Source organism: Macaca nemestrina, chromosome 7 (assembly GCF_043159975.1).
Source record: "Macaca nemestrina isolate mMacNem1 chromosome 7, mMacNem.hap1, whole genome shotgun sequence".
Classification (NCBI taxonomy): Eukaryota; Metazoa; Chordata; class Mammalia; order Primates; family Cercopithecidae; genus Macaca; species Macaca nemestrina.
Genome location: NC_092131.1, coordinates 87,058,509 through 87,346,866, shown reverse-complemented (window position 1 = coordinate 87,346,866; position 288,358 = coordinate 87,058,509). Strand labels below are relative to the sequence as shown.

Sequence of the window (288,358 nt, the reverse complement as noted above, 5' to 3'; positions counted from 1 at the left end):
GTGTAAAAGTGTTCCCTTTTCACTGCATCCACACTTACATCTATTATTTTTTGATTTTTTAATTATGGCCATCACTGTAGGAGTAAGGTGGTATCACAATGTGGTTTTGATTTGCATTTCCCTGATCCTTAGTGATACTGAGCATTTTTTCATAGGTTTGTTGGCCATTTGTATATCTTCTTTTGAGAATTGTCTATTCATGTCCTTGGCCCACTTTTTGATGGGATTGTTTGTTTTTTCTTGCTAATTCAAGCTCCTTGTAGATTTTGGATATTAGTCCTCTGTCAGATGTATAGATTGTGAAGATTTTCTCCCACTCTGTGGGCTGTGTGTTTACTCTGCTGACTGTCGCTTTCATATCATTATGGTCAAAAAAGATACTTGATATAATTTCAGTCTTCTTAAATCTGTTAAAACTCATTTTGTGGTGTAACATATGATCTATCCTAGAGAATGTTCCATATGTGGTTGAGAAGAATGTGTGTTCTGCTGCTGTTGGATGGAATCCCAGTTGTCATTTGTTAGTGTTAGCTTTACTTGCCATCTGTAGATGCTAGACATTTTTTGACCCATGAATTATTGCTCCTTTTTGTTTTAAAAAAAAGACTGCTTTATATAAGGGTTTTTTCTATAACTTATCTCTCTTCTCTCATATTTTACTTTAAGAAGTGAGAAGAGGCCGGGCGCGGTGGCTCAAGTCTGTAATCCCAGCACTTTGGGAGGCCGAGACGGGCGGATCACTAGGTCAGGAGATTGAGACCATCCTGGCTAACACGGTGAAACCCCGTCTCTACTAAAAAATACAAAAAACTAGCCAGGCGAGGTGGCCTATAGTCCCAGCTACTCGGGAGGCTGAAGCAGGAGAATGGCGTAAACCCGGGAGGCGGAGCTTGCAGTGAGCTGAGATCTGGCCACTGCACTCCAGCCTGGGCGACAGAGTGAGACTCTGTCTCAAAAAAAAAAAAAAAAAAAAGTGAGAAGAATCAGGAAATGCTTTTAACATCCATCCTGAAAGCCTCCTTAGATCACCCATTTCACTAGGTACCTTTTCTACCTTCCATTTTACTGCAGATGATAGTGGTGCTAAACTTTTTGCCACTAGGTGATAAGAATCCATGTTTTTCTAGTTTTTTCAGTTTATTTTTATAGTTTAAGGGGTACAAGTGCAATATTGTTTCATGGATACGTTACATAGCCATGATGTCTGGACTTTTGGTGTAGCCGTCACTTGAATAGTGTACATTGTACCCAGTAGTTAATTTCTCATCCCTCACTCCCTGGTACCCTCCCCACCTTTCTGGTCTTCAATGTCTATTATTTCACTATGTCCATGTGTACACATTATTTAGCTCCCACTTATAAGTGAGAACATGCAGTATTTGACTTTCTGGTACTGAGTTATTTCGCTTAAGTTAATGGGCTCCAGTTCCATTCATGTTGCTGCAAAAACATGATTACATTCTTTTTTATGGCTGATTAGTATTCTATGGTATGTGTATATATACACACACATTGTGTATATATGTAAATATAACATATATATGCATATATATGTATGTATATACTCCATGGTGTGTGTATATATGTATATATGTGTGTGTGTATATGTATACATGTTAGATATGTATTTATAACAAATACATGTATGTTATATAGGTGCATGTATGTATATATACATGTGTGTGTCTCCCATGGTGTGTACACTACACACATATATATATATAAAATGTTCCTAGTTGCGTGTGGTGGCTCACACCTGTAATCCCAGCACTTTGGAAGGCTGAGACAGGCAAATCACAAGGTCAGGAGTTCAAGACCAGCCTGGCCAACATAGTGAAACCCCATCTCTACTAAAAATACAAAAAATTAGCCAGGGGTGGTGGTGGGCACCTATAATCCCAGCTACTCAGGAGAGTAGACCAGCCTGGCCAAGGTGGTGAAACTCCGTATCTACTAAAAATACAAAAATTAGCCAGGTGTGGTGGCACACACTTGTAATCCTAGCTACTTGGGAGGCTGAGGCACAAGAATCTCTTCAACCCAGGAGACAGAGGTTGCGGCCTAGGCAATGGAGTGAGACTATGTCTAAAATACATATATTATATATATAAAAATATATTATATATATTATTATTATTATATATAATATATAAAAATATATTTAAATATATATATATTTTTTACCAGCACCATTTATTGAAGAGCGTCCTTTTCTCAGTGTATGTTTTTGTCAACTTTGTCAAAGATCAGTTGGCTATGACTATATGGCTTTATTACTGGGTTCTCTCTTCTGTTCCATTGATCTATGTGTCTATTTTTATACCATGTTGTTTTGGTTACTATAATCTTGTACACTGGCTATGTTAGACAAGAGTGTTCTTTCAGAACACAGCTTGGCTGTGATTTTCCACATTTTTGTTTCACTGTAACAGTTTGCACATCTTGTGCTAGAAAATAATTTTCCACAGCTTATGTCAGCTCAAGTTCTGAATTATTTCTTTGTGCAACTTGTTCTACTCTGGGTGTGGACAATTTATTTGCATCTAGGAATAATTCAATAGATGCATTCTCTAAAATGTCACTGAGATATTACACTGCTTTATTCTATTCTGTCTTCTGGGAGTTGAAAGACTTCTTTTTCTTTTTAGTTTGAGGTGACTTCTTTGCCAAAACCTCTTGTTCAGGATTTGCCTGAACTAAATTTGTAGATACTTTTGATTTCTCCCAATCATTACAATCTTACAATAGAGTAAGAAGACAAGTCTGTTGGTTCAATTCAATGTTTCCAGTAATGCTAAATATCTCTGTCAAGATTTAATGTTTCTATGTATGTAAACTCCAGCTGTTTCTGAAATTTATCAGCCTTCACCTGATTCTGATCAAAAAGACTTTATTCTCAGAAGTGCTTCTGTAGATAACACCAAAATACTAAAAGAGGCAAGCACATTCCTATGAGCTTTAAACTGGTCTCCAGTTTTCAGTAACACTTTCCTCAAGTTTCTTTAAGTGCACACTTGTAGCCTTCTCAAAGGCTATCAGAATTTACTAACAGTCTCCTCAAGAAATTTTAGGCTTTCAGTGACACTTTCCTCAAAGTTCTTGCAGTTTCCTTCCACTGTGAATGCCACTCCAACTTTTTAGATTTTTACTATGGCAGCATCTCATATCCATGTGCCAAAATCTGTATTAGTTACTTACTACCATGTAATAAATTGCCCTAGAAGTTAGCAGCTTTTAAAAAACAATAAAATATTGGCCGGGTGCAGTGACTCATGCCTGTAATCCTGGAACTCTGAGAGGCTGAGGAGGGCAGGTCACCCTGAGGTCAGGAGTTTGAGACCAGTCCAGCCAATATAGCGAAACTCCGTCTCTACCAAAAATACAAAAATTAGCTGGGTGTAGTGGCCCATGCCTGTAATCCCAGCTACTCAGGAGGCTGAGGCAGGAGATTCGCTTGAACCCAGCAGTCAGAGGTTGCAGTGAGCTGAGTTCGTGCCACTGCACTCCAGCCTGGGCAACACAGCAAGACTCCATCTCAAAAACAACAACAAAAAACAATAAAACCAATAAACAGTTACAATTTCACAGTTTTCTATGGATCAGAAATTTGGGAGCATATAGTTGGGAAATTATGGCTTGGCTGTCTCATGGGGTTGCAGTTAAGTTGTCAACTGGGGCTGCAGCCAATTGAAAACAGGAAGGACATGCTTAGAAGATAACTTACTTATATGGCTGGTGTCAGTGCTAACTGTCAGCAGGAGGCCTCAGCTTTTCTCCATAGGGCTGAGTATTCTCATGACATGACAACTGCCTCCCCACATAGAAAGTAACAGTGTATTTTATGACCTTGGGAGTCTCAGAAGGCACACTAGTTATTTTCCCAATATCCTATTGGTTCTCAGGTCAACCCTATTCAGGGTTGGTCAGGGTCAAGAGGTGCTCGCTACAACGGTCAGATGTGGAGGATAATAGGAAATGCATTTAATATCTTGAAAACTAGCAAAAGAAAAAAAAAAAGGAAAGGATTAAACATGTATCCTGCATTTCTTTTGTAAACTGCATCTAAAATATAAGGGAAAAGACTGAAAGTAAATGAATGAAATATATATATATTTTTAATGAAATATATATTTAATATATTTAATATTAAATATATTTAATTTTATTTTATATATATATATATTTTTTTTTCCCAGCACCATTTATTGAAGAGCGTCCTTTTCTCAGTGTATGTTTTTGTCAACTTTGTCAAAGATCAGTTGGCTATGAGTATATGGCTTTATTACTGGGTTCTCTCTTCTGTTCCATTGATCTATGTGTCTGTTTTTATACCATGTTGTTTTGGTCCTCAGGGAGGATCACCTGAGCCCAGAAGGTAGAGGCTGCAGTAAGCCAAGACGGCACCACTGCATTCCAGCCTGCACAACAGAGTGAGCTCTGTCTTTAAAAAAAAAAAAAAAAAAAAAAATTCTTACAAAAAAACTCTAGGTCCTGCTAGGTTTATCAGTAAAATTTCCAGGGGAGGGCTGGGCACAGTGGCTCACAACTGTAACCCTAGCACTTTGGGATGCCAAGGCAGGTGGATCACCTGAGGTCAGAAGTTTGAGACCAGACTGGCCAATGTAGCAAAACCCCTTCTCTACTAAAAATACAAAAATTAGCCTGTCATGATGGTGGGTGTCTTTAATCCCAGCTACTTGGCAGGCTGAGGCAGGAGAATCGCTTGAACCCAGCGGGAGGAGGTTGCAATGAGCCGAGATTGCACCACTCCACTCCAGCATGGGCGAAAAAGCAAAACTGCATCTCAAAAGAAAAAAAAAAAAAAAAAATCCAAGGGAACATGTTCTTGGGACCCCCGAGGTCTATGTGCGAAAGAAAAATTAAAAGAAAAAAAAGTTAAAATTCCCAAACATTTAAAGGATAAATAATATTTATATTACACAAAATATTCCAGGGATTAGAAAAAGAGAAAATACAGACCAATTCATACTAAGAGGCCAGCATAACCTTGACACCAAAACCTGGAAAAGAATGTTAAAAGGAAAGAAACCTATAGGTCAATTGCTCTCATAAACATAGACAAAAATTCTAAATAAAATATTAGCAAGACAAATCCAGCAATCTATAAAAGGGTAAATGTTATATGATGTTGAGTTTATTCCAAAAATATAAAGTTGATTTGACATTTAAATTAAAGGATAAAAATGCAGTTGTCACAATTGATGGAGAATAAGCATTTGATAAAATGCCATACCCATTCAGGATTTAAAAAAAAATCTTTGCTATGCATTTGTTCAGCAGCAATAGAAACAAAATAAATAAAACTTTCTTAGAAACATTTTTAAGTAGTGATGAAAGAGTGTGCCCTTAATCTGAGAAAAGATTACTATAAAAAAGTATAGCAAACAAAGTATTTATTGCCAAATATTAGAAGTTTTCACCCTGGCCCGGTGTGGTGGCTCACGCCTGTAATTCCAACACTTTGGGAGGCTGACATGGGCAGATTACGAGGTCAGGAGATCGAGACCATCCTAGCTAACACGGTGAAACCCTGTCTCTACTAAAAAACACCAGGTGTGGTGGCACGTGCCTGTAGTCCCAGTTACTCGGGAGGCTGAGTCGGGAGAATCGCTTGAACACAGGAGGCAGAGGTTGCAGTGAGTCGTGATTGCGCCACTGCACTCCAGCCTGGGCAACAGAGCGAGACTCCATCTCAAAAAAAAAAAAAAAAAAGCTTTCCCCCTGAGATATGGAATAAAATGAGTTTATCCTCTGTTACTGTTTTGATTCAACATTAAACTGGACAGTTTATATTTAACAATGTGCAATGAGGTAATAAGGAATAAGTATGTAAGTACTGGAAAAGAAGAAACAAAATTTTCATTATTCACAGACAACATAAAAAACTCAAAATGAGGCCAGGCGCGGTGGCTCATGCCTATAATCCCAGTGCTTTGGGAGGCCGAGGCGGGTGGATCACGAGGTCAGGAGTTGAAGACCAGCCTGGCCAACACAGTGAAAACCCGTCTCTACTAAAAATACAAAAATTAGCTGGGCGTGGTGGCTTGTGCCTGTAGTCTCAGCTACTCAGGAGGCTGAGGCAGGAGAATCACTTGAACCGGGGAGGCAGAGGTTGTGGTGAAACGGTATCATGCCACTGCACTCCAGCCTGGGGGACAGAGGGAGACTTTGTCTCAAAACAAAACAAAGCAAACAAACAAAAGACTCAAAATGAATCTACAGAATTAACAAATAAATTTAGCAGGACCTGAATACAAAATCAACACATAAAAATAAATTATTGTTAAAAAATAAATAATTGGAAAATAAGTTACCTTAAATTATAGCATTTACATCAGTATCCAAAATAAATTAATTCTAATGAAAGATGTGCAAGATCTGTATGCTAAAAGTGAGTAAATAATATTAAAACAATTAAAGACCTAAACAAATGGAGGGTTATAACATTTTCATATATTGGAAGACTCAGAATTCTAAAGATTTATTCCATGTTGCTTATACAATCCCAGTTAAAATCCCAGCAGCTGGTTTTTAAAATTGCCAGCTGATTATTATATGGCAGATAAAACTGTCCCCCAAACCCCAATTCTTTCTCCAGCCAAAGAACTGGAAAATGGGTGGCCTAGTTGGAGAGAAAATCTTTTGACAACATTTACACTACTCCAGCCAAACTTCATGGCAAAAACTGCAGACAGAGCTGAATAAGGAACTTATATTTCCACCTCACCTAGCAATAATGAAGCACCATTCTCCCTTCCTGCAGTGTCCACAGAAGCTGAGCTGGGCATCTAGATTTCCACCCCTGCCTGCCAGCAACAGTGCCCCCCTCCCTATACCTGTGATAGCAGTGGAGGCTGAATCGGGTGTCTAAACGTCTACCCCTACCCAGCAACAATGAGGCACCTTTCCTCATGTCAGCAGAGGCTCAGGGAGGAGCATGGACTTGCACCTCCACCCAGTAGTAACAAGATGGTATCCAGGCCCCGCATGGTGGCTCATTCCTGTAATCCCAGCACTTTGGGAGGCTGAGGCAGGTGAATCACCTGAGGTCAGGAGTTCAAGACCAGTCTGGTCAACATGGTGAAACCCCATCTCTACTAAAACTTCAAAAATTAGCCAGGTGTGGTGGTGGGCATCTGTAATCCCAGCTGCTCGCAAGACTGAGGCAGGAGAATCTCTTGAACTCAGGAGGCGGAGGTTGTAGTGAAGCAAGATCATGCCACTGCACTCTGGCCTGTGCAACAGAGCAAGACTCTGTCTCAAAAAAAAAAAAAAAAAACAAAAACCAAGATGGTGTCCCTTCCTCCACTAGCAAGGTGTCAGTGGAGTCCTGCTAAAATATAAAATTTCAATAAGATCCAGAAAATCATAAAATAATACCAGTATGTCCAAGATACAATAAAAAAAAATCACTTGTCATACCAAGAACCCAGAAGAACCTCAATTTGAATGAGGCAATGATGGCAGCGGCTGCTCCAGATGGCCTGCCACTACCATCACACCAGCTGCAGCAGGGAGGCACCCGGGGCTGCATGCTTAGTGGAGCTGGAGGGAACAAGCCAGAGACCCGCCGCTTCTGAGTTGGGGCAGGAAGTCCCTGGATGTCGCTGCAGCTACCCAAACTGTGGCTGCAGATCGGGCCTCCCACTCCATGGAGGAAACAGGAGTCCCGCCCTCTTGGGCGGAGCTGCAGCTGCACAAATTGTGGCTGCAGATCCGAGCCTCCCTGCGCTCCTTGGGGGCTGGGATCAGGCAGGATCCCTGTCCTCCAGGGCACAGCTGCAGCCACCAAAACTGCAACTGCAGACCTGGGCCTCCCACTCAGAAGAGCAGGCAAGAGTGCTGTCCCCCCTCCCCACCCCCACACGCAGCTCAGCCACCCAAACCCTGACTGGAGATGCAGACATCCCTGCACTCTTGGGGACCCGGGAATGCCCCCCTGCCCTCGCAGGGTCGGAAGCACCTGCTCCCACTGCCTGGCTTCTTCCTGCTGCTCCCCCTTCCCATCTCAGAGTAAAGTCTGGGAGGATACCATAAATGACAGCAGGAGGCAGATAGATTCCTGGAAGGCAGTGGGTCCCTGGTGAGACCCCACCTTCAGGCCAAGGAGGGCTGGGGGCTGGGCTGCCAGTCCCATGGAGTGGGAACTTGTGGTGCCTTTTCCCAGTCACCCATGGCTGCCCATGGACCAACTGTGCACACTTCCTCCCCTCTGAGGCCCATAAAAGCCCTGGGTTCAGCCAGAGCTGAGCAGAGGACAGGACAACCAGCTGTAGAGAGGAGCTACCCACTGTAAGGCCTCCTCTCTGTTGAGAGCTAGGAAGATGACTGGAAGACCTGCTTGCAGAAAGGAGAAACCCACTTTAGTGCCTCCTCTCTACTAGAAGCTGAACACTCTTGGGACACCCTGGCTGCAGACCCTGCTGTGGGTCTCCTGTAAGTTGTCTATTGCTCAGTAAAGCTCCTCTTCATCTTGCTCACCCTCCACTTGTCTGCATACCTCATTCTTCCTGGTCACAGGACAAGAACTCGGGACCCACCAAATGGTGGAGCTAGAAGAGCTATAATACAAACAGGGCTGAAACATGCCCCCTGTTTGCCACGTTGCAGGTGAATAGAAGGAGAGAAGAGCTGTGACTCCTCAGGGAGCCCAGACCTGGGAGCTCCCCAAGCCAGGACTGTGACTCCCTCTTTGGGGTCCTGCAGTGCCTGGCGTCTCCAAGCTTCCAGGCACCACTGCATTTCCTGGTGCTAGCCAGGGAAGCTGCTTGCAGTGTGCCTGGTCCAGCCACAGCCTCGCAGAGAGCCAGGGCCCTTGCCAGCACCTGGAGCTGCCCGCCCCCCTGCAGCAGCTAGCATGTCTGACTGCAGCAGTGACTTGCTCACACACCCCTCACCACTGCATGCCTGACTCATCCTTGGCAGATGTGGGATCCATGCTGGTAGTGTGAGCTGAGTGCAGCCTGCAAATCCAAGTGGGCAGAATGAGCCCACAGGCCTGAGCAAAACTCAGGCAAAGGCACCACTGGCCAGAGGTTTCAGGCCAGAAAAGTGACACCCCAAGGATCCCGTAACAGTAACAGATGCCAACACTAAGATGACACAAATACTGAAATTATCTGACAAAGATTTGAATGTAGACTTAATAAAAATGCTTCAATAAGCAATTATAAATACGCATACAACAAATGAACGAATAGAAAATATACGCAAAGAAAAGTGATCTAGCATTTGTGTGATCAGAGTCTTAGAAAAGAGAAACAGAATGGGGATGAACAAATTTCATAAAAATAATGGCTGGATTTTCCCCAAATTTGGCAACAGACATAAACCTAAAGATTCAAGAAGTTGAGGAAACTCCTGACAGATGAACCCAAAGAAATCCACAACAAGGACATCATATTCAAACTTTTGAAAACTAAGGACAAAGAAAACATCTTGAAATCAGCAAAAGGTACATTACCTAGAAGGGGACAACACTCTGTTTATTTTTATTTTTATTTTATTTTATTTTTTAAATTCAAATACCAACTCAAACCAGAAGAGAACAACAATTCAAATGTCATGAGAAATCATAGAGGCCAGAAGGAAGTGGCACATTTTTCAAGTGCTGAGAGAACAGTCAACCCAACATTTTATATGCATAAAATATCCTTCAGGATGGAAATTCAGTTACATACATTTTCTCTCTCTTTCTTTCTTTTCTTTGTTCCTTTGTTTCTTTCTTTTCTTTTCTTCCTTTCTTTTTCTTTCTCCTTCCTTCCTGGCTTTCTGCTTTCCTTTCTTTCTTTTTCTTTCTCCTTCCTTCTTCTCTCCTCTTCTCTTCTCTTCTCCTTTTCTTTTTTTTCCCTGCAGCCTTGTCCTCCCAGGCTTAATTGATCCTCCCACTTCAGCCTCACGAGTACCTGGTACTACAGGCGTGTGCCATCATATCCAGCTAATTTCATACAGGGTCTCACCATGTTGCCCAGGCTGGTCTTTAACTCCTGGGCTCAAGTGATCTGTTCACCTCGGCTTCCCAAAGTGCTGGGATTACAAGTATGAGCCACTGCAACTGGCAAAGACATTTGCAAATAAAGGAAAATTAAGAAATTTTGCCAGCCAGTCTATCCTTTAAAATGGCCAAAGGAAGTTTTTGAAAGAGATGGGAAATGATAAAAGAAGGAATCTTTACATAGCAGTAATGAGAAAAGGACAATGGAAAGGGTAAAAACATGGTTAACAAAACAACAACAACAACAAAATTCTCTTCTTGATTTTTAAAAAGATTACATTTGATAGTAGTGTCACAGGTAGTCAGGCATGAGTGGCACAGGAGAGGGCTGTCCCTGCACCCATTAGAAATGTCCGGTGATAGTTCGGCAAGTATCACATTACCCCTCTAAAAATGATAATGTGGCAGGGCCAGGGAAAGGCCATTTCCTGATGGTCCATACCTGTTAACTGAACGCAGGTTGCAGGGAGAAGCAACTTCCTGGGCATGGATGTTAAGAGACAAAAATGGTGAAGTATGATTTTCTGGGTACACTCCACCAGAAAAAGGAAGAAAGCCTCAGATTTGGGCATGCATGTAACTCCCTGAACACTGAGCAGGCTTGATTCCAAAGGGTAAGGAAAGCACTGGGCATGTGGAAAGCCCACCCTAAGGGAAGAATCATGGGAAACAGGCAAACTTACGAAAGTCCTAGGATAATGGTTAAACAGGGCATTTAACCTCTATTAAACTTCACGTGCCAGCTTTTTTTTTTTTTTTTTTTTTCCAAACGCACCTTCCTTTCTTTCCTATTCTAAGGCCTTTTTAAATAAACTTCCATTCCTGCTCTGGAACTTGCCTTCATCTCTTTTTCTGCTTTATGCCCCTCAGTTGAATTTCTTCTGAGGAGGAGGCAAGGACTGAAGTTACTACAGACCCATACACATAGGCTGCTGGTACCTTAGGGTAACTCAGATCTCTGCCATTGCTAACAGTAGAAGCAAAAATCATAAAATTATTTAATGAGGTTCTCTAATAAGTACAGGAAATATTTAATACATTGTATTATGAATGGGGAGGGTAAGGTATGTAAATAAGGCAAATTTTCTACATTTCACTTGACATGTAAAACAATAGTAGTATACTGTAATCCATTTTGCATGTATAAGGTAATATGTAGAGCAACCACTCAAAACAACTATAAAAAGAGATACCCTCAAAAACACTGTAAAATACTACCCACAGAGTGAAAATGCAATCACAAAATGGGAAAAAAATATTTGCAAGTCATATATCTTATAAGGAATTGCTATATAGACTATATAAATAACTGCTACAATTCAACATTAAAACAAACAACCTGATTTTGAAATGGGCAAAGAACTTGAATTAACAAACATTACACCAAAGAAGATATATAGCTGGTCAATAAGCACATGAAAAGATGCTCACCATCATTAATAATCAGGTAAATGCAAATCAAAGCCACATTGAGATACCACTTCACACTCCTTAGGGTGCTATTATAAAACAAACAGGACCAGGCATGGTGGCTCATGCCTGTAATCCTAGCACTTTGGGAAGCCGAGGTGGGCAGATCACCTGAGGTCAGGAGTTCAAGACAAGCCTGGGCAATGTAGGGAGACCCCATCTCTTAAAAAAGAGAAAAGAAAACAGGCTGGGCATGATGGCTCATACCTGTAATCCCAGCAGTTTGGCAGGCTGAGGAGGGTGGATCACCTGAGGTCGGGAGTTCGAGACCAGCCTGGCCAACATGGTGAAACCCCATCTCTACTAAAAATACAAAAATTTGCTGGGCGTGGTGGCGGGTGCCTGTAATCCCAGCTACTCAGGAGGCTAAGGCAGGTGAATCACTTGAGCCTGGGAGTTGGAGATTGCAGTGAGCCAAGATCACGCCACTGTACTCCAGTAAAAATAGTAGTAGAAAAAACAGTAAAACCAGTAAAAGAGTTCAGTAAGGTTGCAGGATATAAGATCAACATATAAAAATGAATTATATTTCTTTCTTTTTTTTTTTTTTTTTGAGAGAGGTTCTTGCTCTGTTGCCCAGGCTGAAGTGCAGTTGTATGGTCTCAGCTCACTACAACTTCTGCCTCCCAAACTCAAAGGAGACTTTCACGATGTTGCCCAGGCTGGTCTCAATGAATTATATTTCTATAGACCAGCAATAAACATGGAGAAGGTGAAATTAAAACACAATATCATTTGCAATCATTAAAAAAATACTTAAATACTTAAGTGTAAATCTCACAAAACCTGTACAGGATCTGTATGGTCAAAACTACAAACAAATGATATAAGAAATTAAAGATCAGAATAAATGGAAAGACATACCATGTTCATGGATTGGAGGACTAAGCATGGCAAAGACGTCAATTCTCCCAAATTAATATACAGATCTAACATATTTCGTATTATAATGAAACCATCATTGCAAAATTATAACTGAGACAGTGAAAGAGATCTGACCTAACCTCTATCCTGCTTCTAACCTCTAAGCTGCTCTTGTTTATTCCTGAGAGTAGGCGAAACTAACTTTGGGAGGAACTTAATGTACAGTCTATAGTTTGAAACAAAGATAATAACAGCCCTTTCCCAAAACAAACCCCCTTCTTGCCTGGGGACTAGAATGCCTTTGTAGGACCAACAAATTAGCCAAAAGATGAGAAATTATGGTTTAGGATTCACGCAGCTAGAGGCTACAAGATTCTGACCCTTCCCAAATTGATCCAGTGGATAACAACACTATTATAAAACCTAAGATAAGTGCTTGAAATATTTTGCAAATCCTGTACTCAGTGGATGGGCTGATACCACCCAGATCAATAAACTGGCTCATTTGGTTTTGTGGCCCCTACCCAGGAACTGACTCAGCACAACAGGATGGATAGCTTTGACTCTCTATTATTTCATCTGTGGCCAATTAGAACTCCCTGTCTAAACTCAGACTCACTTTCTCCCTACCCACCAAATTATCCTTAAAAACTCCAATCCCCAAATTCCCAGGGAGACTGATGAGTAATAAAATTCCAGTCTCCCTCACAGCTGGCTCTGGTGTGAATTACTCTTTCTCTATTGCAATTTCCATCTTGATAAATTGGCTCCGTCTAGGCAGCGGGAAAGATGAAACTGGGGGACTGTTAGTTTACAACCTAATCAATATTTTTAGAAATAGACAAGCTATTCCAAAATTCATATGGAGGCCGGGCACGGTGGATCACGCCTGTAATCTTAGCACTTTGGGAGGCTGAGGCAGGCAGATCACGAGGTCAGGAGATCAAGACCACCCTGGCTAACACGGTGAAACCCCGTTTCTACTAAAAATACAAAAAATTAGCTGGGTGTGGTGGCAGGCGCCTGTAGTCCCAGCTACTCAGAAGACTGAGGCAGGAGAATGGTGTGAACCCAGGAGGCGGAGCTTGCAGTGAGCTGAGATCATGCCACTGCACTCCAGCCTGAGCAACAGAGCCAGACTCCATCTCAAAAAAAAAAAAAAAAATTAAATAAAAAACTAAAAATAAATGAAAATAAAATAAAAATAAAATTCATATGGTAAGGCAAAGGCAATAGCTCAAACAATTTTGGGAAAAAAAAAAGAGAAGAAAGTGGGAGGAGTCACCCTACCCAATTTTAAGAATATTAGCTATAATAATCAAAAATGTAGTATGGGTAGATGAATAAATACATTGACCAATGGAACAAAACAGGGAACTCACACACTGAAGAAATTGCATATCCATTGGAAAACACAAACACACACACACACAAAGAAACCTCCTCAATCTCGGCCGGGCGCAGTGGCTCAAGTCTGTAATCCCAGCACTTTGGGAGGCCGAGACGGGCAGATCACGAGGTCAGGAGATCTAGACCATCCTGGCTAACACGGTGAAACCCCGTCTCTACTAAAAAATACAAAAAACTAGCCAGGCAAGGTGGCCGGCGCCTGTAGTCCCAGCTACTCGGGAGGCTGAGGCAGGAGAATGGCGTAAACCCGGGAGGCGGAGTTTGCAGTGAGCTGAGATCCGGCCACTGCACTCCAGCCTGGGCGACAGAGCCAGACTCCATCTCAAAAAAAAAAAAAAAGAAAGAAAGAAACCTCCTCAATCTCAACCTCATACCTTGAACAAAAATAACTTAAGATAGATCATATATTTAAATGTAAAACTATAAAACATTTTAGAAAAAACATAGGAAAAATCATCAGGACCTAGGTCTTGGTGAAGAGTTCTTAGAAATAGCACTAACAGCATGATCCATAAAAGAAAGAAAAATGGGTCGGGCATGGTGGCTCATGCCTGTAATCCCAGCACTTTGGGAGGCTGAGGTGAGTGGATCACTTGAGGTCAGGAGTTCAAGACCAGCCTGGCCGATATGGTGAAACCCCGTCTCCACTTAAAATACAAAAATTAGCCGGGAGTGGTGGCACGTGCCTGTAATCCTAGCTACCTGGGAGGCTGAGGCAGGAGAATTGCTTGAACCCGGGAGGCAGAGGTTGCAGTGAGCCGAGATCGCGCCATTGCACTCCAGCCTGGGGTACAAGAGCAAGATTTCATCTGAAGAAGGAGGGGAAGGGGAAGGGGAAGGGGAGATGATAAACTGGACTTCATCAAAATTAAAAACTTTTGCTCTGCAAAATCTGTTAAGACGAAAAGATAAGTTATAGACTGGGAGAAAATATTTGCAAATCACCTGGCAAAGGACTTTAATCTAGAACATATAAAGAATTCTCAACACAGGCCGGGCGCGGTGGCTCAAGCTTGTAATCCCAGCACTTTGGGAGGCCGAGACAGGTGGATCACGAGGTCAGGAAATCGAGAGCATCCTGGCTAACCCGGTGAAACCCCGTCTCTACTAAAAAATACAAAAAAATAGCCGGGCAAGATGGCGGGCGCCTACAGTCCCAGCTACTCGGGAGGCTGAGGCAGGAGAATGGCGTGGACCCGGGAGGCGGAGCTTGCAGTGAGCTGAGATCCGGCCACTGCACTCCAGCCTGGGCGACAGAGCGAGACTCCGTCTCAAAAAAAAAAAAAAAAAAAGAATTCTCAACACAATGGTTAAAAAAAAATCCAATTATAAAATGGGCAAGAGGCATGCAGATACGTTTTACCAAAGATGACATATGGGTGGCAAATAAGCACATGAAAACATGTTATACATCATTAGCCATTACGGAAATGCAAACAAACAAAAGCCAGTATCGATCTATCTCTATTAGAACAGTGAAAATAAAAACTAGCGCCAATTCTATATCCTGGCAAAAATGCAGAGGAACTGCATCTCTTATTGTTGGTAAGAATTTAAAATGAGGTAGCAACTCTGGGAAATAGTCTGGCAGTTTCTTATAAAACTAAACATATACTTACCATATTATCCACCATCACACTCCATGAAAAATCCCAGAGAAATGAAAATTTATATGCACAAAAACTTATACACAAATGTTCATAGCAGCTTTATTTTTAATAGCCCAAAACTAGAAATAACTCAATGTCCTACAATAGATGAGTTAGCAGTTAGACAAACTGGTACATCCATAGCAATTTTTTAAAAAACGAAAAACTATTGGTACATATAGTAAAACTTGGATGGAATTCAAGAGCATCATACTGTGGAGAGGAAACCCATTCTCAAAAAGTTACATATGCTATGTTTGTATCACATATATATTATGCCATTCATAACTTCTTGAAATGACAAAATTACAGTGAAGATTAGTGGTTTCCAGAGGTCAGGGAGGGTGGTGAAAGGATGGGTGATAAGGTGTGACAATAAGTGGGTAGTACAAGGGTTCCTTTGTGGCAATGGAACACTTTTATATATTATGGTGGTGGTTAAAGTGCACAACTACACACACACACACACACACACACACACAAACTGGTGAAATCTGAATAAGATCTGTAGTTAATAGTAATGTGCCAGTCAGTGTTGGTTTCTTAGTTTTGACAAAGGTACCATGTTAACATTAAGATATTAACATAAGGGGAAACTGGATGAAGGGTATATAAGGAACTGTACTGTCTTTGTAACTTTTCTGTAAATCTAACATTATTCCAACATAAAAACATTTATTTTATAAAAGCAAAGAAAAAATTTTAATATGACACTATTACACATCAACCAGAATGGCTGAAATTACAGTGAAAATAGCAGGTAGGTAACATTAGCAATATTCTATTTTCCAGTAATTTCCTTTTTAAGCTTTATACCCAGCAGAAACGCATACATATGTTCAACAAGACAATTCTAGAATGTTCATAGCAGCTTTATTCATAATAGCCAAAACTGGAAACAGCCCAAATGCATAGTAACAGAATGAATATAGTATATTTATACAATGCAATACTGTATACAACAGTATGAATGAACAAACTACAACATGCAACAAGTGAGTTGTATAGACATATTGTTGAGTCAAAGAAGCCAGACACAAGAGTACATATTATTTCATTTATTTGAAGTTGAAAAACAGGCAAACTTATCTATGCTGTTGAATTAATAGACGATCCTTGGGATAGTGGTATAGTAACTGGAAGAGAACATGCATAGGGCTTCTGGAGTACTGGTGATGTGCCAACTCTTAATTTCGTACTGGTTTTTGTATGTGTTCACTGTGTGAAAAGTCACACCTGTAAACAATTTGTGTGATTTTCTGTATGTAAATTATACTTCAATAAAAAATTTACCAAAAAGCAAACAAACACCAAGTGAGATACCACTATACATGCATTAAAAAGCCTAAAATTAAAAGGGATATCAATCAATACCAAGTGCCAGCAAGGACGTGGAACAAATGAAATGTTCATTTACAGATAGTGAGAATGTAAATTAGTATCATCACTTTAGAAAAATGGTTGGCAACCTCTATTAAAGGTGAATACGCACATTTTCTATGAACCAGCAATTCCACCCCATTATATACTATCCATCAGAAATATACACATACATGTTCTCAAAAGACATGTACCGGAATGTTCATAGCAGTATTATCCCAAACTGAAAGTAATCCAAATGTCCTTCAGTGCTGCTGGAGCTTATTAAGGTCAATTACAGCTCAGAATTGCAGTGAAGTTAACCTCCTTGGGGGCATCCCCCAATCAATTGGAAACAGCAGCTAGTGGAGAAATATTTCAGCCTCCTGTTCGGTCAGACTATTCTGGGAGCATTATATATCCAACCTGCATAACACTCTTCTATTGATTTTTCTTCTGTCTCTCTCTACCATCTTTCCCACTCCTGCATCCTGGAGCCTAACCCCAAATAAACTACTGTACTCAGGTTTTTTTCTCTGAAGATCTGCTCTCAGAGAAGCCCGAACTTCCATGATTCCATTTATATGTGGCTTCAAAACAAGTAAAACCTATCTATGGTGATACAAGTCAGAAGAGTGGCCAGGATAACCAGTGGTGGTAATGATGGGAGGGAAGTTTCTGGAGTGCTGGTTATGTTCCACATCCTGATCAGAGTGGTGTTTAAACAGGCATGTTTACTTTGTAAATCTTCATCAAGCTGTATGCTTAAGATGTGTCCATTTTATAGTATATAAATGTTTCAACTTTAAAAATTAAGGAATGCAGGTGTTACGTGGTACAAGAGATTCCCACTAAGAAAAAAGTGGTCTTTGTAAAGGAAACTGAACTTAAAGGTATTGAAAGACAGATGAACAGCCGGGCATGGTGGCTCACGCCTGTAATCCCAGCACTTTGGAAGGCCAAGGCGGGCAGATCACAAGGTCATGAGTTCGAGACCAGCCTGACCAACATGGTGAAACCCCATCTCTGCTAAAAATACAAAAAAACAGCCGGGCGCGGTGGCAAGTGCCTGTAAACCCAGTTACTTGGGAGGCTGAGGCAGGAGAATTGCTTTAACCTGGGAGGCGGAGGTTGCAGAGAGCCAAGACCGTGCCACTGGACCAGCCTGGGCAACAGAGCAAGACTCTGTCTCAAAAAAAAAAAAAAAAAAAAAAAAAGACAGATGAACTGCAATGGCCACACCCAACTTTTTTGGATAATGTTCCTCTCTCATCCTGGGCATGAGAGTACTGATTATGAATTACTGAGGGATTTGTTGGAGACTGATATTAGGAGAGGAATGTGAACTATTATAGTGAAAGTTGTAGTAGTAAAACTTACCCATAAGAATGCACCCATTTGAGACTGGCACAAGACATTACAACACTCCTCTAGGTGTGTGGTGAATAGTTAGTTCTTCAGCTTTGCTTTGCATTTCTGCTGTTTGCAAGACTGCCTCACAGAGAGCCAATCCTCCCCTTTTTCCTCTCCCTTTTCTATTTATTCATTCAACATATATTTGTTCTAGACACTGTGTTAACCACTAGGAATATATTAATCACAAGTAATAGATGTGGTCCCTGCTCTGAGTTTCCTTCTAATTAAAAAAAAAAAAAAATCCACATTAATAACCATACAAATCAATGAGTAAGATTGTAGTACTACAAAGAAGAGATTCCCGGTTTTGACAGCCTATCAGCCTGGTTAAGAAAGAAAGGGTAGGCTTTCTGGAGAAAGTGATACAAGTTGAAATCTGAAAGATGAAAAGTAGTTAACTAGGGAACCAAATAGGTGAGGAGCATGAGTAGTAAGAGGAACAAAGTCCAGTGTGGTTGGAACAGAGAAAGTAAGAGGACATATAGTAGAGGCTGGACAGATCAGCAAGGGTCAGGCTATCTCTGGCCTTGTGAACTGTGTTAAAAAGTTTTGTTATTATCCTAAGGGCAAGTAATGCCAGAAATGGCTTTAATTCGAGAAGCGCCCTGATTATATGTGTGTTTTGAAATAAAAACAATATGGCTGTTTTATGAACAAGTGATAGGAAAAAGATAAAAGTGGATGAAGGGTAGACAGGAGGATACTGCAGTAAGTCAGGAGCAAGGTGATGGAAGCTTGGATTGGGATGGTAGCTGTCAAGATGGAGAGAAGTAAAACTATTCCAAAGATACTTAGAAGGCACATGGGCACTAATAGTAGCTATAAAATATGATGTTCCATCTTTATTTCTAAACAGAACAAATACACTAATGCATTTTCTTAACCTTGGCTATTAGTCTTGAGTAGCACATTTCTTCCTAGGGAAAAAGTTATGTCACCAGATTGTACCTTAATTGTGTGTGGGATATTCAGAAGCTGCTAAGGACGAATGTGCTCAAGAAGAGAATTGAGCCGGGCATGGTGGTTCACGCCTGTAATCCCAGCACTTTGGGAGGCCGAGGCGGGCGGATCACGAGGTCAGGAGATCAAGACCACCTTGGCTAACACGGTGAAACCCCGTCTCTACTAAAAAATACAAAAACTTAGCCAGGCATGGTGGCGGGCGCCTGTAGTCCCAGCTACTCGGGAGGCTGAGGCAGGAGAATGGCATGAACCCGGAAGGCAGAGCCTGCAGTGAGCCAAGATCGAGCCACTGCACTCCAGCCTGGGCAACAGAGTGAGACTCTGTCACAAAAAAAAAAAAAAAAGAAAAAGAAAAAAAAGAGAATTGAGCATTGCCTTCAAGTTGCAAAAGAAGGGGGGACAAGGCTACAGAACCACCAACGAAGTATTAACACCCAAAAGGCATTTAAAGAAAGAGAAGATAGACAAGTGTACAAACAGAAGGGCAGGCAAGAGGCTGCCATCTGTGTGGGAAAAGTTTAAATAGGACTATTCAGATAAACCAAAGCTAGGACAACGCTTCCCAAGACCTACAGAGATTTCTGAAAAATGAGCCATCAAGACAATTGAATGAAGACTGCAGACTCCTCAGGAAGTGAGAAACTCTTGAGGAAAGATGTCTCTACACATTCAGGTCAGTGCTTAAAACAAGGCAGCATATACTTCACCGAGGAGTGCTGCCATATTCCTGATCCCCATGCTGGGGCAGTTGGTGAGGGAACAGCAGGGCCATTATGTTACAGGGACAATTGTATTCTCAGGTGAGAGGGGATAAAAGAGTGAACACTAAGGCTGTCTCCAGAGGTGGAGGGCTAACAGTGAGAAGGTAAAGCTACTTAGATTTCCCCTGGGGAACTAGATTCTATCAAGGGCTACTCCTGCTTCTCAAGGCAAAGAGCTGGGTCACCACTAAAAGGAAAAATATTGAGGGTCAGCCCCGGATGGGGGCAGTGGCAGAGCAGATCACAGCATTTCCAGTATGTTTGAAAAAAACTGTATTAGGCTGTTTTCACACTGCTGTATAAAACTTCCCCACGACTGGGTAATTTATAAAGGAGTCTTGTAAGACAGTTCTGCATGGCTGGGGAGGCCTCAGAAAACAAAATCGTGGCAGAGTGAAGCAGGCAGTGTTTTACGTGGCAGCAGGCGAGACAGGGTTTGTGTAGGACGCGAAGCGGGAAGAGCCCCTCATAAAGATCTCATGAGAACTTTCACAAGGACAGCATGGGGGAAACTGCCCCCATGATCCAATCACCTCCCACCTTGTCCCTCCCTCAACATGGGGATACGGATTATGAAGATTACAATTAAAGAGATTTGGGTGGAGAAACAGCCAAACCATACAATTTTGTCAACTAGACCCCAGTGGCACCTGGGACCTTGGGACTGACCAAACTGGTGCTGCAGAAGCTTTTCTGGAGAGTGGATATAAAGTTCTGGGGAAAAGGTAAGTTTGGGGGGAATAAGGAAACTAATTTGAAGAATATTGTAGATCTGGGCAAAGTTGGGCTGGCAGCTGGCTCTAGCAGACTACCCTGTGGTTTGAGGTAATTTCCCTCAGGAGGGCCAACGGGGACTTTGAAGTATTCATGCCTTTTTAAAAACTTAGTATCCTTAAAACACGGAAGGACAATAATTGCAGCAGACCAAGACATTATGGTCCATAGAAAGGTTAAGCCTGGATGGAAACTAGTAAAGTTGTTAACCAACGACCACACTAGAAATGGAGTCTGAGTCATTGAACTTGACAGGTGGATTCCTGGATCGAGAATTTTGGGGAGGGAAGGCTATGTCCCAAATTCACTGCAACTTCATTATTGTGGTTTGTGAGGGTCTGCAAAAGTGACTGAATCTTTGTCACTGGACCTCTTTCACATTAATGTCCCTGTGGGAAAGACCAAGTCTTTTTTTAGAACTCCTGCAATGTCACTGCCAGGTGCTTGTAATAGTCCATGGTAGGCATTGAGTACAAACTTTGGCTAGACACGGTGGCTATCTGTAATACCAGCACTTTGGGGGGCTGAGGTGGGCGGAGTTCGAGACCAGATTGACCAACACGGGGGAACCCCATCTCTACTAAAAACACAAAAAACTAACCAGGCTTGGTGTTGAGTGCTACTCAGGGGGCTGAGGCAGGAAAATCACTTGAACCTGAGAGGCAGGGGTTGCAGTGAGCTGAGATTGCGCCACTGCACTCCAGCCTAGGTGTCAGAGCAAGACTCCCAAAAAAAAAAAAGTAGAAACTCATGAGTAGTTTTTCCAAGATATTTAGAAAAGTTTGTCTTCTGGGCCAGAAGAAATGGTTTAAGATACATGTTGTGGCCGGGCGCGGTGGCTCAAGCCTGTAATCCCAGCACTTTGGGAGGCCGAGGCGGGCGGATCACAAGGTCAGGAGATCGAGACCACAGTGAAACCCCGTCTCTACTAAAAATACAAAAAATTAGCCGGGCGCGGTGGCGGGCGCCTGTAGTCCCAGCTACTCGGGAGGCTGAGGCAGGAGAATGGCGGGAACCCGGGAGGCGGAGCTTGCAGTGAGCCGAGATCGCGCCACTGCACTCCAGCCTGGGCAACAGCGTGAAACTCCGTCTCAAAAAAAAAAAAAAAAAAGATACATGTTGTGGGTAGGAGAAACTGTATTTTCTCTATATCCTGCTTCACTTCTAAAGCCCAACAAAGTTGCATGAAATGGCAGACTTTCAGCTGTTAGCCAGGAACTTGTCAATATGCTCTTGAAACTGTTGTCTATGAATGACTCTAGCCCCCAGTAGTAGAATGAAGTGAAAAATGGCATGGGGATATTTTTTCCCTTTCGTTAACTTAGAAGTTGCTAGGATCTTAGTCTGTTACCTCTATTTGGGAAATAGTTTATCCAATTTCTATGACTACAGACTATAGTTCAAAGACACCATTTCCTCTTCCAAGGTCCAAAACCCATGGAGTTATAGATCAAATAGTTGGCTCTACCATTTGCTTCAGGGGCATGTTTCTCCAAACTTTTACTTGAGTGCCACTTGAAAACACAATCCAACATGCTTTCCTCTTCCTATCTGCATTTATCTTGGGTTTTGACTCCTTCCTACTAATCGGTCATTTGCATTCACCCCATTACACTGTTCTCCCCCTCTTCCTCTATGCTTTGTAGTTCTACTCACAAAGGGCGTTAACTAAAGCAGCCCTGCTTTTCAAAATTGAGATTTAACTTGAAAGTCACTAATGCAAACACAAATTCTGCAGTTTTCTACTTTATTTACTTCCTGTCTCCTAACATTTGGAAAGCTTTTGTCTGGTCAGGTACGTCTATGTTCTTTTACTCTGCAGTTTAATTGGCTACATTTTTGCTTTATACCAAGTTCTTTTCTAACACTAAAATTCTCCAACAGAGTGCCCCTTCCTAGTGTCAATGAGGTTCCTAAAGGTACTCAGACCATAATCCAAATGTTATATGTTAACAATTAACTGGTCAATCATTTCTACATAATACATTTACTACTGTCGACTGGTTTTCTGGCCAGGGTACTTTTTCTTGGATGCTTCTAAATTCCTACGAAAGGCATTTTCTTGGTCAATGTGATGTGAACTAGGGTCCAGAAACTGAAACTCCATTTGACATCAGTGTAGCTGAATTCTCCTAATAAATAAAAAGGTCAACTGTCAGTAGGAATGAGTATGTTTTCTGGTTTTCCCCTGAAATAAAATTGGTCAGTCAATGCTGACAGGCCAGGCATATGTTCCTGAGCTGATCTCATTAAATATACACCATTTCTCTATCCTGCAACTACTTCCAAAAGCACATTGTTTCATCAAGGTTATCTCAAAACACTAATCCTTACATATAGTATATCATCTGTTCTGTATTTTCTACATTATATACTGGGTTTTGCTTCCCCTAACATTTGAGTAAAACATACTGCCAAGTTATAGTGGATTTGTATGTTGACACTTCAAGGTTCTCTTATGGCTTAAATGATGGTTACGTCTATTGTACTATTACATTCTTCCCAATCCTAATTTGACACCCGTTCATTTCCTTCCAATTTACCACCTTTGTGTTCCCATTTACATTACTTTCCTTTTCTATTACACCCCGTTTCCTCTGAAAAAGAGGGTTTAAACTACATAATAAGTACTCATCACACAGTCTTTGCAGGTCTCGCATGATCGGGTAATATTAACATCAGAACTGAAATCTAAGACGAACCCTGTTTTTGAGAATCCCAAATTTAGAATCCATTCCCTCCCGACCACTTTCAGTTAGCTCATCCCACTGAGACAATGGCAAATGATTAAGTGCCCTAGGCAGAGGGCTCCAAAGTTTCCCAATTATACATTATGCAGCATCAGAAAAAAATGTTATTATGGATGTTTTATTCATCTACCTCCTCTCCTGCTTTCTAACCCTGAATGAAAACTGCATTCCTGAATGATTGCAGGACATTTTCTTAGATTTCATGGCATATTAAGAAACTTGTGTTCTGAATTTTATCCCAAATTAAAATGTTACTTTTAAATCTTACTTCCAACTAGTGTAATCAGACTATCAATCTGAAATCCCTCAATTATTAAATCAGAAATCCCTCAATTATTAACTGTCAGATCTAACCCCTTTACCTGCACCGCCATGCCTACTACTACTATTCTCAATTTCTAGAGTCAACTCAATTCCTACTTTGCAGGGCCCAGGGTTAAGTAATGTCACACCGACTAAAAGCATATCATCTGATAAATGGTCTTTAAAAACACTAGCCCCTTTCCCAAAAAGCCTGTACTTATCTGCATTGGATCAGATTTCAAAAAGCATTTTACCATATGGTATTTCGATCCCGGTCTCTACTTTGCTACAGTTTTGGCCTAGGAACCTAAATGTCAAAGTATTAAATGAGCACACCTGTTGATTATAAAAAACCTAGAGTACTGTTGTCTTAAACACATGAGGAAATTTAATCCACAGTAGCCTAAAACCAAGAGTGTGAAACGACTTCCTCATCAACACAAACTAGAGATGTTAGTATTCCAACAATAACCCTACCATATGTATGTGTAGATTTTCAATGTGTGATCATGCTCTACAGCTATCTGCAAAAGTAACTGCGGCTAATTAAAAGTAATGGCAAAAGGCACAATTACTTTTGCACCAACCTAATATTAAGTGCTTTCCACAGCTTCATTCAATATCTGCTTTCCTACAGAATTAAATGTATAGTTGGCCCTCCGTGTTCGTGGGTTTTACACATGCAGATTCAGCCAACTATAGATCGAAAATACTAGTAAAGAAAAAAAATTTAAAAAGTAACAATACAAATAAAAGTAGTTATAACTATTTACATACCATTTACATTTTATCAGGTATTTTAATGTAGAGATGATTTAAAGTATACAGGAGAATATGCATAGGTTACATACAAATACTATGCCATTTTATGTAAGGGACTTGAGCATCTGCAGATTGTGGTATTCACAGCTAAATAGACTGCTCTGTGCGGGGAAAGAGGCCCTACAGTGAAGTGAAAAGTAGACACTTGATTGTGGGCTAATTTTTCCAGTATTTCCCAAAAACTTACAGCTAACAACATAATATTAAACATGTTTTATTAGCATCTTATACATCTGACACTCTCTCCTAAGCATCCAGTTTATTTTCTAGTCATGGGTTACTTACTAAAAGTCTATGTAACATGAGCTCACATCAGATCAGAAAACATCAAGTGGGTAGTATTTCTGACTGAATTAACATACAAAAGAAATTGCCTATCTCATGTATATGGGCTCCAAGGGTAGTTCATAGTTCAGCCTCTTCATTCTTTTCTGCTTTTGTCACCTGATATAGAAAATGATCTATAAAATCCTTATAAATAAGACATGAGTTTCGCCTGTAATGAGTAGGATGAAAAAAGGCCAGTGCTGCATGCTATGAAACAATAGCAACTTTATAGGGGAATCCAAGGTTTGTGTGCACAAAAATTATAAACGCCATTTTCTGCTGTGCTGGAAAAACTGAAGTTTAAAACACAAATCAATTAAGCCTTTCAAGGATGAGGTATCACAACACTGGTAGCTGTTTAATATATTCATTGTAAGTAAGACTGGATGCTAAAAATACAATAACTGTAATTAATAAAGTTGAGGGAAAACACAAAGATCAGCTAATGGGGTAAAAGATCATTTAGGGTAAAATAAATGTAACATTCTTTATGTTCTCAATCACCTGGGAAGGCAAGACTGTGGAGTATCAGGAAATAAGAGTTTTCTCGTTTTCAGTAACATGGAGACATACACTTCAGAATTCAGAAGGTAACTGAGGCTATAAATAGTAATTAAAAGAACAAAACAGAAGAAAGCAGGGGGAGTTCCATTGTCCAGCTGTTGCAATTTTCCTGAAATCTTGTTTTTGAGTCTCTCCTATTTAAGGACAAAACAATTTAGCACACAACAAAAACCTCAAAAAGGGTGCCAGTTGGACCACAAAGCACTGAACTTTCATTAGGATGTAAAAGCCATTTTGAAAAACAATCGCCACTGTATGTCAAGTTATTTGACTCCTCAATGCAACATGCAACTCAATGAAATATAATTTGAGTAGTGTTGTGTTGGTATGTATCATGATTATGACTCCAAGAAAAATGTATCTAGTACATTCTAGAGGTTTTGTGGAGGACGCTGTAAAACAAAGTTTGAAGTAAACAATAATAAAATACAAAAATAAAAAACCAGGGTTTTTTTTCTCCAAATTCCTGGTTTAATAAGGACTTGTTTATTTTGAGGAAAAAAGGTCCCAAACATCAGGCTGTTCACAAAAATAACCCACAGTATCAACTTTAGAAAACAAATCTTAAGACTATAACACTAATTATTTTTCTAGAGGATGCATTTGACATGCCAACTCTCATTCACAAAAATACATTGTTACATTTGTGTTGAACTGCCCCACACAGCACACTAATGTGGGGGTGTAACACACATACTTCTAACTCAAAGCTGCTTTCAGAAGCTACTCAACTAAATGAGATTGCCTTTGCAGTTAGGGAAGCAACTACTGAACTTATGTATGAATGAAAAGAACTGTACTCCCTGCATAACAAGAGATTATTTTGGAGACAGTTGATAAAAACCATACATCCTTTTTATTGTTAAGTCATAAAGAGGTATCAAAATTAAAAGCAAAAATTACAGGGTAAGACTTAACAAAACTACTAGGAGCGTCAAAGGAAGTGAAAATGGGACTAGGCGCGGGGCAATATGAATTAATGAACATGGGAAGGACAAGGATGGGGAGAACAGTGAGCATGTGCTGAAGATACTAGGGGAGAGGATCTGGTGAAAAATTTGATCTTAGACAAGCGCCTAGGTAAAGAAATAATGGGATAAGATTTCTAAACCCCACTATGTGCTTAAGAGTCATCCTCGCCATTGGCGCTGTCTCTGTCATCCTCTCCTTCCTCAGCCTCTTTTTCATCATCCTTGATCAACTCCAGCTGTGAGAAACAGACACAAATAGGATGGAGTTAGAGGCACTCCATGTGTCCCTGAGCCCCCCTCCACCACCTTTTTCTTTCCTTTCCCGTGGTTTTCACCTGGTCATCCCCCCGATCTTCATTATCATCATCATCCAGTAGGTCCCCCTCCTCAGCAGAGTCATCTGCACCCCCCTCAGACTCCATCTTCACATTAGTCTCATCTTTCTTCACGGAGCTGCTGCTCTGCTCCTCTTCTGACTTATCGTTCTTCATCTCTACTGGGGATGAGAAGGACAAGTCTGTCTAGGGGCAGTAATGTCCACAGGATGTAGACAATCCCCACTAAGGATCACAGAACTGCAGCACAAATCTAAATCCTCCCACACAAATACCCTTCCCAATTCACACTCCCCAAGTTTCATATTACATTGCTTTATATTCCACTATTCCAACATATACTTTAAAGTGCCTTACGTAACTAACCCAACTATATACCCAACAAGCAGAAAACCCATTTACCTGCTTGTTTGCTCTGTTCCTTTTCAATTTTTTCCAGGTTTTCCAGGAGAGAATCCACTTTTTGTTTTATCTGGGTCAACTCCTTCTTAATGGCCTGAAGGTCATCTCCTTTCACTTTAACATAAACAAAATAATGGATTAAAATCAAATGTACAGAAGATATGAATTAGCAAATACACTGGCACTAGACTACATCAGGAGCACCCAGGGAGAAACAGAGCCAGTACAGATTTCCCTGTAATAAAGGCCCTTGGTTCTACTATAAAGCTTATAATTACTTACTGTAATTTTTTTTTTTAAGTATCTTTTAGACTTGGGTTATCGCTACATTGCCCAGTTCTGAGTGCAGTGACTATTCACAGGTATGATCACAGTGAACTCCTGGCCTCATGCAATCCTCCCACCACAGCCTAGATCCCCAGGGTCTTAGCCTCCCCCTAAGCATCTGGGGCTACAGGCGTAAGTCACTGCATCAGACCTTCTGTTGTTTTACTGCCTTCCATATTTCCAGTTACAGGAGTTCAATACAGAAAAGTTTAAAAATCAATATATTGAACACTATCTGAATTTTAGTTTTTAAATAACCCACAAAAAAACCCTCAGAAACTTAACACACACCTCAACTAAATAAAGTCAAATGACATCTTTCAAATCACCTAGCTGTTGCAGTCTAGAATTGGCCACTCAGTCACAATCTCGTCTCCTCCATTATTTTGGATTTTTAAAATTATTTTTCTTGAGATGGAGTTCACTCTTATCACCCAGGCTGGAATGCAATGGCACAATCTCGGCTCACTGCAACCTCTGCCTCCTAGGTAAAAGCGATTCTCCTGCCTCAGCCTCCCAATTAGCTAGGATAACATGCATGCACCACCATCTCTGGCTAATTTTTTGTATTTTCAGTAGAGATGGGGTTCCTCCATGTTGGACAGGCTGGTCTCGAACTCCCGACCTCAGGTGATCCGCCTGCTGGGCCTCCCAAAGTGGTGGGATTACAGGCATGAGCCACCACACAGCTGGCCTCTTCCATTATTTTGAATACACAAAGTCATGTGGCACAACAATATTTTAACTGCATTAGCTTCCCTATTTCAAAACACAAGAGATACCAAAACCACAAAATGAAATAATACATACACTTTCCAGACTTGGAAGATCCCCGCTGTCCACTCTTAGAATTGAAGCCACTTTTGCCCCTTCGTGAGGTGTTTCCTGATACACGCTGACGTTTCGAGGGCACTACAGCCCGAGCAATAGGAGGAGGAGGAGGTACACGTGCTGGGTAACTGTACATCCTATTGGATAAAAGGAAAATGGAATTCATTCAAACCTAACATTATCTCAGCACAATTCAACATACCTTATGATAAATAATAAACGAATATTGTCTCTCAGTCATTTCTTTTTATTAAATTTCATTAAGAAGGCCAGCAAAAATCTCCATAGTGGGGTTTAGAAATCTTATCCTATTATTTCTTTACCTAGGCATATAAAATAGTTTTAATATTGCAGCAACTTTTCCTTAAGAAAATCATACATATCAAATTATATGGTTGGCTGGCCTTTAGCACTGGATATAAATGGTTTCTCTGTACTAGTGGAAGTATTAACAGGGCATTTATTATAATGAATAGCCTTTGTTTGGATCTTATTCTTTTCATATATACATTACAAAAAACAATTCAAATACTCTTAAAAAGGTTCCAATTAAAAGGGTATGTAAACAGTGGTATTTAGCATTAGCGAAATCTGATTCTTTTCACCCACAGAAGCACAAAAATTATTACAACTAGTGATAAAAGGTTGAACCACATAAAATTTCAGATCTATAAAATCAGGGCAATTTCATGTAACTGGGAATCATAGCAAAATGTGTTGGCTGGGTATAAATACTACTGATATAAAATATCTCATATAAAAACAGGTAGTATTATTTCTAACTAAATTTACACTTAATTCCAACAGGGCAGAGACCACTGTCTATCTTGTTCACTATTTACCTGTGTCTAAATTCACTGGCCAGTACACACTTAGCACTCAAATAAATACTGGTTGCTCAACTAACTGATGTTTCTATTAGCAATCTTAATTTCAGGCCAGGCGCGGTGGCTCCAGCCTGTAATCCCAGCACTTTGGGAGGCCCAGGCGGGCGGATCACGAGGTCAGGAGATCGAGACCATCCTGGCTAACACAGTGAAACCCCGTCTCTACTAAAAAATACAAAAAACTAGCTGGGCGAGGTGGCAGGCACCTGTAGTCCCAGCTACTCGGGAGGCTGAGGCAGGAGAATAGCGTGAACCCAGGGGGCGGAACTTGCAGTGAGCTGAGATCCGGCCACTGCACTCCAGCCTGGGTAACAGAGCGAGACTCCGTCTCAAAAAAAAAAAAAAAAAAAAAAAAAAAAAAAAATCTTAATTTCAAATGTCTTATAATAATAAATTTAGTATCCCAGTGATTGATAAAGATACTCCAAAGCAGTAGCTTGGTACACTAACATTTGTAAAGAGAAAATTCAAAACAGAACAAATACTTCTTACATGGACATCAGTTCTAAACTTTATACATTCCACATTGTCATTTCCATTGTGGCAACATATGAGAAAGTCCTTTAATTCTACAAGCTTTTTAAAAATGCAACTAACTTAATGCAAAGGCCCAGGTACTCTATAAAAATACACCTACCAACTGCTCTGCCTAACTCCAAAGATTTCTTAAAAAATAAATGTGATGTAATCAAGAACTTTAAAAATTTTATTAATCATCTTTGTCATGATACTCCCTCTTATACATATACAATGGTGGCAACTTATTCTGAGTTGTAGTATCTCCAATCTTCCTGTAGTGAAAACATTTACAAGATCTCATTGCTAATTCTCTCCCCTGTTAACCTAAAGTGTTTTCCACGCTAGATCAACAAAGTAATGTTTAATCTTGTTCCAAGAGTGGCTATGGACAGGAACATTTTCCTAAATTAAAAAAGAGCAAGGAAAGCTGAGGTGGGAAGACTGGTTGAGCCCAGGAGATGAGAGAATATCATGACTGCACCACTGCACTTGAACCTGGAGAACAGAGCAACACTGTCTCAAAAGAAAAAAAAAAAAAAAAGTTGGCATTTCCCCTAAGTATGGTTAATCTGTTAGTTTAATCCATTCATGGGAATTAACGCAAAAAAAAAAAACAAACTTTTTATTATCACTACTACTTTCCCATTTTGTCAAACTTTTGCTCTTTTTGACCAAAATATTTCAAAGTATTATACAGAAACTATAAAATATCAGTGTTCAGAAACTGATACCCTTTGTGTGAGATAACACTTGCACAAATTGCATAATAACAATTTCTGGAGGTAAATCAAAATGAGTTATCCGTATCCATGAGCATTAAACTGAGCTTAAGCCCCAGTCCAATGGATATATATAATCTACCTCCTAAGCCACTAACCTTCACTGGCACCTGCATCTAAACCACCGAGCTAGCTACCTAGTTCCCTACTGTCACTGAATTTCCTTTTAAAACCTACTATTTCATCTGACCATAACCAAAATGAAGCAAGTAATACAATTTTGTTTTGAATCTATGTAACAGTCCCATGAACACAATCAGGAGTCAAATTCTCTACTTTTCTGAAGAAAAATATTTCACACTATTTCAGCCAGTAGGGCTTAAAGGGCTTTTAGTTACACAGAATGCTGCTCAGGCAGAAATGGACTCTCATTCACATTTGAGGAAGTAGTCCTTGCCTCGAAAAATGTTGAGGATAAGTGTGAAAATACAAAAAAAAACATACATAGTGTGACAACCTTTAAGTTAAAAGGGATATATGTTAAGAAGCTCAGTATGACTACTTCAAGCACCAGCTAAAAATTAACTAGAAATTCTCACTGAGAAAGCTATAAAATAGGCAACAATAGCTGCTGATTATTTACTGATTAAGCCTAGGCTGTTTAAAATCTTTTACCAAGGGAAAAAGAATTAACTCTAGGAGAATTATAACTGTACCCATAATCAAACTCGATGGTTAAGTGTTGGTATAAAATCAAGTCAGATTAAAAGTAATTAACTACCTCTTCAAAGAAATTAAAACACTCTAGAGACATTAATTACCTGAACAGATTAAGACAAAACACAGCCGGGCGCGGTGGCTCAAGCCTGTAATCCCAGCAATTTGGGAGGCCGAGATGGGCGGATCACGAGGTCAGGAGATCGAGACCATCCTGGCTAACACTGTGAAACACCGTCTCTACTAAAAAATACAAAAAAACTAGCCGGGCGAGGTGGCGGGCGCCTGTAGTCCCAGCTACTTGGGAGGCTGGCGGAGCTTCCAGTGAGCTGAGATCTGGCCAATGCACTCCAGCCTGGGCAACAGAGCGAACTCCACCTCAAAAAACAAAACAAAACAAAAAAGACAAAACACACCAGCCAGGCATGGAAACTCATGCCTGTAACCCCAACATTTTGGGAGGTGGAGGCAGGCAGATCATGAGGCCAGGAGTTCAAGAAACGCCTGAACAACATGGTGAAATCCTATCTCTACTAAAAATACCAAAATTAACTGGGCATGCTGGCACACACCTGTAATTCCAGCTACTCAGGAGGGCTCAGGCAGGAGAACTGCTTGAACCCAGAAGGCAGAGGTTGCAGTAAGCTGAGATGATGTCATTGCACTCCAGCCTCAGTGACAGAGCAAGACTCCGTCTTTTAAAAAAAGAAGAAAGAAAAAAAAAGACAAACACACCAGCTGGATGCAGTGGCACACCTGTAATCTCAGCTACTCAGGAGGCTTGAACAGAGGAAGGAAGCAGCGGGGGTTGCAGAGAGCCACTGTGCTCCAGCCTGGGAGACAGAGTAAAAGCTTTTATCTCCCCTACCACAAAAAAAAAAGACAAAGAATGTCTACCCCAATCTCCAAACGTAAAAGCATTACAAGACACGTACTAAGAAAAGGTTTTCAAAGGGAAGATTCTTAAATCGAAATTCTGACTGTAAGACATTAGCTGCAACACAGTGACATTTCCTGGGCCTCAAAAACCTGACTAATAAGACATGTCAACACTATACCAGAGTAGAAAAAATTAGAAGTTAATCTATTAATAAAGCTATCATTTGGTGCATGGACTTACTTAATGGACCACAGGTGGTTCTCATCTTAAAAATGTCAACAGATTTTGCCAGACAGGGTGGCTCACACCTGTAATCCCAGCACTTTGGGAGGCTAAGGTGGGCTGCTCATTTGAGGCCAGGAGATGGAGACAGGCCTGACCAACATGGTGAAACCCAGTGTCTACTAAAAAATACAAAAACAGCCAGGTGTGGTGGCACACTCCTGTAATCTCAGGTACTGAGGGGGCTGAGGGACAAGAATCGCTTGAACCTAAGAGGTGGAGGTCGTATGTCAAGATCGCACCACTGCACTCCAGCATGGATCACAGGGTAAGACTCTTGTCTCAAAACAAAAATTAAGAGAACCAAAGAAGCCGTTTTTATGAACTACCAATTGATGATAGACATCTTGCCCCAAACTCTTAACTGTGTGGATAAAAAGAAAAACCGGTATGAAAGTTTAATATAGGTTTACATTACAATTTAAATAACAATATGTCAAACTGTGACCAAGAATAAAATCTATTCATAATGTAGTTGGAATTCTTGCTTTTGTGCTTAAAAATAGAATCAACCAGCAAAATTTCTGTACCTTGTGTTTTATTTCTAAACTGAAATAGATGATTTCTAATGTTATTTGCAAGTACTTCACCACAAACATCTGTCTTGGTTAGTCTAGCACCAGTTTACCCAGATACTATCAACTGCAAGCACCACTCATTTAAAATATAAAATGATTAAATTGTAAACCAGTATCTCATTTGCTCACCACTGGAGCTATACAAGGTATTCACCACATGGGGAAACTAACATAATTTTTAAAGAAAATATAATTCGGGGCCGGGCGCGGTGGCTCAAGCCTGTAATCCCAGCACTTTGGGAGGCCGAGACGGGCGGATCACGAGGCCAGGAGATCGAGAGACGATCCCGGCTAACACGGTGAAACCTCGTCTCTACTAAAAAATACAAAAAAACTAGCCGGGCGAGGTGGCGGGCGCCTGTAGTCCCAGCTACTCGGGAGGCTGAGGCAGGAGAACGGCGTAAACCCGGGAGGCAGAGCTTGCAGTGAGCTGAGATCCGGCCACTGCACTCCAGCCTGGGTGACAGAGCAAGACTCCGTCTCAAAAAAAAAAAAAAAAAAGAAAATATAATTCTGGTAATTAAGGGGGAAAAAATGGAAACAGGTTGTTACCACATTGTTGGGTTAGCCTTGTCCAAAGATCACTGATATGGGTTGGGGAACACCACATACATCCCTACTACCAGTAATAGGTAGCAATAGCTCCTATATTGAGCCAATGGCATCAATCAATAATTGGTTCTGTAATATTCTATCAGAAAGAATTACAGATATTAGTATTTAGGGATATTTTTGCAAATTCTAAGTCATTTGACTGAAAATGGCTCCACTGACTGACAACTTGGAAACAGAGAAGAAAAAATACATTAAATGTACATACTTATTTTAAGAGGAATAAAATTTGACATCTTAAAATATGCAAGATAGCATATTAAGGGAAAAAGTGATTTCATTAGGAAACTATCTTAACACAAAACCAGACAATTTGAAAATGCACCTGAAAACTTTCTGAGTCAAAAAGAATCTAGTCTGTAACATGCAGGTTGAGTCCTAGATCAATCCTCAATTCAGAAACTTGACTGGATTGAAAACTGTTTTAAGAAAGGGGGAAAAAAAAATCCCTGGCTTTTCTTCTGTATATGGCCTCAGCCTCCCAAGTAGCTTGGATTACAGGTACACGAAAATTACCAAAACAAGCCAAACTAGGTTTTGTAATTTTTGTAGAGATGGAGTTTCACCATGTTATTAGCCATGCTGGTGGTGAACTCCACCAGTCTCAACCTCCCAAAGTGCTGCAATTACAGGCATGAGCCACCGTGCGCAGTACCAAAGAATTTTAACATTATTCATTTGTCATGATATTCAACAATACACATACTCCCATATGTCAGTGTCCATGTTCACCAAAGATAAAATTTTAAACCAACAGTGTGGTGCAATTTTTATTTTTTAAACAACTGAAATTGAGGCTAGGCATAGTAGTTCATGCCTTTAATCCTAGCACTTTCGGAGGCAGAGGCAGACGGATTGCCTGAGGTCAGGAGTTAAAGAGACCAGCCTGGTCAACATGGTGAAACCCAGTTTCTACTAAAATACAAAAAATCAGCAGGGTGTGTGGCACGCACCTATAGTCCCAGCTACTCAGGGGGCTAAGGCACGAGAACTGCTTGAACCTGGGAGGCAGAGGTTGCAGTGAGCTGAGATCGCACCACTGCATTCCAGCCTGGGAGACAAAGCGACACTCTGTCTCCAAAAAAAAAACTGAAATTGAGTCGCATGCAGTGGCTCTGTGTAATCCCAGCACTTTGGAAGGCCAAGGCAGGCAGACTGCTTGAGCCCAGGAGATCAAGACCAGCCTGTGAGACAAAGAAAAAAAACTGCATTGGCTCATGCCTGTAATCCCAGCACTTTGGGAGGCCGAGGTGGGCCAATCATGAGGTCAGGAGTTCAAGACCAGCCTGGCCAACACGGTGAAACCCCATCTCTACAAAAGTACAAAAATTAGAGCTGGGTATGGTGGTGTGTGCCTGTAATCACAGCTGCTTGGGAGGCGGAGGCAGGAGAATCACTTGAACCCAGGAGGCGGAGGCTGCAGTGAGCCAAGACCACGCCACTTCACTCCAGCCTGGCGACAGAGCGAAGCATTTACAAGGAAGGGAGGAAGGGAGGGAGGGAAGAAAAGGAAGAAAAGGAAGAGAAGGAAGGAAGGAAGGAGGGAGGGAGGGAAGGAAGGAGGGAGGCAAGGAAGGAAAAGAAAAAGAAAAAAAATAAAAAGAAAAAAATTAAGTATTTTAAAAATAAAGCTGAAATTACATAACAGTATTTTGAAGAACATGAGCCCATTGATTCCTTTATTCTCATTCCTTTATTCTCATTTTATCAAGATAGAAGAGTAAAATACAATAAAATAAATTACAAAAATAAAATACAATAAAATAAAATACAAAAAAATCCTTACAATAAAATTGTTTTCTTTTTTTTTTTTTTTTTTTTTTTTTTTTTTTTTTGAGACGGAGTCTCGCTCTGTCGCCCAGGCTGGAGTGCAGTGGCGCGATCTCGGCTCACTGCAAGCTCCGCCTCCCGGGTTCACGCCATTCTCCTGCCTCAGCCTCCCGAGTAGCTGGGACTACAGGCGCCCACAACCGCGCCCGGCTAATTTTTTGTATTTTTAGTAGAGACGGGGTTTCACCGTGGTCTCCATCTCCTGACCTTGTGATCCGCCCGCCTCGGCCTCCCAAAGTGCTGGGATTACAGGCGTGAGCCACCGCGCCCGGCAATAAAATTGTTTTCAAGGAACAGATATGATTGCTAGGGAACAGAGTGAAGGAAAAGTGGTTGAAGACAAAGGTGTATTTCAGAGAATTGGGAACTATTTCTATCTTGGTTATAGTGATGGTTTTATGACTATGCATTTTGTAAATCAAATCTGATGCAGGAATTATACACCAAAAGGGTGATTTTTATTGTATGTTTTCTATGCTGACTCCAATTTCTACCTTTCCATTCACCTGAAATACCTGTGTGAGATTTCTGCCTTTACCAGTACCTACCTTTGTCAAAGGTCACCAATGACACCGCTAATTTAAAAAGGCATTTTCTAAATTCTCCCACTACTCGAACTATTAATGACATGTGACAGAGCTCGTTTGCCTTTCTAGTCTTTTGAGATATGTTCATACAGCTTCCAAGATACTTCATGCTTCTATGTTTTGTCCTATTTTTCATTTTGGCATTTTCAATCTCCTTTGCTCATTTTTTCCTTATCACCACATTCTTTAAAGGTCACAGTACCCCCAGAATCTCTTTTCTGTTTCCACTCATCCAGTATTGTGGTTTTATAAACTCTAAGCAGATGACTCCCTTAGAACCATATAAACAACTGCTTATTCTCTCTCCAAATGGATCAACTTTAACATGTCCACAACTGATCTATGATATTTGCTCCTCACCTTAGCTCCTCCCAATCACTATCACTGTAAATTCCATAATTCCAGTTGTCCAGACAAAAACACTGGCTACAACTCTGATTCCTCTCTCAGGCCTCACAACACAAGCAAATTTCTCAGCATCACCTTCAAAATCCAACTGCTTTTCAACACTCCCATTGCCGTTTCTGTGGTCCCACCAAAAATCACTGCTTCTCTGATGGATAAATCTAACAGCCACCCATTATCTTTCTCAATAAGAGTGATCTTGTTAAAATATGAGTAAGACCCTCCCATTCTCTTCACAAAGCGTCTAATAGCTTCCCATCTCATTCAAAGTGAAAGCTAAAGACATTATGCCTTATGCCACCACGCCCAGCTAATTTTTTGTATTTTTGGTAGAAATGCGGTTTCACCATGTTAGCGAGGCTGGTCTCGAACTCCTGACCCTCAGGTGATCCACCTGCCTCGGCCTCTCAAAGTGCTAGGATTACAGACGTGAGCCACCGCTTTCGCTCCCGGCCTCTATTTCTTATTATAGTACTCCTGCTATATACAATGCCTCACAGCAGGATCATAACAAATAATTGTTGAGTAAATAAATGAAGTTCCCAACTGCTTCTAGGAAATAATAGTCCATAAATCACACAATCAACAATGTGTAACAAACCAAACCCTATCTATGTAATAGCTGAAAAGCCAGAGGATTGCTGTTTTGATTTTCTAGCTTGATAAGGACCAAGGGAGAGGATTTCCCAATGAAAATCAGATAAAAGTTGAATATCATACTTTACAAAAAAATTGAATAGATTTTCAAGGTTTTTTGTTTTTGTTTTTGTTTTTAAATCAGCTGTTGGCCAGGCCCAGTGACTAATACCAGGAGTTTGAGACCAGCCTGGGCAACATGGTGAAACCCCATCTCTACTAAAAATACAAAAAAAAAAAAAAAGTCAAGTGTGGTGGTGCACCTGTATTCCAGGAACTCAGGATGATCCTTTGAAACTGGGAGGTAAAGGGGGCAGTGTCAGATGTTGTATTCACAGTCTTGTTTCCAGAATATATAACAAATCCTATACAAAAATCAGCAAAGCATCTGAATACATTTGTGGAAGACTAAACAAATGGCTGGGCCAGGGGCAGTGGCTCACACCTGTAATCCGAGCACTTTGGGAGGCCAAGGCAGGCAGATCACGAGGTCAGGAGATTGAGACCATCCCGGCAAACACGGTGAAACCGCGTCTCTACTTAAAAATACAAAAAAATCAGCCAGGCGTGGTGGTGTGTGCCTGTAGTCTCAGCTATTCAGGAGGCTGAGGCAGGAGAATGGTGTGAACTCAGAAGACAGAGCTTGAGATGGCGCCACTGCACTCCAGCTTGGGTGACAGAGGGAGACTCGGTTTCAAAAAAACAAGGGGGGGAGCTGGAAAGCACATGAAAAGACATCCAATATTTTTGAAGAAAATGCAATTTCTGACTGAGATACCACTACACTCTAGAATGGATAAAAGCAAGAGACAGATATGAATGTAAGCGGAGGAACTGGAACCTTCCACATGACTGATGAGAATATAAAAGGGTACAGCCACTTTTGGTAAACAGTTTGGCTGTTGGTCAGGCTGACCATATAATCATCATAAAACCCAGCACTTCTCCTAGGTATACATACTTAAAAGAAATGAAAACACATGACCATACAAAAATTTGCATACCAATCTCCATAGCAGATTTTTTTTTTTTTTTTTTTTGGGGGGAGACGGAGTCTCGCTCTATCGCCCAGGCTGGAGTGCAGTGGCATAATCTCAGCTCACTGCAAGCTCTGCCTCCCAGGTTCATGCCATTCTCCTGCCTCAGCCTCACCAGTAGCTGGGACTACAGGCGCCTGCCACAAGGCCTGGCTAATTTTTTGTTTTTAGTAGAGAGGGGGTTTCACCGTGTTAGCCGGGATGGTCTCGACCTCCTGACCTCATGATGTGTCCTGTCCCGGGCCTCCCAAAGTGCTGGGATTACAGGCGGGAGCCACTATGCCTGGCCACAGCGGCATTTTCAAAGATGTACCAAAAAACTCAAATGTCCATCAACTGACTAAAGAATAACAAAATGGGCCGGGCGCGGTGGCTCAAGCCTGTAATCCCAGCACTTTGGGAGGCCAAGACGGGCGGATCACAAGGTCAGGAGATCGAGACCATCCTGGCTAACATGGTGAAACCCCGTCTCTACTAAAAATACAAAAAACTAGCCGGGCGAGGTGGCGGGCGCCTGTAGTCCCAGCTACTCAGGAGGCTGAGGCAGGAGAATGGTGTAAACCCGGGAGGCGGAGCTTGCAGTGAGCTGAGATCCGGCCACTGCACTCCAGCCTGGGCGACAGAGCGAGACTCCGTCTCAAAAAAAAAAAAAAAGAATAACAAAATGGAGTAACCATAAAAGGAAAGGAAGTACTGATACATGGTACAACATGGATGAACCATGAAAATATTCTAAGAGGACAAAGCCAGTCACAAGACATATATTGTACAATTCCACTTATATGAATGCCCCAAATAGGCAAATCCGTACAGAAATAATTTGTAGTGTGATAGAATGTTCTAAAATTAGATCATGTTCCTAACTGCACAACTCTCAATTTACTAAAGTGAACTGTATACTTTAAATGGATGAATCTTCTGGTTTATGAATTAAATCTCAGTAACACTAATTAAGGAAAGAAAAAGCAACACCAGCTGGGCATGATGGCTCACGCCTGTAATCCCAGCACTTTGGGAGGCTGAGGCAGCCGGATCTCTAGGTCAGGTGTTCGAGACCAGCCCGGCCAACCAAACACCCCGTCTCTACTAAAGAGCCGGGAGTGGTGGTGTGTGCCTGTCATCCCAGCTACTCAGGAAGCTGAGCCAGGAGAATTGCTTGAACCCAGGAGGCAGAGGTTGCAGTGAGCTGAGATCGCGCCACTGCACTCCAGTCTGGGCAACAGGGTGAGACTCCATCTCAAAAAGAAAAGCAACACCAAGGAGGCTAACAAAATCTACCTGAAGAATGCCCTCAAGAAGATTTGTAAACAGCAGTATTGGGTAAAAATTTAATCAGACCACCACTCAACTCAGTCATACAGCAGATCGATTCAGACCCAAATTCCTCTCCTACAAAGAAGTATCTCCCACCTACTCAACAAGTCCAGGACACAATAAGAAACTAATCTAAAAGGAATACTAAGAAATAAACATTTTATCAAAATTTAAGTCCAGCCAGATGCCAGGGCTCACGCCTATAATCCTAGCACATTTTGGAGGCCAAGGTGGACACATCGTTTGAGCTCAGGAGTTCAAGATCAGCCCGGGCAACACAGCGAAACCTAATCTCTACTAAAAATACAAAAATTAGCCAGCCATGCTGGCATGTGCCTGTAGTCCCAGCTACTCAGGAGGCTGAGGTAGGAGAATTGTTTGAACCCGGGAGGCAGAGGTTGCAGTGAGCTGTGATGTGCCACTGCACTTGAGCCTAGGCAACAGAGCCAGATCATGTCTCAAAAAACAAAAAAGTCTAATAACTGATTTATGCCAAAAGTGTATACTAATCTATGTCACCATCTAAAATCCTTCTGGCACCTATATGTATGACACACAGGTTCCCAAAACAAAGATTTAACTAATAGTGTAGCTATGAGCAAATCCAAAACTTTCAAGCCCAGAGTGCCCTCTCCACCTAACATGACACGTCTCCGAGTCATCTGTTAGCTTTTCAAAGTAGCCTAGAAGTCTCCTACTCTCTGAAACACACGCCTTTCAATGCAGAAAGCCCCCAGTTTTCAAAATTCAAATAACGTATTTTGGCACTCTCTCCTTTCATAAATATAAATATAAACAAACCCATCTCTCAGGTATGGTGTTACTCAAAAACATCAGCTTTTGACTATTATTTTCCTACAAGCATCTACTTTCATACCTTTAGTCCAACCAACCACATCAAGACATATTCGATGTTATGTCATACTACTGTTGTGTCTACTACTACTTCAAAAATTCTCCCAACCTCCTCTTCTCCATTCCAACATTTACAATGTTAACACATCTTTTTTCCTCCAGCCACAGGGCTGTTTCTAAAATATCATCTATAGGACACAATCCCAGAACATGTTATACAAAGCCTTTACAACTAACATTCTTTACAATTTTGTTTTTACAGCTGGCTGCTCCCCAAACGCATTAGGGCCCCTCACAAATCTTTGTTATAAGTGTCATCTTTGACCTGTGAGTTCTTGAAGATTTGTCTATTTCTATTGCACTGACATATTAATATATTTAGCTATGGAATAATAACAGCACTCTGAAAACCTGTAATGAAAGAATTTCATACTCCAGTTACTTATATACTGTATTACTAGTCATGTACCATATACAAAATGAGTTAAGTTGAAAAAGTCCTCAGAAAGACCATTGAACTAAACCAGTCTTTTTGAACCAGGCTTCTTGTTCACCAGGTGTGCACCATGTCTCCGCTATCATAATAAAGCCTGTTATCAAACCTGCCAATTTATTGGCAACTTCTATTTCATGTAGCCCAAAGTTCTCCAAATAAGAATGAAAGACGCCAGGAGCAATGGCTCACATCTGTAATCCCAGCACTTTGGGAGGCCAAGGCAGATCACCTGAGGTCAGGAGTTCGAAACCAGTCTGGCCAACATGGTGAAACCCCATCTCTACTAAAAATAGAAAAAAAAAAAATAATAATAATAATAATTAGCCAGGCATGGTGGCAGGCACCTGTAGCCCCAGCTAATTGGGAGGCTGATGCAGGAGAATCACTTGAAACTGGGAGGTGGAGGCTGCAGTGGGCCAAGATCGAGCCATTGTACTCCGGCCTGGGCAATAGCGCAAGACTCTGTCTCAAAAAAAAGAAAAAAAAAGAGATGAGAAGAAAAGAGCTGACAGTAAATCAGTCTCTATGAAGGCTAGCAAGATGTCCCACAATGACTGAGAGTTCTTTTAATTCTAAAAGGTGTCCATCCTCAGGCGCAGGAGTTACCTTTTGAGGCTGGTAGCACCAGAGTTTCATTTATGTCTTTAACTGGCAAGTATCCTGGTGTAGAGTCCACGAGATATGACAAAAAAGAATGACTGTCCATAAGTCAGTGATGTATCCTTTTTCAACTGAAATGTCACATCTGTTTTCAATTGAAATGTCACTCACATACCATAAAATTCAACATTTAAAAGGGTGCTGCTCTGTGGTTTTTATTAGTTCTGCAATATCACCACTATCTAATTTGAGAACAATTTCATAGGTGATCAATTATAAGGGAAAGTGGTGCTGCAATTTACTACATCTGAAGAAAATGTATCTAGTTTTTATCTATAGTTTTAGTATGAAAATACAGTAGTATTTGTGGCACAAATCGGAACACATATATATCAAGCCTTTTATTAGAATTTTTTAAAGAATAGTGCCAGGTTTGGCCAGGCACAGTGGCTCACGCCTGTAATCCCAGCACTTTGGGAGGCCAAGGTGAGTGGATCATGAAGACAGGTCAGGAGTTCGAGACCAGTCTGGCCAACATAGTAAAACCCCATCTCTACTAATAATACAAAAAATTAGCCAGGTGTGATGGTGTGCACCTGTAATCCCAGCTACTCGGGAGGCTGAGGCAGTAGAATTGCGAGAACCCGGGAGGCGGAGGTTGCAGCGAACCGAGATCGCACCACTGCATTCTAGCCCAGGCGACAGCATGAGACTCCGTTTCAGAAACAAAAAAAAAGCATAGTGCCAGGGTAGCTGTTGACGAACGTCAATTTCATGTACATGCCAGATCTATTTTTAGATCTATTTTTAGAGTACTTCCCAATCTTGCTTAAAAGATCTATTTTTAGACTTCCCAATCTTACTTTTTAAAAGACTCCTCAGTAACTATCGCTTTGAATACTTGTGCATTCCCAACATCGTGATAAAAATTCACTTTTATGCCGGGCGCTGTGGCTCAAGCCTGTAATCCCAGCACTTTGGGAGGCCGAGACGGGTGGATCACGAGGTCAGGAGATCGAGACCATCCTGGCTAACACAGTGAAACTCCGTCTCTACTAAAAAATACAAAAACCTAGCCGGTCGAGGTGGCAGGCGCCTCTAGTCCCAGCTACTCGGGAGGCTGAGGCAGGAGAATGGCGTGAACCCGGGAGGCGGAGCTTGCAGTGAGCTGAGATCCGGCCACTGCACTCCAGCCTGGGCGACAGAGCGAGGCTCCGTCTCAAAAAAACAAAAAAACAAATTCACTTTTATTACAACACCTTTCACAAAACAAAACCAGTGCCTTCAAATGAGTAATATTAAAAGAGGGTGGGGTGCAGTGGTTCACACGTGTCATCTCAGCACTTTGCGTGGCCAAGGCAGGAAGATCTCTTGAGCCCAGGCGGGTGGACCACCTGAGGTCAAGAGGTCAAGACCAGCCTGGCCAACATGGAGCAACAGTCTCCACTGAAAAGACAAAAATCAGTTGAAAATACAAAAATTAGTTGTGTGTAGAGGTGCACACCTATAATCCCAGCTACCTGGGAGACTGAAGCAGGAGAATCACTTGAACCGAGGAAGAGGCAGAGGTTGCAATAAGCCGAGATCAACCCACTGCACTCCAGCCTAAGTGCCAGAGTACGGCTCCATCTCAAAAAAAAAAAAAAAAAAAGAAAGAAAGAAAGAAAACCTCCTGGACACTGATTTTTACTCCCATTTGAGTAGGAAGACCCAGAGCTTTCAAACACCTCTGAGCCAATTTCCCATCTTCTTTTATTAAACAATTTAACATAGTCAATGCAGTATCACTATGTTACCATTTAGAATAAACCTCTAAACCTTATGAAGATGAATCTTCAGAATGACTTCTGAGAAGATATTAATACCATTTTTCTAAGTTGTTATACCAGGTTATACCCAACCTATTTCTCAGGTCCAAACTGACCTAATGTTTTCCAAACCAGCAAATAACTCCTGTATCTGCCCCTCTCCCCACTAACCAAACACTCCTCCTCCTTTCACCTTCATTAACATCTATCCTATAAGACATGGACTCAATTCTCCAACCCAACTTGAGTAAGTTCCCTTCATGTGGACACCTCCTAAAATTCATTTTCCCGACAAAGATCTCAGTACTATAAAAGTCAGCTCTTTCCCAGCTATTACCTAGTTGCTCCACTAGTTACCAGTTATCATTATCTACTAGCTGACATTAGAACAAAGTTAGACGTTAAAAGCTGACATTAGAACAAAATAAGACATTACTTTTCATTGACACTCAATAGAACTCAATAAAACAAAAGAAGACATTACTTTTCACTGACACACAATATGCAGCAATATATCAGACAGTAACTACTAGCATCAGCTGGGGCAAAAATAATTGCGGTTTTGCTTTTTACCGTTCAAAGAAATGTCAAAACCGGAATTACGTTTGCTCCAACCTAATATATTTTTGTCTATTGAAAAACTGAAGAGGTCACCAATTTAAGACCCAATGGCATTGGTAAGAAATGTGAAGACATTTCTGCAAACATGTGATTTCTTTAGATTCCCTGCAGTATGTATCTCATTTTCTCAACTAATGTTTTCCAAAGTCCCCAAATTTTCAAAAACATTCTTATTCACAATGTGCCTTGCCAAGAAAAGAGTTCTTAATGTGAACTGTTTAATGAGAAGACTGCCACCGTATACTGCTAAAACTTGATACACTCATAATTTAAAACATCAACTGACAGTCCATGACATCCCTGAAATTATACCCACAAAGTGTGAGTTTATTAAATTGGTCTGAATTGAGCTATGACAAAGAAATAGAATAATACACAGAAATACAACCACTTCCGTACTCTTTGCAACAATGATTCTCAACTCTGACTGGACAAAAGAATGCACAGAAAGCACTGAAAAATATTCTAGTACTTAAGAAAGTCTGCAAAAGACCAGTTATTTAAGAATCCCTACAGGAGAAGTTGGCATGAATATGTTTTAAATGTGGTCAAGCAATTACCATGTGCAGGAAGGATAAAGGGCAGATGCTTTAGACAAACTCACTGAGTTTCGGTGCCTTCAAGACACCTGACCAATAACCCATTTATGCCTAGTGTTCCATTACTGGAATGCTAAGCTTGTTGGAGTTATTTATACCCTACTGCGTTAGGTCTGCATTATCAAGGTCTGATTGCAAAAATTCAAAAAACTGCAATCTCAGGAATAAATGGGTTTAGTTCATTAGTAAAGAAAAGTCCTGATTTATTTTCAACTGGAAGTTCTGCATTGATTCTTATTTTATTTTTTGAGACCGAGTCTCACTCTGTCACCTAGGCTGAAGTGCAGTGGCGCGATCTCAGCTCACTGAAACCTCCATCTCCCGGGATCAAGCGATTCTCCTGCATCATCCTCCTGAGTAGCTGGGACTATAGGTGCACGCTACCACGCCCAGCTAATTTTTTATTTTTTAGTAGAGACAGGGTTCCACCATATTGGCCAGGCTGGTCTTGAACTCCTGACGGGGTGATCCACCCGCCTTGGCCTCACAAAGTGCTGGGATTACAGGTGTGAGCCACCATGCCCGGCCAATTTTTAAGAATTTCAAAAATTTCAACAAAAATAAAAATGAAGAATTATAAAACTCCTTAGTTTTCAAAATGTTCACACATAACTGTAAAAATCTGAGGAAATGGCCGGGCACAGTGGCTCACACTTGTAATCCCAGCACTTTGGGAGGCCAAGGTGAGTTAATCACCTGAGTTCAGTAGATCGAGACAGCCTGGTCAACATGGTAAAACCCAGTCTCTACTAAAAATACAAAAATTAGCTGGGAGTGGTGGTGCATGCCTGTAATCCCAGCTACTTGGGAGGCTGAGGCAGGAGAATAGCTTGAACCGAGGAGGCGGACGTTGCAGTAAGCCAAAATCACGCCACTTCACTCCAGCCTGGGTGACAAGAGCAAGAGTCCATCTTAAAAAAAAAACAACAACAACAATCTGAGGAAACCGCTAATGTCAAATAAAAAAAAAAAAAACATTTTGATGATGCATTAAGTATGCTCAACCGCACCATCTTAATAGGGCATTCAAGGCCCTTTACAATCTGGATTTAAATTCTTTTTCAGGCCTTACTCTTCTGGCCTTTTAATGACTACCTGCCATATTCTATGACGTTATTTCTCAAACAGAAAGTGTATACTTTCATGTCTGACATTTTCAGTGTATACTCTATGGTATTTAACAGCTGACTTGATTCCTCTACACAACTCCCATGCATGACTAACTCAGTTCAAACGTTAAGCATTTGTCAATCAGTAATTTTTACTCCAAAATCAGAGACAGAATTGTTATATACAGCAATAACATTAAAATACTAATGATTAGAATACTGGTATTCTAAGACAAATAGTAGTACTATGCTTCATATAAAGTAATGCGCTTTATATATTGCATTTTTAAAGTGTATTGCATATAATAGTTTGCTCCATATACTTACATATATTGCATGAGTTTAAACACGACAAGCCAAATAAGTCTAACATTTACTTCATGTTAACTGAGACTGATATCAGATTGTCAATGTGGTAACACTCTTAAGCACATCATTCTATTTCCTGTTTAGTATTTGCTATTATCAGTTCTAAATCTATTACCCAAAGCCACCCATAACCCAGTCCCTAGTCACCACACTCAGCGAATTCTTTTGTATTTTTAGTAGAAACAGGCATTATGAAATAATGCATTAAAATCATTATCACCCTACCTAATAATCTACTTAAGGTTATTTTTTTCTTTTGGAGGAAAGGGAGTATGTTTGGAAACATCTTTAATGTTCATCACCACAAACTAGAAAAACAAAATGGTTCTCATTAATAGCTGTTTAGCAGAAAGGCAAAACACTTTTAACATACCTATCATAATAGTCCCGTTGAAAGTCATAGTCCAAGTCAAAAGAGGAGCTGAAAAATAAATACCGAAAAGGGTTAATTTGGAAACGTTGCTACTAATTCACAACATCAGGTGAGGGGAGAACCATGCCAAATAAACCACAACAGATAGATCAACAAGATTAGCACTGAATGATCCCCAATCATTCATACAATAAATCACTCAATTCCAATCACCTTAGACCACTGGAAATGTAGTGGTCAAATTGGTAATTCAGGTTAAAATTCACTAAGATTTCCACATACGACATAGTTAAACTGAACACTGAAAAACAGAATGGTAAACTAAACATTCTTATACCACACTTCTTCCCTCTCTTACTCTCTGGTGTCTTAGAAGCTCAACGATCCTGTAGAAGTATTTCAGGCTATGCTATAAATATCAAACTACTCCTAAACATCAATAGCAAAAACCTCAGGGATTTTTAATTCTCTAGTAATTTTCGCTAGGGCAAAAGAGAGACATATTAACACAAAAATAATGAAACCTTATTTATACACAGATAAAACACAGTACACTTAACCCTCCCCACATCCAGAAAACAGATAGAGAAGATGCCCACTGATGGACACAATGCAGTTATAAATAATAAAGTTTCCGGACCTGAGTAGAGGGGACGGAGAAGGGTGTTCTGTTACTGACCCGTACATCTCCGCTGCAGATCGTTTCACACCTGCTTTTCCTCGGTTCACTTTTGGCTCTGCAGCCAGGTTAATATCTGAAAAACAAAAGCAAAAATTTTAGTGACAACTTTGTATCCAGGTAAAACAAACTACAAAGTTAATTTTTTTATTTTTGAGACATAGTTTCGCTTTGTCGCCCAGGCTGGAGTGCAATGGTGCCATCTAGGCTCACGGAAACCTCCACTGCCCGGTTCAAGGGATTCTCCTGCCTCAGCCTCAAGAGTAACTATGACTACAAGCGGGCACCACCATGCCCAGCTAATACAAAGTTTAGAAAATCACAGACATAAAAATTAGAAAATATGAAACAAAACAACTCATCTTTCCTATTTTTTTTTTATTTTATTTAAGAGAGGGTCTCACTGTCATACAAGCTGGAGTGCAGTGATACAATAATGGCTCAATACAGCCTAGACCTCCAAAGCTTGGGTGATCCTCCCATCCAAGTAGCAGGCACCACCAAGGCTGGCTAATTTTTCTGTTTTTCTTTTTTTCTTTTTTTTTTTTTTTTTTTTTGAGATGGAGTCTCGCTCTGTCGCCCAAACTGGAGTGCAGTAGCCGGATCTCAGCTCACTGCAAGCTCCGCCTTTCAGGTTCACGCCATTCTCCTGCCTCAGCCTCCCGAGTAGCTGGGACTACAGGCGCCCGCCACCTCGCCCGGCTAGTTTTTTGTATTTTTTAGTAGAGACGGGGTTTCACCGGGTTAGCCAGGATGGTCTCGATCTCCTGACCTTGTGATCCGCCCATCTCAGCCTCCCAAAGTGCTGGGATTACAGGCTTGAGCCACCGCGCCCGGCCAATTTTTCTGTTTTTCATAGGGACGAACTCTTGGGGTCAAGTGATCTGCCTTGACCTCCCAAAGTGCTGGAATTACAGGTGTGAGCTACCATGCTGAGCTTCATCTCTCCTTTTAATATTAAAAAGGCTCATAAATTTTTACAAGGCTAAGACTTCATCTTCTATGTATTTGCACTCTGTTCTGTACCACTAAAGTGTTCCTGAGACATAACATTAAGTCTGTCTTTGGTACTCTCCACCTCAGATCCCACTTTAACTCAACTCTCCCCATTCAAGGCACTGACTGTTCACTCAGTTACTATTACAAGAGAAAACTATCAATGGTTACCTTTCCAAGAATGGTTCAGTTCATTCCGAATTATTACAAATATATTAAAATATACGCCAATCCACAAAACAATATAGTGCAGTGTGACACCCTCAAATCATCCTCAAAGGCAACTTCAGATTTCCCTTATAAGTAAGGATTAGCTGTACTGCATGTAAAACATCCGGGGTTAACAACTGCTTTCTGAATAATTCATAAGTTGCTTAAATAACCTCTACATATATCAAAAAAATAAAAGAGCAAAGGGAAACAACCCTAGTTTTCAAATACAATTTGTAACACGTAAGCCCAGCTACCTACCCTGCCACCCATGACCTTCCAAACAAGAATTCATCTTCTCCTTGTTCTAAAAACCCCATGTCAGAAAGCCAATTCAGTTTTTTAACTTCCCAGTCGTGCTAAAGCACTCAGTCAACAATACCTCCATTTTCATATATACTGCTTTAAAATTAGTCTCATTTTAATACACACATGCCCCAAAATATACAAATTCCATATATATATATATATATTTTTAGACGGAGTCTTGCCCTGTTGCCCATGCTGGAGTGCAATCACGGCTCACTGTAACCTACGCCTCCCGGGTTCAAACAATTCTCCTGCCTCAACGGCTTGGATTACCGGCGCCCGCCACCACGGCCTGCTAATTTTTTGTATTCTTAGTAGAGACGGCTTTTCCCGGTGTTAGCCAGGATGGTCTCCATCTCCTGACCTCATGACCAGCGCAACTACGCCTCCCAAGATGCTGGGATTACAGGCATCAGCCACTGCACCTCGCTAAACGTGCATATCTTAAACTTAATCCTTTATATCTTACCTTTTTATACAAAAGGAGCTCATCAAATGAACAACTGAAAACCGCCTGAGGCCAGGTACAGGGGCTCACGCCTGTAATCCCAGCACTTTGGGAGGCAGAGGCGGGAGAATCACCTGAGGTCAAGAGGTGAAGACCAGCCCGGCCAACATGGTTAAACCTCGTATCTACCAAAAAATACAAAAATTAGCCAGGTGTGGTGGTGCACTCCTGTAGTACCAGCTACTCGGGAGGCTGAAACAGGACAATCGCTTCAACCTGGGAGGCTGAGGTTGCAATGAGTCAAGACTGCACCACTGCACTCAAGCCTAGGCGACAGAACTAAACTGTCTCAAAAAAAAAAAAAAAAAAAAAATTGAATATACTGTCTATTTGCTGAACACCATTACATGAATAACCTTCAGGTTTTGGTATGTTAACCTCATTTACGATTCTGACTTTGAAACCATATAGTGTTTTAAAACTAAAGATAGAATTTCTGAAAATGCAATCCAGTAAGATGTAAAAACAATGAAATAGACCCAAATTGTGTATCTGGTTGGTTACATAACATTATCAGAGAATTGTTTCATGTAACTCTAACCTATCGTGCTATGAGTCAACAGACATAGTAGAATGTATACAAAGAATAAAACCACAAATATAAAATTGAAAATAATCATCTTAATTTTGTAAAAACACAGGTATGATTATTTTGAAACTGAGGCACAAAGTACACATAAAATGGGAAGTTAAAACAGACATCTAGTACAACTAATCAAATAAACATGTGGACGCTGCATTCTGGCTTGAATAAACCAAATCATAAGTAGTACTCTGAGGTGTCATTACATTTGAAAAGACAAGAAAATCTAAGACTGAGCCAAACTGCAACTGGCCCAACAATGGAGCGAAACCCCAATGAGGAGACAAGCAGTCAACAACACTAGAGGGGTCCACCAGTCTGCTGTGCGGAGGATATAACCATTTAGGCAACATTTTAACACTGTGAAGTGTCATTCCCAGGTCGCCCTACTCACAACTGCCAAATGAGAGTTGTCCTGTCTCTACTACACAAAATGGTACAATGAAGAATATCCTTTACTTAGCCAATTATAACTATAAGCCTAATGTATTTTTATTAGACTGAATAGGCACAATATCCAGAATATCTCAGGCTGTCAGTTTTACAGACATAAAAAACAACAAAAACAAAAACAAAAAAACATGAATCGAAAAACTCAGGCCTGATCATCAATGAAAAAATTAACTTAATGGAGACCTTACCTAAAACCTGGCCAGCAATCATTCTGCCATCCTCTCCTGCTACAGCAGCCCGGGCATTTCTCTCATTAACATATTGAACGAAGGCAAAGCCCTTATGAACAGAGCAGCCCACAATTTTGCCATACTTCGAAAAGATTGCCTCCACATCAGATTTCTTGACCACAAGAGTGTTGAGATTCCCAATGAACACACGGGAGTTCATGGAGCGAGGATCTGTCTTGTTGGTAACGTTGCTGGCCATTGTGTTTGATGATAAGGTTTCTCACAAAGCTGAAAACTGTAAAGCAAAAAAAAGTATTCAGGTGAACAGATGCTAAAAACAATATGCCTTGATAAAACATTCTCCACTCTCACTCTGAAACACTGTTAACTGCCCAGAGTATCAGGCAACTTAAAGGGACTCACAGCATTATGTATTTACTAATAAATTCAGAGACTCCAGCCTCTGAATATGTTCTAGAAATTCAACTTCTTCCTCTTCATTCTATTTCACAGCGGCACTAAACTCTCAATTATCAGGAAAAAAAAATTTTCCCTGGCAGGTCATTGGCAATATAATTTCCTTGGACATAATTCCACGTGGCCCTCCGCTAATAACTCAAGCAAATTAGAACTGCCTAAATTCTCTGACACCAGTTTCTGCTGTTTTTCACATTACAGGTCATGCTAACTATTCCCTGCCATCAATAATCTTGATTCACGCTGCTTTTATTGAGTTTTACCGGTTCTGTATATATACACACAGCATAGCAAATGTCAACTTCTGTCCCAAGCCATTCATTAGCTAGATTAATATGGATAGCTTACACTTACCCATTAAGTATAATTTTCTTCAAAAGGCAATAAACAGAATCAATTCATTTATACTGGAAATGCCTATTTCCAGATACTTCAATTAATTGCAGGATGCTTTAGATACGTAAGTATCAATACCATTTTTTTACAGACTGCAATGACTCCAAGGCTACTTTTTATATAACCTAAAATATAGGACATTTAATAATATCGGATGGTGATGATGATAAAACTAGCCAGTGGAACACGGCATGAATCAAATTAAGGATCGGGGAACTAAAGAAAAATACACAACTTTCCACAAATTATTTAAAACCAAAAATTATCTGTCTTTACATATGTGATGGAGGCTCAATACTATCATAACAATATGAAGATTCACAATACCATCTCAGGTCCTGTATAAGTGAAAATGTTTTATTTCATTCGTTCAGCATTGTTTCCTGCCTCTTCCCACTCCAACCCCCTATCTTGAACAAGACTTAAAAACATTCTTAAGATTTCCCCTTCATCCCTTTGAAAGGTTCCGATGAATCTCAAAATATTCCAGTATTTGTTATCCTTCCAATCCTCAAGTGAATCAGACAAACTAGTTCTTATGGATGATGTAAAAATGTCTAATGTATACATACATGTACATAAAAACAGGTAGTATAACACCATTTCATTTATACATGACTGCTACCATTCTGACGCTTAATACAGTCATTTAACAGGCAGTACTGATTTAAAAGCTCCAACAAAACTTCACTTCCTTCCAAATCTTTCTGAAATTCATCTGTCTTTATGTTACTTTCTAAAGTATATCTTCACAAAAAGTTCTTAATATTTTAAGATTTTAAGACTAAGCAATAAAAATTAACAAACAGTAGCCACTGAAATTCATCAACAATCTTTCAGCTCTTAAGTATGCCAGAAAGTCTGAGGACACTAAAAAGAGGAATTAAAACAAAAATCTGCATTAAGGCCTAACTGGTTTCAGATACTACTGCTGGTTTACAATATTTGCTATTACTACAAGTGGAGAAACAATCTGGTTTTAAGCAACTATTTTTCACAAACAATAGGTATACCAACAGGAAATATAATCTCCATAGTTTTAATGAGAAGAAATTACCAGGGGTGAGGGGCTCCATAAGCCACCACAGAATACTGAACCTAAGGGAAAAAACCCATCACACCACAGTCCAATGTTCCAAATGGACATTTGCAAAAAAATATCGATGCTAACACCATGAAACCCCGTCTCTACTAAAAATACAAAAAAATTAGCCGGGCGTGGTGGCGGGCACCTGTAGTCCCAGCTACTCAGGAGGCTGAGGCAGGAGAATGGCATGAACCCAGGAGGCGGAGCTTGCAGTGAGCCGGGATTGCGCCACTGCACTCCAGCCTGTGCGACAGAGCGAGACTCCGTCTCGAAAAAGAAAGAAAAAAAGAAAAAAAGAAAAAAAGAAATCTGGGCCTGGGTTCAGTGGTTCAGGCCTGTAATCCCAGCACTTTGGGAGGGCAAGGCGTGCGGCTCATGAAGTCAAGAGATCAAGACTATCCTGGCCAACATGGTGAAACCCTGACTCTACTAAAAATACAAAAATTAGCCAGGCGTGGTGGCACATGCCTGTAGTCCAAGCTACTGGGGAGGCTGAAGCAGGAAAACCACTTGAACCCGGAGGGTGGAGGTACCATTGAGTCAAGATTGCACCACTGTACTCCAGCCTGGGCGACAGAGGGAAACTTCGTCTCAAAAAACCTGAAATCTTTTTTTTTTTTTTTGAGACGGAGTCTCGCTCTGTCGCCCAGGCTGGAGTGCAGTGGCGCGATCTCGGCTCACTGCAAGCTCCGCCTCCCGGGTTCACGCCATTCTCCTGGCTCAGCCTCCCGAGTACCTGGGACTACAGGCGCCCACAACCGCGCCCGGCTAATTTTTTGTATTTTTAGTAGAGACGGGGTTTCACCGTGGTCTCGATCTCCTGACCTTGTGATCCGCCCGCCTCGGCCTCCCAAAGTGCTGGGATTACAGGTGTGAGCCACCGCGCCCGGCAAACCTGAAATCTTGATGGAGACTAGCATGTCCGATTCATGAATTTACAGTTCACATATTCCAAGCCGGGTGAGGTGGCTCACACCAGTAATCCCAGCACTTTGGGATACAGGCAGTTCATGTGAGGTCAGGAGTTCAAGGTCACTCTGGCCAACATGGTGAAACTAAAAATACAAAATTCAGCTATACGTCGTGGCCTACACCTGTAGTCCCAGCTACTTGGGAGGCTGAGACAGGAGAACTGCTTGAACACGGGAGGCAGAGGTTGCAGTGAGCCGAGATCGTGCTAGTGCACTCCAGCCTAGGCAACAGAGGGAGACTCTGTCTCAAAAACAAACAAACATACAGTTCAAATATTCCAGCTTCCATTATTTGTAAATCAGAAGGTTAAATACTTCAAAAGTGAAGTCTAGTCACATTCCGGCCAGGCACTTTGGGAGGCCGAGGGGGGCGGATCATGAGGTCAGAACGACACTATCCTGGCTAACATGGTGAAACCCCGTCTCTACTAAAAATATGAAAATTAGCAGGGCATAGTGGCACACACCTGTAGTCCCAGCTGCTCGGGAGGCTGAGGCAGGAAAATTGCTTAAACCCAGAAGGCGGTGGTGCAGTCAGCAGAGACAGCGCCACTGCACTCCAGTCTGGGTGACAGAGCGAGAGTCAAATGAGAACCTTAAGTGCTATTTCTTTCTTAAACTCAACACTGAATAATACACAAGAGCTCTGTCATGAAAAGGATAGACTTTAGAAACCTAAATTAGGCCAGCCACGGTGGCTCACACCTGTAATCCCAGCAGTTTGGGAGGCTGAGGCGAGCAAATCACCTGAGGCCAGGAGTTTGAGACCAGCCTGGGCAACATGGTGTAACCCAGTCTCAACTAAAAACTAGTTGAGTGTGGTGGTGGGTGCCTGTGATCCCAGCTACTTGGGAGGCTGAAACAGGAAAAATCCCTTGAACCCGAGAGGTGGAGGTTGCAGCGAGCCGAGATCATGCCACTGCACTCCAGCCTGGACAACCATGTGAGACTGCGTGTCTCAAAGAGAAAAAGCAAAAGGATTAAAAAAAGAGGAAAAATAGTGGTAGTGCTCAAATTTCTATTATACACATGGACAAATGTGTTTGTGTATTATATACTATACTTTCATTACACATTCTTATTACTGTTTTTAATCAAAGCATCACCAAAGACCTGTTTTATTTAGAAAAGTCAAAACCAGGAATACTAAGTTATCTCTACGGCCCAAAAACCTGTGTTTTTGTCTGATATGCTTGTCTGTTTTATCACATGCTCTATCCTAAAGCAATATAAGCAATCTGCCGGGCGCGGTGGCTCAAGCCTGTAATCCCAGCACTTTGGGAGGCCGAGGCGGGCGGATCACAAGGTCAGGAGATCGAGACCACAGTGAAACCCCGTCTCTACTAAAAATACAAAAAATTAGCCGGGCGCGGTGGCGGGCGCCTGTAGTCCCAGCTACTCAGGAGGCTGAGGCAGGAGAATGGCGTGAACCCAGAAGGCGGAGCTTGCAGTGAGCCGAGATCGCGCCACTGCACTCCAGCCTGGGCAACAGCGTGAGACTCTGTCTCAAAAAAAAAAAAAAAAAAAAAAAAAAAGCAATCTGGCCGGGCGCAGTGGCTCAAGCCTGTAATCCCAGCACTTTGGGAGGCCTAGACGGGCGGATCACGAGGTCAGGATATCGAGACCATCCTGGCCTACACGGTGAAACCCCGTCTCTACTAAAAAAAATACAAAAAACTAGCCAAGCAAGGTAGCGGGCGCCTGTAGTCCCAGCTACTCGGGAGGCTAAGACAGGAGAATGGCATAAACCCGGGAGGTGGAGCTTGCAGTGAGCTGAGATCCTGATCTGGTCACTGCACTCCAGCCTGGGCGACAGAGCGAAGACTCCGTCTCAAAAAAAAATATATATATACACACACATATATATAAGCAATCTGAGATTTTAATAGTAGTGGTAAGGACAAGAATTTCCTGAATACAGAAATTTGTCTCTACTCACACTCTCACCATCCCAGCCAGAGCTTAAAAGCAAAAAATGAGTAAAAACTCTATCTAGGTTGGGATATAAGCCAAAGTCAATTTTATTTCCAACTGTTCATTCTATTTTTTTTTTTTTTGAGACGGAGTCTCAAAAAAATAAGCGTACTTTAACTTTTGTACTTTTGCTTATTTAGTGCAAAAGTACAAAAGTTAAAGTACAAGATGTTTCTACTGGGCATTTATTTCAGCAAGCCCTGGCCACCTCTCCACACAGGTTAATCACATTAAACTTAAAAAAAAAAAAAAAAGTGACACTAGATGGCAGCAATGAGTTGTCAATTCTTTTTTTCTTTTCTTTTTTTTTTTTTTTTTTTTTTTTTTGAGAGGAGTCTCACTCTGTCAAACAGGCTGGAGTGCAGTGGCCGGATCTCAGCTCACTGCAAGCTCCGCCTCCCGGGTTTACGCCATTCTCCTGCCTCAGCCTCCCGAGTAGCTGCGACTACAGGCGCCCGCCACCTGGCCCGGCTAGTTTTTTGTATTTTTTTTTTTAGTAGAGACGGGGTTTCACCGTGTCAGCCAGGATGGTCTCGATCTCCTGACCTCGTGATCCGCCCGTCTCGGCCTCCCAAAGTGCTGGGATTACAAGCTTGAGCCACCGCGCCCGGCCAAGTTGTCAATTTTCTAAAAGGATTACTAAATATTCTGTATTCCAAAGTTTTCAGTCATTCACAATTCCTTAAATTTCTGAATACTCTTTGGATACTATAAATTCCTCTGCATACTTGTATCATCATCATTTGATCTAAGTTGTTTAACACACTTCAACTCTTATTTGGCCTATTTAGGTCCAGCTACCCTATCCCACATTACTTTCTGTCTCTTGTCACCATTTTTGTACCCTGCTTCCTATGGATCTTTACTGCTTTCAACTATTTCCCCTTGGTCTCGTCTCTTCAGAAGCCAACAATGCCTGGAAAAATATGTGCATTTTAATTTGCTGCACTGCCAAGAATCATTGGCTCATTTAATCAAAAACAGTATCTCAAGGTATATACTGTGAGAAATCTCTGAGAAAACAGTAGTACCTGGTGATATTACTAAGACATTTTCAGCCTATGAAGAAACAAAGTTGGCTACTTTTAGATAACATTATGCTAACTGCTATGTTTATTAGAACTAAGAATACCTAAGACCTTGTAAGTCATGGGGGGGAAATGAGTAATTCAATACATGGTACTACTAGGTAGCCATCTTATTCAAAAATTGGAACTAACCTCACTCTAAATCCTAATATAAATACAAATGGATCATGCAAAAAAACTGTATATGCAAAGGTCAAAACCCAAATGAAATAAAACTTAATTCTCAAAAGGAAGAGTAACAAAATTTAAAAATGGCAGGAAATCCAAACAAATGGATCATAAACATTATAATTATAGTATATAATAATAACTTAAAAGGTGTGGGACCTGGTAAGGTCGTTCACACCTGTAATCCCAGCACTTTGGGAGGCCAAGGTTGGAAGATTACAAGGTCAGGAGTTTGAGACCAGACTGGCCAACATAGTGAAACCCAATCTCTATTAAAAATACAGAAAATTGGCTGGGCGCGGTGGCTCAAGCCTGTAATCCCAGCACTTTGGGAGGCCGAGACGGGCGGATCACGAGGTCAGGAGATCGAGACCATCCTGGCTGACACTGTGAAACCCCGTCTCTACTAAAAACTACAAAAAACTAGCCGGGCGAGGTGGCGGGCGCCTGTAGTCCCAGCTACTCGGGAGGCTGAGCCAGGAGAATGGCGTGAACCCGGGAGGCGGAGCTTGCAGTGAGCTGAGATCCGGCCACTGCACTCCAGCCTGGGTGGCAGAGCGAGACTCCGTCTCAAAAAATAAATAAATAAATAAAAAAAATAAAAATACAGAAAATTAGCTCCGTGTGGTGTCGGATGCCTGTAATCCCAGCTACTCTAGAGGCTGAGCCAGGAGAATTGCTTGAACCCAGGAGGTAGAGGTTGCAGTGAGCCTAGATCACGTCATTGCACTCCAGACTGGTTGACGGTGCAAGACTCCGTCTTAAAAAAAAAAAAAAAAAAAAAAGATGTTAAGACTCATTATTTAAAATCTATCACACATTGGTGAGGATTATACCAATTTAACAGATGAGTCTACTGTCAATGTATGCTAAAAGCACCAGGTAAAACTTGGTGACTGGAGTACAGGATTTGAGAACAGATTACACTATAATTACATAGGGGGTAAACGTACCTTTACAATGAAGACCTGGAGGTCACAACCTAAACTAAAGGATCAAACTTAGAAAGTTGTAGGACAACATAACATTACATGCCTCCTGATGTGACACACTTAAACACGCATTATCACCTACACATTATTCTCAGCAAGAATTCTAGAATCTGTATAAGGGGGAAACAATCAGACAATTTCAAGTTTGTGAGAAAGCACAATACAACTGGTTTGGACATCTCAAAAAATAAAAACTAGGGGCCTTTTTCTAGATTAAAAAAGCAGTGCCAGCCTGGCCAACATGGTGAAACTCCATCTCTACTAACAATACAAAGATAAGCTGACTGTGGTGGCACGTATCTGTAGTCCCAGCTACTAGGGAGGCTGAGGCAGGAGAATTGCTTGAACCCTAGAGGTGGAGGCTGCAATGAGTCGAGATTGAGCCACCTCACTGTCTCAAAAAAAGGGGAGGTGGGAGATGGGCAATGTGATGAATTTTAGACTAGGGAAAAGAGACATTTTTATCTAGATAATTTTACTATGAATTTTTTTTTTTTTTTTTTTTTTTTTGAGACGGAGTCTCGTTCTGTCACCCAGGCTGGAGTGCAGTGGCGGGATCTCAGCTCACTGCAAGCTCCGCCTCCCGGGTTCACGCCATTCTCCTGCCTCAGCCTCCCGAGTAGCTGGGACTATAGGCGCCCACCACCTCGCCCGGCTAGTTTTTTGTATTTTTTAGTAGAGACGGGGTTTCACCGTGTTAGCCAGGATGGTCTCGATCTCCTGACCTCGTGATCCGCCCGTCTCAGCCTCCCAAAGTGCTGGGATTACAGGCGTGAGCCACCGCGCCCGGCCATGAATTTTTTAATTACTGAATTGATATTATTGTTTTGAGAATATTTTGGTGGCATATATTTCCTTTATTCTCAGGAGATGCAGCCACACACAGAAGCTCCTAACTTCAGTGTGTATCATGTTTGCTGAAGTATCATGTCAGCAAACTTTGAAATCAATCAGGAGAACAGTAAGTGTAGAGAGCAAACATGGCAGTTGCTATCCGAAGAGTGGGGCTTAAACAGGAATGGCTTATTCTATGTACGTATATATTATTTGTTCAAAAGTTTTCTTAAGATGCTATATATAGCATTTTCAAAAATGATACATACCAGATTGCACACTTTACCAAATTCCCAAAGAAAAGTACATCTTTTTTTTTTTTTTTACATCTTTTTTTTTCTGTCAAATCTGCTTATGTAATAGTGATCATACAATGAGGTGAAGGAAAAGAAACTGGTATTTCCATTGTTTTAACTAAGTAAACCAGTACATGTTTTGTAGGTTCATTTGAAAATTCTCAATAAGAATTATCAAGCAATGAGAAGGTACGTCCCTCTATCTGTATTCATTAAGCAACTGAGGATATTCAAGTACTCCCATGTTTACTTGGAACAGAAAATGTAATCTTTTATAAATCTGTGACAAAAGATACTTGACAGTCATTAAACAAAAACGCGGTGAAATACTTAGTGACTGGAAAACATCTACCACGTAGAGGTTCAAACACCATAATAATTACATCTTAGTAAAATACACACACACACACACACACACACACACACACACACACACACACACACACACACACACACACACACATATACCTGTAGCTATATGACAGAGGACTAGAACAAAACATAAAAATGTTGATGGTGGTTACCTCTGAGTGCTGATGACATAAGTAAATGAGTAAATACTATTTTTATCTGCATGTTTCCTGCAGCTTAGCTCTTGTTGCCCAGGCTGGATTGCAGTGTTGCGATCTCGGCTCACTGCAACCCCCACCTCCAGCATAGCTGGGATTACGGGCGCCCGCCATCACGTCTGGATTATTTCTTGTATTTTTAGTAGAGACGGGGTTTCACCATGTTGACCATGGCTGGTCTCCAACTCCTGACCTCAGGTGATCCGCTGACCTCGTCCCCTTTCTCACCAATGGTGGAGCTTTTGAATTGCCATCAACGTCGGAGAACTCCCAATTTAATGATATGCAATTCTAAATCATAGTTGACTCCTAATTCTTCCCTTAGCTCTCTTCTTTGAATTACATTCATTAGTAAGCCAATTAATTAATCACACATTGCTTAATGACAGTGATATGCATCAGAACTGTATCGTCATGCAATTTTGTCACTGTGGCAATGGCATAAGAGTGTACTTACCCAATACCAAGCTAGATGGTATAGCCTACCACACACCTAGCTTGTATCATATAGACTATTGCTCCCAGAATACAAACTTACATAGCATGCACAGTACTGAACACTGTAAGAAGTTCTGACACAGGCCGGGCACGGTGGCTCACACCCGTGATCCCAACATGGAGTTTGAGACCAGCCAGACCAATATGGTGAAATCCCGTCTCTACTAAAATAACAAAAATTAGCCAGGCATGGTGGCGTGCGCCTGTAGTCCCAGCTACTGAGGAGACTGAGGCAGGCGAATCGCTTGAATCCTGGAGGCAAACGTTGAGCTGAGCCAAGATCACGCCACTGCACTCCAGCCTGGGAGACAGCGTGAGACTCCGTCAAAAAAAAAAAAAAAAAAAAAAAAAAAAAAAACCGAAAGAGATAAACAAGGGCTGAGTCTAAGTTCTAACACAATGTATTTGTGCACTTCAAAAAAGAAAAGGTACAGTAAAAATACAATACAAAAGATTTCAAAAACAGGCTGGGCACGGTGGCTCACGCCTGTAATCCCAGAACTTTGGGAGACCGAGGCGGGTGGATCACTTGAGGCCAGGAGTTTAAGATCAGCCTGGCCAACATGGTAAAACCCCATCTCACCTAACATAAAAATTAGCCAAGTGTGGTGGTGCATGCCCATAATCCCAGCTACTCGGGAGGCTGAGGCAGGAGAATCACTTGAACCCCCGAGGTGGAGGTTGCAGTGAGCCAAGATCACACCACCACACTCCAGCCTGGTGACAGAGCAAGACTCTGTCTCAAAAAAACAAAAAAAAAAAAGAGAAAAGGTTTCAAAAATGGTATACCTACATAAGACACTTAGCATGAATGGAGCTTTCAGGACTGAACTTTGCTCTGGGTGACTGGTACTGAGTGGTGGGTTTGAAGCCCTAAGACATTACCATACACTACTGTAGACTTTATAAACATGGTACACTTAAGGCTACACTAACGTTTATAAAACAAATTTTTCTTTTATATACTACCCTTATTTAGTTTACTGTAACATTTTTACTTTGAAAAAACTAACACGTAAACATTAGCCTAAACCTATAGATGTTCAGGATCAGTAAGATGTCACTAGGCAACAGGAATTTTTCAGCTCCACTATAATCTCTTTTACTTTTTTGTTTTTTTGAGACGGAGTCTCCCTCTGTCATCCAGACTGGAGTGCAGTGGCACAATCTCGGCTCACTACAACCTCCACTTCCTTGGTTCAAGCGATTTTCCTGCCTCAGCCTTCTGAGTAGCTGAGAACACAGATGTACGCCACCACGCCTGGCTACAGGGTTTCACCATGTTGGCCAGGCTGCTCTTGAATTTCTGACCTGTGGTGATCTGCTTGCCTCGGCCTCCCAAAGTGCTGGGATTACAGGCGTGAACCACCACACTTGGCCTGCTCCATTATAATCTTAAGGGGCCATAATATATGTGGCCTGTCATCCACCAAAACATCTCTGCAGCACATGGCTCTGTATTTTTCTTTGACAAAACATTTCATTCCAACTCTTCCCCATCCTAACCATCTATGAAAATAAATGCCTTATAGGCCGGGCGCGGTGATTCATGCCTATAACCCCAGCACTCTGGGAGGTCGAGGTTGGCAGATCATGAGGTCAGGAGATCAAGACCAACCTGGCTAACACGGTGAAACCCCGTCTCTACTAAAAATACAAAAACAAAAAATGAGCCGGGCATGCTGGCGGGTACCTGTAGTCCCAGCTACTTGGGAGTCTGAGGCTGGAAAATGGCGTGAACCCGGGAGGCGGAGCTTGCAGTGAGCCGGAGATCACACCACTGCACTCCAGCCTGGGAGATGGAGCAAGACTCCATCTCAAATAAAAAAATATATAATAATAATAATAAAGAAATGATGCCTTATAACAAATAAAACTTAGTCTGCCAATTTCCCTTTAACACAGTACTCCAAATTTTCACTTCCCTTGGAAAAGAATGAAATAGTCTGGATGCTATCCAGATGCTACTTTTCTGCTTGCTTATGGCACTGTCAACGCATACAGAATCAATTACAACTGACCCTTGAAAAATATGGGTTTATACATGGATTTTCTTCTGCCTAAACCATCCAAGACAGCAAGACCAAGCCTTTATCTTCCCCTTAGCCTACTCAATGTGAAGACAATGAGGAAGACATTTGTGATGATTTACTTCTACTTAACAAAGTCAATATATCTTCTGCTCCTATTTTCTTTTCACTAGCTCACTTTCTTGTAAGAATACAATATATAATGCATAATATACAGAATCTGTGTTAACTGTTTATCAGTAAGGCTTCTATGCAGCAGTAGCTCATCACTAGTTTTTGGAGAGTCCAAAGTAATATGTGGATTTTTTATTTTTGAGGGGGTGCGGGCAGCTGGTGCCTCAACACCCCTTGTGTTAAGTGTCAACTGTAAATAAAACAATCCTTATTTATCAATGTAATCCTAACCTCTATGTTTTGACAACTCGTTTGCTGGACTTTTTACATTAAGTACACAGCTTGCTTAGCAATTCTTATTTCATCCTCTTCTACCTAGTTCTTAATCACTACAGATCACACATAGCTCCAGCATTAAGAAAATTTCAGCCTTTGATTTTGCTGTAAAGTATAAACAACCCCTCTCAATTATGTATCCTTCACTAATAGGACATAACCTCATAAGTCTCATCATTACCCAATTTTCCTTCAACACAAACTTTTTTTGTACCCTGAAAAGTTATACTCTGGTTTAGTTTTTAACACAACCAAGTATGTTCAAAAAAATAAGTCAAAATTTTAGGTAACTCATATTTCCAAAAGAAAGTAAACTGACAAAGTAGATAAAAAGAGACCTATCCTTGGCCAGGTGTGGTGCCTCACACCTGTAATTCCAGCACTTTGGGAGGTTGAGGCCAGTGGATCACTTGAGGCCAGGAGTTCAAGACCAGGTTGGCCAACATGGTGAAACCCCATCTCTACTAAAAATACAAAAACACAATTAGCCAAGCATGGTGGCAAGTGCCAGTAATGCCAGCTACTTGAGAGGCTGAGGCATGAGAAAGAATCGCTAGAACATGGGAGGCGGAGGTTGCAGTGAGCCAAGATTACGCCATTGCACTGGGCGATGGAGTTAATACTGCATCTCAAAAAACAAAAAAATAACCAACAAAAAAAAAGTACCCTCACAAATTCAAGCCACGTCCACCATGACCAAACCTAATTTTAGTGAAAATGGGATCTTTAGTGATTTAAAATGTGATCTTTAGTGATTATGAACTAGGTAGAAGAGGATGAAATATGAACTGCTAAGCCTTGTACTTAATGTAAAAAGTCCAACAAGAGTTGTCAAAACATAGAGGTTAGGATTACACTGATAAATAAGGATTGTTTTATTTACAGTTGACCCTTAACACAAGGTCACATTTCATTTAAAATTTAGAGCATAAACATAAAAAACTTTGAGGCTGAGGTGGGAGACCGCTTGAGCCCAGGAGTTAGAGACCAGCCTGGCCAACAACGCAGCAAGACCTCATCTCCACAAAATTTAAAAATAAAATAACGCCCAGCTATCTTTGTTATACTTTTAGTACAGACAGGGTTTTGCCATGTTGCCCAGCTGGTCTCAAATGCCTGGATTCAAGTATCTCCCCACTTCAGCCTTCCAAAAGGCTGGGATTACAGGCATGAGCCACTGCAACCAGCCTAGACACATGTTTCAAGATCAACAACTTGCTAGAGGCATGCACTTTCTCTGGGAAGTCAATCTCTTTGAAATTCAGGCTCCTTAACTGTAAAATGAGTATAATTGATAGTATTTGTCTCACAGGATAGGAATGAAGCATAAATGAAACAAGGTACACAAAACACTGGAAATGATGTTGCCTGGCACATATCAAGTGCTGCTGCTACTACTGTTATTATTTACTATTATTGGTACAGACCAACAAAAATGGCTCAAGGACACAAACAGGTTATTAACAATACTAAAGGTATATAAAGATTAAAAAGATTAACACTATCAAGGAAATATAAATTAAACCAAGTACCATGTTCCACCTACCAAACAAGCTAACACATTTTTAATTACAGTATCTACTGCAAGCAATGGTCAAAACAAATGGTCCGTATGAACTCATACTGCATTTCCAGAAAACAACGGGATTATTTCATCAAAAGTTTTAAAACTGCGTATTTTTTTACTCAGTAATTTTACCTTTGAGAATTCATCTGAAAGAAACAATGGTGTGAACACATTAACAGTGAAAAAGTAGAAAACAAGTGCCTGACAATGAATGAGTACAAATTACTTCAGTGCACCAATCCAATGGAATACAATTTAAATGACATGTGACACTGACGTGGAGAAGCATAACCAAAACATGCACAAGTTATCTAGACGATTACATACCAAGGTGACATCTAAGGATGGGATGGGGTTTGGAGTTCTTTAAATTTTTCTCCATTTTTCACTAATAATCATAATGCTTTTGTAATTTTTCTTCTGCAAAGATAACAAAATGCCACCCTGAAAGTCATCATAATATACAGATAACTGAGAGTCTGCAAAGCTTTTCTGCAAAACTCTAAGTAAAAATTGGGCCCTTCTCTTCCCCAAGCGCAATTCAGAACTAAACAGAATTAAGGAATTGGGGCCGGGCACACTGGCTCAAGCCTGTAATCCCAGCACTTTGGAAGGCCGAGGCAGGTGGATCAACAGAGGTCAGGAGTTTGAGACCAGCCGGACCAACACGGTGAAACACCACCTCTACTAAAAATACAAAAAAAAAAAAAAAAAAAAAAAAAAATAGCCTGGTGTGGTGGCACGTGCCTGTAATCCCAACTACTTGGGAGGCTGAGGCTGGAGGATTGCTTGAACTGAGAAGCGCAGATTGCAGTGAGCCTAGATTGTGCCACCGCACTTCAGCCTGGACAAGAGTGAACCTGCATCTCAAAAAAAAAAAAAAAAAAGAATAAAGGAATTGGGCACCTCTAGATTCACTGAACATTATATTACATATTTTGGGATCTATTAGCCATTGGAAGTCCCAAGATACATAAAAATTTCTCCCTACATTCTCAACCTTCACACTTAACTGTGCCATCATTAAAATATTTTGGGGTGTTAAGATACAGAAGTCCATCATACTCTTACCTGGAGCACCTTCTGTTTTGAAAACACTTTTTAAAGAAAAGTGTTCCAGAATCTGTAAGTATTCAACAAACATCAGGAATACTTTAAAGAATGCTTTACCTAGGTTAAGATTTAATGTTTCAAAATTACTTCAGGAAGGTCAATAAATCTTGACCGAGTGAGTACTGAAACATCAAGAAAACATGCAATATGCAAAAATAATAAAACACAGGAAGGTCCTATTTCTAAAATAACTGATAATCTATGTGAATGAAAACAACAGCATGGTCAGTGTGACTACCTATATACTAAATCCACTAAAAAGTACAAAAATTAGCTGGGGGTAGTGGCGCACACCTATAGTCCCAACTACTTGGGAGGCTGAAGCAGGTGAATCACTGTAACCCGGGAGGCAGAGGTTGCAGTGAGCCAAGATCCAGCGTGGGCAACAGAGCAAGACTCCATCTCAAAAAAAAAAAAAAAAAGAAAAGAAAAGAAAAAGAAATTCACATTTAAATACTTAGGGATCTTTTGTCTTCAGTCAGCAATTTCCTTGCAAATGGTTCAGCAAAAAAATAAAATGAAACATGGCCATCATGGTAGAAGGAATCTTAAGAATTCATTATACTGTTCTGTATGTTTACGTATTTTCCTTAAAACACTGAAAGAAAAAAACTGTCATAACTATGACAGATCTACCTTGTTTGCAAGGTATGTGGAATGTTAATCTTAACATTTATAACCAAGAATTAAAGAATGGTTATATTATGCCAAGATGTAATATGATCTGCATTAAGAGTTCAGATAGGCCGGGCGCGGTGGCTCAAGCCTGTAATCCCAGCACTTTGGGAGGCCGAGGCGGGTGGATCACGAGGTCAGAAGATCGAGACTATCCTGGCTAACATGGTGAAACCCCGTCTCTACTAAAAATACAAAAAACTAGCCGGGCGTGGTGGCGGGCACCTGTAGTCTCAGCTACTTGGGAAGCTGAGGCGGGAGAATGGCGTGAACCCGGGAGGCGGAGCTTGCAGTGAGCCACTGCACTCCAGCCTGGGAGACACAGCGAGACTCCGTCTCAAAAAAAAAAAAAAAAAAAAAAAGAGTTCAGATAATTCAAAGCATGTATCTCAGAATAGCATGTTATTTCGAGCCTGCCAGTTTTGAAGTTACTTGTTAATTTTATTTGTAATTTAGAAGTCATTATTTCAAATTTTGCAAATAAACTGTCATCTTTGATATTGTACTATTTCCAACGTACATTAACCGTGACTACACTGTGGTCTTCAACATTCTCAACAAACATCAAAAACCACTCTTGCCAAAAAGTCCACCAAAATTTGCAATTCCCAAGCCAAATAATAAAAAGGGAGTGAAAAGTGTTCTAGATTAGTTCTTTTCAATGTGCATATCGGTACTACTGGGGCAGGGTGAGACTCTATTCCTAGGTAGCTCCCAGATGATGATGATGCTATGCTGGAACACAGGCTATTTTCTGAACAGAAAGGGCCAACATTCATTCACAAGACTTCATTTCCTTATTATCTTGTATAAAGTTTCAATTTTATCAGTGACCTCAGACTAAGCATGAGTTGTAACAAACTATACTTTAAGTCTACTCTGGTCTCTTGTCTACAATGCTTGGGGCTGGGTGTGGTGGCTCACACCTGTACTCCCAACACTTTAGGAGGCAGAGACAGGCAGATAACTTGAGGTCAGGAGTTCCAGACCAGCCTGACCAATACGGTGAAACCCTGTCTCTACTAAAAATACAAAATCTAGCCAAGTGTGGTGGTGGTGGGTGCCTGTAATCCCAGCTACTTGGGAGGCTGAAGGAGGAGGACTCCTTGACCCGGGAGGTGGAGGTTGCAGTGAGCCAAGATTGCGCCACTGCACTCCAGCCTGAGCAGCAGAGACTCCATCTCAAAAAAAAAAGACATGTATTAGGAAAAATAGTCTCAGATTTCAGAAATACTATGCAATACCCCAGTAGCATCTGGGGGAGCACAGTTATGACATCAAATATTTCTTTACATATAAATTTCATTACATATAAATTTTCACTAAATGTCACACATAGAACATACGTAATCTCACATCAGTTGAGATCAGTTTTTTTGCCAAATGAGTCTTGGTGTCAAATGCAAAATTTTGTCAGAGAATTTAAAATTTCTAAATTATGGATAAAAGATTTTAGACAGGTATAACAAAATAATCTAGCAGCCCAGAATAATTTTTAACAAGGATATGTGACTTAAAGTTACTACAGTATTCTCTTAAACAGTCAAAACAGGAGATTGTATCTAAATTTGAGAATAGTAAAAGGTTTGATTTTATCACCAATGAGTATAACCATAAGACCCCCACTCTTAAAATTTCAAAACCCACCTTTAGTACACAACACTTCCAAAATTCCATTTGCTTACTATGTTAGCAAAAGAACAAATAAACAAAACGACCAACCATGCTATCCCCGTAGAAATAAAGCAGCATTGGGGAATGCCTTACTCAGTTCTCAGGGTAGTACTTTGATTCTAAATCGATTTGTTGGTCTTTTTTGGTTGTTGTTTTTAAGTCTCGCACTGTTACCCAGGCTGGAGTGCAGTGGCAGGATCTTGGCTCACTGCAACCTCTGCCTCTTGAGTTCAAGAGATCCTTCTGCCTCAGGCTCCCAAGTAGCTGGGATTACAGACATGTGCCACCCAACTGGGTAATTTTTTTATATTCTTAGTAGAGACGGGATTTCACCATGTCGGCCAGGCTGGTCTCGAACTCCTGGCCGGAAGTGATGTGCCTGCCTCGGCCTCCCAAAGAGCTGGCATTACAAGCATAAGCCACCACACCAGGCCTCTAAATATGTTTAGTATTAAAATATTTAACTTATTAAATGTTTTTGGTGGGATAATTGTGGTTAAGTCCTAATTCTCTTTAAAATACACACTTAAATATCTACAGATTAAATATATCAAGAATTTGCTTCAAAATAACATGGGAAGGGGGTGGATGGGGAGATGTAGATATAAATAAAAAGACTGGCCAAGAATTATTAAAGTGGGACAAATACATGGATGTTCATTGTACTATTCTCTTTTCTGTATGTGAAATTTTTTCACAATTAAAAGATAGCACCAGCCGGGTGCTGTTGCTCACGCCTATAATCCCCAGCACTTTGGGAGGCCAAGGCAGGCGGATCACAAGGTCAAGATATCGAGACCATCCTGGCCAACATGGTGAAACCCCATCTCTACTAAAAAAAAAAAAAAAAAAGGCCGGGCGCGGTGGCTCAAGCCTGTAATCCCAGCACTTTGGGAGGCCGAGATGGGCGGATCACGAGGTCAGGAGATCGAGACCATCCTGGCTAACACAGTGAAACCCTGTCTCTACTAAGAAATACAAAAATAGCCGGGCAAGGTGGCAGCGCCTGTAGTCCCAGCTACTCGGGAGGCTGAGGCCGGAGAATGGCGTGAACCCGGGAGGCGGAGCTTGCAGTGAGCTGAGATCCGGCCACTGCACTCCAGCCTGGGCGACAGCGCAAGACTCCGTCTCAAAAAAAATTAGCCGGGCATGGTGGCCCATGCTTGTAATCTCAGCTACTCAGGAGGCTAAGGCAGGGGAATCGCTTGAACCCAGGAGGTGGAGGTTGCAGCGAGCCCAGATTGCGCCACTGCACTCCAGCCTGTCAACAAAGCAAGACTCTTTAAAAAAAACAAAACAAAACAAAAAGATTGGCCGGGCGCAGTGGCTCCCGCTTGTAATCCCACCACTTTGGGAGGATGGGCGAATCACAAAGTCAGGAGATTGAGACCATCCTGGCCAACATGGTGAAACCCCGTCTCTACTAAAAAAGGAAAAAAAAAAAAAAAAAAGGAATACAAAAAATTAGCCAGGTGCCTGTAGTCCCAGCTACTCGGGAGGCTGAGGCAGGAGACTGGCGTCAACCTAGGAGGCGGGGCTTGCAGTGAGCGAGATTGCGCCACTGCACTCCAGCCTGGGCTACAGTACGAGACTCCGTATCAAAAAAAAAAAAAAGAAAGAAAAAGGTAACACCAAAGATGTGTATGTTCCTGAAAACAAAAATTACATGTGAATCTCAAACTATACACAGAAATATAGTTGACACTGTAGCAACGTTTCACTAAGAATCTATACCTCTATCAACATTTTTACTACTCAACTTAAAAACTTACCAAACCCTTCAGAATAGAGGGTCAAATCTTAAAAGCAAAAGATCCAAAGTAATTCACAAAACTAGAAATTAAGTATTAGTGGCCATTAACACTGCCAATAAATTGCTACACTTATTAGCTTCTGGAGAGCAAACTTTAAGAACTTTTTAAAATGTGCAGCCAAGCCCGGTGGCTCAGACCTGTAATCCTAGCACTTTGGGATGCTGAGGGCAGGCAGATCACGAGGTCAGCAAATCGAGACCATCCTGCCTAACATGGTGAAATTCCGTCTCTACTAAAAAATATATAAAAAATTAGCTGGGCGTGGTGGCGGGCGCCTGTAGTCCCAGCTACTCAGGAGGCTGAGGCAGGAGAATGGCGTGAACCCAGGAGGCAGAGCTTGCAGTGAGCCGAGATCACAACACAGCACTCCAGCCTGGGCGAAGACAGTGAGATTCCATCTCAAAAACAAGTGCATACTCCCTGCTCCCCCACGACCTCCACTCCCCGCAAAAAAGTAAAGTGTGCATACCCTTGAACAATTATATTTCTGGGGCTTAATTTTAAGAAAATAAAGATACGTACAACTGTAGTTTTAAGACTGTCCAAAGCTTTGTTTACAAAAAAAAATTGGGAAAGTTACAACAACAGTGTATTGCTAAAATACAGTATAAGTATGCAATGTACCATGTACTACTAAATAGTATATAATACTATGTAGCTACTACAAATTTTTCAGAGATCTGTATCTACTAACATGAGCTATTCAGTTTAAATTTTAAAATATTACTTAAATATATATGCAGTATGACAGGGCTTTTTGAAGATTATATATGCCCCAAAAAGCCTGGAAGAACACACCAAAATGTTATCTTTGGATAGTTATATTTTCTAAAACTGTCTATGAGCATGTATTACTTTACTGGGATCAAAGGTAAGATAAAGATGAGGTACCTCCTCTCACAAATCCACACCAATCTTCAGTCACTTGACCAGTATTCCTTTTTAAAGGAGTAATAAAACTCCATTTTAAACAGCATAAACAGCCATAACTCTAGCATGAATTCCACAAACTTTTAAGGATAGCAGCAACAGAAAACTTTTCTTCTATCTCTGAAGCTAGAAAATCCACTTATGTGAATGATGATTTTATTTAAAGGATCAATATAGGGAGTGACAATGCATTATAAATAGTTTATCCTCTTCAGAATACCTATTTTAGTTAGAGGGCTAGAGGAAAAATTTTGTTCAAAATGTACTCTACTAAACTACTCCTAGGGCCAGGTGCGGTGGCTCACGCCTGTAATCCCAGTACTTTGGGAGGCCGAGGCGGGCGGATCATGAGGTCAGGAGATCAAGACCATCCTGGCGAATACGGTGAAACCCCATCTCTACTAAAAATCCAAAAAAATTAGCCGGGCGTGGTGGCGGGCGCCTGTCGTCCCAGCTTCTAGGGAGGTTGAGGCAGGAGAATGGCGTGAACCCGGGAGGCGGCAGAGCTTGCAGTGAGCCGAGATCGCACCACTGCACTCCAGCCTGGGCGACAGAGCGAGACTCCATCTCAAGAAAAAAAAAAAAAAAAAAAAAACTACTCCTAAACGTTATTCAAGACTAGCCAGAAAAGCCTAAATCTGGTTCAATGAACTCCCAGAGTTTTTCCAGTTTTAAAATCAACTCAGGAGCCATAGGTCAATATAATTAGAAAACAGGAAGAATATTTCAGACTGGTAAAGTCAGAATCAGATCAAGTAGAAATGGAAAAAAAAAAAAAAATGTTCTCTAATGCACTATGGCTACCTCTTACAAACAGCCATACTTTCTCATTAGAGAATACATATTTTTAAAATGGTTCTCCCAAATGTTGATACAGGCAACATCACGGTAGTCCATGTGCTCAAATGCTAACTCGACTCATTTCATCATAGCTAAACCTTTTAAAGAAGTTTTCTTCAACTATTAACACTGCTTACTTAAACCCCTATTACAGAGACTAGCTATGCTATTTATACCCACACAGAATCACAAGAGTTGATGTACATTTTTAAGCTTTTTAATTAGAAGGAAAATATTACCGTATTGGTCATTATAACACTCAGTCTTAAGCACATAGAGCACAAGTTTCAAATCTCCTAAATCCCACTTCTTGCCCAGAGGCAATCAATGTTAATTGTTTGGCATGTGTATTTCTGGACACACCTCTTACGTCTTTACACAGCATAAAACAAATTCTACAGTTGGTGATAAGTGCTAAAGCGAATTTAGGAGAAGGGGAGCTTAAGGTGCTAAATAAGGGAAGACACATCACTAAGGGGGTAGCTTCTGAGTAAAAATCTCAGAACTGAGGAACCAAACTGTATGACTCAGAGAAAATTCCAAGGAAAAGCTCTAAAGGGGAAACATATCCAATGTGTTCAAGACAGTTACGAAGGCCAGTGTGGCTGAAGCACTGTATAACAGTAAGGGAAGGGACACAACAAATCACATAGGATGCCCTGTAAATCACAGAAAAATTCTGACTTCAATGCTGAAAAAGGCAGCCATTAGGTTGTTTTCAGGCAAAACATTTTTCAACAGCCAGGCGCACTGGATCACACCAGCACTGAGAGGTGGAGGTGGGCAGATCACCAGGTCAAGAATTTGAGACCATCCTGGCCAACATGGTAAAACCCTGTCTCTACTAAAAATACAAAAAAAATTAGCCGGGGGTGGTGGCAGGTGCCTGTAATCCCGGCTACTTGGGAGGCTGAAGCAGCAGAATCGCTTGAACCCGGGAGGCCGAGGTTGCGGTGAGCCGAGATCGTGCCATTGTACTCCAGCTAGGGCAAAAAGAGCGAAACTCCATCTCAAAAAAAAAAAAAGAAACATTTTCCAAACATTACATTTTAGGATAAATCTAGCTACCACTTTAAGAACAAAACTAGTGTGGAGGGACAAAAGAAATACTAACCTATTTTATATAATAATGCACAAGATACAATAGTGGCTTGAAATTGGACCAAGTGTCAACAATATGCAGCATGATTTTCTTTTCTTTTTTGTGACAGGGTCTTGCTCTGTAACGCAGGCTGGAGTACAATGCTGCGGGTGCGATCTCGGCTCACTGCAACCTCTGCCTCCTGGGCTCAAGCGATTCTCATGCCTGTCTCTCAAGTAGCTGGGACTACAGGCACATGCCACCACTGCCGGCTAATTTTTGTATATTTTTGAAGAGATGGGGTTTCACCACGTTGCCCAGTCTGGTCTCAAACTTCTAAGCTCAAGCGATGCACCTCCCTCAGCCTCCCAAAGTGCTGGGATTACAGGCGTGAACGACCACACCCAGCCAACATGATTTTCTAATAGGCCAAAGGTGAGAGATGAATAAAAGTCAAGGATGGCTAGCCAAAATCTTTGGCTCAAGAGACACAAAAATTGTTTCATTAACTGAAAAAGGCAACAGTACACAAGACACTGGTTTGAGGGTTGAACATCAGGAGCACAGTTTTGCACTTTTAAGTTGACATATTGGATATTCAACAGAGTTGTCATGTAGGTAACTTGATTGGTATGACATTCGAATGTATAGGCTGTTGATCTTGAGTGTGGATATCAGCTTATAGGTGGTATATTAAATCATGAATGAATCTGAAATGACCCAGATTGTGGAGAGAAAAGAGAAGTGAAAAGACTGAACCATGGGGCACTCCACCAGAAAGAGGTTTAACAGTCAGAAACATCTAACAAAAACCTGGAAGCAAAGTAAAAAAAATTAAAAAAAAAAAAAAAAATGTTTCAAGGAAGAGATCTGGTTAAATGGAACCAACAGGTCAAGTGAGATGAGGATTGAAAAAGGACCCCTGGGCTTAGTTAACGCATCCCTCTGGGTGGTTTTTTTTTTAACCATAAATAACTTTTTTTCAACTAAAGTTCACTTCTTACGGTTTTATGATAGTTTTAAAAAAAGGAAAGTTCACTTTTGTTTTTTTACTTTAAGAGACAGGGTCTCTTGTCGCCCAGGCTGGCGTACAGAGGCACAATCATAACTCACCCTGACCTCAAACTCCTGAGCTCAAGTAATTCTACTGCCTCAGTCTCCCGGGGAGCTACACTACAGCTGTGTGCCACCACGCCCAGCTTTTTGTAGACAGGGTCTTGCTATGTTGCCAGACTTTCCTGGCCTTAAGCTATCCTCCAACTACAGCCTCCTGAAGCGCTAGGATTACAGGCATAAACTGCTGCATCTGGCCCAAAGCTCACTTTTAAAATGTGCTTGCTTCCCTACTAACAATGCTATCACAACCACGGTAACATTTTACCAAGATACATCTACCTGAACAATTTACTACCTTGTACATATACACACATCTGTAAGCCATTTAAGGTGTTGGGAATTCAAGGGCAAAAATACAAACATATTTAATTTTAAGATTTTTAAAATAAAAGTGCAAGGTTATTCTTTGGAACTTTAACCAAACTAAAATTTGTTTTTCTAGAATGCTCAGTTGGACACAGTAGCTCACGCCTGTAATCCCAGCACTTTAGGAGAACGAGGTGGGCGGATCACAAGGTCATGAGTTCTAGACCAGCCTGGCCAACATGGTGAAAGCCCATCTCTACTAAAAATACAAAAATTAGCTGGGTTTGGTGGTACATGCCTGTAATCCCAGCTACTCAGAAGGCTGAGGCACAATAATCGCTTGAACCCAGGAGGCGAGGTTGCAGTGAGTCAAAGATCACGCCACTGCACTCCAGCCTGGCGAAAGAGTGAGATTCTGTCTAGAAAAAAAAAAAAAGCTCAACATATCAAAGTGAAGAAAAGAGTCTACTATCATTAAGTGTTGAAATCTGCAGCCTTAATCCCTGGGTTGAATCCATGCTAAACCACTAAAGCAGTTTAACTTTAGGCAAGTTATTTACACTCTGTAGTCCAATATTCTCGCCTCTAAAACATGAATGATTAACAGTATCTACTCCTACTCAAGGTTTTGATGATAATTCAGTCAGTCAACACAAACTCAGAACTTTAACAGTGGTGGACATAGTCAAGAGTTTAGAATACTTCCGTAAGAGAGAAATCAACGTCCTGCTACTTTTCCCTGCCAAATCAAAAAGCCATTGTATGACCCAACAAGGTATCACAGAACTAACTAGTTATTTCCGGGAGCCTGATCAGTTCTCTTATTCCGACTGATTTTGCACATTAATACACCCAATAAAAACTCATTTGAAAAACCAAGTCAAGTTATTGTTAGGCCTGGGATGATTATTTTCTCCAAGAGATTGAGACAGTAGCCTACTCTAATATATTGGTCTCCTAACTTACTACCCTACTTGCCCTGTTAGTCCTCATCACTAACATTCCCTACACAACAGCCAGAAGATAAATCAGACCTCTTTTTCAAAATCCTTTAATAGATTCTACCTGTGACCAAGATAGGATCTTAAACAAGACCTTCTAAGGTTGTGCTATGAATGTTTGATCCTTGCCTACCTCTCCAACTCCATCCCTCATCTATGTATACTTGGTAATTATTTTCCAGTATTATTTCTTAGTTGGAGGCCAAATCTTGTTCCCCCTCATTACCTGTGCTTTCACATATGGTTTTCTTACAGAATGAGCTTCACCATTAGCTACTTCCATATAGCCAAGCTTCCCTGTAGGGAAGGTTCCTTCCCTGGCAGCATCCCCCAAATTCCATGTTCCCTTGCTATCTTCTCATCCACCTTGTTCTTTTCCTTCATCGATCCTGACTATGAAAAGTGCCGTTTACTTTGTTTCTTCCCTCAATGATCTGTAATATCCATGACGGTAGGGGACATGTTTCGTTCTTCCCTATATGCCCAAACCTAATGATTTTCAAAATAAGTACTCAAATATTTAATAAACATCTTATACGTGAATGTTCCTTGAACACCTCCAAGACGTTTAAAACATTCTTTTTCCCACCCTCAAACTATAATCTGCTCCCTTCATTTACCTTCCCCAGTTATCTATCCCTATCCCAGAAGCTAGAAACCAGCAATCATGCCAAATCTATGTCCTTGTCCACCCTCTATCATATCCGTCCTGAGATGCTCCTAATTTTACCTACTAATCTCTAATCTCATTAGCATTACCTTTGTCCAAACCAGGTCGTTATTCTTCCTTGGATTTTAGTATCTCCCTTATTAATCTCTTCCAATCTCATTTCCTCTACACTATTTCCATACTGTTATTACAAAGACAGTCCTAAAAATTAAAATCTTCCAGTAGTTTTTGAGACCAGCCTGGGAAACAAAATGAGACTGTCTCCACTAAAAAAATAACAATAAAAAATAGTCAGGTGCTATGGTGCACGTCTGTAGTCCCAGCTACACAGGACGCTGAAGCCAGAGGATGGCTTGAACCCAGGAGGTCAAGGCTGCAGTGAGCCTTGTTATTGTTTAATGTCGCTGCAATCCAGCCTGGGTGACAGAGCAAGACCCTGTCTCAAAAAATAAAAATAAAAGGAAAATCTGACGTCACTTTCCAGTTTAGAATCTTTCTAAAATGGCTCACCATTAGTTTCTGGTTAAGATATAAACTCCTTGGCATGTATGTCATTCAAACTTTTATTCTCTGGCCTTAAGATTCTTTTCAGTACACTACCTCTCTTAAAAGGATCCCGCTGACCAGGCATGGTGGCTCACGCCTAATTCCAACACTTTGGGAGGCCAAGGTGAGTGGATCACGAGGTCAGGAGTTCAAGACCAGCCTAGTCAAGATGATGAAAGCCCATCTCTACTAAAAATACAAAAATTAGCTGGGCATGGTGACAGGTGCCTGTAGTGGTGTGAGATCACACCACTGCACTCCAGCCTGGGTGACAGAGTGAGACTCTGTCTTATTAAAAAAAAAAAAAAAAAAAAAAAAATCCCTTTATGTGATTAAGGTAGAAGAGATAAAAATAATGAAATAAAAAAAAGATCCCCTCACCTCTTAGGGTTAGGTAACCATTTCTGCATGCCCTTTTTTTTTTTTTTTTTTTTTTTTTTTTGGAGACGGAGTCTCGCTCTGTCGCCCAAACTGGAGTGCAGTGGCCGGATCTCAGCTCACTGCAAGCTCCGCCTCCCAGGTTCACGCCATTCTCCTGCCTCAGCCTCCTGAGTAGCTGGGACTACAGGCGCCCGCCACCTCGCCTGGCTAGTATTTTGTATTTAGTAGAGACGGGGTTTCACCGGGCTAGCCAGGATGGTCTCGATCTCCTGACCCTGTGATCCGCCCGTCTCAGCTTCCCAAAGTGCTGGGATTACAGGCTTGAGCCACCGCGCCCGGCCTCATGCTTTCTTTTTTTAAAAAGAGATGGGGTCTCACCGGGTCTCTACAAAAAATACAAAAATTTAAGGCCCGGCGCAGTGGCTCACGCCTGTAATACCAGCACTTTGGGGGGCCGAGGCAGGCAGATCAAGAGGTCAGGAGTTTGAGACCAGCCTGGCCAACATAGTGAAACCTCGTCTCTACCAAAAATACAGAAATTAGCCAGGCATGGTGGTCTGTGCCTGTAGTCCCAGCTACTCGGGAGGCTGAGGCAGGAGTATCGCTTGAACCTGGGAGGCGGAGGTTGCAGTGAGCCAAGATTGCACCACTGCACTCCAGCCTGGGCAATAGAGCGAGACTCTGTCTCAAAAAAAAAAAAAAAAAAAAAACAAAAGAGAGAGATGGGGTCTCATCATGTTGCCCAGACTGGAGTGCAGTGGATAATCATATCACACACTAAAGCCTCTCAACTCCTGGGCCAAAGGACCCTCCTGCCTCAGCCTTCCAATTAGTTGTGACTGCAGGCTTACCAATGCCCCTAGCTTATTTCGGCATGCTTCTATAGGATCGGTATTTACCTCTCATCATATATGGACATTATTTCATTCATGAGTCTCCCTAAGCTGCAAAGCCCGTAAACATAATAAACTATATTTTATATCCCGAAACAGAACATGTCCCATAAAAACAATAAATTTGTAGAATTAACAAGGAGTAAATCTAACTAAACCTATAGTGAACAGCTTCCATATACTGACAGCAACAAAGAAGTAGAAAAAATAGCTCTCATACAATAGAGGGCATCAATAAAACTTGTACCTATTTAAAAAATAAAAAGATTCCCATTATTTTTCTAGATAACCTCCAGGAATCTTTTCCTTAACTTTCTCCCATTCTGTTTTGAGTGTACCTTTGGTTTTCACTTAAACTAGATTTTCCTTTTCATCCAAGTATGATATAAGGGGGCAAGTTTGTGATTTACCCTAATACAACAGTACCGAATATGCCTTTCAAAAAATTATTCCAGGTTAGGTGCAGTGGCTCACGCCTGTAACGTCAACACTTTGGGGTGTCAAGGCAGGAGGATTGCTTGAGCCCAGGAGTTCAAGACCAGCCTAGACAACATAGTGAGACTGTCTCCATAAAAAATAGAAATATTTTAAAATAAAATCTAATTATCCCCCAGCTTGAAATCTATCAGAGCAATTCTAAAATGGTTATCTTACTCTTTGGCTATCCACACCTTTATTAATCTCTACACGATTCCTGTGAATAACACAGAATTCATTCCTTCTTACCATTAGGAATTCTATGAATTCACATTAGAATTCCCAAAATCTAGCTGGGCCTTGAGTCACCATTGTAAAAGGGGTCAGCCTGAGATGGTTCCTGATTTGGATGTATAGGTTAAACAGAGTTCCCTGCTTTGTGAGGTCAAAAAGCCTACCTTTTTTCAAATTTTTAAAAACCTTCCAGTGAGACAGCATTTTAATATTATGTTGTATCTCTTGTGGTTTGACTCTTGTGAAATTTTAATGAGATAAAAAGTCTAAATAGAATACAATCCAAAAATGTCATGAACCCAAGAAATACGTTAAATGACAGAAAATGTTTACTAATTTGTAATAATCTAAAAAAAAAAGGATTCCCCAATACGTTGCCTTGTTACTAATCATTAATGCAAGCCACTTTCATTTTAAACTTCAGCTGCTCTTTCCAAGTACCCAAAATGTTCTAATCAGCCCAAGTTAATTAGAAACTCCTATTATTCCATTAGTTTACAAATAACTGAGGTGGTCCCCCTTGGGAAACACTTCAAGATGCACATACAAAACGCTTAATCCAAACACTTCCAGAGGCTATGACCTATACACATCAGCTAAACTGTTAAACGGGTTTATTTCCTAGTCTTTGTAATGAATCCAAGTGGACCTCACACCTCTTACCATCACCCAGGAAGGGTGTGCATCTGTTCCGAAGGCCCCCCTGGCTCCAGGTCATCCTGGCTGCTGCTGCTCCAGGCTGGGCATCCATGTTGCTGCAGCTTGTGGTTTGTGAGGGGTAGTGTACAGGAAAAGCAGGATGGGATTTCAAGGGAAACAGGAGGAAGATGGCTTTCAGGGAAAATGCCATCACGATCATAAGTGTTAAGTAGTACCACACACATTTTATTGCAGCACAGTTTAAAAATTTAACAAATGAAAGATTAAAAATAAAAAAACAAAAATAAAAAAAATTAAAAATACAGACGTCCAGAGATGCTCTAAAACAGTTAAGTTAAAGATCAGGAAAAATAAGGTCATAGACTTAACAGCCAGTAAAATTCTGTTCAGTGTGGGGAAGGGGATAAGGGCAAGGGTGGGGTTGGGAGAGAAAAGGTTTATGTGATCAATCCACTTAAAAATACTAATGCCTTCGCTTTCTCTCCCAAGATGCAAAACTCCAAAGTCAATCAGGAGGCCGGAGAAATTCTTAGAAACATTCAGAAAAACTCGATTTTAATCCGGTTAAAAATCATCAGTGTCATTATCATCATCATCATCACCATCATAAGTATTAATATAATAATAATAATAATAAGTAATAGTAACTAGTAACAACAATAAAAAGGAAATCAGCGGAAAGTCAGGAAAAATGTTAAAAAAAAATTGGAATAACTTACTGTAGCTGAAGATCAAAAAAATCTCACTGTAAAAAAACAAAAATAAAAATAGCCCAGATTAGAAAAACGGGAGGTGCAAAAATGTCAAGTCAGTAAAGTTCATTTCTTTTCTCTTTCCAAAAGCAGTTTCCACAAAAACCGCAAGGATAAAGTTTTCAGTAGCAGACAAGCAAAGCCCTTTCGACATCATCAATCAATCTTAAAAATACACGAGGAAGTAGAGAGGTCAGTTTATGAGAGGCTAAAAGGCTCCTCCTCCTCTAACCCAACTGCTGCAGAAAAAATAGAAATAGAAATTTTAAAAATTACATCTTAAATCCAGGTCCCGGTTTTGGAAACAATTAAAAAAAAAACACCTGTACATTTGCCGTAGTGCACACCAAGTTGCATCATTATGTTTAAAATGTCTTTATAAAATCAGTTTTGGAATGGAATGTGTGTGTTCTGGAAGGGTGGGGAAGGGAGGTTAAAAATCAAAGCTGAGCTCCAGTGAGTAGGGATGGGGTTCGCCTTGCTGCCCTGTGAAAGGAGAAGGGACAGATTGAGTCAGAGTTCCTCAGAAATGTTGTGCCCTAAACCCCCAAGACAGAAACATCTGTCTATTGCAGCTAACACATTTTGGTAAAGCATTAACATTCCACTGGGATGGGACAGCCTCCATAGAATCACCTCTACCAGTGACTGTCTTCACAATTCTTCAACATCAATAGGTGACTAAAATTAACTAAATCCATGTCAATATGCCCTTGAGGGTCTCAAAAAGAGTATATCCAAATATTCATCTTGATAATGAGCAGTTTGGGCAAAGAAAATACAGAAAAACCGGGCCAACAAATAGAGGTGAAATAGTGAGCAAATGTCAAATATTGAGACTGTAAAAATTAAGCAGATTCATGGGTTTTAAACTTAAAGCCCATGGAGTTTCCACTATGAGTAACAGACTGAAGGTGAATGGCCTACCATGAAGATCTATACTAGTGATGACTCTAGATCTATTTTCAAAACCAGTGAGTGATCAAACCACAAGACCTAATAGGTTCTACTGTTAGGGGGAAAGATGTTTTAAATAAGGAGCACATTATTTCACTCACTGACAAAACGAAAATACAAATGGAATAAAAAAAGACTACTATGGCTACTGAATATTTAAGGTCAGAAAATAGGTGAAAAAATTAAGGTCCTTATGTTAATACTTCTTTTGTTTCTGTAATCCACTGTTTACTATGTAGCATGTATAGCTAATTTCAAGTTATGGATTCTAAAAATCTGGTACACAATACCACACTAAAATAATTTCCATGACAAACTGGTTGTTTCATCAGCTAAAATAAGAACTACAATTGGACTGTAGCTCCTTGTGCAAACAATGAACTAGCTGCACTCACTTTTCAATTTAGCCATAAGGTCTTACTCTCTTTTGTAAATTTCAGGAAATTAAAATATTTTAAGGCCAGGTGTGATGGCTCACACCTGTAACCCCAACACTTTGGGAGACTGGGGTAGAGCATGGCTTGAGACCAGCCTAGGAAACATGGCAAGACTTTATTAAAAACAAAAAACATTAACAGGGTGTGGTAGCCTGTAATCCCAGCTACTTAGGTGTCTGAGGAGCGAGGATCACTTGAGCCCAGGAGTTTGAGGCTGCAGTGAGCTCTGATGACGCTATTGCATTTCAGCCAGGCCAACAGAGAGAGACCCTGTCTCAAAAATTTTTTTTAATTGAGTATTTACAAGTGTTCCTTGAGCCGGCCAGGTACAGTGGCTCAAGCCTGTAATCCCAGCACTTTGGGAGGCCGAGATGGGCAGATCATGAGGTCAGGAGATCAAGACCATCCTGGCTAACACAGTGAAACCCCATCTCTACTAAAAAATACAAAAAACTAGCCGGGCGAGGTGGCGGGCACCTATAGTCCCAGCTACTCGGGAGGCTGAGGCAGGAGAATGGCATAAACCCGGGAGGCGGAGCTTGCAGTAAGCTGAGATCTGGCCACTGCACTCCAGCCTGGGGGACTCCGTCTCAAAAAAAAAAAAGAAGTGTTCCTTGAGCCAACTATGCATGAATGACTACAGCAGCAACAGGTACTGTAACTAAAACCATAAATGTTTAAAAAGTAGAACAGTGCAGGAAGGACAGTTAATTTTTACATTTGATGTGTGAAACTGTACGAATGTACAAACTGCGGAAAAAGTCTGAAGAATTGTAGGAAATATACATCTGAATGTTCTTTTCCTGTTTATGAAATACAGTTATGGTGAAACATTTCATTTTCTTATTTGGAGCCACAGCCCAACCTGGTAATCAATTTTCAAGATATGTAACTTTATAGTTCAACCACAACCAAATCCTATGTACAGGTGCCACAAGACATAAGCTTAAAAGGAAAGAAAAATGTGAAAAGAAACTAATTCTATCTTTCAACATCAAGAAGTTCAGGTATCTCCCAGGAGCTACCACTCATAAAAAGACCAACTTTAGGCCGGGCATGGTGGCTCACGCCTATAATCCCAGCACTTTGGGAGGCTGAGGCAGGTGGATCACGAGGTCAGGAGATCGAGACCATCCTGGAAAATTAGCCGGCCGTGGTGGCAGGCGCCTGTAGTTCCAGCTACTCGGGAGGCTGAGGCAGGAGAATGGCGTGAACCCGGGAGGCGGAGCTTGCAGTGAGCCAAGATTGCGCCACTGCACTCCAGCCTGGGGGACAGAGCGAGACTACGTCTCCAAAAAAAAAAAGAGACCAACTTTAGCACCATTTTCAATCAAGAATATTCCTTTAGGCCAGGCGGGGTAGCTCACTCCTGTAATCCCAGCACTTTGGGAGGCTTGGGGCAGGCGGATCACCTGAGTTCAGGAGTTGAAGATCAGCCTGGAAACATGACTCTGTCTCTACCAAAAATACAAAAAATTAGCAGGGCTACTGAGGCTGAGGGCACCCTTAAGCCTGGGAGGCAGAGGTTGCAGTGAGCTGGGATGACGCTACTGCATTCTAATCTGGGTGACAGTGTGAGGCTCTCAAAAAAAAAGAAGAGTATCCTTACATAAAGCTCAAAGGTAGTTTTTTTAAAAAGTATCTCTACGTTATTATTTGTCAAAACCTGCCTGAAGTTTGGATCCCTTCTTCTAAAGGGGTCCCTCTCAGAACGAGTGATGCATAAGCATCATCACCTGGAACTTACTAGAAGTTCAAACTCTCAGGCCCCACCCCAGACTTAATTAGAAAACCTGGTGGTATAGATCATAGCAATCTGTTTTAACTAGCCCTATTGATTCTGGTGTTGGCTAACGTTTGAGAACCACTGTGAAGATTTTAAATCGGGAATCTCTCTCTTTCCCAGTTTATAATCAATTATTATTACTTATTATTTGAGACGGGGTCTCGCTCTGTCACCCAGGCTGGAGTGCAGTGGTGCGATGGCTCACTGCAACCTCTGCCTCCCAGGTTCAAGCTATTCTCCTGCCTCAGCCTCCCGAGTAGCCGGGACTACAGGCGAGTAGCCGGGACTACAGGCGAGTAGCCGGGACTACAGGCGAGTAGCCGGAACTACAGGCGAGCGCCACCACACCCAGTTTGTTTGTATTTTTAGTAGAGATGGGGGTTTCACCATATTGGCAGGTTGGTCTGGAACTCGTGACCTCGTGATCCACCCGCCTCAGCCTCTCAAAGTGCTGGGATTACAGGCGTGAGCAGCCGCGCCTGGCCTCTAGAATCAATTCTTTAAACAAAGTGCCTGTCCTGGCCGGGCGCGGTGGCTCAAGCCTGTAATCCCAGCACTTTGGGAGGCCGAGACGGGCGGATCACGAGGTCAGGAGATCGAGACCATCCTGGCTAACACGGTGAAACCCCGTCTCTACTAAAAATACAAAAAACCAGCCGGGCGAGGTGGCGGGCGCCTGTAGTCCCAGCTACTCCGGAGGCTGAGGCAGGAGAATGGCGTAAACCCGGGAGGCGGAGCTTGCAGTGAGCTGAGATCCGGCCACTGCACTCCAGCCCGGGCTACAGAGCAAGACTCCGTCTCAAAAAAAAAAAAAAAAAAAAAAAAAAAAGTGCCTGTCCTTCCAGTGTACTGGGACAGAATCAAGTTAGAGCACCAAATAATGTTTTCCTGATACAATATAAATCCAAAAACACATAACCTATCACAGTAAATGTACCAAAGAAACCTCTTTCCTTTGGTTAAGAAACCAAATTTTCTTGTAAGATTTTCTTATTAAAGAAAAATAAATTTTCTTTGGTTAAGAAACCAAAATTTCTTATGTTAATAAATCCAAATTTTTCAATATCGAGAAAACCTGTAGTTATGCCACACCTCAACTTTCTAGTTCTCACCAATCCTCTAGTAAATGTAGTATACACAAAACCAAAAGCTTCCCATTTCCAATGAGAATACAAGAATATGCATATTAAGAGCAAATAATGCTCCCCAGAGACAACTACTAATTATTTGAAGACTGAAATAATGTGGTTAAGAATAGTAGTAACTACTACTAATTTAGAAAACTGGGGCCGGGTGCCTTGGCTCACACCTGCAATACCAGCATTTTGGGAGGCGGAGGCACGAGGATTGCCTGATCTCAGAAGTGAGACCAGCCTGACCAACACGGTGAAACCCCGTCTCTACTAAAAATATAAAAATTAGCCCGGCGTGGTGGCGCACGCCTGTAATCCCAGCTACTTGGGAAGCTGAGGCAGGAGAATCGCTCAAACCCGTGAGGCAGAGGCTGCAGTGAACCGAGATTGTGCCACTGCACTCCAGCCTGGGGCAACAGTGAGACTCCGTCTCAAAAAACAAAAAAAAACAAAAAAAACAAAACTGCTTTAAAAAGACTGCATCTGTACAGTTTTTAGTCTTCTGGCAACGAAAAATTTGAATTAGAAACTAAAAATTCAAATAAGTTAAAAAAAAAAAAGTCTAAGTCCTCTTATTTAAGCAAGGAGGATTAAAATCTATTTCTCCTCCTAGGCAAACTTACTCCCTATTCAACACCTCACATTCAACACTTAATATTAAGTTTTAATAATTTGCCCCTTAGTCTTTAAAATTAGAGCAACTAGCTATTTGAGTTTATTCTTTGTGTCGCACTGCCATTCCATCCAAAACAAGGTCGAATGCCATGTCAAATCCTCTAAGAGATTTAATTACAAACGTAAGCTGTTTAAATTCTCCACAGAAGGAACATCAACTACCAAGTATTCCCAAGAGTGGCACACGAATGGGGGGAAAAAAAGGTCAGAAAACCTGCAACCTGGCCATCCTTCAACTTTTCCCCCTAGGCAATACGCTAGCCAATACGAAAATGTTACTAAATGCCTATCCAGTTGAGAACACACCTGGAATTGTGATATAAATGCCGTGGCAAACAGTTCTTGATATTAAAGAATTTTTGGTACGCTGATATACATACTGATCTGATATACATACTGATCGGAAGGAACCCGTATTTCTAACACCTCAAAGGCAAAGAAAAGTGCCTGTCAATCAATTTCAGCTATTATCAACTGTTCTTAAATACTAACTTCTGACATTTCTCATTGCCAACATTTTTACTACATGATTTCCCCATTAATCTATTTTTGCCTTTACCTCATTTCTAACAGTTTAGCACGATGATAAACTTTAGTTTTAGTTCCTGTAATAAATATATTTAAACTTAAAGGGGTCGCGATGTTTTTGACCCTTATTTTACTTCCTATCAAATAGGTTGCCTTACAGATAAATTTCTTACCCGGCAGAATTGGTTTAAACTGTGCTTAACAGCTTTAGTTTTTGTGAAATTAACAGATTGTAAAAAATAACCAAATCTCATGTGAGGATTTAAAAAACCGATTTCCCAGATAAGTGAACGTGACACTAAAGATCTGTAACTTACAAGTTTTTTATCAAATTTCAGCACCGAGCAAATAACAGCACTGTTAATATTTGCTTAATAAAATGTAGCTGTGAATTTTTGCCCACGTTTAGGTGGACGGGAAAATTAACATCAGAATAACCCGAAAGTCAAATTTTGTCATCTTACACTTAGGAAGTTACGTTAACAACAAATTCTCAAGTCTCGTAGTATTTTTCTTAAGCGCAATTTGGGAATTTCCAGTTACCTCGTGGTTTCCGTCATCAGGTTCTTGCAAAGATTCAAATATTGTACTTTTAGAACCCGGTATTCCATTAACCAGGTAAAAACCACTCGACTGACCTCGTGGTCAAATTCCTTAGTAGTTCTGCTACTGACTTAATTATGACCCTAGCAATCAACACTTTTCTGCCTCAGTTTCTGTCTGAGAAAGAGAGTTAATACCTACCTCAAGCAAAGTTCCACTAACTTATATATTTCAAGTGTTTTGTAACCTGCAGATGAAAAGTCAGCTGTAATTATTAATATAGTTATACACAATATTTCCTTTTACAAACGTAAGTGAAAATAACTACTTCGAGCTCCATTATTTGCTCATAGAGAGGAATAAAATAAAAAGTTATCAGTAAAATGCTAAATCTTTTGTTAAACCTTTCTCATAGGCCACGCGGCACGATCCAGGATTTAAAGGCTCGCGATACATCTACTTGGTAACCTTCCCCCTCCCCCTCCCCCAATTTTTACATGTAAGAAGAACCGAGGTAATAGAAGGCATCGGCGCTATGTTAACTTCGACTATATTAATGAACATCGCGATCTTCATTTTCAGGATCCCGGAGTCCTCGCGGTCGTAGAAAATGAAAGGAAAGCAGCCGTTAACACAGGAAGAGCGAAAAAAGGGCATTTTCCCTGGCGATCGTGGCCCAGAGAACACCAGGTTAAACCTACGCAGAGGCTGAGGCCTGTAAAACCGCCTCCCGCTTCAGACCTAATCCCCCAAAACAAACAGAATAAATGAGGGCCCGGTTAGTTAGGGGGAAGGGTTCCCTCATATTCTCTCCCACACCCCCTCTAGCTTCCCAAAAAACCCAGCGCCTTCCCTGCGTCCGCCCTCTCCACTTACCAGGAGGGGGGAGGGAGAAGAGATTCGATTCTGAGTCTCCTACTCCCGGATTCGGCGTGAAGAAACCGACTGCAGGTCGAGGTCGGCAGCGCGGCCACAACCGCTCAGTCTTCGTCTCTTCACAAAATGGCCCCCGAGTCTCCTCTGCCGCCGAGGCGAAGGCCTAGTCCCCGCCCCAACCCTAAGAATCTTCCTATTGGCTGTGTGTTTTTTCGCTCCCGCTCCTAATTAGACAGTTCAACCGCTTCTCACAATGATATCCAGTCACAATTGGCAGTGGGTTAGACTAAGCAGAAGAATTTCCACATGCGTGAGAGAAACTAGTTTGTAACTGGTTAATTTTCCTGTCATTTATCGTCTGGGGAATGTTTATTGGCTATTGCACCGGACGACCCTCTGGGTGGAAACTCGCCTTTGTATCGCGCACCGTCTCACATCCGGGTATCTGGAAGGCCTGATTGGCGGCCGCGGTGTCCTATCACTGCTCCTTAGAGTGCCTAGTAAAAGGTTCGCCCAGACCCCGGATTTCCGGCGGCGCGGGGGCGGGGAAGGGCTTGAGGGGCGTTGTTAGGTGACGGGCGCAAAGGACTTGCCCTAGCCCCGGGCCTAGGAGAAAAAAAGCGCGAAATGAAGCCTCCGGCGTGCAATATGAATAAAGAAAGAACTTTACTTAAAATGAGGAGGGAGCAGCGGTGACTAGGCCGTGTTAAAGTGTGTAGAAAACTAACCAGCCCTGCCGTTTTTCCAACCCGAGAGCCTTTCTCAGGTCCAGATTCGAATGTCAGCTACCTCGTAGACATCTCTGCTTCTCAGCCTATTAAACCCTTCTTCAGACAACACATATTCCATCCAAACCAACTGACTTCCTTATTCCTCTCCAATATGAAAAGTAAATGAAGTGCAAAATCCCGGCCTCTGGCCCAAGTCATCTCACTAATATCTTAAGTGCCAGTAAAATTGGCCCATCCCTCCGAATCTGCTCCCTTAATTTCCCTCCTCTTAAAATGGCTTGTCTCCTACGTACCCCCGTCACCTGCCAGTCCTTCTGGTTACATTATAGGAACTGCGCACACAGTGGATTAGCATCAGCTCTACTAAGGGAGCCATTTCTTTTTTTTTTCTTTTTTCTTTTCTTTTTTTTTTTTTTTTTTTTTGAGGCAGAGTCACTGTCGCCCAGGCTGGAGTGCAACTGCCTCCAGTTGAGGTTGATTGGCGGCCGCGGTGTCCTATCGCTGCTCCTTAAAGCGCCTAGTAAAAGGTTCGCCCAGACTTCGGATTTCCGGCAGCCTAAGGAAATCCTGAGTGACGACCTCCAGCGAGGTTGGCTCACTGCAACCTCCGCCTCCTAGGTTCAAACGATTTTCCTGCCTCGGTCTCTCTAGTAGCTGGGATTACAGGCGCACGCCACCATGTCCAGCCAATTTTTGTATTTTAGTATAGATGGGGTTTTGCCATGTTGGCCAGGCTGTTCAGGTGATCCACTCGCCTTGGCCTCCCAAAGTGCTGGGATTACAGGCGTGAGCCACCGCGCCATACCGCTTTAAACTATTTTAAAAAGCAAAGACAAAAAATACGGGAGAAAGTATACACTAAAGTGTTAGTAGTGGTTCTCTCCTGGTAGGAAAATTACATGTGATTTTTTTTAACTTTTTTTTTTCGAGACGGGGTCTCGCTCTGTCACCAGGCAGTGGTGCGATCTTGGCTCACTGCAACCTCCGCCTCCTGGGTTCAAGCTGTTCTCCTGCCTCAGCCTCCCTAGTAACTTGGACTACAGGTGCGTGCCACCACACCCAGCTATTTTTGTATTTTTAGTAGAGATGGGGTTTCACCATGTTGGCCAGGAAGGCCTCCATCTCTTGACCTAATCTCCCCGCCTCAGCCTTCTTGCTGGGATTACAGGCGTGACCCACCATACCCGGCCTTAAAACCTTATTGTACTTTACTATATTTTCTAAATCATCTACTTTGAGCAAGTAATCAGAGGGAGAATATCCTACGAGTGCTTAAAGCCTCGACTCAATTGCCACATTGCAATTTATTTAAAATTACCTCGTAGCACCATGGGTAGTTTTACACTCCTCTTCTCTCCCTTCCTGGATGGTAAGATTTTTTGATGGTAGAGTTTAATTATTACCTTTCAATATATTTTCCTTGTTACTACCTCTTAATAAATTAATGAAATATTAGTTAACCATTAACTTGTATTTATCAGGGGAAATTGCTATTTTTCCAGGACAAGCAGATAAACTGTCCTTTTTTCTCTCTCTTTTGAGATGAGGTCTTGTTCTGTTTCCCAGCCTGGAGTGCATTGGCATGATCCCAGATCATTACAGCTCCAACCTCCCAGTCTCAAGCAATCCTCCCACCTCTGCCTCTGTAGTAGCTGAGACCACAGGTGTGCACCACCACGCTGGCTAGTTTTTTTTATATTTTGTAGAGACAGCGTTTTGCCATGTTGCCCAGGCTAGTTTTGAACTCCTAGGCTCAAGCAGTCCTCCCTCTTTGGCCTCCCAAAATGCTGGGATTACAAGCGAGAGGCACCATGCCAGCCCTGTTTTTTCTTTGTTGTATATTTTATGTAATACTTACTCAGAGAGGCCTGGAGTCTGTCGGGTCTGGTTGACACATAATTTATATTATTATTATTATTACTATTATTACTATTATTTGAGACAGGATATCACTCTGTTGCCCAGGCTGGAGTGCAGTAGCACCATCAGGGCTCACTGCAACCTCGATCTCCTGGGCTCAAGAGATCCTCCCACCTCAGCCTCCTGAGTAGCTGGGACTACAGGCATGTGCCACTAGACAAAGTTTTCTTTCTTTCTTTTTTTTTCAGTCTCTGTAAAGACTGTCAAAAATTGCCAATGCCAACTATATTGCAGGTCATCACGGCAGGGTATTGGGAAAAATTTTCAATTAGCAATAATCACGCCTCAGATAGACCTCATTGGCTAAGATACTGCCACTGCGCAAAGCTAGTTTTCTAATTTTTGTAGAGATGGGGTTTCACCATGTTGCCCAGGCTGGTCTCAAACTCCTGTGCTCAAGCAATCCACCGGCTTGGGCCTCCCAAAGTGCTGTGATTACAGGCTCACCCATGTCTGGCCTCTTGACTTAAGTTTAAACAAAACTCTGTCTCAAAAAATAAAAATAAAATAAAATAAAATTTTATAGAGCTCTCTCATTTTAGCTAACACTGCTTTATACTCTTTTTTTTTTTTTTTTTGAAATGGAGTTTCACTCTCGTTGCCCAGGATGGAGTGCAATGGGACGATCTCGGCTCACTGCAGCCTTTGCCTCCCAGGTTCAAACGATTCTCATGCCTCAGCCTCCTGAGTAACTGGGACTATAGGCACCCGCAACCACGCCTGGCTAATTTTTGTATTTTTAGTAGAAATGTGGTTTTGCCATGTTGGCCAGGCTTGTCTTGAACTCCTGGGGTCAAGCAATCCGCCATAGCTCCCAAAGTGCTGGAATTACAGGCCTGAACCACTGCACCCGGCCAATATCTTTTTTTTTTTTTTTTTTTGAGACAGAGTCTCGCTTTGTCGTCCAGGCTAGAGTGCAGTGACGCGATCTCGGCTCACTGCAGCCTCCGCCTCCCGGGTCCACGCCATTCTCCTGCCTCAGCCTCCTGAGTAGCTGGGACTACAGGCGCCTGCCACCACGCCCGGCTAATTTTTTGTATTTTTTTTTTTTTTAGTAGAGACGGGGTTTCACTGTGTTCGCCAGGATGGTCTCCATCTCCTGACCTTGTGATCCGCCTGCCTCGGCCTCCCAAAGTGCTAGGATTACAGGAGTAAGCCACCGCGCCCAGCCTTTTTTTTTTTTTTTTGAGACCAAGTCTTGCTCTGTCACCCAGGCTGGAGTGCAGTGACACAATCTTGGCTCACTGCAAGCTCCACCTCCCACGTTCAAGCGATTCTCCTGCCTCAGCCTCCCGAGTAGCTGGGATTACAGTCGCCCACCACCACGCCTGGCTAATTTTTACATTTTTAGTAGAGATGGAGTTTCACGATGTTGGCTAGGCTGGTCTTGAACTCCTGACCTTAGATGATCCACCCACCTCGGCCTTCCAAAGTGCTGGGATTACAGGCTTGAGCCACCAAGCCCGGCCCCAATATCATTTTTAAAAACTAATCCCCTGTTCGAGACATTGAAGTTGTTTCCAGTTTTTCAGTATCATTTATCAATTATTTTATTTATTTATTTATTTATTTATTTATTTTATTAATTTATTTTTTGGAGGTCGGGGTGGGGATGGAGTTTCACTCTTTCCCCCAGGCTGGAGTGAAGTGGCACGATCGCAGCTCATCGCAATCTCTGGAGCGGTGGCTTACGCCTATAGTCCCAGTACTCTGGGAGGCGAGGCGGGTGGATCACCTGAGGTCAGGAGTTCGAGACCAGCCTGGCCAACATGGTGAAACCCCGTCTCTACTAAAAATACAAAAAATTAGCTGGGCATGGTGGCAGGCGCCTGTAACCCCAGCTACTCGGGAGGCTGAGGCAGGAGAATCACTTGAACCCAGTGGGGTGGAAGTTGCAGTGAGCCGAGATTGCACCATTGCACTCCAGCCTGGGCAACAGATTGAGACTCCATCTCCAAAAAATAAATAAATAATATAAACAAACAGGCAAAAAAAAAAAAAATTGATCACTGTCCAAATGCAGTGGGTCACACCTGTAATCCCAGCACTTTGGGAGGCCAAGGTGGGCGGATCACCTGAGGTCGGAAGTTCGCAAGCAGCCTGGCCAACATGGTAAAACCCCATCTCTTCTTAAAATACAAAACTTAGCCAGACGTGGTGGCGAATGCTTGTAATCCCAGCTGTTTGGAAGGCTGAGGCAGGAGATTCACTTGAACCCGGGAGGGGGAGGTTGCAGTGAGCCAAAATCATGCCACTGCACTCTAGCCTAAGGGACAGAGCAAGACTCTGTCTTGAAAAAAAAAAACAAAAAAAAAATCTTTGTCCACTCCACAAAGCTTTAAAACTGGGAGAGATAGCTGGGCACAGTGGCTCACACCCATAATCCCAGCACTTTTGGGAGGCCAAGGCAGGTGGAAAACTTGAGGTCAGGCGTTCAAGACCAGCCTGACTAACATGGTGAACCCCCCCCCCCGCCATACAAAAATTAGCTGGACGCACGTGGTGGCGCACACTTGTCATTGCAGCTATTCTGGTGGCTGAGTAGGAGAATCGCTTGATCCTGGGAGGCGGAGGTTGCAGTGAGCCCAGATGGCAACACTGCATTCCAGCCTGGGTGACAGAGTGAGACTCTGTTTCGAAAAAACAAGCAAAAAAAAGGCTGGGCGTGGTTCACGCCTCTAATCCCAGCACGTTGGGAGGCCGAGGCAGGAAGATCACGAGGTCAGGAGATGGAGACCATCCTGGCCAACATGGTGAAACCCCGTCTCTACTAAAAATACAAAAATTAGCTGGGTATGGTGGCGCATGCCTGTAATCCCGGCTACTCGGGAGGCTGAGGCATGAGAATTGCTTGAACCCAGGAGGCGGGGGATGCAGTGAGCCAAGATTGCGCCACTACACTCCAGCCTGGCTACAGAATGGAAAAAAAAAGAAAAGAAAAAAAAAGAAGGAGAGATAAAGTCTAGATTATGACATCCATTCGTGGTTTTGAAATCAAGTAGTATTTGCTTCTAAGTATTATTGACTACTCATATTAAATATTAATAGTAAAAAAATTTACTGAGCAGATACCATGTGTAAAGCACTTTTGTAAGGGTTTCACATGAAGTAGCTCATTTGATAATTTTATTATCCCCATTTTAAAGATGTGGAAATTAAAGCACAGAAAGGTTAAGTAATTTGCCTAAGGTCGCACAACTAGTTTTTGGTAGTGCCAAGATTCTGACGCTCTAGCTAGACACTCCAGAGGCTGTAATCCCAACTACTCAGGGGGCGGAGGCAGGAGGGTCCCTGGAGACCAGGATTTAGCTACCAGCAGCGAGACCGTGTCTCCAAAAGAAAAAAAAAAATTCTAATGCTAGGAGGTCTAGTTCTAGAGGGTATGCAAATAACCATTACACTATTATTAATAATATAAGGTATGCCAAGGTGGGATAATACTATCCATTCACTCAACAATATTTATTAACCATGTACTATGCAATTAGCTTATGCCACAAGAACATATAAGTAAACAAAACAGACATGGCCCCTGCCCTTCAGAACAGAATCAAATATTAAATGGATAATTACTCAATTAATTATTTCTAATCAATTGTGAGTGCTACTAAAAATAAGTAAGAAGGTGCTACGAGACCTATATAATAGAGACTTCAAGCCCCTTCAGAAGATATTGTGAAAATAAGCGACTTTATTTTTAAAAACATCTTCCAGCTTGGGCAACATCTCTTAAAAAAAATTTTTTTTTTGAGACAGAGTATCGCTCTGTCAGCAAGCTGGAATGCAGTGGCAGGATCTCAGCTCACTGTAACTTCTGCCTCCCAGCTTCAAGCGATTCTCCTGCCTCAGCCTCCCAGGTAGCTGGGACTACAGGCTTGTGCCACCATGCTCGGCTAATTTCTGTATTTTTAGTAGAGACGGGGTTTCACCATGTTGGCCAAGCTGATCTCAAACTCCTGACCTCGTGATCTGCCCACCTCCGCCTCCCAAAGTGCTGGGATTACAGGCTTGAGCCGCTGCACCTGGCCAAAAAAAATTTTTTTTAGTGAAAAATAGTGGGGCATGGTAGTGGGTGCCTGTAGTCGCAGCCACTCAGGAGGCTAAGGCAGGAGAATCCCTTGACCCCCGGAGTTCCTGGCAGTATGCTGTGATTGTGCCTGTGAGCTCCACTGCACTCCAGCCTGGACAACATAGTAAGACCTCATTTCTGAAAAAAGAAACAAAAAAACTTCCAATTTCTTTCTTGTTTCTTCAATTTCTCTTTACCCTTTCTACTTAATGTTTTTCTCCTACTTTTCCTTTGTCTTCTTTGTTCCTGTTCTAATTTTCATCTCGGCAGTGACCTAAATCTGGCTTCTTGTAGGTTAAGCCTTCTTTAACGTATTTGCCATCTGTTCTCATTCTGGCTCTGAAGCACAAGATTTTATCCTCTGGTAATTTTTCATTAAGCTAATCTTTGTACAACTTACAAAATGCTTTTTTAGTTGACAAATGTCACATTTCATTGTCAGTGCTTATTTCACTATTATGGTACAAACTGAGCTTTTGAGCAAATCTAAATGGTATAAAAATACTATGTGAACTATCTGGCCCACATCTTTTCAAATATAAAATTTATCCAGGGGCTTTCTTTTTTTTTTTTGAGAGGGAGTCTCCCTCTGTAGCCCAGGCTGGAGTGCAGATGTGCAATCTGGGTTCACTGCAGCCTACCTCTCCCAGGTTCAAGCGATTATCCTGCCTCAGCCTCCAGATAGCTGGAAATACAGGAGCATGCCACCACGCTCAGCTATTTTTTGTATTTTTAGTAAAGACGAGATTTCGCCATGTTGTCCCGGCTGGTCTCGAACTCCTGACCTCAAGTGATCCACCTGCCTCTGACTCCCAAAGTGTTGGGATTACAGGAGTGAGCCACCACACCTGGCTTGTTTGGTTTTTGTTTTGTCTTTGAGACAGAGTCTGTCTCTGTCGCCAGGCTGGAGTGCAGTGGTGCCATCTCCACACACTGCAATCTCCGACTCCCTGGTGCAAGCTCATCTCCTGCCTCAGCCTCCGGAGTAGCTGGGATTATAGGCAGGCGCCACCAAGCCCAGCTAATTTTTGTATTTTTAGTAGAGACAGGGTTTCACCATGTTGGCCAGGATGGTCTTGATCTCCTGACATCGTGATCTGCCCGCCTTGGCTTCCCAAAGTGCTGGGATTACAGGAGTGAGCCACCACGCCTGGCCTTTTTTGTTTTGTTTTGTTTTGTGTTGTTTTGTTTTTAAACAGTGTCTTGCTTTTTTGCCCAGGCTGGATTGCAGTGGCGCCATCTCGGCTCACGGCAACCTCCACCTTCTGGATCCACTCGATCTTCCCATCTCACCCTCCCGGGTAGCTGGGATTACAAGCATGCGCCACCACGTCAGGCTAAATTTTTGTATTTTCAGTAAGACAGGTTCTGCCATGTTGGCCAGGCTGGTCTTGAATTCCTGGCTTCAAGTCATTGGTCGCCTTGACCTCCCAAAGTGCTGGGATTACAGACACGAGCCACCACGCCTGGCCCCAGGGGGCCTTTTTATTTTAACTTTTATTTATTTATTTATTTATTTATTTTTGAGCTGGAGTCTCTCTTCATTGCCCAGGCTGGAGTGCAGTGGCAAGATCTCGATTCACTGCAACCTCTGCCTCCAGGGTTCAAGCGATTATTCTGCTTCAGCCTCCCGGGTGGCTGGGACTACGGGCACAAGCCACCACACCCAGCTAATTTTTGTATTTTTAGTAGAACTGGGGTTTTGCCATGTTGTCCAGGCTGGTCTGGAACTCCTAATCTCAAGTGATCCTCTGGCCTTGGCCTCCTAAGGTGCTGGGATTATAGGCATGAGCCACCACACCTGGCCCCAGGGGTCTTTTGTTGTTGTTGTTGTTTTGTTGTTGTTGTTGTTGTTGTTGTTGAGACAGAGTCTCACTCTGTCGCCAGGCTGGAGTGCACTGGTGCAATCTCAGCTCACTGCAACCTCCCCCTCCTGGGTTCTAGTGATTCTCTGCCTCAGCCTCCAGAGTAGCTGGGTCTACAGGCATGCACCACCATGCTCAGCTAATTTTTTTTTTTTTTTTTTTTTTTTTTTTTTTTTTTTTAGAGATAGGGTTTCACCATGTTGGCCAGCATGGTCTCCATCCCTTGATCCTCATGATCCACCCTCCTTGACCTCCCAACCCAGGGGCCTTTTTAAACACAACTTGGGAGACTTCTCTTAATGTCCAAGGAACTTTTCCAATAGAATCACTCCTACCTTCTATTACTACCTAGCCCACAACTTCACCCCCATAATACTGCTTTCTTGTCATCTCAATTTATGTTCAGGTATCTAAAGCCTCAGAGCATACTCCTCTGCTCACTTCCTCATTGTCTGAAGAACCTTGACTACCATTCTCTTCTGGGGAGTGGTAAAAATACCATAGTAGGGGTCAAAGAATGGTAAATTTTGGGAATGTGAATAAATGCTGAATTAAGCACAATCATATCACAAAGAAAGGTAAATCACATAGTAGCACTCATTTGAACAAGTCCCATCTCTTCTACCTGAGTCCTTAAAAAGAGAAGAAAACTTTATTAAGCTCATGTGAGGAAAGCTTTATAATAATGAAATAGAATGTTAGTTTGCAAATTTTTTTAAATTTTTATTTATTTATTTATTTATTTTTGAGACAGTCTCGCTCTGTTACCCAGGCTGGAGTGCAGTGGCGTGATCTCGGCTCACTGCAACCTCCACCACCTGCATTCAAGCAATTCTCCTGCCTCTGCCTCCAGAGTAGATAGGATCACAGGCATGCACCACCACACCCGGCTAATTTTTTGTTTTCTTTTGTTTTGTTTTTGAGATGGAGTCTCGCTCTGTAACCCAGGCTGAAGTGCTATTGCACGATCTCAGCTCACTGCAAGCTCTGCCTCCCGGATTCACGCCATTCTCCTGCCTCAGCCTCCCGAGTGGCTGGGACTACAGGTGCCTGCCACCACACCCAGATAATTTTTTGTATTTTTTAGTAGAGATGGGGTTTCACTGTGTTAGCCAGGCTGGTCTTGAACTCCTGACCTCAGGTGATCCGCCAGCCTCGGCCTCCCAAAGTGCTGGGAATACAGGTGTGAGCCACTGTGCCTGGCCACTAGCTACATTTTAAGGGCTCGATAAACACATGTGGCTAGCACATAAACACAAAATGGCTACCATTTTGACATCAAGTACTCATACATAAAACTATCTTCCTTCCTCTTACCTTTTATGCTGTTACTTTCTTAAATCTGTTTCAAAATATTTACACTTAAACAGACATATACTACAACCAAAATAGAAAACACTCAAAAATTTAATATTCTTTTTTTTTTGAGATGAAGTTTTGCTCTTGTTGTCTAGGCTGGAGTGCAATGGCGCCATCTTGGCTCACCACAACCTCCGCCTCCACGGGTTCAAGCGATTCTACTGCCTCAGCCTCCAGAGTAGCTGGGATTACAGGCATGTGCCACCACACCTGGATAATTTTTTTGTATTTTTTTTTAGTAGAGATGGGGTTTCTCCATTTTGGTCAGGCTGGTCTCAAACTCCTGACCTCAGGTGATCCGCCCACCTTGGCTTCCCAAAGTGCTGGGATTACAGGTGTGAGCCACCGCGCCCAGCAAAAATTTAATATTCTTAACACATCAAGGACTCAAAAGACATATACAATGATAAATATTTTTAAAGTTCAAGGTAAATAGCAATCAAAGAAATGAAAATTTAAAGGACATGCATTCTTTTTTTTTGAGATGGAGTCTTGCTCTGTCACCAGGCTGGAGTGCAGTAGCACCATCTTGGCTCACTGCAACCTCCACCTCCCTGGTTCAAGTGATTCTCGTACCTCAGCCTCCCAAGCAGCTGGAACTACAGGCATGCACCACCACGCCCAGTTAATTTTTGTATTTTTAGTAGAGACGGGGTTTCACCATGTTGTCCAGGATGGTCTCAATCTCTTGACCTTGTGATCTACCCGCCTCAGCCTCCCAAAGTGCAGGGATTGCAGAAGTAAGCCACTGCACCTGGCCATGAATTCATATTTTTGTCTATGAAATAGATGTTTGAAAAAAAGATGTTCTTAATGTTAAGATGCAAATAAATGGATGCAGCTGATAGGAGTATAAGCTGGTAGATCCTTTCAGAAAGTTAGTCAGACAGTTGGCAAATAAGTACCAAAGATCGTAAAAATGCAAGTTCTCTTTGACTCAGCAATTCCACTTCTAGTAATGCTTCTTAGAAAAATAATTACGGATGTAAGTAAAGATTTTAATATGATGTGGTTATAATGGCAAAAAATAATCTAAATGCTCATCAGTAGGGCATTGGTTAAATTATATGTTTATAGAATAGAATATTAAACAGCCATTAAAATTATGCAATAAAAAACAATGATATTTTTATTTTATTTATTTTATTTATTTATTTATTTATTTTTTTTTTTTTTTGAGACGGAGTCTTGCTCTGTCACCCAAGCTGGAGTGCAGTGGCTGGATCTCAGCTCACTGCAAGCTCCACCTCCCGGGTTCACGCCATTCTCCTGCCTCAGCCTCCCGAGTAGCTGGGACTACAGGCGTCCACCACCTCGCCCGGCTAGTTTTTTGTATTTTTTTTAGTAGAGACGGGGTTTCACCATGTTAGCCAGGATGGTCTCGATCTCCTGACCTCGTGATCCGCCTGTCTCGGCCTCCCAAAGTGCTGGGATTACAGGCTTGAGCCACCGCGCCGGGCCCAACAATGATATTTTTAAAATGTCAATTGTTTATGGTATATTGGTTATTGAAAACTAAAGACATTTTAAAAATAAACGATCTGGAGTAATGGAACCCTTGTAAACAAAAAGTAGAATGGTGGTTACCAGGGTCGGGAGGGAGGGAGAAATAGACTTATTATTTAATTTGTGTAAAGTTTCAGTTTTGCAAGATGAAAAAGTTCTGGAGATTGGTTGCACAACAGTGAAAATATATGTAAGACTACTGAAATGTACACTTAAAAATAAGTAAGATAGCATATTTTATATTATGTGTACTTTACCACAGTTATGAAATTTTTTTTCTCTTTTCTTATTTTTTTGAGACAAGGTCTCTGTCACCCAGGCTGGAATGCAGTGATTTTATCTTGACTCACTGCAGCCTCAACCTCCTCAGCTCAAGCAATTCTCCCACTTCAGCATCCCAAGCAGCTGGGATTACAGGTAGGCACCACCATGCCTGGCTAATTTTTGTATTTTAAGTAGAAACAGAGTTTTTCTATGTTGTCCAGGCTGATCTCGAAACCCTGGGCTCAAGCGATCCACCCACCTCAGCCTCCCAAAGTGTTAGGATTATAGGCATGACCCACCGCACCTGGCCTAATTATGATAAACTTAAAATAAATTTTTAAAAATAAAATAAATAATCTCATTTTTATTGCAAATATTATGTATGCTTATATGCATATATATACCAAAATGGTAGTTATATATGTATAGTAGGATTACAAATACATTTCATTTTTTTCTTTTTACTTTTCTGTTTGTTTGTATCTACTGTGAACATGTATTACTTTTATAGTCAAAATGTTATAAAATAATATACCCAAGTCTTTTTTGATGACTGAAATTTCTTTTTTTTTTTTTTAAGACAGAGTTTTGCTCTTTCCTCCAGGCTGGAGTGCAGTGGTACAATCTCAGCTCACTGCAACTTCCGCCTCTGCAGTTCAAGTGATTCTCCTGCCTCAGCCTCCCGAGTACCTGGGATTACAGGCACCCGCCACCACGCGCAGCTAATTTTTTTTTTTTTTTTTTTTTTTTGAGACGGAATCTCACTCTGTCACCCAGGCTGGAGTGCAGTGGCGCGATCTCGGCTCACTGCAAGCTCTGCCCCGTGGGTTCACGCCATTCTCCTGCCTCAGCCTCCCGTGTAGCTGGGACTACAGGCGCCGGCCACCACGCCCGGCTAATTTTTTTTGTATTTTTAGTAGAGACGGGGTTTCACTGTGTTAGCCAGGATGGTCTTGATCTCCTGACCTCATGATCCGCCCGTCTCGGGCTCCCGAAGTGTTGGGATTACAGGCGTGAGCCACTGCGCCCAGCCAGCTAATTGTTTTTATATTTTTAGTAGAGACAGGGTTTCACCATGTTGGCCAGGCTGGTTTCGAACTCCTGACCTTAGGTGATCCACTCGCCTCGGCCTCCCAAAGTGTTGGGATTATAGTCATGAGCCACCACGCCTGGCTGATGACTGAAATTTCTTTTTTCTTTTTTTTTTTTCGTGGTGGAGTTTTGTTCTTGTTGCCCAGGCTGGAGTGCAATGGCACAGTCTCGGCTCGCTGCAACCTTCACCTCCCGGGTTCAAGTGATTCCCACTGCCTCAGCCTCATTAGTAGCTGGAATTACAAGCGCCTGCCACCACGCCCAGCTAATTTTTGTCTTTTTAGTAGAGACGGGGTTTCACCATGTTGGTCAGGCTGGCCTCGAACTCCTGACCTCAGGCAATCCTCCCACCTTGGCCTCCCGAAGTGCTGGGATTACAGGTATGAGCCACTGTGCCCGGCCTGAAATTTCTTTAACATAGAACAAGGCCTTACCATCTACATTGAGAAGTACATTAAGTCTAGTGGAAAAAATACATAAATTCACTCCAAGATGTAATCAGAATGTTAAGGGAAACTGGTTGCCTGAAAGAGGTAGGAGGAGATGTTTTAAAAATTAACAAAAGTCAGCCAGGCACGGTGGCTCACGCCTGTAATTCCAGGACTTTGGGATACTGAGGCGGATGGATCACATGAGGTCAGGAGGCTGAGATCAGCCTGGCCAACAAAGTGAAACCTCCTCTATACTAAAAATACAAAAAATTAGCTGGGCGTGGTGGCGGGCACCTATAATCCCAACTACTAGTGAGACTGAGGCAGGAGAATCACTTGAACCCGGGAGGCAGAGGTTGCAATGAGCTGAGATTGCGCCATTGCACTCCAGACTGGGCAACAAGAGCGAAACTCTGTCTCAAAAAAAAAAAAGAAATTAACAGAAGTCAGAGGTTCGGAAAAGAGAACAGAATTATGAAACACGAACTTGGCTTACTTCAAAGTTAATTTTGACCTGCACTGTCTCTGGCTAGAGCATCTTAAAAAAGGACAGAAAATCCCAGATTTATGAAGAAATAGCTTGGGAAAGAAGCAACCTTAAGTGCATAAAAGCCCAGCTTTTAAATTTTATAAATCTGTCACTTAAACCCGGGAAAATATTATATTGGATTTTCCTGTCTTCACTGGGAAATGTATGTGTCCTGGATACTTTTTCTACTTTCTAATTGTCTCCCCAGCTTTATTTTATTTTATTATTTCATGGGATTTAGAGGAAGTCACATGGGGCCCATTAACCTTGTGTTCATCCTCCTGGAAATCCCTGAACTTCATGCCAATAACCAGCTTTCTCAGTGCACACATTCAGTGCATTAAAGAGAGGATTTAGGCCAGTCATGGTGGCTCACGCCTGTAATCCCATCTCTTTGGGAGGCCAAGGCGGGTGGATCACCTGAGGTTGGGAGTTCGAGACCAGCCTGACCAACATGGAGAAACTTTGTCTCTAGTAAAAATACAAAATTAGCTGGGCATGGTGGCGCACGCCTGTATTCCCAGCTACTCGGGAAACTGAGGCAGGAGAATCGCTTGAACCTGGGAGGCAGAGGTTGCAGTTAGCCAAGATCACACCATTGCTCTCCTGCCTGGGCAACGAGAGCAAAAGTTCATCTCAAAATAAATAAATAAAGAGGGGAATTTTATGTAACAATTGAGACCATGTTCCACTTAATATATAATATGAATGTAGTGACCAGCCATGCAGAATTTTTAAGAACATTTAATTTTCTTATATGAAATCCTATTGCTTCATAATTACATCCCAAAGTTTGGTTTGGAAACTGTGGTCATGGTGAAATGGAAGATATACATACATTCTCTTACTTGAAAGCGCTGGCACATGTGGACTGAATAGGCATGTTAATCCCACCAACTATGCAGTGTTTGTTCTCTTCAAAGGGATCTCAGGGCTCCAGAACAACTCCTACTGTTGTTGCCCTTCAGATAAAGTCCATGTGCGGTGGCTCATTCCTGTAATCCCAGCACTTTGGGAGGCCGAGGCAGGTGGATCACCTGAGGTCAGGAGTTCAAGACCAGCCTCAACATGGAGAAACTCCGTCTCCACTAAAAACACAAAGTTAGCCAGGCGTGGTGGTGCATGCCTGTAATCCCAGCCACTTGGGAGGCTGAGGCAGGAGAATTGCTTGAACCTGGGAGGCAGAGGTTGCCATGAGCCGAGATCGTGCCATTGCACTCCAGCCTGGGCGACAAGAGCGACACTCTGTCTCAAAAAATTAATTAATTAATTAATTAATTAAAGATTTAAACATCATCCTCTGAATACTAACAAATTTCTTTTAATCTCAAATCCTGCAAATGTGTTTTCAGCTTTAGTTTTAGTTGAGAAGTGGATCTGTTAAGGAACCTTTAAGCTGATCTTTCTCCAAGTCAAACATGCATAGAGAAAAAGCACAGCTTTCACACTCTGATCTACAAAGAGTTAACATCTTAAAAGCTAAACAGAACTGGATTAGCTCCTCTTTCAACAAGCCAGAAGGACAAGCTGATTGGAACCTAGAATACTAAAGGACACCAAAACATTGGGAGAAAAGAATTAGCGACAGCTATCTGGAGCAAGCAAGAACTGTAAGTTTCTATCTGATGCATATTTACAGTTTCCTATGTCTTCCCTAGGGGTGTTTTTGAGAGAATGAAATAAGTTTATTCATTTTCTTTTCTTTTCTTCTTTTGAGACAGAGTCTCACTCTGTCACCCAGGCTGGAGTACACTGGTACTATCTCTGCTCACTGCAACCTCCGCCTCCCAGGTTCAAGCGATTCTCCTGCCTCAGCCTCCCAAGTAGCTGGCAGTATAGGCACACGCCACCATGCCCAGCCAATTTTTGTATTTTTTAGTGGAGACGGGGTTTCACCATGTTGGTCAGGCTGATCTCAAACTCCTGACCTCAGGTGATCCGCCCGCCTCAGCCTCCCAAAGTGCTGGGATTATTGGCATGAGCCACCGCACCTGGCCTGGTTTATTCATTTTCTATTGTACCCCAGTCTCCCAGGCATCCGGCACAACATTACCAAGTCATCTTTAATCCTGTCACTCTCTTAACTGTATCCCACATCCAAACAGTTGTCACATCTTTTGATTCTCCTTCCTCAGTGTCTTTGTGATCCGTCTTATTCTTCCATCTCCCTACCCTCATCCTTCCCTAGTTCAAGACCTCTTGCCTAAACTATAGCAATATCCTCTTAACACTGTCCTCTCCCCAGTTTCTAAATCACTAATAGTAGATGAATCTTCCTGAAGCTCTTCCATAGCTCTAATTCTATTGCTTTTATGCTCAGAAATGTATCTGCTATCTACAGAATGAATAAAACTCCTTTTCAAATTAATTTTTAATTGACAATTTGAAATTGTATATATTTATTGTGTAAAATTTGTTGCTTTGAAATATATATATATTTCAAATATAAAATATATATAGTGGAAAACGACTACCTTGGGCTAATTTTTTTTTTTTTTTTTTGAGACAGAGTCTTGCTCTGTCACGAGGCTGGAGTGCAGTGGCTCAATCTCGGCTCACTGCAACCTCCGCCTCCCGGGTTCAAGCAATTCTCCTGCCTCAGCCTCCCCAGTAGCTGGGACTATAGGCACGTGCCACCACGCCCCGCTAATTTTTGTATTTTTAGTAGGGATAGGGTTTCACCATGTTGGCCACGGCCAGGATGGTCTCAATCTCTTGACCTTGTGATCTTCCTGCCTCGGCCTCCCGAAGTGCTGGGATTATAGGCGTGAGACCCTGCGCCTGCCCAATCTTGGGCTAATTAAAATATGTATTACCTCATATGCTCATCAATTTTTTGTGTTTGATGAGAACACTTAAAATCTACTCTTGGACCAGGCATGTTGGCTCACACCTGTAATCTCAGCATTTTGGGAGGCTGAGGCAGGTGGATCACCTGAGATCAGGAGTTTGAGACCAGTCTGGCCAACATGGCAAAACCCTGTCTCTACTAAGAGTACAAAAATTAGCTGGGCATGGTGGCTTGCGCCTGTAACTGCAGCTGCCTGGGGGACTGAGACACGAGAATCGCTTGAACCCTGGAGGCAGAGGTTGCAGTGAGATCAGAGCATACCATTGCACTCCAGCCTGGGCGACAGAGTGAGACCCTGTCTCAAAATAATAATAATAATAATAATAATAATAATAATAATAAAGAGTAAGGGGAACTGACTACAAAATTTTAAATGCTTGCCCAGTGATACAGAGTGTAAAAAATAAAAAAAAGCCGGGCGCGGTGGCTCACGCCTGTAATCCCAGCACTTTGGGAGGCCGAAACGGGCGGATCACGAGGTCAGGAGATCGAGACCATCCTGGCTAACACGGTGAAACCCCGTCTCTACTAAAAAATACAAAAAACTAGCCGGGCGAGGTGGCGGGCGCCTATAGTCCCAGCTACTCGGGAGGCTGAGGCAGGAGAATGGCGTGAACCCGGGAGGCGGAGCTTGCAGTGAGCTGAGATCCGGCCACCGCACTCCAGCCTGGGTGACAGAGCGAGACTCCGTCTCAAAAAAAAAAATAAATAAAAAATAAATAAAAAAAAGAAGTCCAGGCGGGGTGACTCACGCCTGTAATCCCAGCACGTTGGGAGACTGAGGCTGGTGGATCACAAGGTCAGGAGTTCGAGACCAGCCTGGTCAACATGGTGAAATACCATCTCTACTAAAAAATACAAAAAATTAGCCAGGCATGGTGGCAGGCACCTGTAATCCCAGCTACTCTGGAGGCTGAGGCAGGAGAATTGTTTGAACCCGGGAAGTGGAGGTTGCAGTGAACCGAGATTGCGCCATTGCACTCCAGCCCAGGCAACAATGCCATACTTTGTCTCAAAAAAAGAGAAAAAGAAAATTTTAATTGCTGATGTCATCAAGCTGGCTTTATACATCTATCCATCTATCACTAGTAAAGGGTTCTTAATCCTCACTAACCTACCCTTGTCCAAGTGCACTGCGATTCTGAATATCACTGAAAGGAATTTTTTTTTTTTTTTTTTGAGACGGAGTCTCGCTCTGTTACCAGGCTGGAGTGCAGTAGCATGATCTCGGCTCATTGCAACACTGCAATCTCCGCCTCCCGGGTTCAAGCGATTCCCCCGCCTCAGCCTCCTGAGTACCTGGGACTACAGGCACGCACCACCATGCGCGACTAGTTTTTTTGTATTTTAGTAGAGACGGGGTTTCACTGTGTTGGCAGGGATGGTCTCGATCTCCTGATATCATGATCAGCCCACCTCGGCCTCCCATAGTGCTGGGATAACAGGCGTGAGCCACCATACTGGTTGGAAATTTCTTTAGTCTTTCATCCTGTTGAGTTCAAAACAATTGATAAACCCTTTTAGAATCTACATTCCACTTTTTTTTCCTGAGAAATTAAATCTGGCCACTTTATTGGATTTTGGATGTTTCTTCAACACGCCTTCACTGACAGTCTCAACTAGCTTTTCTTCTCTGGCATTCCAATAAACTCCATTTCATTCTTAGAGCTTCTCTGACTTCAGTTTTAATGGTACTTTTCAATTGTTCCACAGTGCTGCATAGCTTTGTTGGTGTGTCAGTGTACTCTGGGCCCAGTTATTAAAGAACAACAGCATCCCTTCTACTACAGCTCCATTTTTGCAAATGGCTTCAGGTCCAGGGGACCAAGCTTATGATGCAGTCACCTTTCCTTTTCCTTCACATTACATTTCTTTTTTTTTTTTTTTTGAGACGGAGTCTCACTCTGTCGCCCAGGCTGGAGTGCAGTGGCACGATCTCGGCTCACTGCAAGCTCCGCCTCCCGGGTTTACGCCATTCTCCTGCCTCAGCCTCCTACGTAGCTGGGACTACAGGTGCCCGCCACCTCGCCTGGCTAGTTTTTTGTATTTTTTAGTGGAGACGGGGTTTCAGTGTGTTAGCCAGGATGGTCTCGATCTCCTGACCTCGTGATCCACCCGTCTCGGCCTCCTAAAGTGCTGGGATTAGAGGCTTGAGCCACCGCGCCCGGCCTCACATTACATTTCTACAGTAATGTAATGTGTACAGGAAACTAGGAAGTTGGGTGACTAAGTAAACCTGTATATGCTACTTCATTTATTTTATTTATTATTATTATTATTTTTTTTTTTTTTTTTTTTTTTTTTTTTTTTTTTTTGAGACGGAGTCTCGCTCTGTCACCCAGGCTGGAGTGCAGTGGCCGGATCTCAGCTCACTGCAAGCTCCGCCTCCCGGGTTTACGCCATTCTCCGGCCTCAGCCTCCTACGTAGCTGGGACTACAGGCGCTCGCCACCTCGCCCGGCTAGTTTTTTGTATTTTTTAGTAGAGACGGGGTTTCACTGTGTTAGCCAGGATGGTCTCGATCTCCTGACCTCGTGATCCACCCGTCTCGGCCTCCCAAAGTGCTGGGATTAGAGGCTTGAGCCACCCCGCCCGGCCTCACATTACATTTCTACAGTAATGTAATGTGTACAGGAAACTAGGAAGTTGGGTGACTAAGTAAACCTGTATATGCTACTTCATTTATTTTATTTATTATTATTATTATTATTTTTTTATTTTATTTTTTTTTTTTTTTTTTGAGACGGAGTCTCGCTCTGTCACCCAGGCTGGAGTGCAGTGGCCGGATCTCAGCTCACTGCAAGCTCCGCCTCCCGGGTTTACGCCATTCTCCGGCCTCAGCCTCCCGAGTAGCTGGGACTACAGGCGCCCGCCACCTCGCCCGGCTAGTTTTTTGTATTTCTTAATAGAGACGGGGTTTCACCGTGTTAGCCAGGATGGTCTCGATCTCCTGACCTCGTGATCCGCCCGTCTCGGCCTCCCAAAGTGCTGGGATTACAGGCTTGAGCCACCGCGCCCGGCCTATTATTATTTTTTGAGACATTTTGTGAGACATATTATTTTGTGAGACACTGTCTCACACTGTCACCCAGGCTGGAGTGCAATGGTGTAATCTTGGCTCACTGCAATCTCCACCTTCTGTGCTCCAGCGATTCTCCTGCCTCAGCCTCCCGAGCAGCTGGGGCTACAGGCATGTGCCACCACACTCATTTAATTTTTGTATTTTTAGTAGAGATGAGGTTTCACCATGTTAGCCAGGCTGGTCTCAAACTCCTGACCTTGTGATCTGCCCATTTCACCTTCCCAAAGTGCTGGGATTACGGGCATGAGCCACTGTGTCCAGTCCCTATGTATGGTACTTCAAATGGAGATTTACTTGTAAACTAAATGGAGATTTACTTTTTTTTTTTAGATACAGTCTTGCTCTGCTTTGCCCAGGCTGGAGTGCAGTGGCATGATCTTGGCTCACTGAATCTCCGCCTGCCGGGTTCAAGTGATTCTCCTGTCTCAGCCTCCAGGGTAGCCGGATTACAGGGGCCTGTTACCATGTCCAGCTAACTTTTGTCATGTGGCCAGGCTGGTCTCGAACTCCTGGCCGCAGGTGATCCACCCGCCTCAGCCTCCCAAAGTGTTGGGATTACAAACATGAGCCACCGTGCCTGGCCTGAGATTTACTTGTAATCCTAGGTCTAACATGTGAAAGTACACAAACTTTGGGGTGATTATTCAGATTTCTTAAAATAGGCATGCTATGAAATCTGTATAGATCTATTTAAGACTATGACATTGGAAAGATGCTCTCCATTTATTGTGATTTTTAAAAATGAAATGTTACAGAACAGAGTATGAATTATCCAATTCAAGTTAAATTGTCTGGAAAGCAGATCAATACAATGTTTATGTTTTCTCTAGGTGATAGAATTTCTCCATTATACTTTTTGCTTTTTTCTTTATATTTCTCTGTTTGTTCAAAATAAGCTTCTGGGCCGGGCGTGGTGGCTCAAGCCTGTAATCCCAGCACTTTGGGAGGCCGAGACGGGCGGATCACGAGGTCAGGAGATCGAGACCATCCTGGCTAACACAGTGAAACCCCGTCTCTACTAAAAAATACAAAAAACTAGCCGGGCGAGGTGGCGGGCGCCTGTAGTCCCAGCTACTCAGGAGGCTGAGGCAGGAGAATGGCGTAAATCCGGGAGGCGGAGCTTGCAGTGAGCTGAGATCCGGCCACTGCACTCCAGCCTGGGCGACAGAGCGAGACTCCGCCTCAAAAAAAAAAAAAAATAAGCTTCTGAACACCCTTCTCCAGTTGACAAGTCAAGCTGGCTTCAACAAAAACAGAGAATTTGTTGTATAGGACACAAGACTCTACTATAGAACCTAAAGTTAGGAACAGAGCCAGATAGTGACATTTATGGAAATAGGGAAAGACTGGGAAACAATCAGACTGGTAAGAGAAATTACAATTCCTCTTTGGGAAAGGTGAGTTTCAGTTGTCTAGTATGTTTACTAGGGGAAACGTCTGAAAGGGGAAATATTTAAAAATCATTTGTACAAATCTGAAAGTCAAGGCTGGAGACCTAAATTGTTTTGTTTTGTTTTGTTTTTCAAGACGGGATCTCTCTCTTGTCACCCAGGCTGGAGTGCGGTGGCATGATCTCGGCTGACTGCAACCTCCGCCTCCCAGGTTCAAGCAATTCTCCTGCTTTAGACTCCTGAGTAACTGGGATTACAGGCACACGCCACCATTCCCAGCAAATTTTTGTATTTTTATTAGAGACAGGGTTTCATCATGTTGGCCAAGCTGGTCTCGAACTCCTGACCTCAGATGATTCGCCCGCCTCAGCCTCCCAAAGTGTTGGGAACACAGGCATGAGCCACTGCGCCCGGCTGAGATGTAAATTTTGGAGACAAACTCAGAAAAGACTGGAATCAAGAACAGAATGCTTTAAGAACTTTTTGACCCATTTCAGCCCCTCAGTGTCATTCTCTCTCTTGTTCGTTCATTCTTCTTTTCTTTTTTTTTTTTTTTTTTTTTTTTTTTTTTTTTTTTTGAGACGGAGTCTTGCTCTGTCACCCAGGCTGGAGTGCAGTGGCCGGATCTCAGCTCACTGCAAGCTCCGCCTCCCGGGTTTACGCCATTCTCCTGCCTCAGCCTCCCGAGTAGCTGGGACTACAGGCGCCCGCCACCTCGCCCGGCTAGTTTTTTTGTATTTTTTAGTAGAGACGGGGTTTCACCGTGTTAGCCGGGATGGTCTCTCGATCTCCTGACCTCGTGATCCGCCCGTCTCGGCCTCCCAAAGTGCTGGGATTACAGGCTTGAGCCACCGCGCCCGGCCTCATTCTTCTTTTCATACACTCAGTGTTTATTTATTGAGTACCTGCTGTGTGCCAATAACTGTTCAGTACTGCATCTATAGAGGTAAACAACATAAACCATTTTTCTGCCTTCAAAGTCATTATGTTTTAGTGAGGGGACAGACAATAAACTAGTATAAATAAATGAAGGTAGTTTCTGTGTATAGTAAATGTCACAAGGGAAATAAACAGCGTGAGGTGACAGAGTGTAAGACTGGTAAGAGAAGGAGAAGTGCTCAGTTCAGCTACCAAAGTCAGAGAAAGGCCTCCTGGCAAATGAGATGCTTGAGAGACTAAAGGATCAGATGGAGTCAGCCAAGTAAAGAGCAAGACGGAGGCCAGGTGCAGTGGCTGTAATCCCAGCACTTTGGGAGGCCAAGGCGGGCAGATCACAAGATCAGGAGATCAAGACCATCCTGGCTAACATGGTGAGACCCCGTCTCTACTAAAAACACAAAAAATTAGCCAGGCATGGTGACACGTGCCTGTAGTCCCAGCTACTTGGGAGGCTGAGGCAGGAGAATCACTTGAACCCGGGAGGTGGAGGTTGCAGTGAGCCGAGATTGCGCCACTGCACCCAGCCTGGGTGACAGAGTGAGACTCCATCTCAAAAAAAAAAAAAAAAAAAAAAAAAAAAAAGAGCAAGAAGGAGCTTGATGGTTGGGAGAGCAAAGAGAAGGCAAGTGGTGAGGAGTGTTGTGAGCTAGAGGAAGGAAGGTACAAGGTATGATTGGAGGAGTAAGAAGGGGATCAGATGAGGTTGGGCTTTACAGGCCCTGGAAAAAATAGTGTAAATTTTACTTTAAGTGTAATGAAAAGCCATTTGGAGTTTTGGCAAGGAAATGTTATGAACTGGGTTGTTTTATACAGGTCACTCTGGGTGTTTCAGGGAGACATAAGGAAGGATGGGAGAGAAAAATGGGGAGAGCATTAAAAATGTGGGTAGTTGAGAAAAGAGACACAGATCACTTGAATTTTAATGGTGGAGACAGGCGGATATATGTTGTTCTTGTTGGTGTTTGTTTTTCAGACAGTTTCGCTCTTGTTGCCCCGGCTGGAGTGCAATGGCACGATCTCAGCTCACTGCAACCTCCGCCTTCCAGGTTCAAGCAATTCTTCTGCCTCAGCCTCCTGAGTAGCTGGGATTACAGGCAACCGCCACCATGCCCGGCTAATTTTTTGTAATTTTAGTGGAGACAGGGTTTCACCACGGTGGCTAGGCTGGTCTTGAACTCCTGACCTCAGGTGATCTGCCTGCCTTGACCTCCCAAAGTGCTGGGGTTACAGACATGAACCACTGTGCCTGGCTGATACATGTTTTAAAGGAAGAACCTGGAGAACATGCTAATGGATGAGGGAAAGGGAGGAATCAAGGCTGCAGGATTGGTAGGATGGTAGTGGCATTTATGGAGCTAGGGAAAGACTGGGAAAAGATGAGACTGGTAAGATAAATCAAAATTCCTGTTTGGGAAAAGTGAATTTGAGATATCTAGTAGCCATGCCAAGAGAAATGTTTAAAAAAATAGGAAATTGGGCTGGTCGCGTTCTGACTCCTGTAATCCCAGCATTTTGGGAGGGTGAGGCAGGCAGATCACCTGAGGCCAGGAGTTCAAGACCAGCCTGGGCAACACAGTGAAACCCCATCTCTACTAAAATTACAAATATTAGTCAGGCATGGTGGCACATGCCTGTAATCTCAGCTACTTGGGAGGTTGAGACAGGAGAATTGCTTGAACCCAGCAGGTGGAGGTTGTGGTGAGCTGAGATTGCACCACTGCACTGCAGCCTGGGTGACAGAGCAAAAAAAAAAAAGAAAACAAAATTGTACAAATCTGAAGCTGGAGACAAAAATTTTGGAGGCAAAAGCATATACATACATAGTATTTAAAGTCAGGAGACTAGGCCTGGCATGGTGGCTCATGCCTTTAATCTTAGCACTTTGGGAGGCAGAGGCTGGAAGGTCACTTAAGCCCAGGTGGAGGCTGTAGTGAAACGTGGTTGTGCCATTGTACTGCAGCCTGGGGAACAGAATAAGACCCTGCTGAAAGAAAAAATGGAAAAGAGAGAGAGAGAGGAAGGAAGGAAGGAAGGAAGGAAGGGAGGGAGGGAGGGAGGGAGGGAGGGAGGGAAGGAAGGAAGGAAGGAAGGAAGGAAGGAAGGAAGGAAGGAAGGAAGGAAGGAAGGAAGGCAGGCAACGAAGGAAGGAAAGAAAAGAAAGAGAAAAGAAAAAGAAGAAAAGAAAGAGAAAGAAGAAAAAAGGAAGAGAAAGAGGCCAAGCACTGTGGCTCACGCCTGTAATCCCAACACTTTGGGAGGCCAAGGCGGGCAGATCACCTAAAGTCAGGAGTTCAAGACCAGTTTTGTCAACACAGCAAAACTCTATCTCTACCAAAAATACAAAAATTAGCCGGGCACAGTAGTGGGTGCCTATAATCCCGGCCAGACTGGATACTATCATCCAGGAAAAAGAGTGTTGGCCAGAGTATGAGGCAACTCTACAGATAGGATTTCCTGATTATTCAGGCCACAGAGCTGAATATGGTCATTTCAGAGCTCCCAAGTTTACATAACAGTTCTAGCCATCCCCAGAGGCTAATTTAAACTTCTCAGTTTTATTTTCAACCTCCTAGGAGATATAATCTGATTGGTTCAGCGTGGGTCATTTGTCTTGGGTCATTTGATTAACCCTGGTCCAATCAGCAATGGCTTCGGGGACTGGATTATGGACTATAAACTGGCCGGGCGCGGTGGCTCAAGCCTGTAATCCCAGCACTTTGGGAGGCCGAGACGGGCGGATCACGAGTTCAGGAGATCAAGACCATCCTGGCTAACACGGTGAAACCCCGTCTCTACTAAAATACAAAAAAAATTAGCCGGGCGAGGTGGCGGGCGCCTGTACTCCCAGCTACTCGGGAGGCTGAGGCAGGAGAATGGCGTGAACCCGGGAGGCGGGGCTTGCAGTGAGCTGAGATCCGGCCATTGCACTCCAGCCTGGGCAACAGAGCTAGACTCCGTCTCAAAAAATAAAAAATAAAAAAAAATAAACTGATTCCTGGGAAGTTAGTCCCTGTAAATTGAGTGGCAAGAGGGATAGAGGCCCATTTCGCAGAGAAAAGGGATGGTCATTGGCTTCCAGGCTGAGCAGACACTTAAAAAATGATCTGAAATGATATCCATCAATTCCATAATCATAAAAACTGATTTTCATTTTGAATAAAGTCATTACTACTGAATACTTGTTGTTACTCTTTAGTATAGAGTTGTCCACACTACCATAAGAATGACTCTGACATGGCATACTCCGTCATGACAGTGCTGAGAAATTCCTGCTGCAACTTATGTACATGTTTCAGAAGACATCCTAAAGTTGCATGTAATTGACTGGATGTTTCCTTTATTTCAGTGTCTTCTGGGATCTCTTACAACTTGGGAACAGAGATCATGTCACATCTGGTGGACCCTACATCAGAAGACTTGCCAGTTAGAGACACAGATGCAATACCTCTGGTGCTACCAGCCTCAAAAGGTAACTTCTACGCCTGAGGATGGACACCTTTTAGAATTAAAATAACTCTCATTGTAGAACATTTTGCTGGCCTTCACAGAAACTGATTTACTTTCAGCTCTTTTCTTCAGTCTTCTCACTTTTTTTTTTTTTTTTTTTGAGATGGAGTCTCACTTTGTAACCCAGGCTGGAGCACAGTGGCGCAATCTCAGCTCACTGCAGCCTCCAACTCCTGGGTTCAAGCGATTCTCCTGTCTTAGCCTCCCAAGTAGCTGGGATTACAGGTGTGCACCACCATGCCTGGCTAGTTTTTGGATTTTTAGTAAACACAAGATTTCACCATGATGGCCAGGCTGGTCTCGAACTCCTGACCTTAAGTGATCTGCCCTCCTCAGCCTCCCAAAGGGCTGGGATTACAGGTGTGAGCCACTATGCCTGGCCCTCTTCTCACATTTTATTCTTAAATTCTTTTTTTTTTTTATTTTGAAATGTAGTTTCACTCCAGAGCAACATTCTGTCTCAAAAAAAAAAAAAAAAAAAAAAAGATATTTTTGTAACTTTGGCCAGGTGTGGTGGCTCACACCTGTACCAGCTACTCGAGGCTGAGGTGGGAAGATCACCTGAGGCCGGGAGTTCAAGATCAGTCTGGGCAACATAGCAGTACCCTGTCTCTAAAACAAAAAAAAAAGGTATTTTTTAAATTTTGCTCCACTTTCCCATCCCTCAATCCCAATCATGGCTACTGTTGATTCTATTTTTACTTGACTTCACTTCTATAAAATTATTTTTTGAGGATAGGGCACTTTATGCACTGCCCATAAGTATATAAATGATGCAACCACTTTGGAAAATATTTGCCATTATCTACTAAAGTTTAACATGTAACTCTACTTTTGAGTATAAAATTTGCAGAAATTGGCTGGGCATGGTGGTTTACGCCTGTAATCCCAGCACTTTGGGAGGCTGAGGCAGGCAGATCACCTGAGGTTGGGAGTTAAAAATTTGCAGAAATTAACTCTTGCACATATGTACCAGGAGACATATACCAGAATGTTCATAGCAGTATTTGTTTTTTAATTTTTTTGAGACAGATTCTTGCTTTGTCACCTAGGCTGGAGTGCAGTGGCGTGATCTCAGCTCACTGCAACCTCTGTCTCCCGGGTTCAAGTGATTCTCCTGCCTCAGTCACCCAAGTAGCTGGGATTACAGGTGCCTGCCACCATGCCTGGCTAATTTTCATATTTTTAGTAGAGACAGGGTTTCACCATGTTGGCCAGGCTGGTCTCCAACTCCTGGCCTCAAGTGATCTGCCCGCCCCGGCCTCTCACAGTGCTGGGATTACAGGCAGAAGCCACCGCACCTGGCCCCGGTTTTTATTTCTCCTGAGCACAAATCTAGACATAGAATTGCTGGGTCATATGGTAACACTAGTTTAACATTTTGAGGAACTGCCAGGCTATTTTCCAAAGCAGTGGCACCTACCAGCGTGTATGATGCTTCCAATTTCTTCACTTTCTCACCAACCCTTGTTATTGTTTGTAACTGAGGTGTTATCTCATTGTATTTTTTTTTTTTTTTTTTTTTTTTTTGAGACGGAATCTCGCTCTGTCGCCCAGGCCGGAGTGCAGTGGCCAGATCTCAGCTCACTGCAAGCTCCGCCTCCCGGGTTTACGCCATTCTCCTGCCTCAGCCTCCCGAGTAGCCGGGACTACAGGCGCCCGCCACGTCGCCCAGCTAGTTTTTTGTATTTTTTAGTAGAGACGGGGTTTCACCATGTTAGCCAGGATGGTCTCGATTTCCTGACCTCGTGATCCGCCCGTCTCGGCCTCCCAAAGTGCAGGGATTACAGGCTTGAGCCACCGCGCCCGGCCTCATTGTATTTTTTATTTTTTATTTTTTTATTTTTATTTTTATTTTTTTTTGAGACAGAGTCTTGCTCTGTCGCCCAGACTGGGGTGCAGTGGCCGGATCTCAGCTCACTGCAAGCTCCGCCTCCCGGGTTTAGACCATTCTCCTGCCTCAGCCTCCCGAGTAGCTGGGACTACAAAATGTATTCTTTCTCAGCTGGGCAAAGTGATTCACGCATGTAATCCCACCACTTTGGGAGGCCAATGCGGGTGGATCACCTGAGGTCAGGAGTTCGAGACTAGCCTGGTCAGAACGGTGAAAACCCATCTATTCTAAAAATAGAAAAAGTTAAGGCCAAGCGCGGTGGCTCGCGCCTGTAATCCCAGCACTTTGGGAGGCTGAGGCGGATGGATCACGAGGTCAGGAGATTGAGACCATCCTAGCTAACACGGTGAAACCCCGTCTCTACTAAAAATACAAAAAAAAAATTAGCCGGGCGTGGGGGCGGGCGCCTGTCGTCCCAGCTACTCCGGAGGCTGAGGCAGGAGAATGGCTTGAACCCAGGAGGCGGAGCTTGCAGTGAGCAGAGATAGCGCCACTGCACTCCAGCCTGGGCGACAGAGCTAGATTCCGTCTCAAAAAAAAAAAAAAAAAAATTCTTTGTATATTTTGGACACAGTTGACAATTTTGTGCCTCTCAAAGCTTTAACTGTTCCCCAAAGTCCATGAAACATGAACTGACTGAGGTAATTTTTCAAGTTAGAAGAGTCATAGTGGCAGGAAACCCTTGTTCAGGAACTACCTACCTGGAGTTCCAGTCAGTTTGGAAGCCACCCACATATCCAAAAAGCTAAAAGAATTCAATATTTTTCTTCGGTACCATAAAAGAAAAATAAAAGATGAGAAAGGGGGATATTTATAAGTTTATTTTGTGAAAAAAATAAGCTTTTTTAGGTTTCATTACACACATGTCCAATTTTACTTCTGTCATTTATGAAGTAACTAAAAGTAAATGAAGTATTCCTTTTTTTTTTTTTCTTTTGGAGACAGGGTCTTGTTCTGTCACCCAAGCTGGAGTGCAGTGGTGCGATCTTGGCTTACTGCAACCTCTGTCTCCCCAGACTCAAGCGATCCTCCAGCCTCAACCTTCTAAGTAGCTAGGACTACAGGCGCACGCCACCACGCTCAGCTAATTTTTGTTTTCTGTTTTTTTTTTGTTTTTTGTTGAGATGGAGTCTCACTTTTGTTTCCCAGGTTGGAGTGCAATGGTGTGATCTTGGCCCACTGCAACCTCTGCCTCCTGGGTTCAAGCGATTCTCCTGCCTCAGCCTCCCAAGTAGCTGGGATTACAGGTGCGTGTCACCATGCCCAGCTAGTGTTTGTATTTTTAGTAGAGATGGGGTTTCACCATGTTGGTCAGGCTGGTCTCAAACTCCTGAACTCGTGATCCAGCCACCTCAGCCTCTCAAAGTGCTGGAATTACAGGCATGAGCCACTGTGCCCAGTCAATTTTTGTATTTTTTTTGTAGAGAGGGATTTCACTGTTTTGCCCAGGCTGGTCTCAAATTCCTGAACTCAAGCTGTCTGCCCACCATAGCCTCCCAAAGTCTTTAATCACAGGCATGAGCCACTGCATCCGGCCTAAATATTTGTCATAAATAAAGATTTTTATAAAGGCATATAGTCATGTTACAATTTTCTTCCTAGTGACCTTACTTTCCTAGTTTACTTAGCAACATTATTTTGCAGGTTCTTTGGTTTGGAAGTTGTATTTTTTTTTCTTTTTTTCATTCTAAGCACCTTGAATTTACCTCAGAAACATTGTTTTCGGAGAAAAAAAATTTGATATTACAAATAGATAAAACCACATTAAAGGGAATATTTTTATAGCATATATTCAAAAATTAATCTGGCCAGTGGCTTATGCCTGTAATCTCAGCACATTGGGAGGCCCAGGCAGGAGGATCACTTGAGCCCAGCCGGGGCAACATGGTGAGACCTTGTCACTATAAAAAATTTAAAAATTGGCTGAGCGCAGTGGCTCACATCTGTAATCCCAGAACTTTGGGGGGCTGAGACGGGCGGATCACCTGAGGTCAGAAGTTCGAGACCAGCCTGGCCAACATGGTAAAACCTCATCTCTACTAAAAATACAAAAATTAGCTGGCCATGGTGGCCCGTGCCTGTAATCCCAGCTACTCGAGAGGCTGAGACACAAGAATTGCTTGAACCTGGGAGACGGAGGTTGCAGTGAGCCAAGATAGTGCCACTACACTCCAGCCTGGGCAACAGTGAGAGACTTTGTGTCAAAAAAGAAAAAAATTAGCCGGGCGCAGTGGCTCACACCTGTAATCCCAGCACTTTGGGAGGCCGAGACGGGTGGATCACGAGGTCAAGAGATTGAGACCATCCTGGACAACATGGTGAAACCCCGTCTCTACTAAAAATACAAAAAATTAGCAGGTGCCTGTAATCCCAGCTACTTTGGAGGTTGAGGTAGAAGAAATTGCTTGAACCTGGGAGGCAGAGGTTGCAGTGAGCCGAGATTGCACCATTGCACTCCAGCCTGGGCAAAAAGAGCGAAACTCTGTCTCAAAAAAAAAAAATAAATAAATAAATAAACAATATGGTTCCCATTTACCATAAGATCAGAGCAGACACGGGCCAGTGAACACTTACACTGAAAAGTGTGCTCTCGTTTCCTCTGCTTAGAGCAAGCAGAGGCTCTTGTCCTAGGAGGCAGCTTTGGGGACAGTTTCTCCTGACCAAAAAAACAAATAAGATGGTTCTTGGTAATCAAGAAAAGTTTTTATCCTTTTCCTTACTGGGTTTTTAAAGACAGTCATGGGAACAATCCTTGTATAGGTCCAAATAATCTAATAAGGAGAAAAAACTAGAATAGGCTGGGCACGGTGGCTTATGCCTGTAATCCCAGCACTCTGGGAGGCCGAGGCAGGTGGATCACCTGAGGTCAGGAGTTGGAGACCAGCCTGGCCAACATGGTGAAACCCTGTCTCTACTGAAAATACAAAAATTAGCTGGGTGTGGTGGCGGGCACCTGTAATCCCAGATACTCTGGAGGCTGAGGCAGGAGAATCACTTGAACCTGGGAGGCAGAGGTTGCAGTGAGCCAAGATCACGCCACTGTACTCTAGACTGGGTGAGAAAGTGAGACCCTGTCTCAAAAAAAAAAAAAAAAAAAGGAACTAAAAAGAAAAATTAAGTAGAATAAAAGCCTAATTGGATATATTTTTATCTAGAAAATGTACTTTCTAGATGGAAGGTAGAGTCATACCTCATGCTGTAATAATATAGAAAATAGTCTCTAGGGACCCAGTAGGAGCCATTTCTGTTTTTTTTTTTTTCCAAGACGGCGTCTTGCTCTGTCACCCAGGGTGGAGTATAATGGCACGATCTCGGCTCATGGCAACCTCCGCCTCCCAGGCTCAAGCAATTCTCCTGCCTCAACCTCCTGAGTAGCTGGGATTACAGGCATGTGCCACCACGCCCGGCTAATTTTGTATTTTTAGTAGAGACGGGGTTTTACCACGTTGGTCAGGCTGGACTTGAACTCCTGACCTCATGATCTGCCCGCCTCAGTTTCCCAAAGTGCTGGGATTACAGGTGTGAGCCACCGCACCTGGCCTGGAGTCATTTCTCATACTTCCTGAATTTCCTTATAAATACTTGACTAAAGATAGATTTATGCTCTCCAGACAAGATGTGATGCGAGATCTAAAAGGTTAAAAAAATACATGTAAAACTACTGTCCATTTACTGTCTTCTGGGACTTTAGGTAAGAATATGAAAACTCAACCACACTTGAGCAGGATGAACCGGGAGGAATTGGAGGACAGTTTCTTTCGACTTCGTGAAGATCACATGTTGGTGAAGGAGCTTTCTTGGAAGCAACAGGATGAGATCAAAAGGTACTCCTTAATTTTTTTTTTTTTGAGACACAGTCTTGCTCTGTTGCCCAGGCTGGAATGCAGTGGTGTCATCTCGGCTCACTGCAACCTCTACCTCCCAGATTCAAGCAATTCTCCTGCCTCAGCCTCCCACGTAGCTATGATTATAGGCATGCGTCACCACGCCCAGCTAATTTTGTATTTTTAGTAGAGATGGGGATTCGCCATGTTGGCCAGGGTGGTCTTGAACTTTGAACTCCTGACCTCAGATGATGCACCCACCTCGGCCTCCCAAAGTGCTGGGTTTACAGATGTGAACCACTGTGCCAGACCCAAAAATAATTTTTGATGCAATATTTCTTTAGTCAATTTTTTTGCCAAATATGTCGACAGATTGTGACCACAGGCCACAGAGCATCATTAATAGCTTGGGTGATACTATTTCAGCCCACAGAATAAGAGACTGGACAGTTCCTCCGCTGGTCACAAAAGAGGGGATGGAGACCAAAGGCATGGTCAAAATCTCAGAGGAAAGAAGGCTGCAGGGGCAAGCAAAAGAAGGGGTCTTTATTTGCAAAACAAAACGAAAGATCATATTCAGCCATGCAGGCGTGTTGTAAGTGCTACCTATTTATTTATTTATTTATTTTTGAGTTTTTTTTTTTTTTTTTTTGAGATGGAGTTTCGCTCTTGTTGTCCAGGCTAGAGTGCAATGGCGTGATGTCAGCTCACCGTACCCTTGGCCTCCAGGATTCAAGTGATTCTCCTGCCTCAGCCTCCTGAGTAGCTGGGATTACAGGCATGCGCCACCATGCCCAGCTAATTTTGTATTTTTAGTATAGACAGGGTTTCTCCATGTTGGTCAGGCTGGTCTGGAACTCCTGACCTCAGGTGATCCACCTGCTTCGGCCTCCCAAAGTGCTTGATTACAGCTGTGAGCCACCGCGCCTGGCCTATTTTTATTTTTTTTTTGAGACAGAGTCTCACTCTGTTTGGGTTGGAGTGCAGTGGTGTGATCTCGGCTCACTGCAACCTCTGCCTACTGGGTTCAAGTGATTCTCCTGCCTCAGCCTCCTGAGTAGCTGCGATTACCAGCTTGCACCACCACGTCAGATTAATTTTTTTTTTTTTTTGAGATGAAGCCTTGCACCACTGCCCAACCTGGAGTGCAGTGGCGCAATCTCAGCTCACTGCAACCTCCACCTCCCAGGTTCAAGCAATTCTCCTGTCTCAGCCTCCCAAGTAGCTGGGACTACAGGCACACACCACTATGGCTAGCTAATTTTTTTTTTTTTTTTTTTTGGAGACGGAGTCTCTATCTGTAGCCCAGGTTGAAGTGCAGAGGTGCGATCTCGGCTCACTGCAACTTCTGCCTCCTAGATTCAAGCGATTCTCCTGTCTCAGCCTCCCGAGTAGCTGGGACTACAGGTGCCCACTGCCATGCCCAGCTACATTTTTTTTTTTTTATTTTAGTAGAAATGGGGTTTTCGCTGTGCTGCCCAGGCTGGTCTCAAACTCCCGAGCTCAGGCAATCAGCCTGCCTCGGCCTCCCAAAGCGCTAGGATTACAGGTGTGAGCCACCATTTCCAGCCATACCCGGCTAATTTTTTTTTTTTTTTTTTTGAGACGGAGTCTCGCTCTGTAGCCCAGGCTGGAGTGCAGTGGCCGGATCTCAGCTCACTGCAAGCTCCGCCTCCCAGGTTCACGCCATTCTCCGGCCTCAGCCTCCCGAGTAGCTGGGACTACAGGCGCTGCCACCTTGCCCGGCTATTTTTTGTATTTCTTAGTAGAGACGGGGTTTCACCGTGTTAGCCAGGATGGTCTCGATCTCCTGACCTCGTGATCCGCCCATCTCGGCCTCCCAAAGTGCTGGGATTACAGGCTTGAGCCACCGCGCCCGGCCAATTTTTTTTTTTTTTTTTTTTTTTTTTTAAGTAGAGATGGGGTTTCACCCTGTTGGCCAGGGTAGTCTCGAACTCTCCTGACCTCAGGTGATCCACCCGCCTCGGCCTCCCAAAGTGCTGGGATTACAGGCATTAGCCACTGCGCCAGGCCTTAATATTTATATTTTTAGTAGAGATGGGGTTTCACCATGTTGGCTAGGCTGGTCTCAAACTCCTAACCTCAAATGATCCCCCCACCTTAGACTCCCAAAGTGCTAGGACTACAGGCATGAGCCATTGTGCCCAGTCAGTTTATTTATTAGAAATAGTATTAATTAGCCAGGCACAGTGGCTCATGCCTGTAATTCTAGTACTTTGGGAGGCTGAGGTGGGTGGATCACGAGGTTGGGAGTTCAAGACCGGCCTGATCAACATGGTGAAACCCCATCTCTACTAAAAATACAAAAATTAGCTGGGCGTGGTGGTGGGCGCCTGTAATCGCAGCTACTCAGGAGGCTGAAGCAGAAACCCTTGAACCCAGGAGGCAGACGTTGCAGTGAACTGAAATTATGCCATTGCACTCCAGCCTGGGCGACAAGAGCAAGACTCCATCTAAAATAAAAATAAATAGTATTAATTCATTTAATAGTCTGAAGAGGTATTATTAAGAGAAAAAGGAAGCATAAAGAGGTTAAATAAGTTGCCTGAGATCATACCTAGTGCATAACAGAGGTGGAAATTCTTCTTTGTTTTTGTTTTTGAGACAGAGTCTTGCTGTGTCGCCCAGGCTTGAGTGTAGTGGCACAATCTTGGCTCACCGGCAGTCTCCGCCTCCCAGGTTCAAGTGATTCTCCTGACTCAGCCTCCCCAGTAACTGGGATTACAAGCATGTGCCACCATGCCTGACTAATTTTTGTATTCTTTTTTTTTTTTTTTTTTTTTTTTGAGACGGAGTCTCGCTCTGTCGCCCAGGCTGGAGTGCAGTGGCCGGATCTCAGCTTACTGCAAGCTCCGCCTCCCGGGTTTACGCCATTCTCCTGCCTCAGCCTCCCAAGTAACTGGGACTACAGGCGCCCGCCATCTCGCCCGGCTAGTTTTTTGTATTTTTTAGTAGAGACAGGGTTTCACCGTGTTGGCCAGATGGTCTCGATCTTCTGACCTCGTGATCCACCCGTCTCGGCCTCCCAAAGTGCTGGGATTACAGGCTTGAGCCACCGCGCCCGGCCTAATTTTTGTATTCTTAGTAGAGACAGGGTTTCACCATGTTGACCAGGCTGGTCTCGAACTCCTTGCCTCAAGTGATCCGCCTGCCTTGGCCTCCCAAAGTGCTGTGATTACAGACGTGAGCCACCGCGCCTGTTCCAGAGGGGAAAACTCTTAACTTCAAAACATATTATTATATACAGTGATCTTAGATTTCTTACTTTAGAAAATGGGGACCTAGAAAGAAATCTGAGATAGAGGTGAGGGAAGGTAAACAGATAGGAAAAATGGGAGTTCTGAAAGTCTGGAGTCTATCTTTAGGACACATTTTGAAGATACTGGTGTCAATGCCTTCCAGCCAAAGACCACCAGGAACATACCTGTAGTTGAGCAAGTTGGGCTTATTCATTACAGCTAGAGAAAATGCACACCAGGGGAACTAAAGGCATCTCAGCACATGTGTTAGACCTTATTATAGTATCTAAGCTTTGTTTGATTGGGTGATTTTGGGGGAGGATCCAAGGAAACAGGGGTTTGCTCCAGATTTCGTGCTGTCAGAAAGCAAGCACAATTCTATGTTTTGGTATCTCAATAAATTATTTTATTTTTCTTTCTTTCTTTCTTTTTTTTTTTTGAGATAGGGTCTCACTCTGGTACACAGGCTGGAGTGCAGTGGTGCAGTCTCAGCTCACTTTAGCCTCAACTTCCTGGACTCAAGTATCAATAAATCTTATCTACAGGGATGGTAGACTAGTGCAAGGCTGAAGCCATGATTGGTAAAGAAGTTGCAGTCACTCATATTAACCTGGAGAGAAGGATGTTTGGTATTTTGTGGATGGCAGTGATACTAATTTTGTCTGTACATAGACAAAATTAGGCAGTGGACTTGTTTTATATCACTCTATCATGCTTTTGGAGTGAACTTGTTTCATGTTGATGTTCTGTGAGGTGTCCAAAAGAATAGTGGCCGGGCACAGTGGTTTATGCCTGTATTTCCAACACTTTGGGAGGCTGAGGCGGGTGGATCACCTGAGGTCAGGAGTTCGAGACCAGCCTGGCCAACATGGTGAAACCCCGTCTCTACTAAAAATACAAAGATTATCCAGACGTGGTGGTGGGTGCCTGTAATCCCAGCTACTCGGGAGGGTGAGGCAAGAGAATCACTTGAACCCAGGAGGCGGAGGTTGTAGTAAGCGAGGATTGCACCACTGCATTCCAGCCTGGGTGACAGAGTGAGATTCCGTCTCAAAACAAAAACAAATGGAGATAGCACAGACTAGCTTCAAACAACACTGAGGACTAGTTGTGTCAGACCAGTTTCCTAATGTTAAGGGCAGTGTTTTGCTTTCTCATTGTAACCCCCAGGAGTGATTAAGAGCTTTGTTTAGAATCTGCAGGATTGGCAAGGGCGCAGTGGCTCACGCCTGTAATCCCAGTACTTTGGAAAGCCGAGGTGGGCGGATCACTAGGTCAGGAGTTAAAGACCAGCCTGGCCAACACGGTGAAACCCCATGTCTAGTAAAAATAAAAAAATTAGCTGGGAGTGGTGGCAGGTGCCTGTAATCCCAGTTACTCGGCAGGCTGAGGCTGGAGAATCGCTTGAACCCGGTAGGCTGAGGCTGTAGTGAGCCGAGATTGCACCACTGTGCTCCAGCCTGGTTGACAGAGCGAGACACTGTCTCGTTAAAAAAAAAAAAAAAAAAAAAAATTCTGCATGATTACAGGCCTCCATTGTGGATCAGTACTCTTCAGAGTTGGTGATTTTTCTTTTTCTTTTTTTTTCTTTTGAGACAGGAGTTTCACTCTTGTTGCCCAGGCTAGAGTGCAATGGTGCGATCTTGGCTCACCGCAACCTCTGCCTCCCAGGTTCGAGCGATTCTCCTGCCTCTGCCTCCTGAGGAGCTGGGATTACAGGCATATGCCACCACGCGCAGCTAATTTTATATTTTTAATAGAGACGGGGTTTCTCCATGTTGGTCAGGCTGGTCTCGAACTCCTGACCTCAGGTGATCCGCCCACCTCGGCCCCCGAAAGTGCTAGGATTACAGGCGTGAGCCACTGCAAAGGGCCGATTTTTTTTTTTTTTTTTTTCTTGTGGAGGACTCAAGAATCTAGTGACTTGAGTGAAGTCAGAAGGTTGTATGGGCCAAAAAATCTTGTTTCTTGGCCAATGATCAAAGAGTACTTGAGATTATGGATGCTAAATGGTTAATCTGGATTCTATGCCCCTGGCTTTGGGCAAGTTACATAGCTATTTTACACCTTGTTTTCTTTATCTGGGTATAATGATATGTAATAATAATAACTAATACCTGAAGCCCTTACAGTGTACCCCCACTGTTCTAAGCATTTTTTTATATATATATAAGCTTATTAATCCTCACAACAATCTACTGCTTTTATCTTTTTCTGTTTATCTTTATTTATAAATGAGGAAACTGAGCACAGAAAGGTTAAGTGATATGCCCAAAGCTACAGTTAGTAAATATTAGAACAGGCGGGCAGTGTGTCTTAGTCAGCTCAGGATACCACAATAAAATACCACAGACTGGGTGGCTTAACCAACAGACATTGGTTTTCTCAGAGTTCTGAAGCTGGAAGTCTGAGATCAAAGTGCCAGCATGGTCGGATCCTGGTGTGGGCCATCTTTCTAGCTTGCTGACTGCTGCTTTCTCACTGTGTCTTGGGAGGTGGGAGAGGGGGATCTCTTGTTACAAGGTCACAGTCCTATCCAGTTAGGGTCCCACCCTTGTGAACTCATTTAAACTTAACCTCCAAAGGCCTAGTGCGGTGGCTCACGCATGTAATCCCAACACTGGGAGGCCAAGGCGGGCAAATCACTTAAGGTCAGGAGCTCGAGATCAGCCTGACCAACATGGAGAAACCCCGTCTCTACTAAAAATACAAAATTAGTATTTTGTGGTTAGGCCTGGTGGCACATGCCTGTAATCCCAGCTACTTGGGAGGCTGAGGCAGGAGAATCACTCGAACTTGGGAGGCAGAGGCTGTGGTGAGCTGAGATCGCGCCATTGCACTCCAGCCTGGGCAACAAGAGCAAAACTCTGTCTCAAAAAAAAAAAAAAAAAAACCTCCGAAACACCGAATGTCCAGATACAGTCACATTGGGGGTTAAGGCTTCAACATAAGAATTTTGAGTGGGGACACAATTCAGGCCATAGCACAGTGAGAGCATAGAATCAGATAGTAGTAACAAACCATGATTTTAGGTCAAGATAACAAAAATTGTTACTAAAAGTTATAAAGGAGTTATCCTTAATTTGGAGCACATGTTCAGGGGTCTGCAGACAAGTGGGATAGAAAAAGTACATATTAAAATTGTTATTTATGTTTGTCACCCCTTTAAAAATACATATTTTGTTTTATAATGACTATAATTTATTAGTACAAAAATAAGTCGATACATTATTTATTTATTTATTTATTTATTTTTTGAGACAGAGTCTCGCTGTGTCACCCAGGCTGGAGTGCAGTGGCACGATCTCGGCTCACTGCAAGCTCCACCTCCCGGGTTCACGCCATTCTCCGGCCTCAGCCTCCGAGTAGCTGGGACTACAGGCGCCTGCCACCACGCCCGGCTAGTTTTTTGTATTTTTAGTAGAGACGGGGTTTCACCATGTTAGCCAGGATGATCTCAATCTCCTGACCTCGTGATCCACCCGCCTCGGCCTCCCAAAGTGCTGGGATTACAGGCTTGAGCCACCGCACCCGGCCGATATATAGTTTTTTAAATGCACACAAACATATTGGGGTAGTGGCCCAGCTTTCTTTTTTTTTTTTTTTTTTTTTTTAACTAAAGTAAGGGTGTAATCACTGCAACAGAATAAAGACAGGTACCACAATGGCCCTGCCCTCAAAAAGTTACAGTGTACTGGGGACAGAAGGTTAATCTTTTAAAAGTGTGATTAATAGATCACAGTAGGCCGGGCACGGTGGCTCAGGCCTGTAATCCCAGCACTTTGGGAGGCCGAGGCGTGCAGCTCACCTGAGGTCAGGAGTTCGAGATCAGCCTCGGCAATACGGTGAAACCCTGTCTCTACTAAAAATACAAAATTAGCCGAGCGTGGTGACACTTGTCTGTAATCCCAGCTACTCGGGAGGCTGAGGCAGGAGAATCTCTTGAACCTGAGAGGCGGAGGATGCGGTGAGCGGAGATCGCGCCACTGCACTTCAGCCTTTGCAACAAGAATAAATCTCCGTCTCACCAAAAAAAAAAAAAGAAAAAGAAAAAAAAAAGATCACGGTAGATGAATACATATCATAGATCATTTCGTGATTATTTGTTCCAAATAAACTTTAGTAGAAACTTTAGACAGTAGAAATAATAACTGTCATGAAAGGAGAAGCCACGTGCTCTGTCCACAGGCTGAGGACGACCTTGCTGCGGTTGACCGCTGCTGGCCGGGACTTGCGGGTCGCGGAGACGGCGGCGCCGCTATCGGAGACCACAAGGCGCGGGCAGAACGCAGGGTGGCGGCAGCGCCTCTCCATGCACCAGCGCCCCCAGATGCACCGACTGCAAGGGCAGTTGCACCGCCTCGGCTCCGCTGGCCCCCGCCGCGCCCAGCCTCGCGTCCACGTGGGACACAGACAGCTCCACACAGCCGGTGCACCGGTGTCGGAGAAACCCAAAAGGGGTGAGATTTAAGGCCACATCCCCTACAGGACCAAGACACTGGGAAGGACTGATGTGCCAGACACATTTTCCTCACTGCCTTCTTCTGCCCACCACCCCATTTTGTTCTTTTGTTCTCACTCCCTCCTTTCTGCCTCCCTAAAATCTTTTTTTCCTGAGTGGGATATCAGATTCAAAATTCTAAATTCACCATGGAGTACCGCTGAGGGCAGAATCAGACAATAGGTCAGGAGATCGAGACCATCCTGGTCAACATGGTGATACCCTATCTCTAATAAAAATACAAAAATTAGCTGGGCGTGGTGGCAGGCACCTGTAGTCCCAGTTGTTTTTTTTTTTTTTTTTGAGACGGAGTCTCGCTCTGTCACCCAGGCTGGAGTGCAGTGGCGGGATCTCAGCTCACTGCAAGCTCCGCCTCCCGGGTTTACGCCATTCTCCGGCCTCAGCCTCCCGAGTAGCTGGGACTACAGGCGCCCGCCACCTCGCCTGGCTAGTTTTTTGTATTTCTTAATAGAGACGGGGTTTCACCGTGTTAGCCAGAATGGTCTCGATCTCCTGACCTCGTGATCCGCCCGTCTCGGCCTCCCAAAGTGCAGGGATTACAGGCTTGAGCCACCGCGCCCGGCCTGTAGTCCCAGTTATTCGAGGGGTTGAGGCAGGAGAATCACTTGAACTCGGGAGGCAGAGGTTGCAGTGAGCTGAGATTGCGCCACTGCACTCCAGCCTGGCAACAGAGCAAGACTCCGTCTCAAAAAAAAAAAAAATTAGCCAAGCCTGGTGGCACATGCCTACAGTCCCTCCTACTTGGGAAGCTGATGTGGGAGGATCACTTGAGCCTGGGAGGCGGACGCTGCAGGGAGCCCAAATGGCACCAGTGCACTCCAGCCTGGGCAACAGAGTGACACTCTGCCTCAAAAAACAAACAAACAAAACAAAATCCCCCAAAAGAAAACTGAACGTTGAATATCTAGAGTAGACACCTCATTCTCATGGCCCTAAATCAGGAATGAGTAACCTAGGTAAAGGAAATCTACACACAGCATTTCATTAAGTACTCTTATTTTATTAATAAATACTCACTTATTTTGCTTAGTATGGTCTGATCATTTCAAGTTCCATACTCCAGACAACCAAATGTTTGCAAAAACAACTGAAAGTAGAAAACTCGTTGGCCGGGCGTGGTGGCTCACGCCTGTAATCCCAGCACTTTGGGAGGCCGAGGTGGGCGGATCACAAGGTCAGGAGATCGAGACCATGGTGAAACCCCGTCTCTACTAAAAATAGAAAAAATTAGCCGGGCGCAGGGGCGGGCGCCTGTAGTCCCAGCTACTCGGGAGGCTGAGGCAGGAGAATGGCGTGAACCCGGGAGGCGGAGCTTGCAGTGAGCCGAGATTGCGCCACTGCACTCCAGCCTGGGCGACAGAGCGAGACTCCGTCTCAAAAAAAAAAAAAAAAAAAAGAAAACTCGCATGAATTTAAATTTCAGTTCTATTTAACAGTTCAGCATAGCTGGCCACTGGTTATGTACCGGGCACTAGAGATAAAGATGGGTAGAGTTAGACACACAGTCTCTGCCCTGGACAAGCTTCTACCTTTCTTTTTTCTTCCTATTTGTACTTACCCACTTGTTTTGCAAGAGTGAAAAAAAAAAACTGTTCCTCGGGGACCAGTTGTCATATAAGGGTTTCACCCAGGTCTCAAGACTCTCTATGTCCAGCCCTTCACGTTCCAGTTTCAGCACTTGGTGTTCTGGAGGGTACTGTTGCCAGAGTCTGCATCTTCTGTCTAAACTTTTAGGGCCAAGGGACAGGCTGAGCTACACAGCCCCTCCATCGTTTAAGGAGCATGCGACAAATGAAAACGGAGGTGAAATAGCCAGTGAACACAGCGAACTGTGAGTTCTTCTTATTTATCCCATGTTGTTATTCCTGCCACTTTAATTACAAAGATATCATTAGGGAACAAGTGAATGTTGGTGATTTGAGTCTTTTCAGCATGATCAGGGAAGATGAAAGTCAACCCTAGGTCAAATTCCAACTTCATTGCTTAAAACTGGAAAACAAGCTTCTCTCTGTTCTCTGAGGAAATGAAAATAAAAGTCCTTTTCTCAATTGAAAGTATTCCCTCTATTTCCATTTATATTTTTTTCCTTAGGTCATAATTAATTCCTTTTTTTTTTTTTTTTTGAGACGGAGTCTTGCTCTGTTGCCCAGGCTGGAGTGCAGTAGCGTGATCTTGGTTCACGGCAACCCCTGCCTCCCGGGTTCAAGCGATTCTCCTGCCTCAGCCTCCCGAGTAGCTGGGACTACTATACAAAATTTTTGTATTTTTAGTAGAGACAGGGTTTCACTATGTTGGCCAGGCTGGTCTCCAACTCCTGACCTTGTGATCCACTCACCTTGGCCTCCCAAAGTGCTGGGATTACAGGTGTGAGCCACCACGCCTGGCCCATAATTCCTTTGTGTCTTTGTTTGACATTTGAAAGCTGTATTCTATAAGATTTTCCTTGACATGTACCAAGATTACTGACTCATTTAACTTATTTTTGTATGTGTGAGAACCCAGTTCTAAACTCCTGTAACAACAGTTTCGAAGTATCCTTTTTGTATTTAGTATTTCTGGTTCTAACAGTATAATTTCTTTCAGCAATGTCGTAAGTATGGCTAAACCCTTTGGTTTATGCATGCCTAACAGTGCCCACACCATGGCCAGCAATACCATGCAAGTCGAAGAGCCACCCAAGTCTCCTGAGAAAATGTGGCCTAAAGATGAAAATTTTGAACAGAGAAGCTCATTGGAGTGTGCTCAGAAGGCTGCAGAGCTTCGGTAAGAGTGTGGCACCCCATGCCTCAAACCAGAATGAACTGAAAAAGCTCATTTACACCTTTCCTCCATCTCAGAGGAAAGCAGAGTGTTTGGGATTAAATTCAATCTGAGTAGTAGACATGGAGTCCCTCATAGGTTAAGAAATGGATTAACCTGCGGGCACAGTGGATCACACCTGTAATCCCAGCACTTTGGGAGGCCGAGGCGGGCAGATCACTTGAGGTCAGGTGTTCGAGACCAGCTTTGCCAACATGGGGAAACCTGTCTCTACTAAAAATACAAAAATTAGCCAGGCATGGTGGCAGGCACCTGTAAATCCCAGCTACTAGGGAGGCTGAGGCAGGAGAATCACTTGAACCCGGGAGGCGGAGGTTGCAGTGAGCCGAGATCATGCCATTGCACGCCTAGGCGACAAGAACAAAACTTGGTCTCAAAAAAAAAAAAAAAAGGCCGGGCGCGGTGGCTCACGCCTGTAATCCCAGCACTTTGGGAGGCCGAGGCGGGCGGATCACAAGGTCAGGAGATCGAGACCACGGTGAAACCCCGTTTCTACTAAAAGTACAAAAAATTAGCCGGGCGCGGTGGCGGGCGCCTGTAGTCCCAGCTACTCAGGAGGCTGAGGCAGGAGAATGGCGTGAACCCGGGAGGCGGAGCTTGCAGTGAGCCGAGATTGCGCCACTGCACTCCAGCCTGGGCGACAGAGCGAGACTCTGTCTCAAAAAAAAAAGAAAAGAAAAGAAAAGAAAAGAAAAGAAAAGAAAAGAATTAACCTGCTGGGCGCAGTGGCTCACGCCTGTAATCCTAGCACTTTGGGAGAACAAGGCAGCTGGATCACCTGAGATCGGGAGTTCAAGACCAGCCTGGCCAACATGGTGAAACCCCATCTCTACTAAAAATACAAAAAAAATTAGGGGGTGTGGTGGCCAGCACCTGTAATCCCAGCAACTCAGGAGGCTGAGGCAGGAAAATCCCTTGAACCTGGGAGGCCGAGATTGCAGTGAGCCGAGATTGCACCATTGCACTCCAGCCTGGGCAACAAGAACAAAACTCTGTCAAAAAAAAAAAAAGAAAGATAGAAAAGAAAGAAGGGAGAGGAGGGGGTGGGATGGGACGGGAGGGAGAGGAGAAAGAAAGAAAGAGAGAGAGAGGGAGGGAGGGAGGAAAGAAAGTAAGAGAGAGAGAGGAAGGAAGGAAAGAAGGACGGGAGGGAGGGAAGGAGGGAGGGATTAACCTAAAGGGGATGTTTATGTATAATAGGATATTTGCTGCTTCACTATATAGAAGGAAAACTACTTCATCCTCATCACCAGATAGGGATTCTTAGCCCTCTCTGTGCATCAAGTCCTGGATAACTTTTTTAAAAATATATTTTTCAGACAAGTTTTAGTTTTATAGCAAAATTAAGCAGGAAATAGAGTCACTGTATACCCACTGCCTCCATACCCACACAGCCTCCCCAACTGTCAACAACCCATACCAGAGTGGTGCATTTGTTACAATCAGTGAAACTACATTGACATATCATTACATTGACCGTCATTTAATAGTTTACATTAGGGTTAACTCTTGGTGTTATACATTCCATGGGTTTTGACAAATGTATAAGGACATGTATCCATCATTATAGCATCATACAGAATAGCCTCACTGCCATAAAAATCCTCTGTGTTCCACCTAGTCATGTCTTTTACCTCCAGCCCTGGCAAGCACTGATCTTTTTACTGTCTCCAGTTTTGCCTCTTCTAGAACGTCATATAGTTGGGATTATATAGTATGTGGCCTTTTCAGATTGGCTTCTTTCACTTAGTAACATGCATTTAAGTTTCCTCCATGTCTTTTAATGGTTTGAAAGCTCATTTTTTCAAAACACCAAATAACATTCAATTGTCTATATGTACCAGTTTATTTATCCATTCAGCTACTGAAGGATGTCTTAGTTGCTTCCAAGTTTTGGCAATTATGAATAAAGCTGCTATTAACATTATGTGTAGTTTTTTGTATGGATATAAGTTTTCAACCTGGAGACATTTTAAAACCACAGATCCAGGCCCGGTGTGGTGGCTTACGCCTGTAATCCCAGTACTTTGGGAGGCCAAGGTGGGTGTATCATTTGTCGTCAGGAGATCGAGAACAGCCTGGGCAACATGGTGAATCCCCATCTCTCCTGAAAATACAAAAATTAGCCGGGTGTGGTGACTCATGCCTGTAATTCCAGCTACTCGGGAGGCTGAGGCAGGAGAATAGCTTGAACCCGGGAGGCAGGGGTTGCAGTGGGCCAAGATCACGCTACTACTGCACTCCAGCCTGGGCAACAGAGCAAGACTCCGTCTCAAAATAAATAAATAAATAAATAAATAAATAAATAAATAAATAATAGATTCCTGGGCCCCATCTCTGAGATTCCCTTTCAATTATTTGGGGGTAGAATTCAGGCAGTGTAATTTTAAGATCGCTCCAGGTTATTCTAATAAGCAGCTAGACAGGGACTCAATGAGATAGAGTGGAGTGAACTCAAATCCTCCCCAGTGTCTCTTTCAATCTTTCAAACAATAAAGAAAACGTGAGCTCCTAGGTTCAGGAATAATAGTCTTCTTTTTTTTTTTTTTTTGAGACAGAGTCTCACTTTGTTGCCCAGGCTGAAGTGTAGTGGCACCTTGTCAGCTCATGGCAACCTGTCTCCCAGGTTCAAGCATATTCTCCTGCCTCAGCCTTCTGAGTAGCTGGGATTACAGGCATCCACCACCTTGCCTGGCTAATTTTTTTTTTTTGAGACGGAGTCTCGCTCTGTCGCCCAGGCTGGAGTGCAGTGGCCGCCTCTCAGCTCACTGCAAGCTCCACCTCCCGGGTTCACGCCATTCCCCTGCCTCAGCCTCCCGAGTAGCTGGGACTACCGGCGCCCACCACCTCGCCCGGCTAGTTTTTTTTTTTGGTATTTTTTTAGTAGAGACGGGGTTTCACCTTGCTAGCCAGGATGGTCTTGATCTTGTGACCTCGTGATCTGCCCGTCTTGGCCTCCCAAAGTGCTGGGATTACAGGCTTGAGCCACCGCGCCCGGCCTAATTTTTATATTTTTAGTAGAGACAGGGTTTCACCATGTTGGCCAGGCTGGTCTCGAACTCCTGACCTCAGGTGATCTGCCTGCCTTGGCCTCCCAAAGTGCTGGGATTACAGACGTGAGTCACTGCTCCCGGCCTAATCTTCTATTATTTTATTTTATTATTTTTTTCTTTTCCGAGACAGAGACTCACTCTGTCACCCAGGCTGGAGTGCAGTGGTGCAAACTCAGCTCACTGCAACCTCCACCTGCCAGGTTCAGGTGATTCTCCTGCCTCAGCCTCCCGAGTAGCTGGGACTACAGGTGTGCGCCACCATGCACAGCTAATTTTTGTATTTTTAGTAGAGACGGGGTTTCACCACGTTGGCCAGGATGGTCTCAATGTCTTGACCTCGTGATCCACCCGCCTCAGCCTTCCAAAGTGCTGGGATTATAAGCGTGAGCCACTGTGCCGGGTGTATTTTACTATTATTATTATTATCATTATTTTTTGAGACAGAGTCTCGCTCTGTTGTCGCCAGGCTGGATGGAGTGCAGTGGTGCAATCTCAACTCACTGCAACCTCCTCCTCCCAGGTTCAAGCGATTCTCCTGCCTCAGCCTCCTGAGTAGCTGAGACTACAGGTGCACACCCCCCACGCTCCACTAATTTTTGTATTTTTAGTAGAGATGGGGTCTCATCATGTTGGCCAGGATGGTCTTGTAATGCCCAGACTGTTTGTTCCCCAAAGAAGACCACCAGAGTCCAGAGTCAAAGCCAAGCGGCAAGGATCTTTACTACAAGTTCGAACCTGGTCCTTCCATTCCACAGCATACAAGAGGGCCCCGAACAACGCGAGCGTTTGCTTTTTATAGCCCGAAAGTTGCAGGGGAACAAAGAAATTCCTTTTGGCTCCCGCGCTTTCAGTAACCTTGAACGGCTGTCTCCTTATTGGAGACTTTCCAGGTGGTGTTTGTACTGGGCTCAGGGAGTTTGAGAGATATATGGCGGTATGTGGTGGGATGGGAGGATGGGATGTGTTTGTACTAGGCTCAGGGAGTTTTGAGCCCGGGGCTGAGGAATGTGCCCAGCTCCTTTCAGTCTCAATCTCTTGACCTCGTGATCTGCCTGCCTCAACTTCCCAAAGTGTTGGGATTACAGGCCTGAGCCACTGCACTCGGCCACTACTGTTATTTTTTGAGACAGAGTCTCACTCTGTTGCCCAAGCTGGAGTGCAGTGACGTGATTTCGGCTCACTGCAACCTCAGCCTCCCGGAGTTCAAGCGATTCTCTTGCCCAGCGTTCATAGTAGTTGGGATTACAGGCTTTTGCCACCACACCCGTCTGATTTTTGTATTTTTAGTAAAGACGAGGTTTTGCCATGTTGCCCAGGCTGGTCTCCAACTCCCGACCTCAGGCCATCTGCCCGCCTCAGCCTCCCAAAGTGCTGGGATTATAGGCGTGAGCCACAGTGCCTGGTTCATAATCTTCTTTTTAAGTTTTCTAGCACATTCAAACCTCACTGGCTTCTCTAAGGAAACAAGGCTGAGACCTAGCTTGACATTGCAAGGTTTATGAGAAATTATGAACACCATCATTTTAAAAAGTAGTTATTATCTTTTCTCAGAACATAAGCTTAAGGTTAGTGATCTCTATCAAATCTTGGCTGGCGTGATGAGAAATGGGAGAAAGGACATTATTTACTAGAGTGTACATACACATACTTCTGTTCTAGTATGGGGAAGGGGGAGGCAAGAGACAAGAGGGAGGTATTCTTATTGGGGCACAGTCAAGGAGAAAATGTCTTTAATTCTGTCCATGTTCAGACAGAATAATTTAGCACCTTTCTCTGCAGAGCTTCCATTAAAGAGAAGGTAGAGCTGATTCGACTTAAGAAGCTCTTACATGAAAGAAATGCCTCATTGGTTATGACAAAAGCACAATTAACAGAAGTTCAAGAGGTGAGTTGCCACCATGAGCTGTGCTTTCTTGGTGGGGGGAACCCCAAATAAGAGATTCCTATTATTTTCTCCATTTTACATATGGGAAGCCACAATTCAGAAAGACTAAGTTACTTGTCTAAGGTCACACAATTTATAAGTGATATTCAAATCCAAGCCTTACAGCTTGGAGTATATTCTTTTCCCAGTATTTCCCATTATTTCTCTATTAAGAGGAAGGCTCAAGCTCTGCCTGCTAAGGTGAAATAGAGTGGAGTTAACTTGTGTAAGGGTTAAGGTCCCCTACAAAGACCACAAACCAGAATGTGATTAAATTAGGAAGCCAAAAAGCACAGGGGAAGGGAAGGAAACTAGCCTTTTAGCACTTTCTGTGAGCTGCACTCTGTCCCGGATATTTACCGTCATTATATTTTCTAAGCCTGACGACTGCCCTCAGGGTAAGTACATTTAGCATTATCACACATTAGAAACTAATATCTGATTGGTGGAAATAGAGTATCAAGGGTCAAAGTAACGTCAGCACCATCCTTTTATTGAACAAATATCTATCCAGTACCTGGAATTGCAAAGCACAGGGATACAGAGATTACAAAGATAAATAAGATAACATCTGCCTTCAAGGCGTTTATAGGAATGAGAGAACAAGTAAACAAATTCAACTATGCGTATGCAGAGTATGGGCAGGACACAAAAGAGAGAGTAGTCAGACTCACCAGTGGGTGAGGTGCTGATATGGCTTTGATGAGTGGAGGAACACCAGGGCTCTTGTCTCACGTGAATTAGATAAAACGACAGGGACACATGTGGAGCGGCTTTAAGGAGCGGAGAGTTTAATAGGCAAGAAAGAAGGGAGAACAAAGACGGAAGAAGCTCCCCTCTACAGACACAAAGGGAGGAATATTCCAAAGCCGAGAGAAAAGACCCATGTGCGGGGGAAAAGTGGCTGCTTATATAAGTAGGCAGGAGGAGGTGGTGTCTGATTTGCATAGGGCTCAGGGATTGGTTTGACCACGCATGTCGCTCATGTAGCCTGTGGAAAAAACTGGCCCTCCTACCCTAGCCTTAAAAGTATGCAAATACAGGGCGCCATGATGTTACACACACGTGGGGATTGGTGGGGGTGGCCATGTTGCCAGGGACATGTTGGGGCAAGGGCAGGAAGACGAGGGCGGGAATCGCCATGTTTGGGTGGACCCAGTTTCTAAAGACCTATATTTGCATATCAAAGGTTGCCTGCCCGGCTGTAAGAGCCGGGGCTTTCCTGTTAGACAAAAAACGTTTCTGGAGCTGCTTTAAAGGACGTGAAAACTTTCCAAGTACCGCTTTTTCTCTCTATCTGCCTAAAATTAGTTTTAATAACTCCTATAACAGTGCTAGATCAGAAAAGGATGGGTGCCGTGGCTCGAGCCTGTAAACCCAGCACTTTGGGAGGTCAAGGAGGGAGGATAACTTGAGCCCAGGAATTCGAGACCAGCCCAGACAACATGGCGAAACCTCATCTCTACCGAAAATACAAAAATTAGCCGGGCATCGTGATATGTGCCTGTGTCCTAGCTACTCTGGAGGCTGAGGCAGAAGGATTGCTTGAGTGCTCCAGCCCAGGAGGCAGAGGTTGCAGTGAGCCGAGATCCTGATACCGCACTCCAGCCTGGGTGACAGCGTGAGATTTTGTCTCAAAAAAAGAAAAAAGAAAAGAATTGATAAAGGAATAGATTTGTGAGTTAAATACTGAAATATTAAAAGATTAGCATGTGTTAATAAGTGTGCAAGAGAAAGGAGGGGCTTTCCGTGAGAGCAGAGGTGAGAAACATCAGGAACCTGGTCATGGAGAACACACTAAGAATTTTTTTCTTGTTGTCATTAAAGACAGAACATGCTAGGAATTTAGACTTTATGCCATAGACAGCAGAGAGCTGTGTGAAAGGGTTTTAAGCAAGTTGATACCATCAATTTTTTTTTTTTCTCTCAAAAAGATTACTTGAACTTTAAAAAAAAAAAAAAAGATTGGGAGGCCGAGGCGGGTGGATCATCTGAGGTCAGGAGTCTGAGACCAGCCTGGCCAACATGGTATTTTAGTCTCTACTAAAATACAAAAATTAGCTGGGTGTGGTGGGGGCACCTGTAATCTCAGCTACTTGGGAGGCAGAGGCAGGAGAATTGCTTGAACCTGGGAGGCGGAGTTTGCAGTGAGCCGAGATTGTGCCACAGCACTCCAGCCTGGGTGACAGAGTGAGACTGTCTCAAAAACAAAAACAAAAACTTACCTCTCATGTTTGCTACAGAGATTAAATGAGATAATATATGTGAAATGATTATAATGATCATCATGTAGCAGGTAATGAAACACATAGTAACATATAACACATAACAACTACTCAACTAATTATACCTGTTGTTATGATCATTATTTTTTTTTCTAAAACCGAGGCGATCTTTCTGAAGCATGCTAAGTAATAGTACCTAGTTTAAGATTAAACATTTTTCTTGGATAATCCGCTAAGTACAATGCAAATGTGAATAAATGACCCTTCATTATTTTTTGAGAAATGGTGTGAAAGATTGCAATCACATACTACTTGGCAAGCTAGGGCAGGGGAAAAATAGCAACAATTAGTAAACAAGTACACAAATTGACTTGTTTTGTGGGATTTTTATAATGTCTTTAAAAACGTTAAGCATTTATATTACAGTCATAAATATATCGTGAAATTGATAAATTAATAAAATAATAATAATTTCTTTCTTCCAGGCATACGAAACCTTGCTCCAGAAGGTACTTAATGAGAATTGAGTCTCCGTTTCTTTGTAACCAGAAAAATCAAACTCAAAGAAATCTATGTTCATCTCCAAGTAACATAACACCAGAATTTAGCTAACTAAATCAATGTTATTATGTCATATAGTTTCTGTTAAAAATGATACTATTATCAAAAGATACTTATTGCACTGTTTTCATAAAAGTTGAAATATGAGATTGGAGTTGAGAAATATTTGGCGTGGAATTTTTAAGCCTATTGCTGAAGCAAATTATAGTATTTGCTCAAAACTTGAGTATTCTTCAAGCATGTGTGAAGTGATGAGATATAAACAAAGTTGTTGCCAGTGTTCTCAGATGGTCTTAAATATTTGGCCTTATTCACCACTGTGAGTGGGCTGCATGTGAAGCTGGGTGAATGTCTGTGCTTAAGAATCACCACTAAGACAGGGTTCCAAACGAGACCACCCAGCTGTGCCTCACCAGAGGAGTCCACCAGAAACACACAGAGAACTTCTAGAGTTAACATGTCACTTTTCTAGGTACAAACGGAGAAATAAGTCATCATAAAAAAACAGTCAAATAGCTTAGAAAGTGAAGGCAGCTTTGGAAGGTGGCAACTAATTTAGAACTAGGGATTAATTTGAACCTTGAGAAAATTCAGGCTCAGGGGCCAGGCACGGTGGCTCACGCCTGTAATCCCAGCACATTGAGGGGCCAAGGCAGGTGGATGACCTGAGGTCAGGAGTTCGAGACCAGCCTGGCCAACATGGAGAAACCCCATCTCTATTAAAAATACAAAAATTAGCCGGACGTGGTGGCTCATGCCTGTAATCCCAGCTACTTAGCAGGCTGAGGCAGGAGAATTGCTTGAACCCGGTAGGCAGAGGTTGCAGTGAGCCAAGCACCATTGCACTCCAGCCTGGGCAACAGAGCGAGACTGTCTCAATAAATAAATAACTAAATACAAGAAAAGAAAATTAAGGCTCAAATGATGTACTAAAATTGCCCAGAATGGAAAACCCTACCTACCAGGGAAATTATACTTCCAGAGAAATGCTAGGGTGAAAAACAGGGTAAACTAACAGTACAAAGTTAATACACTATTAATCATAGTCATTCTTTGTGACATCTATTAGAGAATGCTAGGGTTGCTGGTGTCTGGAGACCACTCGTGCTGAGTGATATGACCATTCCTAGAGGTACTTTCCTTTTGCCCCAGAATCAGGGAATCCTGAGTGCAGCCCATGAGGCCCTCCTCAACCAAGTGAATGAGCTCAGGGCAGAGCTGAAGGAAGAAAGCAAGAAGGCTATGAGCTTGAAGAGCCAACTGGAAGATGTGTCTATCTTGCAGATGACTCTGAAGGAGGTAAATAATAATAGTTGAAAGATACCATCTACATTTCAACTTCAGGGATGTTAGAATGTGTATCTTAGCAACAATATGAGTATTGCATTCTTTCAAAGGACAAAAACGAAGCTCCAAGTGGTTAAATCATTTGTTTTAGATTACACCATTAGGGGCAAAGCTCGGATTTATACTTATGTCTGTTTTCCAAAGTCCTTGCTCTTTCATAATGTTTTGCTGCTTCCCTAACAGTAGAAACCCAGAGACAATGAAGATTTATTTTGGAAAATCCTCATTAATTCCAATGAAAGTTTCTAGCCAACCTTCAATTGGTTCAAGTCTTTCTAGTTGAATGGCTTCTCATAGACATTGGAGATGGCGATAGAAAGGCTCTCACCCACACCCCTCCCTGCCATGGAAAAGGGAAATCCTGTGCGGGGGAATAGATTTTTAAATTTTATCTCAAGGACTACTATCACTCTTAGTTTCAGGAGAGAGTTGAAGATTTGGAAACAGAACGAAAATTGCTGAATGACAATTATGACAAACTCTTAGAAAAGTGAGTACCACATTTGGGTCCCAGAGCATTGTTACTATGAAAGACGTTATAGAAAGTTCATTCCTAATACCTAGCATTAATAAATATATGGGGAAATTGGTACTCAATATTGTTAGTGAGAATATACATTGGCAGCCTTTTGGAAGGGAATTTAACACTATTAAAATGTTAAATGTGCATATCTTTTTTCTTTCCTTTTTTTCTTTTTGAGGTGGAGTCTCGCTCTGCTACCCAGGCTGGAGTGCAGTGGTGCGATCTTGGCTCACTGCAACCTCTGCGATCCGGGTTCAAGCAATTCTCCTGCCTCTTCTGCCTTTTTTTTTTTTTTTTTAACCGGCAATTCCTTTTTCTTTTTTTGAGACATAATCTCTCTCTGTCATCCAGGCTGGAATACAGTGGCATTCTAGGCTTACTGCAGCCCCAGTCTCCCAGGCTCAAGCAATCCTCCCACCTCAGCCTCCCCAGTAGCTGGGACTACAGGTGTGCGCTGCCACACCTGGCTAATTTTTTTCTATTTTTTGTAGAGACAGGGTTTTTTCAGGTTGCCCAGGCTGGTCTCAAACTCCTGGGCTCAGGTTATCTGCCTGCATCAGCCTCCCAAAATGCTGGGATTACAGGCATGAGCCACCATGTCTGCCAAATTTTTTGGGGAGGCGGTGGGGAATCAAAATGAAAAAATTCTCTTTTTTTTTTTTTTTTTTGAGACGGAGTCTCGCTCTGCCGCCCAGGCTGGAGTGCAGTGGCCAGATCTCGGCTCACTGCAAGCTCTGCCTCCCGGGTTCACGCCATTCTCCTGCCTCAGCCTCCTGAGTAGCTGGGACTACAGGCGCCCGCCACCTCGCCCGGCTAGTTTTTTGTATTTTTTAGTAGAGATGGGGTTTCACCGTGTCAGCCAGGATGGTCTCGATCTCCTGACCTCGTGATCCGCCCGTCTCGGCCTCCCAAAGTGCTGGGATTACAGGCTTGAGCCACCGCGCCCGGCCAAAAATTCTCTTGTGTATGTGCAAATATATATAAGAAGAATGTTGCTGGGTGCAGCAGCTCACACCTGTAATCCTAGCACTTAAGGATGCAGAGGTGGGAGAATAACTTGAGCCTAGTAGTTCGAGACCTGTCTGGGCAATATAGTGAGACCCTGTTCTCCACAAAAAGGGGAAAAAAAAAAAAGGAATATTAATTACTGCCCTGTTAGTAATAGCAAAAAAACAAAAATAAATAAACAAACAAAAAGGAAATCGCTGATAAAAGATTGATTACATAAAGCATGTTGCTTCCTCACAATGAAGTGCTATGCAGCTGTTAAAAATGAGATAGATGGCTGGGCGCGGTGGCTCATGCCTGTAATCCTAGCATTTTGGGAGGCCAAGGCGGCCGGATCACGAGGTCAGGAGTTCAAGACCAGCCTGACCAACATGACAAAGCCCCGTCTCTACTGAAAATACAAAAATTAGCTGGGCGTGGTGGCGCGCACCTGTAATCCCAGCTGCTCAGATGACTGAGGCAGGAGAATCGCTTGAACCCGGGAGGCGGAGGTTGCAGCGAGCTGAGATTGCGCCACTGGACTCCAGCCTGGCCGACAGAGCGAGACTCCATCTCAAAAAAAAAAAAAAAAAAAAAAGAGAGATAGATATATTGTTAAAAGAAAAAGCAAGCTGAAAATGAATATGTTAACTCTGACATGGTTTATGTTATGTATCTGTATGTTTCCACAAACCTTTAATGAGATAAGAGGATTCGAATAAAGCAAGGGACACCTTCACCTTCACTTTTATTCTTTTTTTTTTTTTTTTTTGAGATGGGGTTTCACTCCGTTACCTAGGCTGGAGTGCAGTGGTGTCAGCTCACTGTGATCACCACCTCTCAGACTTAAGCAATCTTCCCACCTCAGCCTCCCAAGGAGCTGGGACCACAGGTGCACACCACCATGCCTGGTTAATTTTTGTATTTTTTGTAGAGATGGTGTTTTGCCATGTTGCCCAGGCTGGTCTTGAACTCCCAGGCTCAAGTGATTTTCCCACCTCAGCCTCCCGAGTAGCTGGGACCACAGGCACACGCCGCCACACCTGGCTAATAGTTTCTATATTGTGCAGAGACGGGGTTTTGCCAGATTGCCCAGGCTGGTCTCCAACTCCTGGGCTCAAGTGATCTGCTTGCCTCGGCCTTCCAAAGCGTTGGGATTACAGGCGTGAGCCACCACCCTGGCCTATTTTATATGCTGATATATTATTCTAATTTTTCACAATGAATATGTATTCATGCATTAATTTTATAATTAAAAATAACTGGAAGTGGCCTGGCATGGTGGCTTATTCCTGTAATCCCAGCACTTTGGGAGGCTGAGGCAGGAGGATCTCTGGAGCTCAGGGGTTCACGACCAGCCTGTGCAACATGACGAAACCCCCTCCACAAATTATTTTGAAAATTAGCCGGCCGGGCACAGAGAATCACTTGAACCCAGGAGGCAGAGGTTGCGGTGAGCCGAGATCAGGCCATTGCACTCCAACCTGGGCAACAAGAGCAAAACTCCATCTCAAAAAAAAGAAAAATTAGCTGGGCAGCTGGGCACAGTGGCTCACGCCTGTACTCCTATCCCTTTGGGAGGCCAAGGTGGGCAGATTGCCTGAGCACAGGAGTTCGAGACCAGCCTGAGCAACATGGCAAAACACTGTCTGCACTAAAAATACAAAAATTAGCTGGGCGTAGTGGCAGGCACCTGTAATGCCAGATACTTGGGAGGCTGAGGCAGGGTGAACTGCTTGGACCTGGGAGGTGGAGGTTGCAGTGAGCCGAGATTGTGCCACTGCACTCCAGCCTGGGCAACAGAACAAGACTCTGTCTCACAAAAAAAAAAAAAAATTAGCTGGGCATGGTCGGGTGCATCTGTATTCCCAGATACTCAGAAGACTGAGGCAGGAGGATCGCTTGAGCCCAGGAGGTCAAGGCTGTATTGAGCTATGTGCAGTGCAGTGCAGTGAGAAAGTGAGACTCTCAAACAAAAAAACAACCTGTAAGTAAAAGAAAAAAAGTTTTGAAAACTTAAAAGTACCAGGCTGGGTTCGGTGACTCATGCCTATAATCCCAGCACTTTGGGAGGCCGAGGCCGGCAGATCACAAGGTCAGGAGATCGAGACCATCCTGGCTAACATGGTGAAACCCTGTCTCTACTAAAAATACAAAAAATTAGCCAGGTGTGGCGGCGTGCACCTGTAGTCCCAGCTGCTCGGGAAGCTGAGGCAGGAGAATGACGTGAACCGGGGAGGCGGAACTTGCAGTGAGCCGAGATTGTGCCACTGCACTCCAGCCTGGGCGACACAGCAAGACTCTGTCTCAAAAAAAAAAAAAACAGCTTAAAAGTACCTTTTGATCTAGTAAAAGGCAGCAGGGGGTAGATTGAGGAGGTCTTATGGGAGCACCTGGGAACAACTGATGTTCTTCATCTCAGTGAAATAAAGCAGTGTGGGGAGTATCCACTTTGATAGACATTACTCTGTGATAGACATTACTATTTGCCTCTCTCCTTCATCACTCAAAATGCTATTTTCTTGAGTCTTTACATGGTAATGGTCAGGAAATGCCAAGAAATGTTAATACTTGCCTAAGTAAGTTATTATTATTATTATTATTATTTGTTTTTGAGGCAGAGTCTCACTCTGTTGCCCAGGGTGGAGTGCAGTGGCGTGATCTTGGCTCACTGCAACCTCTGCCTCCTAGGTTCAAGCAATTCTCCTTCCTCAGCCTCACAAGTAGCTGGGGCCACTGGTGTGTGCCACCACGCCTGGCTAATTTTTGTGGTGTTTTTTTTTTTTTTTGAGATGAAGTCTCACTCTGTTGCCCAGGCTGGAGTGCAGTGGCACAGTCTCAGCTCACTGCGACGCCTGCCTCCTGGGTTTAAGCGATTATTCTGCCTCAGCCTCCCAAGTAGCTGGAATTACAGGTGCCTGCCACCACACCTGGCTAATTTTTTGTATTTTTAGTAGAGACAGGGTTTCACCATGTTGGCCAGGCTGTCTCCAACTCCTGACCTCAAGATCCACCCACTTTGGCCTCTCAAAGCACTGGGATTACAGGTGTGAGCCACCGTGCCCAGCCAGTTTTTGTATTTTTAATGGAGATAGGGTTTCACCATGTTGGCCAGGCTGGCCTTGAACCCCTGACCTCAGATAATCTGCCTACCTTGGCCTCCCAAAGTGCTGGGATTACAGGTGGGAACCACCCGGCCTGGCCGGTGAGGAGTTTATTTATTTTTTGAGATGGAGTCTCGCACTGTTACCTGGGCTGGTGTGCAGTGGTATAATCTCAGTTCACTGCAACCTCTGCCTCCTGGGTCCAAGCGATTCTCCAGTCTCAGCCTCCCAAGTAGCTAGGATTACAGGCACCTGCCACCACACCTGCTACTTTTTGTATTTTTAGTAGAGACGGCATTTCACTGTGTTGGCCAGGCTGGTCTCGAACTCTTGACCTCGTGATCCACTCTCCTTGGCCTTGCAAAGTGCTGGGATTACAGGCATGAGCCACTGCGCCCAGCCCGATAAATTATTTTTAAACCACATTTATTAAATTGATAAATACAAAATAAAACATAAAAAGAAACAATTGATTATTCGTGTCATTTCATTTTTATGAATGATCAAGAACTAGCCATGTGGCTGGGCATGGTGGCTCACACCTATAATCGCTGCACTTTGGGAGGCCGAGGCAGGTGGATCACCTGAGGTCAGGAGTTCAAGACCAGCACAGCCAGCATTGTGAAGTCCCCTCTATTAAAAATACAAAAATTAGGCCGGGCACAGTGGCTCAAGTCTGTAATCCCAGCACTTTGGGAGGCCAAGGTGGGTGGATCACAAGGTCAGGAGATCGAGACCATCCTGGCTAACATGGTGAAACCCCATCTCTACTAAAAATACAGAAAAAATTAGCCAGGCATGGTGGCAAGTTCCTGCAGTCCCAGCTACTTGGGAGGCTGAGGCAGGAGAATGGCGTAAACCCGGGAGACAGAGCTTGCAGTGAGCCCAGATTGCGTCACTGCACTCCAGCCTGAGCCACACAGCAAGACTCTGTTTCAGGAAAAAAAAAAAATACAAAAATTAGCTGGACCTGGTGGTGGGTGCCCGTAATCGCAGCTACTCAGGAGGCTGAGGCAGGAGAATCGCTTGAACCTGGGAGGTGGAGGTTGCAGTGAGCCAAGACTGCACTCCTGCAGTCCAACCCGGGTAACAGCTCAGGACCACTGGTGTGCGCCACCATGCCTCAAAAAAAAAAAAAAAAAAGGAACCAGCCATGTGTATTTTATACTCAGAATGGGTCTGCTCTGACAGCTTGATGCAATAGGGTGGAGGATACAGTTTTTGAAAGTTTAATTCCTGCCCTTCAGCATAGTAGTTTATAATCTAGGTCAAAGACAAACATTCTTTAGCCATTGGTGAAGGTAGATAGAGGCATGGGGTATGAAACAAGGAAGATTTTGTTTTTCATTTCTCATCCAGCAGGGCTGGGAATGTCTTGGTACATAGTTCCCTGACTAAAGATAGCCATCATGATGGAGAAGTTCCTTGGGAAATGGATATGACTTGGGATGTTTGCTAAGTGAGATATCTGAGACCTAAACGGAAGTGGTACTGAGCAATAACTTAGGACTCAAAAGTTCCAAGGCAGTTGGTAAATGACAGTTATGAATAAAGCAAGGGGCAGAAAAAAACATGTAGGGGAATGAATGAGGAACTAGGTCCAGGAGATGCTGAACCTGGATAATAAAGACGTCATATCACACACCTTGGGGTATCCATCTGAGAGCTTGCTTTCTGTTGTCAGCATGCTGGACAGCAGTAGTCAGCCCCACTGGAGCAACGAGCTCATAGCAGAACAGCTGCAGCAGCAAGTCTCTCAGCTGCAGGATCAGCTGGATGCTGAGCTGGAGGAGAAAAGAAAAGTTTTACTTGATCTGTCCAGGGAGAAAGGTAGGTTGGACCTTGAAGAGCTCTCGCAAATGTGGCATCCTCTACCTCTGGTGTGGGAGAAGAGCACTTGAGGCATCATTTCTTCAATCCCCTCACTTGATCCTATTCTTTTGTGGATTGTAGGTAACTAGAATGAGAACACTAGCAATAGATCAGATCTACGATCAGGAAAGCATGACACTTACCTATCTCTCATGTATACTTTTTCCTGTATAATGTCTTTCCATTTGAGAAGATGCTAGTTTTTTTGTTTGTTTGTTTGTTTGCTTTTGTTTTTGTTTTTTTCTGAGGTGGAGTTTTGCTCTTGTTGCCCAGGCTTAAGTACAATGGCGCAATCTCAGCTCACTGCAACCTCCACCTCCCAGGTACAAGCGATTCTCCTATCTCAGCCTCCCAAGTAGCTCGGATTACAGGCATGCACCACCACTCCTGGCTATTTTTTTTCGTATTTAGTAGAGATGGGATTTTACATGTTAGTCAGGCTGGTCGTGAACTTCTGACCTCAGATAATCCACCAGCCTCAGCTTCCCAAAGTGCTGGGATTACAGACGTGCGCCACTGCGCCTGGCCTGCCAGTTCTTAATTTATTATGTTTTTCAAACATTCAGTTTATTGAAAATTTTATTTTGTTTTGTTTTGTTTGTTTGTTGTTTCTGAGAGAGTCTCGCTCTGTCACCCAGGGTGGAGCACAGTGATGTGATCTTGGCTCACTGCAACCTCTGCCTCCCAGGTTTAAGAGATTCTCCTGCCTCAGCCTCCCAAGTTGCTGGGCTTACAGGTGCCCACCACTACACCCAGCTAATTTTTTGTATATTTTAGTAGAGACAAGGGTTCACTATGTTGGCCAGGCTGGTCTCAAACTGACCTCAAGTGATCCATCCCCCCCAGCCTCGCAGAGTGCTGGGATTGCAGGTGTAAGCCACTACACCTGGCTGAAAGTATTGAAAGTGAATTTCTCTGTCTTTTATCATTCTCATTATTTTAGAGGTAACTGGAAGACTTTTTTTTTTTTTTTCTACCCAATTCTTGAAATTGAGAAGCAAATTACTATTCTTGGTTACCACTGCCATTTCACCCCCGTCTTAACTCTTGGATCTCAGGAGATAGGTATTTGGAACATTTTAAAATACTGTCAAAAAGACCTTCATCTTATTACTTTTTCCTAGCCTGGACCTGAATATTTAGTCTTATCAAATTTATATCTCATCAGGTTTTAGTGTATTCAAATAGGAAACTGAAGGAAAAGAAATATGAAATCAAGAAAAATAGAGGCAAGAACCACAAAAGAATAAAGTTTAGGAGCACATGCCAATTAGTATGTATGAAACACAAGTGAAGTCTTGTAAGGACCTTCAGGGCAATCTAATTTAATCCCTTCTCTAATGCATGATGATGAAACAATCTGCTCACTGATTACCTTTCTTCTGTGAAAAACACACACACAACCTGGTGTGGTGGCTCCTGCCTGTAATCCCAGCACATTGGGAGGCCGAGGTCAGCAGATCACATGAGGCCAGGAGTTTGAGACCAGCCTAGCCAACATGGTGAAACCCCATCTCTACTAAAAACATGAAAATTAGCCATTTGTAGTTTCGCGCGCCTGTAATACCAGCTACTTTGGAGGCTGAGGCACAAGAATCGTTGCACCCTAGAGGCAGAGGTTGCAGGGAGCCAAGATCGCACCACAAAGAAAAGCTGGAGAGGTTGACTCCTGAGTGATGGAGTGAGACTGTCTAAGGAGAAAAAGAAACACACACACACATTGGAACACAGAAATGCCCATCCTCCATCCAGGCCAGGGTGGGTGTGAAGATGGGTGTCACAGAGAGCTAATGACCTAGAAGTCAGAATGGAGTGGGGGTGGAGTTGGTGAGATACTTGTTTCGATGGTGCTGTCAAAAAGTTTGGATTGCCCTAGTCAGTCAAGTGATTCCCTTCCTGTTTTGTGTTGTTATTGTTGTTCCACTTTCCACTCTGTTCTGCAGGTGTCTTTTGTTTTCGGAGCGCAGGTAGTATCACCTCAGTTTACTGAGTCAATAAGCTAGAGTCCTCCTCTGTAGAAATAATAGAGAATTGCTTCTCAAATTTATAACATTAATTAAACCTTAGTGGGAAGATTCAATTCACACTTGATCCAGCTCTGACCATGGTGATAAATAACTACAGAGTTTCAAATTTCTGGATTATTTTTTCCCCAGCCCAAAATGAGGATCTGAAGCTTGAAGTCACCAACATACTTCAGAAGCATAAACAGGAAGTAGAACTCCTCCAAAAGGCAGCCACAATTTCCCAACCTCCTGACAGCCAATCTGAAGCAGCCACTCACCCAGCTGTGTTCCAAGAGAATACTCAGATCCAGGTAAGAGCCTCTTTAAACAAACTAGTCCACTCGGCAGAAAGATCTCTGGCAAATATCCCTAGGAAAGATGACAAGATTAGAAAACTAACTAAATAATATTTTGTCCTGACTGAGGACTTTTTTTTTTAACTTTTTTTTGAGATGGAGTTTCGCTCTTGTTTCCCAGGCTGGAGTGCAACGGCACAATCTTGGCTCACTGAAGTCTTTGCCTCCCGGGTTCAAGCAATTATCCTGCCTCAGCCTCCCGGGTAGCTGGGATTACAGGTGCTTGCCACCACAGCCGGCTAATTTTTTTGTATTTTTAGTAGAGACAGGGTTTCGCCTTTTTGGCCAGGCTGGTCTCGAACTCCTGACCTCAGGTGATCCACCCAACTCAGCCTCCCAAAGTGCTGGGATTACAGGTGTGAGCCACCATGCCTGGGTTGAGGACACTTTTTGGAAAACTATGAGAAGGCTGAGAGTAGAGAACTTCATGAGCTCCACCCATTTCTTCCACTCTTTGAAGCTCATAAAATTTAGAATCTTTTTCAGATGAGGACTTGAAAAGATCTGTGGAAGAGCAAACAGTCGTTAGTGGCTGTATGATCTCCCTTCACTGCTGCTGCTGAACATGAGGACTAGGGGAAAGAGCACTTGTGAAGTAATACAGGTCCTCTTTTACATTTTGGAGTAGTTTCTGCTGCTGGTATTTTACTACTACCAACAACTGTTTTATGGAGAATCGTTATTACTTTACCTGTCATATTTGTACTCCCTTTTACCAATGCGTTTCCCTCTACAGCCAAGTGAACCCAACAACCAAGAAGAAAAGAAACTGTCCCAGGTGCTAAATGAGTTGCAAGTATCACATGCAGAGACCACACTGGAACTAGAAAAGACCAGGGACATGCTTATTCTGCAGCGCAAAATCAACGTGTGTTATCAGGTGCAAGGAAAGATGGTACAGGAAGGGGATGGATAATAGGGACGTGGGAACCACTCACAGGACTGGGAATGAAGCAAGACCTAAGTTTCCAGGGCTGATGCCAGGTGGTGTGCTATCCTGAGCAAACACAGAATGGCTATCCTTTGAAGAACTTGAGGACTCACTTGTGCCCATGGCACCTTGGCACTAGGAGTCAGTGATGGGACCAGCCCATGCCAATGGCAAGCATAAGGCTTCTGGGTTCAAATTTTGCCAGTCCTAGGAACCACCCTACCTCACTGATAGCACAACTAGTCTTGGAGGGGTCTTCAAGGAAACCAAACCTTCTTTTTTTTTTTTTTTTTTTTTTGAGACGGAGTCTAGCTCTGTTGCCCAGGCTGGAGTGCAGTGGCCGGATCTCAGCTCACTGCAAGCCCCGCCTCCCGGGTTCACGCCATTCTCCTGCCTCAGCCTCCCGAGTAGCTGGGAGTACAGGCGCCCGCCACCTCGCCCGGCTAATTTTTTTTGTATTTTAGTAGAGACGGGGTTTCACCGTGTTAGCCAGGATGGTCTTGATCTCCTGAACTCGTGATCCGCCCGTCTCGGCCTCCCAAAGTGCTGGGATTACAGGCTTGAGCCACCGCGCCCGGCCCAAACCTTCTTTTAGTGGGTGAACCTGCCCAGCTAAGGGTAGCAGTCTTCTTGACCTAGCCAGTGCCACATTTTTTATGCTGTTTGGTTTTAGGCCACTGAGATAGAAAAGTTCAGACATTATTTTGTTTCAGGAGGAACTGGAGGCAATGATGACAAAAGCTGACAATGATAATAGAGATCACAAAGAAAAGCTGGAGAGGTTGACTCGATTACTAGACCTCAAGAATAACCGTATCAAGCAGCTGGAAGGTATTTTAAGAAGCCATGACCTTCCAACATCTGGCAAGTCTTAATCCTTTGTTCTCCTCACTTTGGAGCCCTTCCACAGCTAACGCCTGCATTCCACTCTGTGTACTTGTCAAGAAGGGCGCCTCTCATCTCCTTAGCATATGACTCATCCCTCTTGTTCTTTATCCTATCATTTTTGTTGTTTTTTGTTTGTTTTTGAGATGGAGTCTTGCTCTGTTGCCCAGGCTAGAGTGCAGTGGTGCGATCTTGGCTCACTGCAACCTCCGCCTTCCAGGTTCAAGTGATTCTCCTGCCTCAGCCTCCCAAGTAGCTGGGATGACAGATGTCCGCCACCACACCTGGCTAATTTTTTGTATTTTTAGTAGAGATGGGGTTTCACCATGTTGGCTAGGTTGGTCTGGAACTCCTGACCTCAGGTGATCCACCCGCCTCGGCCTCCCGAAGTGCTGGGATTACAGGCCTAAGCCACTGCTCCCGGCCCATCTTTGTTGTTTTAATACATGTTAGCAGCTTCTTTCCCTCCATCATGTTTTTCTGATTTCTCTGTGGAGTTTCAAGAGGGCCCAGCAATTGCTTCCAGGGGCTTAATTCTGTTGTGAGAATGAACGTCACTGTTGGCTCTCAGGGTGGTAGTGTAACACACAATCTCTCTCTCTCGCTCTGTCTCTCTCATTCTTTCTCTCTTGCTCCTTTCCCCTGTCCCTCTCTCCTAGTCACTGTTTCCTCAAAGCAGTTTTAGTCAGATAATAGAACTTCATCACTCATCTCCTGTTATTATTGTCAGTGATTTCTGTCTTAAAGTCTCTAAAATCGTTGTTGCAGTTTGAGGATGCCGACAGTGACAGGGCAGCTGGCTGGACACTGAATGCAAGTTTCATGTTGTGGTGCCTCCTATACTTAGTGTAGTCACTGCTGACCAGAGCCTGGTCTCAGGCTTGTTTGTCAAGACGCTTGGCTTTATTTTTATACCCAGTGGTGAAAGATGTGACTCACAGAAACCAAATTAACCAGAAGCTGATATTTAAACCCAAATGTCTGTTATTTTACAATAGTGGCTATTCCATTGCTGCCATGAGAAATTTGGAACCACAGTCCAGGGCAGCCCTCTTTCAGGAAGCAAAATCAGTAAGTAGGTTTCTTAGTGAGCATGGAATAGAATAAAGGGACATGGCTGGGCACAGTGGCTCACGCCTGTAATCCCAACACTTTGGGAGGACAAGGCGGGTGGATTGCCTGAGGTCAGGAGTTCGAGACCAGCCTGGCCAACATCGTGAAACCCCATCACTACTAAAAATACAAAAATTAGCTGCTGGGCGTGGTGGTGGACATCTGTCATCCCAGCTACTTGGGAGGCTGAGACAGGAGAATCACTTGAACCTGAGAGGCAGAGGTTGCAGTGAGCCGAGACTGGGCCATTGCATTCTAGCCTGGGCAACAAGAGTGAAACTCTGTCTCAAAAAGAAAAAAGAAAAAAAAGAATAAAAGCACATAAGTGTCTCTGGGCCATAATTTATCCATGTCAGGGTGAGTCTGATAAAAGGTCACTGCTCCTACCTATGTCTGAAGATTTATTTGCTTTAGCTAATAGTTCTTTGATCACTGATAAGGATAATGAGTTTTTCTATGTTCACCAGTTATTTGTATTATTCCTTTTGAGAATTGACCATTCCTATCCTTTGCCCACTTCTTAACAGTATCCTCTTCATTTATAGAAATTATTTTTATGCTGAGATTATTACTCCTGCATCATGTAATGCAAAATTTTAAGTATATTCTATTTAATTATATTAATGTTGTTAATTAAGAAAATAGTCTCCTTATTCGTGTGTGTGTGTGTGTGTGTGTCATGAAGACATTCTGATGTATCCAGAATATTTTATTCTACTGCTTTAACTCTTAAAATAGGACCTTCAGCAGCAGCAGCACACTGTGATGACTCAAATATTCCCCAATTTGAAGCAGGCTATATATCAAAGTTTGTGATTGGTTGGACTTGGGAGATAATACCCAGATTTGCTAGACTGTCTACCTATCTTTACATCCCACTGCCAATATTTCCTACCTCTTTCCAGTAAGTCTCCTTTCCCACTTTTTACTCCATTACTCTTTAACTTATAATGTACTTTTTGCCTTCTTATGTTGAAACCAAATTCTGAAAAGAATGAAAGATCTGGTGACTGACCTGGCTGGAGAAGGAGAAGCATTTCTCGGTGGTACTCAATGTAATGTCATAGACACTATGTCTTCAACTTGCTATTATCTCCATGGCCAATATACCAAACTTAGAGAAATATTCATATTTTTGTGTTTCTAGTACTTCTCTTATGGAATTACCAATTAATTCATAGGGTCACGATGTACGCCAAAACAATGTCATATATAAGACAAAATGTGCCCCCAGTGTTTTCGTAAGTTTAGCGTCTACTTTCCAATCCCTCCTTTTGTACCTTCTCCCTAAGGCTGGCATTGGATTATTTGGCTGTCAAAATTCAATGCTCCCAGATGTCATTCTGTTGCTTTTCTTTTTGAATCACGTGGTTTCTTGAAATAATCACAACTTGGACTTCCACCATGTGTTTTATATTTCTTTTGTCCACCCTCCTCTACCCTGAGAAAGAACTCCCTACTCTTTAATGGATAGGCAGTTTTCTTTCCCCTCTAGAACAGCTCAAAGATGTTGCTTATGGCACCCGACAGTTGTCATTATGTTTGGAAACACTGCCAGCCCATGGAGATGAGGATAAAGTGGATATTTCTCTGCTGCATCAGGGTGAGAATCTTTTTGAACTGCACATCCACCAGGCCTTCCTGACATCTGCCGCCCTAGCTCAAGCTGGAGATACCCAACCTACCACTTTCTGCACCTATTCCTTCTATGACTTTGAAACCCACTGTACCCCGTTATCTGTGGGGCCACAGCCCCTCTATGACTTCACCTCCCAGTATGTGATGGAGACAGATTCCCTTTTCTTACACTACCTTCAAGAGGCTTCAGCCCGGCTTGATCTACACCAGGCTGTGGCCAGTGAACACAACACTCTTGCTGCAGGATGGATTTGCTTTGACAGGGTGCTAGAGACTGTGGAGAAAGTCCATGGCTTGGCCACACTGATTGGTAAGTGCTGTTGGCTTCCTGCAGCTCCTAAGCACCAATGCAGAATTTCCCAAACCCTACAGTTGCTTTTCTGGTGGTTTCTTATTTTCTTCCTTTGTCTTTGTTCTTGATCCTTGCCACACCATCTGTATTCTCCCTGCTCTCATACTTTCTGCTGCCCAGGAGCTGGTGGAGAAGAGTTCGGGGTTCTAGAGTACTGGATGAGGCTGCGTTTCCCCATAAAACCCAGCCTACAGGCATGCAATAAACGAAAGAAAGCCCAGGTCTACCTGTCAACCAATGTGCTTGGAGGCCGGAAGGCCCAGGAAGATGAGGTGAGAAAAAGGATGTGTTGAGGCATCTCAGAGGAGCCTCAGCCAAACAGCTCATGAAAACAGTTCAGTCTTCCACTCTCAATAAGTATTTGTTGAATGTGAATGAAAGAGAAAACTGTCACACCACAACTAGTCTGGATTATTCCCTTGGTCAGGCTTGAGTCTGAAATGGAAGTATGCCTTTGGAGCTAGCTACATCCTTCATCCTTGCTGTGAACAGAATAGTTTCTCTGTGCTGTTCTCTAAGTTAAGTCATGAGTGCTAGTATCTCCCTCAAATAACTGCCAGAGCCAGTTTGCAGGCAGGTGAAGATCATTAGGTTTCTTCCTCATCCAGTTGGGATAGCTGTTCTCTAGATCATAGCTCTTCCTCACCACAGATCCTAGGCTTCACATACAACACTCTCAAGCTGCCCTTTTCCTCACATGACCAACATCTTTCCAGTTCAGATTGGAGTCTTGGGAACCTCAGAACGAACTGCAGATTGAAATCACCAAGTGCTGTGGCCTCCGGAGTCGATGGCTGGGAACTCAACCCAGTCCATATGCTGTGTACCGCTTCTTCACCTTTTCTGACCATGACACTGCCATCATTCCAGCTAGTAACAACCCCTACTTTAGAGACCAGGCTCGATTCCCGGTGCTTGTGACCTCTGACCTGGACCAATATCTGAGACGGGAGGCCCTGTCTATACATGTTTTTGATGATGAAGACTTAGAGCCTGGCTCATATCTTGGCCGAGCCCAAGTGCCTTTACTGCCTCTTGCAAAAAATGAATCTATCAAAGGTGGGAGTTCGAGGTTATTGCATCTTCACGCCCTCTTCCCAGTGTTGTCTTCCTGTCCTGATTCTACTTTTCTTTGATTACTTGCTTGAAACAGTCTCTCTTAAAACCTGAAGAGAAAGGATTTAGAATATTGTCAAGAGCAACAGGGCAGAAGACTTAGAGCCTCACTACTTGTATGGAAACACTGGCTTCTTCTGCTTCTTTTCAGTCACAAAGACAACATTCCGGGGTGGGTAGAGCCAGCAACCTGAATTCTATACCTCTGTGTCTGAATAAACTTTTTTTTTTGGCCGGGCGCGGTGGCTCAAGCCTGTAATCCCAGCACTTTGGGAGGCCGAGACGGGCGGATCACAAGGTCAGGAGATCGAGACCATCCTGGCTAACACGGCGAAACCCCGTCTCTACTAAAAACACAAAAAATTAGCCGGGCGAGGTGGCGGCGCCTGTGGTCCCAGCTACTCGGGAGGCTGAGGCAGGAGAATGGCGGGAACCCGGGAGGCGGAGCTTGCAGTGAGCTGAGATCTGGCCACTGCACTCCAGCCTGGGCGACAGAGCGAGACTCCGTCTCAAAAAAAAAAAAAAAAAAAAAAACACAACTTTTTTTTTTTCCGAGATGGAGTTTCACACTTGTTGTCCAGGCGAGTAGCTGGGATTACAGGCATGCGCCACCACACCTAGCTAATTTTTGTATTTTTAGTAGAGACGGGATTTCTCCATGTTGGTCAGGCTGGTCTTCAACTCCCAACCTCAGGTGATCCGCCTACCTCAGCCTGCCGAAGTACTGGGATTATAGGCATGAGCCACTGTGCCTGGCTGAACAAACTTTTTCAAGCTCTGTAATGCTGTCTAGTATCTGTCTTTACTTAAGGCCTGTTGTTTCTTAGTGTATAACTAGATAAATACGTGATTGTAAACTGAGACCTTAACACTCCCCCATCATTCTCTCACTTCTTTTAAACACTGGACACAAGTTAGAGAGATTTCCACACCAGGCCATGTCAAAGGCAAATGTCTTGGATTTTTTTTTTCTCCCAGTGTGGAGCTGAGCTCCATACTGTCTTTCCTAACTTTTATACCTAGGATTGTGGGGGCATACCAAGAGGGGTCGACTCTTTGACTACGGTCCTGGGAGGGTGAGGCGGGGGTATCCATGTTCTCCTTAGGAAGTGGGAATAGCTGCAGCCAGAAACAACCATATTTAACAAGGTTCTGGATGCTCCAGGAAATGTGTGCAGCTCTCTCCTCAATACAACTGCTTAAAAAAAGGCTGACACTTCTGGACGCAACTGCTTTGCCAAACAGAGGAAGCAGTATAAGCCATCTGTTAATCAGTGTTACAAATCAGACGTCTGGCATTTCGAAAAAGCCATTTTGCTTAAGTTTTCTTGGGACCACTTGAGGGTAGAGATGACAGTTTTCTTGGAACAACAAAGGCACAGTAAGCATTTGATAATAGTAATAATAATGCAATCTTGTTTATTGGCTGGATGACTGATGACAAGCAAGCTGTACTCCTTTTCATACACCTTTCACTATCTCTCCCTGCATCCTAGAGATAACCCATCTTCCCTGGTTAATATTCTAACTGCTCTGCTATTTGATTTTACTTCTGAGTGTATCATCATCGTAATTATTTGATGGATGCTAATTAATTGCTGATAAAATATGTTTAAATTAAAAATAGGAAGGAAATAGATAAGATGCTGACAAATGCTCACTTGTTTATTTCATGTGATCAAGTCTTATTAATATCTGTTTGTCTCTCAGGTGATTTTAACCTCACTGACCCTGCAGAGAAACCCAACGGGTCTATTCAAGTGCAACTGGATTGGAAGTTTCCCTACATACCCCCTGAGAGTTTCCTGAAACCAGAAGCTCAGACTAAGGGGAAGGATACCAAGGACAGTTCAAAGATCTCATCTGAAGAGGAAAAGGCTTCATTTCCTTCCCAGGTATCTCTCCAGGACTCCACAGGTGGCAGATCTCTGCCAATCCGATGGAGCAGATTTGAAGGAGACAGTATTATAGTTGGAGTAGGTGCTCATGCCTGTAATCTCAGCACTTTGGGAGGCCATAGCAGGCAAATCACCTGAGGTTGGGAGTTCAAGACCAGCCTGACCAACAGGGGGAAACCCTGTCTTTTCTAAAAATACAAAAAATTAGCTGGGCATGGTGGGGCATGCCTGTAATCCCAGGTACTCAGGAGGCTGAGGCAAGAGAATCACTTGAACACAGGAGGTGGAAGTTACAGTGAGCCGAGATCACGCCAATGCACTCCGGCCTGGGCAATAAGAGTGAAACTCTGTCTCAAAAAATAAAAAGAAATTCCCTGTGTGAATGTCATGTGTCCTGTGAACTTAATATATATCTCTCATAATGCCGTGAGACTACTGATGGAGCAAAAGCCTGGGTTTTATTGTGGAAAGAGAGAGAGAGAGCATTTCTCAACTCCGTGAGGAAAGAAATGAAGTCTAATGCTAGTTCCTAAATCCCTTTCTTGTGTTTCTAGGTTGTTAAACTACTATCTTGTAACGCTGTCTCTGATCTTTCTATTCAGGACCAGATGGTACCTCCTGGGGTTCCCGTTGAAGCTGGTCAGTATCAAGCAAGGAGAAAATCTCCTCATGGGGGAGAAAGAAAGGAAAAGGAGCGCCAGGTTGTGAGCTACTCAAGAAGAAAACATGGCAAAAGAATAGGCGTTCAAGGGAAGAATAGAATGGAGTATCTTAGCCTTAACGTCTTAAATGGAAATACACCAGAGGTAAGACCTTAAAAACTCTGAAGCGCTAAATTGTGGGTTGTAGTGTCCCCAGATGTATTATTCTCAGAGGTAGAAGCAGAAGCAGACACACAAGATAAGCAATAATCGGCCGGGCATGGTGGCTCCGGCCTGTAATCCCAGCATTTTGGGAGGCCGAGACGGGTGGATCACCTGAGGTCAGGAGCTTGAGACCAGCTTGACCAACATGGCGAAACCCTGTTTCTACTAAAAATACAAAAATTAGCCGGGCGTGGTGGTGCATACCTGTAATCCCAGCTACTCAGGAGGCTGAGGAAGGAGAATCACTCGAACCTGGAAGGTGGAAGTTGTGGTGAGCTAAGATCACGCCATTGCACTCCAGCCTGGGCAACAAGTGCGAAACTCCATCTCAAAAGAAACTCGCTCTGTTGCCCAGGCCGGAGTGCAATGGCACGATCTCGGCTCACTGCAGCCTCCTCCTCCCAGGTTCAAGCAATTCTGTTGCCTCAGCCTCCCAAGTAGCTGGGATTACAGGCACCTGCTACCATACCTGGCTAATTTTTGTATTTTTAGTAGAGATGAGGTTTCACCATGTTGACCAGGCTGGTCTCCTGACCTCAGGTGATCTGCCTGCCTTGGCCTCCCAAAGTGCTGTGATTATAGGCGTGAGCCACCATGCCCGGCCAACAAGTATTAACTTTTAAAAATTAAAAAGAGCTAGTATTGTCTGGACATGGTGACTCATGCCTGTTATCCTAGCACTTTGGGAGGCTGAGGCATGCCAATCATGTGAGGTCAGGAGTTCGAGACCAGCCTGGTCAACATGGTGAAACCCCATCTCTACTAAAAATAGAAAAATTAGTCAGGTGTGGTGACGAGCTCCTGTAATCCCAGCTACTCGGGAGGCTGAGGCAGGAGAATCGCTTGAACCCAGAAGGCGGATGTTGCAGTGAGCCAAGATGGTATCACTGCACTCTGGCCTGAGTGACAGAGGGAGACTCTGTCTCAAAATAATAATAATAATAATAATAATAATAATAATAATAATAATAATAATTTTAAAAAATAAAAAGAGCTAGTATTTAAAAAGAAGGCAGGAAGGAAGGAATGAAGAAAGAAAACCAAACCAAGATATTACCAACTATGTAATATTGTTCTTCTTATTCTGAAGCAGGTGAATTACACTGAGTGGAAGTTCTCAGAGGCTTACAGCTCCATAGGTGATGGCTTTAAAAATGAGCCAGAGGAAGAGGAAATGACATTATCCCATTCAGCACTGAAACAGAAGGAACCTCTACATCCTGTAAATGGTATTGTATTTTAAAATCTATTTTTTTCCCCAGCACTTTGGGAGGCCGAAGTGGGCGGATCACAAGGTCAGGCATTCAAGAGCAGCCCAGCCAACATGGTGAAACCCGTCTCTACTAAAAATACAAAAATTAGCTGGGTGTGGTGGCATGTGCCTGTAATCCTAGCTACTCAGGAGGCTGAGGCAGGAGAATTGCTTGAACCCAGGAGGAGGAGGTTGCAGTGAACTGAGGTTGCACCACTGTGCTCCTCCAGCCTGGGCGACAGAGCAAGACTCCATCTCAAAAAAAAGAAAAAAGAGCAATTTTTTTCTGTTTAATCATTGAATTGTTTTGCCAAGCTAGTTATTTACTTTTCCCCTTCATCTTAGAATGCTAAATTTTTCATGGAAAATTAGTATGTAAGACTCTAGGCCCAGTTTTGTGTTATAAGTGTGATGGTTGGGTTAGCCAAGGCTGGAATTCTTAAAGAAGTAACTTACCCAGTATTTATAAAATGTTATTTTGCCCCAGGGTTTTTTTGTTTTGTTTTGTTTTTGAGATGGAGTCTCATTCTGTCTCCTAGACTGAGTGCAATGGCATGATCTCAGCTCACTGCAACCTCTGCCTCTCGGGTTCAAGCGATTCTCCTGCCTCAGCCTCCCGAGTAGCTGGGATTATAGGTATGCACCACCACACCCTGCTAATTTTGTATTTTTAGTAGAGATGGGGTTACTCCATGTTGGTCAGGCTAGTCTCGAACTCCTGACCTTAGGTGATCCGCCCACCTCGGCCTCCCAAAGTGCTGGGATTACAAGTGTGAGCCACCGCACCCAACCTAGTTTTGATTTTCTCATTAAAACTGTTTGTTGGCTAGGCGCAGTGGCTCACACCTGTAATCCCAGCACTTTGAGAGGAGTAGACGGGTAGATCACCTGAGGTCGGGAGTTTGAGACTAGCTTGGCCAACATGATGAAACCCCATCTCTACTAAAAATACAAAAAATTAGCTGGGTGTGGTAGCATCTGCCTGTAATCCCAGCTACTGGGGAGGCTGAGGCAGGACAATTGCTTAAACCCCGGAGGCAGAGGTTGCAGTGAGCTGAGATTACACCACTACAGTCCAGCCTGGGCAACAGAGCAAGACTCTGTCTCAATATAAAAAACAAAAAACAAGTCAGTGTTTGTCTTGATTATTGAGTTTTTGGCACCCCTTCAAATTTTATGCCTAAGGTCCGTGCCTCAAATGCCATCCTCTAGTTCTGACAGTGGTCAGAATAGTGGTTACTCCTAGGAGAAGGGGAAGATGGTTATCAGGAAAGGACACGCTTTGGGCATCTGGAGTGCTACCAACGTTCTATTTCTTGGCTGAGTTGTGATAGAGATGTTCATTTTACAACAATTTAATAAGCTGAACATTTATATTTCATAGGTTTTTCTATGTGCTTGAAAAATGTAATAATGAGAGGAAAAATATAAAGGCAGATATGAAAATATTGTGAAAAGGGAGTCTTTACTACTTAAAAAAAGCTTTTTTTCTAAATCTCTAGAAGTATTTTATGTATATAATATATATGTGTGTGTGTATATATATATAAAATTATTATTTTTTTTTAGATGAAGTCTCTCTCTGTTGCTCAGGCTGGAGTGCAGTGGCACAATCTCAGCTCACTGCAATCTCTGCCTCCCAGGTTCGAGTGAGTCTCCTGCCTCAGCCTCCAGAGTAGCTGGGACTACAGGTGTGCCCCAGCATGCCCGGCTAATATTTGTATTTTTAGTAGAGACTAGGTTTCATCATGTTGTCCAGGCTGGTCTCAAATTCCTGGCCTCAAGTGATCCACCCGCCTCAGCCTCCCAAAGTGCTGGGATTACAGGTGTGAGCCACCACACCTGGCCTAAAAGTATAATTTTTAAGCTTTTGAATGTATTTGGCATAACTTAAATGGGAAGAGCTAAAAGCATAATTTTTATGCTTTTGAATGTATTCGGAATAACTTCTTAAATGGGAAGAGCATAAATGATTTTTCTCATGAGAAGGATAATTTTTCTATTGATTGCATAATCCCATTTTTCCATCAAAATTTACTCAGTGTAACGAAGGTTAACAAGAATAACCAAGCCCAAAGTTTCCCAGAGCCAAATTTACATGACTGGCAAGAAATCCTGGTTATAAGAGAACAATTCCATTCTTATGATTTGCAGACAGACCAGAAGGTAATCTAAACCTCATGTACTATATGGTCATCTATTTATAGTCATAAATAATAAAAGAAGACTATTTCTGTGGAAGCCTAATTGTTAGTTATTGTTTTAATATCGCTGTTCTCCATGAATTTCAAAAGATCAAGACTGGCCAGGCGCGGTGGCTTACACCTGTAATCCCAGCAGTTTGGGAGGCAGAGACGGGCAGATCACCTGAGGTCAGGAGTTTGAGACTAGCCTGGCCAACATGGTGAAACCCTGCCTCTACTAAAAATGCAAAAATTAGCCAGGTGTGGTGGCAGGTGCTGGTAACCCCATCTACCTGGGAAGCTGAGGCAGGAGAATCGCTTGAACCTGGGAGGCAGAAGTTGCAGTGAGCCGAGACCATCATGTACTCCAGCCTGGGCAACAAGAGCAATACTCCATCTCAAAAAAAAAAAAAAAAAAAATCAAAACCACTAGTTAGTACTCGCAAGAAGCTAAAATCTGCCTGGTTTCAGACGTCTGAGTGGAGCTATCAGAGGCAGGATGCTGTAGTTGTTGAAAAAGAAGCTTATTAATATTTTAGACAAAGATCTAAGGGTATTAGGTAAAGGCCATCAAGAAATGAAAAGGGCCTGATTTTGAGGCCATTTCCACATATGTAGACAAAGCCTTGTGTCCTTTAGCAGCCTTTCCTTTTGCTGCCCCTCAGACCTGTTCCCTTTGAGACCTCAGTGAAACGGACAACCCAAGATTTTGAAATTTTACAGAAGAGGCACAGCTTGCTGTCCAGTTATCTAATGCTGTGTAACAATCTACTCCAAAACTTAGTGACTTAAAACAACAATGATCATTTCTTTGGCTCACTACTCTCCATGTTAGGTAGGTCTCATGAAGAAGGCTCATTTCTCCTCTCTCAATGTGGCGTGAGATGGGGTAGCTCAGCTAGGGGGCTGATGGGTTTAACTTGCAAGATGGCTCACCCTACTCGCTGATCAGGTGCTCCTGGCTGTCAGCAGTTGCTTGGGCTTCCTCACAGGTTGGTAGCTGAGTTCCAAGAGAGCCAGGTGCAAGTCCATGGCATTTTTGTGTTCTGGCCTTAGAAGTCACATAGCATCACTCCTACCATACTCTTTCAGTTGAGACAGTCCAAAAGATCCACCTTAGTTGAAGGGGAGGGGACAAAGACCCCAGCACTCAATAGGAGCAGTGTTAAGGTCAGTTGCATTGTGAGGAGAGCATGTGGGATGGGAGAGATCATTTGAGGCTATCTTTTTTTTTTTTTGAGACAGAGTCTCTTGTCGCCCAGGCTGGAGTGCAGTGGCTCGATCTCGGCTCACTGCAACCTCTGCCTCCTGGATTCAAGCAACTCTCCTGCCTCAGCCTCCTGAGTAGCTAGGACCACAGGAGTGCGCCACCAAGCCAGGCTAATTTTGCATTTTTAGTAGAGATGGGGCTTCGCCATGTTGGCCAGGCTGGTCTAAAACTCCTGACCTCAGGTGATCACCTGCCTCGGCCTCCCGAAGTGCTGGGATTACAGGTGTGAGCCACCGCGCCCGGCCAGAGAGGCCATCTTTGGAAAATACACTCTGCCCCACCCAGTTGCACTGCTCTACCTCAAGCTTGGCCATTTTCTTCAACCCCCGCAAAAGGACTTCCTTCTTCCTCCCTTACTCTCACCCTTCCTTCCTGCCTTCCTTCCTTTCTGTTTTTCCTTCTTTCCCTTTCTTTTTTTGAGAAGTGAATCCTGTATGTTTAGCAAGCTTCTGAATAAGTGTACCTTTGAAAAAGAGGGTTTGATTCTTAGTAAGTGAAGACAAAATCTAGACACTTGGAACTAGTGACCAGACAGTGGATTGGAGATGTGTGTGCTGGGTCTTTTCTTGGGCTAGAGTGCTTTGAAACAGTTCTATAACTGCAACCTCTTCTCTAGCAGATAAAGAATCCTCTGAACAAGGTTCAGAAGTCAGTGAAGCACAAACTACAGATAGTGATGACGTCATAGTGCCACCCATGTCTCAGAAATATAAGGCAGTAAGTACACTGGTGTAATCATTGCATATGAGATAAGACTATAAATAATGACAGTGACCAGGCATGGTGGCTCATGCCTGTAATCCCAGCACCTTGGGAGGCCGAGGTGGGCAGATCACCTAAGGTCGGGAGTTCGAGACCAGCTTGACCAACATGGATAAACCTCATCTCTACTAGAAATACAAAAAAAATTAGCCAGGCGTGGTGGCGCATCCCTGTAATCCCAGCTACTCAGGAGGCTGAGGCAGGAGAATCGCTTGAACCCGAGAGGCAGAGGTTGCAGTGAGCTGAGATCGCGCCATTGCACTCCAGCCTAGGCAACAAGAGCAAAACTCTGTCTCCAAAAAAAAAAAAAAAAAAAGCAATAATGACAGTGTGCTTAGTGGCCACACAAGTAAGGGTCAAAAGGTCAATCCAGTTTTAATGAAGCTGATGGAAAATGCAAATTGTTTAGTTAAATTTATGTTTCATGTGAACGAAGGTCAGCTGGTACAGTCAGATAAATGGATCATTTTCTTGAGATAGTGTAAATGATGACTTGCATCAATACTCTCCTATCTGGATCCTTTGCCTGTTCTTACTCCCATATCCTCCATTGTGTCCTGTAATTCATGCCCAGCCTGAATGGTACCCCTGTCTTTAAGTCCATCTAAGGAGAACAGGTTTGCTTTGGGAGATGGAGTCTGGAAGAGAGGACGGGATTCTTCATGGGAGGGCTCATGGAGATCTTTCCATTTCTGCTGTTTTTTACTCAACCCGTAATTATCTGTTAAACAGTTCAGCCTCAAAGCTCTTTCAGAACTAATTTAAGAGACACACATATATTAATAAATATCCAGATATATTCAATAATCATTGTGTTCTAACCTTGTGGGTTACAAATGGGTAGAAAACAATTAGTCTTAAGTCACTGCTGCCTGGCACATTTGTAGGTTCTCAATTAATATTTGTTGAGTGAGTGACTAAATAAAAGATTCAGAGCAAATTGATGATTATGAACTTCATTAGAAACATTAAATAAGAATGTAGGATGACCTAAAACCAAGGAGATAGATTATGTAATATAAAGTTTGTTGTAAGAAATCAGAAAAGGGAATTTATGGTTGCTTTTGTAGAGGTTGGAAAACTCTTCCTTGAAAGCTGGAATTTGTGCTGAAGAATTGCAGGAAAATGAAGGATATTGGAGTGAGGAGAAACAACTCAAAGTCAGTAGACTTAAACATTGACTATAACACATAGTTCAATTTCAGCCAAGGTGTGGTGGTTCACACCTGTAATCCCAGCACTTTGGGAGACTGAGGCAGGCGGATTGCTTAAGGCCGGGAATTCAAGACAAGCCTGAGCAACATAGCAAGACAACTGTCTCTACATAAAATTTAAAAACTAGCTAGGCGCGGTGGCTCACATCTGTAGTCCTAAGTATTTGGGAGGCTGAGGTGAGAGGATTCTTTGAGCCTGAGAGTTTGAGGCTGTGGTGAGCCATGATCTTGCCACTGCACTGTAGCCTAGGTGACAGAGAGATACCCCGTCTCAAAAACAACAGCAACAGCAAAACCAGTTGCGTTTCTCTTTGTCTGAACTTTTATCTATCATATATTTTTTAGATATTATGTAGTTAATATACTGAGAAGTGTTTGTAATACAGGTAGGAGCCACAGAATGTCGGAATTAGATAAAAGAAGACTAAATGATGTGTACAGGATTATTTAGTGAAAGAGCTGAAACTCCAGTTGAGGTTTTTAAACTGTGCCACCTCTTAAGTAACCAAAAAAGCAGCCAGCTGATCAGCAAACTGATCTTGAACTGTAACAAGCCAGCCAGATTCCATTTTAAAAAGTACCTAAATTGAAGACTCCTAAATAAGATATCCTTTTAGGAAACTTCTTTGTGTGCCCCAAAGTGTTACTTGAGAAATTAAATATGCAAAAGGAACCTACTTAAGCAAAAAATCAGTGTTATTATCAAGTTAAACTTATAACATGGGCACATATATATTAAATTATTGTTGTATTCCAAAATGTCTAGGCATGAAAGATAGAGGGGGTTGAAAGCTCAGAGTCAATACTTGAGTTCTGTCACTCCTCTGCCTGGGGTCAGCCGGGATGAATGGAGATGAAGTACAGTGTAATGTTTTAGAGCATAGAAATTTGGCTGAGACAGTGATTTAGGTCCCAGCTCTGCTACTTACTAGTCATACAGCTTTGGGAGAGTTATTTAACCTCTATTAGGCCTGTCTCCTTATCTGTAAAATGTAAGTAGTAATATACCCATCTGATGGTGATGTGGCAAGATTAAAATAAGGGTTTAATACAGTGCCTCAGACAAATTAAGTCCCAAATGATAGTGATGATGAGTGTGATGATAAGAGTAGTCTCGTTTCTCTGACCTATTGGAGTTCTCAATGTTAAGCATTTTTTTTTTTTTTTTTTTTTTTTTGAGATGGAGGCCTGTTTCTGTCGTGTAGGCTGGAGTGCGCGCAGTGGCACAATCTCGGCTCACTGCAACCTCTGCCTCCCAGGTTCAAGAGATTCTCCTGCCTCAGGCTTCCGAGTAGCTGGGACCACAGGTGTGCATCACCACAACCAGCTAATTTTTGTGTTTTTAGTAGAGACGGAGTTTCACCATGTTGTCCAGGCTGGTCTCAAACTCCCAACCTCAGGTGATCCACCCATCTCCGCCTCCCAAAGTGCTGGGATTTACAGGTATAAGCCACTGTGCCTGGTCTAAGTTAAACTTTTTTTTTTTTTTTTTTTTTTAAGACACAGTCTCGCTCTGTCACCCAGGTTGGAGTGCAGTGGCACTATCTTGGCTCACTGTAACCTCCGCTTCCCGGGTTCAAGTGACTCTCCTGCCTCAGCTTCTCAAGTAGCTGGGACTACAGACACATGCTGTCACCTCCAGCTAATTTTTTTGTTTGTTTGTTTTGAGACCTCGCTCTGTTGCCCAGGCTGGAGTGCAGTGGTGGGATCTCCACTCACTGCAAGCTCCGCCTCCCAGGTTCACGCCATTCTCCTGTCTCACCCTCTGAGTAGCTGGGACTACAGGCATGTGCCACCATGCCTGGCTAATTTTTTGTATTTTTAGTAGAGACGGGGTTTCACCGTGTTAGCCAGGATGGTCTCAATCTCCTGACCTCGTGATCTGCACGCCTCGGCCTCCCAAAGTGCTGGGATTACAGGCGTGAGCCACCACACCAGGCCTCCCTCTTCTTAACAGTTACTAACGCCGGGCGCGGTGGCTCACGCCTGTAATTCCAGCACTTTGGGAGGCCGAGGTGGGCGGATCACGAGGTCAGGAGATCAAGACCATCCTGGCGAACACGGTGAAAACCCGTCTCTACTAAAAATACAAAAAAATTAGCCGGGCGTGGTGGCGGGCGCCTGTAGTCCCAGCTACTCGGGAGGCTGAGGCAGGAGAATGGCGTGAACCCGGGAGGCGGAGCTTGCAGTGAGCCAAGATTGCGCCACTGCACTCCAGCCTGGACGACTGAGCGAGACTCCGTCTCAAAAAAAACCAAAAACAAACAAACAAACAAACAAACAAAAAAACAGTTACTAACTAAGAGGGAGCAATCATTTTCATTTGCTCTACGGCCTTAGATTACTGTTTCTTTAGCAATAGTGAATATCGAAATTTTTTCTCTTATGGTGTTAATTTCAGGTGTCAGAGATTTCCTGACCCTTATGTATGCCGGGTAGTACGTTTTAGCAGCCCTGCCCCTGAGCCAAATTAGATAGCACATCTGAAGCTAATAAGCCAAAGGGTGTTACCTGGCACTAATCCTTGAGGGTTTCTGCCAGCAAGTTCAAATGAGTTGATACATATTTCAATGGTTAATATTACTAATTGCATGCTTTTTTTTGCTGTTCAGTCCCAATAAAATTACATAATGGAATTAGCTCATGTAAAGAAAGGATTCTGAATCCAACAAAAAATATTAGATTGAACCACATATTGTCATACTTATAGATAAAAAATGGTTGACAATTGTCAGTTCTGTATAGTCCAACCTAATAAGAATGAATGAAACATCTGTGTATACTTGGATCAAATTTTAATCTTATTCATCCTCCCATTTCGCCATTGTTACCAGAATAAACTTGATGTAGTCTGCATGAATATGGACTTCTGATTATTGTCCCAGGATTATTAGCAAGTTTAAAAAATTTGCTGGGCGTGGGGGCTCATGCCTGTAATCCCATCACTTTGGGAGGCCGAGGTGGGCGGATCACCTGAGGTCAGGAGTTTGAGACAAGCCTGGCCAACATGGAGAAATCCTGTGTACAGAAATACAAAAATTAGCTGGGCATGATGGCGGGTGCCTGTAATCCCAGCTACTCCGGAGGCTGAGGCAGGAGAATCGCTTGAGCCCAGGAGGTGGAGTTTGCAGTGAGCCAAGATCGCATCACTGCACTCCAGCCTGGGCAAAAGAGCAAGACTCCATCTCAAAAAATTTGTTTTTTTTCTTTAACTAGCCAGGCACAGTGGCTCACACCTGTAATCCTAGCACTTTGGGAGGCTGAGGCGGGTGGATCACTGGAGGTCAGGGGTTTGAGAACAGCCTGGCCAACATGGTGAAACCCGGTCTCTACTAAAAATATAAAAATATTAGTCAGATGTGGTGGCACATGCCAGTAACCCCAACTACTCAGGAGGCTGAGGCATGAGAATCACTTGAACTCAGGGGGTGAAGGTTGCCGTGAGCCGAGATCACGCCACTGCACTCCAGCCTGGGTGACAGACTAAGACTCTGTCTTAAAAAAAAAAAATTTAAACTGGACTACACAAGTAAGGTTTAGAATACATTTTTTTTTTGTTCCAGGATTTTTAGTGAATTCAAAAATTTATTTATTTATTTATTTATTTATTTTTTTTTTGAGACAGAGTCTCGCTCTGTCGCCCAGGCTGGAGTGCAGTGGCCGGATCTCAGCTCACTGCAAGCTCCGCCTCCCGGGTTCGGGCCATTCTCCTGTCTCAGCCTCCTGAGTAGCTGGGACTACAGGCGCCCGCCACCTCGCCCGGCTAGTTTTTTGTATTTTTTAGTAGAGACGGGGTTTCACCGTGTTAGCCAGGATGGTCTCGATCTCCTGACCTAGTGATCCGCCCGTCTCGGCCTCCCAAAGTGCTGGGATTACAGGCTTGAGCCACCGCGCCCGGCCTGAATTCAAAAATTTTAAATTAAACAACTCAAGATGGTGAAATACTTTTTTTTTTTTGCAAAATACTAGAATATTACAAATAAAGCTGAATCACTTAGATTGACCATTATCCTTAATCCCCTGCTGTCTTTGCACCCCATTCCCCCAAGAAAACCATTGTTGTGAATTTTGGGGTATATTTTTTCAGGGCTTAAAAAATTATAACGGCCGGGCGCGGTGGCTCAAGCCTGTAATCCCAGCACTTTGGGAGGCCGAGACGGGCGAATCACGAGGTCAGGAGATCGAGACCATCCTGGTTAACACGGTGAAACCTCGTCTCTACTAAAAATACAAAAAACTAGCCGGGCGAGGTGGCGGGCGCCTGTAGTCCCAGCTACTCGGGAGACTGAGGCAGGAGAATGGCGTAAACCTGGGAGGCGGAGCTTGCAATGAGCTGAGATTCGGCCACTGCACTCCAGCCTGGGCGACAGAGTGAGACTCCGTCTCAAAAAAAAAAAAACAAAAAAAACAAAGTTTCAAGAAACCAGGCTTACTATTAACATTTGCCATGCGTTCTCCTGTTCCACTATATACTGGCTAATCCTGTCTATCCTTACCTATTGTTTCTTTTTAAAAAAGCTAGTGAAACCCTCTAATCTGACCCATCAAAGTGTCAAAAAATTCAGATTTTTGAAAACACTGTATAGTCAATGGTTTTCTTAATGTGTGGGAGAATTGGATGTTGTAGAAGGGTTATTAAGAGGAAAACGTCGGCCGGGCGCAGTGGCTCAAGCCTGTAATCCCAGCACTTTGGGAGGCCGAGACGGGCGGATCACGAGGTCAGGAGATCGAGACCATCCTGGCTAACACGGTGAAACCCCGTCTCTACTAAAAAATACAAAAAACTAGCCGGGCACGGTGGCGGGTGCCTGTAGTCCCAGCTACTCGGGAGGCTGAGGCAGGAGAATGGCGTGAACCCGGGAGGCGGAGCTTGCAGTGAGCTGAGATCCGGCCACTGCACTCCAGCCTGGGTGACAGAGCAAGACTCTGTCTCAAAAAAAAAAAAAAAAAAAAGAGGAAAACGTCAAATATGGTTTTTTTATTTTTTTTTGAGACCCAGTCGCACGCTGTTGCCCAGTCTGGAGTGCAGTGGCACTGCAACCTCCGCCTCCTAGGTTCAAGCGATTCTCATATGTCAGCCTCCTGAGTAGCTAGGACTACAGGCATGAGCCACCATGCCTGGCTGATTTTTGTATTTTTAGTGGAGATGGGGTTTCACCATGTTGGCCAGGCTGGTTTCGAACTCCTGACCTCAGGTGATTTTTCCGCCTCAGCTTCCTAAAGTGCTGGTATTACAGGTGTGAGCTACTGCGCCCCGCTAAATATCTTCATTTTAAAGAAGCACCCCAGATGATTCTGATGCAGAATCATTGAGAGATCTTGCCTGCTGAATTTCTCAGGGGCAGCTACAGGAGCTCCACCAGCTTTCTAAAAGAAGAAAAGACGGGGTAAGAGCAGGTCTTTGGAGAAATAAGGGCATTGGCTAGCGAAGAGAAGCATACAGGAGGTCACTCATAGATGCCGGGGTGAGAGCTACGGCTGGTAGGGAACCATCCTGGATTGATTCATTACTGGTGTCACGATGCTGACTTGCCTGCCACACTGTGGAAGGAGGAGACTTCTGTTGGCCTTGGTGTACTTCTGGAAACCTCCTCCTGGTATCCCTGATGCCAACATGCACACAGGGAAAATCAAAAGAGAGAACAGGGTGATGGCAGCGACTCTGAAGTGGGATTGAAAATATTGGAGTTCCTGTGGGAGGGCAGGGAGGTCTGGTGGCCTCCTCAGTGGCATGCACTTGGGTGGGCTTGGGAAGCCCTGGGCAGCTCTTTGCTATAGTGGCTGAAGCAGCTAGTGAATCTCCAGTATCAGTCAGGAGGTCTTTTAGGTCCTAACCTCAGGAAAATACTAGATTGGTTTTCTTTTTTTTTTTGTCTTTTTTTTGAGACGGTGTCTTGCCCTGTCGCCCAGGCTGGAGTGCAGTGGCCCAATCTCGGCTCACTACAAGCTCTGCCTCCTGGTTTCACGCCATTCTCCTGCCTCAGCCTCCCGAGTAGCTGGGACTACAGGCGCCCGCCACCACGCCCGGCTAATTTTTTGTATTTTTAGTACAGGCAGGGTTTCACTGTGTTAGTAACGATGGTCTTAATCTTCTGACCTGGTGATCTGCCCGCCTCGGCCTCCCAAAGTGCTGGAATTACAGGCATGAGCCACCGCGCCCGGCCTAGATTGGTTTTCATTAAGAAAGTTGTGGCCAGTTGCAGTGGCTCATGCCTCTAATCTCAGCCACTTTGGGAGGCCGAGGTGGACAGATTGCTTGAGCCCAGGAGTTCTAGACCATCTTGGGCAACATAGCAAGACCATATCTCTATTTTTTTTTTTTTTTTTTTTTTTGAGACGGAGTCTCGCTGTTGCCCAGGCTGGAGTGCAGTGAACGGATCTCAGCTTACTGCAAGCTCCGCCTCCCGGGTTCACGCCATTCTCCTGCCTCAGTCTCCCGAGTACCTGGGACTACAGGCGCCTGCCACCTCGCCTGGCTAGTTTTTCGTATTTTTTAGTAGAGACGGGGTTTCACCGTGTTAGCTCAGGATGGTCTCGATCTCCTGACCTCGCGATCTGCCCGTCTCGGCCTCCCAAAGTGCTGGGATTACAGACTTCAGCCACTGCGCCCGGCCGACCGTATCTTTATTAAAAAAATGAAAATAGGCCGGGCGCGGTGGCTCAAGCCTGTAATCCCAGCACTTTGGGAGGCCGAGACGGGCGGATCACTAGGTCAGGAGATTGAGACCATCCTGGCTAACACGGCGAAACCCCGTCTCTACTAAAAACACAAAAAATTAGCCGGGCGAGGTGGCGGCGCCTGTGGTCCCAGCTACTCGGGAGGCTGAGGCAGGAGAATGGCGGGAACCCGGGAGGCGGAGCTTGCAGTGAGCTGAGATCTGGCCACTGCACTCCAGCCTGGGCGACAGAGCGAGACTCCGTCTCAAAAAAAAAAAAAAAAAAATGAAAATAATTGTCCCCATGTGGTGGTGTACCTGTGGTCCTAGCTGCTTGGGTGACTAAGGTGGGAAGACTGCTTGAGCTCGGGATGTCAAAGCTGCAGTGAGCCGTGATCACACCACTGCCCTCCAGCCTGGGCAACAAAGCAAAACTCTATCTAAAAAAAAAAAAAAAAGAAGAAGAAGAAGAAGAAAAAAAAAAAAGTTGAAAAATAGCTATCTGTTTAGAAATGTATTATTTGTATATAATCATTGGGTACAAGTGCAATGTTGCTGCATTGATATATTCCACTGTGGTGAAGCCTGGAGCAATGCACATTGTTCCTACCAGACAACCTCCCATTATCCACCCTCCCCACCCCTCCAAATCAGACATTTTACAAATTCTTTCTATATGTGGAGATGACTGAGAAAGACTGGCCTGCAGAAATGATCCACTGGACTGTGAGAGAGAAGAACTGGGTTCTCTTTATAAATTTCCTATCGATTAGCTATGGCAATTAAGTCAAGTTGTCTTTTGATGCCAGTTTTACCTATAAAAGGATTCTCAGGGAATAATATAGTAGATAGATTATGCCTATGGTTGATTTCTAGAGAGTACTGTACTGTGTTAATTGGATGGAGTATAAGCACTTGGAGCCTCACTAACCTTTAGGAACTAAATAAACTAAATTTTCCTTATCAGGATTCAGAGAAGATGTGCATTGAAATTGTCTCCCTGGCCTTCTACCCAGAGGCAGAAGTAATGTCTGATGAGAACATAAAACAGGTGTACGTGGAGTACAAATTCTACGACCTACCCTTGTCGGAGACAGAGACTCCAGTATCCCTAAGGAAGCCTAGGGCAGGAGAAGAAGTCTACTTTCACTTTAGCAAGGGTGAGGCATCCTGTGTGGTTACTGGGGTGAGGAGGTCTGATGAACATTGAGACTGAGGGTCAGAATTACTCTGGATTTTTGTGGGGTGAATCCAACCATTTCATTTTATTATTTTATTTTTCAAAGTACTGTGTGCATATGGTTTAAAAACATCAAATGGGGCTAAACATTTTACATTTAGCAGTCCTTTGTTCCACCTCTTCACAAATCACTTCCCCTGTTTCCACCCTTCCTCAATCCACCGCTTTCCATATTTCAGTTATATTTATTTTTACTTTTTGAGATGGAGTCTCTCTCTGTTGCCCAGGCTAGAATACAGTGATGTGATCTTGGCTCACTGCCATCTCTGACTCCCAGGTTCAAGCGATTCACGTGCCTCAGTCTCCCAAGTAGCTGGGATTACAGGTGCACACCACTGTGCCTGGCTAGTTTTTTGTATTTTTAGTAGAGGCAGGGTTTCACCATTTTGACCAGGCTGGTCTCTAAACTCCTGACCTCAAGTGATCTGCCTGCCTTGGACTCCCGAAGTGCTGGGATTATAGGCATGAGCCACCAAGCCCATCCTATCTCAGCCATTTCTTCTGTTATTTACCTCCATCATATTTCTGAGTATTGATTTTTGTTCTCCCTCTTTTCCTTTTTTTTTTTTTTTTTTTGAGATGGAGTCTGAACATGTTGCTCAGGCTGGTTTCAAACTCCTGGACTCAAATGATCCTCCTGCCTCAGCCTCCTGAGTAGCTGGAATTACAGGCATGAGCCACCATACCTGGCTTCTGAGTAACATTTCTTTTTTTTTTTTTTTTTTTTGAGACGGAGTCTCGCTCTGTCGCCCAGGATGGAGTGCAGTGGCGAGATCTCGGCTCACTGCAAGCTCCGCTTCTCGGGTTCACGCCATTCTCTTGCCTCAGCCTCCTGAGTGGCTGGGACTACAGGCACCCGCCACCGTGCCCGGCTAATTTTTTGTATTTTTAGTAGAGACCGGGTTTCACCGTGGTCTCGATCTCCTGACCTTGTGATCCGCCCGCCTCGGCCTCCCAAAGTGCTGGGATTACAGGTGAGAGCCACCGCGCCCGGCTCTGAATAACATTTCTATTGCAATTTCCTGATTCACTGGCTTTAGACTTCCTATCTTGGACCTTAAAAGTTAGCTCTTTTGCACTACACTCATGTCCCTTCCTTCCCATATAATTGTATCATAATTTTCATTTAAATCAATTTAAATTGGTTCTGTTATTACGGATATGTAAATATTAAGTCTTGTAGAACCAAGTAGTATGCAATGATTGTATTTCTTTTCACGTATTTTTTGAGGCAATTTTTCATTTGCCTGATTTTCATTATACATATTGTAATTATTTTCCTGTCCTCCAACAGCTTTCCCAAATTTTTTTTCTTTTTTTTTTTTTTTTTTTTGAGACAGAGTCTCACTCTGTCACCCAGGCTGGAGTGCAGTGGCCGGATCTCAGCTCACTGCAAGCTCCGCCTCCCGGGTTTACGCCATTCTCCTGCCTCAGCCTCCCGAGTAGCTGGGACTACAGGCGCCCGCCACCTCGCCCGGCTAGTTTTTAGTATTTTTTAGTAGAGACGGGGTTTCACCGTGTTAGCCAGGATGGTCTCGATCTCCTGACCTCATGATCCGCCTGTCTCGGCCTCCCAAAGTGCTGGGATTACAGGCTTGAGCCATCGCGCCCGGCCCCAAATTTTCAAATAAACCTGTCCCATTATGTACTCATCCATTTTTTCCCTGAAGACCTCTCTCTATCCTCTTGTTCTGCTCTAGCCCACTGTTCCGTTATCACTGCTGCTCATGGAGAATATGATCAAATTCTCTCCTATACCAGATTTACTATCTCCTGGTCATCCTCTGATTTATTTTCTTATTTTAATGGATCATATTTTCAGTAGTTTTTAAAGAAAGAGCATATCATAAGTGAAAATTTGAGAAAGTCATGCATGAAATCTTTTTTTTTCCTACCCTCATATTTGATTCAAGTGTGGAAATCTTTTTCATTCAGAATTTCAAAGGAGCCTGGGTGCAGTGGCTCATGCCTGTAATCCCAGCACTTTGGGAAGCCAAGGCAGGCAGATTACTTGAGGTCAGGAGTTGGAGACCAGCCTAGCCAACATGATGAAACCCTGTCTGTACTGAAAATACAAAAATTAGCTGGGCGTGGTGGGGTGCACCTGTAATCCCAACTACTCGGGAGGCTGAGGCAAGAGAATCGCTTGAACTTGGGAGGTGGAGACTGCAGTGAACCGAGATCACGCCACTGCACTCCAGCCTGACACAGTAAGAATCTGTCACACACACACACACACAAATGATTTTCAAAGCAGTTGGTCCATGTTATTCTAGATCCAGGCAAGGAGTCTAATCTTTTCATGAAAACTACCATGAATATCACTTATGAAAGTCTTGAGGCTCACACTGCAATAGTATATGATTCTTTGCTTTTTTCTCTGACCCTTAATATAGTAATAGACCTGGACCCACAGGAGCAGCAAGACCGAAGGCAGTTTCTGTTTGACGTGCTGACTGGACAAGATCCTGATCAAGGACAGTAAGCATCTGCTTTCCACTTTGAAACAAAGGAGATATTGAGACAGAAATTCAAAAGTTTGAGTTTGATTTTGTGCTGATGCTGAATATTTTAATGACTTTTTTGAGTTAATTTACTCTTAATGAATTTCCTATGTACTTGAGTATACTTTATGTTTGTGACCACCTAATCAAGTATGTAATCTTATAGGTTATTTATTTATTTATTTTTGAGACAGGGTCTCACTCTGTCATCCAGGCTAGAGTGCAGTGGCGCGATCTTAGCTCACTGCAACCTCCGCCTCCTCAGACTCAAGGGATTCTTGTGCTTCTGCCTCCCAAGTAGCTAGGGTTATAGGCATGTGCCACCATGACCGGCTAATTTTTTGTGTTTGTATAGAGATAGGGTTTTGCCATGTTGCCCGTGGTCTGGTCTCAAACTCCTGAGTTAAAGTGATCTGACCTCCTTGACCTCCCAGAGTGCTGGGATTACAGGCGTGAGCCACTGTGCCCAGCCCATAATCTTATGTTCATTTCTCACCCATGCCAGCCTGATGGGCCCTTTTTTTGTAGCACAGTTTACCTGAATACTGACAATGCCCAAATGGAATGAGCAAAAAGTGTTGACATTCTTTTTCTTTTTTTTTTTTTCTTGAGATGGAGTCTCGCTCTGTTGCCCAGGCTGGAGTGCAATGGTGCAATCTTGGCTCACTGCAACCTCCGCCTCCTGGGTTCAAGTGATTCTCCTGCCTCAGCCTTCCAAGTAGCTGGGATTACAGTTGTGTGCCACCATGCCTGGCTAATTTTTGTTCTTTTAGTAGAGACAGGGTTTTGCCACATTGGCCAGGCTGGTCTTGAACTCCCAACCTCAGGTGATCCTTCTGCCTCAGCCTCCCAAAGTGTTGGGATTACAGGTGTGAGCGACCACGCCTGGCCAACAGGAATTTTTGGATATTGACATAACTAAGTAAATTTTAGATCTCCTTTCAAGTTTTAGGAAAGCCGGTTGTCCTTATTATTCCAATAATCTGAAGAAGGCCTCCTTTTAGAGTTTCCAGATAAAATGTGGGACATACTTATCCTAAAAAAAATTATTTGGTCGGGTGCGGTGGCTCACATCCCAGCACTTTGGGAGGCCAAGGCGGGCGGATCACTTGAGGCCAGGAGTTCGAGACCAGCCTGGCCAACATGGTGAAACCCTGTCTCTACTGAAAAAACAAAAAAAATCAGCTGGGCTTGGTGGCACATGCTGGTAATTCTAGCTACTCAGGAGGCTGAGGCATAAGAATCATTTGAATCTGGGAGGCAGAGGTTGCAGTGAGCTAAGATCGTGCCACTGCACTCCAACCTGGGTGACAAAGCAAGACTCTGCCTCTAAAAAAAAAAGTTATGGCTGGGCGCGGTGGCTCAAGCCTGTAATCCCAGCACTTTGGGAGGCCCAGGCGGGCGGATCACGAGGTCAGGAGATCGAGACCATCCTGGCTAACATGGTGAAACCCCGTCTCTACTAAAAAATACAAAAAACTTGCTGGGCGAGGTGGCGGGCGCCTGTAGTTCCAGCTACTCGGGAGGCTGAGGCAGGAGAATGGCGTAAACCCGGCAGGCAGAGCTTGCAGTGAGCCGAGATCTGGCCACTGCACTCCAGCCTGGGTGACAGAGCGAGACTCCGTCTCAAAAAAAAAAAAAGTTATTTGTTGTTTAGCTGAAATTCAAATTTAAATAGGCATATGGTTTTTGTTTTTGAAATCTGGCATACATACCGCCTCTGCATGTGTGTGCATAAGAAATAATGTGGAGCTGGTATTTTACCTTATTTTTAAATATTTTGTTTGTTTGTTTTAGAGAGAGGATCTCACCATGTTGCCCAGGCTGGTCTTTCAGCTCCGGGGCTGAAGCAGTCCTGCTGCCCTGCCTCCCAAAGTGCTGGGATCACAGGCGCGAGCCACTGTGCCCGACCCAGTGTTTTAAGCACTTTTTGAAAGGCCCAATACATTTGTTTAATCTACTTTTACTTTGTCTTTGGTTGGTCACAGAAAGAACTGAAAAAGGAGCCAGATGAAATAACAGTGAATCTGAGTTCAGTATCACTGTGGGCCTAAACAGATATAAGCTTACAGAGAACTTTTGGAAATGGAAAGTGATTTGATCCTTTCCTTTCTGTGCTAATGTTAAATTTAGCTTTTGCTTTTTTTTGATCCCAGCATTTCCAGAACTCTCTCTTCCTTTATTCCCTGACAGTGATAATCATTTTCTACTCAATTTTAGATTCGATTGGTATTACCTGCGGCTTTCTTTTTGCCAGTATGGTCTAGCAGACAGAACAGGTTTTGTAATCCCACCAACCTTGTTTTTATTCCAGACTCTTAGACTTACTAGCTCTTTGATCTTTTTGACATTACTTAATTTGCAGGCTCTTGTGAGAATAAAATTGAGATAATATAGTTTACATAAAGCACTTGGTATTGTGCCTGGCACATCAGAATGCTAGTTATCAACCCTTTCCTATGAAAATTGGGATGAGGGAGTCAGCATTATCCCTTTGCATTGTTGAAGTTCTCAATAATGGCATAGAAACATAGTTACAAATGAATATTGCCTAATGGGCTGAGAATGGATCCCTTTAAAGTAATTCCTTTGTTTCAGTTTAATCATATTTAGCTGTGCTTTTTAAGAGCTTGAGTTTTTAGTCCTATTCCTGGCACTCTGTATTAGCTACTGATATTTGCTTTCAAAAATTAATAAAAATGTGAAAAGTCAAGAATAGGCAAATCCAGAGGGATAGAAAGTAGATTAGTGATTCCCAGGAGCTAGGGAAGGAGAATGGGGAGTGACTGCTTAATCAGTACAGGGTTTCTTTTCCTTTTACATTTTTCTTTTAAAGATGGGTCTCGCTCTGTCACCCAGGTGGAAGTGCAGTGGCATGATCACAGCTCACTGCATCCTCAACCTCCTGGGCTCAAGTGATCTTCTCACCTCAGCCTTCCAAGTAGCTGGGACTATAGGTGTGTGCCACCATGCCCGGCTAATTTTTATTTTTATTTTCTTGTAGAGACAGGGTGTCCCTATGTTACCCAGGCTGGTCTTGAACTCATGGGCACATCCCATGATGTTCCCTCTTCTAAAAGGACTGTTACTGCTTAACTTATACCAATTCCTGACTTTTGCTTATTGTCATTTTGTAAAATGGAGGCAAGGGAAAAGTGATTCAGAGAAGACGTTGTATTGTTTATGATTACTTCTATCCTTATTTTATTTTTGTTTTTTTGTTTTGTTTTTTGAGACGGAGTCTCGCTCTGTCGCCCAGGCTGGAGTGCAGTGGCGCGATCTCGGCTCACTGCAAGCTCCGCCTCCTGGGTTTACGCCATTCTCCTGCCTCAGCCTCCTGAGTAGCTGGGACTACAGGCGCCCGCCACCGCGCCCGGCTAATTTTTTGTATTTTTAGTAGAGACGGGGTTTCACCGTGGTCTCGATCTCCTGACCTTGTGATCCGCCCGCCTCGGCCTCCCAAAGTGCTGGGATTACAGGCGTGAGCCACCGCGCCCGGCCCCTTATTTTATTTTTGAAGCATTAAGAGTATCAACAGTGCTGAATTAAATGCAATTTCTTTTTAGTTTAAAGTTTACAGTGGTAAGTGATCCTCTGGATGAAGAAAAGAAAGAATGTGAAGAAGTAGGATATGCGTATCTTAAACTGTGGCAGATCCTGGAGTCAGGAAGAGATATTCTAGAGCAAGAGCTAGACAGTGAGTAATTTTTTTTTTCAGGTCTAATTATTTCTAAGGAAATCATCCTAATAGTGAATATATTTTATCTTCAATACATAATTATCACTATGAAGTTGATGAGACACAAACTGGATTGAAATCTTATCGCTACAACTGTATTTATTTCTGGATCCAGCATTAAAGTAGTCAGTTGTGTATTTTAACCCCCGTATACCAGATTACAACTAGAATTGATTTTGAATCTACAGTGTTTGAAAAGGGGATTTTTAAAAATATATTTTCTTTTTTTTTTTTTTTTTTTTTTTTGAGACGGAGTCTCGCTCTGTCGCCCAGGCTGGAGTGCAGTGGCGCGATCTTGGCTCACTGCAAGCTCCGCCTCCCGGGTTCACGCCATTCTCCTGCCTCAGCCTCCCGAGTAGCTGGGACTACAGGCGCCCACAACCGCGCCCGGCTAATTTTTTGTATTTTTAGTAGAGACGGGGTTTCACCGTGGTCTCGATCTCCTGACCTTGTGATCCGCCCGCCTCGGCCTCCCAAAGTGCTGGGATTACAGGCGTGAGCCACCGCGCCCGGCCTAAAAAGATATTTTCATTTCAAATTTATACATCAGAATTTTGGACCTCTCTTGAGCATGTTTGTATAGGCAGCTGATACCCATTCTTTGTGTTATCATGTGTCCAGTCTTTTTTTTTTTTTTTTTCCCGAGATGGAGCTTCACTCTTGCCCAGGCTGGAGTGCAATGGTGTGATCTCAGCTCACTGCAACCTCCGCCTCCCAGGTTCAAGCCATTCTCCTGCCTCAGCTTCCTGTGTAGCTGGGATTACAGGTGTGTGCCACCATGCCTGGCTAATTTTTGTATTTTTACTAGAGACCGTGTTTCACCATGTTGGCCAGACTGGTCTCGAACTCCTGGCCTCAAGTGATCTGCCTGCCTTGGCCTCCCAAAGTACTGGGATTGCAGGCGTGAGCCACTGCACCTGGCCCATCTTGTCTCTTTTTTTTTTTTTTTTTGAGACGGAGTCTTGCCCTGTCGCCCAGGCTGGAGTGCCATGGCGCAATCTTGGCTCACTGCAAGCTCCGCCTCCTGGGTTCACGCCATTCTCCTGCCTCAGCCTCCCAAGTAGCTGGGACTACAGGCGCCCACCACCACGCCCGGCTAATTTTTTGTATTTTCGGTAGAGATGGGGTTTCACCATGTTAGCCAGGACAGTCTCGATCTCCTGACCTTGTGATCTGCCCACCTCAGCGTCCCAAAGTGCTGGGATTACAGGCGTGAGCCACCATGCACGGCCCCATCTTGTCTCTTAAAAAGACATCAACTCTCTCTTTCCTTACATTCACTGGTCATTAAGTCTTATCCATTCTACTTGTGAATTGACTATGCTCTCCTTACTGTAATCTTTCTTTCTTTCTTTTTTTTTTTTAGACAGAGTCTCATTCTGTTGCCCAGGCTGGAGTGCAGTGGTGCGATCTTGGCTCACTGCAACCTCCACCTCCTAAGTTAAAGTGATTCTCCTGCCTCAACCTCCCAAGTAGCTGGGACTACAGGCACCTGCCACCAGGCCAGCTAATTTTTGTATTTTTAGTAGAGATGGGGTTTCACCATGTTGCCCAGGCTGGTCTCGAACTCTTGAACTCAAGCAATCCACCCTCCTTGGCCTCCCAAAGTGTTGGCATTACGGGCATAAACCACTGCGCCCGACCCCCTTACTATAATTACTATACTTTCTTTCTTTCTTTTTTTTTTTTTTGAGATGGAGTCTTGCTCTTGTTGCCCAGGCTGGAGTGCAATGGACCGATCTCAGCTCACCACAACCTCTGCCTCCTGGGTTCAAGCGATTCTCCTGCCTCAGCCTCCCTAGTAACTGGGATTACAGGCATGCGCCACCACGCCTGGCTAATTTTGTATTTTTAGTAGAGACAGGGTTTCTTCATGTTTGTCAGGCTGGTCTTGAACTCCCAACCTCAGGCGATTTGCCTCCCTCAGCTTCCCAAAGTGCTGGGGTTACGGGCATGAGCCACTGCGCCAGGCCATATAATTTCTTTTTTTTTTTTTTTTTTTTTTTTTTTTGAGACAGAGTCTCGCTCTGCCGCCCAGGCTGGAGTGCAGTGGCGTGATATTGGCTCACTGCAAGCTCCGCCTCCCGGGTTCACGCCATTCTCCTGCCTCAGCCTCCCGAGTAGCTGGGACTACAGGCGCCCGCCACCTCGCCCGGCTAGTTTTTTTGTATTTTTTAGTAGAGACGGGGTTTCACTGTGTCAGCCAGGATGGTCTCGATCTCCTGACCTCGTGATCCGCCCGTCTCGGCCTCCCAAAGTGCTGGGATTACAGGCTTGAGCCACCGCGCCCGGCCAGGCCATATAATTTCTAAACTGGTCTTCCTGCCACTGGTTTGTTCCACCCCATTTCCATCTACTATAGTAAATGTTTCTACATAATAAATTTGATCACTGCCTTCTTCTTAAATCCTTTTACAGTTTGCTATAGATCAGCATGTTTTAAAAACATTTGTATTTGAATTCCTTTAGTTGGGACTGCGCTGTCCAGTCTTCACTGCTCCCATTACCTTACATACCTGGGATGTCACCTATCTTATCTGCTAGGACCTTTAGACACTTAAGATTATCCACTAGACCAATGTTTTTCAAACTTTCAGTCACACCCCATTAGTGGATGTGAAATTGAATTAGTAAATCACAACAGAAATTTGAAAAATGCAAACCAAAACTGTGGGAAAGAAAACAGAAATTAAAGGCCGGGTGCAGTGGCTCATGCCTGTAATCCCAGTACTTTGGGAGGCTGAGACAGGTGGATCACCTGAGGTCAGGAGTTCGAGACCAGCCTGGCCAATATGGTGAAAACCCATCTCTACTAAAAATACAACGCCTATAATCCCAGCTACTTGGGAGGCTGAGGCAGGAGAATCGCTTGAACCTGGGAGGCGGAGGTTGCAGTGAGCTGAGATCATCACCGTACTCCAACCTGAGTGACAGAACAAGACTCTGTCCCCAAAAAAGAAAAGAAAACAGGAATTAAGAGTACATTGCACATATTGTTTTGTGAAACTTGTTTTATGTAATGTTTAATGAATCATGATATAAAATTATTCTTCTGCGATCATTATAAACATTTTTAGAGGAATACTCCTTCTCAGACCCTAAGGGTTATGAAGTTCAAATGTTAGATAAGATTCTTCATTATATTTCTCTAATATCTTTCCAGCTGTGATCCTGATCAAGTTATTTAACCTTTTTCCTCACCTATAAAATGGGAATAACAGCAATCTCTATCTCATAGAGTTGTGAAGATTAAGGAAGCACTTAAATAAAGGATTAAGATTAAGAAAGGGGCTTAGGGTAGTGCCTGGCATAAGGCAAGTAACGTATCTTTGTGGGCTATTTTCCGACTTACTCCTATCCCCATTCCTAAAGATGCTATGTTCTTCCTGACCTCCACGCCATTTTTATGTGCTTAGGGAAAATCCACTTAAGACTTTTCTAGTGACCTCAGAATCCTAAAAGTCAGTGAATGCTTCTCTGTTTTTTTTTTAATAATTAGTAGAGAAACTTAGTCATTTCCTCATTATGGCCTCCCTTTCATTCAGGCTTTAAACATGTTGGTCTGCTTTTAAAAGCAAAACTCTTGCTTTTTATGCCTATAGCTACCTTCTCCCCTATCACTTCAAAAGTCAGCTTCTTGAAATGCTTGATCAGTCCGCAATAGTCTGTAGTTTTGAAAACTGTTTTTTAATTTTTTTGAGACGGAATTTCACTCTTGTTGCCTAAGCTGGAGTGCAATGGCACGATCTCTGCTCACGGCAATCTCTGCCTCCCAGGTTCAAGCAATTCTCCTGCCTCAGTCTCCCAAGTAGCTGGGATTACAGGCATGCGCCACTATACCTGGCTAATTTTGTTTTGAGACAGACTTTTGCTCTGTTGCCCAGGCTGGAGTGCAATGGAACGATCTCAGCTCACTGCAAACTCCGCTTCCTGGGTTCAAGTGATTCTCCTGCCTCAGCCTCCCAAGTAGCTGGAATTACAGGCATGCACCACCACGCCTAGCTAATTTTGTATTTTTAGTAGAGACGGGGTTTCTCCATGTTGGTCAGGCTGGTCTTGAACTCCTGACCTCAGGTGATCCACCTGCTTCAGCCTCCCAAAGTGCTGGGATTACAGGTGTGAGCCACTGTGCCCAACCCTGTCTGTATTTTTCTACTTGCCGCATCTCCATTCCACTTTACTCCATGTTTTTACCAGTTTTCCTAATTGACAAATCCAACTGGTTTTATTACTCATCCTGACTTTTTTCTTTTTTTGAGAGTCTCACTGTCGCCCAGGCTGGGGTGCAGTGGTGCAATCTCGGCTCACTGCAATCTCCGCCTCCTGGGCTCAAGCAATTCTCCTGCCTCAGCCTCCCGAGTAGCTGGGATTACAGGCACATGCCACCACACCCAGCTAATTTTTGCATTTTTTAGTAGAAATGGGGTTTTCCCATGTTGTCCAGGCTGCTCTTGAACTCCTGACCTCAGGTGATCTCCCTGCCTCAGTCTCCCGAAGGGCTGGGATTACAGGTGTGAGCCACCGCGCCCAGTCGAACATTTTGACTGCTTAACATTCTCTAGGTGTTCTGTTTCCTTTGGAGGTTTCTTTCTTGTCTATTCTTAAAATTTTGGATTGTCTGTTGAATCCTTGGTCTTTTTTTCTCCACATATGCCCTCTTCCTGATTACATGAACTCCCGAAGTTTTAGTCTAGAAATCATCTCAAATCTAGGTTTCTAGACCAGATTCTAAATACAATCTAGACTTAGAGCAGACTCATAGATATCACCACTTGTATCTTGTATGTCACCTTGGTACCTCAAACTCCCTTGATTACAACTTTGTACCTTGTGTTCCCTCTTACCCACCATCTTGTTACACAATTTAGAATGGCCATCCTTGATTCCAAGCCATTCCTCATTCTAATTACAAAAATTGTTCACACTTCTTAACATTTTGAATCTGTCCCCACCTCTCCACTCCATTATACTTCAGACCTTCATTCATTACTCCCCTCTTCCCGAATTACTGCAATATCCTAACTACTCTCTCCGGTTTAACTTGCGTCCTCCTTGAGTGCATTATCCAAATAAGAGTTATGTTCTAAGATCCCACATAAGAACAATCACTTACATCTTCAGTCGAAACCACATACCTTGTAAGACAAACAAGGCTGTTTATAACGTGGCCTATGCAGGCTCATTCCTGCCACTCCTTGCAGTTTGCCAAACTCGTATTATTCTCGTCTTGATACATTAAGCATCTTTTACTTTCTAAAGACTTAGCTCACGAATTATCTCCAGAAATCCTTTTCCAGTGTGTCCATTCTGGTGCAGGTGCCTCTTTATGTGTTCCCAAAGCAACTTGTGCTTTCATTTATTATATAGCACCTACATACTGTATCGCAATGACCTCGTTTTCCTTTCTCCTTCACTAGACTGAGTCCTCTCATGAAATGGGCTAGTAAATTCATTCAGTGTCCCCAGTACTTAACCCGACAAATACCAGGTATCAAAGTGTTTTAACTGAGTGATGCTGTTTTTTTCCCTTTCCCAACAGTTGTTAGCCCTGAAGATCTGGCTACCCCAATAGGAAGGCTGAAGGTTTCCCTTCAAGCAGCTGCTGTCCTCCATGCTATTTACAAGGAGATGACTGAAGATTTGTTTTCATGAAGGAACAAGTGCTATTCCAATCTAAAAGTCTCTGAGGGAACCACAGTAAAAAGTCTTATAAAGTTAACTTGCTATAACATGAATTTGGTTTACTGTGATGTCTAGTGTCTCTCAATCTAATGATGAAAGTTTAGAATGATGAAAGTTTCATTGTAACACTAGCTAGATAAAAGCATTTTTCTCCAGTGCCTTAGCACTTTACCAGGCAGGAAGCAGGTGTGCTTTCAGGAACTGAAAAACGGTCACAGGTGAATTTACAAAAACAAACAACAACAAAAAAACCCACAGTTTATTCATCTTTTAGTTCTTCCAAAATTGAAAATATCAAGTCCTACTGCTAAGGAGAAAAAACAAACAAACATAAAATCCGTGACCCCTCCCCCCTTCTCTTAAAGTCACAGAGCACGGAAGGAACTGCAGTGGGACAGGTGGGTGCAGAGAACCAGAAGGGGAGGATGGCAAGATAAACTCCCCAAATACTTGAAAAGCTGTTCAACAGAAACTGTGATAAATACAGGACAATGCAAGACAAAGTTAAAATAAGGAGCAGCAGTGCTGAGAGGCTGTGTTGTAGATATGGCCTCCCTTCCTCTTCTCTTTTCTTGTCAGGGTATTCTAGGCCCAAGGCATGACTTGTCCCTTCCAGATCTAAATGTTGACTCCTTTGAGCCTTCCTCTAGATTTCACTAGAAGCAGTACATGAGGCACAACCTGATATATCTTCCTTGGATATATCAGAGAAAAAAAAGACAGTGGCAATTTTGCCTTCTATCATTGTACCATGTGTGCATTCGTATGGAGAAAATAACCGAGCCAGGGAGTATCACTGCTTCTTATGTCTTCCAAGGCAGCAGATACACCTCAGAATCTGCATGAGGCAAGAAAGCAGGAAAACTCAGACGAAGGCACCAGCCCCATCTGCCTCACTAGCTCAAGTTGTATGATTTATCACAACCATCAGGAAATTTCCAAGAACCTGGAGTATTGCAAAGATAAAACTTAAAAGAGATGTGAGGAAGGTCATGGCAGTAGGGTAGGTTGGAGGATTGAATGTGCTGGTCAAGAACCATGATACGGGTAATTAAAGGTCACCTTGTACCACTGTCTTGGAAATACAGCTTTGAGAAACCAAATAGTAAGATGTCAGAAGCCATCGATGTCCTGGCAGAAGGTGACAGGAAGAGAGAAGAATGAAACAATATTTATTAACAGCGGGAGCCTCCTCCTGTCTTCAAGAACACCTCCTCCCTTGCCATCTGAATGGGGCCATTGGCACGTGTCCTGGTGGGCCTGGAATTCCCCGAGTAGATTGGTCCACACAAATGGCCCCCTAAACCCATAAACACAAATGGCAAAACTTCAAATGAAAACAAAAGGAAAAATACAGTTTCTATGTCATGTAAAATTTTCAGGGGTTGGCTGGAGGAAGAATGGAGCTCAGGGCCAAAGTTCAGAAGTTACTTCCTCTTTTTCTTGGGGGGTGCAGAGCTGTGTCTGGAACCACGGTTAGAGCCACGGCCTGAACTGTGCACAGATGCCTTCCTCTTCCGGCTCATACTTCGACTCTGTTCTTCTTCTTCCTCGTAACGACTTTCTCGGTCCGCTAAATAGAAGAGGCATTATTAGTTAGAGATAGGTAGGCTTTAGGTACCTAGTATTACTGGAGAGCATGAGATAGCACAGAGAATACACTTTGGAATCAGACCCAAGTTTTAATATTGGACAAGTACTTTCTGAACCTTGGTTTATTTACAAAAGGGAGAATTATTTAAGGGTTAAATAAGGTAACCTACGAAAAGTACCTATTCCCAATGATTGGAACACAGCAGTTAATATTTATTTCCTTTTAAGCTTTAAACGTTTGTTTGGGGTTTGGCTTCAGAGTAACTAGATTAGCATTATAAAGACATGCCTAATCTGGAAGAAGTCTAGCAAAATTAAAGTATTATAGGATTTAGGTTTGGAAACTGAATAGGCTAATTCTTGAGTATTACATGAATATGTGGCTATCACTGCTATAGGAAAGATGGGGGCTTGCGCAGATGAAAACAGCATCCAGTTAGGCAGAGCACTGCCCACTGGAGAGTATGGACACATTCCACCCCTCATTTTCTCCTTCAGTCAATGAAGTTGTATCTGTGGCTCCAAATCAGTTTTATAGTGTTCTTTTGTTACTTTCATTACACCATCAATACTAACACCTCAAGATACTGAAATGTGTTAGAAATTTGTGCATAAACACATGAATAAATAGAATAAAAACAACAAATTTTTAAAAACCTTTTCGGGCTTCTTCCTCCAGTTCATCCCAATCCTTTCCACTCTCTTCTTCACTACCCAATGACTCCTTAGAATAGTCTGGAAGAAAAGTAAGCATTAGTCATCATGCAGGAACAGAATGGAATGACAGAGTTCTTAGTCTAAAAAAAGTAGCTTTCAGAAACGACATTAGATGAGGAAGCCAGGACCAACTTTTCTCTATAAGACTAACCTGACTCTTCTGCTTCTGATGAATAATCTTCATCACTGTCCTCCTCTTCCTCTTCATAGTCATCTTCTGAAGGATTAAAAGTCTCATCTTCAATTTCAGACTCTGAATCCCCTTCTTCAGCGTCACTCCCCTGGTGAGTTAGAGCATCATACTGATTTTTTTTTGACATTTACCTTATCAATGAATGAATTCAGCCCACATAGTATACCAGTATTTACATGAAGAAAACAAAAGCAAAAAAATCTGAGTGATTAAAAGATAAAATGACTTGTTTAAAATCAGTAGTCAGGTGCAATTGTTATTTTACTATTACTATGTATTATTACATTTCTGAAAAATTCACATTAGCCTTCCTCACCCAGGGAAATTAACAACAGAAAGACTTTCTGTATTAATGTATCACACAAACATTAAGTGGACAATTTTTAAAAAAATAGGTTTTGCAAAATGCCCTGGAGGATTTTTTCCCCAAATGCTAAGAAATTCATTTGAGGAAAAGTTTTTGTAGTTTCCAAGAAATCTTGTCAGGAGTTAGTTACCACTGTCCAATTAACTTATCATTTACCTGTAAAACAAATTTGAAGAAACAATAACATCAAGTGGTGTTCAGAGCTTCTCCCAGATGGCCTAGTTCCTTATGTGCTACTTATATGCCATTCTAACTGAACAAATGATAGTGGGCAACACTATGTACCAGGAAAGAAACCCCACACTCACGCACCTCACCCTCAGGCTCCAGGAAGGACCAGCCACCTTGTTCGAAGAAGCCCTCAGGGTCATCAACAATGGTCTTCATGATTTTAGTCCAGTTGAGGGACTGTACTCCTTCTGTGTACTTCAGGTCACAGGAACTAAGAGAAATGACAAAGTAAAATCAATCTTCTGTATTTTCTGGGAGCAGATATTCTTTTTTTTTTTTTTTGAGACACAGTCATGCTCTGTCTCCCAGGCTGGAGTGCAGTGGTGCAATCTTGGCTCACTGCAACCTCTGCCTCCCGGGTTCAAGTGATTCTCCTGCCTCAGCCTCCCGAATACCTGGGATTACAGGCGTGTGCCACCATGCCTGGCTCATTTTTGTATTTTTAGTAGAGACGGGGTTTTGCCATGTTGGTCAGGCTCGTCTAGAACTCCTGACTTCAGGTGAATCACCTGCCTCAGCCTCCCAAAGTGCTGGGATTACAGGTGTGAGCCACCGCGCCCGGCCTGGGAGCAGATATTCTTTGCACTATGCCACTAGAGCATGTCCCAATGGCTGCTATTTGATCTCCTAGAGCACTAGCCCTCACAACAGACCAGCATTCCAACTGAAACAAGCTTTCTCCTTCACCTGAGTCTGAGCTCATCCTCTCCCATTTTCTTTCTTTAATACCAATTTCCCTATTCTTCACTTAGTCTTCTATTCACCCATCCTTTTCTGTCACTGATTCCATTCTTATTTCCAAGTAGTCATAACCACTTCTGCGATTCTGTTTTTCACTACTATAGTTAAGAAACAGGGACAATTTTCAGCCACGTGTGGTGGCTCATGCCTGTAATCCCAGCACTTTGGGAGGCCAAGGCAGGCGGATCATGAGGTCAGGAGATCGAGACTATCCTGGCTAACATGGTGAAACCCCATCTCTACTAAAAATACAAAAAATTAGCTGGGCATGGTGGCACGCGCCTGTAGTCCCAGCTACTTGGGAGGCTGAAGCAGGAGAATTGCCTGAACCTGGGAGATGGAGGTTGCAGTGAGCCGAGATCACGCCACTGCACTCCAGCTTGGGAAACAGAGCCAGACTCCATCTCAAAAATAGTAATAATAATAAAAATAAAAAAGAAACAGGGACGATTTTCAATGGCCCTAGCCTTTCTTCTTCAACCTTCCAGTGCTTTCTTTTTTTTTTTTTTTTTTTTTTGAGACGGAGTCTCGCTCTGTCCCCCAGGCTGGAGTGCAGTGGCCGGATCTCAGCTCACTGCAAGCTCCGCCTCCCGGGTTCACGCCATTCTCCTTCCTCAGCCTCCCGAGTAGCTGGGACTACAGGCGCCCGCCACGGCGCCCGGCTAGTTTTTTGTATTTTTTAGTAGAGACGGGGTTTCACCGTTTTAGCCAGGATGGTCTCGATCTCCTGACCTCATGATCCGCCCGTCTCGGCCTCCCAAAGTGCTGGGATTATAGGCTTGAGCCACCGCACCCGGCCCCAGTGCTTTCTTATGTGTTGTTTTTTTGATGCAAGATTGGTATGAAGGTAGGAATAAATTTTTTTTCCCCAGTACCTAAAGTGCCCTGTATTTAGACAATGCTCAAATGACTTTCTCTTACTCATTTCTGTTGAGGAGAGCTGAATCAGTTAAGAGTAGGTAAGAAGAAAAAAACCAAAGAAATGACAGTAGTAAGGATAACAACCAACCATAAAATCTGCCTGAGAACCACTGGCATAAATCCACTTTAGACAATATACACAGAAACTTCTGCTTCCAGCCATGATGGAGTAACACCCACTAGATTTACCTTCCCACCTTAAACAACTACAAAACAAAATACGAAACAACAGTTTTCAGACATCGGATAAAAAGCAGCACAAGACCATAATCCCTGAAAGGAGGAAACAAGGGTTAATTGAACATTTGCCCTAGTTTTCTGTCTAGAGGCGATTCCTAGTCTGCCATGCAGGGAGAGAGAACCCAACCAGAACCTGATGGTCTCCAGGAACTGAGACAAAGTAGGATTTGGGAAGGTTGAGACAGCTAGAATTTGTGGAGAAGAGTACAGGAAGAAAGAATTTCCCAGAGAGAAAGCTCCAGAGATCTGCAGAGGGGTCCCCCTCAAGTCTTTGGTGGAGGGATGATCTACACATTCATGAGAAAACTGGAACTGCATAAAGCAGTATTGGATGGCAGTAGGCCAGACAATTCCCAGTCTCACACAGAACTAGAAGTAAATCCTGTTCCAGTGGATTTATTTCCATCACCTTTCCACCAGCTTCAGCAGAGACCTCACAATCCACAGGGCATCAGGCAGACTCTGAAGAGTATTGCCTCGTAGTAAGGCCAATTACTCAGAAGTTTTTGAGTGAAACTTTTGAAGGCTGTTCTAAATCCACACCAACAGACATTTGAGAACAAGCCTTGAAAGATCAAACAGAATCCCCGGGCCGGACGCAGTGGCTCACGCCTGTAATCCCAGCACTTTGGGAGGCGAGGGTGGATCACGAGGTCAGGAGATTGAGATCATCCTGGCTAACACAGTAAAACCCCATCTCTATTAAAAATACAAAAAATTAGCCAGGCATGGTGGCAGGCGCCTGTAGTCCCAGCTACTCAGGAGGCTGAGGCAGGAGAATGGCGTGAACCCGGGAGGTAGAGTGTGTAGTGAACCAAGATCGTGCCACTGTGCTCCAGCCTGGGCGACAGAGCGAGACTCCGACTCAAAAAAAAAAAAAAAAAAAAAAACCCCCAAAAAACAAACAAAAAAGAAAGATCAAACAGAATCTAACTAACTTGACTGCATCCCAGAATAACCTCGTCTCTAGTAAAAAAATGAGCTGGGTGTGGTAGCACATACCTGCAGTCCCAGCTATTTGGGATGCTGACGTAGGAAGGTTACCTGAATCCAAGAGTTTGAGGTTGCAGTGAGCTGGGGTTGTACCATTACACTTGAGCCTGGGCAACAGAGTTAAGACCCTGTCTCAAATCACAACCACCACCACCACAAAATATGTAGAAAATATAAAGATGATGGGTGAAAGCAGCAGAAAAGCATACTTAAAAAGCTATTGTAAATATGCTCTACATTGACTGGGTGCAATGGCTTGTGCCTGTAACCCCAGTACATTGGGAGACCGAAGTGGGAGGATTGCTTGAGCCCAGGAGTTTGAGACCAGCCTGGGCAACACTGAAAAAAAAAAAAAAAAGATCTTAGATTTTGATTTTCTTTGTGTTAAGTATGCATAAACTATTGTTGGGAATTCAAGAGAAAGTGAACAGCTCCGTTATCTAATAGATCTCAAGTTTTCAAGTCCTGGTCTGTAACAACCAAAAGGCAGTCTCACCTTAAGTACATCAGTAGATTTTATGCACAACACACCACATTTAAATTCTATAATACAGGGTTCATGGGATAAATAGGAGACTGATGGCAGATTTACTTACTTCAACCATTCCTTGATGGGGTCAAGAGAGGCTACAGGAATGGCATTGATCATGGTCACTTTCTTGCTGTAGTCCTTGTAGACAATTACCATATCAAAGTTCTTCAGGTGAAACTGGACCCGCTCAAAGTGAATCAGCTCTACTTCATCCAATGTCACCACAAAAGGTGGCTGTCAGGGAGAAACTGAAACATTAGCATATAAATATTTTCCCCAAAGCAATAATATTTCAAGTAACTTTCACGATCTAAATCACTATATAAAAGATAAGTAAGCTGTTTTGGGGTTTTATTGAAAGACTGAAGCAGTACAACATACTGAAGTCACAGAAATACGATCTGCAAGATCAAAAATCATCCCTCAAGGAGAATAAACTCAAGGAAACTATGTGAAAAACTATTTAAATAGACATTATCCTAAAAAAAGAAAGGAAAAAAAAAAAAAAAAAGAGGTTCTTGCTTTGTTGCCCAGACTGGTCTTGAGTTCCTGGCCTCAAGTGTTCCTCCCACCTTGGCCTCTCAAAGTGCTGGGATTACAGGGGTGAGCCATCATGTCTGCCCTAAAGAGACTTTAAATAAAAGTATCATTTGTTCAATGAGTTTTAAGTCTAAGTAAATATCAAAAGTGAGGCCGGGCGCGGTGGCTCAAGCCTGTAATCCCAGCACTTTGGGAGGCCGAGGCGGGCGGATCACAAGGTCAGGAGATCGAGACCACAGTGAAACCCCGTCTCTACTAAAAATACAAAAAATTAGCCGGGCGCGGTGGCAGGCGCCTGTAGTCCTAGCTACTCAGGAGGCTGAGGCAGGAGAATGGCGTGAACCCAGGAGGCGGAGCTTGCAGTGAGCCGAGATCGCGCCACTGCACTCCAGCCTGGGCAACAGCGTGAGACTCCGTCTCAAAAAAAAAAAAAAAAAAAAAAAAAAAAAAAAAAAAAACCAAAAACAAACAAAAAAAAAAAAACAAAAGTGAAAATCACAATAATTAGGATAAAGAACACCTATCCTCCTTTATTTTCTCTAACAATGTTTTTACTAAAAGAGGGTAAGAAACACTCACCCATTCCGTAGCATTTACCAGCGCACTACTAGTGGGTTGAAGGAGGCAGGTACTCCTATAGGGAGCTCCATTAAATCTGGAAGAGAGAAACTTTTGAGATTGAGCTCATCACAAGAGAGACTGCTGCTGCCACAACAGACAAACTTCTTCCCTCTCCCGATTCCAAACAGCTCCAGCATACTCACTGGAGACTCATCTCCAGAGGAAGCCTCTTAGAGTTAGCCACTCACCTAAACCCTTAAACATTTTCAAGAAGAAATGGATGTCTCAAAGATTATTAGTCATAGGAAAAAAGGATATGACATGTTAAATGATTATTAAAGGAAGAACAATTTGTTGTACCGAAAGGCAGACCAGTGAAACTTCAGACCAAAAAGAATATGAGATGTTACCCCAAGTCCCTAAAAGGCACTTCAAATTCCAGTTCCTCCTTAGTTAGAGCCTCTACTTTCTCAATGAAATTTTTAAAGGCTGTTTTCAGTTTGTGCCTCATTTCTCGTTCCATCTGTAGAAAAAAAAAAAAAAAAAATCAAATATAGCCATCACATTTGTTAATAGTACCTCCCCTCAAAAAGTCTGAAGTGCTTTTGTGCTTAAAAAAAAAATTTCAGCTTTTAAGTTCAGGAGTACATGTGCAGGATGGGCAGGTTTGTTACACAGGTAAACATGTGCCATGGTGGTTTGCTGCACAGATCATCCCTGAAGTGCTTCTGTAATCCTTCATTCTCAACTATGAAACTAACATGTACATATACCTTATTTAAGGCCACCATACCATTAACTGTCAAGCTGAGTCTGCAACCTAAGCCTAAACTATTGTAATACACCATCTCAGCAGATACTTGAGTTGTTCTGCACAGATTCAGGGTTGTTTATTTATTTTTTGAGATGGAGTCTCACTGTCCCCCAGGCTGGAGTGCAGTGACGCTATCTCGGCACACTGCAACTTCTGCCTCTTGGGTTCAAGTGATTATCCTGCCTCAGCCTCCCGACTAGCTGGGACTATAGGTGCGCACCACCACACCTAGCTAATTTTTATATTTTTAGTAGAGACGGGATTTCACCACGTTGGCCAGGCTGTTCTTGAACTCCTGACCCTCAGGTGATCCGCCCATGTTGGCGTCCCAAAGTGCTGGGATTACAGATGTGAGTCACTGCATTGGCCCAGGTTGTTTACAAAATGCAATCCCTGAGCTTGGATTTGGCCTCATCCTCCCTATCCTGCAAATACAATACTAAACTTCACAAACCTGCTCAGCATAGAGGTCATCTCGGTCATGCATATGCTGATGTTTCCCCAAGTCCGTGGTTATCTCTCCCACTTCTGTGTAGAACTGCACATCCGTGTGCCGCTTCTTCCCAAACATGATGGCATTCTGTTGGCATAAAACGGCAAGAAGACAGAAATCAGAAACACAAAGGTACCTGTGATGGAAATGGCAGTGATCCAAACTTGGGCCTCCACAGCATGCATGCAAAAATAATTAAACCATCCCTGGTGTTATCATAAATAATGATGCTTGGGAATGTGAAACAGTGTACATTTGAAAAGGTGCTGTGCTGCCGGGCACGGTGGCTCACGCCTGTAATCCCAGCACTTTGGGAGGCCGAGGCGGGCAGATCACAAGGTCAGGAGATCGAGACCACGGTGAAACCCCGTCTCTACTAAAAATACAAAAAATTAGCCGGGCGCGGCTGTGGGAGCCTGTAGTCCCAGCTACTCGGGAGGCTGAGGCAGGAGAATGGCGTGAACCCGGGAGGCGGAGCTTGCAGTGAGCCGAGATCGCGCCACTGCACTCCAGCCTGGGCGACAGAGCGAGACTCCGTCTCAAAAAAAAAAAAAAAAAAAAAGGAAAGGTGCTGTGCTCCTACTTATTATAGGAACTTTGGAAATTATGTTGCTAACAAATCTTATCTAAAGCAAAACCTTTTTATTTTAGAAAAAGAAATCTGGAGATCTTGTATGTTTTGCTGGCCATTATATAACACACCAAAGGAACAATCATGCTTATGAGCACCTTCTAGATGCCAGGCCTTGTGGCCTTGAGAGGCATTATTTTATTTAATCCTCTTAATGTTCTTATGCGAAAGGTGATTTTTTCATCACTATTTTCTAGGAAAGAAGCTGAGCGAAATGAAGTGTCTTGCCCCAGAGCTCATGATTATGTAGAAAGGTGTACCTTGAGGTGAAAGTGCAAAACAATAATCATTTCTCCATCGCAGGGCTGGAACAAAGCATGCTTAATATTATTGTACAAAATATCCACCTTGTCTCCTCGAACAGATGTGAAGCGAAAGCCTGGGGAAAAGAATGAAGAACTGTCAAGCAGTATAATTAGGTTAGGCCAAAAGGCACTGCATCTCTTCTGGCTGATTTGCACAGGGTCAGAGGAAACACCAACAACTGTATAGAGCTTTCCTTTCCTTCTGGCCACACAGCAGTAAAGGAGATTCCTCCCAGCATTTCCTTGTCATACTTTGTTAGCGCCATACTCTAACCAACTGAGCTAACTGCCGATGGCTCTTTGTCAAACTTTATTATCTGATCTGTCATTCCTACAAATGTGCCCCTGAAGACAAAGCCTAGGTATAGGAGAGATCATCAATACCATTGACATGGGCCTCCAGTGAGCCTTGCATCCTCTTTTGGGCAATATTTGGGCGAATGTATAGATCTTTCAGTTTGGGATTACTCCGGTTTAGATTGATCACCAGTGAGTCTTGTTTTACAATGCCCTAAGCAAGAAGAAAATTAATGTGAATTGTCACATATCCTTACAAGTCTCCAAAAAATACATGTCCTCCTTTGTGTAAGAATGTTTTGTCTGTGTTCAGGCTCACCTCCTTCTCTTTCTCTTCAGCTTCTCGAGTTTTATAACGTTTCTGTACTTCTTTAATAATTCGGAAAGCATTCTGAAGGTTCAAGGCTGGTACTGTCTGTTCCCCAGGTGCCTTAATATTTGATGCGCGGTATGTACTGTAGAAAAGCAGCAGCATTTATAGTGATGTATTTTTCAGGCCAGGGAAATTGTACTGATTTACTTTATCTTACAGTCAGCTTAATTTCTACTTTTTTTTTTTTTTTTTTGAGACAGGGTCCTGGCTCTGTCACCCAGGCTTGAATGCAGTGGCCCGATCTTAGCTCACTGCAACCTTCATCTCTTGGGTTCAAGCCATCCTCCCACCTCAACCTTCCAAGTACCTGGGATTACAGGCACACACCACTATGCCCAGCTCTTTTTTTTTTTTTTTTAACAGATACAGGGTTTTGCCATGTTGACCAGGCTGGTCTCGAACTCCTGGCCTCATGTAATCCGCCTGCCTCTGCCTCCCAAAGTGCTGGGATTACAGGCGTGAGCCACCATGCATGCCCATTCCTTCTTTTTCTTAAATGGAGTATATTACAAACAGCTAGTTCATTGAAGTGGGGGAAATCACATTTTCATTTTTCAAATCTGGCATAACATCCCCAAATTATCCCACTTCACACCATGAAATCATAGAATCCAATGTGGCACCAATTTTCTTGAGGATTCAATTGTAAAATACGTTTATTATTATTATTATTATTATTTTTTTTTTTGAGACGGAGTCTTGCTCTGTCGCCCAAGCTGGAGTGCAGTGGCGCCATCCTGGCTCACTGCAAGCTCCGCCTCCTGGGTTCACGCCATTCTCCTGCCCCAGCCTCCCGAGTAGCTGGGACTACAGGCGCCCGCCACTGCACCCGGCTCATTTTTTTTGTATTTTTAGTAGAGACGGGGTTTCACTGTGGTCTCGATCTCCTGACCTTGTGATCCGCCTGCCTCGGCCTCCCAAAGTGCTGGGATTACAGGCGTGAGCCACCACGCCTGGCCGGTTTATTATTTTTAACACTTATTTGCATAACTATTTTTTCTGAGATAAGGTCTTGTTCTGTCGCTCAGGCTGGATGGAGTATAGGCAAGATCAGGGATCACTGCAGCCTCAACCTCCCAGGCTCAAGGGATCCTCCCACCTCAGCCTCCAGAGTAGCTGGGTGACGGGCGCACACCACCACGCCTGGTTAATTTTTTGTTTTTTAGTAGAGACAAGGTCTCAATATATTACCCAGGCTCAAAGTAGGTTTAGTAAATATACAATATCTTCAAGAAGATTCTAAATTGGGATCCATTCTGAAAATAGTACAAAGTCAAGAAGGCAATCTGAAGTAAGTCCCAATGAGGAAGGCTTTGACATTTACTAGGTAGGGAAAATGCAGCACAGAGAATGAAATGTTTCTGAGAGTAACACTCCAGACAAGATGAATCTGGGTGTGACTATTTTCTTGGGGACTCACATTTCCTTGACAAAAGTCGCTTCAGGGTTAGGAAAGATGTTGCCTTCATTCCTGCCCAGAGCACTGCCTGGGCAATAAAAGTTGATTCGCAAGTAAGTATAATCTCCTTCCACGGACATACTTATATTCTGTTCAAAGGAAAACCATAAAAAGTAAACAGATTTCTTTCCTAGAGATTAGTAGTTACAGCAATGTTAAAATTAAGTTAGGAGTTACAAGTTGACTGCTCTTAACCTTAATCTAAATCTAATAAACTTACACATAATATATCTTTTTAATAACGAAGTATCTTTTCCCCCCAAAAATCTCTGAATTCTCAAAGGACCTTGTACCATGAATACAACTACAAGCTAAACAATGCTTAAATGAAGTTGAAAAAAAGATAGGCAAATTATGTTTCCAGACTAGTTTAGCTTTCTACTAAGTGAAAAAAACTGGAAGAGGAAGGAGAATGACAGGACAAGAGGGATGTCAGTCAACTGAACAGAGTCTGAAGGAGTGGGAGACATGATGAATGCAGATTATTTATGGCAAATACAATTACTATTTTAAGAAACAGTTTGGATGAAACCTGATGCATTGAATGTTAGTACCTTGATTGTGGCAATGTGAAAAGGTGTTGCAATGCCAAACACGGGCATTATTACAGTCTCATATTTCTTATCGATGTAGATCTTCATTTCCCGAATATGTGGTTCCTTAGGCATCAGAGATGGGTTTTTATAGGACACATTAGATTTGCGAGCTCTGGAGTGGGATAAAAAACAACTGAGAAATTTCTGCAGTCACACAGAACCCTCAGATAATCTCACTGCTCAATGAAAACTCTTACTTCTGAATCTGCTGTTCTCCCTTTTGTTCAGTCAGTCGTCTCTTTGCTTCTTCATTGAGTTGAGCCGCTAGTTCTTTCTGATGTGCTCTTCGCTTCTCTTCTGCAGTCATTTCATTCTGGTGAATGGAAAATCCAATTTATCACAACATGTGAGCCATATGATAGGTGAGATCAACGTAATTCAAAACAGTAAACTTACTCTTGTTCTTTCTGTAAGTAATGCTGCCCGAGAACCTCTTCCCAAAAGGTCCTCTGCCTCATCTTTCTCCTCCTCCTCTTCTTCCTCATCTTCATTCTATGGAAAAAGTCATAATCAAAAAATGAAATTTTAATTATTTTAGCCAATATTATTTAACTTCTTTATATCCTAAACTTCCGATACTACTTATCTATCTTTTTCCTACCTTTAGGAAAATCCCCACATTCTTCACTTTCTTCTTCACAGAAGTGAGAACAGTAGCTGGGCCATCCTAGAATTAAAAGGAGAATGAAGACACATTATTTAAAAGAGGCAATTTCATTTTCTAACCTAGTAAATGGCTGGGCAATGCTTTGAATCTTTTGGACACTAAAATGTTTGACAATGGAATAAATACAGTTTTTATCCTTCTAACCTCTAACCTCTTGTCAGGAGCTACAATTTGTTTTTTCTTTTTTTTTGAGCAGAGTTTCACTCTTGTCAACCAGGCTGGAGTGCAGTAGTGCGATCTCAGCTCACTGCAACCTCCACCTCCCGGGTTCAAGCAATTCTCCTGCCTCAGCCTCCTGAGTAGCTGGAATTACAGATGCGCACCACCACGCCTGGCTAATTTTTGTATTTCTAGTAGAGCTGGGGATTCACCATGTTGGTCAGGCTGGTCTCAAACTCCTGACCTCAGGTGATCCACCTGCCTCGGCCTCTGGAAGTGCTGGGATTAATGCGTGAGCCACTGCACCTGGCCAGGAGCTATCATTTGGGAGGCAACATTGGGTAATTGTTAATACAGGTTTGATTTGAAGGCTGGCTCAGTTGCTTTCTAGCTCAGTGACATTTGGCAAGTTACTTAAACTTGTCTGTGCCTTCAATTTATCTAGTAAATGGAGGTAATAAGAGTATCTACTTCACAAGGTACTATTTCAATGAATTAATGTAAACTGCTTAGCTTATGATAAAAACACTGAACTACCTGTGCTCATTATTATTAAAAATCAGTTCCTGCTGAGGGAAAGAAGTTAGTCACAAAAGACCACACAGGGTATGGCTGAATTTATATCAACTGCCCAGATATTTAGCAAATCCTTAGAGAGAACGTAGTTTAGTCACTGCCTAGGCCTGAAGAACCAGTGGGGGAAGGGAAGGGGGGATACGGAGTGACTGCTAATAGGTTCAGGGTTTTTTCCTAAGGTGATGAAACTATTTTCAAATTAGATTGTAGTGATGGTTACACAAATGTGAATATGCAAAAAATCACTAAATTGTACATATTAAGTCAGTGAATTGTATAGTATGTGAATTGTAGCTCAATAAAGCTGTTTTTAAAAAGAAAAAAAGAATCAGTTTCATTATTAGTATTAGTTCCTGATATTATCAAGGTTCAAGCCACAATATGACAATATGATTTAATGGTTTAAATCATTGCCTGTACCTGGGCTACAGTCTCTATTCCTAGCTGCATTAGGTTAGGCTGTCACATGGATTCTTCCCCTTAGCTAGCATTTAACAAAGCAAGAAAAAAACCACAGGGTCCACAAACGTGCCTCAAAAGTTAGCTCATGAAGACTCCAAAGTTTAGAGACAATACACACCTCATCCACAAGCACTGTGTCACCAATAAACAGGGCATAGGTTTTCTCTTCTGGCTTTTTCCCCTCCTTGTTAGTCAGGTCTGAGAATCCTAAATTGATGCTGAAAACCATTCCTAAAACAGCAAAACAAGGATCGGTCTGTGGCTGTGACAATATGGAGAGGTGTAAGACATATGCCTAAAAGAAGATAAAGCTAAAGGAAATAACTCACAAAAGTATTTTCTTATTGTATGTGAAACTTACCTTTCTTCAGTTTGTATTGATTTTTACTATTGATTACTAGGGAGCCTTCACGGAATTCAATTCCCATCCCAAATCTGAAAAGAAACAGATAAAAATCAGCAAAAGGCTACAGATCTCTAACATGGATCAAGTATAATATGTTCATTTCAATTTTCACAGTAAGACAGGCAAACATGTTTGAAATGATTTACCCCTGCTGACCACTCAGTTAGAAAAGAGGATTCAAAGACAGTCTTTGGCCTCTAAATATGCTGTATAATCCCATGGTGAAAAATAATTTCCTAATTGATTATATCAAGCCTTTTAAATTTTAGCTTATTTGCCCACATTTAAACTTTAACCTTCTACCATAAAATCAAGTCAGTAGTATTCCTGTAAACAACATAGAAATTAAGGGCTACCTTACTAAGACAGTAATAACCAGATTAAAAGGGGCAATTTTTAGTGGAACATTGGTAACCAGATTCATAAGACTTGGTATATAGGTATATATTTCCTCTTCTCCACGAGAGAAGTCTAGAAACTATATACCACAGACTAGTTTTCATCTAAAGAGAGTGCCTACATAAAGCTTTGTTTCCAAATATGTCCTTTGTTCTATAACACATTATCAGGTATTTCTAGGTGTTCAGTGATAAAATACATTTGAGAAATATACTGGATTTGAAGGGGTGTCCTGCCCCTCCACACCTGTGGGCGTTTCTCGTTAGGTGGACCGAGAGAATTGAGAAAAGAAATGAGACACAGAGACAAAGTATAGAGAAAGAAAAAGTGGGCCCAGGGGACCGGCGCTCAGCATACAGAGGACCCACCGGTCTCTGAGTTCCCTTAGTATTTATTGATAATTATCTTTACCATCTTAAAGAAAAGGAAGTGGCAGGATAATAGGATCATTATAGGGAGAAAGTCAGCAGTAAGACATATGAATAAAGTTCTCTGTGACATGAATAAGTTTAAGGAAAAGTGCTGTGTCTTGATATGCATATACAAACATCTCCATAAATCTTTTTAGTGCATAAAGAGCAGCATTGCGCTAGCAAGTCCCGCCTTTCGCCCTAAGGCGGTTTTCTCCTTTCTCAGTAAACAGAACACACAATCGGGTTTTATATGGAGATGTTCCATTGTCCAGGGACAGGCAGGAGACAGATGCTTCTCTATCTCAACTGCCAACAACCGCCAAGAGGCCTTCTTTCCTCTTGTACTGGTCCTCCTCAGCAAAGACCCTTCACGGGTGTCAGGCTGGGGGATGATCAGGTCTTTCCCATCCCACGAGGCCATATTTCAGACTATCACATGGGGAGAAACCTTGGACAATACCTAACTTTCCTAGGCAGAGGTCCTTACGAGGCCATATTTCAGACTATCACATGGGGAGAAACCTTGGACAATACCTAGCTTTCCTAGGCAGAGGTCCCTGCGACCTTTGGCAGTGTGCGTGTCCCTGCATACTTGAGATTAAGAGAATGGTGATGACTTTTAACCAGCAAGCTGCCTTCAGGCACTTGTTTAACAAAGCACACCCTGCACAGCCCAAAATCCTTTAAACCTTGAGTCACCACAGCACATGTCTCTTGCAAGGACAAGGTTGGGGGTAGGGTCACAGATTAACAGCATCTCAAATACAGAACAAAATGGAGTCTCTTATGTCTACTTCTTTCTATATAGACACAGTAACAGGCTGATCTCTCTTTCTTTTCCCCACAGGATTGAATAAACAAACTCCCCCCCAACCCAAAAACAATAATAATAAAAAAAAAACAGCCAGGCACAGTGGCTCACATCTCTAATCCCAGCACTTCGGGACATCAAGGTGGGAGGACTGCTTGAGCCCAGGAGTTCAACACCAGCCTGGGCAACAGAGCGAGACCTTGTTTCTACAAAAAATATAAAAACGAGCTGGGTGTGGTGGCACGTGCCTTGGTCCCAGTTATTGAGGGTGCTGAGATGGGAGGATTGCTGGAGCCCAGAAGATCTAGATGCAGTGAGGCATGACTGCGTCACTACACTCCAGCCTGGACAGAGTGAGACCCTGTCTCTAAATAAAATATTAGGGTATCTCAGAGTACGTAAGTTGCAAATGTGCATGGAGAGAGGAAATACAGTATGTATTAATATTTCCTAACATCTGTAATTAGATCCTGGAACACCTGTGGGCTGGACCACCACACTGGTCTAGAAAAATCTCTCTTATATACTTGGGAGAACTTAAATCTGTCTCACTTGCTCCGATAACATCATGTGCCTGGCACATAGTATAGTTTGGTAGTCCATAAATGTTGGCTGAATCAATCAATTAGCCTAAAGAAATCAGACTGACCATTGACAGTCTAATTGAAAACTGACTCAAGAATGACAATATACATCATGGCATACCCTAGGTTTTTGGTAATTTTGTTCAGCAGCTCTGGCTTCTGCTTTTTAACCACATCCATGACAGCGTTATATACGTCACATATCTTCACACCTAATAATAAGACAGAAAGGAGATATTAAAGTATCTTTTAGAAAAAACACTCAGTAACATTTTGAAATCAAAATTTACGTCCCCTAAAGCAGTGTTTCTCAAAGTGTGAACTGAACAGTCCACTCACTCTTTTTTTTTTTTTTTTTAATTTGAGACAAGGTCTCACTCTGTCACCCAGGCTGGAGTGCAGTGGCATGATTACGGCTCACTGAAGCCCTGACCTCCCAGACTCAATGATCCTCCCACCTCAGTCTCCCAAGTAACTGGGACTACAGGCACATGCCACTATGCCCAGCTAAATATTTTTTTGTAGAGACATGGTCTGCCATGTTGCCCAGGCTGGTCTCAAACTGGGCTCAAGCAATCCTCCCACCTTGGCCTCCCAAAGTGCAGGAATTATAGTGTGAATCACTCCACTTGGCCCCCTTTTTTTTTTTTTTTTTTGAGACAGAGTCTCGCTCTGTCGCCCAGGCTAGAGTGGAGTGCAGTGGCGCGATCTTGCTTCACTGCAAGCTCCGCCCCCCGGGTTCACGCCATTCTCCTGCCTCAGCCTCCCCGGTAGCTGGGACTACAGGCGCCCACCACCACGTCTGGCTATTTTTTTGTATTTTTAGTAGAGATGGGGTTTCACCATGTTAGCCAGGATGGTCCTGACCTCGTGATCCACCTGCCTTGGCTTCCCAAAGTGCTGGGATTATAGGCTTGAGCCACCGCACCCGGCCCCAGCCCCATTCTTAATCATACTATTTGAGAATCGCTAATCCAGGAGGACACTGGAACACCAGTTGGTCTTAATACTTTAAGAGTTGATAAACGGTATCACATTAACGTTATTATACATTTTCAAAAACAGATCCTTGTGGTGGGCCTGTTCCATTTATCACTAAATGGGTGAATTACTGTTATGAGAGCTGTGGCTTTAATTTTTCAGGATCTAGACTATGAATGGGTATGTCAAGCTAAAAAGTAGTCCAGATATAGTGGCCTCAGAGGGATCTTTATCTTCACTAAACTATCTACGGCTATGATTTCCAACAGGACTTTTTTTTTTTTTTAAGACGGAGTCTCGCTCTGTCACCCAGGCTGGAGTGCAGTGGCCGGATCTCAGCTCACTGCAAGCTCCGCCTCCCGGGTTTACGCCATTCTCCTGCCTCAGCCTCCCGAGTAGCTGGGACTACAGGCACCCGCCACCTCGCCTGGCTAGTTTTTTGTATTTTTTTAGTAGAGACGGGGTTTCACCGTGTTAGCCAGGATGGTCTCGATCTCCTGACCTCGTGATCCGCCTGTTTCGGCCTCCCAAAGTGCTGGGATTACAGGCTTGAGCCACGGCGCCCGGCCCCAACAGGACTTCTTAAGACCGACTTAGAGATAATGTGGAAGAATGGTGTCTGGAAGCTCAGTATCCTTCGTATTGTTTTGATGTAGGATTAACATTATATATCCTGTTGGTAGAGATACTAGTTCTCAGAACTTTCTATAACTAAGGAATAGTAATAAGGCCAAGGTATTTTGTGAAGATCTGGACATAGAGGGCCTAACAAGTCAGAGAGGTTTCTATAAACATCAATGTAAACCACAATGATCACTCATACCTGAAAAAAATGCGGATTCAAGACCTACATGCTAGGATGATTCAACATTTCTAAATCTTATTCTGTTTTTAATATGACAGCCTCAGAGACATAAACATAACACTAATGACATTTCTTTTTTGAGACAAGGTCTCAACTCTATTGCCCAGGCTGAAGTGCAGTGGCGCAAACATGGCTCACTGCCGAGGTATAGTCACAACTCACCGCAGCCTTGACCACTTAGGCTCAAGTGATCCTCCCCAACCTCAGTCTCCTGAGTAGCTGGGACAACAGGTGTGCACCACTATGCCCAACTAATTTTTTCATTTTTAATTTCTTATAGAGATGGGGGCCTCATTGTGTTGCCCAGGATGGTCTCGGACTCCTGGATTCAAGCAATCCTCCTGCCTCGGCCTCCCAATGTTGCGATTACAGGTGTGAGCCACAGCTCCTGGCCAATGACATTTTTGTGACGTAACTTCTAAACCTCCTTTTCTAAGGCACCTCACCATGTCTTAATTCCTTCAGCAGCTCCTCTTGAAGCTGGAGTAAAAAGTTGTAATTTTCTTGAACTTCCTGAGAAGGATCAACCATCAAAGTGCGAACAAGGTTGGAGCAGTAAGACTTGAAGCGAATACCCATGGCACAAGTGATGGCCCCAAAATGCATATGATTCTTGTCACTAGAGACCAAGAAAGAAAGAAAACATTTCATTACCAAAACTAGCGAAGTCTTTGGTATCAATGGGACACGGTATCAATAATCATTACTTTTCCCTGCCATATCCTAAAGCTGTGGTTGAATAAGGACCTAAACTTTTTTTGTGTTTTAAATAAACAAACCAGTTTAATAAAGGCTCTAGAGTAAACGTCAGTGACCAAAACTTTTAGGATAAAAATTCAGTGAGAAAGTGAGTACTGGATTATAAAAATGCAAAAGATATACTGAATTGTATCCATTATAGTCTAATTGTGGGGTTGTGAGGAGTCACTTATCCATCAGTCCTCTATGAATTGTGAGTTGTAGTTAGTCTTAAATATAGATAACAGAGACTGGAAAGGGTAAGTGTGTGGGGGGGCAGGCGAGGATGAAAAGAAATGGATTACAAGGTACAAACATAAGGTTAGAAGGAATAAATTCAATGTTTGACAGCAGAGTAGGGTGACTCTACTTAACAAAAATGTACTGCACCTGCGTGATGGACACCCAAGAAAATGACTTGGTGACACTATACATTATGCACTTGTAGCCAAATTTCAATGTACCCCACAAATTTGTACAGATTTTAAAAAAAGAAAAAATAGGCTAAAGTCAAAGCGCTATATTATGAAGTCTTCATATACTTACCTCACCACACTGAACTTGAGATTATAGTTGCCACCACTCTGAATGATAGGAGGGTAACACATTTCCACAGTAGAAGGGTCTGCCCCAGCAAGGTATTTTTTCTCTTCAATGGCCTTTTCCACAGACTCAGCCAGTTTGCTGTGTCGAACTTTCTGTAAGAGCATCCAGAAATAAAGTAACACTTACTAGAGGGTAGCAAAGCGGGGTGTGTGGACACTATGATTTGAAGACAAAATATATCCTTGTATAAGGATGATATAAAAAAGGTCTTACGAAATGGTTTATGCACCAGGCAATATATTGGTATGCAGGCAAAACACATTTTGGAGAACAGTATGTAGGACCTACAGCTATTCCTAGGATTCTCAAGTAAAATAATGGGTTACCTCAAGAAAACATAATGCAGGCTTACCATTATTTTGAAAAAGAGATGACGTAATTACCACCAACTTAAGTGTCAGTCTTAATTTCAAAGGAAGTGGAAGAACACATCAACAGATTTGCATGATAGACTTATTACTGCTTCATTAAAACACTAAAAAGACCCTCTCATCTCCATTTACCTCATCTGCATCAACTATTTCCATGACTCTTTCCTTGAAGAATTTGTTGAAGACTTCAGAAGTGATGCTGGCTGCTTTCTTCATTAGGTTGAGCTCCCCATCCTCCTTTACAGCGATGGTATATGCCACAACTGCACTGATATCTATCTGCAGTCAAAGTGACAAGAGTTTCTAATATGCAAATATAGAATTACAAGATAATGCATCTCTCCAATTTGAATATTATCAGTGATATTTCTGTTACTTAGCAAATGATTTATCACTGGTTTGTAGAATATTCAAATATTCTCTTCTTGAACTGAATTAAACATTTGAAATAGCTCTTTGCCAGGTCACTGTGTGTAGTACAAGAGGTGTTAAACTAATGTACTACTTAAAATGTAAACTGCCCTCTCTAGATGTTTTTGTAAAGGCAGATGGAAGAAAGGCAGGGAAAGAAATTTTGTTTCCAACTCTAAAGTGGCTGGACTATCTCCTGAAAGTCCCATCTACTGGCTGAAAAGTAAAACTGGCACACTGCTCAAAGGGGATAAAATGTGAACAAACATACAGGTTTCCCAAAACAAACGTCCTGCACTATTTGTTATGGAAGCCCATCACATTTCTGTCTTCTCAACTCTTGATTTGCTACTTTCCAGTAGTATCTTACTTTGTCAAAGCCTTCTTTGTTGAGGCAGTCATTCCAGCTCTTCATGAACTCTCCAGGGAATTTGTCTTTGCTGAACACTCCAATCTTCTTTCCATTCTTGCTTTCTTTAATGGCTTCAATCATTTTGTCAAAGCTACTCTTATTACTTTCATTCTGTTAGTGTCACAGGGAAGAAAAGGGGTCTGTTAATTAGACACGTATGTTTTACCAATAACAGGTAGAGGAATATTCTAAACTATGGAAAAAATAAATTCTCCTCCCATCCCCAACTACTTTTTATTTTTAAAGAGACAAGGTCTTGCTCTACTACCCAGGGCAGAGCACAGTGGTGTGATCACAGCTCACTGCAACCTCGAACTCCCAGGTTCAAGCAATCCTCCTGCCTCAGCCTCCCAAGTAGCTGGGACTATAGGTTCATGCTACCATGCCTGGATAAATTTTTTTTTTTGAGACAGACTCTCGCTCTGTTGCCAGGCTGGAGTGCAGTGGCGCAGTCTACACTCACTGCAACCTCAGCCTCCTGGATTCAAGTGATTCTCATGCCTCAGCCTCCCAAGTAGCTGGGATTTACAACATGCCTGGCTAACTTTTTATATTTTTAGTAGAGATGGGGTTTTGTTATCTTGCCCAGGCTGTCTTGAACTCCTGACCTCAAGTGATCCACTGCACCCAGCCTTCCTGAATAATTTTTGTATTTGTTGTAGAGATGGGGTTTTTGTCATGTTGCCCAGGCTCATCTGGAACTCCTGAGCTCGAGTGATCTGCTCACCTTGGCCTCTCAAAGTATTGGGATTACAGCCATTAGCCACCATGCCTGGCCCACTTGTAAGATGCCTTCCCATCTTTTTTTTTTTTTTCTTTTTGGGAGACGGAGTCTTGCTCTGTTGCCCAGGCTGGAGTGTAGTGGTGCAATCTGTGCTCGCTGCAAGCTCCGCCTCCTGGGTTCACACCATTCTCCTACCTCAGCCTCCGGAGCAGCTGGGACTACAGGTGCCTGCCACCACGCCCGGCTACTTTTTTTTGTATTTTTAGTAGAGACGGGGTTTCACCACATTAGTCAGGATGGTCTCGATCTCCTGACCTTGTAATCCGCCCACCTCAGCCTCCCAAAGTGCTGGGATTGCAGGCGTGAGCCACCGCACCTGGCTGATGCCTTCCCATCTTTAAGGAAGATTGCAATATACCAAAAGTGAGCAAAACATTTCTTTAAATATTTTTATATACTCAGGTGAAAGTGCTGCCATAAGTTGACCAGACTATTCCTTTTTTTAAGAGAAGGGGTCTCACATTGCCCAGGCTGGTCTCAAACACCTGCGCTCACTCAAGCAATCCTCCTATCTCAGACTCCTGAGTAGCTGGTACTACAGGTGTGTACCACCACGCCTGATACAACTATTCTTTTTCTTCAGGAAGTTAAGAAACTCAAACACATAAGTGAACAATATTCTGAGAAAACATCCTATGTTAGGTGGGCAGTATGACAAAAAAAAAATCACGTTTGATAAAAACTGGAAATGATTTATATCTAAGTTTCCTTAAGGATATTTAAGGTTATTTGCTCTAATTAAGGCACGCAGATGAAAACAAGTGTCCTCAAGACTGGAGACATAAAGTCAGTGTTCACCAGAATTTCACAGCCCATTTGTTTTGCTGCAGTACTGATAGGATTACTGAATTCTTTTCTTCCTAACAATGAAGACGTGACAGAACTTTGTAATTACAACAACAGCCACCTATAATTTCCCCTGTACATTCTTTCAAACTCCTATAAGGCATTTCCGTTCATCCCTTTTGAAGATTCTTCCACATTTATAACACATTATTAATCCTGACCTTTTCTCGTATTAGCAGTGTGATGGCAGGGGCTCCATTAGCATTCTCATTGCCCTTAGTGTTGGCAATCTGTTTCAAGAACTCCACTTTTTTCTTGCTGGCCATAAAGATGATCTTGTCATCACAAAAGACCATGATAGTATCAGTTAGTTCATAACCAAAGAGCCACGTCTATGGAAAAAGACAACAGTGACAATGGCATTTACAGATAGAAAAATTAATGCACTCATACAGATATACAGAAATACTTATATAAAAAAATAACATGTCTGAGATTAACTCCAAGGTAATCAGGCTGGGGAGTCTGGAGTGGACACAAATTAAGCAAGACTGGCCAAGAGTTGACAATTTATCAGAACAGGACAATGGGGTTCAAATGTATTATTTTCTCTACGTTTATATGCTTGAACTATCTATAATTAAAACCATCAAATCAGTTGAACAATTTGTGTTTACAGGAACTATATCAATATTTAGTAAAACAGAAATGGTTAAAACAAGGGACAGAGTGATACAGAACCATGTGTTACTACCTCCTCAATTATCAGTTGCCTACCAATTATTCATTTCTCCTTCTCAAAGAACTGACATTTTTAACTGGGGATACTGCCCAGCATGAAAACTCTATTTCCCATCCTTCCTTTCAGGTAAGTATGGTCATTAAGATCAAATTTTGGCCAATATGTCAAAAACGGAAGTACTGTGTGCAGCTTCAGCAAAGTCTTCTTAAAAAGAAAAGGTGGCCTCCCATTTTCTTCCCTGTCTCTATCTTTTTGCTTGGAATGTAGATGAAACACCTGGAGTTCTAGAAGCCATTCTGTACCATGTGCCAGAGGGCTATGTTCTTTGGGTGGCAGAATAGAGAACTGGAAAAAGCCTGGGTCCCTGAAGACTATACATAAGGAAAAGAATATTTTGTTTAACTCGCTGTTACTTAGGTTTTTGTGTTATAGCAGCTAAATCCATATTAATTGATACTAACACTTCTTTTTCCTTATGTCCTAAACCACTGCTAAATCCAACTGAACTTTATGTGATGGTGAAAATACCATTTATTTGCTCTGTCCAATATGGTAGCCACTACCGAGTACCAGAAACAGCTGATGAGACTTGAGAAATTGAAATTTTTTAAAATAAGAGACAGGGTCTCACTGAGCTGCCCAGGCTGGAGTGCAATGGCACGATCTTGGCTTACTGCAACCTCTACCTCCTGGGCTCTTGCCATCCCCCTATCTCAGCCTCCTGAGTAGCTGGGACTACAGGTACACAGCCCCACACCTGGTTAATTTTTTTGTATTTCTTGTAAAGACAAGGTTTTGCCATGTTGCCCAGGCTGGTCTTGAACTCCTGGGCTCAAGCAATCCACCTACCTCGGCCTCCCAAAGTGCTGGAATCACAGGCATGATCCACCGCACCCAGCCAGGAATTTAATTTTTAATGTGGCTACCATACTGAACAGTGAAGCAGATAATCCAACAACTCTAAGGGCTAAAAATTGCTGTAAATCTCTCACCTGTAAGGCAGTTGATTTGGCATAAACAATTTCTTCATCAACACCCACTGATACAACAATGGCATCAACGTTGGCATACTCATCTTCTCCTTTCTGAAAAGAGTGGGTAATCGTCACTTAATTTTCACATTAGCAAAACAGGAATACAGACTTCAATATTTACCTAGGATATGTATAATCTTTTCCTGACAGAAATGTCAAGTTTAAGGTACATGCCTGGTTGGCAGTCTTACAGCCATCCTATTTTTTTTTTTTTTTTTTGAGACGGAGTCTCGCTGTGTCTCCCAGGCTGGAGTGCAGTGGCGTGATCTCGGCTCACTGCAAGCTCCGCCTCCCGGGTTCACGCCATTCTCCCGCCTCAGCCTCCCAAGTAGCTGAGACTACAGGCGCCCGCCACCACGCCCGGCTAGTTTTTTGTATTTTTAGTAGAGACGGGGTTTCACCATGTTAGCCAGGATAGTCTCGATCTCCTGACCTCGTGATCCACCCGCCTCGGCCTCCCAAAGTGCTGGGATTACAGGCTTGAGCCACCACGCCCGGTCCTATTTTTTGTTTTTACAGTACTTGTTAATTGTTGATAAATAACAAGAGAAATTATTCCTTAGTCCCCAGATCTATGCTTCATAGTTCAGGAAAACAGATCAGTGACAAACGTCCTATGTAATTCAAAGACATATTTTATTTTTTAAAATTTTATTATTTATTTATTTTTGAGACGGAGTTTCGCTCTTGTTGCCCAGGCTGGAGTGCAATGGTGCAATCTCGGCTCACTGCAACCTCCGCCTCCTGGGTTCAAGCAATTCTCCTGCCTCAGCCTCCCCAGTAGCTAGGATTATAGGCGCCCGCCACCACGCCAGGCTAATTTTTTGTATTTTTAGTAGAGACAGGATTTTATTACGTTGGCCAGGCTGGTCCTGAACTCCCGACTTCAGGTGATCCACACGCTTTGGCCTCCCAAAGTGCTGGAATTACAGGCATAAGCCACCGTGCCTGGCCCAAAGTAATTTTTTATATTCTAAAATCATCTTGCACTCTCAAACGATAGGCCACCTTCATCTCAGAATCTTTCAAGGAGTTATAATTTATGCAGAAATCTATATATGCCTTCTTTTTTGGTTCAGTCACAGCAATCTTAATAGAGAGATGTAACCCCGTGGTAAAATGAACACTTCAACAACATGAAATCACAGATGCCTGGCCAGGAAGCCATGGTAGTTTTCATCCTTATAGTTTTTGTCAACCTCAACACCAATGTCCTTCCTGGCTGATGGAGAAACGGCAGTTCTTTATTTTTTAAAAAAGCTTTAAGACAGAATCACATAAAATTCAAAAGTATACAATGTAATGATTTTTAGCAGAATTATGCAACCATCACAATTTTGGAACATTTTAATCTCTCCAAAAACAAATGCTGTGTCCTTGAGCACAATCATTCCCCAACTCCCCCTACCTCCATCTCAGCCCTAGACAACCACTAATCTGTCTCTATGGATTTGTCTACTCCGGACAATTCATATACATGGAATCAAATAACATGTGGCCTTTGTGTCTGGCTTCTTTCACTTGTTTTCAAGGTTCATCTGTGTTGTGGCACGCATCAATACTTCATTCCTTTCTACTGCTGAATATTTGATTGTGTAGATATACCACATTTTATCTATCCATTCATCAGTTGCAAGACACTTCCTTAGCCTCTCAAGTAGCTGGGACTACAGGTATGCACCACCATGACCAGCTAATTTTTGTATTTTTTAGTAGAGATGGGGGTTTCGTCATGTTGGCCAGGCTGGTCTCGAACTCCTGACCTCAAGTGATCTGCCTCCACTTGGCCTCCTGGAGTGCTGGGATTACAGGCACTAGCCACCATGCCCGGCCCTCACTGTAGTTTTGATTTGCATTTCTCTAATGGCTAATGATGTTGAGCATCATTTCATATGTTCACTGACAATTTGTATACATCTTGGAGAAATGCCTGTCCAGATCCTCTGCCATTTTGTAGCTGAGTTACCGCTTTATTATTGAGCTGTAAGAGTTTTTATATTCTAGACACAAGTCCCTTATCAGGATCTGCAGACATTTTCTCCTATTCTGTGCATTTTATTTTCACTTTCTTGATGGTATCCTTTGAAGCACCAAAGTTTCTAATTTTGAAGTAGTACAATTTATCTATTTTCTTTTTTATTTCGGAGTCAGAGTCTCACTCCATTCCCCAGGCTGGAGTGCACTTGCACGATCTCGGCTCACTGCAACCTCCGCCTCCTGGGTTCAAGCAATTCTCATGCTTCAGCATCCCAAGTAGTTGGGACTCCAGGCACCTGCCACCATGCCTGGCTAATTTTTGTATTTTTAGTAGAGATGAGGTTTTGCCATGTTGGCCAGGCTAGTCTTGAACTCCTAACTTAGAGTGATCTGCCTGCCTTGGCCTCCCATAATGCTAGGATCACAGGTGTAAGCCACTGTGCCTGGCCTATCTATTTTCTTGTGCTTTTGGTGTCATATCTAAGAAGATTCTGCCTAATTCAAGGTCACTCAGATTTACTTCATACTTCTTCTACAAGGATTTCATAGCTTTAGCTGTCACAGTTAGGTCTATGATTTGTTTTCAATTAATTTTTTTGTATGGTCTGAGGACTAACCCAACCTCCTTCTTTTACATTGAATATCTAGTTGTTACACCATCTGTTGAAAAGACTATTCATTTCTCATTGAATTGTCTTGACATCCCTGTCAAAAATAAAATGATCATAAATGTGAGGATTTATTTCTGAATTTTCATGTTTATTCCACTCTTCTATATGCCTACCCTTATGCCAGTACCATGATGTTTTGATTACTATAGCTTTGTAGTAAGTTTTGAAATCAAGACGTGTGAGTTCTCCAACCATCTGATATTCTTCAATAGCTCTATAAAGCCAAAAGACTGGTCATTCTGGGTTATAATTCTGACTTCCCCTATAAAGTCAAGATAAATGCATACATAAGACTCTTCCACATTTTTGGGCTTCTGCTTGTCAATAAGGATATATGACAGCAACTGAGTGTTCTGTTGTATGTCTCTACCATGACAAAATATATTATGCAAAGAAGTCACTACCCAGAAATTACATGCCTTTCCCCATTGACTTCAGTAAGAAATGTTTTCCTTCAGCTTGGTAAAAAGTTTTATCATTAGTTTCCACTGATAGTGAAATACTAATTGTAGTTAAAACTGCTAGTCCCTTTGTATGAATCAAGGTAGTAGCACCAAACTACTTCTCCATTACCACACACTCAGGAAAAAAGGCCAGTTTCACTTAAGAATGTCCTTGATGAAGTAAAAATGATTACCATTACAAAATCCCAACCCTTGCATCTGTCTTTTAATATTCAATGTAAAGAAATAAGAAGTATAAATAAAGCACTTCTGTGTGCAGTGAATTTATGATGGTTGGCTCAAGGAAAAGCACTTGAATACGTATTTCAGTAGCAAACTAAACTAGCCATTTGAAGACCTGGATTAGCCGGGCATGGTAGTAGGTACCTGTAATCCCAGCTACTCGGGAGGCTGAGGAAGGAGAATTTCTTGAACCCGGGAGGTGGAGGTTGCAGGAAGCTGAGATTGCGTTACTGCACTCCAGCCTGGGTGACAGAGTAAGACTCTGTCTCAAAAAAAGAAAAAAAAAAGATAAATGAACAGATTTAACCCAAGAGGTCTAAACCTTACTGAACAGGAATTTCAGAAACAAAAGACATCACTAAGGAAATGCAGGGACTAAAATGATCAAATAATGCACCCTGGGACTGAAGAATGTGAGCTTGAGACTAAAAGGATTTCCCCAAAAGAGACATATCAAAGCACATTGCTGTGCAATTTCAAAACAGAAGGGATGATTCTAAATTTCAGAGAGGTTATATATGTATACTGGAAATAGAATCATATTGGCCTTCTCAAAAGTAACACTGAAAGCTCTGAAGCCAAATGGCTTCAAAATTCTGAGCAGAAAATGATTTTCAACACAGAATTTTATACCTACTACATTAACAAAGCCAACGGAGTTCACTTTGGTTAATTATATTATTAACTAAAAATGAGGACAGACTAACACTTTAAAGACATGCAAGGACTAAAGACATTTATATTCTATGCATCCTTTTTTTTTTTTTTTTTTTGCATGGGGTTACACTGGAGCTAGTGGTGAGCTTTTTATTTATTCTTTTTTTGAGACACAGTCTCACTCTGTTGCCCAGGCTGGAGTGCAATGGTACGATCTCAGCTCACTGCGGCCTCTGCCTCCTGGGTTCAAGAGATTCTTGTGCCTCAGCCTCCTAAGTAGCTGGGATTACAGGAATGTGCCACCACGCCCGGTTAATTTCTGTATTTTTAGTAGAGATGGGGTTTTGCCATGTCGGCCAGGCTGGTCTTGAGCTCCTGGCCTCAAGTGATCTGCCCACCTTGGCCTCCCAAAATGCTGATATTACAGGCGTGAACGAACCACTGCACCCGGCCCATCTTTTCTTAGGAAGTTCTTAGAGAAAATATGCTAAACAAAAAACAAAGCAGAGGCTCTTAGGATATAGGGGACCCAATATTGGAAAGTCCTGAGGTTCAACAGGCCTAAAGAGTAACCTGTACAGATGGAGCAGGATAACGTGGGGGGTGGAAGTAGGGAGTGAGGTTGCTTAAAAAGAAACAGAATAAAATTCAATGAGTGTGAGAAATTTGGAATAAAAGATTGGTAACACTATGATAGACCTGTTGGAGAAAATTAAGGCTAGGGAGACTTTTTTTTAAAGGAGAAAAACTGAGGAAATCATTAATGCCAGGAAAAACAAAAAACTGCAAAAAAAAAAAAAAAAAAAAAAAAAAGGAAAGTTAATCATACTTTATTACTTCACCCAGCAATGAAAACACTTATATGAACATAAACAATGTAATAGTAACTACTGATTTTACTAAAACTTGTGGGGAAAAGTTATTAAGAAGGACGGATGTGTGATAAAGCAAGTATAACAAAATGTTAACTGTGTGGGTGGTGGGTATATAGGGTGTACTTAAAACTCAACCTGTCTGTAAAATTTTTCCTATCAATGTGTCAGGAGAAAAATGTTGATAGGGAAGTTGGAATGAGTGTGATGATACAAAGAAGTTAAATTCAGATCTACCATAAGTTAATAACGGTTAAAAATCCACAAATCAAGAAACAGTAGTATACACAGATATTATTTAGAAATATGAAAGAAACAAAAAACTCGAAGTGGTTGCCTCTGGGACAGGTGACTTTTTGTTTTAAGGCTTTTATTAGAACTACGATTTTTAAAAAACTATATTACTGATTAAAATAATTTTTAAAGTGAGAGTTAAGTAAAATATAAAACAGATGGCAAAGAATCTGCAAAAATTGTGAAGGTGGTATCTGGATGACAAAAGTTGGAGAAACAGTGCAGCAGAAGAACAATTATCTTCCTTTGAACCAAATGGGATACTGCCTTAAAAAAAGAAAATATTTTTGCAGTCTGGTTATAGCTAAATACCCATATAATCAGTTACTACTGTTCACTGAGTGACTACTACATGCCAGGCACTGTAGTTGTTAATAGGGATAAAAAGTAAATACAAAAGTAGAGATCTAGGGCTGGGTGTGGAGGCTCACACCTGTAATCCCAACACTTTGGGAGGCTGAGGCGGGTGGATTGCTTGAGGCCAGGAGTTAGAGACCAGCCTGACCAATATGGTGAAATTCCATCTCTACTAAAAATACAACAATTAGCCGACCATGGTGGCACACACCTGTAATCTCAACTACTCAGGAGGCTGAGACATGAGAATCACTTGAACCCGGGAGGCAGAGGTTACAGTGAGCTGAGAATGCATCACTGCATTCCAGCCTTGGTGACACAGTGAGACTGTCTCAAAAAAAAAACAAACAAACAACAACAACAAAAAAAGTGGAGAACTAGATTATAAAAGCTGAGTAAGCAACATTTTAAAAAAATCTCAATCCATCTGGGCATTTATTTCCATCTAACCCTCTTTACTCAGCATTATTAAAAAGTTTCTTGGGGCCGGGTGCGGTGGCTCACGCCTGTAATCCCAGCACTTTGGGAGGCCGAGACGGGCGGATCACTAGGTCAAGAGATCGAGACCATCCTGGCTAACATGGTGAAACCCCGTCTCTACTAAAAATACAAAAAAAACTAGCCGGGTGTGGTGGCGGGTGCCTGTGGTCCCAGCTACTCGGGAGGCTGAGGCAGGAGAATGGCCTGAACCCAGGAGGCGGAGCTTGCAGTGAGCTGAGATCCGGCCACTGCACTTCAGCCTGGGCCACAGAGCAAGACTCCGTCTCAAAAAAAAAAAAAAAAAAAAAAAAAAAAAAGTTTCTTGGCCAGGTGCAGTGACTTACACCTGTATTCTCAGCACTTTGGGATGCTGAGGTAGGTGGATCGCTTGAGCCCATGAGTTTGAGACCAGCCTGGGACAACATGGTGGAACCCTCTCTCCACAAAAAATTAAAAAAAAAAAAAAAAAAAAAAAAAAAAAAAAGGCCAACTGTTGTGGTATGCACCTGTGGTCCTAGCTACTCAGGAGGCTGAGGTGGAAGATCACCTGAGGCTGGGTTGGTTGAGGCTGCAGTGAGCTGTTACTGTGCCACGGCAATCCAGCCTCAGCCAGAGTGAAACTCTTTAAAACAAAAACAAAAACAAAAAAACCTCTCTCTATCCCACTCCAGAGATAAAGGAGCTGTTAGGAGGTGAGTGAGTGAAAGTAATCCTCTGCGGGACTGAAATAACAGGAAATGTCTATACAGCTAGCTCTCCTTATCTGTGGATTCAACTGTGTACTGAAAATTAAAATGGCCAAACATTTTTCTATGTCATTACCCCCTAAAAACTAAGTATAACTATTATTTACACAGCACTTACACTGTATTAGGTATTAAAGTAATCTAGAAATAAAAAATAATGAGAGGATATACATAGACTATGCAAACATGGTGCCATTTTGTATCAGGGACTTGAGCATCCTTTGATTTAGGTAACTAGGTATGTCCTGGAACCAATCCCCAACAGATACAGATGGAAGACTGAATTTTTTTTTTTTTTTTAGAAATGGGCTCTCACTATGTTGCCCAGGCTGGTCTTAAACTCCTGGACTCAGGTAATCCTTCCACCTCAGTCTCTGGAGTAGCTGGGATTATACAGGTATAAGCTACTACGTATTTTTTTAAATCCTTCCTGAGCCACAGAAGACAGCTGTTGAATCTTAAGAGAACCCAGAACAAGAAACTAAGCTACCATAAAAATGTGCAAAGAGCCAGAAAGCTCCACTCAAGAGAAGCAATGACACTTTAATTCATTAGCTTCTTCAAAGGCATAAAGTTTCTTTGGGGTCAGTCTTCCACCACCCCAATCCTGACAGTTGGAGTAGGCTCACATGAATGTGAGTATTCCTTCTGAAAACAAATCTTTTTGACATTTTATGGAATTCTTTGAGATAAAAGGCAGATGAATGAAGTCAAGGTCCACTCATAGCAGAATGTCCCAACAGGTAGGTCTCAAATGATAATCAGATATGCCTGGAAATTGTGCCCCTCAGTCCTCAAAGCAGCTGGAACCTTAGGATGGTAGATAACCTCTTTTGTTTCTCCCAATGAGCAGCACTAATCATATTACTTGGTTAAAAATAATCATAATCATGAAAAGGCTGGCAATCTCTGAATAAGGATCTAGCAAGCATAAGAGGACAAAGAAGCATGCAGCCCATTTCCATGATCCACCACTACCACTTGGGATATTCTAATAATACAGAGAAGGTGCTGCAAATCCTTTCTGCTCTTAGCAGCTCTCACTTAAAAAACAAGAGGCAAGACTGGATCTAGACTCCAGGAGTCATAAAACAGTAGTACGTTCTAGTCACTGTAAGAGGTCTCTTGTTGATTTTTGACTAACTCCATTTTCCCATCTCTAAAATGACACGGTTTACTTAGATACAAGGCTTAATACTTTTGAAATTTCTATTCAGTTAAAAGTACGTGATAACTGCAATTGTTTTTAGGCGTAAGTTATGAAAGTTATAATTAATAAATAGTATATTTTATTTGCAATAGCCTCAAAATAGGTACCTAACTGAAAATTAACTTGCAGATAGGTAAGGTTAGTTCCTACTCTTATTTTTAAAAAAGGAAAGAAAAAGGTTAGTAGCTTATCAGTTCTCTACAATCCTGTGTACTTGTATTTGGAGTGCTGGAACTAGCAGGTTCAACTACTACAGCTTTTAAGGGCTTATAATCAAGAGTATTTAAAATTAAAAAGTGGGTGTGGAACCCAAATCATTTTTTAGTTCATTTTAGTCACAACTGAGTTTTTTTTTTTTTTTTTCAGATGGAAGCTGAAAGCAAAAGGCTTGGGATTTCTCTCTTTCTTTCATTTATTTATTTATTTATTTTTTAAAGACAGGGTTTCATCCAGGGTGGAGTGCAGTCCTGCGATCACAGCTCACTGCAGCCTCAAACTCCTGGGCTCAAGGAATCCTTCCGCCTCAGCATCCCAAGTAGCTGGGACTACAGGAACACACCACCATGCCTGGCTAATTTATTTGCTGCTTCTTTTTTGTAGAGATGGGGGCCTCATCATCTTGCCCAGGCTGGTCTTCAACTCCTGGCCTAGTGCTGGGATTACAGGCATGAGCCACGGTGCCCAGGCAGGATTGGAATTTTTACCATTAACTTCAATTTATTCTATTTCAATCCCAGTTTTCTCATTAAAAAAAGAAAAGGTGTAAAAGAGAAAAAAGTTATACAACACACCTATATATCCCACTATCTTTCTGCTATATCCAGGAGGATAAACAACCAGCTTTAACCCAGGAAACTACTACCTCTAATTAAGTATATCAGAATGGAAGCACTGTAGGCTGAAAAGACTGCATACACAAAGAACTTCTACAGGTGGGTTCTGGACATATTAACACAAAAGCAGTCTTTTGTGTTAATAAAAAGTCTTATTCAAGTAAGTTTTTCATCCACAGGTTTTGTTAACTGGTACATTTTTACATAGACTTGGCGCATAACTTTATTTACACCATCAGTGTCTTATCAATGTCTAACATTCTCCCAAGATGATGTCATTAAGGTAGTAAAAGGACCAAGATAAACTTCAGTGATTTTTGAGAAACAAAAAAAACGGTGGGTGGGAAATAACTTTCATGGATTTACCGACGATCATTTTATATTAGGTTTGCCAGGCCACAGTTAATTTGTAATGAAAGGGAATTTAGAGCTACAGATTAGTTTTCATGAATGGTACAGAGAATGAAATGATTTGATGAATCTGAATCACTGAGACTACAAACAATTTTCGTATCAAAGGTTTATAGTTTCAGGGTTTATGGGTAGAAGAGAGGGTTTCGGATTTTTAGTACTTACTGATCATTAAAAAGTATCAAGATTTTAAAATGTTTTTCTAACACAGGTTATGTTCAAATAATAATATGACACTGAGAAAAGGTGCAAAAAATCATTTGGTAGAAAATCAAAAAATTTAAAAAAATAAAATGTTCAGCATTCATCTAGCATTTAGTTATTTTTGCTTTTCATAAAATGCAACAGAGAATCAATTTTATTTTCAATTATTTAATGTATTTAGCCTCAAAAGATGAAACATGCACGGGCACCTTTAATATGAATGGCAAGGAAACAACCAATTTTAATGGCTTGGTTTTAGTAGATGATCAGTTTGAAAGATAATTATTTACAATGCTGAAATGAGAACTGATCATTTTTCTCAAAACGTTTTTCAGGTTAAAAAAAAATCTTTATTAGTTGTATCTTCCCTTAATGACAGGGTTCAGGGGCAAGACTTAAGCTAGCCAACTCAGACTACATCACAGAATGCAACCAAATGTTTGCTCAATTAGTAAGTTAACATCATAAAAATAAGTTTTAACTGTGGACGATTTTAAAGCAGCAAAACTGCCGAATCTTTAAAAAACTGGGAACTGCCACAGCTCTTTTAATGAACACGTGCCCCGGATACGCTACCAAGGAACTAATAAGGTTTTAGGCATCGTTTTGTTTTGTTTTGGTATTACTAATGTCTGCAGGCTTTCAGCGTTAGGTCTCTCTCTGTAACCCACAGCAGGGCCTAGAACATGAGGCGGTTGCGCGTGAGCAGTATTTCTTTTTTTAACTCCAGGAAATGCCCCGCAAACGATAAACGCTAAGAGCCCGACTGACATCCTTCTTGCCCTTCCATCTCTTCTTTACGAAAACGGTTATAACCCTGGCGGGACCAGGGGTGGAACATTGTGGTTTTGAAGGGACAGAGCGAGTGCGTGGGTGCGTGAGAACACGGCAGGAAGGGGCAACGAGACGTGACCACTAAGCAGGGGGGAAGGATGTTGCCTCTTCTAGGGCGGGAAGAGACTGCGAGAGATGCTGTTATGCATGACCAAGGCTGGCACGCGGGGAAGATGGTGATGGCCGCAGGACAGGGTGAATGCGAGGGATTCCCTGTTAAGGGGCAGCGTTCGTGGCCGCCTCCGGTGAACGATTCGGGAGCAACGAAAAGGGTGAGGCATTGAACCCGGGAATTCCTGACCGAAAGAGAAAAAAGGGCGCCGAGAAACAGGGTTATTATGGGATGGCTGAAGGGGCTCCCTAGGAAAAATTACAGGATCTTCCTCACCCGCCAATTGCTGTACAGTCTCTTCACTCGCCGATAATAAGCGTCTTTGTCCAGAGTCACAGCCATAGCCCCAGACGCCGCTTCTCCTCGGGTTCCGAGAATCACGCGAGGTCCCGGCTCCGCCACCCGCTCTCGGCCCAGGAATCCCGCACTCTCCCAATGACCCGGAAGTATCGACCTCAAAGATGCCCTTTCCGCTTCCGGGTCCCGACAGCGTTAGGGATTTCTTTTTTTTTTTTTTTCCCCCAATCCTCTTTCGGATGGGCGGGGGAAAGATAGAAAGAAAAACAGGGGAAAATCAACAAAATGTGCGAGGCAAACAGTCGATTTTCGCGGGGTTTTCTTGTCAACTTCGCCACTGCCGCACGCGAATCGACGTCGTCACGTGACGCTCTGCCTCCGCCCTTAACTCAGCCCAGCCGCGGTTTCCAGGACCTCAAGACTTTTTGCCTAGGCGGCAGCCGCTAGGCGAAGCGAAGGAGGTGGTGCCTGCACCGCCCCACAAGAGCTGCCGCGCGCGGGTGTAATAGCTCCACCCCATTTACAAAGGAAGGGGGAGCGGAAAGAGCGGGATCTAGCGTGGGATAAAAGTGGTAATACTACAGTGTAACTGGGCATGCGCCCCTCCTGGAAATGATGGGAATGCAAAACCCTTTGACTGCTCCAGAGCTGGAGGGATCCTCGGTGCCAGGATGCTGGGTCGAGCCGCGGGGACAGAGAACTCATACCAGGGAAATGGAGCCCAGCCTCGCGATAAACTACGACCCAAGCTATGGGGAGGAACCTAGCTTTCGAAAGGAAAATGGTATGTCCAAGCTTTAACTGAGCAGTGGGATAGTGTAAGTCAGAGGAAACAAATGACCTGAGGGGCTCCACAAACTTTTAGTTCCTTCCCACAACCCCAACGCCTGAGCCAGTCGTGGCAGCATCCTTCCAGTGAGCCAGTACCCTTGCTGCAGTTCACGAAAACTGACACTATTCTAGGGATTACCCCAAATAACCGTTACTTCAGTTAATTACTAACAAAATGTAAATGGTTCCTGATGACATTCTTGCTCCCCGTCTCTTTTAAAAACTTGGAGTTTGAATCCAGAAGTTTGCCTACCTAGCATTTACCTTAAATAATTCCCTTGCCTTTAGCCAGCTGGACAGTCTACATTTATATATACCCTTTAGAGGAGTACAGATGACTTGTCTGCTCTATCCAAGGTAACTTAGTATGAATAGTATTGAACTTCAGGAAAGTGGTGCTGAAATTACCTACTATGAACAACTCAAAATCAATGCTCACATTGGGTTTGAGCAAATATAGAACCAAGGAAGAGTGGAAAAGGATTAACTTAAATTTATTAATGCCAAGGGAAGGAAGGTAACAGTTCCTGACCCTCCAGCTGTATCCACAGTTCGGCCAGGAACAGGCTCTGCCAGAGGCTAGGGCCAGCGCTACATAGTCTGTGGTTAATGGAGGTGACTAGGGAGGGGTGAGCGCACCAGCTGCTCTAGTCTCCTTTCCTTCCCCAGAAATGAGGAAGTGGTCATGTATTATTTTAGGAGTTCCCCTGCCCACCCAATCCTCTCATAATTGGGAGCAATCAGGTACATTTTTTTTTTTTCCTTTTCACCTCCTGGAGTCCTGGACTTCCCCACATCTCCCCTGCCCCTCCCACGTTTCCATAGTCCAAGGGCCAGAGTAAATGAAAAATACAGCAGCCGCCCAAGCAATGGGGCCCATGCTGGGGCTTCAGTCATCAGCATCTTCACTGGAGTCTGAGTTAGCTGGCATCATAGGATCATCAATGAGTGAGAAGTCCCTTTCTGAGCTATCATAGCCCTGAGATAAATCATCATCTTCTTCTTCCTCCTCATCGTCATCCTCCTCAGGTTGCAGTGGTGGCAACCGCAAGGTAGTACCAGAGGCGGTAGTCGCTGGTGAAGAGGGGTAGCCAGGGGCTCTCAAGCCTGGATGGTGATGGTGGTGATGGTGGGGGTGGGGGTGGTGGTGGTGGTGATGAAGCATGGTGCTGGAGTCTACATGAGGGGATGATGCTACACCACCCATCACAAATGGCATAAAAGGCAAAGATGCAGAAGTGGCACTGCTGTGACCCAAAGATGATACAGACTGTAGGCCACTACTGCTGTGTTGGAACGTGTTATGCAGAGATAGAGACCCAGTGCTTCCACCCTGCATGAGGGCCATCATCTTAGAAAGGTCTGGTCGCATCCTACGGGCCCGCTTCTTGCTGCTCTCTGGTGCAATAGGCCCTGGCAAAACCCGGTTGAACACTGTTTCAGTGTGATGACCCTAGGAGGAGAGAATAGAAGATAATAAAAAGAATGGGGAAAAAAGAAAAGAAACCAAAGCCAATGGAGTCCTAGCTTACAATGCTTTTTTACTGAATGTACTTTAGAAGAGGCAAAACAAGCATAGCCATACTAGGCTTGATTGGTGGTAATGGGAAGGAGGAAATGCTGGACTTAGCTGGTTGAAACATTCTGATACTGAAGGTAACATCAATGATTTCGTACTGAAACTCATATTAACCAGCTTTTGCTTTTTTCACCCATGACTATATTGTATCTTCAGTCAACCATTTCACAAATGCTTACCTTTGTTAAGAAGGGGTGTGGGTAAGACAATGAATGAATTAGTAAATGCACATAAAAAAAAAACACTTAAGTGTCTCCTGATGGCAAGTTGTTCACCTGTTCTTACTATGTGAAGTGTAGCACAACTATATTGATATTTACAATAATATCCTCTATTAGCACATCAAAGCAGGGTGAATTCAAGACAGGTCAAAGACTTCTAAATGTCTAGAACACCAAAAAACTGTCAGAAACTCCTCATCAAATTTAGTAAAATAATTTTTGTTCCACATTGATAAAAAACATATATCTGAATTTTAAATGGCTTCTTCTAGATATTCTGACTAAAAATTCTGATTAAGTTCATTGAAGCTAGAAGTTATTCCTGCAGGTTCCAGGAATAACGTAGTGCTAGATTCACTGTCAATTCTATATTAAGAATTCTGGGCCGGGCATGGTGGCTCATGCCTGTAATCCCAGCACTTTGGGAGGCTGAGGCAGGCAGATCACTTGAGGTTAGGAGTTCGAGACCACCCTCGCCAACATGGCGAAACTCTGTCTCTACTAAAATTATCAAAATTAGCTGAGTGTCAGCCAGGCGTGGTGGCTCACGCCTGTAATCCTAGCACTTTGGGAGGCTGAAGCAGGCAGATCACCTGAGGTCGGGAGTTTGAGACCAGCCTGACCAACATGGAGAAACTCCATCTCTACTAAAAATACAAAAAATTAGCTGGGTATGGTGCCACATGCCTGTAATCCCAGCTACTGGGGAAGCTGAAGCAGGAAAGTCGCTTGAACCCAGGAGGCAGAGATCGCGGTGAGCCGAGATCGTGCCATTGTACTCCAGCCTGGGCAACAAGAGTGAAACTCTGTCTCAAAAAAAAAAAAAAAAAAAAAAATTAGCTGGGTGTGGTGGTGCATGGCTGCAATCCCAGTTACTCAGAAGGCTGAGGCAGGAGAATCGCTTAAACCCAGGAGGCGGAGGTTGCAGTGAGCTGAGATCATGCCACTGCACTCCAGCCTGGGTAACAGAATGAGACTCTGTCTCAAAAAATAAAGAAATAAATAAATAAATTCTGTACTAGTCATATTAGGATTTTCTGTGATTTTCTATGATATTTCTTAAGAGTTTCAATTGACTATAAGGGAGTAGCAGAAGTACTTGAGGTAAAAATAGGTAACAGTGAAGGAAAAGCCCTTCTTACAGGCTGCTCTCTAATGTTAAATTGAAGACAGAGATGGCATTATCCTTCTAGCCACCAGCCTTTCCCATGTCAACCATTCTGTTTATTGCACTCTTGTTCTCATCGAGGCTAACAGGGAAAACTGAAACATTCTTCCATGGTAACACTTCCATCAATATAAAAATAAGCCTCATAAATCTACATATATTTTGCATTTCAAACTTGTTAAATGCAAAATACTGATAGTTTACTTTAAAATTAATTTTGTTAAAAGATATTCCATGTGGTTATACAGACACATAAATATATGTGTATGCACATAGCCTTCCATATCCATGGATTCAACCATCTGTGGATTGAAAATATTTGAAAACAACAAAAAACTAAAAAAGAAAAAGAGAAAATACAAATTTTAAAACAATACAGTATAACAACTATTTACATAGCATTTATATTGTGTTAGGTATTATAAGTAATCAAGAGATTAAAGTATATCAGAGGAAGTGTGTAGGTTACATGGAAATACTACATGATTTTATTTTTATTTATTTATTTATTTATTATTTTTAAGACAGGGTCTCACACTCTATTGCCCAGGCTGGAGTGCAGTGGCATCATCATGGCTCACTGCAGCCTCAGCCTCTGGGCTCAAGTGATCCTCCTGCCTCAGCTTCCCCATAGCTGAGACTACAGGATTGCACCACCAGGCCCAGCTAATTTTTTTTATTTTTTGTAGAGATAAGGTCCCAGTGGGGTCCCCAGGCTGGTCTTGAACTCCTGGGTACAAGTGATCCTCTTGCCTCAGCGTCCCAAAGTGCTGGGATTACAGGTAAGAGCCGCCACACCTGCCCCTACACCATTTTATATATAAAGGACTTTAGCATCCACGGATTCTGGTATCTGGGGGGGTCCTGGAACCAATCCCTCACAGATACCGAGGGATGACTATATGTGTATAAAGATTTCTGTAGAAGATCAAATGGGGGAATGATTAGATAAGGCAAGTGCTAATCCATTTTAAATGACTCTACCAAACAATGATTTATGTATGCTTTAAAAATACAACTACTGGGCCGGGCGCGGTGGCTCACGCCTGTAATCCCAGCACTTTGGGAGGCCGAGACGGGCGGATCACAAGGTCAGGAGATCAAGACCATCCTGGCTAACACGGTGAAACCCCGTCTCTACTAAAAGTACAAAAAAAACTAGCCGGGCGAGGTGGCGGGCGCCTGTAGTCCCAGCTACTCGGGAGGCTGAGGTTGGAGAATGGCGTAAACCCAGGAGGCGGAGCTTGTAGTGAGCCGAGTTCGCACCACTGCACCCCAACCTGGGTGACAGAGCAAAGACTCCGTCTCAAAAAAAAAAAAAAAAAAAAAATACAACTACTGACCAGGCGCTATGGCTCACGTCTGTAATCCCAACACTTTGGGAGGCTGAGGCGGATCACGAGGTCAGTAGTTCGAGACCAGCCTGACCAACATAGTGAAACCCCGTCTCTACTAAAAATACAAAAATTAGCTGGGCGTGGTGGCACACACCTGTAATCCCAGCTACTTGGGAGGCTGAGGCAGGAGAACCACTTGAACCTGGGAGGTGGAGGTTACAGTGAGCTGAGATCAGTCCATTGCACTCCGCCTGGGCAACAGAGCGAGACTCCGTCTCAAAGAAAAAAAAAATTACTATTGACCGGGCACAGTGGCTCATGCCTGTAATCCCAGTACTTTGGGAGGCTGAGGCAGGTGGATCACCTGAGGTTGGGAGTTTGAGAAGAGTCTGGCCAACATGGCAAACCTTCTTCCTATTAAAAATACAAAAATTAGCTGGGCATGGTAGCATGCACCAGTGGTCCCAGCTACTCGGGAGACTGAGGCAAGAGAATCACTTGAACCGGGGATGCAGAAGTTGCCATGAGCTGAGATTGTGCCACTGCACTCCAGCCTGGGTGACAGGGCAAGACTCTGTCTCAAAAAAATAAAAAATTAAAAAAAAATACAACTATTGCAGAAAGTAAGGTAAGCATAGCCAAGAGAAACTTTTGCAGTTGTAATCTGGTGGAAAGAAGAAACTATGGGTACTTAATCCACCAAATGGCCTATTATCCATCATAAAAGTATAAGTAAATTTGAAAATACAGAATAACTTAATGGCCAAATTTATTATTACAAATTATAAAACATAGTTTCCTCTGCTTTTTCCATTACTGGCATATTATTAGTGATTCTCAACCTTTTATATATTGGGAAATCTCATGACTATTTTCTTTAGTAGACCTGTCCAAACACTTCTAAAATATATAGAATTAGAAAACTTAAGGCCGGGTGCAGTGGCTCAAGCCTGTAATCCCAACATTTTGGGAGGCCGAGGTGGGTGGATCACGAGGTCAGGAGTTCAAGACCAGCCTGGCCAAGATGGTGAAACCCCATCTCTACTAAAAATACAAAAATTAGCCAGGCGCAGTAGCAGGTGCCTGTAATCCCAGCTACTCAGGAGGCTGACGCAGGAGAATGCTTGAACCCAAGATTGCACCCGAGATTGCACTACTGCACTCCAGCCTGGGCGACAGCAGAGTGAGACTCTGTCTCAAAACCAAAACCAAAACCAAAACCAAAAACAAAAAACAAAAAAACTGGTTTCCTTATTGGTGAACGCAAGATAATTTTTCACAGAAACATACATAGGAAAAAAGATAAATAACATTAGTCACAATCATCATTGAAAGCCTTTAATGTCACATCTAGTGTGGGAACAGAGTGGTAATGCTGCAATTTCTCTCACCTTTTTCCCATTTCTAGAGTTAGCTGTCTGTACTGGTTCCATTCCCAAACAGTTCAATTCTGCCTTATTATTTTTTTTACATCTTTGCCACTTCTGTTTTCTGCGATCTTCCATATACTGCAATAGAAAAAAGTCAGTTATCCTACAGGAATAGACATTTTCTGTGGAGTAATTATTAAAGTACTAGTGTCATTTGTTTGATAATAAATGCTTATTATATAGATAAAGGATTAATCCTAGTGGAAAACTGTCATTAAGTGGGATCTCTCCAAAAAATATTAGGTGGTTTATATAATAGTTCAATAGTAAATATTTGCCTAGCACTTAAGGTACTTCAACATTATTTTATTTTGGGCATCACAACTGTGAGGTTGGAAGACTGGGTATTACTAATTATTACCCTTATCTTGCAGATACAGAAATGATGATATAGTATGTCATACTTTCTCTTTCTCATGCAGCTTAAATACCGAAGGAATGACTTTAAATCTTGCTGGATGGGACTGCCACTCACCGCTAGAAATCGGGGATCAACAGCAAACTCTGGATGACCCTGTAACCACATCTCCAGTTCAGCCCGGCGAGGGGCATCCTCACCCACCAGCAAAGTACCATCCACCTTATTGATGACGGGGATCCGGGTCTCCAGGTCCACATCAAGGTGATTAGGCTCTTCCATGCACTCCACCTCCAGCTGCAAACCCAGAATCCACCCCCATGAGCACATACTCTTCTTTGGGGGAGGGAGGGAGGGGGAGCAGAGCCAATGGTAGTCATGAAATGACTCTAGTATTTTCCATTCCCTCAATCCCACTGCCTTCATCAATTATTGGGAATAAAAAGACAATCTAATCATCAGGTTAAAGACTTTCTCTACCACCCACCTCTACCAGCTTCTTTCTGTTCCCCTTCTTCTTATGAAACAGTGGATGTCCATCTCCCATTACTCCATTCGCCATCAACTTGTGCTTCTGGAATGTTAACTTCAATCCTTCCTCCTAGGAACACAAGCCACCCACTCAAGACATCATATGGTACATGTTTTTCAAAGTAAAGATTAAGCTTTGAGGGATGTGGGCTATAAATCATCCTCTTGCCCAACGATGGTGAGAAGGAAGGCCATCTGACTAAAGGGTAAAATTAGAAATACAAGAAAACATATACACTTTTTCCTTAGAAAGATTTCACTTCTTCACCTAGTGCCCCTCAGCATTTACGAGAAATAGTTTATTTCAACAACACCCAATGCAGGGTAAAACTCCCTACCTGGTGTCTCCGTATTAGCATGGCAATTCATCACAGGGGCAAAATCCTGCTATTTCTAAACATACTAATTTAAGAAACTTTTTATTGTTGAATATTAATAGGATTAATAATCAATAGGGTTCAATAAGGAAAACAACCAGGAAAAATGACTCTTCCTAAATAGATCTTTGTAAGCTCTGTGTTCTCACTTTCAAAATTAGCTAACCAAATGAGTTTAGTAACCTATTAGTAAAATTAGTTACAGCAAGGATTCCAGCCTCCTTCCCCACTTCCCAATGCCCATATGCTGAGCTTACATCTTTGATTTGAACTGTAAACTCCTTTTCATCGATGCCTCGGCGAAGTTTGGTGAACTGGGCTGCCGCTGTGGTGACTGCGGATGCTTCCTCCTCTGCCATGGAAGCTGCACTACTACTTCGTGGTGTGGGGACTGGAGAGTCACCATATTCTCCAGGAGTCAATGAGGGACTGTCTAGCAAGTGGTTGCCTGGCCCCAGAATTCCTCCTGTTACCATTTCCTGGCTCCTACGGCTAGAAGGCCACTTCCCTGAGAGTACGGCCTGGCAGACGAGGTCAATACGGTTTATCAGGACACGATCCTGAATGGGGAAAGAAAGAAATACCATTTTAAGAGTCTGAGTACTAGCGGCCGGGCGCGGTGGCTCAAGCCTGTAATCCCAGCACTTTGGGAGGCCGAGACGGGCGGATCACGAGGTCAGGAGATCGAGACCATCCTGGCTAACACGGTGAAACCCCGTCTCTACTAAAAAATACAAAAAACTAGCCGGGCGCGGTGGCGGGCGCCTGTAGTCCCAACTACTCGGGAGGCTGAGGCAGGAGAATGGCGTGAACCCGGGAGGCGGAGCTTGCAGTGAGCTGAGATCCGGCCACTGCACTCCAGCCTGGGCGGCAGAGCGAGACTCCGTCTCAAAAAAAAAAAAAAAAAAAAAAGAGTCTGAGTACTAGCTGTGTGATCCTGTGATACTCAACAGCGCCATCACTACCAGGATGGGTAAAAATCATAAGGCAGAAAGGAGGAAGTTAATACTATTAAGATTCCTAAGTTGACTGAGAAGTTTCCTGGGAAAAAAAAAAAATGCAGCAATAAACACAATTTTAAAAAACCAGAACCAGGCCGGGCGCGGTGGCTCATGCCTGTAATCCCAGCACTTTGGGAGGCCGAGACGGGCGGATCACGAGGTCAGGAGATCGAGACCATCCTGGCTAACTTGGTGAAACCCCGTCTCTACTAAAAAATACAAAAAGCTAGCTGGGCGTGGTGGCGGGCGCCTGTAGTCCCAGCTACTCGGGAGGCTGAGGCAGGAGAATGGCGTAAACCCAGGAGGCGGAGCTTGCAGTGAGCTGAGATTCGGCCACTGTACTCCAGCCCGGGCGACAGAGCGAGACGCCATCTCAAAAAAACAAAAACAAAAACAAAAAAAACCAGAACCATATGTTCCTTGTTCCCTGGATATAATGTTACACGTATTTCTGGACTCTACATGTCCAGGGATGAGGCTGTTTGTTACCTTGGGCCACTCAGAGGCTCTTTGTCTTTCTTGCAGTAGCAGAAGCTCAGGGGTCATTTGTTCTCCATCTTCATTTGGGAACCCATCTTGGGACATAGTGAGGGACAGGAGACTCTCTTCATCATAGAGCTTTGAGCGGGACTGGTCAGCTGGTAAGAGATCCCACAGAATGTGTGAGAAAAGATGGAAGAATAATGTCATATGGTAATGATATTATATGCGCTTTGAATAAAGGCCTAAAGAATAACAGGTCTCTTTTAACATTTTATCAAATCAAAATCAAAATCTCTCTCAAGAGGATGCATTTCGAAAAGGGAAAGAGAAGAGAGGGGGAAACAGGGAAGAGGGCCAACAGCCTGTCGCATGCACTCACTTAGCTTCTCTTCCTTCTCGTCCTCACTCTCATCAGTGCTGGAGCTGGAGCTGGATGAGGATGAGGAAGAAGAAGATGATGGTGACAGCTTGCTCAAGTCCAGCTCAGAGTCTGAATCATCCTCATCCTCCAGTTTGACTGGTGGAACACTCCGAGAAACCAGAGGGGTAGTATCAGAGGGGGCTACTCGCATCTCATAGTCTTGTGGGGTTGGTCGGCTCCTGGCCACCACCTCATGCTCTAGCTTTAAAGTCAGACTCTCCAGACTGGGGACCTGGGCAGCTGTCTCCTCGGGTGACTTTTCAACAGGAGCATCTGGGCGCAGGGGCAATGGTGAGGCAGTGCGTGAGGTATACTGCTGGTGCAGCAGTGGAGTAGAGCAGCGTGACAAGGATGGAGCTGGTGCTCCTGCTTGATGGTTCTGCATATAATTCATACGGGCAGCCAGAAAAGAGAAGTCTGGGTCCTGCATGATGTTGCAGTCTGTTTGGCTCACCCCATGGCGGGCTGCCCCTCGTAGAAGCTCCCCATCATGCCGAACAGGCTCCCACCATTTGGGCAATTCAGGACCAGGAGGCTGACACAATGCCAGTCGATCTTCCAAAAGGGGGTGGCATAAAACTTGTTCCCGTAAGCGCCGAAGCAATTCTATACGGTAAAGAGTCCGTGAGGCCCTCTCCTCAGTGATGGGCTCAATGAACAGATTAGGGTCTGGGGGTTCTGCAAGAGACAGGAGTAGAAGAAGAAATTAACAGAGTTGCTTCTGTTGGCGTCCATCCCCACCCACTCTGCAATCCTGCTTACCATCTCCAGCTGCTGGGGGAAGGCGGCATACTTGGCGGCACATGGCCACAAAGCCATGGAAGTACTTGGTAAGGCTTTCATCTGTTTTTTTGTCTAGTCGAGCAAAAGTGCGGAAGCGATCCCAATGGAACTGCATGGTGTCAGGGTCATATTCCACACCAAACGTAGACACTACTCGATAAAAATCAGTTTGTTCACGCCTTGTCCATCTACAAAAGGAAAAGTAGGGCAACAATAATCAGAAGAACACAAGAAAACTGGTTATTTTTTAATGTGTTTTAGAATATCTGAAAACACAAAAATTGAAAGTAGATGCAAAAAAAAAAAAAAAAAAAAAAAAAAGAAAGGCCCAGAAGAAGCAGTGAGAGGTACTCTGTAATGAGCAAGAATTACAGAGCCAAGGGGGAAAATGGCACAGGCAAATATCAATGAGAATGTCTATACAGGAGGCCTACCTGAGAGTTAATGATTACTGTACACAAGTGAGGTTTTAATTTCTACAGGTTTAACCACCCAAAGCAGAAAAAATGGTCCCTCTTTAGAGAATTCCAAATAAATCCTTCCTGAGATGGCTTTCAGTATAGGGACCATAACTGAAGACATAGATCAGCACAGGTTCCCAGCTATATTTTACCGTTGTTGTTTCTCTCGCCGTGCAATTTCTTTCAGCTTGAAGGCTGCTTCACAACGCCGCCTTCGCCTGTCCCCACGTTCTGCAGCCTCTATCTTCATCTGTTCTCTCTTGTAGCTGCGCTGATATGCTGTTACTAGGCGCCGAAGTCTAGCTGTTAGGGCAGAGCCTGGAGGCCAGAATAAATGGCCTGGCTGTTGGGTCACCTGGGCTGTGGAAAACAAAGTAGAATGAATAGGAAGTATAGCAAGGGTAGTAGAGGCAATACTAGTATTTTAACCCACCCAAAGGCAAAGCTCTTAGAAATCCCAGGATAGGACAGAATTCAGTGAATAATTCCCCAACCCACCACCCCACACAGAATTATACTAGTTGACCTAGAAGTTTACCTTCATCTCCATCAATCACTGAGATCTCCTCATCCATCATCATCAAGGGATCACCCTAGAGAAGGAGATCCACCCAATAGGATGGAGCGGGGAGGGAAAGGGGGGGAAGTTGGCACTCTGAAATCACTTTCTTGTGTGTGTCCTTCTACGGCACCAAGGGATCAAGAAAAACTTCTAAAGAAATGTACCCCACAAAAACTTGGTAACAACCAACTAAAAGAACAAGAAAGTAGAACCTGAAAGGTCAGTTCCTATTAATGACTCGAAGATAATAGAAGTCAGGAATTTATTAGTCAAATAATATCCTTCAATGTCCAGCTCCTCCAAAAAGTTATCCCTGATCTCCCCCGACTGGCATTACAATCTTTTCCATTAATACTTTCTATTCTCAAATGGTATAATTCATTTTCTACTTTGTATTATAAATTAACCAATATACTTCAAGATTCAGAGAATGGGAGAAGACTTAAAACTAGTAAGAGAGAAAAGTGAGACTCAAATGAGAATTCCTTACCTCATCATCTTGGTCCTTTGGGGGACCTTGGAGTGGTTTATATTCAGGATCTTCACAATCTTTATCAAAGTCAACCCTAAAATTATGCAGAGGCACAGGAAAATGTTAATAATGTATCTTCTATCACTAAGGGGACCTAGGATGAAGACCTAGCCACACGTATATCTAGCATGAAATAATCTTTATTAGTATTATTTTTGAGACAGGGTCTCTGTCGCCCAGGCTGGAGTGTCATGGCCCTATCACAGCTCACCATAGCCTCAACCTCCTGGACTCAAGCGATCCTCCTCCCTCAGCCTCCTGAGTAGCTGGGACTACCGGTGTGCGCCACCACACCCAGCTAATTTTTATATTTTTTGTAGAAGTGGGGTTTTGCCATATTGCCCAGGCTCATCTCAAACTCCTGGGCTCAAGTGATTCACACGACTTGGCCTCCCAAAGTGCTGGGATTACAAGAGTGAGCCACCATGCCTAACCTGAGACGTAGTCTCACTCTGTCGTCCAGGCTGGATTCCAGCGGCACGATCTCAGTTCACTGCAACCTATGCCTCCCGAGTTCAAGCAATTCTCCTGCCTTAGCCTCCTGAGTAGCCAGGATAAATTTTTGTATTTTTAGTAGAGATGGGGTTTCGCCATGTTGCTCAGATTGGTCTGAAACCCTTGGGCTCATGTGATCCCAGCCTGGCCTAGTCTTTATTTTATTTTATTCTATTTATTTATTTTTTGAAATGGAATCTTGTTCCATTGCCCAGGCTGGAGTGCAGTAGTACCATCTCGGCTCACTGCAACCTCCGCCTCCCGGGTTCAAGTGTTTCTCCTGCCTCGGCCTCCTGAGTAGATGGGATTACAGGCATGCACCACCACTCCTGGCTAATTTTTGTATTTTTAGTAGAGATGGGGTTTCACCTTATTGGCCAGGCTGGTCTCGAACTGCTGACCTTGTGATCCACCCACCGTGGCCTCCCAAAGGGCTGGGATTTACAGGCATGAACCACAGTGCCTGGCTTAGTATTTAATTTCGTGTTCACAGGAATGGCAGGCCAGGTGCAAAACTTTGGGTCAGTCTGGTATAGCATCCAATGGAATAAAAATAATTACAAGAAATTGACAATTACCATTCATAATTGCTTGAATTTGAAACACTTTGATCGACACAGTTCCTTTTTCTTGACAGGACTTTTTATTATGTAATTCTTCCTCCTACCCAACTATTTACTTTTTATTACTTCATTTGAATGGCTCATGCTTTTTTGTTTTTATTACTTTGTTCTGAGCAGACAGGTGGCATAAATGATTTGCAATGAAAAAATAACCCAATTTCCTCTGAGGGTCCTACACTAGGCAAACTGAGGGTGTGATCATCAAAGAGAAATCTCTCAGTCATGATGGAATGGGTAGGTATTCATTAATTAAGCCAACTGTTTAACATGCCCCTCAGATCTTCATGTGAGAAGTTTTGTTAAACTCACTGGCACCCAAACCAGGGCAACACTGCCCTACCTGGTGGCTCAGTATTAGCATGGCAACTCATCATTGGGACATGTATTCAGGCAAAATAAGTACCTTTATGTGTCAGGTACCATTGGGAGATGATAAACCAGGGCTGAAAGTGCCTAAGGCTCTTCCACAGAAGCAACTTATAAGAGCTGCTGGCCATTATCTTTCAAGAGACCAGTTATCCTCTCAGCTACTGCAGCTGTATAGAAAAGTGTTGTAAACCAAACCAAATAGAACATCAAATAAGCCATTTACAAGTGACATTCATTTTCACCCTCAGATGTATCTTATGGCAACATGTGGTTTATGCAGTTTATGGAGTCCTTTATGCTCGTCCTATTTTTGCTAAGGATCTATCACTTTTGAGTATAATTACAATTAAGAATCCCACTGGGTTCAGTCAAGGCTAGAGTTACCTCACAGCATAAGTTAGAGTTTTAAAAGAATAAATACTAATGCTTACCCTTCTACTATGTCAGAGAAGTTATCCAACACTCGATGTTCTGCTGCAATTGCTTTGTCATCTGGTCGGCCAGCCTTTTCTAGGAAACATAAGGCTGGGTCTGCCCTCATAGTATTATATTTCTCATAGCCTAGAAGAAAAAGGGTCATAGTTGAAGAAAATGAGAGATTTGTTTTGCCTTTATGCTTACTTTATATGCTGCTGGAATAGAATATGTTCTATACTGCTCATAATGGAAAATATAGTTAGAATGTTATCTTGGACAACTACTGGGTTTATTACTATATTTAACATTTTTATACCAATTTAGAATCATGAAGGGTTTTTAGTGATTGATAGCCTTAGGCTCCCAAAGTGTTGGGATTCCAGGTGTGAGCCACCATGCCTTGCCTGCAGTTTTATTTATTTTTATTTATTTGTTTTTTGAGACAGAGTCTTGCTCTATCGCCCAGGCTGGAGTGCAGTGGCACGATCTTGGCTCACTGCAAGCTCCGCCCTTCACGCCATTCTCCTGCCTCAGCTTCCTGAGTAGCCGGGACTATAGGCGCTAGCCACCACGCCCGGCTAATTTTTTTGTATTTCTAGTAGAGCCGGGGTTTCACTGTGTTAGCCGGGATGGTCTCAATCTCCTGATCCGCCTGCCTCGGCCACCCAAAGTGCTGGGATTACAGGCGTGAGCCACCGCGCCCGGCCCCTGCAGTGTTATTTATCCCATTAAATGTCTCAAAAAAGATGTAGACTAAGTGCCATTACTTTTATTTTATAGAAAAAAACCCAAAAGTATTCTTTTAAAAAAAAGACATTCTAATTCACAAAGTCACTTGGCTGAAAGTTAATGCTCACTGCTTTTAGTGCCTGGGATTTGGTATTACGCAAAACTGCTATGAGAGTAAGGAAATATTCTTACCCCCACTGTGTTTTTGTTTTGGCTAGTCAGTCTCCCTTCTTATACTCTATTTTTATTTCACTCAAAAACTGCTGCTCATACCTATATCAGAGTGACTACTGAACATTTAGACAAATGGGACATTTACGAAAATAGAAGATTTTCAGCTCTTTCTCTTCTGTGAGGTGGCCAAGCTGACACAGACATGCAGATCTCTGTAAAGACCCTCACAGGAAGAACCATCACCTTTGAGGTCCAGCCCAGTGACACCAGTGAAAATGTCAAAGCCAAGATCCATGACAAGGAGGGCATCCCACCTGACCAGCAGCATCTGATATTTGTGGGCAAACAGTTGGAGGATGGCCACACTCTTTCAGATTATAACATCCAGAAAGAGTCCACCCTGCAGGTGGTGCTTTGCCCTGAGGTGACATTATTGACCCCTCCCTCTGCCTACATGCCCAGAAATACAACTGTGACAAGATGGTCTGCTGCAATTGTTATGCTAGCGTGCATCCAGAGGAAAGTCATACAAATTAAGTGTGGTTATTATTAACAATATTTGGGGTGTATTACCTGCTCTGATTCGTGGGACCCTAACTTACCATAGCATACAGTGCAGTAACACACAGCTAATAGTGATTAGAGAACAGATGGGAGGCTCCCTACCTTGAGATTTACCTATCCATCTGGTCCTTCTTGAACATCTATTTATAGGAACTAACTGCTTTGCTCTGGATATTTAAGAACTAATTTCCTACTCAAATTTATTGAAGATCAATTAGATAACTCAGTTATTTCTCAGAAGCATTTTGATAAATGTTTCATCTGTGAACATAAATCTTCAGTATGAAAGGAGTAGAATAGGAGAAGGTACATACCATGTTTAAAGACTCCAATGAGCAGCGACTTGTCAGCCTCACTGTCCCACCATGTTGTTGGAACCTCCAATTGATCCACTACTGGGAACCATATGTCAATCTCACTAAAGGTATAAGAGGGCAGAGTCAGCACAGAAATGCAGGAAATTAAAGTGAGAATCCTTGCAAAGGTTATTATAGGTATCTTCCTGTATCCATGAATTTAAATACTCATATATCTACCCTATTTCCTCCCACTAGTGTCAAGTATAGGATTAAAGACCTGATATATAGATTTAAATTATCAGGTATCCCAAAGATAGCATAAAATGAAATAAGCAAACCAATCTTTCCTCAAATAAGACAGGGCATAAATTAAAAAAAAATATAGCAGAATTTTACCTGGCAATGGCACCCCCTAACACCTTTTCTGCTTGGTCTCCAATAACCTCCTGCCTCAGGTAGTATAGCATTCGTACCCGCAACAGTACCCTAGAAGAGAAGGAGGAAGAGTTGGCTCAGTAACAGTGTAGAAAGTTTGAGGTGGAAAATGTCTGCTAAATTCTATGCTTACTTGTTACACTGATGTTTCAAGTGCTTCTTATAACTTTCATCTTGGAACAAAGTGTCAGGGTTATATTTCCGGATCCAATCTGCTTTATGGATATCGAAAGTGCTTTGTGACTTGACTTTTTTTCCTTTGCGTCCACGAGGCACAGGGATAGATAGACCTGGGAAAGGGGAGACATCAAAGACTTGGATTGAGAAAAACCCTTGGACCTGAAAAGGATTAGATTAACCTATAGAAAAACATAAAGTAAAGAGTTGATAATTACCTGAATGATTCTGCAATTCTTTTGTCTTGCCATTTTCGGCTGGGCTAATCAAGTCCCAGATGAAGCCTTTAATATTTTCATCCCCACGGTAGTGTAGAAGACAGTACACAAGAATGGCCCGACAAATGGTCTCCACATCTCGTTCAGTCATACGCCGCTTGAAGCGTCCATGAGATAAAATATCTCGCCATCGTCCCCAACTAAAAAACATAAAACTACATTAACATTTTTCTGAGAAATGATAGTCCCCTGCCCCTCAGAATCATGTCTCTGAAAAGGTGTGAAACAAAGAGCTTAAAAAACATAGTAACAGAATGAACAGAAAAAACTCCCTCCAAGGCAAATATTTTTTCACATGATCCCTTCACTAATCAGAGCCCCCAATTTGAAAGGCAAACAGAGAGTATCAGGATGGAGATGCAGTATGTACTGCCTCTAATGGTAAGGTGGGGTCTTACCCATATACCAGGAGATGTTTTTCCACCCGAAAGCAGTCAGTGCGCCCATAGGCATGATGACGGTCATGTCTGCGGGAGCGAGGCCGCTCATCATCCTCACTTTCCAAATCAGAGAATTCTACCAGGTCATCATCTTTCAGAGTGCTGAAGTGGCGCGTCTGTTTTCGTACTCTAGGTGTGTCAATTACCAAATTATTCTATGAAGAGAACAGAAGGAGAAGTAATTCTCTTCCTGATTTGCTCATGGGAAAAGAATAAGACAATTGTGGACTACAATAACCTTGAATGTAACGTGTAGATACTCAGAGATTTTTTAAAATGACATGTAAAATAATCTACAGAAAGCAAAATTATTCAGAAAGCAACTACTTTTCTGGGGCCTCCTAGGCCGAAAGTATCCACAACAGCCCTTGTATACAATACACCATCATAAACAACAATTAGCATCAAATAATCAAGAGCAGCTGTAAACACTCCTGAAAGAAGTGTAGTCTTCTGCAATACTTCCTCCCTAAAAGAAGAAACTCACCTTGCTGTTGAGCAGATCCATGTCTAGGTCAGCCTTTTTGGCCCACTTTTGCCAAAAGTTGGGGTCATCCAAAGAAATATCTGTCCTATTTTCAGAAGCAACAAAGCTTGCCTAGAGAAAAACAAATGTAGAGGTAAAGCTGACTTTTTTTTTTAAGTGGTGCAAAATCAGCAACTATGTTTTAAAAACTTTTTTTTTTTTTTTTTTGAGACAGTCTTGCTCTGTCGCCCAGGCTGGAGTGCAGTGGCACAATCTCAGCTCACTGCAACCTCCACCTCCCAGGTTCAAGTGATTCTCCTGCCTCAGCCTCCTGAGTAGCTGGGACTACAGGCACATGCCACCATTCCTGGCTGATTTTTGTATTTTTGGTAGAGACAAGGTTTCACCATGTTGGGCAGGCTGGGTCTCAAACTCCTGACCTCAAATGATCTGCCCGCCTCAGCCTCCCAAAGTGCTGGGATTATAGGCATAAGCCACCATCCCCAGCATAAAAACATAATTAAATCCTAGAGATTCCAGTCTCTATCTCTGCCTTTCTAGCCTCTGGCACAGACAGAACATGCCTTGGCAAAGGTGGAACCTTTTCCTTCAGATTCAATGGTGATGGTTGTAGTTCGTCTTAACAAGATCTGGTCGATGTCCTCTTCACAAAACTTGGAGCCTTCATCATCTTCCTCCATGATGGCTGCATATGCTCCTTTTCTTAAAAGATCTTCAATCTCCTTCTTAGAGAACTGTTGGATCTGTAAAAACCAATAGAAAGATGAAAAGACTATCAACAGAATAATATCTAACCATGCCATAATATTTTATCTATTACATTTTAAGAAATAATAATTGAGAATCCAAATAAGGTAGTCAAATCCCTGTGTAAAAACAGCTTTTGTTTTCCTCTATCACAATGACTCACTACAAACTTATCTATAAACTAAGAAGACTCACTCCAGTAATGTTGCCATCCCGACCACTCATGGATTGAAGCACAGCTTTATCCAATCCCAACTTGAGGCTAGCCTTATCAAACATCTCTCTCTCGTAGGAATTACGAGTGATGAGGCGGTACACCTTCACAGCTTTGCTCTGCCCAATTCGATGACATCGTGCCTGGGCCTGGTTTAAAATAAAAATGAAAGGAAAGAAGAAAGATACCATAAAATTAGCAGGGGAAAGGATACAAAATACCGATTTATGACTCTTTCACCTCTATAGAGCAGCCATGAGATAAACTCAAAACCAAGAGTCAATTTCAAGATGAAATTATCACCATATTATGTAGACCAGGTGTCAGCACACTAAAGTCTGCGTGGACATCTGTTTTTATAAATAAAGTTCAATGGGGACACAGGTGGGACCACCCATTCATTTACATATTATCTATGGCTGTTTCTTTTTTTTTTTTTTTTTTTTTTTTGAGACGGAGTCTCGCTCTGCCGCCCAGGCTGGAGTGCAGTGGCCGGATCTCAGCTCACTGCAAGCTCCGCCTCCTGGGTTCACGCCATTCTCCTGCCTCAGCCTCCCGAGTAGTTGGGACTACAGGCGCCCGCCACCGCGCCCGGCTAGTTTTTTGTATTTTTTTAGTAGAGACGGGGTTTCACCATGTTAGCCAGGATGGTCTCGATCTCCTGACCTCGTGATCCGCCCGTCTCGGCCTCCCAAAGTGCTGGGATTACAGGCTTGAGCCACCGCGCCCGGCCATCTATGGCTGTTTCTGTGCTACAGGATTTGGAGGTGAGCAGTTTCAACAGAGAATCGATGGCTCACAAAGCCTAAAACATTTACTATCTTGTCCTTTACAGAAAACGTTTGCTGATTCCCTGAACTAACTGCCACCCTTAACTAAGGAAACAATTCCAAACTCTCTGAAAGGCCTTTCTAAAAGATCCCATTCTTGTTGAAAAATCTCCCAAGTTAGGTAGTTACTCCCTAAGACAATGAATTCCTTTACCTGCAGGTCATTTTGTGGATTCCAGTCTGAATCAAAGATGATGCAGGTATCAGCAGCTGTGAGATTAATACCAAGTCCACCAGCCCGGGTACACAGTAAGAAGACAAAGCGGTCTGAGTCAGGTTTGCTGAAGCGGTCAATGGCAGCCTGTCGAAGGTTTCCTCTAACTCGTCCATCAATGCGTTCATATAAGTACCTGTTCACAGAAAAAAAAATATAAGTGGCTAAGCAGAAGTGGAGACCGAAACAGCAGGCTAGGATCAATACCAGTACTCCCATATCAAAGCTGGTCAAAAACCCAAGTTGAGAGTGAGAATCTTAAAAACTCCTGTTATTGCAATTCGTCAACTCTAATTAAACTCAGGCCCTCCTACTTTTTGCTGCTTTATGAGGACAGAGTAACCACAGGCTAGGATGACCCTTTTCTTACCTCCTCTGGATTAAATAATCCTCTAGGATGTCTAGGCAGCGTACCATCTGAGAGAAGATCAGAACTTTATGGCCACCAGCTTTAAGTTTTGGAAGTAACTTGTCAATAAGAACCAGTTTGCCAGCTGAACGCACCATGGCCTGCAGATGAAAGTCATGAGGTATAATATGGCAAGCTTCACGGAATTCTGTTAGGATTTTTTCTTCAGCACCTGCCAAAAGAAAAATCAAGTTAAATTGAGATCCAGTGAACCATATTAAGGTTGTAGTCTATTTAATCAAGAAAGCAAAGGGAAAAAAATGTAATTTAACTTTAGACCAACATTTCTCACACACAGAATTTCAGCACCAAAAGATCTTAAATCGGCTGGGTATGGTGGCTCACGCCTGTAATCCCAACACTTTGGGAGGCCGAGGCAGGTGGATGGATCACTTGAGGTCAGGAGTTCGAGACCAGTCTGGTCAACATGGTGAAACCCCGTCACTACTAAAAATACAAAAATTAGCTAGGTGTGGTGGCAGAGGCCTGTAGTTCCAGCTACTCAGGAGGCTGAGGCAGGAGAATCGCTTGAATCCGGGAGGTGGTGGTTGCAGTGAGCTTAGATCGCACCACTGCACTCCAGCCTGGGCGACAAAGCAAGACTCTGTGTTTAAAAAAAAAAAAATCAGTTGGGCTTGGTGGTTCACGCCTGTAATCCCAGCACTTTGGGAGGCTGAGGCAGGTAGATCACCTGATGTCAGGAGTTCGAGACCAGCCTGCCCCATGTGGCGAAACCCTGTCTCTACTAAAAATACAAAAAATTAGCCAGGCGTGGTAGTGGGCGCCTGTAATCCCTGTTACTTGGGAGGCTGAGGCAGGAGAATTGCTTGAACCCGGGAGGCAGAGGTTGCAGTGAGCCGAGATCACACCACTGCACTCCAGCCTGGGTGACAAGAGTGAAACTCCATCTCAAAAATAAAATAAAAATAAAAATAAAAATAAAAAATTTAAATCATCCTTCGTTGTGTCATACAAAATATGCCAAGTAAGGCAGGCCTATGATAATTGGGTAAAAAAAGATGTAAATATGTGGACAAGGACTAAGATGGAACACACTACCAGCACCCAAAAAAGAGACAGAAACAGCAAAATGGAGGGTGGATGAGGACATTTATCCAAGGAACACAGTAACTTGAGATTTTTTTTTTTTTTGAGACAGGGCTAGCTTCAAACTCATGCGCTCAAGTAATCCTCCTGCCTCAGCCTCCTAAGTAGCTGGGACTATAGGTACATGCCACTGTGTGGCTAACCTGAGTTTTTATTCATGAAATTCTAAACAGCAAATACTATTTAATTTTGGAGATTATGCAGGATCAAAGGGGTAGAAAGAACTAGAGGAAAAACATTCCAAATAAGAATTGTTTATATTTACTTTATTTGGAGACAGGGTCTCACTCTGTTGCCCAGGCTGGAGTGCAGTGGTGCGATCTCAGCTCACTACAACCTCTGCCTTCTGGGTTCAAGCGATCCTCCAAGCTCAGTCTCCTAAGTAGCTGGAACCACAGATGCCTGCCATCACACCTGGCTAATTTTTGTATTTTTTGTAGAGGTGGGGTTTCATCATGTTGCCCAGGCTTAGAATCTCTTTTTAAAAAGGGGAACCATTTCCCATTCCTCAGTCCCCACCCCAAATTAGGTTGGATGAGTCAATGCATTCACTGTCCCCAAGGAGTATCATCTAGAAAGTAAACACAGGTACTCAGAAGTTCAGGTATATACCAAGAATTCCCTCACCATTGATGAGATATGGGTGGTTGCAGCACTTGCGCAACTCCATCATTGTGTTAAGTAGATTAGGCATGTTGGTATGACCTGCCCCTTTGGAAAGGAAGGAGAAATTCTTCTCCAAAATAGCCCGATAGTATTTCTTCTGGATGTTAGTCAGCTCTACTTCAATAATAGTTTCCTGTTTGGGTGCCAAGTTTTTTTCAACATCCTCTTTGAGTCTTCTCAGCATCATTGGCTTAAGAATGGCCTGTAGCTTTTGAACCTGTAGTCCATTACAGACAGAAAAAGAAATCAATAATATGAGGGCAAACATTCTCACATTATGTAGAAACAAGGAAAAATTACAGTTTTCCATTATCTAAGAAATGTATACTTTGGATGATGCCACAAATGATGTAGGCACAAGGTTATAAGGAGTTCAGAAAGGCCCTTGAGATACCCATGACAACAGATGTCTGCCTTGTACAAACTTCATCTTTTTTGTCCTGAGTTAGTACCTCATCAGATAGATTTCTTACCTGTTCCTCTGTCTTGAGATCCCCAAAGTCCTTGAGAAACTCTGATTCTGAGGGAAATTGTGACGGTTCCAAGAAATGAAGCAAGCTAAACAATTCTTCTACAGTGTTTTGCAATGGTGTTCCTGTGAGTAGCACTTTGTGTTCCTAGCAATTGAGGAAACAAAAGAATAAAATTAAAAAACATGATGGACTTCTGGGGTTTCCTACCAAGTATATAATCTTTAACAGATATAACCTTTAATTTCTTTATCTATAAAATGATGAGAATGGACCAGATCACTGGTCCATTAACTTTTCTTCCATTTCTCCCCTTTCGATAAACACAAAGCATTCAAGAAATCCCTCTGACATTAATGTATTGAGATAACATAAATATTATAAGCAAATTTAAAAACAGTAATTCAGATGTTTATTCCAATTACATATGTCTCTCCATATTCAACTCTCCACAGATATTCTAAAATCTGCTGTCCTCTAGGGAATGTAACTGAGCTGGATTAAATATGGTCATTAATTTGCTGCTGTTCCTATCAAGGTTCAGCCCTAGGCTTGCCTTATTACTTGCCAGAATAAGAATGTAGCGGAAGTGACACTGAGTTTCAGAATATTGCCCTGAGACTACCACACAAAGAAGCTCAATCTGGCTTATGGAGGATGGGAGGCCATGTGGAACCCAAGTGCTCCAGATAAGAACCAGCATCAACTGCCAGCTGCAGCAATACTGACTCCGGGCAACAGCATCCTGAGAACCAACTAGCTGAACCCAGCCTAAGTGGTTGAGCTAGAAGATCATGAAAAATATACTTGTTGTAGGACATTAAGTTTTGGAGTATTTTGTTATGTAGTAATAGGTAACCAATATAGTTTCCTACCTCTCCTTCTGGTTATCACTAAACTTCCCAATTCTAAAATGTATGACTTTTACATGATTTTCAGGTTACCATTCCCATGGGTCATCCCCACTGTTCAATACTAAGATTCAGACTTTTCTTCTCCTCTGCTAAACTAGGGTTATTTTAATACCACAAGGAATTAAGGTGAGTTCCAGTTGTTTCTGCCCACAAGTCAGTGTGGAACTCACCAGGTCCATGTGCTTGAGACTATCAAGCAGCTTGCAATTACGGTTTTTCAGTCGATGGGCTTCATCAATGATAACACAACGCCACTCAATTTCACGAAGCTCAGGACAATCTGACAAAATCATCTCAAAAGTGGTGATCAGAGCGTCAAACTTGTATGCGCCTGGGATGAGGCGTCCCTAAGCATGAAGGCAGTAGAGTCAGAAAAAACCTAAAATGTATCTAAATGAGGAGTTCTTCTGAATTACTTGTCTATATTAAGGCATGTTTAATAGGAAATACAAACTGCACCACCACCCACCTCCACCGCTGTTTATCTTCCTGAAAAATAGTGCCATATCACTGAATGTAAGAAACATTGCTTCCTCAACATATTCAGCTTCTTGGGAAAATGACAGACTCATTGAATGAGAGGCTAGACATTTTTTACTCTGCTGTATGCCTAGCTCATGTATCTCTGCCCTAGATCTTTTGTTGATTAACAATGAAATCCACAACTGCTGGACAATGCTGAAACATACAAGATAATAAAAATGAAAATAGCTAATACAGAACATAATATTGGCTGATGTCTAAAAATTGACAAAAGAACGAAATCATTTTAACAAAATTAAAAGCTGCAAAACATGACGAGAAGATTTGATTTGGTAGAAATAAAAAAAAGAAAACTAATAGTAGAAAAACCATAAAATTCATGCTAATACACGATAGGTAGTTCCAATTTTGTTTTCAAATTTACACGGAAAAAGGAACTGATCTTTTTCCTTTTTTGAGACACAGTCTCACTCTGTCGCCCAGGATGGAGTGCAGCGATATGATCTCGGCTCACTGCAGCCTTTGCCTGCTGGGTTCAAGCAATTATCCTGCCTCACCCTCCTGAGTAGCTGGGATTACAGGTGCCCACCACCACACCTGGCTAATTTTTATCTCTTTAGTAGAGATAGGTTTCACCATATTGGCCAGGCTAGTCTCGAATTCCTGACCTTAGGTAATAAGCCCACCTCGGCCTTCCAAAGTGCTAGGATTACAGGCATGAGCCACCACGCCTGACCATTTAGAAAAAGAAACTGATTTTGATGAAAATTTCAGGAGACTAAAAAGGGGAAAAGAAATAAGCTCACCACCACACGGATTAAGTGGCTAAAGGAATTTAATTTCTATAAAATACTGTGATTACAATTCATTGATGCTAACAAAATTCTACTTAAAATGTGTATGTTCACAAATAAAATCAGAATTTCTACTGATCAAAGCAAAGTCAAAAAAATGCCCTGCACACTGCTATATAAAAATGCCTTAAACCATAGGCATTTTTCCATAGGCTATTTAAGACTTTCGATAAAAATCTTCTATTCATATATAGCCCCTAAAATACCAGGTACCTTGGCTAACTTTCTCTAAGCTATAGTATTCCCAAGACATACAACTTACCCGTGAATCTTTGCAGTACATTTCATACTGCTGGATCATCTGCCTGCTGGCCAGACTGCCATGGTACACAATAGTGTTCATTTCTGTCCATGTATTAAATTCTCGCTCCCAGTTAGTAATTGTGGACAGTGGGGCAATGACCAAGAAGGGACCATGGATGCCCACATTATATACTTCCTGCAAGAAGGCAATGGACTGAATAGTTTTGCCCAATCCCATCTCATCAGCCAGGATGCAGTTCTGCCTGCAGATTCACCATGGGAAAAAAAAAAAAACAGTTAAAAGATACTATCTTTAAAAAAATAGAGTATGTAGGAAGAAATTGTTTCAATAGAAAACAAATAAAAATAATCCCAGAACTAAGCTTACATCTTATGGGCCCATTCTTTCCTTTACCTGTTATACCAATTAAAGAGCAGCCAATTGACCCCTTCCAACTGATATTCCCGTAGCTGGTTTCTGTTTTTATATTCATGCGACAGCTCCAATTTCTTCCAGGCACTTGCCTGTGGACGATTCTAAAAAAACAAGATGTTTGAATAAATGGAGTGGAGACACTAAAAAAAGGTAAGACTTAACTAGGTAAGTTCTAATAGTTAAAGTCAATTCAAAACAACATTGTTTGGATTAAAACAAGTCAAATATATTTAAATTCATGAGTTCATAACGTTACTTTATGGGTCCATAATGATCACAAATGGCTGACAACATCACAAAACACAACCTGATGGAAGTACACACCACCATCTATGAAGCAGTTACTGGCTTCCCTCTCACATCTGATCAAGCCTGTAGAACAGTGATGTCTAACAGAGCTTTCTACAATGTTAAAAAACAAACAAACAAAACACATGGCTAGTGACTACTGTATTAGACAGCACAGCTCTAAAATGTTTTATTGGACAGTGTTGCTCTAAACCTAAGCATTCATGTGAAATATCAGGGACAGCGAACATGTAAAAAAGTACCAAGAGTAGTGTAATTAGCAAACTTCAGCCTATGGAAAATCCTACAAAACAAATCACCTGATTTCTTCATGAGACAATTATAATGGAGGGAGAGGAGGAGATCAAGGGGGAGCTTACAAGAAACTTGAGACATATTAACTGATAGCAATATATGGACCTTATTGAGAACCAAATTTAAATAATTTAACAAAAATTAGAAGACAATCAGGGAAATGTATGCAATGACTGGTACCAGTGACTTGACGATATTAAAGAATGATTACATTTTTTTAGGTGTAATAATGGTATTATTTCTTTTAGCAAAAACACTGTAATATTTACAGATGAAATAAATGAATCTGGGATTTGATTTAAAATAACCTGGGAAACGGGAATTAATGGGTAGGAAAATATATGACATAAGACTAGATGTGTACTGATAACTGTTAAGTGGGTGATGGGTACATTATACCATTTCTTCAATTTTTATATATTTGAAATTTCCATAATAAAAAGCTAAAACAACCAAAAATTCCATAGGGGAAAAAAAATTAAATCATTTCCTATGTAGGTCTTTATACTCCAATGCAAATATACTTACCACCCTTTTGAGTTCTGGGTGTCTTGACTGAATCCGTTTAAATTCTCGAATCTTGCCCTCATCAACATCTTCTTTTAGCTCCCATGTGCTATCCTCATAGGGCAGAGAGCACCATTTCACCAGGTAGTAAATAACAGGCTAGGAGAGAAGAAACCAAATCCTTAAGAAACTGATTCTGTGTTCTCTGCGCTGGTTAAAGAATAAAAATTTGATTGTAAAATCAGATCACGAAGTATCAGTACCTAAAAGCTGTTGAAAAAGTCAGGCCAAACACACCGACCAAAGGTTCACCTTCTAATACACTATATGGCTTTGATCATTCTTCAAAGCAATTTATCTGAATCTGTTCTAAAAGGAAATTTCTACCCACTAGTTTCTAGAACACTAAGCACTAAAACAATATCCTCATCAACTAAACAGACAAAAAAAAAAAAAAAAAGGCTAATCTTTTCCTATACCATGTTGAAATTAAAAGACATGTTTCTGTGCCATACTGTTCTCCTGGAGCCAAATTTGACACAGTGGCAGCTAGGCTACCTTTACGATGAGGACTATCAGCATATACTGGCTTCTGGGCCCCTAGAGCTCAGTGCAGATGCACCTCAAGAGCACTTATATGGTGGTAAAGAAATGTCCTTGTGAGCCCCAGGAAGCTAGGAGCTAACAAGAGTTTATCACCAAAAAGAGGTAATAAAAGTAAAGAAGAAGAGAAAATGCTAAAAAGTTCAACTACAGTAAGTACTAGTTTATGTAGGTATTCCACTGAAAGTGAAGGAGCAGTGACTAATGGTAAACGGCTCCTATTTTCACTATTCAAGATGATCACTGCACTTACTGCATCTCCATTTTTGGCTTATAAAGTATAAAGCAAGGATTAGATTGGGCCTAGTGTAATCAACAAGAATCTCTAATTATCAATTCATAGAAAACTTAAAATAGCCAAGAAAATATGTGAAAGTGCCTCAACGTAGTCACAGATCTTGAATCTCTGGAATTGATCCAGCTGCTTGCTCTTTTACCTTTTTCTTTAACATAGTAACTCAAGTCACTCTCTATATAAAGCCATTTGTCCAGGTCACACATTTCCAGCATAATATCTATTGTAATATTTATTTCCACCATTAGGTAATATAAAATGGATGACAAACTTATTTTGCAGAGAGGGGGAAAATGGGTATATAGAATAGTATTAGCCAATACTGGGAGCATAAATTATAGTATTAGAGTATGAAAACATTATCATCTGTTATGTCATTTGCAAGACATTCCAAAGGGGCCTAACTAAAGGCCAATTGCTTTTAGAAGGGTAGGTATGATAAAAAGCATAAGACTGTCAAGGCTGGAAAGGCTGAGATCCTGAAAAATGATGAGAATTTAAAAATAGCTAACAACCTGCCCTAAAATCCAGCCCATTCTCCACTCAACTCACACAAACACATACACGATACTACCACCCCAACTTCAAAAGCAGAATATGTTATATGAAGCATGCTTGTTCGGATTTAAAGACAATGAATTATACTGGGTCCTGGATATCTAAGATTCTGACTATCTGAGTGAACCTGAAGACTTATAAAGTAGAATAAACTTTGGAATTTAACTCAGAGGTCCTATTAGAATGATGTATGGGAGGATCAAGACACTTGAAAAAGTCATGAAAAAGCCCAGTTCACCCACTCAACACTAACATCTTAAAAAGGTTCTGGGCCGGGCGCGGTGGCTCAAGCCTGTAATCCCAGCACTTTGGGAGGCCGAGACGGGCGGATCACAAGGTCAGGAGATCGAGACCATCCTGGCTAACACGGCGAAACCCCGTCTCTACTAAAAACACAAAAAATTAGCCGGGCGAGGTGGCGGCGCCTGTGGTCCCAGCTACTCGGGAGGCTGAGGCAGGAGAATGGCGTGAACCCGGGAGGCGGAGCTTGCAGTGAGCTGAGATCTGGCCACTGCACTCCAGCCTGGGCGACAGAGCGAGACTCCGTCTCAAAAAAAAAAAAAAAAAAAAAAAAAAGGTTCTGCGGTTCTCTACTGGGTTACTGTATAAAGCGTCAGATGTGATAAAAATTTTCTTTATGACCCTGCTAAGCTAAACCAAAAAGTCCTACTAGAAGTAAAAATAAAGTGACAAATTCTAAGAAAATGATGGTTTATAGCCTAAAAAAAATTAAAAGTAAATTTAAAAGAAGAATTCACTGGTGGCTAAGACCTAGATGACCATTTAAAAATGAAAAAGGTGCCAGGCATGGTAGCTCACGTCCATAATCCCAGCACTTTGGGAGGCCAACGCAGGGAAGATCACCTGAGGTCAGGAGTTCAAGACCAGCCTGGCCAACACGGTGAAACCCCGTCTGTACTAAAAATATAAAAACTAGCTGGGCATGATGGCACACACTTGTAGTCCCAGCTACTCAGGAGGCTGAGGCACGAGAATTCCTTGAATCGGGGAGGCGGAGGTTGCAATTGATGAGCCAAGATCACACCATTGCACCCCAACCTGGGTGACAGAGAGAAGACAGTCTCAAAAGGGAAAAAAAAAAAAAAAAAAAAAGAAAAAGCAAAAAGAAAAAACTTAACTAATTACAATACAGATTCAAATGTAGATCTGGTTTTTTTTTGTTGTTTGTTTTTGTTTTTTAATTGAGACGGAGTCTCACTCTGTTGCCCAGGCTGGAGTGCAGTGGCATGATCTCAGGTCACCACAACTTCTGCCTCCTGGGTTCAAGAGATTCTCCTGCCTCAGCCTCCTGAGTAGCTGGGACTACAGGCGTGCGCCACCACACCTGGCTAAGTTTTGTATTTTTAGTAGAGACGGGGTTTCACTATGTTGGCCAAGCTGGTCTTGAACTGCCAACCTCATGATCTGCCCACCTCGGCCTTCCAAAGTGCTGGGATTACAGGTGTGGGCCACTGCGCCTGGCCAACAGATCTGTTTTAATGACAAATGAGATATTTAACTAATGGTGAGTTCAGTAAGTAGCCCATTCTCAAGAACATGATTTGTAGAAAGCTAGGAGTGAGCCTGTACAAGTATCTTTATATTCATAAATTTAGGAATTTGTGAAGTATCCCCTTCCCCTGCCCCACACCCCACCTCCAACTGTATGTCAAGAGTCTCCCATTTAAAATACGAGGAAAAATGAAATCAAGGTGAATGACTTTTCTGTACTTAGCTTCTACATGTTTGACTTTACAGAAAACTTTCCTTTTAGCATCTCTCCCTACTCCCTTACCTCCCATTATCTTTCAAAGGATTCCACAGAAAAATTTAGAAATACCTTTTCAGTCCAAGGGATTTTGCAGCCACACCTGAAAAAGAAAGGACTGACAAACCCACCAGCAGAAATATAAGAGGATGGTCACGTTACTCCATGCCTCAACAACTCACCTCCCCATTGTCCTTGTCAATACTGTGAGACTCATCCAATATCCTATCCACCTCTACGTAATCTGGATTAAAGGGCTCTTCATCCTAGATGAGTTATGAAACCAAACAATAAGACCAAAAGATCACTGTCCAGCAAACCCACTCTTCTACCTCACCTTTAGCAGAGAATCCTACTTCAAAATTTTTAAAGAAATTAGAAGCTATCTGATGGGCGTTCCCTTTTTTCATAACATCAAATCCTATGAATTTACCGGAGTCTATACCCAACTTCTCACCTGTTAACAGTGAGTGTCTCTTTCTAACAGAGGTCATTCTCTCCATATATGCTCTGGTGTCCATTGCTTCTTATATTCTTAGAAATCCCTCTACTGACTCATTGCCATAAATACACGTATATGTTCCATATTTCAAATTTTAAAATAAGACCTCCTTTGATTCTACATCTCCCGCAATGATTTTTCTACTCTGCTTTATACATAAACTTTTTTTTTTTTTTTGAGGTAGAGCCTTGCTCTGTTGCCCAGGCTGGAGTGCAGTAGTGTGATCTTGGCTCACGGCAACCTCCACCTCCTAGGTTCAAGTGATTCTCCTGCTTCAGCCTCCCGAGTAGCTGGGATTACAGGAGCCTGCCACTACGCCCAGCTAATTTTTGTATTTTTAGTAGAGATGGGATTTCACCGTGTTGGCCATGCTAGTCTCAAACTCTTGACCTCAAGTGATCTGCCTGCCTTGGCCTCCTGAAGTGCTGGGATTACGGGCGTGAGACACTGCACCCAGCGCCATACCTGAACTTTTTCAAGGGTTTAAACACATGCTATTTCCATTCCTTCATCTCTTTCACTTGTCCATCCATCCCACTTTTTCTTCTACTTGCAACATACAACCAAAACTACTCTTATCAAGCATGAACACTGCAAATATAACAGACATATTTCTTCACTCATCTTGCTCCAGTGTTTATCAGTAAACCTGGATATTGGAAATTAAAGCTCCTTTATCCCTATTTCTAATCACACTGGATTAGAAATTTGAGAAAATAAATGTTCTCTCTTAATAACAGGTCTACAGAAACCATCAAGAGCTAAAGATAGACATTAGAGGAAGAATGCCTCAAGTGGACCAGCAGTCAGTGTATCATCAGTTTTGAAAATACTTCATGTGCATTGAGGAAGTTAATTTCAAAATACCCTATAACTAATAAATGAACCATATTTAAACCTAAGAAAACAATGCAACGGCAGTTAAGTAAGGAAAGTCAATGACCAAAATTAAAAGTTTACACCCATATATACAAACCAATTACAAGTATTTTGAAGAATCAGCTAAGGCTGACAACCCCAGTAATTTGTGCTTCTATGAAAGAAATGACAGGCAATACCTCTTCCTAATTACCTCATGGAAGAAGTGTCTCATCTGAGCCATTTTGGTTTTGAAGCGCTTTAATTTTTGATGGATCCTCTTATCCTTCTCTAGTTGGGAGATAGTAGCCCATTCACAATGCAGATAGGAGCTAAGGGGGATGGAAAAATCCAGTCATGGTGCAAGTAAAAGAAGGTGGCAGGCTACTATCTGAAATTTTGGGATTAGTCGGAAGCAGACATAACAAATATAGGCTTAAATTGGGAAAGAGTCTCTTAGGTCAGTGCTTCTGAAACTCTAATTTGTATACAAACCACAGTGCTTGAAAGCCCACATTTCTAAAAAGCACCCAAGTAATGCTAATTCTGCTGATCCACAGAAGATCATATTTTGAGTAGCAAGATCTTAGTGCTAAACTAAGGTAAAGAGAATCACAAGACATTTTATCAGGAACCACCCTCACTCCACTTACCTACAAGGAAATAATAAGAGTCATGTCAATTCCTGAATTTCTCTCTGAATAGCCATTTTTCCCCATTAAAAATAGCAATCTGGGCTACAAGACTATAAAAAAGGGACACATTCCCACCCAGGATACCCAGGAGAACTTTTTACCACCCTGTGGAATTTGGGGTGACAAGCTTTTTGCACAGATAACGTACTAGTTCTTGTACTTGACAAAGAATTCTTCTGCTTCAGTATATTGTCCAGAAGGAAGCTAAGAAAAAAGAAATAAATTAGTTACTAGTCCCTTATTGGTAAAAGAATGAACTTTTTAATTTTAACCACACATTTCAGAACTTCACACCAATAATCCCTGAATATATTAATAACTCAGAGATTAAGGAACTAGTCTGGTACTTCAATAATAGAGGCCTGATAGCTGGAAAAAGTAAGCCTTTACCCACTCTAAACAGATAAATAAAAGAAGCACCAGTAAAGCAGTTCCTGTTTTCTAGCTAACTTTCCCCCATGATCTCTCACAACTAGACCCTAGCAATATATCTGACATCCAAAGGTGCTCATTAAATAAAGCCTGTGAACATAGCATTACGGGTTAATATTAAGACAGAGAAGAGCCAGGCGCAGTGGTGCACAATGGTAGTCCCAGATACTCAGGAGGCTGAGGCAGAAGAATAGCTAAAGCCCAGATGTTCACAGTACGCTATGATCATATCTATGAATAGCCACTGCACTTTAGCCTGGGTAACATAGTGAGAATTTGTCTATAAAAAAAAAAAAAATTAAAAAGCCTTCACCTCCTTCTTCACAATCCGCATAGAAAGCACTTTGTCTACAATGGCTGCATCTTCTTCACTGGGATTCTCCTGCAGCAAAAGATGCAGTCAGTCAACAGATGATTGTGATCAGCAAGGCAATCCTCTGAAATTACTTGAGTTTACAGCTTACCACAAAGAACTGCATGGAAGGCAAAGTCTCGCCATCTGGTTCTTGCACTGGTTCAGGGAGGATAGGCTCAGGTTTTATGGGACCAGTTACATCGACCTCTTCTTCTTCTTCATCATCTGTGATCTTTATATCCAGGTCCTCGGTATATTTTTTTCGCTTAACTTGGCGGTTTGAGCGTCTCTTCTGTAGAGCACAAAGTAGTTAAGAGTGACTGGTTAGGTCTCTCACAGAGAAGTCTTTTAAAATTATTTGCTCGTGGTCATATACTTAGATTTTACTCCAAAATTTTCATGAAAAATCAAACCAAAAGATGATAAGGAGATTATTTGTCAAACAATGTGATTTATTCTACATATTGATCATATATTAATTTGCTTAACTGCGTTATGAAAGGCCAAGAATCCACTGAGAAAAACCTGTCCACTAGTGGCAAGAAGCTCTGGGAAATCAAAACTGGATTCTTAGGCTGCAGGGTGCAATACAACTCACACTAGAAGCAATCCGGAAGTGCGAAGGTGCAAGAATATTTTCTTTCCATTTTTTGCTTTTTTGTCTTAGTTCTAAAGGTTTTTTGTTTTAATAAACAGAATCCACTGTATGTACTGTTCTGCCACTTACTTTTTTACTTAATATTTCCTGGAAACGTTTTCCATATACATTTTAGATTTACCTTATTCTTTCAAGTGGCTGAATTAAACATTTTCTAATTAAGTAATTTAAGTAACACTTCCAGCTCATGATAAAAAACTGGGAAGGAGGCCTGGTGTGGTGGCTCATGCCTGTAATACCAGCACTCTGGGAGGCCGAGGCAGGCGGATCATCTGAGGTCGGGAGTTTGAGACCGGCCTGACCAACATCGAGAAACCCCATCTCTAATAAAAATACAAAATTAGCCAGGTGTGGTGGCACATGCCTGTAATCCCAGCTCCTCGGGAGACTGAGGCAGGAGAATCGCTTGAACCCAGGAGGTGGAGGTTGTGGTGAGCCAAGATCGCACCACTGCACTCCGGCCTGGATGACAGACCAAGACTCCGTCTCAAAAAAAAAAAAAAAAAAAAAAAAAAAATTGGGAAAAAAGAAGAGATAAAATTATTTTTCAATTATGATTCTCTCTCTGGAAAACCTCAAAGAATCAAATGAAAGAACTACTGAAACTAGTAAACTTGAATGGTATAAAACTAATTTTTAAAAATTATTTCTATGTATAGATATAATCAACCAGAAAATATAATAAAAGATCCCATTTATGAAAACACAAAGATTAATTATCTACAAAACTAAATTGGCTGGGAGTGGTGGCTCACGCCTGTAATCCTAGCACTTTGGGAGGCCGAGGTGGGTGAATCACCTGAGGTCAGGAGTTTGAGACCAGCCTGGCCAACATGGTGAAACTCCGTCTCTGTTAAAAATACAGAAATTAATGGGCATGGTGGCAGATGCCTGTAGTCCTAGCTACTCAGGAGGCTGAGGCAGGAGAATTGCTTGAACCCAGGGGCTGGAGGTTGCAGTGAGCAAACCTGATTAGTATAAAATTAATTTTATACCAATACAAATATAATTTCATATTTAAAAATTTTATATTTTTGTTTTCACCCAAGAGACTGGCAAAAATCAGCAAGTTTGATCAAAATATTTTTAAATAAGAATTCATACACTTTTGGTAAAAGTACAATAGGCACGACTTTCATGGAGAAAAATTTGGCAACACCCTTTGACCTATCAATTCCACCTCAAAGATACTATCCTATAAATTTGCATATGTGCGCAAATCTCTGGAGCATTACTTGTGGGAGTAGGAGACCAGAAAAAACCTGAAGGCCCATCAACAGGGGACTGGTTCAATAAATTATGCTATAGCCTTAAAACTGAATCATATAATAGAACTATAAAAAAAAGAGTGCAGGATGGATGCAGTGGCTCACACCTGTAATCCTAGCACTCTGGGAGACTGAGGTGGGAGGATCACTCGAGCCCAGGAGTTCAAGACCAGCCTGGGCAAGATAGTGAGACCCTGTCTCTATTTTATAAAAAATATAAAAATAGCTAGATGCAGTGGCTCACGCCTGTAATCCCAGCACTTTGGGAGGCCAAGGTTGGCAGATCACAAGGTCAGAAGATCAAGACCATCCTGGCTAACACAGTGAAACCCCGTCTCTACTAAAAATACAAAAAATTAGTCAGGTGTGGTAGTGGGCGCCTGTAGTCCCAGCGACTCGGGAGGCTGAAGCAGGAAAATGGCGTGAAGCCAGGAGGCGGAGCTTGCAGTGAGCCGAGATCACGCCACTGCACTCCAGCCGAGGCAACACAGCGAGACTCCGTCTCAAAAAAAAAAAAAAAGTATATATATAGATATATATACACACACACACAGACGTACGTATATATATAAATAAAAAAGAATGGGGTAGATTGATAATACCAAATGTTGAAGATGTGTATCAACTGGAACTCTACTGGTGAAGTATAAAACGACATAATCACTTTGGAAAACTTACAGAGTCCTACAAAGTCATGTTTGTATATTCATAAAGTCAAATATTACTGAAGAAAAAAATAAACTACTCATTTATTTAGCATGGATGAATTATCGAAAACATTATGCCTTTCTCACTGATGTGTGGGCAGAAGAAAAAGAACAGCAAAAAACTATGCTGAAAGAAGTGAGACCCAAAAGTACATACTGTATGATACTACTTAAAGTTCAAGGCCAGGCATGGTGGATCACACCTGCAATCCCAGCACTTTGGAAGGCCAAGGCGGGCAGATCATTTGAGGTCAGGAGTTCGAGACCAGCCTCTCCAACATGGTGAAACACTGTCTCTACTAAAAATACAAAAAAATGAGCTGGGCATGGAGGCGCACACCTGTAATCCCAGCTACTTGGGAGGCTGAGGCACAAGGATCACCTGAGTGCAGGAGGTGGAGGCTGCAGTGAGCCGAGATCACACCACTGCACTCCAGCCTGGGTGAGAGTGAGACCCTGTCTCAAAAAATAAATAAAATAGCTGGGCATGGTGGCTCACACCTGTAATCCCAGCACTTTGGGAGGCCAAGGTGGGCGGATTACGAGGTCAGGATATTAAGACCATCCTGGGTAACATGGTGAAACCCTGTCTCAAAAATTTTAAAAATTTTTAAAAATGAGCTGGGCATGGTGGCGCACGCCTGTAGTCACAGCTACTCGGGAGGCTGAGGCAGGAGAATGGCGTGAACCTGGGAGGTGGAGCTTGCACTGAGCCAAGATGGCGCCACTGCACTCCAGTCCAGCCTGGGTAACAGAGGGAGACTCTGTCTCAAAAAATAAATAAATATATAAAAAATAAATAAATAAATAAAGTTAAAAAAATAGACTAAGTTAATCTATGGTAAGAGAGAGCAGAACAGCAGTTAGTTGCCTATGTCCTGGAGTGAGGAACTGAACTGACTACAAAGGAATACAGGGGAACTTACTGTGGTGATGATGAAAACATTTTCTTCACTTGGTGAAGTGACTTGGATAAATTTGTCAAAACTATACAAATAAAATTTGTGCATATTTTATGATATGTATATTCTACTTCATTTAAAAAAGTCTGGGAAGATATATAAACTAAATTATTTCTAGAGGGTATTTCTAGAAGATATTTTCTACTTTTTACTTTATATATTTCTGGATGACCGGATTTTTATCACATCCATCATATAGTATTCTTAAAATGACCTTTTTTAAACAAAAATTTAGGAAACACTTTAAACAAGTTCTTAGATTTGCTTTAAAATAATCCTGGGTGGGCCGGGAGTGGTGGCTTATGTCTGTAATCCTAGCACTTTGGGAGGCTGAGGCGGGCGGATTGCCTGAGCTCAGGAGTTCGAGACCAGCCTGAGCAACATGGTGAAACCCTGTCTCTACTAAAAATACAAAAAATTACCTGGGCGTGGCAGCATGTGCCTGTAGTCTCAGCTACTCCGGAGGCTAAAGCAGGAGAATTGTTTGAACCCGGGAGGCAGCGGTTGCAGTGAGCCAATATCGTGCCACTGCACTCCAGCCTGGGCGAGAGAGAGACTGTCTCCAAAAAATAAAAATAAAGAAAAAAATCCTGGGTGCTGTGCACTGGAGATCATGTCCAGGGACGGCAGCTGCAGCCAGACCCAGAGCCGGGCCATCCCTGCCACTCGCTGGGTGGTGCTGGGTAAAGGCATGCAGCTACAGCACAACCCCCCAGCCGCACACTCTTCAGCACCACCCCGGGAGGTACCAGGATCATCTACGACTAGAAATTCCTGGAGTGCCGGAACTCACCCATGACCAAAATACCCCCGAGAGATCTGTCCACCATTCCTGGGGTCACCAGCCCTGCCAGTGATGAGCTCCCAAAGGAAGCCAGCCAGAGCCACCTGTGCAATAGCCCAGAAGATAAGTGGGTTAAGTGGGTGGGCCATGAAGAATCGCTATTTGAGATGGACATTTAAAGGACCAGCCATCAGATCGCGCGTTGCCTATGGGCCCCACCAGGCCTTCCTGGGAGGGATCACACCACCCAGGCCTTATGAAAGTTATCACACTGGGCAAGCGTGGGACATGGGGTCAGCCACTCCAGCTTTCTCTCCCTCTCTCAGGGCATCTGCCCCCTCCTCTTTGTGAAAACTAGCAGATTATCTCCTAGTGACCTAGTGCCTCTGCTGATGCGGGAGCTGCTGCCCCAAGGGGAGTGACCCCAGATAGCACACCCTGCAGCAGAGTGCCAGGAGTGCCAGGAAGTGGACAAGAATGAGCCCTTCCTTCCAAATAATCCAATGATCGGCTCCTCTAGCCCTGAGCCCTGAGCTCTGGGGGTGCAGCCATCCCTTCTTTAGGTTGATGTTTCTGGGAAAGCTCCCTTCCCCCTCCTCCCACAAGAGAGGAAATAAAAGCCACTTTCATTCGCCATAGAGCCAAAAGTTGGGCCCTGTCTGAAAAAATAAAATAATCCAAAAGGCGGGCAGGACTAGAGCGGAAGTAAGGACAGTGGGGAGTGAGTCATCTGTTGATAAATAATAAAGTGGGAGAATGGGAACATGGGACTTCATTAAAAATCTCCTTTTGTGTATGTCTGAAAATTTTCCTAAAAGAAAGTAGAGGAGGAGAATGGGTAGATCTATCTTTTCCACTAAAGAACAACCTCCAAGACATATCATTAGGGAAAACACACAGTAGAGAAGAGTAGGTATGGAATACTAACGTTTAGTAGAAGTAGAAGTAGAGTGCTCATGAAAGTAAGAAATATTTCCAGAAGGATATACAAGAAATTGGTAACAGAGGCTACCTCTGAGGAGAACTGGGAGACTGTGAGGCCGGGTTCTAGGAAACTTTTCACAGTGTCTACTTTATTGCACTGTTGTAATTTTTCTCACACACTTTTTTTTTTGTTTTTTTTGAAATGGAGTTTTGTTCTTGTTGCCCAGGCTGGAGCGCAATGGCATGATCTCAGCTCACTGCAACCTCTGCCTCCCGGGTTCAAGCGATTCTCCTCCCTCAGCCTCCAGAGTAGCTGGGATTACAGGCATTGCCACCATGCCAAGCAAATTTTGTATTTTTAGTGAAGACAGGGTTTCTCCGTGTTGGTCAGGCTGGACTCAAACTCCCAACCTCAGGTGATCTGCCTGCTTGGCCTCCCAAAGTGCTGGGATTACAGGCATAAGCCACTGCACCTGGCCTCATATATGTATTTTTAAACTGAAAAATAAAATAGTAAATAGTCAAGTTAAAAAAATTTCACACAGGGCCAAAGGATAAAAAATTAAAGTACAATAACCATGACCCACTTACCATTCAACCCTTCTCTTCAAAGATACATATTCTTATCCATTTCTTGTATATCCTTCCAGAAAAAAATTGATGCATATACATATATGTACACACACAGACACACATACATACTTTAAACATTAAAAAGAGATACTGCATGAATATTGCCAATTTTACTTAACTATTTCTCCACCAATGGACATCTAATTTTTTTGACATTCTTGCTATTGCAAATATTTCTACAATACATATATCACTGCATTCTTTTGAGAACATATTCATAAGGTAATTTCCTAGGTGCAGAATCATTGAGTGAAATGATATTAACATTCTAAATTTTTCTATATATTGAAACACCAACTTGCCAAAAAGATTGTCCCAATTAACATTCCCATCAACTGTGTCTAAGTGTCTGCTCCTTAACTTCACTGCCAATATTGTCATTCTCACTTGTCATAGACTGAATTGTATCCCCCCACCAAATCCACATGTTGAAGCCCCTAACCCCAGGACCTCAGAATGTGAATGTATTAGGGAAATTGGAAATATAGGGCTTTCAAACATTCACTAAGTTAAAATAAGGCCACCAGCTTGAGCCCTAATCCAATCTGACTAGCGTCCTTACGGAAGGAAGAAATCTGGATACACAAAAACACACCAGCGATGTGTACAAATAGAGGAAGGACCACGTGAAGACACAATGAGAAGGTGGCCTTCTGCAAGCCAAGAAAACCCTCAGGAGAAAACAAACTTGCAGACCATTTGATCTTGGATTTCTAGCCTCCAGAACAATAAGGAAATAAATGTCCATACCGAGCGCAGTGGCTCACACCTGTAATCCCAGCACTTTGGGAGGACAAGGCAGGTGAATCACCTGAGGTCAAGAGATTGAGACCAGCCTGGCCAACATGGTGAAACTCCATCTCTACTAAAAACACAAAAATTAGCTGGGCGTGGTGGCATACACCTATGATCCCAGCTACTCGGGAGGCTAAGGCAGGAGAATCACTTGAACCTGGGGTGGAGGTTGCAGTGAGCCGAGATTGCGCCACTGCATTCTAGCCTGGGTGACAGAACGAGACCCTGTCTCAAAAAAAAAAAAAAAAAAAGAAACAAAGAAAAAAGAAATGTCCATAGTTTAAGACACCTAGTCTGTGGTATTTTGTTATGGTGGTCCTAGCAAACTAACAGACCACTTTCTAAATTTTAGTAATCTCTGTGTATTTTGTATTATTAAAAATTTCCTTCATTGTTTTTAACAAATACTTTACTACTTTATTTGCATAATCCTCTAATCCTTATTTAACCTTTACTTAAAAAACAAGTTGTTTTAATAAATCACGTCCATTTTGTGTTGCTATAACAGAGTACCTGGGATTGGGTAATTTATTTTAATAAAAAAAGAAATGTAGCCAGGTGCAGTGGCTCCTGCCTGTAATCCCAGCACTTTGGAGGCTGAGGCAGGTGGATCGCTTGAGGCCAGGAGTTGAACGCCAGCCTGACCAACATGGCGAAACCCTGTCTCTACTAAAAATTACAAAAATTAGCTGGGCATGGTGGCGTACACCTGTAATCCCAGCTACTCAGGAGGCTGAGGTAGGACAACTGCTTGAATCTGCCATAAGGCAACAAATCAGAGATGGAAGCCTACAAATCAGAGATGCCTGCCATAAGGCAACAAATCAGAGATGGAAGCCTACACTTCTGGTCTGGTTTCTTTTGGTCTCTTCCAGTGTCTCTCATCTTCAAAACATAGGAAGAAACTTTGTCCTTAACTACCCTAGTTCACAGAGTCAGAATCCTGAAGTGTAGAAAAGGTAAGCCAAAGGGATTCTTGGAGAGTTCGAAGAGAGAGTCAAGTTCTGACCCAGCCAGAAGAGCAATCATGCAGCATGATTTCATACGATTTGCTTAGTATTTGAAACACTGGAATTTGAGAAAATGAGTATTGCTTTTTTTCTTTGAGACAGAGACTCGCTCTGTTGCCCAGGCTGGTGTGCAATGGCACGATCTCGGCTCACTGCAACCTCCACCTCCCAGCTTCAAGTGATTCTCCTGCCTTAGCCTCCCGAGTAGCTGGGATTACAGGCACCCACCACCACACCCGGCTAATTTTTGTATTTTTAGTAGAGATGGGGTTTCACCAGGTTGACCAGGCTGGTCTCCAACTCCTGACCTCAGGTGATCCACCTGCTTCGGCCTCCCAAAGTGCTGGGATTACAGGTGTGAGTCATTACGTCCAGGCAAGTATCGCTATTTTTATAGTAATACGCTCTTTGCCTAAAAAAATAATTTAAAGACACTGACCAGTGAGAGGCCAAGGCAGGCAGATCACTTGAGGTCACGAGTTCAAGACCAGCTTGGCTAACATGGTGAAACCTGGTCTCTACTAAAAAAATACAAAAATTAGCTGGGCATGGTGGTGCATGCCTATAATTCCAGTTACTCGGGAGGCTTCGGCAGGAGAATTGTTTGAAACCGGGAGGCAGAGGTTGAAGTAAGCTGAGATCGTGCCACTGCACTCCAGACCTGGATGACAGAACAAGACTCTGTCTCAAGAAGAAAAAAAAAAAACAACAACAACAGAAAAAAAGACATTGACCAGGTCCATTGACCTTTTAGGCCTACGTCCAGTTTAGAAAAACCGAAGAAATGTGTATAGACTTACAATCTCTCAATATCTCCTTGGTTTGGTTAGCCATAATTAAACATGGTTTTTTTTCTACTAAATTCTTTTGGGATCCTTTTACCTGAATGCTGCTTTCTTCATCTTCTCGAGGTGACTGTGCAGGCATGACTTCCACATCTGAATTATCAGATGAGGTATTACGTTTTCTCTTCTTACCCACTACAGGAGTGATGGTGCTAAAAAGGAAAAAACCAAATTCATTTTCAGCGAAGGCAAAGAAAATTTAGCAGTAAAAAAAACATAATTAATGTAAACAATCACATACAAAACTTCCAGACAGTCAATAGGACACACAGCTACTAAATAGGGTGTTTGAAAAAAAGAAGATATTAGGGTTTGTAAACCACTGACTGACCGTTACACCATATTTGACAAATCCTTATTACTGTGTTCACAAATATCTGAAGGAAGGTAGCACAAGATAGAAGAATAAATACCAGATTAAGATGCAGTTCCACTTCTGTCACTACAAGAGCATTAGTTTCATTATTTGTAAATATTAGAGAGATAATACTTGTCCTGACAGTTACTGAGGCTCAAATAAGAAATATAAAACTGTCTTTTAAAAGCTGAAAAATCCGGTACAAATATAAAGCATTATTATATTTGCACCCCAAAGCCTGAAGAATCCCATAGAGTAAAAGCTAGTAAGAGAGAAGATACAAGACATGGAAGGGAAACAGAGGACACTCAATTATGACAAGATTATGTGGCAAGCCATCACTTTTCTGTCAACACTGCTTAAAGTTAATGGTAGATGCTAAAATCTCCAATTTACAGATGAGATGCAAGAACAGGACAGCTATGTTTCCAGTAGTTCTCTTTTTACTGATGTGGGTGGTAGGAGGTAGTGAGAAATCTCTTTCACAGTACAGTAATACAAAATCAGGACAAATATATGAATGCAGAGTCACAGCTTTTAAAGGTAAAACCCAACACAGTGACTATCTTTCCTGTGCCTTCGTGTTTCCTCTTAAAATATGCTAATTTCAATTTTCCATTTAACAAATTCTATAAGCATTAGGACAGAAAAAAGGAAGGCCTTATTATTTTCTATAATAGATCACCTTGAACTATGTAGCTAGTAAATACATGTAAGTTCCTCAACCCATTTTATAAATGAGTGCTCTGCCCTCAAATGTCCCATCAAAACGGCAAAGAGTACTCACTTTAGCTTACTCTTGCCCTTTGTTTTGGAGGTACCAGATGTTTTGTTCTTCTTTGGCTTTTCCTCTTTCAGCCTCTCCCCAGCACTCTTCTTCCTGCGTTTCTTCTCACCTTCCTCCTCTGGCCGAACGCTGGGCAACTCATCCTCATTTAAGACTCGAGGTATGTTCTGCTCACCGCGGGCACGGGCCCTCGCAATGGCTTCTGCTACAATCCGATTTGCTTTCTCTTGCTTCTTCTGGTGTTCCAATCTGCGGTTTTCCTCCATTCCTGTCTTTCCCCCCGAATGAGGAGCAGAGCTTGCTGGTGATGACAAAGCTGCCACTTCACTGGCACTTAGAACTTTAACTACAGAGAGCCCAGAAGAGGCCCCTTGGGAAGAGCCAGCCTATAGAAATAAAGACACTACAATTTCAACTTGCTTGTAGTTAAATGGCCTAAATAAAATCCAGCTGTGAAGCAGGGGGGCTAGAAACTAGTTCTTTAATCCCTCAAGAACCAAGCTCAGACTAAATCTTATTGAACCTACACCTATTTTTTAAAATGTATTCTTTGGGTGGGAGAGGGGTGAGAAAAAGCAAGAATTCTGCCAAAATAAACTTCAGTATCTTTTTGTTATGCTTCCATCAATACACATCTCCATTACTTCAGAAAAATTACAACTAATATATCCAATATTGGGCTCTGGCCTAACAGTAAAAAAATTCAAATTCTACACTTGGCCTACCTTTTATCTGCCTGGGGGGCAGAGGGGGGCAAGGGTGGCGGGGGTGGGAGGAGGACTGATCACTTATTTCTTTATATCCTTTCTGAAATATCATTTAAAGGATATCATAAATCATTTTCATTTCACAATAATATTAGGAAAAGACTGTAAATGGAACAATTCAAAAATACATACTAAATAACCTCATATCCCAAACCCAACAATCCCTCTCTAACCTTTTAATAATATAATTAAAATAAGGTTTCCAGGGATGAAAGAATTAAGTCTGCATCTCAGTTCAGAGATACAAAACTAGAGTGGTTACCGAGGGCAACAGCAATGGACTAAGTAGTTTTGTTTTCTTTCTTTTCCTTACTATGTAAGTCTCTCACCTGCGGCTGCAGTACCACCTTGACTGGTACTGAAAGTCTTTGTCCTGGGCTTTGTCCTGGTCCCATTATCTGAGCCTGCTGTACAGAGGACAGAGTCACTGGCTGGGTTGAGGGTGGCTGCTGGGGCTGTGGCTGCGATGATGGTGGTTGTGGTACAATCTGGATTTTTTGCTGTGGCTGCTGCACCTGCAGCTGGATAGTTACTACCTTGGCAGGCTGCCCTTGGGCATTCTTGGCTTGAGTCAGGGCTGCCAGCTGGTTGCCCTGTAACACTATCTTGCCTGGTAGACTCCCTAGCACAACATGCCGATGTCCTTGGGGACCTCCAGACTGTGGCTGCTGGAGGACCAGGGTGATGCGTTTCGATTCACCCTAAAGTGAAGAAAAGAAATTGCAAGAGGAGTACAACATTAAAGAATTGTATACTCTGAAATATTTACACCAGTTTTCTTCATCCTAGAATCATAAAAACTGTGGGTCAGAAGACACAGTACAATTCACTTTGTTCATCATCCTATCTGTCTTGATAGAATCTTTTTTGTTATTTTCAGAGACAGGGTCTCGCTGTATTGCCCAAGCTAGAGTGCACTGGCTATTCACAGGCACAACCCTACTGCTGATCAGCAAGGGAGTGCTGCCCTGCTCGTTTCCAACCTGGGCCAATTCATCCCTCCTTAGGCAACCTTGTTTCCCTTGCTCCTGGGAGGTCACCATATTGATGTCAAACTTAGTGCAGACACCTGATTAGCATAGCACACCAACAGCCCAGAAATCCTAGGCTCGAATGATCCTCCCACTTCAGGTTCCTGAGTAGCTGGTACTATAGGTGCATGCCACCATGCCCAGCTAATTTTTATTTATTTTTTTTGTAGAGATGAGGTCTATGTTTTCCAGGCTGGTCTCGAACTCCTGGCCTCAAGCGATCCTCCAGCCTCAGCCTCCCAAAGCGCTGGGACTATCAGCTGTCCTGACAGAATCTTTTCTATAATGCTTCTGCTCAGTAGGTATCAAGCTATGTTTTAAAAACTCCTGATGAAACGCTATCCTCTAATGCAGCAGTTCATTTATGGAAACCTATTAATACAAAATTCCTTATATTGAATTGAAATCTGCCTCCTTGTAGCTTCTTCCCACTAGACCTACTTTTTTTTTTAAAGACGGGGGTCTCACTCTGTGGCCCAGGCTGGTCTTGAACTCCTGGCCTCAAGCAATCCTTCTGCCTCAGCCTCCTGAGTAGCTGGGATCACAGGTGAGAGATACTGTGCCTGGCTAGTCCTACTTATCTCAATGCTGCGCCCCCACCCCCACCAACTCTTTTGGCCCTTTATTCAGATGCTAGAGCCTCTACCTTCTTACACTAGAAACTAACACTTTCACTGAGCAAAGTAGGAAGGGGACAATCTTAGTAATAATACAAGAAAGATATAAATAGCTCTTACAAGTCTTGCAAATATAAAGATAATTCTTCAAAGATGTTTCTTTGTTCCCATAGCATCCCATATTTCTCATAAAACTTTAACACACAATTATTGTGAACTGTTGCTTAATATCTGTCTTTCCTGGCAGACGGTGAGCTCTGTAAGGACAGGGACTGTGTTTGTCTTATTTAGCACCAGCTAGGTACAATGTAAACATGTAGTAAGAGCTCAAAAAATATGTTAACATTAACTGCTTCCACCTAGCAAGTACTTGTTAACATTAACTGCTTCCACCTAGCAAGTACTAAGTATGTGGCTGTCACACTAACTAATAAAAAGCAAAGATGGAATTTAAATAGGCTTTCCCAGAGAAAGCTCTCATGCGCTCGCTCGCTCTCAAAGAGTTGCTGGGCCCTCTATGAAACCAAAATTCACCTCCCCCTTTCACTCAAGTCACCTGGGTAGGTGTAGAGGTCAGTGTAACTGCAGGCTTCAGTGGGGGCCCTGTGGCCCCAGGGTTTCCAGCAGGAGCTGGACCCTTAACTGGCTGGAGGACCAGCTGCTTTACTGGTCGGCTGGGCTGGACAATGCGCTGAACAGCAGCCTGGTTCCCAGGGACCTTGGCGGCCAACACTGTATTACCAGAGACAATGGAAACACCTGGTCGAAGGGGTGTGCCGGTTAGCACTTTGGTAAAAGTGACTTTTCCACCATTGGCTGTGCCTGCCACCAGGGGCTGAGCTGTGCTGGTGATACCTTGGGCCTGAATTTGTGCCACATGGGCACCAGTGACTGAGGAGCTCGGTGGGGCCTTAAGGATAACAATCTTAGGGGCTGACTGAGGTGGCTGCCCTCCAGCACTACTGGAGGAGACAGCTGTGGCAGAGACACCCATGAAAGGATTCCCTTGGCTCAGGATCTCCTGGCTCTTGGAGACCTGCAAAAGTCCTGATGTTGGCGTCGATGTCTGTAAGACAGGTTGGGCTGGCTGCTCCTGGCTGGCAGGCTGAGTGGTATAATCATGCAAGGTTATGGATTCTGGAGCTGGAGCTGTGGATTCTTTGGGAAGTTCTGTGGGAGCTGTTTCCTCTGGTGGAGGGACCAGTTCACTTGCTGATGAATTCCCCACATCACCACCTCCACCATCCTGGTTCATCTGATCCAAGGAGTCCAGAGAGCTTGGCAGTCCAAGGGCTTCCTCAATGGGGTCTTGTGTGACCTGATTAAAGCTGTCATCAGTCAGAGAGTCCAGGCCAAATAAATTTGGGTCATCAAACAGATCCATGATGGGGTCTGCCATCTTGGGAAAGTAATGGAGGGTATTTCTCCAAGGTCTAGGGAGGGAAGGGGAGGGGGGGTACTGGCTCTCCCCTCCCCTCCCCTATTAAGAAAAAAATGTACACAATGTAAGAGGACTACTCTTCAAGTATAGAGGCAAGAAACAAGTGCATGTCAGATTGTCCTGACCTTCATGGAGCAAGATGGCTAGGTCTTCAGAGGAAGATGGTGGAACTCCTGTTGTAGGAATACAAATACAAATGAAAAATAAGCAAAGTTGGTGATCTCAGAAAATTTTTCCTTCTAAGGTACTTTCTTAATATCAAATAGCATGAATATAAGAGGGAAATGTGAGGAAATCTGAGGACGGACATACAGCAGAAAGAACACTCATATTTCTGCTTCAAAACTAAAACTAAAAGAGAAAAATAACAACAACCCCCTCTTGGGCACTTACACCTACAAACTTTAAAGATTCTGTCTGTCAAGAGCATATGGCTGTCTCTCTCTGTTTAACGATTATTATTCTTTGGTAAAGATAAAATTTAAATTCATTTACCTTCTATTTTCAGTTTTTAAGTTAGTAGAACTCAAAAATATGACACAAGAATTACAGTGACTCTACAGATAAAGGTTTCTGGATATATTCTATTTTATAAATATTTCTTGTGTTTTATATATTTTTACTTACTATTGGCAAAAATAACCATCTTTAACCAAGGCTCATAGTACAATCTCACCAAGCTGATTATACAATTTTACCCAGGAAGTTTTGCAACCTTCATTATAGTTAACATATTAATCTATAATAGGGTTTTTGTTCTCAAGTTCCCTCTCAAGAAACCTTTCTCATATTTAAGATAAAAAATGTCAATTGCAAAGGATTCCATATTTTGTTTCCAATTTACATTCCCAACTTCCTCTCTTACCATCTCTTATATGTATCTTACATTCCAGTCCAACTAGACTACACAATTCCCTTAATGCGATTCCTACCTGTGTGACTTTGCTTATGATGCTGTACTTCCTGCCTGGAACACGTCCTCTCCATCCCAACGCCAATAATCTCTCGCAGCTAAAATCCTACCAAACCTCAAAGGTCTTCGAATCCATTAAGTGAGCCCTGAACCTCTGACCCTTTAACAACTGAGCAACTTGTGATGACTTGAATACCCACACCATTGTTTATACCTTATTTAAAGCACTTACATTTAATATTTTATTATAATGACCTAAGTCTGTCTATATCCTCTGAAGGCCCAAATGGTTACTTTGTGCAAATTGTAAAAAGTTGCCTACTTCTCAAGATGCTTGGAAAATTGCCATACTAAATATATAAAAGTTGGTTATGAATGTATGCAATGTACACTCTCCACAACCCTGTACCATGGCCCAGCTCCTCTTTCTCTAGGAGAAAGTTCTTGGATGATGGGGACTATGTCTTATTTGTCTGTGGATCCCTAAAGAACCAGCAGGACATAGCACATATAGTAGCTAATCAAAAAACAGTTAATGAATTATACTTGCTTGCATTATCTGGAGTAAACCATTTGATCCTCACAGAAACTAAATGGTCTTCTTTGATTCTAACATGAGATGGTAAAAAGCTTCCTATCTTGAAAACGTGTCTTATGAATGGCTGAAAGTAGGTTTACAAAATCCATGCCTAGGGTTTTAAGTTCATGAAACTAGTGGAAAAAGGAAAAGCTATCAAAGGGAAGTATGTCACCATATAACCCAAATATATGGAAAAGAAATATCTGTTCTTTGTATATGATGACAATATTTGACAATACAGGAAAGTCTTGCTTGGTAAGACCATTTCTCCTAACTTTTGGAAGACACCAGATAAGAAATTTCAGGGACACAGTCCTGACTGAAGGAGACTTTTCCATAAAACCCCCCATGCTATGTTTTTTTCCTTTCCAACCCATCTCACTTATCATTATAAAACAATATAATATGGGTTAATAGATCAGATACTCCAACACAAAGAGAATAAACACATGAGTCAAAATTACAAAGTATACATGGTAGCTCCAACAATGTTAAACAAGATCTTCCTTGCTTTAGTAATTGTATACTTTTCATATCTCAACCCAAGATCCATACCATCTCCCATTCCTGGCTAGGCTATTCCATCAGCTCATTCCAGCCTCTCATATCTAATATTTGCCTCCAAATTACTCAAAATGGCAATCGGAAAAGTTATGAATGTTTCCTGATTTAACAAAAACCTACTCAATAACTTGATATTAATAAATTTCCTCCCCATTATCATCAACTTTTTTCCAGTATACCTACTTTGGCACCAATTATCTTTCATTCTCTATTCACCATCAGAAGTTAAAGTATCTACAGCTAAGAGTAATATAAAAACAACAGTGAAAGTTTCTTTTCTTTTTTTTTTCAAGACAGAGTTTCGCTCCTGTTGCCCAGGATGGAGTGCAATGGTGCGATCTCAGTTCACCGCAACCTCCACCTCCTGGGTTCAAGTGATTCTCCTGCCTCAGCCTCCCGAATAGGTGGGATTACAGGCCTGCGTCACCACGCTCGGCTAATTTTGTATTTTTAGTAGAGACAGATTTTCTCCATGTTAGTCAGGCTGGTCTCAAACTCCCGACCTCAGGTGATCCATCCACCTCAGCATCCCAAAGTGCTGGGATTATAGGCCTGAGCCACCACACCGAAAGTTTCTACTAAATAGAAGTTTATGTTGCAAATAGTTTATAGCCTGCTCCTTCTTCCACGGAGTATTTTGTTACTTCCATGATTCCTTGCTATTTGTTAATTCTAATGCTCTTCCTTTCCCCCATAATGATCCAATTTTAGGCCTAGATTTTTTTTTTTTAAATAGGAGAAACAAGGCTAATGGTTTCTGATGAATCTCCTTACCCCCATATTACTTAGTATAAGCTTTTTAAAGATCAATGCATTATCATTTATCTCTCCCTTCCCAATTTTCGAACCAAATTTCTGCTTCTCCTACTTCGGTCTATGCCTAATAATTTAAAAACCTTGCCACCAAGTATCATTACTTCTCAGTCCCATCATCTCACCTATACTGACCCAATTCATCTCATATTTTTATCCTAGTCTCCTACTTCTTTTCTAGCTCCCATCTTTAAACTGTCCTTGAGTCTTACAAGATTAAACCTTCTCCCAACATACATCTAACTTTTTTTAACCCTCCTTCTACTACTATTTGTGGGTTACTCTGGCTATATCCACAAATGGCTTATTTATTCTACCAAGCTCATCCATCTCATGAATCCTCTCATCCATCTCATGAATTCTCTTTCCTTGATTCAAACCCTAGTAGCAAAAATGAACAGATGTTAAGTGGGTTTCAAGGCAAAGTAACTGCCTAGATAAATAAGTCATACCAACTTTTATCACATTAAGAATGAAAAGCCAGTCTTGGCGCACCATTCCCCCAAAAGAGAAACACATGTATGTGCTCAAAAGAAAAGACAAAATTTAGTGGTCGTACTTAGTCACTTTCCATAATTACAAACTAATGACCAGAATCATGACAGAAATCTTGGAGGGCATGTTGGGGGTGAGGAATGGCAGTGGAAGGGAAAAGTAACAAACTAGTCAGTTAAGGTTAAAATCCAAGGCCATCTATCTAGAATCGCCAAATAACAAACCAATAACCTGTAGAAAAATACTTTATTATATATGCCAGCATAGCCCTTCATTTTATCTCCTTCTTGAAGGTGAAACTACTGCTTCCCCTTGAGACAGGTAAACTGATGTTCTTCTGCAGCTTTACCACCTTTAATACAGTTCTTGATTTTTTTTGGAAATCTAGAGTCCCAAGTCTCTCATTCTTATTCTACATTATTCCTCAACCTTGCCCATTTCTATAATAAACTGCCTGTCCTATAAGAAAGTATTTTGTTTTAATTCTACCCTATATTTTTCCGTCTCGATCTGTCCATACCTTTCAACAAAGCAGTGATTCTCTTTTCTTTTCTTTTTTTTTTTTTTTGAGACGGAGTCTCGGTCTGCCGCCCAGGCTGGAGTGCAGTGGCCGGATCTCAGCTCACTGCAAGCTCCGCCTCCCGGGTTCACGCCATTCTCCTGCCTCAGCCTCCCGAGTAGCTGGGACTACAGGCGCCCGCCGCCTCGCCCGGCTAGTTTTTTGTATTTTTTAGTAGAGACGGGGTTTCACTGGGTTAGCCAGGATGGTCTCGATCTCCTGACCTCGTGATCCGCCGGTCTCGGCCTCCCAAAGTGCTGGGATTACAGGCTTGAGCCACCGCGCCCGGCCGAGCAGTGATTCTCAACCAGGGGATGGAGACTAAGGTCCTTAAGAAGGGCTTGTGGAAACTGAGGGTGGAGATAAATGTGCAGTTCTTAAAGGTGCATTCAGCATTATAATTTTATATTTATCAAGTGAAAAAACTACATCTCATTGTTTAGGCTATTTATATTTATTAACACTGGACAAAGCCTTCTTGGCCAGTGAAGATCTGTAAAAGACACATGTGAGGAGTAGGGGGCAGAGAAAGAAACATTCCTGGCTTGGCAGAGTTACCAATATCTTTGGGATGGGATAAGATTTCCTATAGCCTCTCAAAAGGAGTTTATCATAATTTACTGTTTATGAGGGATGAGAAACACTAGAAGAGATTAGTTCAGTCATCTAATAGATAAAATTATGTAAAATGAGCTACAGATATCTATTGCCCACTTATAGATTTCTCTGTAGTGACAACCTCTTAGAAGACAATGAACGAATGCAGTATTGAGCAATGCTGACCTCTTTCTGTAATGTGCACTTTTAGAAAGTACCACTCATGACCACTTAACCTCTAGCTGCTCAAAGGTTCGGAAAAGAATAAACTATTTTATTTACTTCAAAGTATAAATCTTGTTGTTGGAAACTGTATCCTTTCAAGATCAGTTGCAGAGAGACATAAGTACATGTTACTGAAACATAAGATGGGTAGAAGCAGCTTAATTTAAATGAGAAATATCTTGAAAATAAAATAATCCAAACGGCTAAAATGAAAATCACCAACATAATTTTAAAAGGAAAGTATTTTAAAACTGTACCATGAAGACATTTGTGAGACACTAAGGGTCTCAAATCTTATACAGAAATGAAAAATAAACACCCAAAGTGAATGCAATCACAATTTAGGGTCAGTAAAGGATCAGGATGGAAAGACATAGGACCAAATTGGAGCCACTCAGATTTCCTAAGTAGATCAAGATCCTAGGCCATTTTCTCTATCTTCACCATTCTCACTGCCAAATGTGTGGCTACTCTGTTTTTGTTTTCCAATTACTGAAAGAGAAAGCACTCACACCTCAATCAAGGGTATGGTCATTTGGGGGAAAATAAGGCTGGTAAAGTAAGACCTTGTTAATAAATCGGAAAAGCAAAATAGACAACTACGAAAGCTAAAGACATGTATTTTCAGGGGGTAAAGAAGAAACTACAGAGACTCTGTACTCAAATGAAAAAAGGGAAAGGGCGAGGTGAGGAAGTGAGGGGTTGATGGAGAGGAAAACGCGACTGGGGTGGGGGTGGGGGGGACCCGGGTACATTACCTGCTCATACTGCCGGGGTTGGTGCCAGTAAGGTCCATAGAGCAGAGGCGGAAGATTTCTGGTAACTGGAGACCCCAAAATGGAAATTAGGTACATGCACTTGAGGTAAGGAGCTAGCGGGGGTGCCCTCCAGGGTGGGGATGGCCAAGACGGGAAGATGCGGGGGGTGGGGGGTGTGGATGCCCGGGGTAGGAGCAATGTTAGGGCGGAAGCTGCAGGCTGAGAAGCCCGACAAGCCCTGAAGGAGAAAAGGAGCCGTGCCTCACCCCAGTGGAGGAGAGAGGTGGCTTTACCTGCAGCGGCTGTGGGGGGCCGGTTCGCCCCTCTCCCTGTCTCTCCAGCACCAGTTCCCCCTCCTCCTGTGCAACCTAACTTGATGCTCCTGCCCGCCCCGCGCCATCATTGGCTAGAGTGCACTGCCAGTCACCAAAGGCGAGAAGACGCAAAGCAACGCAAAGGGCGGGACTACGAGGAGCTCCCTTCCCCCTCCTCCGCAGGTTAGGTTGAGAGCGCACGGAGAGGCCTATCCGGTTTCTAGGGCCGAGGCGAAGCCTGCAGCTTGCTTGAAAAAAAGGGGCTGGCCAGAGGAACAGTCTCATAGTACGCGAAACCAGTCCTGGGGATTAAATTCCCTACCATCCACACTGTATTCTTCACCCTAAAGAGTATAAACTTGGGAGGGAGGGTTCCGCGCTAGGCCAGCTCCGCCTCCCTCTGAATCCCCGGCCTTCCAGCAGCCCTGTCAACCCCTCTCCTGTAGTGACTACACTGTATCCCACTACCTAATGAAAGGGGCCAAATCTTCTTCCCTCCATCGTGGGAGTCAGCCCAGTTGGACTATGGGGCCTTTTAAAGCACTCTTTCTGCCACAACACATAAGGCTGCCGCATTTTTGATACTCCGACCCTTCGATACCAATATGACTTTTTAGACAGTAATTCCTGGGGCCCTCTAACAATTCCCAACCCTTAGCCCCCTCGAAACAAACACTCCTTACCCTCTAAACTCGGTTTCCTGTTCTCCCATTTCTTGAAACTCAGCCCATTTGACCTTTTAATCAGTGTCCACTTTGCGATGTCACTTGAAATCACTCTAGTTCCCAGTGAGACTAGTCAACCCCAGAATGACGGTGTGCAAGCTTAAATCCACCAAACTTTTTTTTTTTTTTTTCTTTTTTGAGACAGAGCCTCACTCTGTTGCCCAGGCTGGAGTGTAGTGGTGCAATCTTGGCTCACTGCAACCTCCACCTCCCATGTTCAAGCGATTCTCTTGCCTCAGCCTCCCGAGTAGCTGGGATTACAGGCGCCTGCCACCACACCCAGCTAATTTTTGTATTTTTAGTAGAGACAGGGTTTCACTATGTTGGCTAGGCTGGTCTCGAACTCCTGACCTCAAGTGATCCACCCACCCCAGCCTCCCAAAGTGCTGGGATTACAGGCGTAAGCCATCACGCCCAGTAAGTACACTGTTATTAAAAAGAGCAATTTGGCCAGGTGTGGTGGTGGCTCATGCCTGCAATCCCAGCACTTTGGGAGGCCGAGGTGGGCAGATTGCTGGTACCCAGGAGTTTGAGACCAGCCTGGGCATTATAGTAAGACCTAGTCTCTTTAAAAAAAAAAAAAAAAATTAAGAAAGATGCCAGGCGCAGTGGCTCACACCTGTAATCCCAGCACTTTGGGAGAGCGAGGTGGGCAGACCACGAGATCAAGAGATCTAGACCATCCTGGTCAACATGGTGAAACTCCATCTCTACTAAAAATACAGAAATTACTGGGCGTGGCGGCATTCGCCTGTAGTCCCAGCTGCTTGGGAAGCTGAGGCAGGAGAGTCACTTGAACCCAGGAGGCAGAGGTTGCAGTGAGCTGAGATCATGCCACTGCACTCCAGCCTGGTGACAGAGTGAAACTCTGTCTCCAAAAAAAAAAAGAGCAAAAAAAGGCCAGGTGCAGTGGCTCACACCTGTAATCTCAGCATTTTGGGAGGCCAAGGTAGGCAGATCACTCGAGGCCAGGAGTTTGAGATCAGCTTGGCCAACATAGTGAAACCCCATCTCTATTAAAAATACAAAAACTGGCTGGGAGTGGTGGCACCCACGTGTAGTCCCAGCTACTGGGGAGGGTGAGGCACGAGGATTGCTTGAATCCAGCAGTGAGCCAAGATCATGCCAATGCACTCCAGCCTGAGCAACAGAGTGAGACAATGTCTCAAAAAAGAAAAAAAAAAAAGGGGGGGGGGCGGCTTATCTCCTGATCATTAGTTTTCTCTGACAGTATCCTCAACATTGAAATCCTATTTTCTTACACTCTAAGGACACAAATTAGGTAAATCAACTTGCTTTAGATCTCCTAAAGATCCTAGCATTACCACTGTCGCTAAAAACACCTAATTACCACTCCTGTAAACAGCAATACTGTTTTCCCATTTACTGTGGCTCAAAACCTCAACAGTCTCTATAACTTCCCCCTGTAGCCACCATCCAATCATTTGCCAAGTGTCACTTATTCTCTTACAATATATAACAAAGATTTTGGAGCTGCCAAAGACTCTGTCAACCTTCTTAGTGTATAATGAGAAAACTGAGGCTTAGAGAGTTGAATGTTTGACTATGAAACTAAGTGGCAAGTTAGGATTCATACATCTGACTCCTATTTCTGCTGCCATCTCCCTTACTTATGTAGTTGCTTGTATAAGAGAAAAGCCTCATAAATAATCTCTCTACTCACCCTACTAATCCATTCTGCAACCAGATTAATATCCTAAAACACAGAATGGCCAAATCAGACTCGTGCTTGAAAATTTTCAAAGGCTCCCAATTACTTAAGACAACATCTTATCTTTCCAGTCTTATTTTCCACTATTCGTCTACATATACTTGCTAGCCAAAAAAAGACAAATTACTATTGTCGTGTTTTTTCTAAACTGAGCCTAATATTGCTGCCTTCAAATTACACACATCTTTCTTTCTTTGCATTACCAAAATCTTACTTACTATCCTCTAAGTTCAACATCAAATGCCTCTTAATTTATTACTTCAATATGTATTGAGTACGTAACATGCTAAGTAATCTGCTAGTATTAGGAATCCAAAAACAAATAAGACATAATCCCTACCCTCAACTCACAGTAAGTAAGAGTGCATTTGTGTATGTATGTGGGAAGAGTTGGTAAAGAGTAGGCAGTATGACAATAGTGACAAATAAAAACAATTATAATACAAGGTGATACATTCAATAAGACCAGCAGGGGCTTAGTAGTTTCTTTTTTATGTTGTCGGGTTTTTTTTCTTGGGAAGAAGTCTCACTCTGTTGCCTAGGCTGGAGTGCAGTGGTACGATCTTGGCTCACCACAACCTCTGCCTCCTGGGTTCAAGCGATTCTCCTGCCTCAGCCTCCTGAGTAGCTGGAATTACAGGTGTCCACCACCATGCCCAGCTAATTTCTGTATTTTTAGTAGAGATGAGGTTTCACCATGTTGGCCAGGCTGGTCTCGAACTCCTGACCTCAGGTGTTCCACCCGCCTCAGCCTTCCAAAGCGTTGGGATTACAGGCGTGAGCCACTGCGTCCAGCCAAGAAAGTAGTTTCTTAAACAATGAAGAAAGGTTACCAAGTGGAAGGGAAAGGTGGGCTGTAAGAAAGGGATATTCAGGCAACAGGGACAGTAAGAGGGAAGGCAAAACAAAGCATAGCAATGAGAAACAGCATGAGACATGTACAGGAAACTCTAGTTCTGTAGTTCAGCCTTGCTAAAGTGTAAATCGCAAAGAAGGAACTGGATGGAGACGAAGTTGAAGGGATAGGTAAGGGCCAGAGCGTGGAGAGCCTTGAATAACATATTAAGGCATTTTCTTTTTTTTTTTCTTTTTTTTTTTTTGAGACAGAGTCTCGCTCTGTCGCCCAGGCTGGACTGCAGTGGCTGGATCTCAGCTCACTGCAAGCTCCGCCTCCCGGGTTTATGCCATTCTCCTGCCTCAGCCTCCCGAGTAGCTGGGACTACAGGCGCCCACCACCTCGCCCGGCTAGTTTTTTGTATTTTTTAGTAGTGACGGGGTTTCACCATGTTAGCCAGGATGGTCTCGATCTCCTGACCTTGTGATCCGCCCGTCTCGGCCTCCCAAAGTGCTGGGATTACAGGCTTGAGCCACCACATCTGGCCTTAAGACATTTTCTTACAGGTGGATTAGGAGCCACTGAAACATGGAATAACGTAATCAGAATTACATGTTGTTTAGCTAATTCTGGCTTTAGGGGGTGAGAGGAAACGGACACAGAAGCAGTTAGGAGGCTCTTATAAGAGACCAGAAAGGAGTTGTATAGTGAATATTTGCTGGTTTTTTTTTTTTTCTGCTCAGCAACCAAAAGGCCCCTTCCTATATTTTCCATGGAAAGCTGGATCTTATCTTCCCATATGGAGCCTGGGGAGATAGGGCTCAATCACCTCCTCCCCTTCCCAGCAAAGAAGTATGCCTGCACATGACCTAGGCTACTTGAAGTGGATACTCCTGCTGGGGAAGTCTTGACTTTGCAGGAGTAATGCAAAGACCCAGGACCAACCAGTTAGAAAATATTTGGCAATGGCAGACACTAGAGTCCAACTGTAACATCCTATATAGACTGGTCAGTGGTGACCTTGACCTTCTCTTTGGTCTTCCCTCCTTTGATTTCATACCATTCTTTAAACCAAGTTCTCTAACATTCCCATTACTTTTTTGAGCCATTCAATATCCTTCCAATAAATTTTCTTTCTGCTTAAGTTAGCCAAAAGAAAGTCAGTTTCCTGGCCCTCAATGGTTAAACGTACTCGGGGCTCAAAGAAAAAAAAAAAAAAAAGTTAGCCAAAAGATGATTCCTGTTGTTTGCAACCAAGAATCCTAACACAATGATTAGGGCCTAAATTATAGCAATACGATTCAAAAGATAGTGATGGAATTTTTTATTGCCCTTTTGCTAAGATCAAGTTTTAAAAATCATAATGGGAGGGAAACGACAAAGCCAGAAACACTTAGGGGATAAAAAATCAGTAGAACCTGGAGTTCAGAGGGAAAGAGGAATAGTTTAGCCATATCGAAAATGAGCTGCCTATAGTATGTTAAGTAGTGACATTCAGTAGGAGGTCGATGTATGAGTCTAAAAGTCCGGCTTGGAGATAGATTTTGATAGTTATTAGCAACTAAATGGTAGCTGTAAAAGTGGAGATTACCCAGTGAATGTGAAGAGCAGACCAAGGATAAGAAAAACTGCAAGGCTGGGAGGCCAAGGCTGGAGAATTGCTTGAGCCCAGGAGTTTGAGATCAGCCTGGGTAACAAAGGGACACTATTTCTACAAAAAAAAAAAATTGTTTTTAATTAGGGCGGGTGCAGTGGCTCATGCCTGTAATCCCAGCACTGGGAGGTGGAGGCAGGCGGATTGCTTAAGCCCAAGGGTTCAAGACCAGCCTGGGCAACATGGCGAAACCCTGTCTCTACAAAAAATACAAAAATTAGCCAGGCGTGTGACACAGGCCTATAGACCCAGCTGTTTTGAGGGCTGAGGCAGGAGGATTGCCTGAGCCCGGGGAGCTGAGGTTGCAGTGAGTCAAGACTGTGCCACTGTACTTTAGCCTGGGCAACAGAGTCTGACCCTGTCTCAAAACAAAATTAAAAAAAAAATGAACCAGGCATGGTGGCACATGCTGTGGTCTCAGCTACTTGGGAGGCTAAGGTGGGAGGATTGCTTAAGGCTGCAGTGAGCCAAGTTCATGACACTGCATTCTAGCCTGGGTGACAGACCCTATCAGAAAGGAGAAAAGAGAGAGGGGAGGAGAAGGGAGGAGAGGAGAGGAGCGGCGAGGGGAGGAGAGGGGAGAAAGGAAAGAAAGGAAGAAAGAGAACAACTGCACAAATATTGTTGGGAGAGACGAGAATGTTAATGTCTGTGAAGAACTGGAGAACCCATATCCATTCCAAAGAATGTAGCTGCAATTCACCTCTAATTAAGTCCTGCCAAATGGAAACACATATCCAAGGTTGAAAGAAAACTTCAGATTTTCCAAAAGCCAGAAATGTAGAGTTTTACGTAAAATCTTTTAGGTTTTGACTGTAAATAACTATTTTTTTAAGAAAACTAAACACTATGCAGGATAAAGAAAACACTTAGCTAAGCCGGGCGCGGTGGCTCACGCCTGTAATCTCAGCCCTTTGGGAGGCTGAGGTGGGCGGATCACGAGGTCAGGAGATTGTGATCATCCTGGCTAACACAGTGAAACGCCATCTCTACTAAAAATAGAAAAAATTAGCCAGGCGTGGTGGCGGGCGCCTGTAGTCCCAGTTACTCAGGAGGCTGAGGCAGGAGAATGGCGTGAACCCGGGAGGTGGAGCTTGCAGTGAGTCGAGATTGCGCCACTGCAGTCCAGCCTGGGCGACAGTGTGAGACTCCGTCTCAAAAAATAAATAAATAAATAAATAAAAAGAAAAAGAAAGAAAACACTTAGCTGGAGACCCAACTGAGATTTTTAGTGGGGTGAGAAAAGCTGAGGAGGAACCCAGGAAAACATCAGAAATTAAGAATCAGAATAATGCCTTCTTAAGAAGGTAGGGAAAAAACAGCTAGAGAAACAAGACAGTGCAGTGTCATAGAAGCAGAGAGTAGAGATTTGCAGGGGAAGAGTGATCAATTACATCAAACAAAGCAAAAATGTCCAACAATATAAGAACTTTAAAATGTCCACTGGATGTAATAATTGAAAGCCTTTCTGATACCTACTTTCCACTGTCAAACCAGAAGTAATCTGTCCATGTGAGTTTTCATAGCATTGTGTGTAGTCCTCTTTTAGGATAATTATCTTTTACTTTATATTTTACTTACATTTGTACATGGAATAATGAGCTTTGAAGTCCAAGGGACCTGGGTTCAAATTTCTGTCCCATCAAGAAAATTAACTTTTCTGAGTCTAGCTCATTCCTCTACATAAAGTAGATAACAGTATTAAGTTACAGGGACATTTATGAGGATTAATGAAACAACAGGTACAGTACCTGACACATAACTGCTAAGTCCTAGTAGGTACTCGACAAATGTTGGATAAATTGGAAAAGAAGTTGTTTTTGCCAATATCCGTACCTAGCATATAGTAATCAGCCTGAGAGAGGATCACTACCTAGATTAATGGCCTCCAAAATAGTTTAGCTTCAGTTGGCTAATACCTATGAGCTTGAGTGCACAGTCTAGCTCTCTCTCCCTTTATATTAAATCTAATTTAAGGTGAACAGGAATAGCTACATTCTAGATTCTAGAGTCTGAAGATCATGTTCAACTAAATGGCTTTGGTCAGCCTAAGCCTGTTCTAGATGTTCTATGTCACTAGTATCCAATTTTGAGTGGTGAGACTTCACACTCTAAAGGATCCAAGGAAGGGTCATAAAAATTGCAAAAACACTACTCCCACCCTCAAATGTATTTTTTTCCCATGGCTTACAGGACACCACACTTTTCAAGTTTTCCTTCAATCTATGTAACCACTGTTTTTTTTTTTAAACCATTTATTTGCTACTTTTTTCCTATACCACCCCTTTAATTGAAGTTCACTTTGGTCCTAGGCCTTCTTTTCATTCTATACTTCCTTTTCACGGATGTCTAATTCCAATACATCACCTCAATTATTATTATTTTCTTCAATAAATTGTATGCTTATGTCTCTCACATCTCTGGGCAAGATGTCACCTTTGAACTCTAGATCTGTATATCCCTCTGCTTACTCCATAGTTTTTCTTGGTAGACTCTCCAGTTCCCCCATCCTCATCCCACCACATGTGCACATACACAAACTGGTAATCATTCTCCAGCATCTCCTATCCAGTCATGGTTGCACAGACCAGAAACCTACCTTACTACCCGTACCCAATATTTTAAATTCCCATCTTTACCTCCTAAATATCCCTCAAATCCATCTACTTCTGCCTTTATTACCCTTTGGCTCAAAAGATGGCTCAATTTACCATCTTCGTTTCCCTGGACTATTGCAATTACCTTCTAACTGGTTCTCTTCCATTCTTCCACTTTAATTCTTATTTATCCTTCAGAGCTTATTTCAACAAAAAGTTGGGCCAGGTGCAGTGGCTCACGCCTGCAATACCAGCACTTCGGGAGGCCGAGGCGGGTGGATCATAAGGTCAGGGATGCAAGACCTGCCTGGTCAAGATGGTGAAACCCTGGCCGGGTGTGGTGGCTCACATCCGTAATCCCAGCACTTTGGAGACTGAGGCAGGTGGATCACCTGAGGTCACGAGTTCAAGACCAGCCTGGACAATATGGCGAAAACTCATCTCTACTAAAAACAATTTTTTAAAAAAATTAGCCAAGCGTGGTGGTGTGCGCCTGTAATCCCAGCTACCCGGGAGGCTGAGGTGGGAGAATTGCTTGAACCTGGGAGGCAGAGGTTGCGGTGAGTCAAAATCGTGCCACTGCACTCCAGCCTGGGCGACAGAGCGGGATTTGGTCTCAAAAAAAAAAAAAAAAAAAAGTGAGCTGGGCGCAGTGGCTCACACCTGTAATCCCATCACTTTGGGAGGCCAAGGTGGGTGGATCACGAGGTCAGGAGTTTGAGACCAGCCTGGCCAAGATGGTGAAACTCCGTCTCTACTAAAAATACAAAAATTAGCTGGGCGTGGTGGCAGGCACCTGTAATCCCAGCTACTCGGGATGCTGAGGTAGGAGAATCACTTGAACCTGCGAGGTGGAGGTTGCAGTGAGCCGAGATCACGCCACTGCACTCCAGCCCGGCAACAGAGCTAGACTCCTTCTCAAAAAAAAGATGGTGAAATCACGTCTCTACTAAAACTACAAAAATTAGCCAGGTGCGGTGGCAGGCACCTGTAATCCCAGCTACTCAGGAGGCTGAGGCAGGAGAATTGCTTGAACCCGGGCAGCAGAGGTTGCAGTGAGCCAAGATCATGCCACTGCACTCCAGCCTGGGTAACACAGTGAGATTCCGTCTCAAAAAAAAAAAAAAAGAAAAGAAAAGAAAAGAAAACAGTTTTCCTTGATTTCCCAAACTAGTAACAGCTAAAATTGTTGAATGTACATTACATGCCAGGCACTCTTCTAAGCAATGAAAACGTATTAACATATTTAATTTTCTTTTTTTTTTTTTTTTGAGACAGGGTATCATTCTGTCACCCAAGCTGGAGGGCAGTGGCACCATCTCGGCTCACTGCAACCTCTGCCTTCCAGGCTCAAGCAATTCCTCTGCTTCAGCCTCCCAAGCAGCTGGGACAACAGGCACACGCCACTATGCTCAGCTAGTTTTGCATTTTTGGTAGAGACGGGGTTCCGCCATGTTGCCCAGGCTGGTCTGGAACTCCTGGCCTCAAGTGATTGGCCGGCCTCAGCTTCCCAAAGTGCTGGGATTACTTTGGCGTGAGCCACAGCTCCTGGCCTCTTACTTAATTTTCTTAACAAGACCAAAAAAACTATCTCTATTTCACAGATGTAGAAACTGAGGCACAAAGAGATAATACCTTGCCCAATATCCTACAGCTAGTGAAAAGTGGTACCAGATTCAGATTTAGGCAGTGTAGCTCCAAAAGACACATTCTTTCCAAAAGACTGTACTATACTATGCTCTAGGTTACATGCCCCATTATAAATTCTTTTATAACATCCAGTACTTCTCCTTTGTTGTAGAGATTGAATAACTGATTATATAATTGTTTGACGTCTACTCCCTCTCCCCCATTAGAATGCAAGTTCCACAAGGGTAAGGGCTTGCGTATGGCTTGTTCATTACAGTATTCCCTTTGCTTATCGGGTGGTAATGGGCATTCAATGTATTTTTGTTGAAGGAATGCACTGAACTTCTAGTCGAAGGTGTGTGGGAGAGAGGTTTCTGGGCCAAAGCAATGGCTTCCCTCACTCAGACTGCATGACAGCAAAAGGGCAGTAGCAGTTTCCTACTAGAAACATTCAGAAGAAGTATCATAAAATCACAAGCACCTTCACTTTTTAGTAGCTGTAGCAGACACAGCTTTTACATAGAACAAAAGGGGTTGTATGGCACTACATATAAAAGACTGTTTTTTAGAGTGAGGTACTCGCTGTTGACAGTAATGAAATGTTAGTTACCCCATTAGGTTTAGGACTATAATGCCTCAATGGTGACCAATTCCAGCTGTGGTCAGAAGTGAATGGATGACACTATATCCTATGTTTTTTTTTTTTTTGAGACAGGGTCTCCCTCTGTTGCCCAGGTTGGAATGCAGCAGCACGATCTCGGCTCACTGCAACCTCCTCCCTCCAGGGTTCAAGCGATTCTCCCACTTCAGCCTCCTGAGTAGCTGGGATTACAGGCACGTACCACCACGCCTGGTTAATTTTTGTATTTTTAGTAGAGACGGGGTTTAACCATATTGGTCAGGCTTCTCTCAAACTCCTGACCTCAGGTGATTAACCCGCCTCAGCCTCCCAAATTGCTAGGATTACAGGTGTGAGCCACTGCGCCCGGCCGGATGACACTATATCCTTATGACTCAAAAACAGAGCACGGATTCTTTTCTTTTTTTCTAAGTCAACCTCATTGCAGATTTTTTTCCCAGTAAAATCCTCAAGTTTTGGCCTAAGTCTGAAGACAGAAAATAAGAGCCTAATCTTTGAGGAACATTAGACTTAGGTCAAGTTTGGACTAGATCTGGAGAAGCTGCTCTTCACTGGCTCATGGTCACTAAGGTGAAAATAATACTGTGTTCTAGATGAGAAATCTCTAACTGGGCCAATGTTCACCTTATACTACCACTTTTGGGTATCCAACATAGTAACAATATATATTAATTTAGGTAACAGATTCCTGTCCTCTTCATGCTCCCCCACATGCATTCCTGCATGCCCTATTTTAACTGAGCCAAGTACACATAAATGTGTTCAGCCTAATAGAAAAATATAAATATTTACTTAATTCAACCAGAGACTATAAGGAATTGTTTTCACTGCAATAATTATGCTAAAAGAGTATGTGTGGGAGGAGAAACATCATAAAGCACTGTTATTATCAGACTTGTGCCTAAAAACTGACCCCAGTGACATGGGATTCATGAAATTTTAATGGGCTAAACTGACTTGCATTGGCTAAAAAAGTGAGTTACATGCAAGACTGACCAAGTCATTTTCCCCTGTACAGCTTAAAATATTTCACATAATCTTATCTTCAAAATAACTAAGTTAAATAAAAGAAACAAACTATTTATTCTTTTCCCTTTTAACAGAGATACAAAGACAAAAATAAATCTTACATTCTCAAGGTTCTACAATTGCTAAAGGCATAGCTTTAACAAGCTACTGAATACCTACCTACCTGTCTAGTGTTCTGGTCAAAGACAGTTTGCACACAGGGGTCAGCACTGAACTTTTGTTTGGTTTTGTTTTGTTTTTTTTTTTTTGAGTCGCCCAGGCTGGAGTGCAGTGGCTCAATCACAGCTCACTGAAAGCTCCGCCTCCCAGATTCAAGCGATTCTCCTGCCTCAGCCTCCTGAGTAGCTGGGACTACAGGCGCGCCACTACCCCCAGCTAATTTTTTTTTTTTTTTTTTAATTTTTAGTAGAGACGGGGGTTTCACCATGTTGGTACGGCTGGTCTCAAACTCCTGACTTCATGATCCGCCTGCCTCGGCCTCCCAAAGTGCGGGGATTACAGGCGTGAGCTACCGCGCCTGGCCCAGCACTGAATTTTTAAAAGGAGGGAGGCTGGGCCAGGCGCGGTGGCTCACGAATGCAATCCCAGTACTTTGGGGGGCCGAGGCGGGCGGATCACGAGGTCAGGAGATTGAGACCATCCTGGCTAACATGGTGAAACCCTCTTTCTACTAAAAATACAAAAAATTAGCCGGGAGTGGTGACGGGCGCCACCTCCCACTACTCGGGAGGCCGAGGCAGGACAACGGTGGGAACCCCGGAGGCGGAGCTTGCAGTGAGACGAGATCACACCACTGCACTCCAGCCTGGGCGACAGAGCAAGACTCCGTCTCAAAATAAATAAATAAATTAATTAATTAAATAAATTAAAAAGAGGGAGGCTGGATAATAAATGGGGCTTTGAAGTCAGACCAGAGTTCCTCTTACCCTTGGTTGTGTTACCTAACCTCACAGTCTTTTTTTATTTTCCCTGTAAAATGAAACTAGCACCACATACATTTCAGAGTTATTCTAAAAATTAAAAGATAACATACAATGCTTGGCACATAGCAGGCAAATAAAAAGGAATTTATTATTCTCCATCCAATATTTTTAAACAGTACCACTGAAGGCTTCTCTCAAAGCAAAATTACTCCTCAGAGACTTGGCAGAGCTGATCTGTTAGGCAGAATGGAGGGATACCGAAATAGATGTAAAAGTTTCACAATTATATGGCAGGACTACTGGGCAGGATGAAAGCACTCCAGTACTACCGTGCTGAGAAAGCAGCACAAGTCTTTAACATCATAATCATGAAACAGATTTCAACCAGCACTTGTGATCTAGAGTCATATCCCAGGTAATTCAACTAATCACTTTTATGTTTGTAGGAATATGTCAGTGTCTATTTCTTAAGTATTCCATTTACTTCACAATACCTGCTTGTGGTAACTTTCAGTTTCCAAATGACTAGACTGTCCCTTGGCAGTTCACATGCCCAGATCCAGCTTATTTAGTTTTTGACTCCCATGACTTTCAGGAGCGTAGTGAAAAGAAGTAACCATTGCTATACTATATATTTAAAATTTCATTTAAAAAAGGTCCCAACAGCAGTCATATTTGTAAAACACACAAAAGCACTACATTTTATAGGAGAATTGACACGCAAATTAAGGAAGAACTGACTAATGTGCCCCACACCCAGAAAGGGGGGAAAAACAAGAATGACTGGGTACTGTGTAGAAGAAATGAAAAATACTGAATAAAGTTCAATGTTCATGTAACTTGCTAGCCCCTATTCAAAAACCCACTAATTGGTGCAGCAGCAATAGAAAATGAAAAAAAAAAAAGATGAAAAAATTCAAAAATCCAGAAACACCTTACTATTCATGCTGTTTACTTAGATATATGTGTATCTGATAAAATCACGTTTCATACACGAAATTCTGTTATGATTTGGGTCTATCTAAATAGGCAGCCAAACTATAGAAATCATTGGTTTCTTCTAGAACTAACCAAAAGAAATTCCCATATCACTAATATGACAATGTTCTTCTAAATAACCATGTCCCAAAGAAATAATCCCCAAAGATATAGTGCATCCCCAAAGTATGTAGTGGAAGAAAAAAAGAAAGCAGGAAATTCCAAAGGTTTCTGTAATAACACAAGAGACAATTTGAGAAACCTTAAACATTTTACAACTCTCAGCTGAGCACTGTGATATGGGCCGGCCTATAACCCCAGCTACTTGGGAGGCTGAGACAGGAGGACTACTTGGGCCAAAAAGTTTGAGGTTGCAGTGAGCTATATAATTGCACCACTGCACTCCAGCCTACATAACAAACAGAGCAAGATTCTGTCTCTTAAAAAAAATAAAAACAAACAAACAAAGCAAAAACAGAAAAAAAATGTGTAAGACCTTATAGCTGTTGAGTATCCTTCTCTCAAATAAAATTAAAAATTCAGTTACTATATATCCTATATTGGAAAGCTACTGACATAGTCTTAGAAGAATTACAGACTCTGAAAACAAAAAGGTGTTATTAGGAAATTACTAATCACTGGAATATTGAGACACTACCCAAAGGATTGGCACTATCACATTTAAGGTGCTAACATACAAGGGAGCAATGAAGCACAGTCCTGGTAAATTATCTGGTAATTTCAGTAGCATGCTATTTAATTATCTTTTTAAAATGAAATAAACAAATAAAATGAAGTCATATACAATAAACATCTATGGACATATTAATATATTAATATACAAAGGAAAGAAAATCAGAGATATTTCACTTCTTAAAATGACAAGGTCAACTCTTAATAATTACACATAACAGTAAATCATAGTTCTGAAAGCTCTTTCCAAACAAACTACTGAGAATATACTACAGGAGAATCTGAATTTGAAGAGGCTAGAATGTTGTCTAAGATCCCTACACTGCTCCACTGCTTAAAATATATTCCTGGATCTCTCCCTGCTGAAGACTAATGTAAAAGTAATTATCAGCCAGGCGCGGTAGCTCACGCCTAGAATCCCAGCTCTTGGGGAGGCAGAAGCAGGAGGATAGCTTGAGCCCAGGAGTTTGAGACCAGCCTGGCCAACATAGTGAAACCCCGTTTCTACTAAAAACACAAAAAATTAGCCAGGCATGGTGGCACGCACCTATAGTCCCAGCTACTCAGGAGGCTGAGGCAGGAGAGTCACTTGAACCTGGGAGGCGGAGGTTGTGGTGAGCCAAGATCGCCCCATTGCACTCCAGCCTGGGCAACAGAGTGAGGTCTCAAAAAAAAAAAAAAAAAAAAGTAATTATCTATGCCAGGCTAATTTCTATCTATGCCTGTTGGAATTTTTATTATTTTGCACCATACAGTTAATGGGTAGAAATTACATGCTTTAAGTCTCCTGCTGCAACCTGAAGGCAGCAAATAAGATATTTTGAAGTTGACCATTTTGCTTCATGTTACATTAACAAACTAAGGGCCTAGTGAAGGATGGAAACTATATAATTGATAATAAAAGGGCAAAAGAAATGTTACCTAGAGAACAGCTTAATGAGAAACCTCGGAGATTAAGATACTTTGTAGTTTAAATGTAAAACGTTAAGTAACTACAAAGAGGTGGACTTATTTTACAATACAAATACAATAAAAACTTTTAAGTTTCATTTAAAGTTTACTCACACACAAAACTGAGAGATTAAAGGAGAAAAAGGTTATCCAAGACAAAATCTAGAATGCAGTAAATGTTTTGTTGTTGTTTTGAGACAGAGTCTCTCTTGGCTACAGTGCAGTGGTGCGATCTCAGCTCACTGCCATCTCCGCCTCCCTGGTTCAAGCGATTCTCCTGCCTCAGCCTCCAGAGTAGCTGGGCCTACAGGACCGCACCACCACACCCAGCTAATTTTTGTATTTTTTTCAGTAGAGACGGGGTTTCACCATGTTGGCTAGGATGCCCACCTTGGCCTCCCAAAGTGCTGGGATTACAGGCGTGAGCCACCACACCCAGCCAGAATGCAATAAATGTTAAATAAACTTCAGGTAAAAGAAAACTTCAGGCCAGGTGTGGTGGCTCACGCTTGTAATCCTAGCACTTTGGGAGGCTGAGGCAGGCAGATCAGCCTGAGGTCAGGAGTTTGAGACCAGCCTGGCCAACATGGTGAAACCCTGTCTCTACTAAAAATACAAAAAATTAGCCAGGCATGGTGGCACATGCCTGTAACCCCAGCTACCACTTGAACCCAGGAGGCAGAGGTTGCAGTGAGTCGAAATCACGCCACTGCACTACAGCCTGGGTGACACAGTGAGACTCATCTCAAAAAACAACAACAACAATAACAAAAAAAACAACTTCATACAACAACTTCATTACATGGAAATACAACTGTCAGCCGGGCACAGTGGCTCACACCTGTAATCCCAGCACTTTGGGTAGCTGAGACAGGCCGATCACGAGGTCAGGAGTTAAAGACCAGCCTGGCTAATATGGTGAAACCCTGTCTCTACTAAAAATACAGAAATTAACCGGGTGTGGTGGTGCACGCCTGTAGTCCCAGCTACTCGGGAGGCTGAGAAAGAAGAATCACTTGAACCTGGGAAGCAGAGCTTGCAGTGAGCAGAGATAGCACCACTGCATTCCAGCCTGGGTGACAGAGAGAGACTCTGTCTCAAAAAAAAAAAAAAAAGAAAAGAAAAGAAATACAACTGTCAGGCTGGGTGTGGTGGCTCACACATGTAATCCCAGCACTTCGGGAGGCCAAGGTGGGAGCATCACTTGGGCCGCGGAGTTCAAGACCAGCCAGGGCAAGATGGCAAAGACCCCCGTCCCTTAAGAAAGAAACACAACTCTCATTTGGGTACTAGGTACCAAAGAAAGACCACATCTTGAACATTAGGGTCCCTTTACATTCCCTAAAAGGTTTCAGTTAAACAGAAGCAAAAACGTACAATGTCAGCGAATTAAGCAAAAAGGAAAGTGCAAAAAATCACAGGAAGATGAAAAGATCACCAACTTGGAGAGGCAAAAGAATAAAAGATCATAGATGATGAAAGAGGGAATATAAATAGTTAAAGTGAGATAAGAAACATGATAGTCTATCAATGAATCAAATGCTAAAGGTAAAATAGTAAATATTATACCACAATGGTCACAGTAATGTAAGGACAGGTCATGCAAAGACCTGCAGATCAAGGACTTGCTCAAATGCAACTCCAGAAGTAGAGTGACTTCTAGAGATGAAAGTGGAGACTCAGAGAAATGTTTGTCTTCTGTTTTCCTCACAAGTATGAGGCTGGATGTAAGCTCAGAACATAGCTTAACTCTTTCAGAGCTGTAGACAAACAGCTCACTAAAATATTTAATATTCATCTGAATGTTACAGTCCTTTCACAGATGAGAATACCAAATCTTATTTCTTCAGTAAGCAAGCACTGTTTTGACACCCACAAATTAATCTTATGTGGTAGTTTTGCTTAGAAAAGTGGCTCATGCCTGTAATCACAGCACTTTGGGAGTCCGAGGCAGGAGGAACACAAGGTCAGAAGTTCAAGACCAACCTGGCCAATACGGTGAAACCCCGTCTCTACTAAAAAAAAAAAAAAAAAATTAGCCAAGCGTGGTGGCAAGCACCTGTAATCCCAGATACTCGGGAGGCTGAGGCAGGAGAACTGCTGGAACCTGGGAGGCAGAGGTTGCAGTGAGCCCAGATCGTGCCATTGCACTCCAGCCTGGGTGACAGAGCAAGACTCTGTCTCAAAAAAAGGAAAACTGACAAAATCAAAAGAGCAGATGCACAGGACAGATCAAACATGGAGAATACAAAAACTGTTCAAGTACTCATACATTGTTCCATTATATCCCTTATCCCAATCCATTACTCCTTTGCTATTTCACTCTCGATGTGTTGCCCAGGCTGGAATGCAATGACACGATCTTGGCTCACTGCAATCTCCACCTCCAGGGTTCGAGCTATTTTCATGGCTTGGCCTCCCATGTAGCTGGGACTAAAGGCGCACGTGACCATGCCCAGCTAATTTTTTTTGTATTTTTTGTACTTTTAGAGACGGGGTTTCACCATGATGGTCAGGCTGGTCTCGAACTCCTGACTTCAAGTGATCCGCCCGCCTCCACCTCCCAAAGTGCTGGGATTACAACCGTAAGCCGCGGCGCCTAGCCCACTATTTAAGTTTTAAACCTTCTCCCAAGCCTGTCTCTTCACACATGCCTACTCTCTCTTTGGCCAACGTCTTTCACTTGCCTTCAGATCCACTGGCACGCCTCTCTTGTAGCAGAAGGTGTTCTTACATGGAAAATGTTTTTCTTATCATAACTCTTTTTTTAAGGGTTGGGATAATTCCAAGTACTTGAAATAAGTTTCTCACATCTTGCTCTATGAGGTTGACTAGGATTTGTTCTGAAACCTATTGGGTGACCAATACAAAAGAAATTCCTAAGCAGAAAACATGATCTAATTAACACAGGACACTATCCAAATCACAAACTCACTTTCGATATGTAATGTGCCCCATACCAGATGACTTCAGCAGATGCTAACCTAGGCTGAGAATCCTTGCCTGAGTCGACAAACTCAGAAAAGCATGGAGATGAAACGATCTGTAGACACTGGTGTGATGGCAGAGGATGGAGCAGACACTGATAAGGCAGCTCCCCTGGCTTGTGTTTGGGGCGCTCCGCTCTTTATTCTTTAATAGAAAAAGACAGAGTTCTAAATCTCTGCCTTATGGCTCACTTTGCTTAGCCATACAAGAGATCGGTCCACTATATACCTTTTCTGTGAAGACCCTAATCACTTCAAGACTATCGCTTAAAAAGCAAGAGACTGCTGCATTTGCACAGCTTCTGCAGGGAAATTCCCTGCGACACTAGAGACAGGTAAATAAAGAAACTGCATTCGCTCCAAGGCAGGGGGAGGGGTCTTCTATCAGTGAAGTAAACCACTGAGTTCTGCAGACCTGTCAAGGAAGATCCAAGGCTTGAGCTCCTGTCTTCCCACCATCTCTAAACATTCTCCAACAGCCTGCTCTTCACTCCCAGGAGACCCACAAAACTTACACCTGAGAATAAGTAAAAATCTGCATACGCTTACCCCATGCTTTCCTACCCACCTTTATTATTAAAATACAGAAGAAAAAAGAAGAATAAAAAGAAGTAGAAAACCCTAACCACCGATTTCTGAATCCAAAGTATGGAGTAACCAAACGGGGCCGGGGAGTTTTCCCTTCTCTGAAGAGAGAACAAGGCGCCGCCTCCAATCTACACTACGCCCAGTAATGCAATGACAAGCCCTAAAAACTCCACAGCGTCCCAGGCAGTCCCTCGCGGCTCGGCCCGGCAGCCACCCTCTCCCCCGACCTCTCACAAAGGAGACTGGTTCAGTCCGGAGCATCACCCCGCACCTGATCCCTCCCAACTGGGGGGCGAGCAGGGGGTGGAAGAGAGAGGAGGAGGAGTTACTTAAATCAAATCTCTGAGAGCCCCAGCTTTTGCTGACTCCTGGGCCAGCACTGAGGAGCGGGTGTGAGCGGGAAGCTTACCTGTGCAAAGTCCTGGTGCTTCCTTTCCAGGCAGTGTTTCAACTCACCCTCTCCGAGAACAAGGCGCCTTCCGGCGGAGCATGGCCAGCCCTCGCCTCAATCTAGCTTGCTAGTAGTCCATTCTCCCTAGGCTCCGCCCCCCTGCGCTCCCATCCGCCAATGGCAGCACCGAAGCCCGGCCTCTTCCAGCGAGCTAATGTGAGCGCCATCCAGGAAGTCTCTTGAGAGTGGAAGGTCCTAGGAGGATGAGACGGGTACGTAGGCGACCACAAATATGCCTGATTGAAAATAAAACCTGGCGGCGGCTCTCCTCTGACGGCTCAGTTCACAGGCGACCAGGCCCCTCGGCATCTATTTTTGACCCCCGCCATTGGGGGCGCTCTGAACTAAAATAACACTTAGTTACCTACTTCTGGGAAGCCATCTTGGCTCAGACTCGGGGACGGGGTGAGAGTGCTTAAAGAATCTGAAGGCCCTGTCGGCGTTCTGTCCGACTATCTAGGTCCAGCCCGAACATACTCTCTGTATACACTCAGGATGCCCCTCAGTCACGACGTGAAACCCTTGGAATAATGCCGTATGTGGTTACGGGCAACCACCACCACCCTCTCACTTAACTGTAGGAGTAAAGCAATTTTAACAAATCGAATAAGCAAAAATTAATTCTTCTAATGACAGTGAAAGTTACAGTTTCCTAGGGTAATCCTTTATGGCCAGCTCACTCAAAATATCAGGACATGTATCTATTCTAGGTGCTACTAAAATCTTTATGATTCACTGCAAATTTTCCAGTAGGGGCACTGTGAATCAGTTGGAAATCAAGAACAGGACTTAAGGAGGAATTCCTTTTTTTTTTTTTTTGAGACGGAGTCTCGCTCAGTCACCCAGGCTGGAGTGCAGAGGGGCGATCTCGGCTCACTGCAACCTCTGCCTCCCGGGTTCAAGCAATTTTCTTGTCTCAGCCTCCTGAGTAGCTGAGACTACAGGCGCACACCACCACACGCAGGTAATTTTTGTATTTTTAGTAAAGACGGGGTTTCGCCATGTTGGTCAGGCTGGTTTCAAACTCCAGACCTCAAGTGATCCGCCCACCTCGGCCTCCCAAAGTGCTGGGATTACGGACGTGAGCCACCATTCTTGGCCAAGAAATCTCTTTTTTAAAGTTGTGAGTGAGGGAATCCTTCCAGATTATTAAAGGAATTTCTCAAGGAGTAACGTAATTGCATGGTATTACATAGTAGCTCAGAGCCATTAAGGAGTCATATGAGTGATAAGACTTGGCCTTAAACTGGGCGCGGTGGCTCACGCCTTTAATCTCAACACTTTGGGAGGCTGAGGCGGGTGGATTGCCTGAGGTCAGGAGTTCGAGACCAGCCTGGCCAACATAGTGAAACCCCGTCTCTACTAAAAACACAGAAAAAAAAAAAAAAAAATTAGCCGGGCGTGGTGGCAGGCACCGGTAATCCCAGCTACTCGGGAGTGAGGCAGGAGAATCGCTTGAACCCGGGAGGTGGAGGTTGTGCTTAGCCAAGATCTCACCACTGCACTCCAGCCTGGGCAACAAGAGTGAAATTCCATCTCAAAAAAAAAAAAAAAAAAAAAAAAAGACTTGGCCAAATCCATTTCCCTGTGTATCAAAATCTGTCAGTCAAGACGGGTGCCATAGCTCAGGCCCATAATCCCAGCACTTTGGGAGGCCGAGGTGGGTGGATCACCTAAGGTCGGGAGTTCGAGACCAGCCTGACCAATATGGAGAAACCCCATCTCTACTAAAAATACAAAATTAGCTGGCTGTCGTGGCGCATGCCTGTAACCCCAGCTACTCGGGAGGCTGAGGCAGGAAAATCGCTTGAACTCCGGAGGCGGAGATTGTGGTGAGCCGAGATGGCGCCATTGCACTCCAGCCTGGGCAACAGAGAAACTCCATCTCAAAAAAAAAAAAAAAAAAATCTGTTAGCTGAATTCTCTCCTGGCTACTGCTGCCATTATATCAATTTGATGTTAGTATTAAGATTTATTAGAACAATGTGTCTGTAAATGCATATACAGATATAACCTTAATTAATAGTTTCTAGGATGAGAGTCTATTATCCATCTGGTACAGAATAGACCTGTCATCAAAGGAGCTATAGATATTATGGAAAGGGGAG

At 42.8% G+C, this 288,358-nt stretch overlaps 5 protein-coding genes, 3 non-coding genes and 2 pseudogenes across 31 annotated transcripts; 3 read left to right on the top strand and 7 right to left on the bottom strand.

Moving 5' to 3' along the window:
- Nucleotides 1-2,309: 2,309 nt before the first annotated feature.
- On the bottom strand, nt 2,310-6,934 carry LOC139364015 (myoneurin pseudogene; annotated as a pseudogene).
- A 19,350-nt stretch (nt 6,935-26,284) lies between these two features.
- LOC105496579 (heterogeneous nuclear ribonucleoprotein C) lies at nt 26,285-85,709 on the bottom strand. 9 transcript variants are annotated; one of them, XM_071100499.1, is made up of 10 exons: nt 85,550-85,709; nt 78,891-79,100; nt 78,582-78,607; nt 50,073-50,349; nt 46,787-46,901; nt 46,147-46,194; nt 28,293-28,450; nt 27,156-27,269; nt 26,754-26,911; nt 26,285-26,654 (listed from the first exon to the last, which is right to left on the bottom strand). In XM_071100499.1, the coding sequence occupies exons 4-10, from the start codon at nt 50,311-50,313 to the stop codon at nt 26,571-26,573; spliced, it is 918 nt and encodes a 305-aa protein (XP_070956600.1). In that variant the 5' UTR covers nt 50,314-50,349; nt 78,582-78,607; nt 78,891-79,100; nt 85,550-85,709; the 3' UTR covers nt 26,285-26,570. The 9 variants fall into 9 exon arrangements, with proteins under 9 accessions (XP_070956600.1, XP_070956594.1, XP_070956596.1 ...); XM_071100493.1 differs by having other exon boundaries at nt 26,754-26,914; nt 78,938-79,100; nt 85,550-85,706; XM_071100495.1 differs by lacking the exon at nt 78,891-79,100 and adding an exon at nt 84,875-84,920 and having other exon boundaries at nt 26,754-26,914; nt 85,550-85,705.
- A 2,679-nt stretch (nt 85,710-88,388) lies between these two features.
- On the bottom strand, nt 88,389-88,529 carry LOC112429311 (U4 spliceosomal RNA). The gene has a single exon (XR_003021503.2). It is a non-coding gene; the product is annotated as a U4 spliceosomal RNA (small nuclear RNA).
- A 35,728-nt stretch (nt 88,530-124,257) lies between these two features.
- On the top strand, nt 124,258-138,571 carry LOC139364351 (X-linked retinitis pigmentosa GTPase regulator-interacting protein 1-like). Its single transcript, XM_071100502.1, has 7 exons — nt 124,258-124,522; nt 126,319-126,415; nt 127,216-127,347; nt 132,237-132,342; nt 135,092-135,115; nt 136,320-136,466; nt 136,931-138,571. The coding sequence occupies exons 1-7, from the start codon at nt 124,375-124,377 to the stop codon at nt 137,006-137,008; spliced, it is 732 nt and encodes a 243-aa protein (XP_070956603.1). The 5' UTR covers nt 124,258-124,374; the 3' UTR covers nt 137,009-138,571.
- A 4,066-nt stretch (nt 138,572-142,637) lies between these two features.
- On the top strand, nt 142,638-180,716 carry LOC105496622 (RPGR interacting protein 1). 8 transcript variants are annotated; one of them, XM_071100486.1, is made up of 15 exons: nt 142,638-142,958; nt 145,157-145,317; nt 146,099-146,242; nt 147,007-147,124; nt 149,787-150,239; nt 150,402-150,553; nt 150,998-151,340; nt 153,108-153,292; nt 153,898-154,101; nt 155,255-155,390; nt 159,483-159,583; nt 168,466-168,658; nt 171,135-171,219; nt 174,809-174,939; nt 180,521-180,716. In XM_071100486.1, the coding sequence occupies exons 1-15, from the start codon at nt 142,736-142,738 to the stop codon at nt 180,631-180,633; spliced, it is 2,742 nt and encodes a 913-aa protein (XP_070956587.1). In that variant the 5' UTR covers nt 142,638-142,735; the 3' UTR covers nt 180,634-180,716. The 8 variants fall into 8 exon arrangements, with proteins under 8 accessions (XP_070956587.1, XP_070956584.1, XP_070956586.1 ...); XM_071100483.1 differs by having other exon boundaries at nt 142,642-142,958; nt 155,252-155,390; XM_071100485.1 differs by having other exon boundaries at nt 142,645-142,958; nt 155,252-155,390; nt 159,486-159,583.
- A 188-nt stretch (nt 180,717-180,904) lies between these two features.
- LOC105496623 (SPT16 homolog, facilitates chromatin remodeling subunit) lies at nt 180,905-216,263 on the bottom strand. Its single transcript, XM_071100492.1, has 26 exons — nt 216,088-216,263; nt 205,426-205,518; nt 203,913-204,083; nt 202,080-202,232; nt 201,431-201,577; nt 200,868-201,019; nt 200,030-200,202; nt 197,859-197,949; nt 195,486-195,559; nt 195,243-195,355; nt 193,862-193,927; nt 193,657-193,752; nt 193,458-193,573; nt 193,219-193,372; nt 192,626-192,753; nt 191,152-191,287; nt 190,920-191,046; nt 190,491-190,609; nt 189,561-189,686; nt 188,703-188,815; nt 188,311-188,386; nt 187,256-187,425; nt 183,846-183,975; nt 183,125-183,254; nt 182,914-182,991; nt 180,905-182,236 (listed from the first exon to the last, which is right to left on the bottom strand). The coding sequence occupies exons 1-26, from the start codon at nt 216,151-216,153 to the stop codon at nt 182,091-182,093; spliced, it is 3,144 nt and encodes a 1,047-aa protein (XP_070956593.1). The 5' UTR covers nt 216,154-216,263; the 3' UTR covers nt 180,905-182,090.
- Nucleotides 216,264-217,417: 1,154 nt separating this feature from the next.
- On the bottom strand, nt 217,418-286,327 carry LOC105496583 (chromodomain helicase DNA binding protein 8). 9 transcript variants are annotated; one of them, XM_011767131.3, is made up of 39 exons: nt 267,818-267,919; nt 267,525-267,589; nt 261,136-262,193; nt 259,261-259,632; nt 258,165-258,550; nt 257,057-257,171; nt 248,543-248,725; nt 248,392-248,460; nt 247,795-247,850; nt 247,166-247,283; nt 245,774-245,857; nt 242,389-242,526; nt 241,237-241,358; nt 240,841-241,084; nt 239,412-239,588; nt 238,331-238,474; nt 237,819-238,074; nt 236,046-236,256; nt 235,616-235,811; nt 234,613-234,780; nt 234,234-234,413; nt 233,671-233,781; nt 233,142-233,338; nt 232,684-232,883; nt 232,422-232,602; nt 232,250-232,339; nt 231,869-231,972; nt 230,102-230,231; nt 228,142-228,217; nt 227,628-227,682; nt 227,242-227,449; nt 226,608-226,816; nt 225,804-226,523; nt 225,431-225,579; nt 224,198-224,500; nt 223,520-223,633; nt 223,150-223,329; nt 222,636-222,752; nt 217,418-218,392 (listed from the first exon to the last, which is right to left on the bottom strand). In XM_011767131.3, exons 3-39 carry the CDS (start codon nt 261,976-261,978, stop codon nt 217,829-217,831), a joined length of 7,770 nt encoding a protein of 2,589 aa, XP_011765433.2. In that variant the 5' UTR covers nt 261,979-262,193; nt 267,525-267,589; nt 267,818-267,919; the 3' UTR covers nt 217,418-217,828. The 9 variants fall into 9 exon arrangements, with proteins under 9 accessions (XP_011765433.2, XP_011765440.2, XP_011765432.2 ...); XM_011767138.3 differs by having other exon boundaries at nt 262,146-262,193; nt 267,818-267,918; XM_011767130.3 differs by lacking the exons at nt 267,525-267,589; nt 267,818-267,919 and adding an exon at nt 286,209-286,326.
- Nucleotides 223,837-223,940, bottom strand: LOC112429314 (small nucleolar RNA U6-53/MBII-28). Its single transcript, XR_003021505.1, has one exon. It is a non-coding gene; the product is annotated as a small nucleolar RNA U6-53/MBII-28 (small nucleolar RNA).
- Nucleotides 229,571-229,680, bottom strand: LOC112429313 (small nucleolar RNA U6-53/MBII-28). The gene has a single exon (XR_003021504.1). It is a non-coding gene; the product is annotated as a small nucleolar RNA U6-53/MBII-28 (small nucleolar RNA).
- LOC139364352 (eukaryotic translation initiation factor 4E-binding protein 1 pseudogene) lies at nt 252,642-252,991 on the top strand (annotated as a pseudogene).
- Nucleotides 286,328-288,358: the final 2,031 nt, after the last annotated feature.

Bases quoted from the DNA above. Each gene is read 5' to 3' on its own strand.
- LOC105496579 (XM_071100493.1), bottom strand. From the start codon at position 50,313: ATGGCCAGCAACGTTACCAACAAGACAGATCCTCGCTCCATGAACTCC. The intron at 46,195-46,786 runs GTCCGGAAACTT...TTTATTTTTCAG, and splicing joins TCTCCGTCCCCTCTACTCAG to CTCCTCTTTTGACTTGGACT. The intron at 28,451-46,146 runs GTATGTTAAAAG...TTTATCCAATAG, and splicing joins CAACGGGACTATTATGATAG to GATGTACAGTTACCCAGCAC.
- LOC139364351 (XM_071100502.1), top strand. From the start codon at position 124,375: ATGCACCAGCGCCCCCAGATGCACCGACTGCAAGGGCAGTTGCACCGC. The intron at 126,416-127,215 runs GTGAGTTCTTCT...CATGCCTAACAG, and splicing joins GCCAGTGAACACAGCGAACT to TGCCCACACCATGGCCAGCA. The intron at 136,467-136,930 runs GTAAATAATAAT...TATCACTCTTAG, and splicing joins TGCAGATGACTCTGAAGGAG to TTTCAGGAGAGAGTTGAAGA.
- LOC105496622 (XM_071100491.1), top strand. From the start codon at position 142,736: ATGCTGAACCTGGATAATAAAGACGTCATATCACACACCTTGGGGTAT. The intron at 151,341-153,107 runs GTGGGAGTTCGA...TTTGTCTCTCAG, and splicing joins AAAAAATGAATCTATCAAAG to GTGATTTTAACCTCACTGAC. The intron at 155,391-159,485 runs GTATTGTATTTT...CTTCTCTAGCAG, and splicing joins ACCTCTACATCCTGTAAATG to ATAAAGAATCCTCTGAACAA.
- LOC105496623 (XM_071100492.1), bottom strand. From the start codon at position 216,153: ATGGCTGTGACTCTGGACAAAGACGCTTATTATCGGCGAGTGAAGAGA. The intron at 195,356-195,485 runs GTAAGTTTCACA...TTGCTGTTTTAG, and splicing joins TCAATACAAACTGAAGAAAG to GAATGGTTTTCAGCATCAAT. The intron at 189,687-190,490 runs GTACACCTTTCT...TTATGCCAACAG, and splicing joins TTTTGCACTTTCACCTCAAG to AATGCCATCATGTTTGGGAA.
- LOC105496583 (XM_011767130.3), bottom strand. From the start codon at position 261,978: ATGGCAGACCCCATCATGGATCTGTTTGATGACCCAAATTTATTTGGC. The intron at 231,973-232,249 runs GTAAAATTCTGC...TTATACCTTTAG, and splicing joins TTAGGGGGTGCCATTGCCAG to TGAGATTGACATATGGTTCC. The intron at 218,393-222,635 runs GTGAGAGAAATT...CTCTCCTCCTAG, and splicing joins ACTCTAGAAATGGGAAAAAG to GGTCATCACACTGAAACAGT.